The sequence below is a fragment of the Vidua macroura genome, chromosome 3 (assembly GCF_024509145.1).
Source record: "Vidua macroura isolate BioBank_ID:100142 chromosome 3, ASM2450914v1, whole genome shotgun sequence".
Taxonomy (NCBI): Eukaryota; Metazoa; Chordata; class Aves; order Passeriformes; family Viduidae; genus Vidua; species Vidua macroura.
In genome coordinates, this window is record NC_071573.1 from 45,533,488 (window position 1) to 45,778,050 (window position 244,563).

The 244,563-nt window shown below is 39.2% G+C and overlaps 7 protein-coding genes, 1 long non-coding RNA gene and 1 other non-coding gene across 19 annotated transcripts; 3 read left to right on the forward strand and 6 right to left on the reverse strand.

The window, feature by feature from the left end:
* Positions 1-25,362: 25,362 nt before the first annotated feature.
* Positions 25,363-38,598, reverse strand: TOMM20 (translocase of outer mitochondrial membrane 20). The gene is made up of 5 exons (XM_053973714.1): positions 38,382-38,598; positions 33,065-33,111; positions 32,276-32,357; positions 31,851-31,993; positions 25,363-30,727 (listed from the first exon to the last, which is right to left on the reverse strand). Exons 1-5 carry the CDS (start codon positions 38,503-38,505, stop codon positions 30,683-30,685), a joined length of 441 nt encoding a protein of 146 aa, XP_053829689.1. The 5' UTR covers positions 38,506-38,598; the 3' UTR covers positions 25,363-30,682.
* Positions 37,398-37,532, reverse strand: LOC128805855 (small nucleolar RNA SNORA14). Its single transcript, XR_008436604.1, has one exon. It is a non-coding gene; the product is annotated as a small nucleolar RNA SNORA14 (small nucleolar RNA).
* An 832-nt stretch (positions 38,599-39,430) lies between the features above and the next one.
* Positions 39,431-45,818, reverse strand: RBM34 (RNA binding motif protein 34). The gene is made up of 10 exons (XM_053972308.1): positions 45,620-45,818; positions 45,276-45,418; positions 44,033-44,252; positions 43,409-43,468; positions 42,807-42,850; positions 42,234-42,317; positions 41,953-42,016; positions 41,782-41,824; positions 40,546-40,664; positions 39,431-39,809 (listed from the first exon to the last, which is right to left on the reverse strand). The coding sequence occupies exons 1-10, from the start codon at positions 45,794-45,796 to the stop codon at positions 39,501-39,503; spliced, it is 1,263 nt and encodes a 420-aa protein (XP_053828283.1). The 5' UTR covers positions 45,797-45,818; the 3' UTR covers positions 39,431-39,500.
* A 2,072-nt stretch (positions 45,819-47,890) lies between these two features.
* On the reverse strand, positions 47,891-135,304 carry ARID4B (AT-rich interaction domain 4B). 3 transcript variants are annotated; one of them, XM_053972305.1, is made up of 25 exons: positions 135,153-135,304; positions 133,923-133,984; positions 105,158-105,268; positions 100,412-100,477; positions 99,737-99,827; positions 95,531-95,610; positions 93,083-93,174; positions 90,482-90,620; positions 86,098-86,177; positions 84,697-84,770; positions 83,726-83,871; positions 80,368-80,440; positions 79,242-79,336; positions 78,017-78,114; positions 77,543-77,804; positions 76,373-76,545; positions 66,782-67,021; positions 60,263-60,347; positions 59,311-59,503; positions 56,662-57,870; positions 54,705-54,815; positions 52,199-52,414; positions 50,360-50,506; positions 49,650-49,776; positions 47,891-47,985 (listed from the first exon to the last, which is right to left on the reverse strand). In XM_053972305.1, the coding sequence occupies exons 2-25, from the start codon at positions 133,926-133,928 to the stop codon at positions 47,967-47,969; spliced, it is 3,933 nt and encodes a 1,310-aa protein (XP_053828280.1). In that variant the 5' UTR covers positions 133,929-133,984; positions 135,153-135,304; the 3' UTR covers positions 47,891-47,966. The 3 variants fall into 3 exon arrangements, with proteins under 3 accessions (XP_053828280.1, XP_053828281.1, XP_053828282.1); XM_053972306.1 differs by lacking the exon at positions 47,891-47,985 and having other exon boundaries at positions 48,001-49,776; XM_053972307.1 differs by lacking the exons at positions 47,891-47,985; positions 66,782-67,021 and having other exon boundaries at positions 48,001-49,776.
* Positions 109,254-113,546, forward strand: LOC128804513 (uncharacterized). Its single transcript, XR_008436099.1, has 3 exons — positions 109,254-109,767; positions 113,218-113,305; positions 113,469-113,546. It is a non-coding gene; the product is annotated as an uncharacterized LOC128804513 (long non-coding RNA).
* Positions 135,305-135,725: 421 nt separating the features above from the next.
* GGPS1 (geranylgeranyl diphosphate synthase 1) lies at positions 135,726-156,437 on the forward strand. 5 transcript variants are annotated; one of them, XM_053974157.1, is made up of 4 exons: positions 135,726-135,909; positions 140,336-140,428; positions 149,671-149,741; positions 153,461-156,437. In XM_053974157.1, the coding sequence occupies exons 2-4, from the start codon at positions 140,362-140,364 to the stop codon at positions 154,220-154,222; spliced, it is 900 nt and encodes a 299-aa protein (XP_053830132.1). In that variant the 5' UTR covers positions 135,726-135,909; positions 140,336-140,361; the 3' UTR covers positions 154,223-156,437. The 5 variants fall into 5 exon arrangements, with proteins under 5 accessions (XP_053830132.1, XP_053830130.1, XP_053830133.1 ...); XM_053974155.1 differs by lacking the exon at positions 135,726-135,909 and adding an exon at positions 136,169-136,583; XM_053974158.1 differs by lacking the exons at positions 135,726-135,909; positions 140,336-140,428 and adding an exon at positions 136,169-136,583.
* Positions 156,438-157,300: 863 nt separating this feature from the next.
* On the forward strand, positions 157,301-186,969 carry TBCE (tubulin folding cofactor E). Of its 4 annotated transcripts, none has more exons than XM_053974150.1 (17): positions 157,301-161,450; positions 161,824-161,957; positions 164,742-164,826; positions 171,293-171,485; positions 172,529-172,613; positions 173,292-173,391; positions 175,183-175,285; positions 179,804-179,880; positions 180,131-180,226; positions 180,850-180,914; positions 180,999-181,063; positions 181,544-181,696; positions 182,452-182,605; positions 183,018-183,086; positions 184,126-184,185; positions 185,528-185,619; positions 186,742-186,969. In XM_053974150.1, exons 1-17 carry the CDS (start codon positions 160,969-160,971, stop codon positions 186,859-186,861), a joined length of 2,133 nt encoding a protein of 710 aa, XP_053830125.1. In that variant the 5' UTR covers positions 157,301-160,968; the 3' UTR covers positions 186,862-186,969. The 4 variants fall into 4 exon arrangements, 3 of the variants coding, with proteins under 3 accessions (XP_053830125.1, XP_053830126.1, XP_053830127.1); XM_053974151.1 differs by lacking the exon at positions 186,742-186,969 and adding an exon at positions 185,866-186,231; XR_008436445.1 differs by lacking the exons at positions 185,528-185,619; positions 186,742-186,969 and adding an exon at positions 183,954-184,023.
* B3GALNT2 (beta-1,3-N-acetylgalactosaminyltransferase 2) lies at positions 184,719-214,953 on the reverse strand. 2 transcript variants are annotated; one of them, XM_053974153.1, is made up of 12 exons: positions 214,828-214,953; positions 202,204-202,348; positions 201,016-201,116; positions 199,760-199,953; positions 198,690-198,785; positions 194,142-194,252; positions 193,300-193,378; positions 191,931-192,114; positions 190,277-190,402; positions 188,126-188,285; positions 187,655-187,711; positions 184,719-187,291 (listed from the first exon to the last, which is right to left on the reverse strand). In XM_053974153.1, the coding sequence occupies exons 1-12, from the start codon at positions 214,919-214,921 to the stop codon at positions 187,157-187,159; spliced, it is 1,482 nt and encodes a 493-aa protein (XP_053830128.1). In that variant the 5' UTR covers positions 214,922-214,953; the 3' UTR covers positions 184,719-187,156. The 2 variants fall into 2 exon arrangements, with proteins under 2 accessions (XP_053830128.1, XP_053830129.1); XM_053974154.1 differs by lacking the exon at positions 198,690-198,785.
* Positions 214,954-226,403: 11,450 nt separating this feature from the next.
* On the reverse strand, positions 226,404-241,465 carry GNG4 (G protein subunit gamma 4). The gene is made up of 3 exons (XM_053973456.1): positions 241,201-241,465; positions 234,814-234,919; positions 226,404-227,189 (listed from the first exon to the last, which is right to left on the reverse strand). The coding sequence occupies exons 2-3, from the start codon at positions 234,907-234,909 to the stop codon at positions 227,061-227,063; spliced, it is 225 nt and encodes a 74-aa protein (XP_053829431.1). The 5' UTR covers positions 234,910-234,919; positions 241,201-241,465; the 3' UTR covers positions 226,404-227,060.
* Between the last annotated feature and the right edge of the window lie 3,098 nt (positions 241,466-244,563).

Here is a 244,563-nt window from a genome sequence, read left to right on the forward strand (position 1 = left end):
GGGACACCCATTGACAGATTCGGTGAGCACTGCACAGACAGTCCCTGCCCACCGTGTGGGACATCTGCCAGTGGCTTCATGGAGAAAGGCCCTGTGTGTTTGCTGGTGTTTGTTATGGGAGTCCAAAGAGGAGAATGAAACTGTAAAGCAAGACAATACTTCTAAGTTGAAGGGGAACATTTCTTCCCGCAAAAATTATTTCCCATGCTATTCCTGGCAGTGGCCTTCACCAGGAAGGAAAAAAAAAATCAGATTTGTTTTTATATCTTTTATCCGACTTCCTATACTAAAGCCTCTGGCTAGAATGACTCACATTTATATCAGCTATCACATTATATTACACTGTATCAGTGCTGCGACCTGTCTTGTCTTCCTCAGCATTATGGTTTGTTAGCACTAAACCCGGCAATTTGCAGCTATTTTTAAAGACTACCTGCCTCAGTGGCAGTGTCCATAATACCTTTGTTTCATCTTTGGAAGTAATGCCATGAGGATTACATTCAAGACTGCTGGCAATATGCCCCAGATTGAAGGGAAATTTTTCTGGTTCTTTGCAAAGAAGTATTTGCCTGTTGCAGAGCAGGCACCCCTTCTCCAACCACTTATGATGAAATCACTTTAGTGTATCACTGGCCTGTTATGTACCACTTGCCCTGTTAGAGATTCCTAGCATTATTTCTGCTCCCTGTGTGCAACAGAGCTGCATGCTGAAACCACAGCCCCGTGGGGGGAATGACCCTCATGGTTCCTAATTAGTCACTAGCCCACCTTCCCCCTCCCACAATTTAAAGGGTTGAGTAGAAACTCCACTAGAGGAGTTTCAGAGACTTGCACCCCTCCCAAAGAAACTCCCAAAGATGGCAGCGGGCTGGTCCTTGTTCTCTCATTCCATTCACACTTGGTTTCTTCCTCTGCTTTACAAACCCTGTGCTCACAAAGCATCACCTTTTTCATGAAAGGTGCATATGCAAGCAGGTTACCTTCCAGGCTCTTCATTTTTTTTTTAAAGGCATTTAGATTGTAGCAATGGCCTGTCTCCTGCCAGAACTGAAGCTATGCCATGCCAGGAGCTGTGTGAGTGCCCAGGGAGCATCCGAGCCCTCAGCTGCTTCCAGCCTAAAAGTGAAGCAGTCTAAAGGTTAAAAGAAAAATGTAATTCTAGAGGTTTTAGCATAATAATATACCTGAAAAAGAGTTTGATCTTCATCCTACAGAATCCCAAGGAAACCTAGTGAAAAATGTAACCATCCCACAGAGTCTGGACACCTTTCCCTGCCAGAGAAACGCTGTTACATGTCCACCATTGCTGGAAGACCCCTGACCTGCAGTGTGAGGACGGAACAAATGCTGGCTGCTGGCTGTGCTGGGGTCCTGTTCCATCTCTGAGCTGTGCCTCGTGGCATGTTGGCAGGGCCAGTGCAGAATGTACCAAAATCTTTTATAAACAAAACAGCATCATGAACCTTGGTGTGAAATCAACTAATTTAAGGCAAATTGCAGCAAGTGTGACAAACAGCAGGAGGTAAGGAAGGCTCAAGGGTACTTCTAAAAGTGTTTATTTCACTGACAGCCCCAGAGGAGGTCACAGACTGGAACTGGCAGAATGTTTTCAGAAACCATTGTTCTTTCTAGTGCAGGTCTATCTGATTTTCCATGACACAAGATCTAACCACTGGGCTTGAGGCTGTACCACACAATTTTAGTTCAAAAAACCCAAGGGAGAGACTTTAAATATATATATATTCAGGTCACTAAATAAATAAATAAATAAACAAATAAATAAATAAATAAACCTGACACATGAAAATAAGTACTACTTTTCTTTATATTTACTGCTGCTGTCATTCATTTACTGCTGCATGGAATATATTCAATGGCTTATTGTCATCCTGAAATAATAGGTATGCATTAATATCCATTGCAAAACTACCTCTTCATTTTTGTTGATAGAGGAGAGGAAGCACACAGGCCCTCCCAGGCAAGCTCTTATTCACAGGTACAAACCTTTTTTTCAGTGATGAATAAATCCTTTCAGAAATGCTAATATCAGCATTTGTACAAGGTGGCCAATGTAAACAGTAACTGCTGGTTCATTATCTTTTTTGTATCCTTTGCCAATTTACAAATCTTCAGAGTTAGTGTTGAAACAGACACTGTTTTTTGTTGGAAAAGAGCAAAAATGCATTTAGTAACCAAAATCTACTGATGGGAATAGATGACATAACCTCAAGGAAGGGCTTTCCTGTGAACCCCAGCAGTGTGAGAGAGTAAGAAGATGGGGATTTTGATACTTGGATCATATCTCACTGCTTGCATTCCCCCAGGAAATTTAGTACTACTTCTGAAAGCAGCAGCCAAAAATATGCTTTGATGTATCTTTCATCTAAAGCGATCTGTATTGATAAACTATGTTTGTGCAGAATAAGCACTGAATCAGATAGGACTTTGTTCCCACTTCTACCACAAGTTCTTGGTGTGTCCTTGGAAAAGCAATGAGAGTTTGTGTGTCTGACCCCAGCCTCTCTCAACCAAGCAGAGGAAAGACCATTTTCCCACATGGCAGCATGGATAAAAGTTTTGTGCATCATGACATGGACATGTCCCACCATACTGAGTCCCCCTGAAAAAAGAGAAAACAAATTGACACTGGTCAGATTCAGGCTGTTCTAAAATTAATCATATGATTCATTATGAAACAAATTCTTCAGTTCAGAAATTACCAGAAACTATTTTTTCTCATGGGATTATTACTTGCACAGATGAGCCAAATAAAGGACCATTTCAAAGGTTGTGATTAATTTCAGTGCAAAGACACTGGCTTTGCTTTGATTGCAGGGGAATGTGATTTAAATTAGGCCAGCTGACTTTGTCCTGAAGAGGACTACAGTTTCTCACACAATCTGTAGCATAGCCCAACTGTGGATGGTGACCTCTCTGGCCAAAGCCACAGGACATTCAACTCTACCCTAGGACATTTGACCTGATAAAGAGAAAATAGACTGGATGGAAATGGAGTTGTCAGAAACTGTTGAGGGTAGCTATAGATTTCAGAAAAAAGCATTTCCTCAGATCACAGGGAATGACAATTTCTCCTACTTGCACTCTGCTCCCCCAAGTAACTGAGCACTGCTGGATTAAGCTTGGGAGACAGGGGGATGGAGGAGCAAGAAGCAATTTTTTTTTTGTAAGGGAATATGTGTAGTAAATAACAGCTGCAAAAGCTCTCTCATGTATTGAAGTCATTATGATTCAGTGTTTTCCTTCCCAAAATCAGGCTTTAAAGGGAAGCAAGTTTCAACCTTTCTAAAGGAGTACTCTACAATAAGCTTGTTAAGCTTGGAAAGTACTTTGGGAGCCCCTGGGATGAAAGGTGCTCTAGGAATGAAAGCTGATATTTACGACTATTGCTTGAAAGGAACAGAGAGGAACAGTAATCTAAAATATGAATGGCTGCTGGTGCTAAAAAACATATAATTGACTTGGTGCCAAAGAAGATAGTCCTAGCACTCAAACCTGGATGACAAGGATTTAAGAGGTGCAAAAAGTGGAAGAGACTCCTGCAAATAAGAGCAAAAGCCAACCGGATTGCAGGGCAAATAGGTGTCTTGTGGGCTTTTCTTTTCTTCCTCCTAAATTGCAGACCGTATGATCTGATCTCTCTCATCCCAGCTCTGCCAGCCAAAACAGATGCCTGTTAACCACAGTAAGTACTGCTGGTTTGTACTCAACAGAGGAACCTACAGATCCCTTTGGACATCAGCAGAGAAAAATATCCTTGGTAAGTGATCATATGTTATGGAGTGGCCTAAGTAGATTCATATCTTATCTCACTCAAAGGACTAAGAGCAGAAGCACTTCAGGGTAATGCAAATTAAATTTCTCTATTTTAGAAAGCTATAAGAGAAGAGAATCAGGCTAACAGGCTCTGCTCCTGCAAACACCTACCTGAATACTTTCAGCTTGTAAAATGCCTGCTATTGATTTTACGCTGGGCATCTGGCCTCCTAATGTGGCACTCCACAGCTCCTAGAGAAGATGTTTCTCTATCCAGACCTGCTATTGAGACATCTTTATGTTGGTCTTCTGCTCTTCCACTTCTCCCTGAGAAGAGCTAAAAGAAGATCCTTTGAGAGAAAGAATTATGAATCTTGACTTCTTCAAAAGCAAGCTTGAAAGTAACTCTAGTGCATAAGAAATCTTCCCTACAAAAACCCACTGGATCTCAGGAAGTGATTTTTTTTTTTAATATAGCAGAGAATAACACAGCATGTAGCACAGGCTGAATGCTAATATCATACACATTTAAATTAGATATAAGGATTTTTTTTTTTTAATGAGCTATTGCAATGAATTAACAAAAAAGGCTGTGCACTCCAATTCACAGGCTCAAAATAAAGACAGGACATACCTTTCATAGGCATGCATCAAACAGATGTGGGTTAGTGGGCTAGAAGAACTGGAGTGGCTCTAGGGACAAGGATTTTGCTAATGAACACCCCACCCAGGTTAGTAGTCCTCTGTGTCTCTCGGAGCAAGCCTTGCAACCTCTCTGCAGGCCAGTCTCCCACATTTCAAATGTGGCTGTGCCCCAATCAGCCAGGAGAGGAGAGCAGTATGATTGGGCTCTCTGGGTCGCTGAGGGCCGAGCAGAGCCCTGGCCTAACCTCAGACTCTGGAGAAGCATCATTTCATTGAATCAACACTGACAGGGCTGCTTGGCACTGCAGCTGCAGCACTGGCACACTGTAAAGGGAAGAAGGTCCCCTGGCAGCTTGTGCTGCTGGGGCTGGGGTGTGGAGTGTGCTCCTGCAAGTTCCTTTCCATCAGCCCTGCTTCCTCTTCCTGGCACAGTCTAATGCTGATCGATGTGTATTGGAAATAACAGAAAGTCCTTGGCCTTTTTTTCCCCCTTTACTTCTTTTTTCATTCCCTTTATCTATTTAGGCCAGCTCTGGCTAATCACGCTAACTTCTACTCAGTCACTGCCATGGCAACCATTTCAACATGCAGTTCATAGACTGCCTCTGAAACACACACACCTTGATGCTTCAGGAGAGGCATTAGGAGAGAGCTATCATCTGCAACACTGACACATTTTTCTACAGTATTACCTCTGGCAGCATGAATCTCTTCTTTTTGCTCTGAATAGCTCATCACTTGTTCTGTCCCACTTTCCTCCCACCAAAATAGGTTCTTTAAAAACGGACACAGATTTATGGAGATGAAAAAGAAATGGTGTAGGAAGAGAAATGCATTTGGAAATTCCATTCTCTGGCATCTGAATTCACTCTTGTAAGAATCCTGAAAGCCTGTCCTGTTACTGCTTCACAGGAAATCCTGAGACCTGGTTATAACATGGTGCTAATAATGCCAAGGTTGTGGGTTCAATCCTCTATATGGGCCATTCACTTAGGAGTTAAACTCAATGATTCCTGTGGGTCCCTTCCAACTCAGAAATTCTGTTTTGTTCTGTTGTGCCTCAGTGAAAAAGGAGAAAGCTTTGGGGACTTGCTTTCTGGTTTTCTCAGATCCCAGGAGAGAGGCAGCAGCTCAGGAATAGGGTAGGTACTTCTCCTTTCTCATTTGCAAAATGGCTGCTCTTCAGAAGTGCAGCTGCCCCGCAATGTGCAAAAACAGGTCTGCCTTTGTCAAAGTATAGAGAGCAAGATTTGAACAGCAGTGAAAAAAGATCTACCTGGAACATACAGGTGCATTTTTCCAACAGTCACCTCTGAGGATCTTGCTCAAGGTCTGCTGTAATTAGGTTTGCTTTTGTTTAGTCATGATGCCTGGCACCCAGGCAGCAGTGAGGTGCTGCACAGGTGTCTGCCATGCTGCCTACAAAAGGACCATTTATTCTGCTCACACTTAAGACAGTCTGCTCCCAGACAGTCAGAGGGGAGGCTCTGACTGCCAGCATCGTGGTATAAAAAAAATTCTTTTTAGTTTCTTTATGTAATTATAGCTGCTGTGTGGAAGAACCTGATTCCATGTCTAGAATATTTTATGTGTTTATGCATGTAGATTTCTAATGTGTATATATCACATGTAGTGTCATGTTGATCCTTATCAGGTGTAATTACACTATCCATTCCTTTCTTCCCATCTTCTTCTGTGTTTTTATCATTGTCAGCTGGCCACTAGCCACAAACAAGGCCTGCCCCCACCACTACCATCTACTTGACATCAATAAGAAAAATGTCTCTGCTGCCGACGAAGGGAGAAGAGAAATTCAGATGCACCCACAAGCAAACAAATATTGGCACACCTAAAGTAACCTGTGTGGAACATTTGATTTCAGTTTAAATTATTTCAGTTTAAACTTGGACCCCCTAGCCATAGTAGAGCACCCTCAAACACAGTTACTCAAACCGAAATGTTTCCCAGGAACAAAATCTGAAAGACAAGAGGCAGGAGTCTCTAAGGCAGGCAGATATATCTCAGCCAGCAGGTAAATAATATACAGCAGTCACCTTTGCCCTGTTATTTTAGTACAGGCACATGCAGACACGCACAATGTTTTATAAGAACTGTATATGTGCTTTCCAGCAAGCATCATTTATGCAAACTATCTTCCACTGAAATCAAGACTCTGAGACTGCTGAAGTCAGGAAACGTTGTGTGTTCAGAAAGAAACATCATGTACAGTCTATCAAATCTCTAGGACTCCTTGACTATGTATAGCATGCTTGGGGGGACCCAGATCCTCAGCTGTCCTTTCTAATCTGCAACCTAAAGTCAAGACAAAGGCTGGCAGGAGGAGAATATAGGACACAGCTGACTGCTTTTAGGCCAGATACTTTACTGCTAATGCATTTCTGTAACTGTATAATAGTCATTAACAAAATTACAACACATCTGTGAATGGGGAATACCATCTTCATGGCATGCCTACCACACACCCAACTCTTCAGTGAATCAAATTTCTATAAACCACTGTCATGAACTTAGACTTTCACCACACCTCCCTTTCCCAATGTATCTTGTTATGTCCCCTTTCCAAGTGTATCCACGTGTCAGTCTCCCTTGGTCTGTAGGCAAGGATGCACTCTTACCCCCATGTGAGAGAGGGCATGAAGTGACAAAGGCTAGAAATTAAGCTGGAAGTCTTTTCCTTCTTATGTCATGCATTAGGTAACTTGCCTGACACCAGCCAGACTGGCAGTATCTAGAGCAGAAAATCAAGCCAGTGAATCAGGGCACGAGTAGGGGAGCTCAACCATCCACCCCCAAGCTCTTGGTGTGGTCCTGGGTACAGTTTTGGCCCAGGACAAACAGTGCTCTTCCAAACTGTTCCCAATCATAATCCAGGAGTTAGCATGGCCCAGGATTGTTCCCAATAGGTAGTCTGTATGTGACCAGTTGGTTTTGGAGCGCAAGAGGGTTTAAACATCTGTCACACCAGGGCCAGACAGTGTTACCCAGCCACAAAGCAAAACACAGCTGCTTCCTGGTTTATTAGCACAGACAGGGCCCATGCCACACAAGTCTGTGCCTCGGGCATTTGCCAGAGACAGTGTCCCTGCCTTTGCTGATCAGGACACACCTCTGAGCCAGCTGTGCTGGTCCTCTTCCCCATGTCTTTCCAGTGCAGTATCAAACTAACTTTGGCTACAGCTGCTTTAAACCATCACATCTGACACTGAAGAGCCTGAGCAGAGTAGAGTTGATGCAGCCAGTGCCATGTCCCAGCTGGGAGCTGAACCTGCCCCAGGAGCATCTCACCCTGCTACATTCCACCCTACCAAATCCCACCAGGTGAGCACCTGGGTATACCAGACTTGTAGTCAGGGCCAAAGATGATGCCATGGTTGCCTGTTTCTCCACTGGAAGGGCTTCATTTTGACTTCACACCACAGGCAAGCAGAAAAGGTGCCTCACTAGCTGCCATCATAATGGCAGCAGCAGCAGCCCAACCCCTGGCATGTGGCCTCTGTAAGGCCCTCCTGCCCCAGCCCCAGCCTGATGTGTCTCCCCTCACTGCTCCAGCCAAGGAAGACCTTGGACTTAACCAAGGGGGTGCTGCCGACAGCCAAGGGCTTTAATTGCCCAAGCAGGCAGTGCATGAACATAGACTGGGCTCAAATTTGGGCTAAGCATTTGCTACAGACATACCCTCAGCAAGTCTGGCACAAGCATGAAATGAAGCTGGATGTCCTAAGGCCACCCAGTCCTCCCTGCCTTAGCATTGTATTCCTGGGAATATAAACCAAACCTTGCAGGGGTAGGAAAGCAGCAGCAGTCAGTGATTCTATTTTCATTTGATAAAAATTAAAAGACAAGGGTGCCTGCATAGCTGGTCTTCTGCATTTTCCATCAGAGAAAAATGACCTCTTGGGAGGTTGCATTAGCAAGCACCTCTCATTCCTCCAGCCCTGCCTGGGTGCCACAACATCACAGAACTGAGCTGAGGAAAGCTAACAGTTTACAGGCAGTGCAGAAACCTATACTGTGCACTCTCATCTCCTTTGGAATCCAGCGTTAGGCGCTGTCTTGCTTTCCAAAGAGATGTGAAAAAGATTAGGAAGAAAGATGTTCTTTATATTTTCTTAAGAAACATTCAGGTCTTGTTGTGTTCCAAGGGAGGGTGCTGGCATAGGACAGAGATCAGGACTGCCCTAATTTGTATGTTCCCAAGCAGGCCAGGAGAGATTGCAGAGAAAAGCAAACATTGCAAAAACCTTTTGCAATGCAAAACTCTACAAACAATTGCAAATTGTTCGAGTTAAAGCAGAGAAATTGCTTGAATGGGTTTTGAATCCTTTTCCTTCTTCCTAATAATGAGTGTTTTCTTTTTTGCAAGCATGATCCTGGAATGAGAAGTCTCATAGTTTGGGAATATGTTCACACTGGGAACATTCACGTGACCCTTCAGATCACATTCCTCCTATTTATAAGAGTATTTGTCATCCACTTAGAGAGCAGAACTAATACCATGTTTGTTAAATGACTAAATGCATGCTATGAATAACCAGCGGAGGGTACTTAAAACCACAGTTACATCCAAGAGCACACAGAGAAGCCCTGGCCAGCTAACGCTCAGATGGGACACTAATAATACTATTGCATGTAAAATACATTTGAAAAACAACTTGAAGACAGTTCATTCACAGGAAGGAAGGACTAAATTAATCACATAGATTCTTTTCCAGAGAGAGTTCACCTAGTTATTTAGACATATAGGAGAGCTGGCAAGAATGCATGACAGCTGAAGACTAAAATTTGACAAAAGTCCAGGCAGAACTAACTGTAAGACTAAGAGGGTGGATCGCAACTCTGCTGGACCTTGGCCTTTACACTACAGAGAAAATGTCAGGGTTATTGTACTGTTTGCAACTGTGTCACTGGCAAAACATGAGGTTTAGGAGCTCTGAGTAATGCCTAATATGTTGCTTAACTTAGCTTCAGGGAAAGCACAATACAAACCATGCACGTTATTAGCCCCAACACGTTTGTGAGTCTCAGCCAACATGAGTAAACTTTCTATGCCTCAGATCTTACCACTGGCCAGCAAACTGTCACAAGCAGTATCAGTTACTGGGTCAGGAAAAAATGGTGCTTCCCAGGCTCTGAGGACTTCCCTGCTGTGCACACAGTAATATCAGCACTTTTGGAAGCATTTAGCAGAACAAAATAGATGTAGTCAGTACACTCAGACCATTTTTGTAAAACCATATGAGTGCACGCATCTGTCAGGAGAGGATCTGGAGGAGAGGAGAGGAAGAGTGAAAGACAAAAGGTGGGTGGAACAGGAAGAAGGGAAGTATAGACAGCAGACTATGTGCCCCTCTATAAAAGAGACACAGAAGCAGTCTGGGCTGTGTGAGGTGCACATTTCTGACAGGGAAAATGGAAATGGGAACAGCTCTGCAAAGAATTTACGAGAGTTTTGAATAATGATGTGCAAATTATGGGCTGGAATGTAGAGTATTACAGGGCTTTGAGTTCCCACCTGCCTCTCAGTTTAGCATTAAAGTCCAGTGATGTGTTTTCACACTGCAGAGGATGGTGTTGGGGAGACACTGGGATGCCTGGCTGCACTACACTTTGGCCAAACCTTCTGAGGGTGAGGTTGGACATTACTGGCAGGAAGTGCCCAGCTGTAGTCACCTGGCACATCAGGGAGCTGCCCCTGCCAGCACACCTTCCCAGTGCCAGCCTGCCCAGAGGGAGACCAGCGCCACACCACAGGCAGCTGCTGAAAGGTTCAGTGAGAAGGTGTCAGCTAAAAGGTGCAAACATCACTTCCTCATTGCAGCCTCTGTGAATGGCTTTGCCTGTGCAACACAGAGGATGTTTTGAATGACAGAGCACAGGCAGTGAATCATTATATAATCACTGGTGGTGTGTCCCAGCCTCAGTGTATCATCAAGCCTTCCTTTGGGTCAAGTAACCATCTGAGTCTGACTCACCGCCACCGCACAGGTTTCTCCTAGCGCAGGCTGGCGTGGTCAGTGAACAGAGCTAATTGAATGTGCTCTCACTGTTTCACCTGTGGCCCAGGAGGCCTGGCAAGGCTGGGTGCAGCTTTCTGTGCAGACCCTGGTAGCACAGAGAGTTCCCACAGATCACGTAGTCTGTTGGGCACAAAAGTCAGGAGGCTAATTGTTAACCATGTGAGTTATCAGTTTCCTTAAAAACTCCTCATGGGTCAAAGGTTTAGCACTTTCACGGGCTAGAGCTATGTCAATAGCAAGACAAGTCCTCCAAAACACAGAATAATTGAAGCTGACAAGGACCTCAGGAGGTCATCTGGTCTGACACCCCTACAAAGCCAGGCTTGAACACCCTCCTCCTATTCCTCAGAGCTGCCAACACAGAGGAAGGAGAAATCCCATACACGCCAAGGAGTACTTGTGCTGCTGAAGCCCCACCCAGATCACACAGTTAAGACACAAAAATTAAGGGAAAATCCAGTAACATCAGGTAGTAGCAGAGGGCCACTGGAAAGACAGAGTGAGGGAAAGACCAAACTGAGGGAAAGACCAGCAAAATTAGTGTAGGAGAGAGAGAAGGCATGTTTGCTTCCTTTGCTGACAAGATGGAGGCAAGAAGGGTGGTGTGGAGACATTTCTCCTTTCTCTCAGTTTGCTGCACATGGAAAGAAGCCACCTCCTGACACTATGAAGGCAAAGTAAGAGTGAAGGCTGCTGCAGCTGGAAAACGGAGCAGAGTCCTGGCTCCACCCTGCCTGCACAGTTCCTTCTTTGCAGGCTTTGAGAGGGGTGGAGGGAAGGGGCAACCCTCATTCCTCTCTAGGCCAGATGGGAGCAGGGTTCACCAGGTCTCACCTCCACCCTGTCACTAATATCAAATAATAATAGTATTTAGCACTTCCATAATTACCTTTGCACTCTGATATCACAGACACAGCTGAATTGGAAGTCATTAAGATCATTATAATGAGCTTCAGTGGATCCTTTCAGTCAGAGGCATTATTTAGCCAGCCCTCATTTTCGTGGTTACATCTGAATAAGCACTCTGCATTGAGGTGAGGTTTGCCGATGAGACACTTTGGCATAAAGGCAGTCTCCTACTTGCAAAGGCAGAATAAGTGTCATTATGCATCATGTTTCACCAGACTTCAAAATGCCAAGGAAGGTAAGTCAGGTTACAGCTGACTCCACCTTCAATTTGTAAGAGATGTGAAACTCTTCCCATGGATTGACACGTGGGGAAGGTCTGTCATGACGCCCAGTTATGGAAGCTGCTGTTCTGGAGGCCTTCAGTGCTCAATACAAGCAGCCACTACAACTTCTCGTTGCAGGTGTCAATTCAGCAAGAATTGTTACTAAAGCAGAGAAGGCAGAAGGCCAGAAGCTCTGGGAGCACCTTGCACTGGGAACAGGAGCACTGTGCTGACCTAGTGAAGGGCTGGGCTGCTGGCCAGAGCTCAGGTGGGCGGGCATGTGGACATATGGCTGTTGCTTGACCAAACATTGTTGGGGACTGTGAGCAGAACTGAGTCCAGAGCCATCTGCAGAACAGAGATCTGCTGGTCCTGGCTCTACTTACAGCCTCTCTGAAGATTTCTTCCTTTGGCCTTTCACTAAGAAAGAATTAAGTGCCCCTTTATTTGTGGTTACTTCAGTTCCCTATTCAAAAATGCAAATAAAGGCACTTATTTCTCCCATTTTTGTTCGCCCTTTGTGTTTGAGCTGTGAATCCCTTGGAAATTCTCAGCTCAAATATCAAGGCCTTCTAGGTGTACCTGTCTTATTAACAACAAAAGTAACGTGGCTGCTTTTGTTACTGAAGTAGGAGGAAATGTAGGCACACGGAACAAACCCTTGTAATGCTACTTTTTATGCTTAAAGAAAAGAACAAAAAGGCAATAGAGTATATACTTTGACCAAGAGCAAAGGTAAAATCACAGCAGCTGACTCAGTGTAACAGAAAGAACTTAATAGAGTTGGCAATGTTTCAGCCTGCCTTCTTGGGAACATGAACATGGGAATGTGTTAAGAGTAGCATAACATAGCCAGAACACTGTCTGAATGAAAGAAGGGAGTTAGTGTTGGGCAAAAGTATTATTTTCAGCAGCAAGAAAGTTATGCCGGCAAAGCGTGAGCACAAACTTGTTTATTTCTTGGTGTTCAGTTACTGTCAACATTACAAATAAACCAAATCAAGGCAGAGAATCTAAGCCTGCACTACTGGCCCCAAATACAGCTGAAATACTCTCCTAAAGTGTTTGCAACCTAACCATTCAATCCATCCTCCAGAAGCAGGTTAAAACAGAAGATTTGGGCAAGAACCAAACAAGCTTCAGTGCAGCTTAGAAATACAGTTAAGACACAAAGCTGTTTCTCTACTTCAAGACAAACTGGCTGTTACAAAAAATATTGAGGAGCACTTCCTGAGCTCTGGCTGTATCTGCAGTGGAAAGGAGTTTCCCATGCCGTTTCCTTTATTAGCACAAATAGGCTGACAACCTACTCCATGCTGAAATCAAGCCATAGGTCACTAAAAATTTGATCTATCTACGCATCCAAATTCACCACATGCTGAGCCAACATGTTGCAAAGCCATAATCAGTACCCAGATTATAACATGGCTTTGTCATGCATCCAGCTGCTGAAATAAACTTGGATGTCCCAGTATGAAACCTATTTGTCCTACAGTCAGCAAATAAGAAAAGTGCCAATATATACATTCAATGTTTTGCAAATGCTAGGATTGTGTGCTGGCATTTATTGGATAATTTTGACCATTACATTAATTTATAAATATGACCAGTTGAATTAGAGAAATAACATGATGATCTGAAGATCAGATTCTAAGCTTGCTTAAACTGAAATAAACAGGGAACGACTCAATCAGCATCCAGTAATTTACTCTGGTTTCATCACATGGAGAGATCAAGGCCACAGTTACCTCTTTACACAGCTTGATCTGAGCTTTAGTCCTTGTCAACAGCACATGCTATAGTACAATCATGCAGCAGTGGAACAGAAAAGACAGCATACCAATACAGTAAATAGTGTAGTACCAGCCCTAGGGAAAAGTTTAGCAACCTTATGACAGGTATGGTTTAAGTGTGTGAATCTGAGCCTTGTTCCTCAGACAGTTTTTGCCTTGCTGGTAATGCAGCTGGCAGAACAAACCCCAAACACAATTTATGCCTGGCCAGCTCCTGGCCAGCTCACAGCTAATTCTGAATGAAAGCTGTGATGTCTAAGCTTGTTTCCTCCTGGCCAAGAAGCCCATTTTCCGTGGCCGGTTCAGTAAGGTTGCTGCCTGCTGTGCAGATAGGACACTGCAACGTGCCAGTGTGACTGTCTGACCCCTTCTCCCACATTTCAGTTGTCCCTAAAGTAGTGCATCCCGCAGTATGCTGCACCAGGGGCTTCTGCTCTCGGAAGGCTTCTTCCAGGAATCTACCTCCATCGTTACTGGTCTATGGCGTCACTGCCCACATTTTCCCAGAATCACTTGGCACCAATGTGGCTGGACAGCATGGCAGTTAGCCCTGCCAGCGTAGCTGCTGCTTGGAAAATCTGCCCTGTGGATGTAAGCTGAGCATTTCACTGGTTATACGCAATAACTCTTTTAGCTGGATACAAGGTCACAGTTGTGAGTAACAAGAATGTCTCTTTGATGACATTGACATAAATTACCTGTACTTTCTTGCCAAAAAAAAAAAAAAAAAAAAAAAAACAAAAAAAAAAAACAAAAAAAAAAAACACCAGAAAGTGATGCCCCATGAAGAAAAATTAGATCCCATTTTGTGTCCCTTCACCTGTAGAGACAGGTTTGAATGTCACTGAATTCTGAACTTGGGACTGTCACCCAGCCCAAAATGAATGAAACCAGGCTCATGGCTAAGTCTGTAACTTTCCTCTTGAGTTGTTTTCTTTCCTGAATTTTATTTTGCTATATTTTTTTAATCATTTCAGTAATTGTCCTTCAGTACCACAGAGCATATTTAAGACACAAATGCACTGTCATCTGCCACAACAAATTTTCCTTAGGCAGTAAAAGCACATCCTTCAAATTTATCATGACTCAATGGGACTCCTCTGGAGCTGGTGAGGCCAGAGGGAAAACTATGCCAAGGGCCAGACCTGGGAGGTTGCAAGCCGTCACAGCTGGCCTTGGCTTCCATTTGAGGTGCACACCGTTGAGCCCTCGTAGGGGCAGCTGGACACTTCAGTGGTTACATGGGGAAAGGAGACAGATATCCCTGCCTGCTTGCAGAAGGACAAGAAACTGACAGGAAGCAAAAGTGCTTCCTACTGCTCACACTGCACCCTGAACCCTTGTTGCTGTTAAACAGCCTTAGTCTCCCAGGGAGAAGGGGAGGGATGGATTGAAAGTAAGTCTGACCTTCCTGGAAGAATGGACTTACTGATGCTGTGCTGGACTGAAATATGAAACGACTGAAACTCTGGGCCTAGAGAGTGGGAATTACCAAACCAAGCCCAGCACAATTCAATAAAGCAAACTAAGTCTCACACATCAGTTTCCTCTTCCTAACCCCATTCCTTCTCTCTGAAAGACACTCTGCACATTTTAACCACATGGCATCAGTGATCTAGATGCCAAGAGGGCTGACAATGTCCGGCTGTGTATCAGGACAAGCCAGAGGGACATAAATCAGGCAAGGTGCAGGTAGTCAACTCACTTATAAATGCTTCCCCAAGGATCTCCATTGTACTCAAGCAGTGGCAAAAACCCCCATCCACATAAAGATTGACACATGTTTGCCTCCCACTGACCTCAATATAAAATTCATATTTGGAGAACAGAACCTTATGATCCTGGCCTCATTTATACCAGTTTCACACCGTTACCCCCTTGGAAGACCCCATCTTTGCACAGGTGTTCCCAAGATCAAACCTGTCTCTCCCAGCCATCTCTGAGAACCACTAATATCTAGGTCTTTCTTCCAGGTCTTTCTTCACTAATATCTAGGTCTTTTTTTTTTTTTTTTTTTTTTTTTTTTTTTTTTTTTTTTTGAAGGAAAAAAAAAAAAGCTTGACATGGCTGGAAAGCTGCTTTTAATCTCCCCCAGTTACCACTGAAGACATAGATTAAGGAGCTCACAAACAGGAGGGCATCTTGGAGCCTGCAGAACCTTCACTGAAGAATACATGAGCAAGCACCATACAAACTTTCCCTGCAGTCCCACAGCTGCTGGGCCCTGACCAGGAGGTACCACCAACACAAGGCAAGTTGCCACAGTAATCTTTCTCTGGAGACTTTCTGCTGCACTGCCATGGCTGAGCTGCTGGTTTAGAATGTCAAAGTCCTCCCTGTTGGAAATGAGAGCACCATTAGCAGCATACACTTCACTTGAGCTGGCATTGGTTTCTTCCCATTTTCTAGCCTTTGCCATGACAGCTTAAAAGTTTGGGTCTATGCCTTCTTTACAAACTCGTCTCAGAACAATAACCCCAGGTTTTAGTTTGCTAACCAAAGGCTAACAGGCCTGACCTCAGTCATTATCTGATATGGGGACTTACTGAAAAATTAGGAAGTGCTAAACCAGAAAATGCCCAATATCGATGGCCCAAGCGGAGTCTTGCCCCATTTCTCACCTCATAGACAGCACTGTCCCCAAAGAACATATCACAGCACAGTACACAGAATAAATTATCTCTATCCCAGACATTGTAAAATACTGTACTGAGTTACAAGCTGGAGCAAGGATGTGGTGCAGAAGTCCCAGACAGCCTTGGAGGCAGGATTACACATGTATCACAAAACTCAGATGAAGCTGTGCTACTCACATTGCTATAGGGCAAGGAGGGAGGAGAGACAGACTTTAGCATTTCCAGAAGACTTATTTTAGCGACTGACGACATACGGGGACAGGATTCACCAAACTTCCCTTGGCTCAAGAATACAAAATCCTATTTCCCCATATACCATTGTTTGCTAGCCACCTAGTCAAGTGATGTTTTAAAGCCCTAGGCTTTCAATTCTTCCTGGCTAATTCATTGTGTTGACCTCTGCCTTGCTATAGGGGCAAAGACCCTTGCTTTGGGAAACCATTTTCCCTCAAAGCTGTCTGACCTGGCTCTGCCCTTCCCTCAGAGGTTAGGTGAGTCTACATCCAGCATCTTGAATTGATGAGATCCCAAAGAAATAAGTAGCTTACACAGGTGAAATTCGGTAGAGATAATGGAAGTAAAACCCCGCTTGATACCTGAGGAGTTTCTGTGCATAGTTTCATATGTGCCTGCTAGCCTACAGGTGTCCTACAAGCTAAGGATGCTTCAGCTGACTTGTTTTTTCACACCACCCTCGCCTGTTTCTAAAAGCATCTCTCCTTTGATCACATGGCAGCAGGTACTCGCTTACACACACTGCAGTGTTACAAGCGACTGTGCTGAACACATGCTGCACTGGTGAGCTCTGCAACATTATCTGTGGCTATAGGGCCACCACCCCTTCCACACTGTCTCATTTTTCTCAGTGTAACCCCAGGTTTGGCCCTACTCAATCCTTGGCCACTTTTCAGAGGGAAGCTTGCTCTTCCTCTCCTCCACCCCTCTGAGCTCAGCAATCAGGAATACAGAGGAAAACTTCTGCTCATTTGCACTTGGGATGAGCAAACAACCAGCCCACACTCTGTCCAGCAGTGTGAATGCCAGGTTATGTGAGGACATGCCAGCAGAGCCCACATATCACTGCTGGGCTATGAGCACTTCAGATATGACTCTGCTCAGAAGACTGAAATATAAACAGCAATTTCTGGGAGGAGTGGCTCCATACAAATACTCCTCCACCTTAGTCACAGGCTGAAATAAATAAATAAATAAACAAACAATTAAATAAATAAATAATCAAAGCTATATAATCTCGCACTTGGTGTGCTCACTGTCATGTGACTGGTGCCAGCCCTCACCCCAAGGTGAAACATGAATCCAAAGATGGTCCTGGCTTTGCGATGCTCCAATGGCACAAACAGGACAGGCAGCAGCCCCTAACTGGGAAGGCACAGATTTCACTCTCCTGGCAGACAACAGAGCCCAGCTGTATGCCACCTGCTCCCAGCTCCATCATGCTTACATAAGGGAAATACTGAGGGGGCCAGAAATCCCCACATGACCAAGTGGATCCAAAGTGAATCCATCCCACCCAAAACCACATCTGGGAAGCAAAACAAACAAGGGCCACTGCACAGCAGGGACCCGAAGAGGCTGGGGAACAGGCCTAAGGAAGTAGTTTTCTCTTTCCCTGTGCTTTGGTGAATGGGAATAGCTATGCAGGGAGCCAAGATGGCACACTGAGGCAGAATCAGTCTAGATTTGCTCTGCTTCTTGTCCTCCTTCCCGCAGCATCTGCTGCTGGCCCCTGTCAGAGGCAGGATAAAGAGCTAAGAAGACCTCGCATCCGGCATAGCACAGCCATTTGTACTCCCCTGCCTTGTGAGTCTGGCCAAAGCTCCTGCGTGTGCATGAAAGATGATCCCAGCATTAAATATATTCCTCCTCTTTGTCCAAACTAGAAATGGTTCCTCAGCCTACAACATCACCAGGCTATGTTAAAACATCTAAGTATAATCAGGAATGCTGGAAGACCAAGCATGGGTAAGCAACGATGAGACTATATTTTAACAGGAACTATCCAATGGGCTCTGAAAGCTACCTAAAGTGTATCTGCATGTTGTTAATTATATTTACTGATGGTGGTTGGCATTTTTTTTTCAAGCTGAAGATGAGTCAGAAAAAGAAAAAAAAGTCCTTTATTGTTGTGGTAGCAGAAGGATGTCTCCTGAGGGTGTATGTAATGCACTACTGTCACGGCATGACAATGGAAAAACTGACTGCTGAGCCAACCAAACCCCCATAAATACCTAATGATATCTCTCTTGGCCCAGATTTTCTACAAGTAGGTGCCTGCATACAAAATGACAATCGATATGAACGGATCTCTTTTCTCAACAGAGACAGAATTTAAGAGCCCAGCTGAGCATTATATTCCAGTTCATATAAAGACATCTTTTTAAAGGTCTATCACAATAACTTAAAGATGGTGACCCAGAAAAAAAAAAAAAAAAAAAAAAAAAAAAAATCTGCTAGGCCTCTCCTCATGATCTCCCCCACAGCCCAGCCATAAGCACAAAGAACAACTGGCCTCAGCAAACAGACAATGTTATTAATTACAACATGGTGACGCAAACAATGAGTGCCTAGGTATGTGATTGGGTCTGCATTCATGTGGGAAAAGAACAACATTTTCTTCCTTTTCTCCCTTTTCTCCTTCTTCTCCTCCTCCTGGCTTGAGTAACTCTGCCACCTCGTGTACTCGGCTGGGGAGGCAGCCGTGCCAAGCACCTGGCCCAGTTACAGGTATGTGCACAGACACAGGGAGCCCGTTGTGAGAAAACCCAGCCTTAGCAAATTTCTCTGGCCATCGTCCAGCCTCTGCACATTGGGCAAGAGACTCTCCCTGGCCGCGGTTACATCAGTCACCACCAGCTCCCTCAATGTCATGGCACGGGAAGCGGCTGTCAGGGGAGGGGGGGCGGGAGGGAGAGAGACAGAGGGAGAGGCAGTCACTGTTTTTTGAAACAGGCTGTCCAAAAAACATTACAACACCCCTGCCGGTTTCCAGTGGGTTTGCTCAGTCCCTCCCTTCCCGGGAAGACCACACAGGCTTCACGAGAGCGTTCCACCCTGCCGCAGAAAGGCGGTCTCTGGGGCCCCCCGCTCCCGGCAGCCGCTGCGCAGCGCCGTGATTCCCTCGACTTCCTCCAGCCGCTCTCCCAGTTTCCATCCAGGGCCAGAACCAAACTCAAAACCTGATGTTTAAGCGGGAAAACATAAGCCTTTTCTTTTCTTTTTCCCAGAGGGAGATTTTTCATGCTGCTCCGTCCCCAGTAGAAGGGGGAGGCAAGGGATGGAACTCTGAGCATTTGAAGCCCCTCACAGTTCCACTCGCTCCTCTCACCTGCCTCTCCTCTGCCTGCTCCAGTCCCTCGCACCCTGCCGGACATGCACGCTCTTGGGCACAGAGGCTGCCCAAGGCAGCCCTCGGGTTACCAGGGCTCCCTGTGCTCCCAAGCCGGCAGCAGGTCACAGGGGCCCAGGCTGGGACTGCCAGCGCAGGCAGGCTGGAGCACCACTGCCATCAGCCAGATCTTACTCTTGGCTACTGCCAAGGGTAAATTTAGAATGATCCTCCCAGCAGTGACTGGGAATCTGGTCTTTGCAAGGGCTCAGAGCAGACCCTGGACAAGGGATGGCACTTCAAAACAGTCATCTGGGGTATGGTGTAAGCAAAATCACCCTATAAAATAGGGTAAAACTGGCAAACAAAAGTATTGCTCCCGGCATGAATGTACTTCCATATTGATTCAACACTTAAAAAGGCAGTGAATGAGAATGAGGATGTCCTTTCTTCAAACACTCCAGCAAATTCACTTTCGCTTTTGGCAACCTGCTGTTTTCTCACCCCTCAGCTCCTTCACCCCGACCGCAGCAGCACCTTCCTCCACCGCCAAACCCTCAGTGCTGCCTCCCCTCGCTGTCTGCTCTGCTCAGCCTCTTGCCTGAAGTCCTCCTAGAGGAGGAGCTGAAATTTTTGTCTGACCGCCCTGGCAAAAGCAGGGAGACATTGCTGAAGTCCACTGGGAAGCAATCACCTATGCAGACAGCACAGCTGAGCCCTGGGCTGTGAACCTGCCCCTCAGCCGTGCCTCTCCTGGGACAGGAGCCCGCGTGGGTTTGTGAGCTGGCCAGATCGGGGTAGCTTTTCTCCAGTCAGAGGCTCTGGAAGGATTATTTGGCTGCAGCATGTCATATTACTTTGTTCTTAGAGTTACATTTTAACTGAGAAAGTTTAACAAGTATGACTTATGGGCTTCTAAAATTGGCAGCAGAAAAATGAGCTGAGGAAGTCATGGAAAAAAAACACAAGCTAGGCCATTCCATGTTATGCACAATTTCTGGGCTCTTTTTCCAATCTTCTGGTTTTTTTGGATGGTGGAAAATATTTTCCAGCTACATAGGCCTGGCTTCACTGAGTATGTATTTATGCCAAGTTTATAAAAAGCAGCTGCAGACATGGTTGAATGAAAGGATTACACTGCTGTCTGTCTTCCAGAAGGTGCTTCAGTTCACACCCTGTCCCACAGAGCAAGGCTTGCTTTTCAAATCTCCATGAATTTATGTAAGGAAGGACAAAATTTGAACCACACAATACAGCTAATGGCTGTGCCTGCCAGTGGGCACACACGTGTGTACAGACAGCTCTCTGGATAGCTACTAGCAGTTCCTAGCCACTGCTAACGCTGGCTTTTAGCACTTCAAGTTTACCATCATTCCTCCGACCTCTCTCCACCCTACAACCTGGTCCATCTTCCATGAATACAAAAATGGGGAGAGGGCTTTCAGGGTCAAGACCCCGGTCTCAGTGTATTTCTGCTCCCTTCTTCATGCATACCTGCTCTCCAGCTGCTCCCACTGAAATTCAGGCCTCACCAACCTCACGTATTTTCAGGCTGCCAGGCTTTAAGGCTAGGAGGGATCACTGTAAGCATGCAGCCTGATCCCCTCTGCAGCACACAACACTGAATTTCAATCAGGAACCCAAGCAGCAGAGGCATAACCTTAATTTTCAGCCATGCCTTGTCACAGACTTGGCCTGAATACACTAGTCACAAGAGGAGAGTCACAAATAATTCTTCACTCTACAAAACAGAATAGCTTCAGGGGGTGGGGGGAGTATACAAGCTGAAAGCAAATGTATATAAAAAGTTAAGGTAGGTGGTAAGCTGCAGATCATGCATTACAGATCTGTATCCTGCTGTTTTTCCAGTCCAGTATGTTAAAATAACAGTACTGAGAACGACAGTGTTACATCAGGAATATCGGTCAAGACAATATTTCCTGGCAATTGTTTGAGAAATGTTTTTCTCACAGCTAATTTCTCCCAAGAGACTGTGTTTTCTCTGTTTTTAGAAGGGAGAGTGATTAAGAAAGAAGGTTTTTAAACCTCTGCACCCTGCTGTGGGACAAAGAACTGTGGGGGAAAGAAAGGAAAAAAGAAAAGAAAAAAGCAAAACAGCTGTAATGTTCTATGAAATGATTTTGTTCTGTTCTCTTGCCGAGGTGGTGGGTGCAATCATCAGTTTGGCAGAGATAAATAAAGGAAAAGCAAGCCATTTTTCAGGAGTCGCAGCTGCAGGAGTGCCACATTGCCATCTAGCGACACGGGCTCTGGAAGCCGAAGCAGCAGGGCTCTGCCGGCTCCCCAAACCTCCTGCACTGGTGCCCACCGCTGGCCAGCACACCTGGACATGGGATCCCCTTTCCTTCTCCTGATTTACAGCCAAGCTTGAAAACTGCTAAACTGCTTGGTCTATAAAAGACAGGTGTAGGAAGGCGAGGGAAAAAGGGGAAAATTCCACCATAAAGAAGTTTAAGATGAACTTGGCTTTGCTAGGAAAATCTGGTTTTTACACTGAGGCCCAGATTCTCATCTTCCATTGCTGTTGCTACTGCTGCTGCACACAAAGCTAGCACAGTTTCATCATCTTGTGCAGTTATCATATGGATGTCTGTGGCAAAATGATGGGCTGACAGGAACAGTGAGCACTACCTTGTCCCATGGAGACAGGTCTTAATCTAGACCTGATGTCCTGTTCCCAGTCATGTTGGACCAAACACCTGTGTTCCCTGATGCTATCTGCAGTGCCAACCCTGAAAATTTGACTCCACTATGTACATCTGCAATGTACCTCTGCATTTGTATTCTGAAAAGAATACAAATGTTAACCTTTCAACACTTTTTAAAAAAGAAAAGCCCAAACCCTTTATACAGCAAAAGGCAGGCACTTGGTCTTCAGAAGATGCCCAGCAAAGGGCAGCATACAAATTCTTTTGTATGATCTTCACACAGCAATTTAAAAAGTAAAAAGAGCTTTGGTGTATGAGAATTCTGACATTCACTGAAAGCTGTTAAATTGAAAGATCCTGGCTACAGCAGAACTACATTTACCCAGAAAACAAAAACATTCCCAGTGCCTAAACTCTGCCAGAAGACACCATCATTTTGGGAATCAATGAAAGAAGCCTTGCATCAGACATCCAAGACTGCCCACAAAACTCTGCTTCATGGCGCATACCCTTCCCACTGAAACAAATGAGCAGTCTCACACTTTATAGGCATTGAAAGGTGATTAGTAGCAGACTGTATTGGCTCTGGGACAAAGGATGATGTGTCTAGCTAATCATTAACTCTGTGTCTTTGGTCCCTGATTCCAGTGAAGCTTCACAAGAGCACAGCTATATTGCATCTGCAGGCATGTCACAAAGAGTGATATTCTTTGATATTAGCAAAAAATAATGTGGTCTTCCAGAAAAAAAGGAAAATACAGTTAAGTTCCCCTAAATGAAGAAAATCAATGCTGCTCCAGAGGACTACTCTTTCAGCAATATGTCTTCAAAAACCCAGTGATAGTCTCTACAAATTCTTTGGTGACTACATATATATATACATATATACATATATACATATATACATATATACATATATAAAGACCTACAAATACTTTGAATTTACAAAACTACTCCTGCATCAATTAATAACAAGGTTTGTGATGTCACACCCTGAGACCCACATCACCTGCAACATTACCAGGAGCTGGGCAGGCAGAATTTGAACACTCAAGATTTTAAAAAAGGAAAGGCCATGAAGATTCCTGACTGAGCCATTGCTGGTTCTGTCAGACTGCAATCTGTTTCTCTTTTTCTTTAAAATCGGGGTGAGATCACTGTTTTTCTTGAAAATGTGCTGCCTAAGGTAGGAGATACCTATCTTTGAAAAGATCTAAAGTCTAATGACAAATATTGTCAGGCCTGCTGAAGATCTTCAAGGGTAATGCAGCAGAGAAAACACTGCTCCTAACTGACAAGGTCCTATCACCATTCTGGAAAACAAACAAACAAACAAACAAACAAACAACAACAACAACAACAACAAAAAAACAACAAAAACAAAAAAAAAACACAAAAAAAAAAAAAAAAAAAAAAAAAAGAGAGGGATTCTACACAGGAGTCAATTTTTTTCCTGGCTTCACATTCTATGACCAAAAACATGGGGAGAGCACTGCCTCAGTATCAATATATTCCATCCCAGGGGATATGTTCCCTTTAGAAAATCAACATAACTTATGAGCACTTACTTTCATAGTTGGCCAGAGAAGCCAAGGTGCTCAAGTGGTGCTCAAGCTTAGTGCTCAAGCTCCCACTAAGAACCAGGCAGTCCATTGGTGCTTGAGGGTGGCAGGGCACACCAGTCTCATCATCTGACTTCCTGAACACAGTCACCATATAACCTGCCAGGCATGTCCTCCTCTGCTCTCTGGAAACTAGCTCCAAATTAGAAAAAGGAGGATAGAGCCAACAGATCTGCTCTAACCACCAAGACTTGCAGGGTCAAAAGTATGCTTTAGAAGGCTGCATTGTTTTTAAGGATGGGGCAGCTGTCCAAAACTGGGCTACAACTTTCTCTCTGTAAAGTACCTCTCCAATTTGCAACTGTTTTATCAGGTTGTCAAGCATTCACAGTTTGCAATCCGACATCAAAGATGGACACTGACTCACTGCATTGCCTTCTAGGCTGTTTCCCTTATTTATGCCTGCTTTAATACCTATGACCCAGCTTTCCTATTTGCATCATGGTATCACTGAATTTCAGACACTACAGTTTGGGCTGATTACAAAGTTTTGACAGAACAGAGTTCCTTTTAAAGTTGCTATCCAACAGCAAGCTAGACTTCTGAAAGATCTCTTCTTACATTTTCAATGCAGAAGGTATTTACAAACTGCAGGACTGCCAGCAGAGCAATTAAACCATTGCTTGACAGCTCATGTTATTGCTTTCAGTTGGGGAGGGGGGAAGTTTTGCCTCAAATCTATTCAGTTACAGAGCCTTTAATGCTTCTTTCTTTTGGTAGGTTTAATTATTTATAAGCAGATCTATGGTTGGTTGAAGTCTGATTTTTCCTGATAATACTAGTAATTAGCACTGATTAGCTGACTAGACTAAAATTAATGTGACATAGGAAAGAAGCAAGCTTCAGAGCTTCAAACAAAATTCAGATAAAACAACTGCCCAGTTACTACCAAAACAATCATACTATCCTAAACCTTACTTCTCCCTTCCTGTGTCACCGTCCCAATGTCCTGCTCTTGACTGCTTAGGTTTCCATGTGGAAAGGACCATGCAGAGCAAATTACGGGATCAGGACTGCAGGCTGTGAGTTTGCAGAACCAGAGACTTCATCTTGACAGATTCTTCAGAGTGCCACACACATCTCTGCTGATACAGAAGTAATAATAATTTCATGCTAAGAATTCTGCCAGTGCCAGTGGCCAGTAAATAACATCCCTACAAAGAGGTAAAAAAGGGCACTTAGTTGTGTCAGACAACTTCTAACAAGCCAAGGAACCTGATGTTAAAGCTCAAACCTTTAGATGGAGAGATAAAAACAAATGAAACATAAACCAAATAGCAACCCCTCATGGTTATGCAAATTCAGGTCTCATTATAGCAAACACTCTGACTAGAACTCAATAAATATGAGGCTGTAACCTGGGGTCAGATGGGGCTTCCCTTCTTTATATAGGCAAAAACTTCCACCTCCTCAGTGCTAGGAGCTGGCAGTCTTCCTCCCAGCAACTTACAAGACCAGGCTGTATTATACCAGGTCAATGTGTGGTGAAAGTAAATCTTCATCAAAACCAGACTGTTCCCACCAGTAATGAAATACTGCTATGAATTGATTATGTGTGTACTATCAATTAAGAACAACAAGGGAGAGTTTCTCAAAGAACATGCTTGCTCAAGAATCCCTTTTCTTCATTTCTCCATTTAATTAGTCATTGAATTATAATTCACAAATTCATGCAATAATCATTATTATTTTAATCATCAAAGCTGAATGTACATTCTTTTTCATTAAATAATATTAAATACAAGAAGAGGTGCTAACCAGTTAATGTTTCAGAGCTCCAGGGAAATGCTCTTTTACATACATGCCAAAACAGGCAAATACTGTTTTTTTACAGCAAATTTCTGTATCTTCCAGGCTATGTTACAGGGTGTAATATGGCCAGAGTGACCTAAGGAAAGAGAAGAAGTATGGTTTTCACACAGTACCTCTTATTAAACAGCTTTCTCAAGATGTTGTCATGTGTTGAGCAGACTGAAGAATTTCTTACTAACAAGTTGAATGTTTGGAAAAATGCTGATTGACGGCTGTAAGGGTGGAAAATTTCCATTTACTTGTATAGCATACATATACTTTACTCCCCCCCCACCCCCCAAACAAAGACCAGGAAGAAGAGAAAAAACACTTTTGAGATGTAGGAGTAAAGATTCCGTTTTGAGCCAGGGTGCTGCTACAATGCAAACAGCTGCCTCCAAGGCATGAGAGAGACAAAGTATGAGACCAGCTCACTTCATGTCAGCTGCAAGATCACAACAGGGTGAGTAGATTTTGTCAACATCAGCTGAAATTCAACCAGCATTGAAAATGCATCCTGTCACCAACCTATAATATCTTGCTTCTTTATTTTTTTGGTTGGCTCTCCTCCCATCACAGGCAGAGTCCAGCTCCAGGCAAAATCTTAAGATGCAGATTTCACTTCCACCCCTCCTGCAGTTAACTGTGAAAGGTGCATTCCTTTCACTCCAGCTAGCAAAGCTCACCCAGAATAATCACAGCTGGGCAGGGAAAACTTCTCTTGCATGCCTGGCAATCAGATGCAGTTGCATTTTATTGCAGAGTTGAAGTTGTACAATGCAGCTGGCTTATCTATTTACCTAGTTTGTATTGAAGGATGGAGAGAAAGAGGGAAATCCTCCTAATCATGACATCACAACAATTTAAACACACCAGATTTTAAAAAGCCAAAGGTAGGTATTATCAGTAGAAACATATTCCACTGCTGCTCCACTGAGCCTGTCTTATACACCATACCAAATCTGTCTGGACAAAATGCTGCATTGCGTTACCTCACCAGACAGGAAGATTCTAAAAATTAGGATTTTGCAGGGTGAGCTTGCACAAAATGTGTGTGCAAAACTGCCCTCTGCTGTTTAGATTAAGACCTGTTCAAATAAATGAACTGTATGCTTGGAGTCAAAAGCTTATAGCTCAGAGGCCTTTAAGGGTTAAGGACTGTTAAGTTACAGGAACGATTAGAAAGCAGGGTAGTGAGCTCATCAGAAGATGTCCAGTAAATATTCTTTAAAGCTAATCCCTACTGCAGGGAAGGAAGAGAGAACCTGGGTTTTCTTTTCAAGAACATATGGAAACCACTGTACTTCAAAAAAGCTGCCCATTATCTAGTGCCAGCATGTTGGACAGTTTGGTACAAAAAATAACACAGAAGGGCCAGCTGTTTTGTACAGCTTCACTCACACATTCATACACTGGATGTGGCAAACTCTGCCCTGTGAGAACAGCATTAGACATTCACATTTTCTTTGGGAAGTTTGAGTTTGGTATAAATGCAGAAAACAAGTACTGTTACCCAGACTAGTTCAGTTTCTGGCGCACGTCTGATGAAAGCTAGCCCAGTTCTCATGAATTAAGCACAAGTTTCTGCTTTTTGCAACAGGCTTTTGGTCAGTGCACAGAGAATACTGTAAGCTACGCTGGTCAGTGTAAACACACTAATTAAAAACCAAACCAAAACTTGGGTACAACAGAAACCTTGCAGAATTTTTTTTTTGTTCTTTTCACATCAGCCCTTTTTATGTCCATACATTTAAAAACACAGAAGCATGGGTGTGCAGCACAACATGCCTTTGAAACAATCACTAAAAGCACTTAGTGACCACTTCAAAGATTCCCTTGATGTTTAACTCATGTTAACTGTAACACAACAGTCATGTAGGGCCACTGTTCAGCCTAAGGGACTTTAAACACACCACCAACAGATGTACAAATGAAACTTTAGAAAGATTCTTTGAGTGCATAAATAGCTGGAGCTTTACTTTGATGATGGCTGGCTGGCCTCCTACACAGCAGGGCTGGGACTTCTCAATTTTTCATGTTAAGGGCAACAATAATCTTGTGTCAGCCCCCAGGGAAAGGAAATTAGTGCCACATGATTCAGTGTGTGCCTGACCACTCTGGTTTTGGATTTGATTCCATTATCTAGAAGACTTAAATGTGAGACATCAAAGGTAGTCCTGCATGATAATGAAACTAGCTGGGTGGGTTTTTTTTCTATAAAAGCTGCCCAAGAAACTCGTAACCAAGGACAAAAGACTTCCCAACATAAAACTAACAGACCTCTCAGTTTCTTTATAAGAAATCCTTTTAGTGCTGAAAACAAGTGCCTTTTTCTTGGAGAAGCACAGAAGGGAAAATGGTTCTTTCTGGGAGGACATGTAGTTTAACCTGCAGTAAAGTAAGATTACAGATTTTTTTCTCCAGCAGCTGTGAGCTCCATAGCAGCAAGTCCAGAACTGGAATTGTGGATTACTTCCACTCTTTTTTTCATTTGCACAAGTGAAACTAAATGTACAGCACTGTGCACAGCTAATGCAATGGCATTACTACTGCTGATGCAGAAACATCCATCATTACCACCACGCTTCTGATGACCTGTACTTTGCTAGTGTCTGAAAGCAGTATCTTTGCTTGAGTCTGAAACATCTGTGGACTGTGGGTGCTTGGCTGTACCTCTGTCAGACTGCTGCTCTTGGAGCAACAGCAAGTTTGCATTCTAGATAATATCTTCCAAGTCTTCACAATTGTACAGTATAGCTTCACTGGGACATTTAGGGAGAAGAAAAAATTCAAGTCTTGTTAAAAAGATTCAGCATTCCACTCTGTTAGTCCAAGGCACTCAAAACAGGTACCAGAGCTTGCTCTAGCATACTAACCAAGTACTTGTGGGTTATCAGATATGAGAATAAATTTGCATGTAAGACTACATTTTAAATGTATACTGTCTTAAATTTTGTTTGCATCTAACTTTGCAGGCTCAAGAAAATGGAAAATGTTAAAGCAATATTAGTGTCTATGATGCTTATTACAGCAAATACCATTTATCGATATAATGAGACTGTCACCAAGCCTTCCATCAAAATCAGAATTGACACCCAGGTTTGATGAAACACAGATCAGGAGAGCTTTGCTGTAAGCTAAAATGTGAATTCAAATTGTCATCATATACCAAAGAGCGTAGAAAATGCTCAGGTTTGACAGAAGGGTGCTACTTTCGTCATGTGCTGTTTGGGTTTGCTTTTCAAGGCAGGATGGAGGTTTTATTTCCCTTAAAACAATGTTAAAAGCTGAACTAAAAAGATAGGCTGAAGTGACCAGCAAAACAGAAGGTAAATATGCTAACAGTTCTGTCAGCATAACTGACAAATTCCTACTTTTAACTCTTAAGGGTTAGAAGGGAAAAGAAAAACTCCCTCAAAAAGCCTCATTAAAATATTTTTTATTAAGTGCAAAATAACTTTGTCCCTGTAAAATAAATTAAAAGGAAAAGAGCACGCTGGCCGCTGTCCCCTGAAGAGTATGGCTGCTACGTTTTACCTTATGCTACCTGAACAATTCAAGCACAAAGATTAAACTACATTCAGTTGTTTTAAAACATTTGTTGATACCAGCCACTAACTTCAGTATTTATCACATTACAGGAAATTTCAATAGCATCTCAAATCTTTGGAAATAATATTTTCAAGGGCTTAAGGGGAAACTACCTATTCCATAGCAAACAATCTCAGCAGAATGACTCAGTAAGAGCCATTTCTATTCCCAAACCCAGGTATTGACTGCTAGGTCACCATCAACTATCCACTTAACCTCTCAAAAATCCTGTGTGAGGCAATTCCTGAACCACTGAGGAGAATCTGCCTTTGAAGAAACTTGCACCAGGTTGAAATAAGACAGAGTTGGCTAGAGTGTTCTCAACATAGCTCACTTCTACAAGATTATGCCACCTAACACCTTACTATTAATTTAGCAGTATCATTTGTACTGTCAGCTGGTCTGAAAGACATCTCAAAGCATTCTGCTCAAGTTAAAAATCAGTCACTGTGCCAAAAAGCTAAAGCTACTTTTTAAATTGTTTCTTCTGCCACCTAAGTGCTGATAGCACAAACCCAGAGAACAGCAGAAGCCAGTCTGTTTTGACATTTAGAAGATCTTACCCATTAAAAACTTGCTTTCCTAAGTACATTTCTCCTACTCACTTGAGCCTGCTGTATATTATTTGTCTTCTTTTTGTTGGCAAAGGAGAATTTACTACACCATATTGAAATTGCACAACATCTAATTCCATTAGCTTTTGCTATTTACCCTAGGGATATAATTGTCTTACCTTATCAGTGCAATTTTTTTTCTTAAGGCAAATGCCTTTAAAAGACTGTTAACAACCATTTGCTATGGTCTTGAAGACTACAGATTGAAATGTCAACTATCTTGCAACGTTTCAAGCCTTCCAAAAAACACCAACTTTTGTGCTCTTAAAATATGCTCAGGTTCTATTCCAAACAGCTTTGTTTCAGACGCCTGTATTAACAGAGATTTCAAGTTTGCCAGTAATTTTGAACTGATCACTATACATGTTTTTGTTCCTGACAGAAATGGATTTGTCATTCTTTCTGCAGCCAGTCATCTCTTACCATTGTGATTTGCATCTCCTTCTAAGGTGATCTGTTACTGTTTAAATGATCATATATTTATTTTCTCAGGAAATTACACAAAGTTTTAAACTTAATTAAAAGTATTGGAAGACCAGCCATAACATTAAAAATAAATTTTAATGTTGTCATTTTTAGATCATTTGCTCTGACACCGAAATATTCTGGATTTTAAAGTAGTACTATAGGGACACACAAGCACAGATAAATCTTTATTGCCATAACTTCGTTTTTTCAAAAATGAGCATTGGGTTTTTAATAGGTTGTAATATGTACAACATTACAATGGCATATTTTAATAATAATGAAGTTAGTGATACTTTGATAACTCAACACAGTGTATTTATAAAATGAATTCTTATCAAAATACACTTTTCACTGGGATAATAAATAAAATCCTGCGAAACCGACCTACACAAAGTTAATTTTAACTCTGGTAGAACCCGATGTGGTACACAGTCCATTAACTACTATGTTTGCCCCTTCATCCCCCTACTGATGCTCATCTTCTGGGGTAAGAAAACTTTTTTCCCCCCGTTGTGGTGTGACCTCATTCAACATCATCTTCAGCCAAGCACTGTGCATTTACAATTCTCTGTAAGGAGGAGAAAAACTCATTCACAATTATATAAAATTGACAGCAGGCAACTGATTATCAAGCAATGTAATTTTACACTGAACATTAAGCAGTGTAATTACTGAACAAACTAATTGAAGTTAAAAATGATAATCTATTTGACTTCAGTTTTTGAAGTCAGTTCCACAGATATTACAAACAGTGCAATACCTAAAAAAGCCAGTCAGATAAACAACATACTATCAACCTAAAGTGATGACCTCTCTATGATTTCTGGCACTGTTCTCTTAGGAAACATTTTTGTTCAATCATTTCCTCAAGTCTTATATCTTGCATATCTGACACTTTCCAGTGTTACCACTGAGTATATGGACCTTAACCTGAAGTGTAACCAGGCCTGAGCTGTAAGAAGAGCCAACTGATACCCAGCACTGAGTCTCTGCTTTATGTCAGGTAACACTGTTAGGGAGTCCCCTTGTACTTCCAAGAACATAAAACATATAATTTATTTTACAACAGACTTACCTGTGAGCACATTAACAACATTACCCACTCTGTACTCAGACTCAAACAGGAGGGCATTTTATACACAGAGCTACTAACACTTGTATCATCAGGGAAACTCCCAAGCTTCCAAAATTGTCATGGGTTCTGGTGCTAGTTAACATCTTGTGTCTAAAGCTGTCCCCAGAAGCAACAGGGTAGCAAAAGCAACAGATTCATTTGATGAACTTCCCCAGCATTTACACATACTTGTAGAAATGTAAATTAAAAAAAACAAAACACTTAAGACCCAGAGCAATAAAGTTACTGTTTTTCCAATCCCCCCACAACTTGTATTTGGGAAACACTGGATCCACATATAGTACCAGAGCTGTGGTCAGATGCCTCTACTTCAAGAGTTTAGCATACCCTATACACAGGAGAAGTTTTGTATTTCTATTTTATCCTGGTTGCTATAAATGTTACAAGATGATTTTCATATTCACTTTAAAACATCTCAGGTGAAAAAAAAAGCTTCTTTAAATCTAACTGAACATATTAAAAAACCACAAAGCCTGATACTCAAAACTGGTGCAGTGGATAAAGTAAGAATTTCAATTTTTTTCCAAACCAGACCAACAGGGAATGCTTCACATACCTGGCTTATTGTAGGGAGCTTAGTTAGAAGCATTTGAAACACTGGTGGTGGAAGAGTCTGCTGTAGAACTTGTAGTAGCTGCTGCGGCTGCCCACATACAGCAATGGCATTGGTCAAGTGATCAACACCTTTTTCATATTCACCTGTACGACAAATGATAAAGTTTTGAACTCAACCATCTTCCACACTGTAACACATCTACATAAAACATCCACCAAGAGTGGATTAAATTACGGTGAATCAATCGACATTAAACTCTTCTCCTTCCTTGATGGACTTTCTGAAGACACAAGGTTAGAACCAAATAAGCAGATTTTCTTAGATGAATTTGACTCTCCAGAATTTCTTGGTGTATAAAAATAATCTTCTAACAGGTAGAGAAAAATTATTTTACAACTTACCCTTTGGAAAAAAAATATTATTACCTTGAGCTAGTAATTCCTCTCCAAGCTGAATCTCCTCAAGGAAAAACTTCTGAACCGCTTCAGCATCTTTCAGATCAGGCAACTATAAACACACAGAGTAAATGTTAAATCAGCCCTTAAACACCAGCTACTAAAAAGTTAGCAGAAAATATTCTCAACTGAAATTAAACATGCACACAACCCTATTGTTACACTGACACTGGCAAAAAAAACAAGTGTCACCACTAAGTTAAACTTAGTGCTCAGAATGTTTGAAAATCAGACTCAGGTCTTATAACACTGCATCACAAATGTGTAGAGAGACAGAGACTGAAATACTTCTACTCAGTTTATTAAGTACATAATTTAGGAGCAAATATAAATTCTAAGGTGTATTATGTTTATATCAACTGTATTTCTTGCAATTGTTTAAGAGAAGTCTTATGTTTTCTTTCTGGATCCATTGGTAATAATGAAAAGGAAATCAAATACTTATTGCAGAACAACCTATCAAGTTCAGTTATAAGTGTATCCCATCAATAATTTTAAGTCTGAAAAGTCTTTGTTCATATTACAAAGAGAAAACACCATCAAATCACACAGTGAATGTTGTACTTTCTAATATATCTCCTCTGACACAAAAGAGGAACAACCATACAATTATTTCTGAGCATTAAAAAAACCTAAAGTATGCATATTTGCAGGAGTGTTTGTAATCCTGGAATCAAAACAAATCCTTAAGTAAATGTTACAACTAATACAAGTGAAACGTCTTTCAAAATAGCACTGCATTATTGATCACAGTATTACCTTGGAAAGTCCTGCTCTCTCTTTGGCAAGCTTCTGTTTCTTCCTTCCTGTAAGAATAAAAACATCTTTTAGTTTCAATTTGCAATTAAAAAGCCCTTCAGATTATAGTCTGAAACCATGAACAAAATCAAAGTCCTTTTCCAAAGAAGAAACTGGTAATGTATTCCAAATACTGAAGATTAAGAACAAGACTGCAACCCACTCAGTGCAACAGAGCATCATTTAAAGGGCTAATGAGGGCTGGCAGTAGCACCAATTCAAAATGACAATTCTTCTCCTGAGGGCTCAGCAAACAGCAGCTGTGCAGGGCAGCACAGCAGCAGCACAGCACATCTCATGCACTGCAGGCACACAGAAGCAATGAGAATTAGAGTAATACAGGAATTATCCACATGACGTCTAACAATAAGCCACATAAGAATTGTCCGTAAGTCAAGCTCTCTAGTTTTGAACTGCATGGTGCACCACCGAGGAAGGGGAACTTCAGCAGGCCACAGCAGCTACACACAGTGCACTTTCTCAGCTACTTTATAGCACAGACTTGGGAACTAGTTAATAAGTGGCAGTGTCTCACCATCCTTCAGCAAGAGGGATACTAAAGCATACCTTTCTGAAGCCTGAGGAAAGCAAACATTTACAGATAGAACAAACATTTACAGACTCAACTGCCTACCTAAAGGCAAAAAGTTGGTCTGCTACATGAAGTTGCACCACTTGAGCAAAACTAATGTAATTAAAATTAAAGTTGCTTTTAATGCAACTAGGCAGGTATAAAGATATCTTTATAGTAGCAGTTCTTTGTACAAGAAAATATAATTATACTAATTATACTGGCAATTTCCTTGGAATAATCATTTATGTAAATCTTCATCAACTGAAATAGTTACACCACTAAAACCTCTGAATACAGCCTATGGTTAAACTGTCCTTCCACTCTTTGTCCTTAGTGTCTGCTCAGAAAACTCCTGTACTGACAAAGAACAACTGTCACACAGCACTTATTTTTCTTTTGAAATAATTTTACAAGTTGGAAATACTTCCAAATATGACTAGCGGTTTTACCCAGTAATTAAAAATTTTCAGTTGTCCACATGGTGAAGACAGTCAGGAATACTATTCCCTAGTATAGCGATAACCTAACACATGGCGTTTACTGACAAGATTGTGTTCTTTATAGAAAGAGAGTTCACATTCTGACTAGATGGAACACCCTTTTACCTTAATACACCATCTTAATAACACTTAGCACTTAGATTTCTACAACTAACTGACCTGTGCATGTTAATTTACACTATAGATGGAAACATGTGTTGCATAGAACTGTAGTATGCTACAATTTTATGTTTCTGGAGGGTTTCAAGAGTAAAGAATTTGTCTTGAAAGTTAGTGCTTCAATTAGCTTACTCTAACTTTTCAGAAGCATTAACTAGCACAAAACTTTAATTTGCACTATTATGCAAACAAGTTTTGATAATAGATAAAATTGTAAAGATTAAATTTTTTAAAAAGTTAATATTTGAAATGTTTTACTATCAAAAAAGCCACATTGCAGCCATGGTGCATTCAGCAAAAATGCAACCTCCTACCATAAAGAAATACAGAGAGTAACAGATTAACATTTGTACATCATTTTGAGGAGAAAATTGTGTTTTCTTAGCATGACTATGATACCTTCTTATTAAAATATAACAAAAGGTATCATTCACCAGGTGAATTTCATTCTGAAATGAAGAACAAAATAAAAGACATGCTGGTAATTGGAACTAATGAAAGCTTTTGACCACTGATCACACAGATTTGAAATCATATACTTTAACATGAAAATAGTGAAGGAATATGTAGGCTCTTTAAAAGTTCACTTGCTAAAACAATTAAAAAACCCAAGTAACTCTAAAGGATACTTATGAATTCTTCCCATACTGGTTGGGAAGAAATACTAGTTCAAAGTATCTTTGCATTAACAACCAGAAGTTACCTTTGTAATATGACAAGCAAAAAGCAATGGCTTTGAGGGGTAAAAACCTCAAAAAAACCCAAATAAAAAAATCCCACCCCACACCTAAAAAATCCCCCAGGTTTGTTTTTCCCTCAGGGACCTCCATGAAAATGAAACACTTCCCTCTGGTTCTAAAGAGATAATCCCATTTTGAAAAGGGAAAGGCAATCTTTTGTAGAACGCATCTCTATTACCACAGAAATGCAGTGCATGCATCCAGAGCACAAAGCTAAACTGCAGCTGTCACAGTGTCAATCCTCCAGGCACAGCTCTTGCACAAGGGTACAAGTTCCAAGAGAGAACCAATGGATGACCTGTCCTGCTGGCACAGGTTGCAAAAGGCCCCTGAGTAGCCCCAGCAGCTTCCCAACCAGTTCCAGAAAGGAGCAGAAAACCCAAAAAGCCATCTGCATTTTCAGCTCCCATCAGTGAAGTCTGCCTACTGCCCTTCTCTCTGCTGTCCACGCAGAAGGCACTCTTGGGCAAAATTCAGGGTGGTCAGAAATTCTGGCTGTCTCTGAACAAAGACATGTGTGTCTATATTTTAAAGCAGAGCACTTCTGTTTTATTCATTCAAGAAGGCAAATAGTAAACATACCTGAACTATTTTATTAATAAAATACAGCCTGGGAAGCTCAACAGCTACAGATGTTTACATCTTTGCTATCTTTTGGTCTATGGACTAAATATGGACATGCCCCCCCAAACTAGCAATAACAAGACCAAAAAAAAAAAAAACAACAAAAAACAAAAAAAAAAAAAAAAAAAAAAAAAAAAAAAAAAAAAAAAACACCAAAAAACCCCCCAAAAAAACAAAAAAAAAAAACAAACAAAAAAAAAGAAACAACAACAAAGAAGTCCACCCACAAAACCTGCTAAGTAAAACATGTGGAAAATCAAAGTCCAGCAGTTCTATAAGCCTTCCAGAAACTTCCAAGAAATCTTTTTCCCAGAGACCTAAATCTGGCCACCTCATTTTTATGAGAGGCCTTTGCAATGTAAACTTTGGCCCAAACACAGCACACAGAGATGGCACAAAACCCAACTGGTTCTTCATTTGTCAGCATGTGCTTGACAAAATACGACAGGCAATCCACTGACATGTTAGGTCTCTTGTCCTTCCCAAATTCTGGTGACACTGCATCACAAGAGGCTGAAAAGGTTCTTACCCTAAGAAGGTTACTGGAAAAGATATGCTTTAAAGGTGGTTTCTCCAAGCTTTCCATCCCATACCCCCACTATTGCACAACACATGGAGCATCTTTACATAAAGAACTGCAGCTGGCTGCTGCACTGAACCTTTCCTGGTCAAGTATTTTATAGCCCAAGCCTTCCTGTCTACCCAACAGCAAAAATGCTGTAATACCCTGATCCCTGGCACCACTGCTGAAGCATCCACACTAAATAATCTGTTACACTACCAAAAACCACCAAAACAAATTAACCAAAGCCTTACAACTAAATGCAGACCAGTGCATTACATGCAGAGACTGTAAGTCCTACAATGAAGTCCCCCAAATCACAACTGCAACCTCCTACCAAACCAAAATGCATTTGTTTTCCACTTCAAAGTTAATGTCAATTCCTAATCAGAGCAGTTCTAAGGTTTATTCAGAACATGACTGGATAGAGGCTCAAATTATGGAAACCTGGAATCCAAAAATTATTTTTGGTGCTTCTGCAAAAGCCTTACATAATTCAGTGCTTCTCCTACTGCACATTTGGCATCATAAAAAAACCCCATGGCTGATTATGTTGCCAAAAATCGAGTTTGCTTGTGCAAACCAAGCACACACTTGGTTTAGTTAACTGCACTAAAATTTCCCAATTAATGACTTGCACTGCAGGGAAAAGAGGACGTGGAACACACACACAGGAGTTATGTGCCCAAAATCCAACACACAGGAGTGAGGGCCTGAAGCTAAAATATTTGACAGACATATTTTGCTGTAGAGAAAATTTTGGAAAGAGGAATTAATGCACCACTAATCAACAACAGTTGATTACAGGCAAAGTCAATCCATGAAGGCAGGACCAAAGCTGTTAAACTACATTTTAATGCTATCAGGTAAATACTCATTTTCAACCAGTCTAGTTATTGACTTTTCCATCCATGAAACTGCTGATCACATCACATTTACTTGCTAGGAAAATTTACCTTAATGATAACTTCTTATCCTCAGATTAGATACCAAAGGAATAATATACATATTACCCTGACAGAAATAACTCAGTATAAAAAGTATCACCTTATTGCTCATGATTCATTTATGTTCCTTCACTACTCATGCCTACATTTGCACTTAAAACCCTCACTGATTATTAAAACATTTAAATAAATGTTGAAGATGTGAAATAATGAAGAGCCACGGGAGAAGAGCTCTACATCTTGGATTAATCAACATTTTTCTCTGGCATTCATTCTTATCCTGGAAGCCAACGGCAGGACTGCCAGGAGGGTTTAGAATGCAGCTGATGAAACACCTGAGAGCCTCACCACAGCAACAACTTCACTGTAAGAGATCACACTGCTTGTGTTCCAAAGCAAAAAAGACAAAAAAAAAAGTGTCACCACATAAATGTGGGGGCTACAATAACACTGCTGAGCCTGTAGGAGAGACAGATTGGACAAGAAAAAAAGGTGGGGGGGAGGTGAATTTGAACCAAGCATGGACAGAAACCACAGGCTACCCAACACCTACAGCAAACGCTCTCTGATGGGATGACCCTGTCTAGAACCACCTGAACGGAGGCTGTAGTGAGGTGGGAATCACTCTCTTCTACCATGCCTGCAGTGAGAGGACCAGAGAAAACGGCCTTAAGCTGAGACATGGGAGATTCAGGTGAGACATCAGAAAAAATCTTTTCCACCGTTAGGGCGGCCGGGCATTGGAACAGGCTGCCCAGGGAGGTGCTGGAGTCACGATCCCTGCGGGCGCTCAGAGGGGACTGTGTCTGGCGCCGGGCGCTGCCGGTTAGCGCTGCAGGGGATGCAGTGGCCGTGCTGGCGGATGGCTGGTCGGGACTCGAAGGCTTCTTCCAGTTTTGACGGTTCTGTGACTCTGTGCCTGGCCCCTGGTTTCGGTGAAGGGACGGCGAGAGGCCGCAAAGCCGCAGGGGCCGCCGGGGCCCGGGGCAGAGCGGGCGGGGGTCCCGGCCGGGCCCGGGGCCGGCGCTGCGGCGACAGCACGTGCTGCCTTCCCGCGCTCCGGCCGGGCGGGTGAGCGGGGGAGAGAAACGGGGGATCACTGTGGGAAGCGCGCGGCGGCGGGAAAGGACGGGACAGGAGGAAAGGGGAGGGGGCGCCCCCGGGACACTCACGCTCCCGCAGCCGGTTCTTGAAATTGGGGTCGCTCCGCCTCTTGCGGTCGAAGTAGATGCAGTATCCGATGAAGAGCGCCCCGCAGAGCCCCGCGGCGATGGCGCTGGTCCTGCCCACCATCATGGCGCTCCCCCCGCCCCCGCGCCGCTCCCGCCGCGCGGCCCGCGCCGAGCTCCGCAGGCACCTTGGGGCGAGCGGGCACAGGGAAAGGACCCCTCCTCGCTTCCGCTGACGTCATCAGGCGGCGGCGGCACAGGGCGCCTCCCGTAGTGCCTGCGCCGAGGCCGGAGCGCATGCGCGGGCGGAGGGGCGTGGCCGGAGCGCTGGCGTTTGCCCGCCGAGCGCCGTGAGGGGCCGGGGAGCGGGAAAAGGGATCCCGGAAGAGAGCTCTGGGATCATCGCGTCCAGCCTCTGACCCAACACCAGGTCAACCAGATCATGGCACTCAGTGCCACGTCCAGGTGTCTCTTAAACACCTCCAGGGATGGTGACTCCACCACCGCCCTGCCCTGGGCAGCCCATCCCGATGATCCCTTTTCTGTGAAGAAATTTCTCCTAATGTCCAACCTAAACCTCCCCTTGAACAGCTTGAGGCTCCGTCCTGTCATCTTGTCCCTTGCTGCCTGGGAGAAGAGACCCGCCCCCACCTGGCTACAGCCTCCTTTCATATGGCTGCACAGAGTGATAAGGCCATCCCTGAGCTTCCTTTTCTCCAGGCTAAAAGTCCCCCAGCTTCCCCAGCCACTTCTGTGCTCCCAGACCCTTCACCAGCTCCACTGCCCTTCTCTCACAACAAAAAAGCCACCCAAATCAAGGTAACAATTTCTATTTAATCACAGACCCAGTCTGAGTGTGAGTCACTTTTTTCTATAGCCACTGTGGGTAATCCTACACAACTCCAGAAAAGAGAATTCACAGTTAGCCTCTGCAACAAGACCTCAGCTGGAGAAGATTCCTGGAACACAGGAATAAAATCATGCAGCACCTCCTGCTGCCTTCTAGGAGAAGCCAAATGCCCCAGAACAAACACCAAGAAGGACAACAGCCATATTAGCAAACAAAATTTATGACACTCTTACATATAAAAAACACTCTCATATATATCCATCTTTGTAACACTAATGAGCATTTTTACTGGATTGTTTTTTATCAAAGGACTGTTTGTTTTTCCCAGCTTTACTCTTAGGAGTAGTCTTTAGTCTTTTTTGTTTTATGCTCTTCTTTAATGGGTTTGCTTTTTCACCAACAAAAGAATCGTTAGAGCAGCTCTTTTCTTTTTTCTTCTTATCAACTCTGTCCTTGGGAGCACAAGACTGGTCTGGTCTTTTCTGTTCTTTCCTCTTGTCCGCTATGCGCTGCACTCGTATCTTTCTTCCCATCAGAACAGAGTTGTTGAGTTTCAGAGCAAGATGTACAGCATCTTTGTTCTACAAAACCAGACAACCACTTTAAAAGCAGTGTTACTTCCAGCTGAGTGCTTTCAAACAACGACAGTTACCTGTCTTTAAAACTGGTAGGCAGGATTTTACAATGCAGAGCACTCAAACCGCTCTATTTAGGGAATGACACAACATCTCTGCTCAGGAACACCAGCACCCCCACACAGCCCACACACTGGGGCACAGACACTTGAAAACAGGCTATGAAACAGCTTACAATGAGACACTAAAGTCTGAGGCAGAGAGACAAGGAAAAATTGGGAAAAAAGGCATTGGGCTGCAGGAATGAACTAAGGGAAAATAAGGTTGAGAGACTGGCATGAGAAAGGAAGTTGTACTGAATCAAAAGTGGAGAACCAGTATGCAAACCAGCTGCACAAAAGAATTCCACTCACATTCTGACATGTAAGAAATGGGAGAACATTGAAGTTATACCAAACTAACTCATCTGATCCTCTGTTAAGTCTTTAAGGTAAAGTCACTTCTTTCACCCCAGTGTGTACAACACCTAAAATATTTTGTTTTGTATCTGCTTCCACAGAACCGGTCTTCCAAGCTGCTTTCACCATACACAACAATGCCACATTTTACTTCCTACCTACACAGACACAAACCTCAAAAAATTACTGAAAAGAAAATAAAAATGCTCTAAGGGCAGACCCCAATGCAGGTTTTGAAGAGCTCCCTGTGCACCAGAGCACATACCTCAAAGGCTCACACGTACCTCAAAGAGGACGTAGCCGAAGCCCTTCCCCAAGCCCGTCCTCCTGTCTCTCACCACTCGCACTCCCACGATGTCTCCGCAGACGTGGAAGTGGTCCCGCACGGCGTCATCACGGATGTCTGCGGGCAACACAATGTAACAGATGCCTCTTCAGGGGGACACACAGCTTTGAAAGCCTGGCCCACATCCAGTTATTTCACATTTACCCATTCAGGGACACAAACAATATGGACAAATATCAGTGGTTAAGAAAAATCCCAGCAAGCTGACAATGCAGACTTTATGAAAGGCTATTTGCTATGACAGTTACTGCTTCTCCAGCTCTGAAGAGTATGACATAAATCACAAAGAACTAAGGCAAAGATTGAAATACATTTTTGTAGCTCCTCCTTATGCCAGAATTTCTTTCTAAGAATTAATGCTGATGATAATGCGCTTCAGCTGGCAGTTCTTCAACTGCTCATTGACTGAGCCATGAATTTTAGCTGAATGGGGGAGAAGGGATTTACAGTTTCCAATCATGGCTGCTAAGCAATTATTCTGATAATGGCTGGGTATATGAGCCTTTCTCCGTCTCATGCCTAGGTGGACAAATGTGATATGCCATTGCAATAATACAGGTTATTTTCTTTTCTTGTACAGGTACACTTCATGGAATCCCCTGATGTAGACATAAACATTTCTCTGCTGAGGGGAGGTGCTGAACTCAACAGTATGGGTTTAACTGCAGTAATGGGACCTAGACATACTGAGAAAGGTCCGAGCTGCTGAAGTAATTTCAGAGCACAGCAAATCACAGAATCACAGAATATTCTGAGTTGAAACTGGCCCACAAGGATCATCAAATCCCACTTTTAGCCCTGCCTGGAGAGAGTCACTCAGCCTGTAGTTCACAGAAAACACCAAAAGGAGAAGTCATCACTGTCCATCACTTGGAATTGGTTCACCAACAGGTACTAGTAACCCTTGAACAGTTTAGAGAGCCATGGCCTATGCAACTTAGTCATATTTATTTAAAAACCACGAAGCAATAACAAGAACTAAAAGCACTTGCAGTGCTGTCTACAATAAAGGAAACAATCAAGGTGCAGAAGTGGACAGAAACTTACAATCTCTTTAGGTGTTTCAATTAACAAATAAAAATTACCTCCACCTAATACCAAGAAATAAAAAGCCTAATGTCAACCATTCCATCAATGCAAATTAATGATGCAGAACAATCCATTTCAGACTTACCATATGAAAGATTTCCCAAGAATACAGATCGTTTATTGTCATGCTAAAGGAAACAAGAGAGACAGGACAGTAAGTTATTTATTACAGAAAAACCGAACCAACCAACCAAAAACAATAAAAACGCCACAACCAAAACAGAAAAGGGGATTTCTAGCCACACACTTTCCTTACCGAACTGGTTTTAGATGCAGTGTCAACTCTGATGTGAAATCCACTAGCAATTTCTGTTCCATTCCTTTTGTGGTCAAAAACAAAAGGTTTTAAAAGTGAAATAAGCATTAAATAATTGACAATGTCACTGCATAGCCGTATTCCAAAAGCAAAGTTACTTTTAAGTTAGAACAACATTTTAATTCTGATTCAAGCAAAAGAGGGGAGGTTGTTTACATTTAGCTATAAATCTACCTGAACTACCTCTTCAACAGGGTATGAGGAACAAAACTGAGACTTACTCCTTCAGAGCGTTCTGGGCATCACATTCTTCCTTAAAGACCACATAAGCATTGACGGACTTTGCATTTGGGTGCACCTTATGCCTGGAACGGGAAAAGGACCCGTTACTGCTTAAATGCTGCTGATGCTGTGCAGCGCACAGGCACTTCTTGCTGAACACATTCATGCCTCTGCTTGCTCTGTGCACACTAACAACTTCATTTCCCTTGCAGGTCAAGCTACCCCTGTACATGCAAGGGAGTCCCACTGTACATCTTGTTCAGCCCATATATACTCTGAGCAAGCTTCCTCAGCTCATAAACATATCCCAAGAAATTAAAGACTTTTAGGGTTAGCATCTTCTTCCTTCCCAAAATATAAGAAATGCAACCTCAGGTAACAAATTACAAGTATACATGGCACATAATTCTTTATTACTTGTTGAGAAAACTTAATACACACAAAGGTAATGACAAAAGACAAAGAAACAGGAAATACATAAAAAAGACCTAATACAGACAAACTTTTAATGACCAACACTTAAACATTGTTTAAGCCTTGAAAAATACACAAAATGCAGAAGGGCAACCTACTTGATTGCTGCTACCTTTTTGGATACAATATCTTCTGCTGGAATCTTAAAGATAAAAAGAGCTTGAGTTAGGTGGGCCTAGTGTTAACTTATCACAAAGAGTTTTCCCGTAAGACAAAGATGAATCGAAGCAGGGGCCACCCAAAGCAACACAGCCAGTACAGTGAGCAAATGACAGAAGTAGCTGGACCTAGAGATGGTCTAAAAAACCCATGGAGTTAAAGAGCTTGTCTTGAATTTGTCTGACATGTTTCTTGAGTTCCAAGAGGGTTATCGTCAACTATTTTAGCGAGTACCCTGATTTACAATAATGTGTCTTTGCTACTATGATTTAAAAACAGGTGAGCAATGCCTCAGCCAAACCAGCAATAGTAAAAGCATTCCACTTTCAGAGAACATAAAGCTCTGATCCTGGATCAGCTGCTGCTACAGGAAAAATGCATCTGTGGTGCTCCTGGTAACATCTCCAAGGCTTCTTTTAATAACAAACCCTGCATACCCCAAACCACTTCTGAACTAATGAAGGTACAAGCCTTACAAATATTACTGCCCTTTAATACCAACAAATATTTTTGTTATATAACATTAAAGGAAATAACATACCAGAGACCGAAAGCGAATGGATTGGATTTGTCCATACTTCTTAAAAAGAGATGTCAGTACCTAAACAGATGATATTGCAAACACTCAGTACACTTTTCAACTTGGTAATGAGAATTATTTTTTAGTATGTATAAGTAATACTGTTCTTACACTGTTTTCCTTTTACTTACAGGAAGTCCCTTAATGGGCTACTAAAAAAAATGCAAGTAATTTGTAACTATTTCTGTAAGCGTCTTCTACAGATTGCCAAAACTGAGGCCATGCCTCTTACTAGAGAAGAAAGTATAAATTTGTTTTATGTAACAATCTGAAGCACTGTTTGCATACAAAATTAGAAGCAGAGTAACTTTGTAAATGCAGTTCTCATTTATTCAGTCATTTTTTCATTGACAAGGAACTGACCAATTCTACTCAAGAGTCACTACATCCACTGCTGCAGGAAGCCCAACTCCAGGAAACCAGAGATTGTCTCTAATGGTTTCTGAGAACAAGCACCATTTCCTACTTTCCCAAAAGCAGTTCCAATCACAAGTGTGTGTGACTTCCCAGCTGGAAACATCCCCTCAAACTGAGGACTGCTGCAACTCCTTTCATTCCTTTAGCAGGCAGAACCCATGCACTTACCTGAACAGTGCAGCTGACAGGCAAGTTTCCAACAAACACCGTTCTTCTGTCTGCTGCTTTATCAGCTACTCTTCTTCTCTTTTGCCGTTTTGCAGTAGCACCCGTAGCTGAATTAACAACACTTTTGGTGATGGCTTGAGAAGCCTTTTGCTTTTGTTTCACTTTATTTTGAAGCAATTTTTGATCCTCCTCTTCATCTGCCTGCTCCAAAGCATTCTCTCTGACCAGAAACGAACAGGCAGGTTACAATTGATGGGAAAAAAACCAGGGGATTTGGGGGCAAAGAATTGAAGCCTCCAAGACATTTTAACTTACATTTGAAATTATTACATTCAACTCTAAAATTTCAAACATTATTTTGTTTATTCTGCATTAAAAAAATGTATCTTACCATTCAGTAACATGAAAAACTATTTGCTGTTCCCAGGACACTGCATTCATTATTTACCAGTAATAATATAGAAATACTTCACAATTAAACAATTTGATAGCTTCTAAAATTGAAGGGAAAAAAAAATCTTTGTGTTATGTTGGAACTTAGGACAGATTTAATCCTTCTCAGTATCCAGGAGACTCAGAACAAACCTCTGGAATACTGTCATGCACTAACAAGTCTCTCTTTATCCAAACCTGCCATAAGAGCATGAACAACAAGCAGATCTGAAGGAGCCTCTGGAAGACTACAGATAAACACAGCAAACAGGTTCCATGGGCCCAGGGACAGGATGAGGGGTTAGCCTCGTGCTACAATCAAGTTCGCTTTATTATCCAAGTGCACTGTTGAGTGAGCAGCTTCCAGCCGGCTCTGAAGCACCTCGCTTCAAGTATTTAAGAGAACAGTCACAGAGAGGTTCTGTGTCACTGCAGAGGCCCAGTGGGACACAGACAGTTCTATGTCTGGCACCTCGCTCCTGCTGAAAACACCTCGGCTGGATAAAGCCAAGGACAGCTAGAAAGTATCTCCCCGAGCCAGAGAGAACTAGATCCATGTGTCTTCATCTCCAACCGCTGGAGCTGATAGCTCTCTAGCAGGGCATTTGCACTTCACAGACCTAGTGTTTCAAGAAGCTGCACTACCTCCTCCTTCATAGGAAAACTACAGAAAATTTGCACAGTCTTAAAAATAATTTTAAACACCAAGGTGAAGATGAGTGGTAGATGAGAACTGCCTTGTTTCATCGAACCCATATTACAATTAATGTAGATGCTTTAATTTTACTATAAAATGGTGTCACTTACTCACCTCTCTGACAGTTTTTTCTCTGCCCCCGAACGTTCCTTTTTTCTGGCCTTCTTTGCTTTTACCGGAGGTTCTTGTATGTTGGATAAGCTCTGGTCTTCTGACACTTTCTCTCCTTCTTCTGCACGCTTCCTTTTCTTATTTCCCTTTAAAAAAGTGGTAAGAGAAACAGACTTGAAGGACAAAATTCCAGGAACGCCCGGCAGTTACCTCGAACACTACAACTTATTTGGAGCGCCACTGCCCGAAGACGACTGCAGCGGGCAGCGGTGCTGCCGACAGTCGCCCTGCCGCGCTCACACACCCCCGGCCAGCCGGGAGCGCTGCCCCGGCACTCGCTCACTCACCCCCGGCACAGCCACCAGCACCGGCGGGGCGGCGGCGCGGAAGAGGCGAGCGAGGGGCGCGGCGGGCGCCGCGGCCGCCCCGAGGCTGCCCGACACCTGCCCCACCACATACTGCTCCTCCTGCCCCTCGGCCGCCGCTCGCTGCCGCGGCCCCGCGCCGCCCTGGTGGACCCGCATGGCGGGCACCGAGCGCGGCAGGAACGGGCTCAGCTCGCGTCACTTCCGATGCGCGGGACCCGGAGGTGTTCCCGGGACCGCCCCCGCTCCCGCCTCCACCGCCCCCCGCAGTAGCGGGCTGGGAGCGGCTCCCGGCCACGACAGGCCCGTGCTGCGCGTGGGCGCGGTGACACCCTGGAAACATCCAACATCAGGACCAGATGGACACAGTCTGAAGCTGTGCCATGGGAGGTTGAGGTTGAATATGAGGAGGAATTTCTTCACAGAAAGGATGATTAGATACTGGAATGGGTTACCAGGGAGGCAGTGGAGTCACCATGCCAGTGTTTAAGGAAAAACTGGACATGGTCCTTAGTACCACGTCTAGGTGCTTGGTCATAGATTAGACTTGATGATCTCAGAGGTCTTTTCCAAGCTAACTGATTCAGTGAGGGGAGACCGTCTCACTGATTTCCCACCACGCTCAGTTCCAAGGGGAGCTGAATCAAAACTGACAGCACTTTGGCTGTCTCATTACACATTTAATGTACATATTTTAAGCTGCCACTGTAAGCAGCTCTGTTGCCACCAGCTTCCAACCGAAGGTTAAGCAAGCAACCCAGCTGCTGAACAGAAGAAAAGTCTTGGTGTTGACACATGCACCAGGTATCGCCCCTGCCTTCCCTGCTGGATGCCAGGAGAACTAGTGACCCTCATGGATGGGGTCAGCCCAAGAGAATACATAAATCCTTGAAAAGGGGCAGGTGGCTGCTACATGACTTATAGTGGCTTTTCCAATTTGCCTTCACACAGAAGAGCAGCACTGTAGTGACACAGGAGGGGCAGAACAGGCTCAACCATCATCCAATGCATTTCAGAGATCCTTGGCCACTGAAACTCGGCAAGAGGCATACAGCCTCCAGGAACTCTGCCTAAGAGAGAGTTCAATCCCTGTGCCAACAGGAAAATTCCACAGTGTGATCGAACTACCCAGTCATAAATATGGGCAGGTATCAGTGGAGACTGCAAATAAGGGGAGGTGGGAGCACTGCAGAGCCTTCAAATAAGGCATGTTTTCCCTCAGCATATGCTGATCTTGGCTATTCCCAACACTATCAATTGTGGGACACACAAACCTGAGTCTGTCCCTCAGCCAAGGTGTAGAGAGCTGGGGGTGTCTGCCTTGCTTTGCCTTTGGGATCATGGTCCAAGCAGGTGCTCAGGAGCATGGGCACAGCCCACAGGCACTGCTAGTGGCAAATTGCCTCAGCTGCAAGCAGAGTGCACGTGCCAGGCAGGGAACGTGCCCACGTGTAAAGCTGTGTACAGTGCACACCCTGAAAAGCAATTCAGATTTGACCCACTGGAGCATGGGATAAAACTGCCGAGCTAACAATTTGACAAAGGTATCTTCCTTTGTTACTTATTGGGAGACAAGTGGTTCCATGAATCTGGAGATTCATCAGAATATAATGAAAATTAAATAATCTCTGTATCACGGAAAATCAAAACTCCTATTTATGCAAGAACTTGACTTGGGAGCAGGGAGATTACTAATGATCCCTGTTTTACAAAGGTAAACAAATCCCCCCACCAGATCAGAGTCAGTAATTGTCACATCAAAGTAAATATGCTGGCACTAAAACTGAGAGCTGATCAAGAACTAGTAGTGAATGAAGAGTTGAATTTGAAGCTTGCTTGCCCAGATGTAGTTCCCATTATGTAGTTATATCCATTCCCCTTATGCCTACTGAAACTGAAAAGCAGAACTGAACTACCATGACTCTGATTCCACTAAAATTAAACAGATGAAAATATCCTCTAAGTAGCTACACTGAAAATATTAAAATTACCCCTGTCAGTCTTGGATCATCGTAATTTTTAACACAGTCAATGCTTCCAAAGCCTATTTATCATGGGTTGTTACTGTTATCAATAATCTGTCACCTTGCAGGTATAACAGTATTTTGGTCACCTGAACTACAGCCAGTAGTTTGTTTCAACTGGCTCTGCCTCAATGATGGGCCATGCTTTCACCTTCTGCTGAAAAAGAGGATGGATTTGAATTAATCACTAAGAAGAAAATTAGGCAAGTGCACATGCTCTATCTTACCTTTCTATGTCCATTACAGCACACCAAAGATAATTTCCTAAACTGATTCTGCAGCTTGATGTAATTTTCATGAACACACTAGAGTTCCTTAATTAAACTGTCAGAAACAAAATCAGGGATTCACAAACTATGGCATTTTATTTCAGAGGCCTTTGCTTACATTTGTACAATATATTACATAACTCTCAATTTTCTGCAGAACCTAATATATATTTTATAGCTTTTTTCTATAAGCTTTTCCTTCAATGTCTGTCAACAAAATTTTTACAGTCCTGTACAATTTTGAATACTTTGAAATAATTTTCAATAAAATCACTTATAACCTTAAGCGCACACTACGAAGACTGAAAATGCTTTTCTTAGAAAAGTCAAATGAAAAGGATTCTGACACTCTAGCATCTACAAACAAAATGCTTCAAATTCTTACATGTTGTATTGCCAGAAAACAAAGAAAAACATGCCAGCCCCTATTTCCCCAGGCAAAAGAAGTACACAGAACTACAATTAAAACAGTAAAACAATCTGTACAATAAAGTACTGTGTATTAACAGTGCCAGGTATTAAATAGCTTGAATGAACACTTCTGCAATATACAAATGTCTTACAAAGGTATAGAATTAACAGGAGAGAGCTTGGGATCCATCCAACACAAAATCGATACATTTTGAAGTTGGTTTTGGAATTTGCACAAGGCATTTAAAAAATCAAACATCTACCACTCGGCTAGCTAGTTATTTTAAAAACAACTACCCTTTTGTGTCAGTGTTGGTATCAGCAACTACAAATTATAACCTCACACCTTACTCCCTTCTTGAAGTCCTCTCCTAGAAGCTTGTAATAAGATAAGCATTACAAATGAAATATTTGTTGCTTTAAGGGGAAAAGAAACATTTACAAGAAAACACAAAAATATACCTGTTATAATCCATTATGAATAAATATACACTTTAAACTGGCTGAATACAATCTTTATACATTAAGATTTAATACAGTTTGTTAGCCATTTTCTTTCTTTTTCATAATGTATTTTATCAAAATTAAAAAAAAATACTGTTCTATAGAAAAATGGCAAAGTACAGTAGTTTCATTCCAATTAACGGGTTCTTAAAACCCAGAGTAACCTACTTAAGCCTAATTCAAACCTGTAAACATTAGTCAGTCTTTTTTTTTTTTTTTCTTTTAAAAGGAATCCTCATATTTGGTTATCAGGACTGATGTCAGACATCCTACTAACTGCAGGTTTTGAATAGATGTGCTTGACATATACAATTAAAGCCACTATAAGGTGACTTAGCAGTTAAAAAACAATTAGCTTGTACAAATGAAAATATTTTCAATATTTGTCATAAATAAATGGAAAAATATCAAATGTTCCAGCTTTAACAAAATACCAGGGAATACAGTAAGCCATACCACATTGATTTAGATCACCCCAACAACTATATACTTATTGTCCTGTCTCTACAGGCAGTGAACAGCCTCCATTCCACAGTGGAAGGCCTTTGAGTCACTAGACTTACAATTCCCAGACAAGTTGGAAACAATTATTGCTTGAGGAAAAGCAGTTTGTTGTACTTTTTCTTCATAAAAGTGCACTTAAGTGCAAAGTTAGCTTGTCAGGAAACAACTTTAAATACAAAATAGTGCTTGTCTGAATTTTGTGCCACTGTGCAGTATAAAAAAAAAAAAAAAAGGAAAAAAAAAAAGCGTGGCCCTCAGCAGCCATTAAGTGCAAAGTGCTTTGGCAAGTCCTGCTGTCACCTGCACTCAACTGACATTCCATTCTGTGATGAACTTGACATAGATGGTTCTGCTAATGTTAACATAACTGCAGCCGTAATGGAACTAGAGGAAGGTGATGAGGAGGAAGATGATGTAGTAGTAGCACCTGCACAGGAAAAGGAAAACACTGGTTATAGAGATTCATAAATCAAGCAATAAACATGTCTTCCTGTTCAGCAGCAAGCACTGGTACATACTGACTCCAGCAACCAGTGCCTTGCAATGGAAAAGAAATCAGTCTCCACTGCCTGGTTTGTGCAGGAAACACTCAATTTAACTAGTCTCCCTTAAATTCATGAAGAAACCCCTTATCCCAAGGGGAAAGTACTAACTAGGTCCACAAGCAACACTACAGAAAATTTATCTGTAACTTGAAGAAAAAGTAGAATTTATTAACACCCTTTGTTCACTGCTTAGAAAAGTTTATTTTCTGTATATTTTTTCCTGTATGAGGTAGTTATGCCTCAAGAGCATTAAATAGATTGCACACCTTGGTAACTCTTGCCTCTTTACAGTCACTGGGTATCTGATCCTTCTGATGGTCATAAATTACCTGCACACAGCATTTCCCAAAACCCAAACAAAAACACACTCCTAATGACACACACATCTACCAGCAAATTATCCAGTACCTTAATATAATACGCAATTAAGCCCCAAAAAAGCAGAATTTAGTTTCCAGCACTTACTTTCCCGCTCTTTTTTCTTTAAGCGCTTTCTTCTTCGGTCAATGGAAGCCACCTCAGATTTCAAGGACAGGTAATGTTTTCTGATTTCTTGCAATTTTTCTTGGAGAACTGTTATGCGCTCGGCACTAGTCAGATTTTCCAAGTCAGCTGCAAGTTAAACAATACCTGTTAATCATTGTATTGAAGCATTTCCAAACACTTCTGGATGTCAGCAAAATGAAAGGTACTCCAATCTTAGTGATGTGCTTTGAGCTAGCAGACAGCAAAGTTAAGAAACAACAGCAGCAGCAGCTTTACAAGATATTCCCATACACATTTTGGGGACTTTTTAAGGAACTGGGAGAGGAAAAAAGATGCATTCCCTTCCCCATCAGGAGGAACAGGATAAAAAAAAAAAAGACAACAGATGAAAACATCAGGGCCAAAACTAGCTTTGAGCCTGTTGCTTTCAGTCCTTGCTGGAGCTCAGTTTGGTCCCAGACATCAGGAAGGTCAGCCTTGCCTGACTTGTCTTAGCAGGTTACAACAGGAATGTGCACAGCTGTGGGGTGGTTCTGGTGGGGTCCCTGGCATATGTGCCATAAGGAAAAACCATACAGGATGTGGCCAGCACAGGAGCTGCCCCTCTGGCTGTTTCCAGCTGGGAGCTCTCCACAGCACAGCACACAGCAGTGGGTGGCACAGGCAGGAGAAACTCTTGGTTCAGTCCAAGGATGCCACACTGGAGACAGTCCATTCAAAAGCATTTAAGAATCATTTAAACTACTGTAAGGTGCAAAATGCACTACACATCAACCGGTAATGAGGACAGCACCAAAGGACCAAAAGTCACAACTATATTAGGCTGTGGGAAAATGAGGAAAGCTCAAGTGTCTGACTTGGCTACAGCAGGAAATGTGTCAAACAGCACTCCATAGACCAACTTCTGCTGAGCAACTTTAGCATGTGGAGTGTAGCCAAGGAAAAAAGAAAGGAAGGAGCAAAAGCCCGTCAAATGTGTTGCACCAGTAAAGTGTTCAATGAGTCTCAACAGAGCAGTAAAGGCCTTTTACATTACATACTCCTGAAGAGCACCAGAATGTAACTTGATTGTGAAGAACTACTGGGAGAAAAATACATTTAAAAGTAGACTAATGTTGAAATTCAGGGCTGGGGAGGAAATAAAAAAAAAAAAACAGAAAAAGAAAAACACCCCAGCAAAGTCAGATTCAATTGGTACGTTGCACTAGTATGAGGGAATTAATAAACCATTGATCTGTTTTTCTGATAGGCAGTCAGATAGGGTCAGGGTTTTTCAGAGAGGGTTAGGCAGGATCCTTTCCACACTGCTCACCCCTAGCTGGACAAGTAGCTTGATTGAAGTTCTTAATCTTAGAAACAGCAAACATGTGCTGGTTCATTAATGCAAAATGGATGGAGGGAAAATTATGAATCAATCACCTAAGTGTCTGAACAGGAACTAGAGAATGAGGACTAAAACAGCAAGGAAATATAAACAGAAGAAGCACACAGAGCAGATAATGTTCATGCCAGAGTGACAGGTATGCACAGCACAACAGGAACAGTAAAGCAGCTCAGGAGCCAGATCTAAGAACAGTCCTGGAAGAGTGTGACATAGGCAGTTCCCTGTGCTGCAACTGTAAGAAAAGAAAAAAAAAAAAACACCCTTTTTTTTTTTTTTTTTTTTTAAATGAGGATTCAGCAAATTCAGGATGGAAACAAGAAAGCCTTCAGCAAATTCAGGATGGAAACAAGAAAGCCAAAATACAGAACATTCAAAAGGCCTTTTTACACTATGCCACAAGATGACATTAGGTGTGTTTTCAAGAAAATACTTACACATTTGAAAACTCCACTTGTAAACTTTGGGCAAACGATTATTCTGTTCTTTGAGATCAGACTCCTTCTCTCCATTTTTACCACATTTTCCTGGAGACTGTGTTCTTGTAAGTGATTTGGTTTGGTGAGATTTCATACCAGTAGAAACTGATTTTGCTGACTGGGACTTGGACACACTTTCACCAGCAGATAGTTCATCACTGTCACTGCTGTTTGCTGAAGAAACAAGACATTGTTACAAAACAAAGCCCAAACTAAAGCTTGTCAGAAGACACCTCTGTGCTGATTTTCATACAATGGGAATTTATTTAACCCAAATCCTTTACTTTAAAACATCAGATTCCATCCTGGTGTAGCAGCTTGCCTTGATGCCCTTTGCATTACTGAAGCACAAACCAGGCATATAATGGGGACAAAATGAACCACATCTGCCTGCTCATGGGGCTGTACTTTTTCTAAGAATTCACAAGACTGATCGTTATGGTCCATCTCCTGTTCACCTCTTTCTGACATCAATTTCTAATGCAGTATTCAATATATAAACCTCTATCTCATTTTAGAGCTAAAAGTTACATACAGACCTTTGACTGTATTTTTAGGACATGTATATCAGAAATCAGAGCAAACACAGCCTTTTCTTAGCCTTATATCACCTTTATTTTAATTTTCCTCTACTAAAATCGCTGTCAATAATCTGAACATCTGTGACATACTCTACAAATTTCTCAGACACGATGATACAATTTTTTAATTTTGGAAAAAGATCTTCTGCTGACCCAAAACAGAAGAATTTTACCTCATGCTGAAAAAACTTTAATTATAAAGGTACAGGCTGAACTGAACACAGATTTTTAATCAAACCACTCAAAGGAGAGTAACAAAACAACCTAAAAATCAAGATTTATGAGTAATGATTGAAAGTTTTTTAGCATTACTAAAATAAAACTGACATGAAAGCAGGCACAAGCGACTGTAATTTAACACAAGTCCAGCAAAGCAGTGGAATAAAATGCCTAGGAAATCTGCAGAACCTCAATGGTTAGAATTGTTTTTAAAAACACATTGAATTTATATTTATTAAGAAAAATGTATGCCTCAGTTATACCTGCCCCAGATGATGACAAAATAAGCCCTGAACCTTTTGGCCTTTATGATCTGGTGATATACGAAGGAGAAACTGAATGCCCAAGACATGTGAAAGAGCCTGGCGAGCTGCTTGTTGGTGTTGGTTTAATGCAAAGACAAGAGCTGAAGCTGCCACAAAAGCAGTTTAACAGATGCACTGGAATGTTGCCAAAAGCTTTTTTTTTTTTCTTTCAGCTGAATCACATTTTATCTATTAATTTTCCTTATTACATCCAGTAGTGCCTGAAGTCTAAAAAAAGAGCACACACCAAGGACTACATGGTAGTAGCTTTGAAGTTTCACATACTGATGATGACATAGGTTGAGAAAAATGGGTAAATTCACCAAATCCAAGAGAATAAAGGCAAGGCAAAAAATGGTGTATTTGTTCTGCAAATTCAATTTGTTTTGTTACTTAAATTTCTGAGGTGAGGGTAGGAATGAGGATTACGAAAGGAGGAGACCAGTGAAATGGAATTAAAAAGGATGAGAAAATATAAAGAGGAGATCAATGAACATGAAAGACAGGTGAGGTGAAAGCAAATACCAGACCATCAAGTACAGACTTTTAGTAAAAGCTGTTAATAGAAAGAGGGGAGGGAAGCTGGGGGAAAGAGATGAAAAAAGGCCTGGCATATGCTTTTTATCCTTGCTTTAACTCCATATTCTACAGTTATCCTCCAGGCTTCAGTCTCTAGCTGTTTCCTGGTATTTTTTTATTAACAGTGAAATGAAGCAGTAATTGATCTTGTTGTCTCCCAAACACCTGTGCATATGACCCCTAACACATCTGTGCTTTTATTAAGCTTTCCTTACCCAGTATGGTAGTTTCTTTTCCAATTAGCATCTAGAACGACAAAAAACTGCAAAAGCTGCATTATTTACTGTAGATTTCCCTAAATTCCTCCCATATCAAACTATGACATTGTAACAGACAGCACAAGAAGAAAATAAGAATCTATAGTCTTCTGGAATTATTCTCATATTTGCTACAGGGTAGAGATATTAACATCCAAAAACTCATCTTTCAGAAAGTACAATTTCCTTCAGGTCCTAGTCTCCCCTCTAAAGCAGGCAGCTATCATGATACAGAGATACCTGTCCCAATTCTGCCATGTGTGAAATACTCACTCTTCTCGGTTTTCCTGAATTACGAAATATTAAGGAGCTCTTAAAAATAGGCCCAGAAATAATACAAGACATTTAAAAACATGCTGACATTTAGGTAGAGCAGTTTCTTAATTTCAACAATGTTAAGAATTCCCTGATGAGAACATTTTGTCCTAATGCATTTTTTATTAACAGACTTCATCTCCTACAATCACTTGAACAAATGACATGCTACTTTCACACCTTTTATTTCACACTAAGCTGTACTTACTAGTTTTACTCTTCTTTTTGCTGCTCACAGATGTTTTGTGGCTTCTTTTCTGCTTTTTTGAGGAGCTGCCTCCTCCCTGAGCATCTTTAAGTCTTTTTTGGCCTGTACAGACTATAATTGGGAAAAGGAAAAAAAAAAAAAAAAAAGAAACTGGAATTAAATAAATGCTTGCATTCCTCCCACAAAACACTTCAAAGCTTAAGTTTGTAGACAACAATGCAACTGTTCCTGCCTATCCTTAATGCAGCTCAGTTTTCTACTTATATTGACAAGAGGAGGTGAAAGACAATGGAAGGCAGACGAAGTTTCTTTGCACAGAGTGCACAGGTATGATGATTCCAAATTACTTTCCTATATGCATCACCAGAATTTCTCTTGAACCACATGGGTTTACTATTTTTTAATACTGTAAATTAAATAAGAATACATTTATTTAAAAAGTTATCAAGACCTACTGGGACTAAAAAATGTTTTTATAAGTTTGCTGTACTTGGAAGCTGTGAGAAAAAAAAAACTAAGCCATAATCTGTGATCAGTAATTACATTGATTGAAGGTGTTAAAGAAGATCTTAGATAATGTTAAAAAAAAAAAAAAAGAAAAAAAAGGCAAACAAAAAACAAGGGAAAATTCTACTAGTATTTGTGACTACAAGGGGAAAAAATAGGAAAGGAACATGGAAGGATTCCAGTACACCTGCTAAAAGAGAGTGTTTTAGAACTTCTTCAAATGTTGTTTCACAACCATGTGACTTTCAGATTAAAAATGACCTCTGGAATAAAACAATTTCAATTAAGGAACCTAAATTTCTGAAACAGGTAACATGCTGACAAAATCAGAAAGGAAGTTAAAGTCTAATGCATGTAAAAATACTCTTTCACAATCACGTAAAACTTCTTTCAAGTGGCAATATAAAAACCCCCAAGCAACTTAAGTTCTAAACCTACACAGCTTTAATTAGCAAAGCAATACAAGTGTATTTATCAAGGAGTACACATTCACCTCTTCCAAACTCTCTCCTTTAAGGAAACACATTTTGTTGCATACTTTCAGAAGATTATTTCCAACAGAACACTGAAGGTAACACACCTTTAAGGGCATTTTGAAAAAAACAGCTGATTGCTAGCCAAAATCTATTGAGCTAAGAAAACCCACTTCTGTCTCAGGATTGTACACAAAATGTATCTTCTTCCTTTGTGTTCATAATTTTTAGACACTGCAACACAGTGAAAGTAGCTGTACTGTTGATGAACTGCAAAAATATCCAGTCACTTTCAGAAAAAAGCTTTTGGATCTTGCCTTGCCAGCAGTTTAAAAGCAGGCAGCAGTACAGCAACATCATGTGCACAACTGTTTATTATTCCTCACTCTCTAGTGGTTTCAGGAAAGGAACTTCAATCTGAAAAAATCACATATGGAAGTGAAACATAGCTGAAAAGGTCAATGCTTTTATCAGCTTGACTTGAATCTTATTAAGGCAATGTTCTAGAAAAATAGAAATTAGAAATTACTGCCTAAGCACCCTAGCAGCAAGAGGGCTTTTTCCCCCAGAACAAATAACTTACAGAGAATCAAATTTTATGCAAGAAAAGCATCTCCTGCTTCTAAGGAGGGTGCTGAAAATGCTTCCATCTTGCTACAATAAATGTTCCTTACACAAGCTATTACAGTTTGCTTTGGGCTTTTTTGCCATATCCAGAATAAACTTCATTCTTTTATCCTTTGTCCCTCAGTGAAACCACCACAATTTCAAACAGAAAGCCAATAAACTTGCTGGCAGATTACATTTTACTCACGAGATGATGCCATTTCCACACATATGAAATGGACAGCAGGCTACTACTTCCTGCAACAACTAACTTCCCTGCACCATAACCAAAACAGAATGAAAACACATCAGCAATGCTAGAAGTAAGATCTGGTTAGGCTGGAGACAGCTCTGTTTACCCTTTCCTTTACCTTTTTCAGCATGCTCTGGTTCTGGTTGATTACTACTACTGGAGCTGATGCTGGCATCAAAACCTGTTGGAGAAATATTTCCTTCAGACTGGAGGTCTTGCAGCTCCCCTGCCACACTGTCCACCTCTATTGTGCTATCTGTTTCACTTTTGATGCTTCGTATTTCTTCTTGATTTGGTGGCAGTGTCTCCGAGACAGTGACACTGGACTGATGTCTACTGGACTCTGTCACAGTTACAGAGGAAGGTGACTCAGGAGTTGTAGGAGGTGTGTTTAGCACTGAATTGCTGCCGCTGCTTGGAAATTCAACTTTCTTCTCACCCACTTCAGTCGGTTTTTCCTCAACAGGTTTAACATCCACACTTGCTGGCAAAGATTTTTCAAGTTCACAGTTAGGCAAAGAAATGCCGCCTTCTGCAAGAGTCTGAAGCTGCTCCTCTGCTGCAGCATCCTCAGGAGCAGCGTGTGGAGGAGAAGCAGCAGCCTCAGTATCAGAGTCTGAGAACAGCTCCTTCAGTGTTTTCTTCGGCCACTGGCCTTGGATACTTGACCACACATCTTTTCGATCTTTTGCTCTGGTGTTCTGAAGTCTTTCATCAGAGTTATTTAGAAGCTTTATTCTTTTCTCTCCCACTTCAGAAAATCCAGAATAGAAAGTACTTGTCCGTAAAGATTTCCTTTTCTCCTCTAGTCCATTGTACTTTTTTGTTGGAGTGATTTTCAGTTTAGATTTGTCTTCTTCGTCTTCATCCGAGGAGCTATTACTGCTATTTTCTAAACTAAGGGAGTCTTTGTTTTTGGATTTCTCATCCTTTCTATTAGGTGACACAGTCTTTAAGGACTCCTCTGCAACACAGTGTCTTCGTTTACCACGCTTCACTTGTGGCTTTGCTGTTTTATCCACTATCTCCTTTTTTCCATCCTTCCTCTTCTTTGTGGCTTCGTCTTCTCCATCGGAGTCACTATCTTCAGATAACTCTTCCATCTCTTTCCGCAATCTTTCAGGAGACTTGGATACAGATTTGGGCACCACTGCATCTGTAAGAGCTTTAGTTTCCTCTGGGAGGGATGAACTGCTCTGTTCTTTTAGACGGAGTTCATTTTTATCTTGGCTTACAGCTTCGGGCTGAGATTCCTCTTTGCCATCAGCATGAACATTCGGAGCACTTTGGTCATCTTCTTGCTCACTATCATCAGAACTTTCAGAAGCTAATTAAAAATAAATCCAAACAAAACAAAACAAAACAAAACAAAACAAAAAAAAAAAACAAAACAACAAAACAAGAAAAGTTTGTCTTGATTCTGATTACAAAGAATTACTAAAAAACAAAAAAACCCCCAAAAAACAACTAAAGAAAACTGTACAGATATGAAGACATGCTACAGGGATCTCTAGCAGTCTCTCTTAAATGGTACCTCCTGAAGAGTTCAAAAACTCATGGTATAATGGCTAGATTAGAAACTAGGAAGATTCTGTTATACAGTACATCTCCATGAATTTCTGAACAGGTAGAGAAAGCAGAGAGTGCATTAATCCATAAAATATGAACTTATGCACCCAAATTATCCAAACCAGTAACTGAAAGATGCCCATACATATTTCTTATGGGTGACAAATACTACCATTATCTGCCTTTTTTCCAAAGCCCATAACACAGACATCATTTTCCCTGGAAAATCCAGAGTCTAAAGGACAGAACAACACACACATTGGATACTCTCTAACAAACCAACCTTATGATCAACCTGTAAAAAGGAAGTGAAAACAATAAAGAAAGGCACTTAGGGAAACAAACGGACAAGAACAACGTAGGACAACTGCAAGAAAATTCAGGGTCAGCAACAAAGAAACTGAGAGAAGAATGAAGATATATCATGCCAAAGGAATCAACAGCAATCTCAGTGCAAAAAGATATGGATTCAAGGAGAAACACAGGAATTGGCTCAAATATATATACATGTAACTCTTTGATATGTAAAGTTAATTACAGATTTATTATCACACTAATAATAGTGTCATTGCTAATTGTTTTTTTTTGTTTGTTTGTTTGTTTGTCATTTCCTAAGGAAATAAAGTATTATAGATCATGTTGATTGCTATTCTACCTACAGTTTTGGAGCCCAGTGGCCAGTGTCATCCAAGTTCGAATAAGCTGGAATGATTATTAAATTCACACAGCTTCCACAAAAGTTTGTGGTTACCCAAACTACCTATACTATACATTATTTTCTTCTCTGGAAGCATGCTCTAAACTAAGAATGAAGAGAATCAGGTAGGTATTAAATTGCTGCTGTAAATGTGTGGGCAATGGAACACAGTGCTAGCAACAAATGCAGATATGAATAATGGGCCCTATAGCTTAGGTAAATCAAAAATTAAAAAATTAGAAATTAAATAGGAAGCAAAATGCTTTGTTCTATATCAAACAAACAAACAAAAAAGGATGGCAACACAAAATGTAATGACTGTTAACACATTGAATTCACAGAAACTGCCAACACTTTTTTTGTCCAAGGGTTATTTCTGAAGATGATGTTATAATTAGCCCAATAGACTCAAACATTTAGTTGCATCAGTTATTCTACACTGTCATTTACTCCTGTTTAAAGGCTATTTACAGAATTAGAAAAAGTTTTTAAGTACAATACCTTGTAGCCCATTAATGATAGAAGTAATTTCTATTGATTTAACTGGAGCTTGTTCAGTATTTTTGGCTTCAGTGCTGTCAAGTTTGGACCCAGACTCTGGTGATGCGCTGGTGTGAAAGGGGGGTTTTGACAAACGTCGCAATTTACAAGGTTTAGGAGAATACTTCTCTTCCTTCTCTCTGTCAGTTTTATTCTAGGTGAAAAAAAGATACAAAAACTCTTCTCATTGGAGCACAAATCCACATTATAATGGATTACAATTAAACAGTGCTTACAGTTATCTTAAACATTCAATCTGTAGTGGAAAGCTCTCCTCTTTGTTTAATGGACTACAAACACCTTTCTACACTCCATGCCAAGACCCTTCTACTGAAGACAGGGACTTTGTCAACACTAAAACAAATGGGAAAACAACTACAACCAGTGCTCGAGGAGAAGTGACACTGCAGCATGCCAGGCTCAGCAGTGGCAGAAGGAAAAGCTTCCTTGCAGCCCACTGTCCAAGAAATATGTCATCATCTAAGCCTAAATATCAATTGTGGAAGAATCAATTTTGAAAGAAATCTTGGCAATAAAATTATAGAGTCCCATGCACATGGACTAGTCGACAGGTTTGTGCTGCAGAATCAGAGAGCTCTCAGATTTCACCCCCCTCAAGCTGGCTCCCAACACTGACAATGATCTGTATCCTCCTCATTTGATTTCTGTAAATGACTACATACATTTCATTAAAAATTCAGGAAAGAAGGAAAGAGAAGCTTCCCCTCCTTGCCTCAAGGAGAAAAGCCAAAACCATGAAGAATAGAGTATCCATGTTTAAAAAGCTATGAAGCTGCTTTGCCTGATAAGCATTTGTAGGCCAACCAAAAGGTCAGGAAGGGAGGCAGGGATTACTTAACTATGTATCAAACCAACACAGGGAGCAACAAGAGAGAAAAGGGAGAAAAACTACCTTTATTTTCTTTCGATGCTTAATTTTTGGTACATTTTTGTCAGCGGGTCTCACTATCTTGTCTGCCTTTATCCACTCATCATACCTAAAAAGAAAAAAGAATAGTACACATTTATTGTTTTAATTTTAATATTGTTTTAAATTTTAAATTTCTACTGTGATATAATCATATCACAGTAGAAATTTAACTGAAGAAAAAGGAGATTAATAGCCATAAAAACAGAATTGGAATTTGAATCAAGTAATTTGTGGAATTCTCAAGTCTGTGAAGTTCCAGCTAAGATTCAGAGGATTAATGTCTTTTTAAACTGAGGGGTAAATGCAAAACCTATTTTCCAGTCTGCACAGAACAGCAGAAATCCATGTATGCAGGTAAAACAAACTACCTGAATGGGAAATCTGTACAGATCTCTAAAAAGTATACTTCCTATTTATACACTGTAAAACCTTAACAATAAACAATAATATAAAGTAACAATAAAATAAATCCTTTCAACTACGTAAAATGTGACCAGTTAATAAAAATAAACTCTTTCTATCCCAAGTGACTGCAAAGAGTTATCTGGAGTGAGTACCCCTTCAGAGTCACCAGCTTTGACTGGTGACTTCACAGAGACATTTTTCAGTTCCTTTTCTGTTAAAAGTTTCCACTTAGCATCAGTGATACAAGACAAAAACATACTAAAGAGCACCAAGATATTAACAACAGGCATCTTGTTATGCAAGACTGGACCTGTTAAGTACAAATCCAAGACCAAAGAAGTACATTCTTAGTACGAATATACTGTAACTATGGTACTGTGCTTGCCAGATTGTGTATTTCTGAAAAAGTCAAGAATAATTTAAATCAATTTTTTTCCTCCCAATAAGAATAAGCTGCTTTACTACTTAAACTGTAAATTCAAGAACCATATGCATAAGAAACAGTTCAGTTAAAAATTAGTTGGTATTAACTTTGATCTGAGTGTACATACAAACAAATCCTGGTCCTCCTAGGTAAACACAGAAATATAGGGAAAAAATTAGCTTTAAAAACCCAAAACCACACTCTCCAGAAAAACTTGTACAAGATGGAGTTGAGCACAATCACCATGCTGGCTTTCCAGCTGGGCTTACTCAAACATAATTTTGATGTATTCAATGACTACTGACACAGTCCTAATTCAGCTTCTTTGCAATCACTGTCAATTATATCCACAATATTGACATAAATTAAAAATATTTAGGGAAAAACGTGCAAGTTTCCAACTTGCTTCCCTACGTATTATAAGTTACCATCTATACAAGGGATTTCAGAAGTTAAATACTATATTCTACTAACTTAAATGTCACATAATAATATAGTGAAAAATGAAATAGCAACAGTCTGAAAAATATCTCTCCAAAACAAATTTATTTTGCTTTTTCACCTCCATGTGACAATAAAAACCACAAAATCTCACAGCAGACCATGCAGACTACGATATACCAAGACTGCGTACACTGCTGCAGACACCACTCTCATTGTAGTATTACCCTGCCATTACCAGGTGAAATGCCAGTAAACAGGTTCAAAACTGAAATATAATTCTGCATATGGAAAAAATCCCATATTCTGTGAGACTGTGGGAAACCCTATTTGAAGCAATCTTTCTTCAAGACAAAGACATGTTTTGCACAAGGAATACCATGAAGCACCTGCCAAATGGACTTTGTGACCCAGAGAAATGCAGGAGTATTTTATTATATCTAAAGACATGCAGGAAAACAGCACTAGGACCTGACAAACACATGGTGAAAAGTGAGGATTCTGACAGTGTCCTTTCTGCCTCAACCACATTGCTAGAATACCAAATTTGTATTCACTCATTCTTATGCATCTCCAATAAGAAATTAATCTTCCTCCTATGCAAAGTCTGTGCACAGCCCACACTGTCTGAAATTCACAGCAACTGCAGTGCCTGTTGGGGCAAGAGCTGACAGACATGGGGGCACACTGAACCAAAGGAGAGAAGCGCAGAATCTGAAGAGAATACCTCTCCATACCACAGTCCTAAACATCATGGATTAGAAACGGTGGTCATGCAAGCCCTCATCTCAAGGAGCACAAATTGGAACACTAATGTGTGACAGTCACAGTTGCTGGCCAGAGCACATCCTGCTTTACTCCTGACTGCACCCAAAACAGCAGGCAGACCCTGTGAGGAGGCCACAGAAATCTCCCATCTTCTCCAGGGAATCCACTGCCCCACACTTCACACCCTGGCATCACACAGCTCCTTTCACTACTCACATAGCTGATGCACATGGCTTGCCTAAACCTGGGACAACAGGACCCCAGGCTGAAACAGATTCTGGAAAAAAGATACATTCCAAGCCACAGTTGACAACCTGACCCTAAATTACATTCTCCTCCCCTGCAAGACAGAGAAGCACCCTGAAAGCTGCATCTAAAATGGGGTGTGTGACTCAGACTAGTGACTCTTTCTAGAACTGCATCTGCTAACATATGAACACTTACTCCATCACTAATCTTACTTTGGACAGTCTGTTCACAAAAAAAAAAAACAACAAACTAAAAATACTATCAAAAAAGTTATTCAGCTCTCATTACAAGAAGCATGTACTTTCAGAGGAACTGGGTTATTTTTTCTGCAGTGCTGTCTTTCACATGTACTAGCTTTACTACCCTAAAGTGAGCAGATGAGAGTGGAGAGGAAGGAGGTAATATGAGGACCTCCTAAAAGAGGTGCCACAAATTTCTTTGAAAATCAAGACCGGGGATTTAATAAGGAATTATTATTTACTTTATTTTTTTAACCAGGTTTCATATGAAAACCTGGAATGCTTCGATAAAGAAAATCCACTTGCCTTACCAAAATGAAGACAAAGAAGAGCACCTTGCATCAGAGTATGTACTGATACTATTACATTCACATACATTACTCACAAGATAAAATGCACCACAACATACTCTCAGAGACTGCACAATCGATCTTCCACAGAAGTACTAGAGGAGAAACAAGGAAGAAAGCATACTTGTCCAGACTAGATTATGCTAGCAGAGATAGCACTTTTCTCAGGACAGGTGACCTGAAGGAGCTAACAAGCTTTGGCAAATTCACTGAAAAGGTCCAGTATACTATCTGTAGCTGCTAAAAAGGGAGAATTAATTTTTTTTTCCTGTGATCAAAGAAAGGAGAAAAACTAGTCTGATACTTAAATACTGGAATATTAGATGGGGATTCCAGTTTGCCTAATTTCTTTTTTTTTTGTTTGTTTTTGTTTAAATAATCCCTCCCCTGTCCCCCCATGCCATACATTACTCTCCAGGACCTGAAATTTTGCTGCAAATTTAATTTCAGTGGTTGACTGTCAAGTATAAAATTTGTATATGAAGTAATGTTTCAACAAACTTAGACCAAAATTAGCACTTTCACACAGATTTCTGAAGGAAAGAAGTGTTGAAAATAGTAAGTCTTAGCTTTAAACATTTGAAACATTCAAGAATAACATGTCTTATGATTTTGTACCATAATGATACACAGTTTCATCAATCTAAATGTTTTTTAAATATGCACCCTCTAACTACTGGGAATACACTGCAGAAGAAAAGTCATCTCAAACACTTACAAAATGAACTGTTCTTTGCACTCAAGATTAAAATTACAACAGAAGGAACTGGCACCATAGGCCCCAAGGAAGTTTTAGTTACATATAAAGCAAATATGTATGAATTACACGTAATTCTGAACATCACTGGTCTGTCAGAAGAAGTACAGTTTCTCTGTATTTCTCTGCTTTTTCTGGTAATATGCGGTAACGTAAACAGCTCCCTCTGACAGGGTAGAGATTTCTACTATTCCCTTTGACTTCCAGTCAGGCTCCACTGAACACTACCATTCAGAGACTTTTATCAGAGATATACATCACCTGAATCTCAGGAGGTAACAACAAGATCCTTTAGCATAATGCTGTAAAGCTTCTGCGCTTCCTATTTACTCTTTAAAACAAAAAAAAAGTTCCACAGTTCTTAATGTTACTGGTCCAGAGCATTTAAAAAAACGCAACTAATGAGGATGAGTATCAAGTTTACCCAACTTCATTCCAAGTACCCTAAAGAATGTGAGCATGCCCACACAAAAAGTTATTCTGAAATCCAGACTGATACTGGAATTACCTTATGATAAGAGCCATTAAAATAGCCATTAGTAGTTGTTTAGGATTTCTGCTCCAACTCATGAGTTTAAAGAATAGGCCATTAAATGGCATACTTGACCAAAAGGGGAAACGGGAAATCTTTAAGGAACAGAAGAATGACAGAAGTAAAAAAACCCTGGATGATTAGCAAATCCTAGTACAGTGTATCCCCTGTACTGTACATACATTAGTGCCTGCTAAGTCATCCATAATGAATAAGGAGAGGAGGAAATTGCTTCCTACCCAGATAAGGCAGTTGCTTTTCCAGGTTGTCACTGACTGAAAGCCAAATCAAGCTGTTACAGCCTGCAAGACTAGTCTTCACAATACTAAACTGTCCAAGTGTTTAGATGCTGGCTAAAGCTGAGGCTTACACACTCTACCTGTCAAATCCATAAACTAAAGTAATTTTACATGTATGAAAAAAAAAAATAGCCACATTTAGCAGAGTCCATGCACAGTCCCACAGCAAAATCTCAATCACTGATGTATTTTTCAGTGAAGAATCCTACTTCTCCCCAAACCTTTTCTTTGAAAGGTTTTTTTGAAACACCAGGTAAAAATATAAACTCAAGTCCTACTGCCAGAAAGACCAAACAATCAACACTCCTTATTTCTCAAATGAGTTCAACTAAAAATGCTTTTATTGTCAAACATATGCTAGTCACAGAAATAATGCCTCTGACAAATCTGCAGATTTGCTTAAAATGCAGAGTTAAAAATTTAGAATCTTGATTTCTCCTTTAAAAACTGGGGTGCTGGGATCTCCAGGGTGAAGAAGACTCATTTCTGACTTCTCATTTCTTCAGATTTGAAGTAGTACTGCTCATATAAAACTCTGAACATCTCACCTCACAGCATGGATAATAGCATGATATTTGCTCCAAAAGAAAAATAACTTCTATGCTTACACGTGAATTCCAAAACAAGAGTTTAAAAGCAAGAAACCTCTTGGAATGGTACACACGGTAGTCTTCAGTGAGTAGGATGAAAATTTCAGCAAATTACACTCCAAGGGAGTCTTCCTCAATAAGAACTGGACCAGAACGCAAGTCACACCCCAGCTCCCACCTTGAGCAGGCTGCATCTCCCCTCTTATCTTCACAGCCCACTATGCTTACAGATGTTGCCTGAAGACAGTTTATGTCAGATCCTATTCCTGTAGGTCAATGCAGATCAAAATTCTACAGAAGATCGGTAGCAAAACCAGCAAGAGCAAGATTCCTTCTTGGCAGTAGCACCTGGAAACCACCGGGCCTTGATGCAAAGAGGTGAATTCACAGCAGCAAGAGAAGCACAGCAGTTCTCTGTTACTTCTGCTAGCACATCTTGCTAGAACTGAATAAATGGTATTTGTCCTACCCTCTTGGCCAGAGGCAGGATGCCCAGAGGACAGATGAAGGTTACAAGAACATCAGCTTTCCCAGAAAAGGAAAAATAAGAAAAAAGTACCTCAGACTTGTCTCAGACTTGTGTTTTTGTTTTTTTTTTATTTTGTTTGGTTTTTTTGTGGTTTTTTTATTGGTTTTTTGTTTTGTTTTGTTTTGTTTTTTTCCAGACAGTAAAAAAATTTAAAAGGTAATACTTAAGGACAATGAGCAATTATGTGGAAATTGAGGAAAGGAACAGACATGCATATAAGCTGCTCAAAAATTTTACTTTTCTCTACTGTTTTCAAAGTTGCTTCAAGTTTTAAATGACAAAAAAGAGGTCTGAAATAGCAACAGAAATACTTCAACTTATTTCTATTAATGCTAGACTAAAGACAATAAAAACCATATGCTCCTCCTTCTATTAGAGAAAGCATAAGAAGCCACTAGGCTAAGAAGAGTCTGGCTGGGAGGGGAGGTAGGGTAGAGAGGATAGATATCATATCAGATGAAATGCAGTTACTTGCTGTGCACTTATTTGCCACTAAGAATCTTGTTGTTTTCCAGTTAAATACCCTGTTGCTGGTGTACTCTGCGCTTCACTGACAAGAGTGAGCTCACTCAGCTAAACGCACTACTCAAACACTGAATCAGAGAAAATCGGCTTAAGAGAGCCAGAGGAGGAACCTGAAAAGAGTGATGTGTCACCTGCATGGGAAGATCTAAAAGTAAGATGGGGAACAAAAGAAGCCTTCTTTGAACAAGTAATTTTAAGACGATTTTCAAAGTAACTAAAGCCCTGCATTTATATAGTGTTAAAAAATTTAAGTTTCATACAGTACAACGAACTTCACAGAACAGCAATACTGAAAGTTTAGGACTCCAGATGTCCATTAATTTAGTTTTTAAAATTCATAAGTGTATTTGAGAAGTAATTCAAGAAGTAATCACTAACTAAAACTCAAGTTACCTCACGTTCCATCCACAGTAGTGCACCAAGTAAAGGACTTCTCCACCTTCGATGTCAGAATCTTTAATACTAGCTTCATACATTTTTTGATTTTTCCCTCTTCCATACCGCACTTGGACTTTCATGCCTGGTGGATAGCATTCAAATTCTTCTTCCTCATTGTTATTGTTGTCTTCTTCCTCCTCCTCCTCTTCCTCTGCTTCTTCTTCATCTTCATCTTCTTCCTTATTCGTGTCATCTCTTGAAAGGTTTAAAAAATTGTAGAGTTAATACGAGATACTTCATAAGCTTTTCAGTTCCAAACCACACATATTGATAAATATTGTGGATGCATTAGAGAGTGGGAAACGGGAGGCTCCAAATACGTGAAACTGTACTACAGCTGAGTAATATCAGCAAAACAGGATATAGCAACACACACAAAATCCAGTGACTGTAAGGTGCAAAAGTGACTAAAAGAAAAAAAATTCCATCAAAATCTGTGTAAGTAGAAGTTGTTCAAAATCATCTTTAAATGATTCTTGCATGCAGTCTCTTTGTCTAAATATAATTTTCTCACTTAAAATAAATTCTTTTCAATATAGAGAAAATTTCCTAAATTCCATTTTTTAACCTACAAGTTTTACAAATGCTTCTTGAAACTTGCTTCTCAAAAAAATCCTTGCTTTATTACAATACATAAACTCTATCTCAATAGCTTGAAATTACTGCAACCACAACCAGATTTTGGACAAAAAAACCCCCAACACCTTATGTGACTGTATTAGCAAATTAAACAACCTGTGCTAATTTATAACCTTGTCACTCCTTGCCAATCACACCAAAAGTATTCTAAATATGTCAAACTTGCATTTAATTACTACATAAATACACAAGCAGGTGTTCACTGCTTTCAGAAGTAAGCTAATTTTGAACACATTTTCAGACATTTGGGACCAATTTTCAGAAGCAGTAAGAACCTACAAATCTTGCTCATTTCAGTCAGTGGTAGCTATGGGCTGCTCAGTATTATCTGCAATCAGCTTAAAGAGGCAGACTAGATTACAAAAGTGAATAGGGGAAAATATCTTCTAATCTTAGACTTATAAAGCAGCATTATTGTCCCTCATACCATTCTGATCACACACTCTGTGCAACACAGAGCAGATTTAGTTGCTGACTAAATTCACAACAACTGCAGACCGCCAATAATAAAAAAATCTGATAGATGGAACAGGTATGTTTGGATATCTGGATCAGAGAATGTAAGTACTGCTCCCAGACTGATTCACAACAGTATTTTAGTTAACCTCACCAACAGGGAAGTCTGTATTAATAATCTAAACCTTTCCATAACATTTTCAGTAGAAAATACTAAGATAAGCCAAGCTACTTTCTCTCTGCGAAAGGATGCTCCTTTGCAGAAGTAAAATGGCAGTATTGCTACCTAATTAGGTGGCAAAAGGTAATTCAGAACAATATGCTAAATTCAACTGTAGTATAACCACACTAATTTAATAAAATTACTTCAGAAATGAATGTTGTCACATATATATACACACATAGACACACTAAATTTACAAATACATATATGTATATATACACATGTGAATACACACTGAGACAAAGGCTAAAAAAATCCATCTTTTCCTAGTACACCAAGTCACAGAAGACATATCTATTCAGGTATATATGGCATGTACCATACAGTGTAATTCTAGAAGGCCAACATTTTATTTTTTATGTATAAATGTATGTATGTGTATAAATATACACACACAAAGTAAGTCTTGGCCTTTCAAGAGACATAAATACTCATAGATAGATAGATAGATAGATAGATATAGAACTATCTACTTTGAGTGAACTACTTTGCTAGTGAAGTTAAAACCACCAGAGTTAAAAATGCAACATGAATAAACAAGCTTTGAAAGCTCACTTATGGAAAAATTTACTTCCCAGGGAAATCAGGAAAAAAGGTGCCCAAAGATTCAGACAAAAAAATTCCTGAAGAGAATTCCACAGCTAATAACAAAAAGCACCAACTAGTAATTTAAATGATTTTAAGTTATACTCTCTGCTACACTAAACAAAAACTCCTAGCCAATTTCAGTACAACAGGTATTATCATACAAAAGCTAAAAAAATGGGATCAGAAGCAGAGCCACCACTGCTCCAAGAACAAGAGGAGCTTTTGATTTTCCATTACATTAAGTACACTTCAAAACTGCAGTGAACCAAACTCTGCCTTTTTTTTTTCCTCTCCAAGATCTAGGGGCACAATTCTCCAATGCTGCCTGCAAAGTAAAGTATGCCTATGCTGGAGATTCAGGATTTTCCAGACACTGGCTATTATGATGCCAATGGCTTTTCGAAAGCTGAACGAATTTGGAGTCTCTCTCATCTTGGTGTCCCAACATATCCTACAAAGACTCCATAAAAATACCAGAAATTGGTACCTTCTGGAAGAGATGTGTGAAACCATCATTGTGAGTAACTTGGATGGTCAAGGAGATGTGAACAGCAGATTGAACACAGGTGGAGGGCATGTCAGGAAGCAAAAGCAAAATGGCAGCAGAGATGGCTGTAATTAAAAAGTGTTCTAAGGAGTGACCTGGTTAGCAATCATAAGCTCGAGGTTTTAGGAAACCAAACAGAAGCAAAGAATGTTCATCATTTTAGAGCAGAGAAAAACCAACACACTCATATAGCTCCTGGAACAAAAAAACCCCAACACAAAACCCAAGAACACATACCAATGGTTGCAAGGAAGATACTGTCTTTTAATGCCATAAATAGTTCAAATCTGGCAGTGCAGACAAAGGAGAAGCCGTGACTGCCACAAAACTGAGGTTTCTAAGAGGAAATTGTGATTGTAGGCATCCACTATGCACAGTCATAACTTCATTAGTCCACGTATGTATGCATGAGATCACTGGATTTTCTTCAATGCTGTTTAGTCAAAATCCCATTTGGGGGAAGGGCATGGGGGAAAGGTTAAAAAAAAAAAAAAAAAAGAGACAAGAAAAAAGAAACAAACCTCTTGGCAGCAGACAGTAATTGTCAACTTAAAACCAGTACCAAGCAATATCTATCACAAAGCTGCAACAATTTGAACCCAAGCAGCAGCTGATGAAACAAGGCAGCAGCAGATGTGCATACACAGTGTACAGGAGACACAGCAATACAAGTGTAACTCTGTTCCAGAATCCAAAGTATTACCAGAAAGCTTATGAGGACTCAAAAGCATTACAAATTACCACAGACTAAAAAGAATGCCTTTACCACATCTCACAAGGATTGGGAAGATAAACCTTCAGAAGCAAGACATGAATGAATTAAAATGCAAAATTATTTGTTAATAAAGTAAAACCATTAAAATGTTTAGACCATAAAAATATTGCTTATCATTAGTTTCAAAGGATAAGGCAATATCCTCAAAAGGCTAAAACCACACACACAGTAGGTCACTCTGTCAATACAAAGATTTAACACCAACAAGCCGATAATTAAGTGTATTAACAACCAGATGTAGTTAATAAATGAAACACTGTTGCTCTTACATCACTCAAGAAAATGCAGCATCATGCAAATCTCTTTTAACCCACATTCTCTGGCAGTAAACATGAGCTGTAACAAAGCCCAGGTGAAACCTTTGAGACAGAGTGTGATTTGGAACATTTCATCTGCCTCCTGGAATTCCTGTTTTGCAGCAAACCTAACCCTACTCCAAAACACTTCCCCTGATGGACCAAACTGGTACACACAGCAGGTGAGATGGCACATGCAAGATTATTTTTTCAGAGTTATTCTAAAATTTGAGGAAGCAAGATTATTTCAATTATTGGCTTAATTAAGTCATTACAGTTAATTGAATCACTAGCAGAAATAAACTTTAGTATAATTGACACTTCAAGTTTAGAAATTAGCTTCTATTTTTGTTTCCTGCTTATTTTTCCTTTTTCTCATCCTAGAGCCTAAGTTAACCTCTACTTCTCATAATACAGAGCTGAAAGATGTTCAGTCTCTCTTCACATTGCCAATCACAGATGTATTAAGGTGACCTCAAGTTTTAAGGTAGAGAGATCATTAAGACCTTTACTCATGCCATGACAATGGAATCTCATCTTTAATTACACAAAATAACACCTCCCCGGAAATCATCAGTATTTGTCTTCCCTCTTGTTCTGGTTTTGGCTAGGACTGGAGATTGTTTCTCCTTGGCAGCACAGTGCTCTGTTTTGGATGCACCAGGGTGGGAGGAAAGTGAGCCAGTGGTTGCATGGTACATGACTGCCAGCTGGATTAAACCAATGCACCTCCAAACTACAAAGAAAATCTGAAAATAAAAGCCCCAGGGACTTCTGGCTGCACAGAGGAAGTTGGAATAAATGCAGTTGGGGTCCCTTGTCCCAAGGGAAGGGGAAGGCACTGTCTTGATCTGAGTCACAGCTGAGTGTAGTACAGTACACTTCAATCATGCAAGCACGTCGGCTGTAATCGGTGTGCTCCTCTGCCACAGATGGGTGAGAGGACCTCATGTTATTGCTCCTCATCATTCAGACACATGTGTCGAAACATTCCTCAAAAGGATAAAGGGTGGTTCCAAAGTCTGACTGAAGAGTACCGCCCTTCCTGTTTTTACAGCACTGGTTCACATTCACCTTGGAAGCATGATGAGTGTTTAAAGATGATGAGTGTTTAAAGTGAGTGATTATCTGATGAGTGTTTAAAGACTCTCCCACACATCACATATGCCTCAGTGACAGCCACCATGGTTAATAACTTGCACAGTGACCATTTGCTATGTAAAATATGATGGCAGAACCATTTTTCCCAAATCAGGTGTCTCCTTTCCATTCAATACAAAGAGCCAGAACATTTACACCGCCCTCTACACTTCATTATTGTGCCATTTGCAGCTTATTGCTGTATCAAAAGCAATCACTACATGTATGCATGTATCAGTCTGTATTCTATATTAAGAAAAAACAATCAATTAGACTGTTTCTGAAAACATGACTACACAATGAACTTCGCTCCTCATACAAAGACAGCTGAAATACATAAATAGAATACACATCACAAATAACAGCTGAAATATATTCCTATAAATAAGACTACTAAGAATGGTTCGTATAAGTATTTTTCTTTTGCATACACACCAACAATCTAAGATTCTGAGCATACATTTACACTATACAAGCACCGAAAACGACACACTGTCCTCCATTTTTCCCAAGCAAATCAATTCCATGTAAACTTAAATCAAACTGGAAAAAGCTATCTCAATACATAGTTCTCAACTCTTCAGAAGCAAAGAGATATGCCTTTTATATCAAATATTCTACACTCCAAAAGATTCTAACCTTCTTGCTACCATTTCAGATCCACCACAATGATGCATCATTTCAAGAGATAAGGAACTGAAGAAAACATTGCCTCTTATAATGTCTTTCACTCATATGTGAAATGAAGCTTCTGACTACTACATAAGCCCACTGTAAACTGCTTTCAGAAAATACCTAACAGGTGTTATCAGAAAATTTAACTCTTGTACAAAAAAGTTTCAGCAGCAGCATAGGCACAGCAGGTAGTCTCTTACCCCACAGGCGCAATACCCCTTAGTGAAATCCTTCACATGAAACAATGCCCATCTTTACTTAGTTTTCAATTACTGCTTTTATTATTTCTAGTTCCCTCCTACTGCTTACAGGAGGGGAAATGTTACTACTGCACGAAAGATGCATGTAATAGCTTTAAGATTAAGATTTTTCTCTTGCACGTGAATGAATGGCTGATAAGTCTTGGAAAGAACTAAACCAAAGACTCAATGTTTAGCATTTTCACCTTGTGATATTGTCAAAATATGACAGTACCAGCTACCAGAAAACCACACCATAAAGACCTAAACCATCAGTATCAGACAACTGGAAGTGTTTAGGTTTCTGAAGCATTCCTTAAGAACATTTGTTCATGCATTCCTTGGAAAAAATAAAAAAATTAGACTATTTTCAAGAACAAGAAACAAATAAATTCAAGAGGTTTCCTAAGGCCAAAAAAGGACTTGTGAAAATGACAGTCTGATGAGCAAGAGCAAGATAAGATCCAGACTTGGCAGCCCTTCCTGGTGTTAAGGCAGCACCTCAGCCACAAGAAAGAAAATACAAGAACAAAACCTCTCACAATGTCTATGTACTGGAACTGGGATTCTTGAAAGAATTTTGCCTGGGTACCTCAAAAATCCAAATACTACCCATATATAAGTGTGCTGCCAATTTTTGTTGAGAAGCAAAAATTACCCAGATTCTCAGCATTTAAACTTTCATGTCAATATGAAGTACTTGTGGTATTGAAGTGGTCTGTCCCAGGTGCCTTAGAGCAAAGTGTTAAAGCCAAAATAAAATACAAAACCAACAAAAAGAAAATTCTCAATAAAAACTCCAAAACCAACACAGAAACTTGGAGTTGAATTAACTATCTGGGGAAAAAAAAATCTTACTAATATTGGTTATATAGCAATTAACCTACACTTCAGTTTCTAAACTGCACCTATTATGAAATTTTTAAAGATTTACTTTTCATTTTATTAGCCTGTACTAAAAAACTCACACCTTCTAAAAACTCCACTAGGCTCTCAGCCTCAATCTCTTTGGAACATACTCAATTGTCTACACTGTTCATTGTGTAGAAAAACGCCTCCGTTCCCAATTTGTTGACTTTGACTCAAGTGTTCAAGAAGTTAAAACAGTTGATATTACTGGATGCTACAAAGGAAACAGCACACCACCTTATGCAATGCTACATTTGAAGATCATGACTTCCACAACATCAAGTTTGTAGGAAATTCTGAATAAGGATTTTGAACTTTCTTGTTTATTCATTGGCCAAGTATAACTACTTTTTTTTGATGTTATGGAAAAGGATGATTTACAAAGTCAGTTTTGTAAAGGAACCCTCTGGGACAGACACATTACTGGCTTTTTTAAAAATTTGTTTTAATGACCACAAATTGTACAACCTGTATATAGCACAGGTATCTTCCACTAGACACAGGAAAAAAAAAAAAAGAAAATAGCGAACAAGAAGAGCATGTACAGAATAACGGGCAAAGTGCCCTTTGAATCTCTAGTCTCAATGTTCACAGGTACACAAGCAGGCAAGAAACTGGCACTCTGGGGAAGAAAGTAAGAGAAAGTTGAGCCTTTCTTCCTCTTCATCATATTGTTAAAGTCTGTGTAGATGGAACCATACAATTCAAGTGGCAGCAATCTCAAAGGTTTAAGACACATGGGACTGCACAGAGAAACAAAACCTCTAGAAAAGAAACAACTCTGGCTTCCAGTAGTATTTCCTGAGATTTGGAAGCTGGGAGTTACATCCAGTCCTCCCATAAGAAAGTCAGCAAGAAGAAACACAGAAGTTTTTCTATCCTCATGGTTCCTTGCATCTATAGACAAATTTTGTACTCCCGATCAATCTGAGAGGGTAGAAGGGAAAAGTAACCATGCTAACAGTGCTACTAGAGTAACACTGCTTATAAATACTTACAATTAACTGCTGTAAGTCTTCAATTTTTGTAATTCAAATTATTCCTTCAAATACAGCATACTTACACAGCATACCTCCCAGCAATGACCACATCTCCACCTACATCTCTTTTTAGAGTTATGCTTTCTATTCTAAGCAATTCGTTAAAATCTTCCATGAGTCATAACAGCAAAAATATTAGTTGGAAGAGTTTTCTGCTGGGATGAGTAGGGAGGAGCAGAGGGAAAAAAAATCACTCAATTGCTATCAGGTGAATTGGGAAAACTTAAAAGGAAATAAGTATTATTTACAGATTTTTGTTGTTTTCATAATTAAAAAACATTTTTTGATGTAATAAATAATGCAAATTGACATGAACTGGGACTAAAACCACCCCAAGTTAAAAAAATAAAAATAAAGGATTACTGAAAAGTAAATGCAGCTTCTAACTTTTCATGTACCATTTACTGCTGCAGCATGATGAACATGAAGCCACCATGCTTTTCAGGTATATAAATATATATAAAGTAACATCACAAACATACACACATATAAGCACACAATTTAGGGAACTTTAAAAACTGCTGTTCTCTAAGCATTGAGAAGCTTTCCATCTGTTTAGTCCCATATTTTCAAAGCAGCATTGTAAAATCAGTCTTTAATAATTCTGAAAATTTTGCAAACCTGTTAAAGTACAATTCATCTAGTTCACATTAAAAACAGCAAATGCAACAAAGTCCAGCAATTAGTATTTTAAAAAAGAAAAGTTTACATAGGATACAAACAAAATCACATCCATAAAGAGAAGTCTCATTAACTGAGCTCAGGTGAACTTGGTTTTTCTGTATTCTGCATTTCTGAGTTACAGAAATTGCCAACAAAATCTCACTGAAAATACTCAGAAGGCCAAAAACATTTTACAAAAGGATCATTCCAGAATCCACTAAAAAATCAAAAACTAAAATAAAATAAAATAATTACTACCAATTAATCAGAAATCAATATACTAAACCATGACATTCTGGCCACAACTTTTAATGGACCAGAAAAAGCATTAAGAGCTAATGATATTTAGACAGAAGATCAAGAGAAGACAGCTGATCTACCAAACAACAAAATTGCTGGAATGAACAAGGGAATTACTGGTCAGGCAACAGATGGTATTAACTACAAAAAAACCCCAACAAAACCCAACACATCCCTGATATACAGATTGCTGCGAAAGTATAAGGAGGTGACATTGTCTGCCTTCCCTCTTGTAACAGCTTCTCCCTTAAGCATCTGTTACTGGGTTTTATTGAAGAGAAATAAATAGTGTATTAAAAGAGATTTATATGACCTCTAAGAGGAATTTTTGTTTTCTTAACACTAGAAATCATACTGTGTGAGAGTTTTAATTGTAAGAATACAAATTGTTAACACATGGGATTAATGAGGACTATATTTAGGTTGTATTTTTTTTTTGTGTGTGGCTGCTGAAAAACACTTGTGAGATTTTCCCGCACTGAAACAGGAAAACCTGCCTACTCCATGAACCAAATGATTCACACACACTCATTGATTAGACAGTCCTGAGCATCCCTATTATTTCCATTTCCTACTTTCAAAACACCCATCTGAAGGTCGGCACAAGAGACACCTGCCAATACCAGGCGTATTCAACAGAAAGGCTGTTAATTGAGCAATGCAAGGTACTTCCATCTTTTTCCATGTTACACACCCAGTCCAAAAGCAAAAGCTGGAAACCACGAGTTTGCCATATACTTGTACCAAAATCAAGTATAAAACTACTCCTGGCAATGACTGCGATATTTTTGTGTTAAATCCAATAGTGACCTATGCTTTGCATATTCTGCTCTCACTCAGCTTACATTTAGGCCTGAAACCTGTAAAACTTAAGGTGCCTTTTCCTTTAAAAATAGATTGATGAACTTCAATGGCCTAACCACAAGTTATGAACACATCAGTCTCTGGAAGATACGAGTCTATTTAACAACAGCATGTCTGATTTGAAGTTCAAATTACAAGAGTAAAATTTAAAAAACACCTATGTCTCATCTGATTAGAAACAGCATAACTTACCCTAATTTTTCTTTTTCATCAGCATCTGCATTTACTGTAGGATTTTCCATTTCTTTGATCTTCTCTTCCTCTTTATCCTCCAATTTGGTTTCATCTTCAGTTTTGATTACATTTAAGTCCTTTTCTTGATCAGGCTGAGTAAACACAGAATCTGGCAAGTTTTTTTTGTTTCCCTAGGATAACAAAACCTTTAGTTACCTCATAAGGTGAAAACAAAGGAATTAACAAAAGGCAGACAAAACGCACTGAAGGCATAAGAGCAAAACAATGCTACAGTGTGGGGCTTGTCCTAAAATTACAACACCTCTGCTGCTTTTCCTTTTGAAAGTCTTTAGCTAAACCTAACAGTTTGAAGTTGCAGCCAGCGTCCTAGCTTGTTTTATCACAATGATATAGGCATGCAGCTCTTACTCCAAAGCCCAAGACAAACACTTCACAAAGTGGAAACAAAGCATGTTTCCACTTGGGATGCAGAAATACCAGTACTAGCCCATCTTGCATTCCTCCCAGAGAATGCCTCCCTAGCACACAGACCAGGTCTGGCTGTCACTTATTACAGCTGTGTTGCACACTGACTTGAGGACCCACACTGCAAACTCCGAGGCCTGTACAGTGCAGCACATCAGTTTATGGCCCTGAACTTTCTTTGCTAAAGCCACTGAGTCAACAGTGGATTTCGAAAAGCTATAAAAATTTGTTTCTCTGGACCACTAAACTACATTAGACCATGTGCACATAATATGTCCCAGGTCTTTGTAGAGCTTCACTGGTTTCACTGGAACACACAAGTAACAGCAGTATTTATGAGGGCTTACAAGCATAGCTAAATGCATAATAAAAAGATCAGCAATATAGTTAGCTGTGAGCATGCATTACCCAGGTAAGGATAAAGCTGGACACTGATTAGTCTCCATTTCACCCAGGAGGCCCTCAAACAAGTGGAATGTTGGAGCTGTTTTCTAACAAGTCAGACATTTTGACACCATGACCCCCTAAAACAGGCACCTAGGGTAAATACAGCTCAAATGTCTTGTTCTGAATTAGGTTTACAGTGAGATTTTGTCTTATTTTAAATTCATCATAGATATTTCAATCTTTATATTAATTCATGGTTACTAACACACCAACAGACTTTATAAGCAAGATATGATGAACTTTAAAATATATTACCAGAACAGAGGGCTTATCATCTTCTTTACTCTCATTATCATTCTCAGCTGATTTTTTTTCTTCTTGTTGTACTACTGCTACTTCTTCCTGCTTGTGCTCGTCCATTTTTATCTCCTTTGCATCCTGCTCTGGTTCTTCACGTATTTTCAATTCTTTTTCTTTTTCACAGTCTTTACAAGGCTTGTTCGTCACTTTCTCTGGCAATGCCATTTGAAATTCAATGTTAGCTGATGTACAATACTCTTCAAAACCATAGAGATATCTAAAAAAAAAAAAAATTTTGTGATAAGCAAGTTTGACTAAAGAAGCAAAATCCAACCTAGAGAAGCTAAACATGGGCAGTAGGTTTTTAAAGCCTTAAAAACTGCATTATAACCAACAAGCTATGGATTTTATATGTATTACCCCTAGCACAGGATCACTTCAGTTCACTGTAGCTTTAGCATAAACTTCATGGCTTTATTACTTACTTACTTTCTATATGCACATTTAACATTATATCCTGCAGCTGAATTTAATACAGGGATTCCAAGATCTTGATAAACTTGCTTCCACACTGCTCCACTTTCAATCTGTTAAAGACAACAAAGTCATTGTTTTTGAATTAATTCACTGACAAAAAAACTAAATTGACAAAGTTTAAAGCTTCAGAAAATAAATGTAACTAATTTCCTCTGATCTATAAAATTACTATTTATCACACACACAGTATTTCACTGTAATGCAAACTGTAGTCTAATGTAATCACTTTAAGCAATTTAGCATTTCTGCAGTGCAACAAGCCACAGCAGGCTTTTCTCTCCAGGTGGCAATAAAACAGAGGAAAGAAAATATAGCTATCAGAAAAATCAGTACAAATTTTTTTTTCTTTTTATTTTATATTTAAAGTAATTCTTAACTATCAGAGTTAGAATTTTCATTAAATTGGAAAGAAAGAAGTAAGTCAAAGTTAATACTCAGCACTGGTAGTACTGCACCAGACATAGTGCCTACCAGTCTTTCATTATGTCCTAAATGTGCCCTTTGGTGACAAATTCCGTGATGTGCCTATTTCTAACCATGTGTGAAGGTAAAGCATATGTACTGCAATACCCGAGTACCACATCCTGTCCTGTCTGTCAGAAAGGTGTCACTGCACAAACAGACCTCCTCAGCTGTCAGGCTACATTCATGGGAAGTTCATGCACAAACAGTTCAAAGCACAAACAGAATCTGCTTGGCCATGAATTCAATGTATTTAAATTACTCCTCCTAAGACCAGTCTCACTAATCCCCGTCAGTAAATTGTTCTTTACACTGCCCAGAATAAATAGAAATTAAGGGCCTCACATCAGGCCACTAAATTGGTTGCCTTTGAGATTTTACTGAACAGTGACTCTTTTCACGTGGAGGTAACAGCTTTATCAGACAAACATTTCTAAAAGTATTACAAAAACAGGTGCTGGCTGATTTTATGCAGCAATAATTAAACATGCTGAGTAGATGTGTAATTTGTTTAGCTTTTAACTAGTTCTGGTTCATGTTAAAGCATGGTTTTTAGAGCAACAAGGAGTCTTATGCAGCCATAGGAGAAAACTTTAATACATCTAATGGTCCTGTGTTATTTATCAGTACTTCACAGAGAAATAAATTATTTCACAATAACAAACAGCATCCTCAGGTTTTATGGCTCTGGAGTACTCATCATACTAATACTCACGTTATCAAATCCTCCAAGCTTGTGTACAAGTCTGAATAATTTGAAGAGATTCAAATTTCTATATCCTAATACAGGTCGTTTGTTAATAGGAGTCCCTGGTAACAAAGACAGCTGTTAGGGTGTTTTGAAGTTTTTTTTTTCCAGAATAACATGAAATTCATGTCATATGCACTATTATTAAATACAGTATTTTAAAGCCCACCTCCTGCATCTGGTGCTTTCTTTTCATGGAACTAAAACCCTAGAGTCTTACTGAACTAGAGGGAAAATGGGTTATGTTATTTAATGCATAAATATACATTCTTCCATACAATACTGAACATGCAGAAATGATGCAAGTTTTCTTGCTAACTCTATTGTACATATTTTTATTTCACCCACTGAAACAATAACATCTAAAAATACAATAGTCCTTTCACTGACATAAAAAAAACACAAACCAAGTCTCACCAGGAGCAATCCCACAATGCTTCAAGAGCTGAAACTTCCTATGCTATTGTACTAGCAGTAGCTATCACATTGTCATCTCTTGTGAACAGTTTAACTCATTTCATATGGCATTAAAGAATATACTAATTTAACCAGTTATAATAGTAATTTAAATACAGATACACTTATTCCTGCCTTTTCTTGCAATAAATAAAAACCTGGTAAAGATTAAGATAATGAATGGTACTGGCTTTCAAAAACATCTCAATCTACGGATAGTGTTCATGCACTTAAGTTATCAGGATTCACAAAAGAAAAAGTTAGCACAAAGTAAATGCATTTTCCATGACCTAAAAGGTGTGCGTGTCAGTATTTTAAAGTTATTAAACTGAGAATATAAATTAATATGATTGAGAGTATTAAATGTTTGATTATACACACTATAAGTACACTATAGCAAACATAGTACAATATATGCAAAATGTAATAGGACAGATATTTATATATATCCATTTATTTCTGAAAGCAGAAATATGGGACTGCATTTTAGGAGATGAATCAAGTGACAGACTCATCTTCCAAACAGTAGGGAAGGCAGAAGGCATGAGTACAGTTTCCTTGTTTCCAAAACTGTACTGCAAAGCACTACTAGTTTACAGGCTCAATTTTTCAAAGTTCTGCTAACTAAAATGCCTACCTCTGTCTTCCATGAACTTGTACAACTGCTGAAGAAAGTTCTCTCGTTCTTCAGGAAACGGCTCTATTTCCTCCTGTTTAAAGCAATGCATACAAGAAAACTGTCACCATTTTGAGTTACAGCCCTTCATTAAGAATCATAAGGCAGTGATAATTTAGGTTTAAATGTTTGTTTTACTGTAGTGAGCAACAGGATATGGCACAGAGAGATACATGCTCTCAGTGCTATGCCACATGAAACCAAGTTTTATAAACTACAGCGTTTCAAAATATATAAAACATTGACTGTAAACATACATCGAAATTGGATTTTTGACTGATCACTGAAGTATTGTAAGTGATACCACAGATCAAGATGTGTTCTCAATTTCATCCATTTATGCAGAAAGTCTGGAAGACAGTACTATTAAGATAAAGAGTTTATATCAGAAGTCTCAGCTCTATTTCTACTGCAGTTAAGTGACTCCTTGGTTCCTGGACAGACTACGTCACTTTCAGAGAAGAAGTCAAAGAGCAAATGGTGCTTGCACTTTCTTAGGAGTTCTAATCCACTGCACTGGCAAACCGCAGCCAATGGCACTGCATGCGAACTGCCATGGGGTACCAGTTGAGCGCGTGCTGAGCAGGATCAATCCCAGAACTGAAATAACAATGGATATTTTGGAAGTTCAGTTCATTGCACTAATAAACCTTTGTATTAGATTTACTTAGATTAATAAACAGTGGTGTTTCATAACAAAGCACTATGGCTTCCTTTCTAACACCTCATAATTTCTTCTGAAAATGGGTCTTGTCACAACTAGTAGAAATAAATTATTAATAGATCAAATTCTGAAGAAATTCTGATGACTGATGACTGACTGCAAAACAATACACCAAATATGAGTTGATTATTTTTTAATACTACCTGTAGAGTTTCCAAAAATAACCAGTTATTCAGTAATCTAAACTAAATTATTTTTATTTGCTGTATTTGCATTCCATGTTTATCATTTCCATTCTTCAACAGTCTCCTTGTACTATATATTAAAGCTCCATCTACCCTGAAGCAAGGGGAAAATACATACTGTCTTTAAAGTCATACTAAGACAGTTGAGAAAAAAACAGAAACAGAATATCATTACTAAACACAACTGGGAAAAACAAACACACACACACAAAAACAAACCCCAAACACTCCAACATCTACTGAATCTATTTAATATAGAGATGCACAGCTGAAAATAAGGTCAGGAAAGGCTGTAACTATTATCAAGGAGTAGGTTTTTTTCTTATTCTGTACTTCCTCTTACCCATTAAAGGCGCTTGGATAACATCAGAGCAAACAGGCAAAAAAATTAAAAACCAGTATTCACAATATGCTGAAACAGTTGCTCTTCAGGTACCACGTCAGCAGCAAAGCAATGAAAATACTCCAGTCTTGCAAAGGCAATGCAAGAGGAAAGTCTCTGCGAGGGGCATTACATGATGGGCACTTGACACCCAGTGTAGCAGCAGAGCTCAAAGCAGGCAGCTTTGATGGGCAAAGACAGGCTGGTAGAGAACTGCAATATACTAGAGATCCTTTTCACAGGGCAGGGCACCACAGATTGGCACATCTAGCCCAATTCTCCTCTGACAAGTACAAGGTGATGCTGCAGCTCTGCATGTAGTACAGATAAAAGCCTAGTTAAGAATATTCATATTCCACAGGCCATGGAGAACAAATTACTCGGGTGGAATAAAACTCCAAAACTGCATAATTTTTTTTTTTTTCCATCTCCCACAGCAGGTACTTGGAAACTACTTTTACCAGCATCTACTGGATCATGGAAAACAGATCATGAGCAGCTACCTGGGTTTCATGTTCCTCATCAACAAGAAAAAACTTGCCATAAGACATTAGTCTCACAGAACATTTAGGGGAGGGGTGACAGATGTCACTGAACAAAACCTTCAGGAAACTCAACAATGTTTTGAGGAAGGAATGTATTCTTTTTAAATACAGGGGGAAATAAGGTAATGGTGATGAAGAGGCTAAATAAAACACTCCTTTCCTACTATACAGTCCAGTGCCTGAAGGGTGCTCCTACATCTCTAATGTGGTAATTCACAGAGGTGCGAGAATAGCAGGTGAATGAATACTCCTTATTCATTTTTCCAGTAGAGAACAAAGTAACTTTCTAAGAAAGTGTGTTAACATAGAAAACTTAGGACCTTGCATGCCTCTGAAAAGCATTTGCACTTTCTCAGAATCTCTACTGAGTTAGTATGTATTATTATCTGTTAATAATCTCTGAATCTAGTCAGACAACAAGGTTTCCTAGATAATGCTTTGAAGCAGGTATGTCACACTGTCATATTTGCTTATTTTCAAGTTACACAAACAGAGTGCTAGCTGGTCACTCTGCAGTTCCTAATGTATCTGTCTATGCTACAAGTTAAAATAAAGTGGCTTCTACATAGGATAATAAAATCCAGGAAAACAACATATTTTTTGCAACACAAATTCACACAGTACTATAGCACAGCACTGGAAGAGTGGGTCTTTGATAACCCTTTTACCTACCGTCAGATTTCAAAAAGTAAAGGAAGGCCATTTTCCAGTCTCTTCCGTTAGGGAAAAAAAAAAAAAAGGCAACTACTCTTCTCAGAAGATAAGTACAGAGGCTTTGCATGTCAACTCCTATTTATATAGTATGGAAGCATGTCTATAGATATGAGATATAGAAGAGCATCTATGTATATATCTACAGAATGGGGTGTCCATATATATACGATAGATGTTTGTATTTCTGAAGCCCATGGTGACATCTTTAAGAGCTTGGGTTTTCTGTTTGTTTTGTTCTGGTTTACAGGTAGTAGGACTGCATGGATGGCCTGAGGGAAGCCACCATGTCCTGGGAAGCAGTAAAACAACCTGCAGGTGGATAAAGTCCCAAGAGCAGGCCCGCTGGTCCTGTTTGGGAAGAGATGCTGCTTGATAACCAGGAGGTTAGAGACACGGAATAACAAGAGAAGAAGCTGGAGAAACTGCTCAAATATGGGTGGAGAGAAAACACACATGCCACTGACCACCAAGGAGAGTGAAGTAGAAAAAAGAGAAATGGAAAAAAAAAATTCCTTTGTTTTAGAAACTTCCTAGTTCAACAAATGACTGAAATCATTGTTTACAGGAAAAGATATTATCCCAAGAGGTGATACAGTAAATTCCAAAATATTTGTCTGAGATGAAATCTTTATGTCTAGCACATGGGAAGATTAGCTCAAACAATGTCACATGCAACTAAGAGGTGCTCAAAAGAAGGTGTTGAAAGAGTACAAGGTAAAATATTTACAAATGCTGTAGCTAAAAGCTACACTTTACTAACTTCACTTGCCTCTTCCTCACTGTTGTTATCCTCCTTTTCTTTTTCATCCTCTTCCTCTTCTTCAGCTTCACTGCTGGAGCTGTCTTCTTTCAATTCTGTTTTCCAGTTACTAGGAACAGTTCTGTTTTTATGGAATTCAAGTGCTTGGTCAAAAGCTGTAAAAGAACCAGCCTTTGTTAGCACTGCAGGAAGTATCAGTTTGCACAAATACTTCAATTAAAAAAACTGTAATCAGGGGTGATGGGGAAGAGGAGAAGAAGGAAAGACTGCTAACTAACAATTCCTCTCCAAATTCAACGATCCTCAACAACCACTCCATGTTGTCCATCCTTATTTGTCTTATCCAGTCAAACTGGCCTAGCGTTCTCTGCACATCAAGGCCCCCAGAGATATTACTAGTATTTTTACCATGTTAGTGTCTACAGACACAAACAAGGATCTTCTGCATAGGGCATATATGAAAATTTAACTGAGGAAACCCCTATCCAACAGATTTACACTGCAGTTTATATATATCAAAAAGCAGGAAGAAACAATCACAAGCTAACGCTAAGAGTTCCATCACACAAGCTTAAACTTTCAAAGGCACCCACAATTCCAGATATTCAAAGCTCATAAAGGCAACTTACTTACAACTATTAGGGGCACTACTGTGAGAATAACTCTATAAAGTTCTAAAGCAAAAGGAAAAATATGATGTATAGAACCAATGTGTGCATGTTTGGCATGTCTACACTTAAAGACAGTGCAGAGCAGGTGGGGTGTTGTTTTTGGGGGTTTTGTTTAGTTAGGTTTTATTTGTTTAAAAAAAAAGCAGTTCCTCTAACTTTCCATAAGCATTCTTCTTCAATATATTATTCGCTAACAAAAGATCCTATATTTTTGGATCTTTAAGACATGACTCAATCTGCCATAGATTTAGTGCAATTCATTAACTAAGCAAATACATACAAGTGTTTCTCACAGAAAGTTATTTTTACCTTGTTTTAATAAAGCGTCAGGCTTTGGTGAAGTTTCACTGATTTCCCGGACATCTTTTCTTGGCACAGAAATACTGGAGAATTTAGAAAGTGTTAAAAAAAAATAAAATATTTTAAAGGTAAACTAACTATACAATACAAAGCTCCCATTAAAATTATAATACACTTACTAAACACACAAAAGAAGTATACAAAGTATATCTTGACAATTCTATAGTGTTAGTCTGGTACAGTATTAGTAATGGATTAAAACCAAAACTTCTACATTAAATTGACTAAACTATATGCATTCACTGCATAATAAAGAAAGCATGCCACTTCCACAAACAGGTAGTTTCTGGAATCTCCCATATATGTAATAATATATGTATATCTCCCATATATGTAAATAAACCATCACATTAATTTAACATTCATTTAGAACCCTACCTTGCTTAAAACATATAATTACTGTAAATTGTCAATATGAAATTAAAGACTTTCAAATTGAAAGAACAAAGCATTTTCTGATTTCTACTTTGTCTACAACCAAGGAAGCAAATCTGAATTGCAGCTCTGGAGGACTGGGGGTTGGGTAAGTGCTTCTGTGCACATATCTTATGTGTGTTCCTTGGGTGATGTGCACTGATGCTTTAAAAACTATCAAATGGTAAAGCAATACCCTAGACTTAGCAAATAATTAAACCACCACAAAACTGTTAAATATTTAAATATCCTTCTTGCAAAAAATTGTCTTAAACTGAACCAAGCACAATAATTAGCTGCAACTTTTGAAATAAAAATTAAAACCTAGAAAAATAATTCTATTGTTGTGAGTTTAAGAACACAAAGTTCCTTATTTTGTTGCAAATACCAGACAGTCTGGTTTTCTATGTTTCTCTATCCTTTTTCCTACTTTGAGTAGCATTACAGCTCTTTGCAAGGAGCACATTAAGATGCAGTTGCAGTCTAGACTGAGATAAACATATGCCTTACTACCTTCAAACAAGTAAGAGGATTTCTGTGTGTGCATGTGGTGTACGTGCATGCATGCACACATCCCCCCTGACGCTTCTGTAGCTGGATAAGCTTACAACCACATCCCTGAAAAGCACTGCTCTCTTCCAACCACAGCAGGAAAGAGTTTCAGGCCATTCTTAAAGTCACGTAATACTGCTGTGTTTGCCACAGTTTTAACACTAAGACAGATAGATTTATGCATCCTATTACTAATAATGACAAAGTTCAAGACTAATTTCATCCCCATGTAGGCTGATAATAGTTTTTTAAACATTAGAAAAACCTTGGCAGGAACTTACTGAGCTTACTGATGTGATTAATACTTTACCCAACACACCTCATACTACATTTCACTAGAGGTATAAATTTTGTTCAATTATCAAACTCAACATTCCTACTCACAATTTGCCATCCTTGAATGAGCGAACAAGAATATTGTCTTTTTTCACCGCAATATCATCACTACAATCTGGACAAACCACCTGCAAAGATATTACAACTGCAAAGTTTAGAGAGAAAAAGCTGAAACAAGAGAGTAATAGTAAATAGCAGTGTTTCTCTAAAAGCTTTGGTGCTCATTTCTTGTTGTCAAACCTGAGATGAGAGCAAGTGAGATCCCCCAAACCACAGGAGTGATGACCTCCTGAAATTACTGAATCCATGAGGTCATGCTCGTTCCTAGAGGGAAACCGATGGCTGCTGCCAGAAATATAAGAACAGCATTCTGACAAAATGTCAATCAGTCATGCCTCTACAGATTATTCTACTCCTCATCCTAAAAGGACAGAAATTTCACCAAGTGCTGCCACCTGACTTAGAGACCTCTTCTGAAAACTTCTGGAAATGGCAAAGATGTGATCACACACAGTGTCAAAACCAAAAGCTAACAGGATTTATGAAATACAATTTTATGAGGGAAGACTTACAAGTAATCTGCCTAGGAGAGAAGAGCACCTCAAGTATTATAATAGGTTCTTTAACTCAAGAGGCAGACTAATCAAGTGTAGCACTGAGACAACCTATTATTTGTTGTAAATTTTAAAGCTATTTAAGTTTTGTTAAACTAGGATACAAGTCACTAATCAAAAATCATCAAGAATTTAATTTATAAATAAATAAATAAATAAATAAATAAATAAATATTGAATTGCCAAAGATATAAAACAGAAAAGCAACCCTTCTCCATCACTCATCTGATGTCTCACAATGCGCATAGTTCCCTGAAAGTTAGGAAAATTCTGGCTGCTACGAAACCTCAATGAGCAGCAAATGACTGTAGCACTAAGTTAGCCTAGGTAAATAACTGTACTCTCTTATACCAACTTTTGCCTTTCAGTCCTAATTTTCCACCAAACACAAAGATACTAAATGGCAAAAGTTGGGGCTTTTTTCCCCCTCTGTTGGGGAAGATGAAATAGCAAGGCCCTATAAATATGATGGCCTAGCAAAAGAATCAGAGAATACAGATATCGAGATGAAAACAAGGTTTGAAATACCAAACCTCCATTACTGAGCATCCCGAAAACAATAATATAGCCAAGCTGAAAGCAATCCCCCCTTTTCTGATAGATCCTAAGGTCAAATGGAATGTCCTGTCTCACCCCCCAATGTATGGTTCATCCCACACCTGTAACCCTCCCCTGAAGTATCAGATGTCTGTAACCCCATTGGCCCAAGTCCTGTCCCAGCCCACCTTGAAGCCCCATGATAAGGTGTGGCCGAGGGACTGGATGCTCTCTCTCTCTCTGGGATCTTCCTGCTGGGACACCCACCTGGCACCATCTCTCTCTCTCCCTCTCTCTCCCCCCTGCTCTCCCTGGGCCTGCCACGAGTTGCGGCTAGCAACTCTAAGCAGGGCCCTTCATCCTTTACAATAAACCATATGCTCTAAAGACCGGGCTTCAGAGATCCTTCGCCACCACCCATCCAAACCGTCCTGGAGTCCAGCAATCCCCGCACCCCTCCTTACATAGGTCATCACCTATGCAGCATTTTAGGAGCTAAAGTCCAAAGTTCCAAGTGATTTGGAAATAGAATTACATATCACAAAGCATAGGATAAATATGGTTCTCAAGACAAATAAAATTTAACAGACCAAGTTTCAAATTTCAATGCATTCCACGGTCTACAAAAAAGTTACTTTAGGAAACTACAACCTTCTAACTGGAATTACACTCAAGATACAGCTTGCAATGTCAGGGTAAAAATCAATGATTATCATCCTCTATTTTACACTGACAAGTGCAAACTCCTAGCTCTTTAAAGATGGAGAAAGCCATTCAGGCTTTAGGTACTGGTTTTCTAGAAGCATCAAGATCTTAGTAGTCAGAAACCCATTCAGAGGCTGGAAAACAGCTTACCATAACCTCATCTAGTGCCTTTACATCAAGCAACATCACCACAATTTTGCCTGAACCAAGTTTTCTCAATTTTATTGCAAAATAAACTCCACTGGTGTTATAGGAGGATGAAAGAGATGATCCTATGTAAACTCAATTTTCTGAAAATGCTACAGGCAGATTTCCTCACTGCACCTTTCAAAAGCCTTTAAGTACATATTAAAACTAAGCAATGCTGTAAGGCTTACTGAATCACACTCTTTGACATAAGGAGCAACTGTCAACCCTTTTACAATTATAGTTAGTCACTGTACTCCGCCCTTCCCCAAATAACTAACAAAAACAAGTGAACAAACAAAAACCCCACCAACCCAGACATGTATACAGGATTAAAACAATGCATTCAATCACTGAGACCTCAGAGTAATTTTTACCAAATTTAGAATTCTACAGTTCTATATTTGTAAGTGATAATCTATTTGGTTATAGGTGTGATCTCCAAAGTACTTGGTTTCCACTACTAATCTTAACTGTTACTTGCTGTAAAGGTTTAGACTAATCCCTGAACTTGTTTTCACATCATAAACTTGGACAATATTCTCTGTGCTTATACACAAAGTATCTGTACATTATATCAGTAATAAGAAATAACGCTGACATACACATTCTTCTGCACATTAAACCTGAATTTTCATTAAATTATTCATGAAATTACTGCAATATGAAGTTAATGCAAAATTTATCAGTAACAGGATAAGATTACATTGATGATACAGTAGAGGTAACCTGCTTACAAGGTGAAAAAAAAAAAAATCAAGAGGCATAGCTACTGGAAAGGGGATTATAGCAAAGAAAAACAAGCCAAACCAAAAAAGGCAGCTATTTGAGGTATAAATCTATCCTTTGGCACAGCTTTTCTGGTTAAATGCAGTATGATGTTTTTTTGCAGAGCTATAAACCTGATTACTAAAGCAAGAATTAATCTAGAATAAGCTATTTCAGAGTTAACAAGCTTCATCCTCAAACTTTATCCCCTTACTGCTTTTCATTTGTTGCAGGAAGCTTTCCATGAAGAAGAAGCTATTCCAATCTTCAAAACAAAGCCAAGGAAATAATTGTGTATCTTTAGTATATCTTTGGAGCAGAAGCAAAAATTCAGCTCCTCTTCAGGGTCTGACCCACGGCTGTCCTGAGTGGCACTACATGAGCCACAGGCAAGCCCAACTCCTCTCAGAGAGCATGCCATGGAAACTGGTAGCTGTCATGGGTATGACCAGAAAGGCAAATGTAAAACTGCTCAAGCCAGTTTCACTAACCACTTCTCTGAGTGAATTGTGAGGCAGGTAATACTGCATCCTCTTGATGACAGCTTTCAGCAAAGAAACATCTCAATTTTTCTTGTTTATCACTGAAAACCTCTCTTAAAGCTATCTGCTGTAAACATGGTATCTCTTGCTGTACATTCTGCCCTCTCCCTTGTAAAAAAGACTTCAGTCAGTGACTCTTTCTCTTCCACAAATTTCCCCAAAAGAATTCCTACTGGAAAGCTGCTGGACTGCATTACAAGACACAGCAAGTGACAAGCAGAAAGCTGCAATTGAGAGCTACTGCACATACTAAGAGGAGTTAAATGTTACTGTATGGCATCGATTCAAAACCAGAGCACAAGTCTCCCTGAAATTAGATAAACATGTTAAGCTTTCCCTGCCAGGGAGAAATTAATCAAATATTAAATATAAAATAAATAAAGTATTAAAAATAAAATAAAAATTAAAAAGCATGGTAGTAGAAGGTACCACATATAGAAATATATTCATTTCCAAATATATCAATCAGTGAGTCTGCATGCCAACACTAGACTAGCTGTGATTTTTTTTAGAAGTTGATTTTTTAAGAAGTGTCTTTAAGCCAGAATAAAGGAAGAGAAAAAATACTGGTACCAAAAGGCTATTTACAGTGTAATTTTAAATTTATTGTCAATTTTCCACTACCAACTGTAGTGACCAAGAAAAAAACTTTTGATTTTATTATGCAATGTGTTTATATTGAATGTTGAAAAATCATGCCTATGTAATCACTGAACTTCCCCTCCCTTTGTACTTTATATTTCCTTCCTTGCTAAAACACAGTAATTTGGAAAATTGATATACAACAGCCTAGGAAAAAAGCCCTGAAATTCTAGTCCAATAGTGAACACTGAACACACTGCCAAGCTAGAATTAGGTCAACAAGCTCTGGCTGTTTGGAAAAACTAAGGCCAGGTTAGCAATCCCTTTTTTTAAACATATCTAGATAGATTTCCTTAGACTGTTATTGTAAAGTCCAATTATTTGAAAAAAGTCTAAAATTCGAACAAAAAACAGCAAAATGAAAAAACCCCACACCTCTCTCAGCACCTAGAAAACAATAAAAGCTGTACAAAATTATAATAAAGATGAAACTCTCACCAAGGCTGGAAACCACAGAGCTTTCTTCTTATCCACACTGAAGTAGTCCACGCACACAACTTTTCCTAGTAACTCATCACTTTGTTTCCTATCATCTTCATCTTCATCGCTGGAAGAGGATGAAGATTCTTCTTCAGGACTAAACAACAGAAAGAGACTTAAAACTCAACTATTCAAAACTTACTTATTGCAATTACAGGAGATTCAAAGCAAATTATCAAAGACACATAAATAACAGTGACTTGAATTGTCTGTTAGGTGTTTTGGCATAAAAATAAATAAAGTATTTATAATTATATTATAGTAACAAATCAAACATTACAAACTCAGAAATGCACATTTACTAGTAATACATGTAAAACCCAAACAAAACACCACCATGCACCCATAGGGAGGAAGAGAAATGCACTGTCAGGGTATTCAAAGTGAAACCATTCTGCCCTACATAAACACTGTTGAAAAATACTGTTGCAGTTGTAGTTTTGGACCAATGTTAAGCTAAACTGTTTTGGTTTTCCCTCTTAATCACTCTACGCTTTTACTTTAACAACCACACAGAATGGGAAGCTATTTTGAGAGAGGACAAATCTCTGAAGAAGAAACATCAGATACAAAGATGAACAGCAAAGAGGAAGTCTGTTTATCCTTAAACAGTTCTTTAAAGTTGTGTAGTGAAGCATTTCCCTGACTTCCAACTTCACATTTGATGAAGTGTTGGAATGTAAGTAGATGGGCCAAGGTGCAAATGTATTTTCATTTAAAAGGGTTCTGTCTCATTGTTTTGACTGTTCAAGTACAAAGTTGCACCTGGTTTTAACCATATGAGGAGTCTAAATATACAAACTAGTCCAACTAAAATTACTTGCAACCAAAAAAAAAAAAAAAAAGAAAGAAAACCCTCTCTTGATGCTCTCTGTGTATCTTTTTTAAATAGTCTCTTCAATGGTTAATCCTCAGAAAATATACAGCATCTTCCATGAGCACAACCACCATTACTTCAAAAGCTATCTTCCATTTGTCACATAACTGCTTTTGAGTACAAAATTCAGCACTAACAAAAAACTCAGTTACCATTTGTGTAACAGAAGGCAACTGACATACAAGTTAAGGAGAATTTCCTTTTCTCCACCTTAAATTTATGTTATTTCCAGGGATGATAATTGTTTTGGTTTAGCATTGTTTTGATTTATTGTTTTCCCTTAACATTCCTTTTTTTTTTTTTTTAAGTAATGGTTTCTTTTAAAATATATTAAAGTCTTTCACGCTGCAATCTGGGGCTCAAGAATCTCTTGTAGGAAGAGAAAAAACTCAAAGACTAAAGAGAAAGCCAGAACTATATTGGAGAGACTACTTCCTAACTCAAATTGCACAGATACTGGCGTAAGTGTCTTTAAACTCAGTTAACTCAGTATTAACAAGATAAGGATAAGTGTGTTGCTTCTGATATAATAATGTCCTGTACAACCCAGTCAGAGTCACCAAGGATGCTACAATCACATTCTCTATGGTAATGCCAGCTTTTTTCAGCTTTTTCCTTCACTACATCACAAATTAGTAACTCAACAATTTTCTGAGTATATTTATAGCTCCTCTACATACACAGGGCAACATTTATTTCAAGCTACTAGAAAGTGCAAAAACCCAAGCATGAAAAGCACTACACCTAAAAATTTTAAGCAAAGAACCAAAAAAAAAACCCCACATAACCCCCCCCCAAAAAAAAAAACCTCACAACTCGCCCACAAACAATGAAGAATAGACATTGGACTACGTAACACTGGTTTATCAAGACCACAGCTACCAAGAATTTTGGCACCTAAAAATTCTTGAACTTTGTTTTTATATCAGCAAGCTTCGTTGCAAACTATACTAGAAGCAGCGGGAAGAAACTGATGCACAGGAAGTTCCACCTGGATATGAGGAAGAACTTCTTTACTGTGCAGGTGATGGAACACTGGAACAGATTGTCCAGAGAGGTTGTGGACTCTCCCTCACTAGAAAGGAACCATCTGGACACAATCCTGTGCCACGTGCTCTAGGATGGCCCTGCTTGAGCAGAGAGGTTGGATCAGATGCCCCACTGTGGTCCCTTCCAACCTGACCCATTCTGTAATTCAGTAATACTGCTCATCTATTTCTAAAAGCCCTTCAGACGCCCTGTATTACAGAGAAACCAAAGGTCTATAGGAGGATTCTGGGACCTTCCACAAAGACTTCCTATCACCTGGACAAAGGCTACATTGTAATTATTTTAGCTTGAGTCCAACATATTTACAACACTTCAGAGATGTTTGTCAATATAATTTAATATCACATTTCCATTTGGGATGCCAACTTTTTTTTTTTTTTTTTTAACCAAGAAAAAGCTCTTGCCTATACCTGGTATTATTTTAAATATTGATTACATGAAGACTTGAAATGCTTGTATGCAACAACAGACATGAACCTGACTTTTAAACTGAGTGCTAAACAACATTTTTAATCCAGCCTCTGTTTTTTTTTAATAAGAGAAGGCTGAACATACAAATAATAAAACTTGACACACACTGAAACCTTCAGAATTGATTACACACAGCACAGATATCAAAATATTTAACTTACATATGATTGGATCTCCTTCCCCTGTTTGTTTTCTTTCCTATAACAGGAGTTCCAAAGTGTTCAGGATTGGTGAGTGGAAGCTGATCTAATGTCTGTTGAAATGAAAAAATACATATTCATATACATAAGAAAAAGCTGGCTTAAGTTATTCTCCAAACCACCTGCTTCACTGCAGCAATTTTTGTCAACAGAGACTTTCTCATTAGGAAAGAAATACAGAAATACATCATATGTGTTACACTTAGATTTTAAAAAAGGAATGTGTTTTGTTTTGTTTTCAAACTTTCTCTGCGCCTCTGAATAATTAACTTTTGTCGAACACACACAAACAATTCTTCCTAGAAGTCCTACCTTTGAACCATCAAAACACAGAGAAATAAGTATCAGGTATTCTACTCACCTGGCATATTCAACCTCTACCTCAACTCGTGTATCCATCTCTACCAGATTAATTTTCTGCCTAACCTATAAATTAGACCAAATACTGAATCATCTACTTAAAAATGAACAAAGGTCCCCTTTGAAATGAAACAGCAAGATCACTCAACAGCAGCAAACATGACAACTTGTTTTAATTTTTTGTAAGTAATTCATACTTTGATATGTGAGAGAGATTCTAAAACAATTTTAATGAGGCTGCTATATTGATAATTGGGGAGGTGCTAATTGAGGCTTTATCAGCATCAAAACAAGAAGAGAGGGAGAGAAAGAACCTTCCCTCTTCAGGAAGAATCCTTCAACAGAAGGAATTCATGGAGATGCAGTATCTTCTCTCCTTAAGCCTGCTGTTACCTGTTTAAATGATAACCATTCCAGATTTGAAGGCTCCTGGTACACAATAATTTTTTGTACAGCCACTTATTATTGCTCTTTGAAAGAAGGCAGAAAGCCTTCCAAATTAAATATAGTCCTCTGACTTCAACTTCTTTGTCATGTATGAATTTTTCAATGTGTAACACTGACAAGCATCTTAGAAGTATTCTGTCTCAGAGAGAATTGACTTAGGGACAATAAAACGGGCTTTTTAGAATCTAAAAATAAATGTATGACTACTTCTGAGTGTGGTGGACATCCTTAAAGATTCTACACCACACACTTGGGAAGCTGTATCAGAACAAGACAACTGTGGGACACTGGCCTAATTACAATAGAAATTTGAGATGCAATTTTCCCTGCTATGTAGCTGTGTAATCACAACGTAATTATTAGAAATGTACAACATGTTTCATTCAGAGCTGGTGACAGTGAATTGCAAATCAGTGACTTCTGGCAAAACATCAAAAGCTTAGACAATAAAAAAGACGATAAAAATAAGAAGTACCAGTCATCTGAATGTAAGGTTTCTTTGAATCTGACAAAACAATCCTAATTATTCTCATTCAGCCAAACAGGTCACAAAGCAATAGAGGATGCAGACCAAAATTTTGAACCCATGCACTCTAAGGTAATACTCCTGAAACCATATTAAAAGACTATTTATGGAACAGAAGAAATCTAATCTTCAGTTGTGCTGATCATTAATAACAAAGAATTAATTGAAGGAATACTGCAATCTTTAAAATTATAGCATTTCTATTGGAATCTAGATTTAGGCATCTAATTAGGCTCCAACCTTAAGATATGTTTAATCGTGATTTACTAAATCATTCTAGAAGATACCTGAATCTTTACAAGATTCAACAACAAACTCAGCTGACTGCAGTAACAGCACACTTATGTTGAACAAAAAAACCATCTTCAGTAGCTGTCCAATAAACTAACATGTTTACATAAATCTGCTCATCTGTCCAGACTGTCTTGCATAATATGAAGGAATAACCCTCATTCTGAAATTCCAGTTATTTGGAATGTGCTACAAATGTTTACATACTTCAATGTGTAAATCGCCTCTAAGACATGAGCCAGCTTCAAAATACTGGTAGCTGTTGTCAAATAAACAAGTAACAGCAACTTATTATTGGCCATTTAAAAGAAAAGCATTTATGATTCATTAACTATTACAAATTGGGTTTGACCATCAAAAATACAGCAGAACTTTACTATGCAGAAACATGTACATTAGTTTTTTATGTTATAAATTATATTACTTTTCATGTTTTAAGTATACTGTGATTTTTTTTCATCACTAATACAGGTAATTTTTTACACAATGCAAAGTAGTTGTGTGATTGCAGATTTTTTCTGTGCTCTACAATCTACAAATTATCAATAATATAAAAATGAAAAAGATAAAATGCTGATTTTGTTTCTTAACTTACACAGTTTGGTGAAATCTAACTGTATTTCTTGTTTTTAAAAAAGAATAAACCAGACCCTGTAGACCACACTTTGCATAACCCCCATTTTTAGTAGCATGGATACATATAACATACTAAAACTGAGGTAACATGAGTATCACTTTTAGATTTTTCTAAAGAAAAAGTTGCAATATAAAAACTCTTCAATTACCTCACTCTCAGCAAAATGTCTTTCTCCTTTTAAACACAGGGAAGAGCGTCTCAGAGTCTTCTCATCACCATCATCAAATACTGCCACCAGGTAAGAAGTGAGGAAAGAAAACATTTCTTTTTAACTCAGGATATTAATAAGCAATTCATTTACATGTCAGAAAGAATGGGATATATATCCCTGTAGTCAACCCTTGGAACAAACCCAGATAATGCTGCAGATCCAGTAAAGCATTTCACAGGTCCAGTAAAGCATTTCACAGATTGACCAAATACAAATACATAAGCTGCTCTCTCACCATAGCTACTTTACACTTGCGTACCTTGAGTAACCAGTAGCTGGGCAGACAATTCATGGTGTCATGAAATTAAATTCAACACAATAGAATTCAAAATCTATTTTTTCTAACATTCAGAAATTATTTTTTCTAATATTTACAATTTTTAAAGGATTTAATTATACAACTCCTGTGACATCCAAGTGGAAACTCTCCTTACCATGGAGAAGCATAATTGGATATTTATAGAAAAAAGCTGCAATTTAACATTGTATGGAAGTTCAATGTCTTTCTCTACCGACTTCATGCAACTACGCTACAAAACAACAGCGATACCATCCTAAGAAGATGACAATAGTCAAAGTGCTGACAATCATCAAATCAGCTCTACTGATAGAACTGTGCAACTCCCAGTTTCTAGACGTTTTGCTATCTCTGCTATCACTAGGTCAACTGGAAACAAGTTCAAAATATATTTCATTCAGCTACATCCTTTAGAATCCTGAAATGCAACACACATTTAAGGTGTGGTCTTCAGAACCTGATAAACTGGTCACATAAAAAGTAAGCTTTTGTCAAGTCTTCTGCAGGTACCTAACAGATGAAAACCTGGTGACAGATTTTAACTCTTAGGCTTTGCTTGCACTGTTCAGTGAGAAAAGAATTTATCTCTTCTCCCCTCTTGAGCCGTGATAATTATATTATTGCTCCCACACAGCAGTGACCACAAAGAATTTGTGGGCACAGAAACAACCCCAAGATAACATTAAAATATTTAATTTAAAAAAAAAGTTTCAGCAACTTCTTGACATGTCTCTTTCACCCCCATTTAAACATCCTCTTCTGTCCATCGACAGATCAAAGTAACAGTCTTAGGAGAATGGCTGACCAGCAATATTAGAGAGATTAATTTAATTTCTTGCTTTCTGATGGAGGGTGGTCTACTCTTCAACATTTCCTAACTCAAATAAAAATATAGAAAAAGCAACAAGGTACATAAAAACTCTTGACTAATATTTACTTGACATTAAAAAACCTTTTATTTAGCTCCATGAATTTTTCATCCCTATATAAAATTGAGTACTGTTGATGAAGAAACTTCCCCTTGTAACTACAATTTCCCAGCTTGTCTTATAGACTGCAGCAATTGTTGAACACTATTCAATTGTGATGCAGTATGAGTTAGAGATGTACATCCATCACTTCAACATTTGTTGAAAAGTATCAATGGTAAGAACTGCACACAAACCATGCAGATTTGGAGCTACATCTCAAATGGTCAATGCATAATTAAACCCCCTTTGGTTAAGTGAAGTAGAAGTCAGCAGGTTTCTAATCCAGTTTGTGTTAATTAACAAAACAGTCTCCTTACATAATGAGAGATAAAAAAAAAAAAAAAAAATCTACCCACTTCAAGAGATAAGCTGACTACAGCAGAGGTAAACCTATTCCGAGCTAGGCAGGTAGCCACATAATGTGTGCTATGTGGTAAACTGTTTGTTGGCTCTTCCCATCCAGAGGGAATCTTAATCTTGTTCCATAACACGAATACTTTCTTTCAGAGGAAAAGCTTGACCTCCCTGAAAGACTTATGTGGCCAGCATGGCACATATGGCTTAATGAGTATGAGTATTCTGATCTATTGGAACATCCTGAAAACAAACTACTGAGCAGGCATCAGGAGTGTAGTCTATTTAAAATCACATATTCTGAAACTGCATGAGAAAAGCTGGGGAGGGTGGGGAAGAAAAGATACATTTTAATGCAACCAAAACCACTTTGAATTCTGTGAAAAAGCACTGTAAAGACAAAAAAGTGCAGAAGGGGTAAGACTACTTTTGAATATGTATAGTTCTGCATTTTCGGTAAAGCAAATAATCCTGCCATTTTCTTCCCCCACTCAAAGTAAACAGAGACTTTAAGAGACATTTATATGAATGACAGAACAGTATCTAGTTACCAGGACTTAAAATACCGTGAGTCCTTTCAGGATTTTTCATAGGGCAGGCAAAACTAAGGACACTTATGCATGTATGTGCATGTGTGTGTATATATATTTATATATGTATGCCTATTATATTTGTAAGTTTTATGCATATATATGCATACATATATATACACACACAGAGTGCTATACTAATTTTAAAAGATTATACTAGTTGGATTTTTATAAAAATTTAATTTCGTTTTTGTTGTTCTTTGGTAGGAAAGCAGTAGCACCAAAAAAATTAAGTAAGCAAACTGATGTACAGTTTCTATTCAGACAACATCTTATGAATACAAGACACACAGGGACACCCAAAGCAACTTTGCCAATTCTTCAGTGTTAAAAGAGGTCTCAAGCAGAACTCAAAGAGTTATTCCTCTCCAGATACTGCTGCAATGGCATACCTGGTCTTAAGTAACTTTTGGAAAGGTACTACTTCAAATGGATCTATGCCTTCACAAAGTTTTTCATCAAATCACAGCAATTTTATTTACAAAATCATTAACAGTGCAAATAATTAGATGCTTCTCAGCAAGTACAAGGACAACATTAGAAAACTGCTAGTTAAGATGAATGCCAATTCTGGAACCTGGTAAATGGCAACTATATCCATATATTAGGACTTTCACTCAGATCTGCAACGTCATCACTGTCAGTAAAGGTACTTCTCATCTCATTCTACTCACTCTCCTGACAAAAATTATTCTAATCGCCCACAGCTAGAGTCAATTCTCTATCAAACTGCACTACACTGCCAGCAGCTGTGCTGCTTTCACCAATTCTGCAAGGTCAACATGCTTTTGTCTGCTTTTATCTCCAAAACTCAAGAGTTGAGACTGAAACTCATACTTCTTCCTATTTCCCAAGTTCAGGATTTTTGATAGATATCTCCTTTGACTCTGTGTCTCACAGAGTTGACTCTGCAAATCTGTGACATCTACCTTCAAACTTTAATATGCATTGATTCCTATCTTATTCTTCTTGCTGAACTGCTAACCTCACACTTTTTCAGAAACATAAACAGAGACATACAACACAGTTCTAACACCAGCTATACCACTGCTTCTTAAAAGTTCTCATATCTGATCCACTTCTGTATTAATTACAAAAACACTATCTATAATGTTAATTCTTGTCTTTGTATGTTATGTTTCACCCCATCCTAACCCAGTCTCACCTTTACGAATAGATTCCTGTCTCCAACAGGAAAAAAGACATATTTTCTTCAACACTTACCTGTAAAGTCTTATCTAAATTTAGAGCTCTATTCCCTTCTGAAAGGACTATGACTAGGGAAAATAAAGTCTTTCTCCAGTTGTTCAACATCACCTCATTAACAACACCCTCAAAAGAACTAAGTCTTGCTCAAGTCCTTTCAAGATCTAGTCTTCATCTTCCCATATCTACCCAGGAGAGGGCTATGTAGTTTTTCAAAAATCGATACATTTTCTGTATATAAATTTAAGAAAACCTCCACCCTCTATTGGCTATGGAGCATGTGGGTATATCAACGAACATCTGAAATATCACATTATAACAAGCTATGTGTATTTTAAAAGCAGCTGTTGTAAGGGCTACATCTGTGAATGGGGAAAATTAGGTACTGCAGCTAGTGTTTTAAAAGCACTTTTTGCCTTCTTTTTTAAAGAACCATGTTTCTTCTCAGAATATTTTACAACACTGTATTTAATATCTAAGGAACAGTCACCAGTTATAGAGCAATTCATTACATCTTTATTTGGTGACCCAATTTCATATTGTAAAGGGTACAGTTTCTTATAAAAACCCCAAATAAGAAGTTTATCTTAAAAGATTTTTCATAAAAACTCTGAACACCTAAGCATCTCCAAAAAAATCTCTCTCACCGTGCTTAGGACACATCCAGGTCACAGGCTTATTTTTAAGTCATAAGTTTTATTCAAATATATAAATGTTCTCTTACCTACAGTATACCAACTTGCATCTGTTAATTTGTTGATAACTGCTTCCTGGTATGTTCCATCTGGATTCTTCACTTCCACAACAGTTCCTACCTAAAATAGAGAACTCATTTAGCATTGGAGAGCTTCTAAAACAGGCAATGAAATCAACACTTTTGTGTTAGCAAACAGAGATAATTTCTAGCCTATTCCATTTCAAATATAAAATGTTTTTCCACTTTAATATACTTGTATCCTTCAAACTTCTTTTTTCATTCCTTTAAAATAAGCCAACTAACTGAGTTGATTATTTCCTGCCAGCAGGTGGGGAACAAGAACCAATTTGAGTGATGTCATTCTCTTGTATAAGAGCTTTCCCATCAATTCCTCCTGCCGAGTTCTCCAAAGGAATGGTGACTAAAAATCAGTGCCAGCCATACTTCTTAGCTTTAAGGCAAAAAGAAGAAAGAGGCTTGCACCAGCCTGTGCTGTATCCTCTTTAACTACAAAGAAAAAATCTAACATGAACAGTATACTACCTCTTAACTCTGTAGCATTACCTTTTATGCTTTGTGATCCTATCTAGCCTGTGTAGTAAGTTGAACCTTCTACTTTTAGCCCATATGCACATTTATGTCAAATACTGAAAATAAAAATATTTTTCAAAGCATTAGCAAGATATAAACCAAATTTATTACCTTTAAGGGACCCTTAATGTGGTCATCTTGCACTTCCACTGTTGAAGAATCATGCCTAAACGTTACCTAAAAAATATAATTCAACTGACAATCACTTGATACAATTGAGCAGCATAAGCACATGCAAACATCAATAGCCCTTCTCTTACTCTCATTTTACAGTTAAACACCATAATCATCCCACTTGCTGAAAGCTGTCTTATTCATATATTTTAGAAATATGAGGGGCTAATTCCTTAGTTATCAAAACTCCTAAAGTATTTTTATCTTTCACAATGGAATCATTATCTCTAAAGGAAATAACAGACAAGAGTGAGTATAACAGAATTGCCTAATGGCTCAAAATTATCTCTGCAGTTTTCTTAAGTTATTTGCATGTCTCCAGTACCACAGCAAGAAAGGAGAAACTTTCAAGACTTCTGAGTACAACTTTAAAGAAACACTTATATTTCAGTGCTTTGAAATCAAACAGTTTTAGCACCTTTATCTTTTGCTGATAGAAATGCATTTTTCACCTCATGGTTGAAAGACTCACAAAAGTACAGGACACTGCTGCCAACTAAACAAAATGAAAAACTCAAACAGGCTTTCAATTAATGTCAGTCTAGCCTACACACAAAGTTAATGGGAAGAAAATGTAAAACCTGCTAACTTTTCAGTCCTTCAAAACTTAGTTAGTAAATCCTGTAAATATATTAAATTATTTCCCCCTGACATTCCCATAAAAATACAAAGGCTGTTGTCTTAATCCTACACACTCTGTCTTCAGAAAAAGAAATTGGTCTGGAAATTCAAATGTATGATTAAGTTATCTGTACCAGGTGCTACAGACATTCACCTTTCGTTTCATTCACAATTAACTTAGTTACACAAAGTCATAGGATTAATTATACCTGAAGTTTTATTTCCAATCCAGTTTTAAGATTATAGGAAACTGAGAAAATTCTGGAATTACATTTTACGTACCTTTATAAACACACAAATGATGTTCTGATGTTCACCACAATATACTCTCTTGGTGTATTGATGTTGAATATATGATTTTTTACTGAATATTTGAAATAAGTAAGAATGTAACATGAGATCCAGCTGTGTAACACTAGCTCTCAACTACAGAAATCCTACATCAAAAGTCTGAACTTGTTTCACAAGTGTACCCACCAGCATGTTCTCACTCTTGTTCAAAATTTCACTGTAGCACACAGGAACAGCAAAATTTCCTTCAGAACCACAGTGTTCTCTAACACCAACTCTCCTACACAGCCTTCTCAGAGAGGAGATTTTAAGGAGTTTTGCCAAGAACAGCATCTACAACCAGGACTAAGGACAATCTATCTTGACTGACTAGAAAACAAATGCACTAAAGTGCTACACTGCCCCTTCCAGGTGTTACTTCTATGAAATAGTCTTCTATCCTTCTTGTAGTCAGAACTACAGCAACACATACAGTTGTGAGAGTATGTTCTTTTTAGACCTGCGCATCTCACTTGCTGATGGCAAATATTTTGTCCACCACACAGACAAAATCATACCTTGTAACCAAAAGGCAGATAAAGGATTCAGGCTAGGAATTAACTGAGCAAGGACTACTCTTCTGAACTTCATCCTGACAGATACAGGTATTGAATTTTCTCTTTGCAGGAATTTATCTAGAAAGCCAAAACTCAGTTAAGATGCAAAATAATCTGAAACCAAGGGTCACTAGTGGCTCGTACGAAATACCCGGTTCTGATTTAGAGACATCTGGTTTTATTTACTTTCTGTAATTATCTTAAATGTATTTTGCAGCAAAAAGGAACTCTATCCAGGACTGTGAGTCAGCCACAATATACTCTATAAAAGGTAAACAAAGCAAATTGCTATTGTGTATTCCGGAATGGTTTATCTTTTTAAAGATGTCTTTGGGCTTTGACTCTTTGGGGGCAGAGTTTTGATAGCAACAGTTTCTGCTTCTTGCGATATTCACATGTGCTCAAAAAATATATATTCAAATTCCAAACTCAGTGTGACACTGCTGGCCTTTCTTGAAGCAAAAAAAAGTTATGTCAGTATTTACTAGTTGTATGTTTTAATTCTCACAGTATTCAGCAGTATGGAACCGTTCTGTCTCAGGCAAAAGATTAAGACATTCAGCACATCATCAACTTGGTTAGAATCAGCTAGAATTTCTTTTTTCTTCACTGTCCTGAAGACAAACCTAATAAGTCCTATTACAGCAGAAGTTTTACTTATTTCTGTTTAATAAAGGCCTACACAGAAAACAGTTTCTTCTGAAACTTCTGTGCAGGGTACCCAAATGCAAGTGGTGGTGAATGATGTTGCTAATTGTTTCAGGAGATGCTGCCAAAATAAACTGGCTTAAATAACTCTCTAAAAAAAACTATAATAGATCTGATAAAGTAGACTAACACTCTTGTAACACTCCAAGTCTGGAGTCAAATTGGTACTGCCTTCAACACTTTTAAAAAGTCCAGGCAAATCTGCAGTTCTACTGCTTTCCATGAGTAAGTGTGTAATGCTGTTATATGTTACTGTAGAATTCTGTACTGTGTATAGAATTTGCCAAATATTTCTAAACTGCCAAATGCAGTACCTATTGATACTGAAATTATAAGTACATAGCACCTGCATTAAATTGAATGAAGTTTTTAAATGATGCTGTAATGGGAAACTTAAGGTGAAGGTATCTCCTCAAAATGTTCTAGGAAGCAGAATTCAACAGAAGAAGAAAGCACATAAGAGGAGACACAATTAAACATACTTCACTTGTTTGAAGATTACAACACTCCATATTGAAAGAATCTTGTTGCCATTCTACTTTCGCAGAACATCTAGTTATAAAACTTAAATGAGTGCTTTACACTAGAACTGACAGTATGAAGTTAACTGACTTTCCTTCTCCTCTAGTAGTTCTAGAAAATTAAGGCATAAAATATATACTAGAGCCAAAATAAACCTATTCAGCAAGTGAAAAAAATAAGGCAGCAGATAAACCACCAAAATTCCAGACAAAGCACACCTGATAATGAGAATCTTTGTTAGAGCTAATACTGGGGAAAGTATGCACATGCCAGGAAGAGCTACAGATTTTCAGAGAGCAATTTCAGAACATCAGAAGGCCACTGCTAAGTTTAAGAAATACACATTCTTGGTGGAGAAAAAACAATGTAAACAGATACTGTTACAGTACTTACACACAAAAATCTCAACCACATTACTCTAGAAAGCAACAACAGTACTGGGGCCGAACTGCTCTAAACAATACAGTAACAGTCAGCACACACACACAAAAAACTGAATCCAGAGGGCTTTGTACAAAATCTCCACAAACAATTCACCGAAAATTCCATTTCATGTCAAGATCTTTCTGCAAACATTGCAGTGACCAAACTTCAAGTGATAAATCCATAAGAAAATATTTAGCACTGAATAATAAATAGCAAATGGCCCATCTAAGGAGGTGTACTGAAAGTCCCCCCAGAGAACTTAAATGAGTTAAGATTTCACTGATCTAGGCACAACAAAATTCCTGTACTTAGATACTGATGCTTAACAGCTTAAATAGCAATACTTAATCACTGTAAAGCATAGACCAGTTGATGCTATTAAGAGTTTTGAATAATGAAATGAAAAGACCACTGATTTGCTCTTCTGGCAGATTTAAGACTAAAATATTCTTGTTGTATTTAACATTACCATCAAATAAGTGACAATAGACCTTCCCACCAGCGTTTGTGGAGAGTGCCTGCTCACTCCCTCAGACACACTATAGGCAAAAATCAGCCACAGCATGAGGGCAGAGTCAAATAATGCACACTAGTTTATAGTGTGCAAGTCTTCAATAACAGGTTATCGCCATTCACATTTCACACATTTTACACTTAAATTTACAGTAGATATAAGAAAAATATACTGCCACTGTAACTCTTGCAGAGCAACAATCTAATTGGTATTTTCTAGGTGGTTGTGATCCTTGTTCTGTAATGTTTCTATATGAGGTTAAGAGGCAAAGCAGAAAAATAGTACCTCGTCCCAAATCAGTTTTTAGGACAACATTATCCCAACAGAAATATACAGCCATTTTGAAGGGTATTGCTCTCTTTATTTCTAGAAATGATACTATAAATTTTCAAGGAATGTTAAAATGTATTCCTTGCAATCCCTTTGCAGAATTTTTAATTGTCCAGCATGTGGCTTATATTGAGTCAGTTATTAACTAGTTATCATAAAATTTAGGTGAGATCCCTAGCTTGCTATTCTGTAAGACTCAATATGCCAAGTGGTTTTTGGAAGGCACAAGAGTTTCAGCTTACTCCTGAAGCATTACCTAGTTGCCACAGCTAAATGGCAGTGACCTGTGCTCCTCAAGTAAAAGATATCCTATTAAAGCCCACTTTGAGTAGTCTTAGCTATTTTCTGGTAATATTCTCCCATATATAAGCCTACATTTGTCACATTTTAATAAATTACTTTAAGGTCAGTCTATGGCATTGAAGGTCAAAAACACACAGATGACAAAGTAGTGACAGAAACAGAACATATTTATTTCTGTGGGAGTGGGGGAATCTCTCCCATCCCAACAGTAATAAGCTTACTGTTATTTCAAAGACTGTAATACCAGCCTCCAAGGACAGGATAGCCTCTCAGGTGTCCCAAGACTAAAAAGGAGTTTCACATTGCACCATTATGAACATTAATCACTTTTTTACCCCTCCTCAAAAAAGTGTTTGCAGGAGAACCGCATACCTTGACTTTGACAAGCCTTTTTGCTGTCTTGATCTTGGCTTCACAGAAGGCTCCTCTATACTTCGCACTCACATCAGTGCCCACTGTGAGATAGGGAGGCTCATCAATTGCCTGGAACAGAAAGGAAAATGACTGCTTTTTAATTACTGACCACTGGAAACACAGCTACCATAGTCTCACCAATTTCTGTGGACAAAGTATTACAAAACAGCCCAATTAAACTTAAATTGACAGCAGTAGAAACCCAGAACACAACATTAAGCTAATACAATTAATATAATTGCAATCTCGTAATATACAAATATGATCTCCTGATATAAGATCATAATAAACTGATAAGCATCACATAGTCTTCCAGCCTCTGCACCATCTGAAGACACAGCAGGTGATCAATTCTGCTGCAATGGTGAAGACCAACCAAGTGTTCTACTGTCTCCTTAAATTGCCTCAAGACCTGACTAAGTCACATGAAGACACCGATGTATTTCCCTCAAATAATTAAGGTTCTTTTTTTATTAGTAAATAGAAAAACTCTGAGGAGATTCTGCTTTTTCACTTTTGAATAAAGTACATGATAAAGGTGATGCTCATCAGGAGAGCAGCCCATGGGCAAGGTACAATAGGAGACTGACAGAGACTAAACATATAATGAAGGTGAAGGATCCAGACAAAAGACAAGGTTTTGCGACATGAAAGAGAGAACAGGTGACACCCAAACAGGGAAGTAAGAAACAGAAGAGGTGGAAAATAAGAGAACATAGGTCAAATCAATATACTGAATAAGATCATGAAGGCACAGTTCCTTCAAAGGAAGTCCATCTTCTCTCACACAACCTCTCCTAACATAATATGGGTGAGGAGATTCCAGATAACTGAACCACTTATGAAGTATCACTTCATAGACTCTAGGTCAGAAGAGGGAAGGCAAAGGGTGACATGCAAGAGGGGTGAGGTTTGTTTTCAAGAGCTGCAAGCCTCCATGGAGACCCAGGCAAGAGCAATGCAAAGAGATTTAAGCCCTTACTGAAGCCACATTTTTTTCTGTGCCCCTACAGATTCAAACACAACTTACAAGGAGTATCTCTGGCACATCCAGGTTCTCTGTGGGAAAAATATAGAGATAAATCTTCACAGGCATCAGAGACTGATACTATTTGAGACTGAGGTGTTTGCACTCAGCATCAGGTAATTCCTACTAGCTGCTCCCGGGTTCCAATACATCAGAAGGCATGGAAGTGTGTACTTGAATGCTTCAATGCACCATTTTCAGACATTTAAGTTCTACAAAACTTGAAATTAGATGCTACAGGGTCAACTCCTTATTAATTATGCTTTTTACATAACTGTTCCAGCCTCTCTCTCCCTTTCATTGGCAGGCAATAGAATATATTTCTGAGTAGTATTAAAATCATTATCAATCTGCAGTTTCTAAGATCATCAGAAGCATGAATGCACTAATGAACTTGCTCTCTCTCTGCATGTGTGGTACATGACTGCATGCAGAGTAGTAGGATATACTGCGCTGGTAGTAGTATATCCATGAACACCTATCCTTTCCTAATCCAGGCTTAATACCAATAAAACACCACTGAGATTAACAAGGAATCTGTCAAGTGTGTTGGATTCTGAAATTCATTCCCTCCTTGCTTGCCCAACAGTACTTGCTTTTGAGGCAGGCTGCCATGCTTTTCTCTTGCTGCACTTCGATGGATGCTGAAAGAGGGACTCAGGTGGTGATAAATTTGATTTTGGTCAGCACTCACACTGAACTGAACCAAGAAGTGGCTGCTTCCCACAATATGAATCTGAGCAGAGGAAAGCAGCAATGTATTCTCTTCTAAAACAGTAAAGCTCTAAAAGGGGAACATCCCTCCTGCTTCACTGCACTCTTTAGTGAAGAAATTAATTCACCACTACAGGGGTGATACCATTTCATGACAGTTCATCTTCCAAAGTTAAAAGGAACTGTAGAGTACTGAGATTACTTTAACAAGAGTGACAGAACCCAGATGGGTCCACACAGATGCATACAGCTGTGTTTCTACTATAAACAAAACTTAAAGAGCTGTTTTGTTAGTGTCAGTCTATACTTCCCTATACAGACAAAAGAATTATCACAAAGACTAATCTACAATGTCAAGGTGAACTTACAGAAAAATATGGAACACTTTTTCTTCAATACTATTGACGCTAACTAAAACAAAAAAAAAAAATTTTGAGCACCAAGATAATCTGAAGCTCTGGTCTTTGTTTGAAAATTTATGGCAGAGGAACAGACAAGTCAACAACCAAACATTAAGAAGGACTTTAAATTCTTAGAAAGATCCTAACTACCAGTATTGTGATTACTTTATCACTACTCTAACTTATTCTTAACAACTTCTTCCAGAAAGAATATTCATTCAAAACCAGTATATGTAAGAACTTCTGTTACTAACACACAAGTTAATTTCAATCTCTAGAACTAAATCCTTTGAAATTACTCTTATTCCTTTCAGTGAAATTAGTTATTATTTACTACTCTAAAGAACTTCAAAGAATAGCAACATATGGACATATTTCATTACCAATGTAGGTATGTTTACTAAAAATACAGTACTGGACTGGCTTTTGAGAGAAAAATTATGTAATTAATTTCTTTAACTACCACTATAGATAATTATATACTCTAAAACAATATCTAAAATCTTCAATGGATACATACTGGATTTTTTCCTGCAATTTCATTATTCCATTGAAAGACAAATTATATGGGCTTTCCCTCCACACAAATCACTTAACTGAAATTTCCAAGATACTTCCCTTATTGTGACAGAGTAACAGCTGAAAGTGGCAAGTAAAAATAATTAGCAGAATGTGATGCATCCTAGTGAATACAAACTAGAAAAATAAAAGTAATGATCAGAGTCTGGCATTAATTTAAGATAATTGACTTTGTCATTCTCACCAACTCTGAGTCACCCATTCTCAAGTAGGTTTTATTCAATTCCACTAACATCAGAGGGATTAAAAATTAGTATACAGCTAGTTTTACCTTTCTGTTATCCCTTCTCTGCTTTGTGCTTATGTCATTTATTAAATGTCCTTATGCTTAGACTGAATGTATATTTGCCTATTTAATTTTGACATGTTTTATCAGGATTTGGTTTTATTCTTTTTTCAGGCTTTTCAGAACAGGTTTCCAGAAAATAAATAAATAAATAAAACCAGTATGCTAAAATGCAGCTAGAATTTGATAGTTAAGTAATCGTGGAAGAAGTATAGCAAGCATACTGAAAATATCTTAACAAGAATAATTGCAGTCATATTTAAAGGGAAGGGGGTCAACCCTGTAATACAGAATGTTCCAGGCTTCCTAAAATTCTTGAAGGCCTCTTAAAACAAAACTGTACTAGGCTCATACATTGCTGTCTCAGCCTTTATTTTTAAAAGATAATGTGAATTGGCATTTACATTTTATATCTGAACATAATCACCCACACTTTATAATTTAAAGATAAGAATCATCGTTTCAGAAGCATATCAGTAAACTTCTGTCAACAATCAGTAAACTTCTTAAAATCAGTTTACAATCAGTAAACTTCTGTCAACAGCTAAACTGAAAAGTATGCCCAGCACATGCCATCATTCATGTATGAGATCATGAACTTTCACTCCGAGCAGCTTCAATACACACCCCAGGATATCCTGTCAATGTTTCTATGTGTCTATATGTACTCTTTCGAAAATCTCAGTTCACACTGGAAGGAGAAAAGTGAAGCTGATGATAGTATCTCGGCTTGTTCGTTTCCTTGTTTAACTACTGCCAGGAGACCGGTATTGAAGGTCTTCATGGAGACCACTCACCCAGCAGGCGGTTCCAAGAGGAATCAGTATTTTGTCTGCAAGAATGACCGAGGCCAGGCTACCGAAGGGGAGCCAGCCATCCGTCCACACACGGACACCAGGGGAGGACTGTACCAGGCGGAAGCCCGCGGCCGCAGCCAGGCGGGGGCTACGAAGAGGCTGTTTTGGGAAGAGATCGGGATGAGCCCTTCGCCAGCATTCGTTGCAGGGGGGGGTGAGCGCTACCAGGGCCGTTCGAGCAGTGCCCCGAGGAGCTGGGGACAGCCGGGCCCGATGCTCCAGCTTCGGCAAGGCCGCCGGAGGAAGACGGCGCCTGGGTGACTTGCTCTGCTCATTCGAGGGGGCAGGCGGGCACCAGCAATTCTCCAGGGAGCTGCCGCTTTAAGGGGAGGGGCCGGAGCCGGGAAGCTGCCAGAAGTTTCTGGCTGCACGAACCAACCCCGAGCGCAGCCGTCCACCCTCGCTCTCTCTCCGAAGGCGCCCAGGGCTTCGGCAGATTAAGCGCGGATTGCCGTAAACTAAATTTGTCCCCTTAAGGCGATTGCCGGGTAAATCTGCACGCAGGGCTTCCTGGGAGCCTGCCGCTGCTGCAGGCGGGCACGGACCACCAGCACTGCCAGCTCCCGGGATCCGGGAAAACGTGCGAGCGGTGCCCGCGGCCCTGCAGTACAGCTCCTCCGGGACGCCGCTGGAATGCGCCTGGCGTTGAGTATCCTAAATCATCGGCCAAATTACTATGAAAAAAAGTTCCGGCGCTGTCTTGGGTGAGCAAGAAGGAATAAAAAGAAAAGCATTTCCTGCAGTTTTGTACTTTCCATTAGGAAATCCAAACTAATTGACAACCGCCATGCTACTACTAGCACTTAATTTTGGTTTGTTAATGGGAGTAGGATGACAAATTTCTCTCCTGTATCAATTCACAACTGCTGTGCGCGCAGAAGAGTTGCAGCACAGGCTGCCGCAGCTGAAAAGCTGGTTTACCACTTAAATAAGAAGCAGTCTCTAGGTGACCAGTCAGCAATTTCCCCCAATTCAGCGGTGGAATTTTCTTTGGCAGGAAAAGCAGGCTGCTGGAAGGGTTCTGCTCCAGCCTTCGAGCTGATTATACCTGGAAGGATTGGTGAATGGCTAGATGCCCACATCATAAAACAACCTGGACATCTTCTGAATTTAGATATATACATTGGTATTAATAGTTCTGGTCTTCCATGTATGAGGGAGAAAACACCGAGAGGGAGACCTCTCCCAGATACTGTGAAATAACCGTTTTAACACTGCAATCTAAAATTGTAGCATCATGCTTTTACATACATTTTAAAGCTGTAAAGAAGTTGGTTTTCCAGCATTTTTATTTTACCCACATATATTTTTCCATCTACATGGGATGAAATCATCCTCACGTCTCTTCTTTCATCTGTGCTGCATTACTATATTCAAATTCCTTTGTAAGGTCTGTCATGCCATACAGCAGCTGATAAAATTGCTTTACGTTGTGCTTTGCCCATAAGCGCATCTACTACAGTGCGTGTGAATGTATTATTTCTATCTCCTAATCTGTATTCTTCTGCACTGTGCACAGGATGTTCCAAGTAAACCACATGAAAACAAGATTAAGTATTCAATCTAGAAACATAGCAGACCTAGTTCCTAGGAAAGCCTGCAGGACTGCTTTTGGAGTAATATACAAAGAGAAAAACCTTCCCTCAGTATTTAATGTATATGAAATCTGAAGAGCCAAGATTTCAGTTTGCATTAAATATTCAAAATTCAGCATTTATCTACTCTGCAAGACTCTTGAGTCAAGAAACTATATTTTCGCCAAGCAAAAACCACCCCAGCTATCCCACAATGAGTGAAAAGAAAGGACTGATTTTGAAAATTTAAGTTTTGTTTAATTTCACTAACCGAGGTTCAGGGAAAGCTTGTTAAAGATTCAAGACCCTCTCCTCCTGACCCTGCCTGGCCTCCAAATTATTATTGAGTTTCAAAAGAATCATCATAAGGCTCAAAATCTGATTTCTTTGCTCACCCACAGTAAGCATGAGAAGCAGTGGCAAAACTTTTTTCCTACTGCCTATGGTGTTTTGAAATTATTTTTCCAAGGGAAGTATTTTCTCATTGTTTTCTATAGTCCATAATTTAAGATGGAAACACAGTTTGCAAGTGGAATCATTACACACATCCTTGACTATTCCATCAAGAGTCATCCCAGTCCCATAATTTAGTAGGAAAACTCACCAATAATACCCCACTACTTCAATCCAAAACCAAGCCAAATCTTAAAGTCCTCTAATAAAGAGGAAAAATTTCACATAGCTGGAACCTTAAATTCCCTTTCCATCCTGCAAAATTAGCAGCCACCTCAACGTCATTCATTAGGCTTTCAGAAGCTTTTGGGGCAAGGAAGTAGTGCTAGAAAAGACTCAGTTTTAAAAAACATATTTCTTTTTTTTTTTTTAAACAAGAGTAAATTCAACATCTCCTAGACAAGTTCTAAAAAAACATTTCCATGAACACAGGTGAAAAAAACACAAACACGTAAGAAATTTCCTCCCCCAATACTAATGCATTTAACATACAGATTATTACATTAAATACTTTCAAACTGCACTAAGTTCCACCCAACAGCAGAGATCCACCTACACACTGCAGAATCAATCTTTTAATAAGCAAAATCACAGTGTAATTAAGAGTGCAAGATTTTGCTTACAGTTCAACCTGCTGTAGTTTGGAGGATGTTCAACTTTATAGTAATAGCAAATATCTTCAGGAAAAGGTATTATAACACTTCTAATATACTCAATTTTGCAGATAATAACTTTATAGTTGATTTCAAATACATTTCTCATGTATTTTCAGAGCAACAAGGCAAAGAAACTTCTAAAACCTTTCTACAAACTGTATCACCAAGGCACACAATTCCTCAAAGGCAAATGAAGTATCTGAAACAAAGACTAAAGCCCAGAAAATAAAAAATTCCTTTTAAAAAAGTAAAACAATTGGCCTATCATCCACCTTCCAGAAATGAGAACACCACAACATGAAGCAGGAGGAATTTTTCTGAAACTTGCAAACTACAAAATAGAATAAAAGGCAGTGATGTTTTCCACATGAAAGTGCTACTACATGAAAGCCCAAGAGTATGAGTGTGCTTTGAGCAAATTTTCTTCTCACTGAATAATCAGGTTTTTACTTGCTTTTTGGTTTTGTTACCGTTGTACATTTCACAGAAAGGCAGAACTATTTTTTTTATATATATATAAATTTATGAAAGAAAATGGTTCCATTTTATCAATATTTGCTCACAAATCAAAATTATGGTAGGAAACATCCTGACCAAAGATTTACAAGTTAAAGGAGGGGGAAGGGGAGTTCTTGTAATGAAACGTATTTCCAGTTTCAATTTAAAATCTACAGGAAGTTTCAAGTAACACCTCACCAATTTGTAAGCAAACATTATACAGCACATAACTGTGGCAAAATATCATTGTTGTCTATCCTCTCGACCAAGCTGGAAGTAACCAGAGCTTAGTGCACTGATGTCTGGAAGCATTAAATCAACTTCTGACAGCTTTAGTCTTCCCTACAGGTGCAAAGCGGGTATTTTCTTTTATTTCAAATTATTCAGTTTGATCAGTCCAGTGCCAAGCTTATTTAAAGTTCTTAAAGACTTGAAAGGGTTCAAAAGCTGATTTTCCCCTCCAAATAAAAGTGAGCTATGGAAAGGATTTACAGTTTCTAAGATCATGAAGGACCAAGAGACCCAAAACAAGAAATTCAATTCAGTAATCACAAGTAACACTTCTTTTATTTATTATATCTGTATAAATGTAGAATGGATTTTCATTATTTTTACTTACCCATGTAAAGTTGAATTTTTATGGAACTAATTCCTTTTTTTTTGAACTATAAGTTGATGAATAAAATTATAAAAATATTTTAATTCTACCAAGAGAATGAGAAGTAACAATTTTAAGATTTTAAAAGTTAGTCTATCCTAATCATTGCCAAAGAGCAATTCAATTCTCCATCCAGAAATTTACTAAGTAGTGTAATTTCCAAACATCTAAACTGTAATTACCTCATTTCCTATTCAAAATAGAAAATCCAGAAAGGTGACTATGATTTAAAAAATTACAGCATTTAGGTATTTTTCACCTACCATACTGAATAAAACCCAGTGAATTCTGATTCTGTTCCTAATTTGGTCACAGACTTGGTGCACCATGATGTGGCCCAGCAGGCTTGTACCGACTTTCAAGTCTGCCAAATGGGGGTAATGCACACCTTACTCAAAGGCAAGTAAGTATTTTATGTTTCTCTATAGTACTTTCAGACCTAAGAATAGAAATCTGTATTCTATCAGTATATCACTTTATTAAATTTTTTATTTAATAAAAACACTCCAGAACTGCTGACCAAGCTCTCTAAAAATAATGCCAATTCTTTACAATTCCTTCTGTAGGTCTCTTGTTCTGTACTGCTGAATGACTACATGAAGAAAATATATTTTGAATGCCTGCTCCCTCTGTTTATCCCCCTAAATATAAAATATTTCTTTAAGTCAATTATTACCATAGCTACCAGACTGCAATTTTTTCCTGTAAGGTTTAGCTAAATATTCAAACTATTTAACATTATAGCTTAGTAGTGTAAAATGGTACAACTTCATTCATTTTGGCCAGACTTTTTTGGACATTTCAAGCTTGAACACTGTTTCTGCATACATACAGATAAAAAAGTAACAATTAATTTTAAATAAGGAGCTTCTCGATGAAGACACTTAATCACAAATATTTTAAAGACTACTTTCACATTTCCTGTGCTTTGCACAAGAACCAAAATTCATTCTAGTATGGAGAACTGCAAGTCAAAAAAAGGAAGCAATCAGTAAAGTGTTTGTTGTTAGCGGGTAAAATAATTCAGCAAAAATATGTTCTCGATACCTGTTCAGCACTTTAACTAAGTTAAATTCAATTTTTACGTTGATAAACACCCTTTTGCCAACTAGAAGTTTCAGGTGTTGCTTAGGAGCGTTATTTAAAGTATTGGGTCTGGAAAACTTGCCTCATTTTTTTTTAAATGTGCCACAGTTCTGTCTAGAGATGCTGCTCTGAAAAACCTGGGATGTTTCAAAGCACTGAAAAGAATGATACACTAATTATATGCTTGCATTCCAAATGGATTGGAACAAAGATCATTTGATAGTTTAATCAAACAGACCATTCCAGGCTGTTCCTGAGCAAAATGATGAAGTGACTATGTAAAGTCTGAAAAAACAACAGTCAAATGAATTCTCAAGAGAATAAAACCCCAAACAAACCTATTTTTAAAACAATTTGATAATTCTTGCGCATTATTTCTATTTCCAGTCATAGACAATTTAATTATTGTTCTCTTTTTAAGAAGTTAGTTGCACAGTAAATTCAGTATAACAGTATACCGAACAGGAAACTCTGTGTATGTGAAATGACTTGTCTGTATTCTAGGTAACTGATAATAGTGGTATTTTAGTTGACAGAAATATTTTTAGGTAGTAAAACTAGCAAGAGCAAGATCAGTGAACAGATACTAAAATCAGATAATTACCGAAGGATGCTGGGATTTTTTTCACTGAAATTGTGGCATATTAAGATTCTGTTTATTATCATTGATTTAAAAAACTATTTTCTGTTCTGTAAAACTTTAGAAGCAAATTAATGCTAAATTGAAAAACTGAACCTTAAAAAAAACCACCAGCAAAACTCAAAACCAACACCCAAAAAAACCCCAACCATAAACAATGACTCCTTTTTCTGCAGATACAAAATAAAGTTTCTTGCCTTGGTTTACTTCCATTGTTTGTACAACACTTTCTAAACTGTCTGAGGAAGAAAAAGGGGGGAGGAGTTATTTTTGTTCCTAAGTCAGAATAGAAAGGGAAAGCTGAAGGAATGACATACAATTCAAAAACCCTGAGCAGAATGAGATTTCTGAAACACCAACCCAAGTCAATTCACTAAACACAGCTATGATCTTATTCGTCTGACAATGTTTAAATATGTACTGATAAAATTATATTCCAAAATTCTAAGCATTGAAGATGTTTTTTTTGTAAATTTGTATGAAATCCTGACTGCAGCTGATTTGTAATTTAATATAAAGTACTTTTTAGAATCCCACATTAAAACTTTAACACATTAAACACATTAACACATGTTAATAACTAACTACATTTAATAACACATTAAATCACAACATTAGTCTGGTAAAAAATTAATGTGTTGCCTCTGGATTTGGTTTTCACCCAGGAGAATGATGGGGGAGTACACAAAAGTAATGCCAAACCTACACACTGTCAAACAAGACAAAACAAAAAACATAAATACAAAACAAAGCGAAAAAAAGAGAAGTTTTCTTATTGAAAACCAATCCTTCCTCAAGACACATTATTTAGTAAGTTAAGCCAAACCAATTTGCACATGAAGGCTGTGCACAAATCCAAGCATTCAGGAACTAGGAACTTGTGCATTGTGCTTCTGGAGACAAAATTAATTTGTAGCAGAGGGCCAACTGTACACAAGAGTGTACCAGAAGTATGGTAGTATAAAATGTCTAATGTCACAGCAACACAAGAAATTTTAGACAAGAGAGTGGATTTTACATCTGCCATGCTCCCTCCACTGCTGCATAGTAATTTGGTGTAAAACTGCTGGCCAGGGACAAGACATTTAGAAAAGAACTATAAAAATTAGTTTTGGAAATATCTGCAAAGAGACTGAAATAACTTCATCTAACCACTTTATTAAATGTTATGTTACAATGGATGAGATTCCTGGGAAAAACAAACAAAAACTTAATTACACATAAAAGGTTGTCAAGGTCGTTCCTCTTAGCAGGATCATTTTAGCTGTATTATTCGTAACAGGTGTCCATAATACCTATTCTTACATTTAGGAATGAATAGCCCGCACTCTGCAGTGCTTACAGGCTTTCCTCATCTAAACACTCCTCGCTACTGTTATTTCTTGTCTTAGCAATATTGCAGATGGAGACAAGTGTACTTCTGCTTTGTAACTTCCAAGAGATGCAACTTAAGAGTAATCCAATTTTTAAAAGAAAACAATAACTTATGGTGTAAATTTTATCTATGGGTTAAAAAAACCTGAAGTATTTATACTTACCTATAGGCCCTGTATTTTGAACTGTGCCTCTGGAGTTTGATCTTATTGGACACAGGTATGGCCTACTTAATTGCAAAAGAAGCAAATACAATTTCACACAATTTTCAAGCAATACTTTAACATTTCAGTACAGCATTTGCCTTTCTGGCAGAAATATGACATTGCCTCATGTTCCATTTATTTTTTGGCTATTTTTCTGAGGACTGCCCCCTCAGGAGGTGGAGATAGCATGCAGGAAGTTCCATTTTCAAAGGCAGTGAACTACAAATGCAGCATGTACCACACCAAATTGGCAAGTATTGATGGCTCCCCAGCTCAGCCTGCTGGCTGCCTTCAGCCCCAGACACTAAAACCTTAGATGAGAAGGCAGCAAAGTTCTCCATTTAATGTGCTGGGAGTCTTGACTCATTGACTAAAGCACCAGCCTCACTCCTCCAGAGGACCTGAACTATTGCAAATTCATGACATGAAGCACATTAGAGGAGGAAATGAGATGCCTGAACGAGTCAGGAGTGCTTGCAGATAGGTTCTGAGCCAACCATCCAACAGAATCTACCCTACTTTACAAAGTACTATTACCAAATTGTTGCTGCCCAGCGGACAGAGCACCCATTGCCACATGCCGACATTTATAATACAAAGGAGACTTCCACAGTGCCATCACTCGCACTGAGAAGTATCACAAACACCCAAAGGTTAGCTGGAGTCCTTCACTGGATTTGGCCTATAGTGTCAGACTCAAGTGCTCTTTCATTGCAAAGGAAAAAACCAATATTGCAGGGACCTTTAATCTTATAGTCTAGGGCATTCAAAATCCCATTTTGAATCTTCATCTTCAGGATGAACAGAGTTTTTAGGTTTAAAAAAAGGATGTTAATATGATGTGTAACTAGTTGCTTGAAGAGATCATAAGATCAATTAAAATACTCCATTCACTTCAAACCTTTAAATCAACAGTCTTACTAAATACACACTAAAAGGATGATCAAGCAGCTTTTGAGGTAACAGGTCAAACTAAGCTTAATATCGCTATAGGTATTCACACTCAAATTCTGAATCAACAAGGAACTCCCACAGCTAAAACAAAATATTTTCATAAAGGGCAACTACAGAACATGAAGTCTTATAAACAATTACCTGTGCTTGTCAAGATTCTGTGAAGTGCCGCATACACAAAACAACCTATCAAAGTAATCAGAAAAATCACTCAAAGAAATACCAGCTTTACCACTTCTGATTTGTGCTGATGCATGTCAAAACTCATTTTGCTACCCCCAGACACTTGTGTGATGTCTCAGACAGACAGGAAGTATGCACATGGTTTCATCTCTGGTTGGAGCTCAACCTACCATAATACTAATTTTAAAAATACTCTGTACACAACTCCACTCAGCAACAATCTGTTCACTTCTTTAGTTTTAAAAGCTCAACTGTTGCAGTCAGTCTCCACTTCCTCTCAACAAATTATGCAGGCCAATGCTGGCTGCCTTGCCTTGTACTTACATTCATTGCTCTGAAATCCTGCAATCTTGTGGCTATAATAGCTGTGCGGTTTTTAGCCTCAAAGACATCCCATTATAATGGATCAGAATTTCATAATGCATTTTTCTTAGTGCTTACAAAAACTTGGTAACATAGCTTGTTTTTAATACAGTTTATTAGATTTCTGCTGTATTTGCAACCAAAATACACAACTACCTGTATAAGAATCAAAATATGAATGTTTTGTGTAGAATTATGAACTGACAAATGGCAAGAAGCAAAACAGCCTGACTGCTACAGAACTGACAGGAAACTTCTAAAAATGTAAGTGCTTTAAAACCTAACTGGTGGAAAAGTATATAGCTTCTTTATGACAGAAATCTAATCAAACAGAACTGTTCTAAATGCAAGTCACACTCATTTATTTGTTTTTTCCTGGTTCCTCTGAATAATCATCAGGATGGAGTTTTGATCATTATGTAAAGTTAGAAAATCAGTTTAGTAAAAAGGCTTGAACCTATTCACTCCTCTGAGAAAGCCAGGAATGCTAAGATAAATATTCTAAAATCTCTGTCTACCTGCAGGAAACAACAACAACAAAAAAAAGTAGTGATCAAAAATAAATCAAATAAAATCAGTTTAAATAATCAAAGTTGGTGACACACACTACCTACTGCCAACAGTAGTTTTTAATTTCTGAAACTAGGAAAGGTGTGTGGGGGGGAGATGTGTACTGCTAGATGCTCAGCACCAGCAGTTAAAACAGATGGTGTGTTCTTTCATACTTCTTTTGTGAGTGAAATTAACAACTTACAAGTGTAAAAGGAGAAAGCCTAGGCCCTATAAATTCCAATCCAATGAATGACGATGCCTCTCCCTGTGCATCCTTCCTTTTGCACTTGTTCTGATACACATTTGATTTGGCACTAAAGTGCTTCAACTCATGAATTCACTTGTTTCTGTTACTTTTGCTAAATTGCAATTCTTTCACTTCAGTACATTGTATCATTTCACTGCAATATCACACAGCAGCATTAACAAAGTAGGAGCAGATAACTCAATGGACAAATTGGCAGCCTGCCCCAAATGACAAGATGAAGTAGTACTCCACAATCATTTAGAACTCGTAAGATTCTTGTAAAAAAACCACAGAAATTTCAAAACTTAGAAAATAATCCTCTTCTTTTCCCATGGGTGTTTGATAGCATTTTCTATATTTACCTTTTCATTCCACACTCTAGCACTTAAATTTCTTTTTTTTTCCAAATTGCAAAAATTGAATGTATGAGGCTCTTAGCTGGATGGGAAAAGATTACAGTTACCATCCTACCTTTTTTTTTTTTTCTGTAATATCTTGATAGTCAAGCTGTCTCTTCTTCAAATGATCTGAGTGTCAAAGAAACAGCTCTTGGTCAAACATCTCCACTAAAATCCTGAAATGGCTTTAAACTGGCTGAAAGCACTTCAGCACTGGAGTATATGCAAGGTCAAATACAAGTTTGTATTCAAAGTCTAATCTACTTGGATAGCACTCAAAAAAACAGTTAATGTTAAGTTTTGTCCAGTACACATTATTTGCAAACAAAGCAGATTAACTGAGCATTCTCTAGGAATGCTCTAACTTTTGATTTTTATAGAGAACTAGTAAAATGCCACTACCATTAGATCACAGAACTAAACAATTTTTCATTAATCTGTGTTTGTAAAATAAGAAGTCCAGTTGTAAACTGAGAACTAATTTCAAGATTAATTTCAAAAATTTCAGAATTTACCACAAAAGAGGCACTTTACTTAATTCAATTTATAAATGGGATCAGTCCTGTCAAAAATCACTGCTTGGTTTGACTTTCCTGAAAAATGCGATATTTAATGTGACTGTACTACAGATAACTTGTATCAAGATGATGATCCAGTGCTGAGGCAGTCTTTAGAAGTCCTTTAAGGAGCAGAGATCTACAGTAGAACAAGAAAATTAACCAGAGCCGTACAGCTGGACAAGCGAGATTGCTCACAAGTCACTGCCTTGCACAGAGTAACCCCATTAGGTTTAACAGCAATAGCAGACACTAAGGCATACTTGAATCCAGAAAACCTGTTTCAGGTTACACCACACTGGCAAAGAGATCAAAATATGAGAAAACATTCTTTCAGCCCTCTCATGGTCTTGCATGCATTTAACCCAGGGATTCCATTAGCACTGTTTGACACAGCACATGCACCCCGAAGCACTGCAGTTACAGGAATATGAATATGCAGACTTTCTCCCTCTTCACAGAGCCTGACATTGCAATTAAAAACATCAACTGAAGGAAGGGTCAATATCTCTGCAAAGATAATTTCCTTCAATTACACCTCTGGCATCTAGTTTCTTCTGATAAATTCAGACTTGGTGAAGATACAGTCATCTGAGTCTCCAGTTCAGATATATTAAATTAATAGCATGTAGCACAAAGATACCTTACCTACAGAAAAAACTCCACTTCTCTCTACCAACTTGCCTTTTGCTTTTCTCCTGGCTTCTCCAAACCGGTTGTTTTCATCCCAGACAAAGTGCAAGGCTCAGATTCACTAAGATATAAATACAAGTAACAGAACCTGAAGATGCACTTTAGAGCAGGCAAACCAGGCTCTCCTCTGCTTTCCAGTGACTTGCTCTGAAAAAATATCCTCAATTTCTCCACCAGCTTCAGGAGATTTAGCATGCACACATCAACAGTTTTGTCTTCCTTTCTAGGTCAGTGCCAGCAGTAACTTTTAAGACTCCCATTTTGCAAACTAGTCAAACTAAAAATACTTTTTACTTGTTTTGTGTTTTGACAATGTTTGACTTCAACTAGATACACACTAATCCCTACACTTCTCCTTAGTTTTTAGCATTAAGGGAATCCTTCTCTTGAACATTTTGACAGATCTTCACTCCTGGTCTAAATTTGCCATTTATTCTTCACCAGTAACCTACTATACTATTCTTGAGTCTCCAAGGGAAACATTACACAAGAGCTTACAAAACACATGTCAATTGGATAAAACAACTACTACACCAAGAGTGCAATATTTTTGGCTTTAAAACAGTAAGCCCTTATATTTGGCTTTCCTTGACTTCCCAGTGCCACAATTACACTTTTGAAACATCTCATAGAATACAATTGTAATGAAATTCAAAGGCAAGCTAGCCAACAAATTGAAACTTTTAAAGAACTTCAGGTAATTTCTAGATATTAAAATATATATATGTGTTTGTGTGTGTATAAAAGTTAAGTGTAAACTTGACCATTATTACCTTCACCGCATAAATTTTTGGAAGTAAAAATTACAAGTATTATCATTTACAGGTATATCTATACTAGTCTCTTTGATTATACAGTCTAGATATATATTTTTAGTGTCCTGATGATAATACTTTCCTTTGTGGTTTTCCCCTTTTACATTTAACAAATATTCAATTTCTCTCCAAGCGTCCTGTGAATAAGATTCTACCTTCTAATAAAAAATTATTTTACATTGCATTAGCTAAGATACAAATAGCATACAATAACTACATGCATGCAAAGTATCAATAGTGCTTCTGTCTTAGTCCATGCAGAGGCTATATTTTCTAACACCTGGAGTACAGTCTTACAGCCTTTGAACTGACAGTAAATTATACTGCAATACAAATATCTATCTCCATACTATCTTTTATGGAAATATGAAAATCTATCTTTCTATAAAGGTATTACGCCTTTCAAAATAGTAAAAAATTCTTCAGCTTCCTCTCCCAGTAAAAAAAAAAAAAAGGAGAAAAAACCCCCCAGTAAAAATTTAAAGCAACCACAATTATTGCAAAGAAAAAGGTGACTATATATATGTAAATAAATAAAATTACATAAGAAGAGTTGCATTAGCCGAAGTTTTTCAATGTTCTGATTTCCCCTTAATATTCTAGTGAAGCTATAGGTCCCTTAATAATGAACAGGACTATTAACAACAAGATTTCTTAACTCTATCTTCAAATCTCCTTAAAAACAGGCTACAGAACCCATGGCACTGCATTAAAGACAATGAGAGACAAGACACAAACAGGGTTAAAGAGAAGTGAAATATTAGCATTACTATACGCACACGTGCACTATGTAGAAGCAGCCAAGCAGCACAAAAAACAACTAAAATTAGGTTTGGTCTGCCACTACAGTAAAATAGTTGGTTAAGAGTATAGATAGCTTCCAGTCAAGAAGAGCAGATTGGTTAATATTTTAGCTATATACACATAACCAATCATCTTGGTCTGAAAGAAAAAAAACCCACATTATTTTCTGTTAAATTTCACATTTCTTACCAGCACCTATTGGGCCACTGCTGTCAGGTAAAATATACACATCATTGCAGAACACAGATGTCTTAACTAAGCTGGACACTGGTTAGCTGGGGTAGCAAAGAAATTAGTATTACAAATAATTTACCAAGGAAAACTTATATATAAAATTATAATCATGCTCACAAGCAGACTACTTCTACTATTGAAAAAACTTGATTTTTACTTATGTAATCCTCTTCCAGAAAAATATAAACATCATTTTCCACAATACACTTTTCTTTCAAATGGACAGTTCCTCAAACTATTAAGTAAATTGTAAATCCTTCCCTCGCTCTCCATCTTGAAAAAAACAACAACTCATTTGTATATCCCACTTTCCCCAGATTAATAGAAATAAATGCCTCTTCTGGAGTAAGGCATATGTAACTCAGTACAATTGCATATGGGTTAAAAAGAAAGTGAGGATTAAAATTTCAAGTCCACAGTTTTTATTTCTCTTTTTTTTCATCATAAAAACTATAGTTTTTCTTTAATAATATTCTTCTGTGAGCTAGTTTTACAATTATCCTAACTTGTAGGAACACAATTCCTAACTTACATAAATTTAACAAACATAAACACACATGCAAACTTCTCTCCCATCTCAATTCATTTTTGGAGAATACTATGGCCAAATACTCTTGCATGGTCAGTAGCAAGCGTATTAAAAGGAAATTAGTAATTTCTCTTTCTCATTCCTCTTCCCAATATTCATCTTGAAGAGTAAGTGTTCAGTATTTAAGTTTGTGAAAGGAGGTTTGGGGGAAAAATGCAAAATGTAGTCAATGTGGCAACTATTCAGAACAGGGATGCAAGATTTTCCATCAGAAAATACCCATAGCCAACCAAGCCTGCAAGCATTAAAAATAAAACAGATATTAAGAAAACAGAAATACCCAGTTGAAGACAAGTCTGGAGGAGATTTGTCAAGTGCTGCATAATTATGAAGACATATTTTAGATGCATGCTACACAGAAAGTGTAAGTGCCGCTGTAGAAATATAGGGAGTAAGAACAATATACGTGCAGTTAGTATTCAGGTAGGCTACCTTTTAGACTTCAAGAAATTAAAGAACCTAAACTACTTGTTTCATACCTTTTATCCAATTTATCCACTCAGAATACTTCTGTTTCTTTGGCTACTCATTGCTGCATCCGTTTCAAAAACATCTTCAGCTGGCTTAGCCTGTGACTAATGGCAGCCATTTCCAGGGAGTGACTATTTAAAGAAAGATCCTTGCTCAGATTCCACAAAACTCTTCAACATATTAAAAAACAGAGAATAAAATTTTTCAAGTTGCATAGGTAGTGTAAGAGTCTGTTTGCTGCTTTCAAGTGTGCTGAAGCTATTATGTAAAGCCCAGTTTTTTTCTTAAAAGTCTTTAAGCCTCTTATACTAAAACCTTCATTTTTTTAGCCTCTTTTCAAAAAGTAACATTTAGGATTACTCAAGTGACAGAAAAAAAGTCTACCCTAAGTTCTACTTGATAGTCTTTTGTGTGTCAACAACTCTACTGTTGCTTTCTATGTGAAACCTTGTTCCGTTCTCTAAAGTTGAACAAGAGGCATCTCAAGAAACAAGTTGAACAAGAGGTCTTCAGTCCCAAGACACAATGCAGGAGTCTCAATGTGTGTCAGTAAAATACCAGTGTCTCCATCAAATCACCAGTTTACAGTATCAACTTCATATGCCAATGAAATTCTAATTAATTATATGTTTATGATCAATGTTTTTTCCCTAAACCTAAGAAGATAATTGAAGAGAAATTCTGAAATACTTGGCTTAAAGGATAAACCTAATCTTCCAGTACTACCGTATGACAAATCAGCCCAATGTAATATTTCTTTTCACAGAAATACTATGCATCACTCTGTGAGAAGAGGAATACCCAATTAAAGCATTCACACTGGCCTTACTAAGCAACTGATGTGCCCACGTACTACTTGGCTGGAATGTTGTTTCAGTGGACACAAAAGCTGTTTGAAGAGAAACTGCCAGAAAAAAAAGGAAAGATGGTGCAGTTCCTTTAAGACTAAGGAGGGTTTTTTTGTAAACACAAGTGCCATCTGCATATCACATTCAAGTATTGCAGTGGTTTGGGTTTTTTTCCCAAGTTCAATTCTGAGCAAACACAGTAAGGATATCCAGCTACAGCAGTAAGATAGCAAAGTTCTGAAACTGTATCTGGATTTGTCTGGAATCAAGTATCTTGGGAGGAAATTTACCATTTCCTTTTGGGGTTTTGTTTGTTTGTTTTAATATATATGTATATTTATATAAAGGTCTTAAAAGCTGATTTGTTTCCTCAAAACTCCAACTAAGTAAATACAATACACGTAACTAGAGAAACTTGATGAGGCCAGCTTAAGTATCATGGATCATTTTTATTCCACATAATAAATGCTATGTTTAATATTTATTGTCAGACCATAATTAGGATTTCATTACACCATTTCAAATGTTCAAAGAAGTGCTGTTGCATAGGAAGTTACTCCAGTGACAAAAAGGAAGATTGTTCGCTATTTTAGTGTAAAAAAAGAGTACGTATAATTTTACTGAACTGAAATCAGTGCTACTTGAGCCACAAATAAAAACATTTCACTAATTTAAAGCTGACGTACTACCACTTGAGCTGCCCTCTAGATGCTACCAATGCCTCATACAACACCAGTGAAAAAGTCTGTCATAGCAGGACACACACCTATCTCTCTCATATGTATTATTATTACTATGCTGTCACCAAAAGAGTATTTGTCTTACAATACAGAATGTAACAAAAGCAGCTTATTCACTTTACTTGCATCTAAAAACCTAAATTACCCTACACTGGCAAGTGTACATATAAATATTTACTTTTTTATGTACAAGTTATGAAATAGATTTTTTTTTTAATAAAATGTTTATTAAATGTTTATAAATTAAAGACGATTACCTTATCAATCCAACATTTTGGCTTGCATCAGGTAAAGTAAAATGAAATCAGAATATTAGCTCAATAGCCAAAGAGCTACTAGCAAAGAAAAACTGAATTAGTGCAGACAGGCATCTAATATACATACTAATACTTACTGGAACTTCATGTTAAATTATTCCAGGGAATACAATTGGCAGAAGCCTTGGCAGTCCAATTCTAAAATGGATCAAGAATATCAGAATATATTTGTAGAGTGACTTTTCAGGTATCCAATACAGTATGTCACCAAGTGACACAATCTTTTGTACTACTTGAATTTTAGGAATGTAAATACTGCACTAGTAATCTGTGAGTAAAGGAAAGAATCCAAGATTTAATGTCTTTTAAATTGTCCAACATTACAGGCAGGAAATAGGCAGGATAGGCAGGAAAAATAGGCAGGCAAAATAGGCAGGAAATTCTGCAAAGAAGAAAAAGACACCACACGGTTACCTAAATCATGTTCTACATGTAAAGGTATGTGGATTGTCATTGTAAAGTTCTGGAAGAGCACCTCAGAATGAATCTGCATTTAGAAAATGGAAATTACTCAAAGTTGAATTATCATCTCCATTTTTCTCTCTGTTCCAGGCAGCAAGGTATTGGTACATATCAAACGCTAATTTTCAAACAGTACTGCAGTCTTACCTATGCTTAAGTATTTCACTACCTCCCTTGATGCCTATCTAGCAGGGCAACCTTCTAAAGAAACTGAAGTGGAAATTTATAAAATTATTGCTATGTTTTCAAAAATGCATTTATATTTATGGAAGTACAAAGATTAAGACGGATATATATTTTATTTCTAAGTTCAGTGGTGTAATTTGAAGTTACATTCATTTAATATTGCAGCAGCATCTATCTCTTAATAAGCAGAGCAGTAAAATAAGCTTAAAAGTGAAAATACATTTTCCATTACAAATTCCTGAATTCTGAAATGCTGGTATAACATGTACTCATTTAAAGATGTCTCAATCCCTTATTACTTCTCCCAGGAAAAGAAGTTATGCCAACCTAAGTGTCACAGCATTAACAAAAAGATTAACTTAACACTCTTTCACTTAAATACTCGTAAAGGATACTGGAAAGTCTCTTCCACAATTTTAAATTAATTTAAAGTATTATTTGAAATCTTACAATATTGTATTCCACATTTATTTTAAAGAAAACACTGAGTGGACTATTTTAAATGTACAAATGAGATTTAGTGCTTGCAATCTGCTGTTGAGAGGACAGCTGAAAATAATAAGGAAAAAAAATTATCACAGTGGATCAGGTTGCCCTGCCACAAACAGAAACATTTTTTTTCCAATCAGAAGAGAATGTGAAAAAACAAATTACTCCCTACTACATTATTTATTACAGCTGAAATCTTGCATCAGATACACTTGGATCTGAATTTTGCTGAAGTGAAATCCCATTTCCTAAATCCCGTTTAGGATTGCCCTAAATGATGAGGTATACTAAGTTAGAAGGACACATAAGAGGGAAAAGGGAAAGGATCACAGAAAAAAGCTCAGCTAGAACACCAGTTCTTAGAAAGGAAGATAACATATCATCCAAATATCCGCATTAAGTTTGTGGTAATAAGCAGAAAATGTCACATACCTCACTCTACCATCTCCAACTGGCATTAACACCCAACTGTCACCAAGTCTCCACTTGTCTACCCATAAATATACAGGCCTTCTTAATACATATAAACAAAAAATCGGAAGTTTTACTTCGATTCCCTTCAACTTCCTTAGCAAAGTGATGTAATTTCTCCCCAAATTATCATTCCCTATTGTTTTAGTTTGGAATAAAGGTAGCACAATTGCTTACATCTTCTGTCCACTGGTAAAAGTACATATTGTCAAAATGTATTATAGGCATATAGAGATTGTCCTTTATAGGATAGAAATCTAGTATTTATAAATATCTTTCTAGAGAAAATTATAATACCAACTGTTTCTCTAATTTAAGTAGGAAGACACATAATTGTTATTAATGGTATTCTTTCCAAATGCTGAAGAAGAACTTGAAGGACGAAGGAAAGCAAAGCTTATACTGGCCTCCTTAAAAATGAGGTTTTTCACCTGATACCATCTCTTCTTTAAGACCTCTCCATTTTTTGAAATCAATGTTTATCATATTGAAAATTGAATTTTATTCATTTATTTCAAGACACAGCATCAATTCAAATAAATATTTTCACTTAGTATCTTCTAGAAAATATGGACTTCAAACCTGTAAAGAAGTCTGGTGTTCTAGGTAGCAAGAAAGCACAAAAAACCTTCTATGGCAATTTCACCAGTAGAGAGTTTACAAAATGTTTAGCCTAATGACTGTAAACTGCTAATTTGGCAGAGGGATGGGGAAGGATGTGTGTTCACATGCAGTTTAAACCAATCCTAATCCGTCTTGGTGCACTTATGCTCTTGTGCCCTTTCTTCCTCTGCCAGGCATCAGTCAGGACAGGAACAGTCTGTGAATGAAGACTATATGTATCTGATTATTTCTAATTTCAGCTTAGTTCCGTGTACTCTGGCACCACACAAATGGACTACTAGCACTGAAGACAATGAGAATAAACAGCCAAGACTGGGAGAATGAGACAAGACTGCATTCTTCCATGACCATACAATACCTTAATTTGACAAACTACTTATGAAACAAAATCCTTTGCTTCAAGTTCTTGGGGGACAAACCAACAGACTAAACAGTAAGAACAGCAAAATCCTCTGCCCAAGAATCTGGGTGATCTGCTCTGCAACAAAGCTCTAGAGATGTCTGCATTCACATTTAGCTTAAATGACAACTGATGAATGCTGTCTCTAGTTACTTCTTAAGGGAATCTGCATAAGTCACAATCTAAGATTACTTAAACTGGGAGTTCTAGATGCTAAAATGTCTTTTCTTTGGTGTACTGACTACCATCTTCACTCTAGAGCAAATATAGGCTCAAAGACAACAGCAATGGGAGCAAGTAACTCTGTGTTAACTGGAATTATGCCTTTTCATACTGCTTTCACTCAGTAAGGAAAATGCCAATCATAGTTCAGCACAATTTTCTTCATAGTGAAGACAGGTTCAGGTACCCCCAAAATAGTACTCCACATTCAATTAATTAATAGATATTCAGTCAGGAAATCACTGTCACACAAGTGGTCGCACATAAAGCAGCTGGCTCATCTCAGTCCTAATTTTCTACAGGTAACTCAGCAACAACCTCCACCACCCTGCTCTGACATTCTCACATCTGGCTTTCAGATCTTGCTTACAAATACTTCTTGCTAAACAAGTCATGACCGCTTTATAGTCTGCCAAGCCAAAAACAAAAAACAAAAAAACAAAACAAACAAAAACCAAAACAAAACAAAAAAAAAAAAAAAAAACAAAATCACAAACAAAACCCAAACAAAAACAAACAAACAAAAACCCCAAAAACCAAACTAAAACAAAACAAATAAGAATAGTGCTCTCTTTATTGAATTTCTCCCCTGGTTCAAACTAATCTTCAGAAGGAAAATAGATGATCTGGTCACCCCATATTAACAGAAAAAAGAACAAAAAACCCAACTACCCAGATTTATGACTTGCCATCAAAACCTTTTAAAATAATTATGTTAACACATATTTAAACACTAACATTTAGTTTATGCATAGGGCTAAACAATTTTTCTCAGTTCCCTGGAGGCCTTTTGAAGTCTCCTAGAAGTCTTTAAAAATCCATTCCATGCACATATCCAAGCAAAACAGCAAGCACAGTAACTGGACAACACTAAGAGCTAAGTGGAAGAGGCAAAAAGTAGTCTTTTTTACCAAAGCACATCAATTAAAAAGTAAGCAGCCACAATACCTGACTTCCCAACATTTCTCAGATGTGACCTGAATCACATTTAAGGCAGAAATAGTTCAAGATCTATAGTTTTCAGCTTTGTACATTTCAGAAAAAACAGCTGAAGGGCCTATTAGAGTAGGAATGTAGAAATGCAGAGAATCCAATTGTTGCATTTCGTAACAGGTAGTGAACAGAAAGTGGGTTAACTACTTTCAAGTAAGTATGAACTGATAAATAATAAAGCTTTTGGATGGCTGTGTATAACGTTAGGGTGCCAAGTAAAGTTAAGCCCTAGGTTTTTATGTAAAATTTGTTACCTTTTTCAATGAGGTCATCTCAAACTCCCTTTTATTCTTTAGCCTATTTTAAAAGCATATGTTTCTAAGGAAAATGTGTGTATCTGTAGGATTTAAACAAAATTTGAAACCAATTTGTGACAACAGTATCATTTCCACCTTCTCAAAGTTAGCACTATTTTTTTTTCAGTTTGCTCAATCAGCAAAGCATTCAGATTAAGTATTTGACAGTGACAGTAAAGCTTAATATATCTAAATCTTCACATTTTGTTTCAAAGAGCTTTTCAACTACAATGCAGAATTTCTTTGAAAATAGACATGCAATGTGTATCACAGCATGCTTCTGCTCTGCGTGTATATGATACTTGTTTTGGATTACAAAGTGAACTGAATAACCATCCCAAAATGTTCCAGTGAAGATATGCACATTCATTATTCTGACTACTAACATTTTTCTTAGACAGTATGCTCATACAATAGTTATGCTGCCATGAGAGCATTGATCCAAAAATCCTTCACCAGCTTTGAAGATAATAATACAGGCAACTTAATTGTACTAATGCTCATAGTTTATTACAACTTCAGTCTTTTCAGTGTAAGACAGCCTTTCTTCCACTATGTGGTCTAATTAACTTCGAGCCCTTATAAACCAATACAACCATTCAACAGCCACATACTACCCATGCAGATTTGAGTTCAAGATTTCTGTGCTGTTTAGCCACTGTAAAATATACAAAGACTAGTATTTTAAAAAGTGCAAATAAACAATTTCAAAATAACATAGATTATTCCAACATGACTGGTAATTGCTTGGTGCAAGTGGTGTTTACTTTCCTTTCTACATAATTATGCAAGCATGAGGAAGTCAATAACTGCCTCTGATCACTTGTTCAAACTGGAACATCAGGAAAGAATTTAAGAAAATAATTTTCCACAATGTAAAAACAAGTTATAGAATAAAATCACCTCTTAATACTTACCTGTTCTCCTGCCTCCATCACAAAAACTATTCTAACGGTACTCTTCCTTTAGAAATCTCCATTTCTGCTGTAATTCAAATAGTTAACCAGAAAGTGAAAGGTCACTACATTCCACAACTGGTTTCCAGCCTGCATAAAACCAATGGGAATTTCAAATGACTTGTGCTCAAAGTTGGAAATTAGTGGCTGAAAAGTTTACTAGATATTTTACTTTTGTCTTCAGCCATACTGGCAGAGAATATGAGCAATGGTGTGGCACACATTAAGGGAAAGCAGCTACGGCATCGGTGTGCACCAACGATCTCTCTGGGTAGCTGGAGAGGTCACTAGGACAGACTACTGAAACAAAATGTAAATTCAGGATGAATTAAAACCAAACCAAAACAAAAAATCTACCATAAATCATAGGCATGGCTCTCTTAATTTGTCAGCGTGGCAACTTTGAATGAAAAACATTAACGTGCAAATAGTATCAAAACATTTAAACAATAATTTCAGATCTCTTAATTCACAGGACATTGCTTTAGCTTCTGGGACGTCTACTCTTTTGATCCCCACTCATCAGTGAACTTTTTAACTACAGTGGGTATATTACCTTCATTCACATATTTATATATTAAAAAAATGCCATGATACATATTAAAAATCTCATGAGCATTTGCAGCAGTTCTTAGTACAAATCATTGGTGGAACCAAGCTTGTGTTTATTTCTCTCTTTAAAAGCAGACACTTTGCTTTCATGGAGTTTATTTCCTGATTTTGGAGCTAAAAAAAAGCACTCCATAAGAATGCTTTTACATATATTGCTATTCTACTTAGTCAGTAGTCATTTGATGTCATGCAATTACTTTTTAAATCATCAAACAGATTCTACATTCTTCTGACACATACTTAATGCAAAAAGGCCTTATACAATGCAAAAAGGTGCTAAATTAAATGACAAAAAAACTTCACAACATGCAAGCAATCCTAGCCATTATCTACACAACTGTATTAACTATCAGAGGTCAATCAACACAGGAAAAAGCCTGATTTAGTAGAACATCACAATAACAAGCATAATTCTATTAAGACTTGAACACTTCTTGTAAGACATATTTCAAAAGTCTGTTTTTAAGTGGTCTTAGCAGTCCATGGGAACACTACTTAATAGGCTAAAGTTACTGGTTTATACGAGGGACTTTATTTCCTTGGATTAAGTTGGGTTATTACAAGGAGAGCAATTATACCAACAGCTTTGGTAGTCTCTTAGCAGGCAGCATACCTCTCTTATGTCAAAGCACTGCAAAATGCAAGAATACGAGTGACTTGCAGTTTTGTGTCAATACAATTGTTGGTACTAAATATACCTCACTGTGTTTTACAAAGAAAGATCAACATTTTATCCATGCCACACAGGTGGGGGAAAGGAGTCAGTAAAGCTACTTGAGTTGTTCAAGTTTACATAAAGAGACAAAGATACTGACAAGGAATCCAGTTCTAAGGCTCTGTGCACCAGAATCCACAACGCTCTGCACTTGAAAGAATGACCAAGGCATAAATCAACACATAGGCATCAATCCTGCAGTCAGAAGCAAGTCTGCATCAACAGACTCTAAGCAAGACTAGGTCTTAAAGCATGAGATCCTCTATATGCTGAAGTGTCCTTGAGTATCCAATAGATAACTTAAACAATAAATGCACAGAAATATACAGTCACATTTAAACAGTATCTTGATCTAATATAGTCAATGTTACCTTGAAGTGATACAAACAGAAAGCTAATAATTCTCTTAAGCATTCTCCCTTATTGCTTCTTATTGGACAAACTTGCATCCTTGTAAGCTTAACTAATAAATTACAAATTTAAGGCAGCCAGAAGGACTGATCCACTGTATAACTCCTATAATCTCGGTTAGGTTGTTGAATCTTAGAAATTTCTTTGAAACCACAATTCTGTTAGAAGTTTCCCTGTAATAACTAAAGCTTCAAAGTAATGACTTACAGATTAATCTCCCTTAAGACTACAGGGCACAGTAAATAAAAGTATTGGAGTTATCTCAAGCATATATAAGTTTTAACACTATACACACACACACAAATTGCAAAAATTAGACTTAAACTTAACACCTGAACACTCTGACAGAATTTATCCTAACTTTAAAAATAAACATGCAATAGTAGCACAAACCTTACTGAAGAATAAGTAAGCGGTGAGGGTTTTTTTTTTAAATACAGTTCTATTAACAGGTTTTTGTATTTGTTACTCTAAATTGAATCATCTGTTATACATTCAATTCAGCCTGAAGTGGATCTGTATCACTGTTTCACAGAACACTTTGTGTTCTACTTGTGATCTGACCTCCTCATGCTCCCAGCTGTCTATCTACATATTAATATCGCTCTAAAACCACAGTATCTGAACCTAATCTCTATGGTAACTGTAAGATTTGTTTACATTTAAAAAGAATATTAGAAACTTATGTAAAATTAGCTGTCATTTAAATAAGTGTTTTTTCCTTCTGGGGAAAAAAGCTCCCTATACTGCCTCCTATTTATCTTGCTTCCATCTCCAGTATTCCCACCAGGCAATGAGCCACATTTGGAAAGTTCCCTATCATACAACTTCAACAGCCTGTTGTTGTAAATTCATAAATAGTTTACTTTTAATAAGACAGACATGTGCAGTATTTTAGATCTTAGCACTTGCTAAAGAAAAATCATAGGGCAATTAAAACATGATTTTTAAAAAAATACTGTCATAAAGTCACCAAAGTAAAACAAAAAAACCATGCTAAACGTTTAAGAGCTATACAGAAGGACTTTGCTGCTCAGCAACTCAGATCAATCTAGAAATTAAAAGAGTCTATTTCATCTACCATTTCCAGCAGTGAATATAGTACTGGGTACACATTTTACATAATACTTATTCACAGACAGTAGGCAAAAACTCTTATAGTAGAAGAACCCACATACAGACTACTCTTTTTTATTAACAAATACCAAAGAACTGATGCATCACAGGTTTGTAACAATTGTTTTTTATAAGATTTATAGTATTTTGAAATGAGATTTACTGCTGCCCAGCAGGACTGGGAGCTGAATTACACGGGGGTGATGGTAACAGTTTGAGCAAGACATATCAGCAAAATGGTAAAAAAAAACCCTAACAAACACAGTTGTTAAAAACTACTTTTAAGTACACAGTTCTTGGACACACACAGAAGAAATCATTCTATTCCACTGAAATGATCTTTTCTGCTACTTAGCTTGCATAATATACCAAACATAAATAGTCTAGAAAGGTCTAAGAGAAGAAAAATGCATGACAGTGAGGTACATGAATACTACACAGCACCGAGAGGAAAATTAGAACCTGTTTGAAAATCTTTCCACACCTTACAGCAATCATTTCACTGCAGAGAATCACTTACATGCACCCTCCCCTATCACATCAAGATTACTCATTCAACAAAACTCTTGTTGACGAATAGAAAGTAAGTAAATCTACCCCCTATTCAAGTAAACAATGTTGTAGAGCCAGCATTTCCCCCACAATGTTACTTTCTCGAGCGGGTGACTGTGCCCTGCTCCTCCATGAAGCAAGCTCAGCCCAGGCAGCCATGTCCTTATTCTCCTACAAACAATGTTTCTGAAGGAGAACAGCCCCTGCTCGGGGAGCTTACAGCTTCCCCCAGCATAACGCGGTGGAGCAAGGCCCGCCCCGCGATCAGCAAACGAGCCAAGACACCGAAACACGGCAGTGGGGTCGAAGCTGCCCGCAGTCTGGATCTGCACCAGCACCGAGCCTCGCACCGGGGTCGGGACAGATGGACTGACAGATAGGACAGCATTTTTCCATGCAACCCTCCCTCCTTTCCCCTCCCAGGCACACAAGCGAGTGTTTTACCTTCATGATGAGCTCAGGCTGCGGTAAAAGCCTCGACTGTGGCTGAGCGGCCGAGGCTGGACCTGGAATTTAAAACAAAGCGCTAAGGCACCGCACCAGCCGCTCGCAGCGGGCGGGGGGAGGGGAGCCAAACATCGGGTGGGGGCGCTGGGCTCCTCCCGAAACTCCCCCTTTCCTATCCCGGATCCCCCCTTCTCCCGCGACTCACCCCCTTCCCTCTTTCCTCGGCCACTGTTTCCCCCCCCCCGGCTCCCACACGCCGCGGTTTCCCCTACACTCGCTGCCACTGACGCCATTTCTGTCAGAGGAGGAGAAACTTGCCACAACAACAACCCACCCCCGGCTGCCGCGGGAGGGGGGAGGCGCCCCGGCCGCCTCCCCGGGGCGCTGCGCCCCCTCCTCGGGCACCGAGCGGCGGGAGGGCACCCCCGGGGGTCGCAGTGCAGAGAACACCCTCGTCCTCGCTTTACCGCGGGGAGAGGGAGAGAGGAGAGAAGGAGGGAGAGAAGGAGGGAGAGAAGGAGGGAGGCTCTTCCTCCATTGTACGAGGAAGAGTGCCCGTGTGCACGGCGGTGGAGCGGGGTCTCTATGGGAGAGAGCAGTCCCCCCATCCCCGACACACACACACGCTTTTGTACAGGCTGCGGCTCCGGATCGCGGCGGCTCCTCCTCCCTCCGTCTCCCCCCCTAAATAAAGGAAAGCGCTGACTCCGCCGCAGGAGTTTCGGCAGCAACAGCCGCAACTCCCCAGCTCGGCGCAGCGGGTCCGGGCGGGGGGAGGGAGGGAGAGCAGGCAGGAGGCGGCAGAGGAGGGGAAGAAAAGGAAGAAGAAGAAGAAAAGAAGGGAGCGGGGACAGGGAGGGAGGGAGGGAGGAAGGGAGGGGGGCGGGGAGAAAGGGGCCCGACCTGCTCGGCGGGGACACGGAGCGTGTGTCTGTGTGAGTGTGGAGGAGGGGGCTCCGTCCCTCCCGGCAAAGAGGCTGGAGGAGAAGCCGCGGTCCCTCCCTCCGGCCCGCCACTGGGTGTTTGCGGCGGGGGGGGGGGGGGGGGGTGGTGAAGACGAAGCATCGGCGAGTCCCGCCGCAGTCTAGATACCAGGAGAAAAACAAGCGCCCCTCTCCCTCCCTCGCCGCCGCACGCCCGGCCCCGCGCCCCCACGGGGCCCCTCGCCGCCTCCCTGCCCGCCGCCGGCGGGGCACGGGGGCTCCTTCTCCGGCTCGGCGCCCTCACCTTTGTTCCGCGGCGACCGCCCGCCCGCTACTCCCCCGGCCCGAGGCGGAAGGCACGGAAGGGAACTGGGCGAAGGCTCCTCTCAGCTCCGGGCACCCCCGGCCCCGCTCGACGCTGCTGCAGCGGCTCCGCTGGCGGCGGCCCCGCACGGCGCGCGGAGGGGCCGATCCGTCCTGCACGGCCCCGACGGCGGAGACTGCACGGCTCGGTCCCCCTCCCCCTCCCGCACCGATGACTGACTGACGGGCGAACGGGAGCGGCCACGCCCCCTTCCCCACCTCCCCCATTGGGCCGTGTCCTGCAGGGCCTGCCTACCCCGCGGTCCCATTGGCCTTCGTGTCGGAAATACTGACATCATTCTTCTCCACTTCTATGGAAACTGAGACTCGGCGCCGAGGGTGCTCATGGGGAACGCTGTTCTTGCTCGCTGTTAGCAGTATTTCTGGCAGACAGCGCTACGCTGCTCAGTGGACTAGAACTCCCAGAGTGCTCCGCGCGCGGGGGGCGGGGCACGCCAGCGAATGCTACGGAGCCGAGTGGGCGGGGCCTGCGCGTGCGCGGGGGGCGCTCGGTGGCGCATTTTCCCCCCAGGAGGGGAAGGTGGCGCCCGGCGGGACGGAAGGAAGGAGGGGGGCGGCGGCGCTCCGCTCTGGGCTCTGCCGCTGCCAGCGCCGCCACTCCCGGAGCGGTGGCTGCTCAGGGGCAGGGTTCTGGCTGCCGGCGGAGGAGGAGGAGGAGGCGGCGGCGGCGAGGCGAGGTCGGCTGCCCTGTTAGGTGGCTGTGGCTGGTGGGGGGCGCTGGGGTCTGTGCGGCGGAGAGAGAGGGGACGCCCCTCTCGGAGGGGCCGGTCCGAGCCCGGCCGCGGGGGAGCAGGTCCTGCGGCAGCCCCGCCCCGCCCAGGAGGGGCTTGTAGGCTGCCCGGGTAGGGGCCGAGGGAAAGGGGGCCACCGGTATTGCTGGGAGGTGCCGGCGGTCGCCGGGGCGGGCGGAGTGACTGACAGAGCGCTCCGGGGCCGGGGCTGCGCTGGGCGGCGGGCGGCGCTTCCCGGCCCTCCCTGGCGGCTGAGCCCGACAGCGCCGATCAGAAAATGGGGGTGGACGGCGGGCGGGGGGAGCGATGCATCCTCGGCTCTCGATCTCCTAAAATGGCGCTGAAGAGCTGGGCCCGCTCGTCCTGGAGTTCTGGAGGCAGCTGAGGCGGCTGCGCCTTTCGTGTTGAACTCCGAAAAAAATGAACCTTACTTCCGTCGGTCTAGCTGTGGCGGGAGTTTGGCGGCAGCAGCTTCATGTTCTCTGTGAAATGTGAATTTTAACCGCGTAACGCAGCGCTCCAGCTGCGGTCGCGGGTTTTGCCGACTCGTCTTCTGTCTTCGGGTCAGCCCGCAGCTCAGAGACCCTCCCCGTCTGCGTGCCGGGACTTTGGCGGCCAAGGTATTGTTCTCTGGCTTCTGTAGCATTCGTGTTCAATTTTTCTTGGAAATCTCCATTAAAATGGAACCACGATCATAGGAGCAGTATGCTCGTGTCGTTCTGGCGTTAGTGTTGGAGTGGCGCCTCTGGAAAGCTATTGTTTACTTAGCTGCATCTTCGGGGAAAATGCACCGGTCTGCGACTGCCCTTCCACCTGTGGGAAGCTTGCCCGCCCGCAACTTGAATGCGAGGTGTTATTCGGTGTCAGCCTGGGAGGGGTTATAAACACGACTCTGCTAATTAGAATGGGAATATGGACTAGTGTCCCAGTTGCGATTGGATTAAGACTTCTGGTAGTCTCTGTTTGGAGCAGTACATATTCACTATGTTTTCTGTGTATTCCTTTTGAAACTCTCCTTCTCACTCCTACCTGCTCCCCCTATCTGGGTCTTCTTTCCCCCTCACTGCATACAACGAAGCCAATGTCTCAGTGTACCAAGTTCTGTGATGGAGCTGATTTGAGAACTTTCTGAATAGTTCATTTTATACTGGAGCTCTTTGCTTCTTTGGTATTTGTCTCTGTAATTGCACTATGACTGCAGCCCCTGAGATAATAATACTTTTTAAAATACCATCTGTATATTTAACTTGGACTATTTCAGACTATTACATTCCCCATGTTTGAGAGGGGGGGAAGAAGGGCCTGCAGAGTGGAATGGAACAGGGTAGTGTGGGAAGCTGTTTTGCAAAGTTCCAAAGGGAAACTTTTTCTTGACATTTGGCCTAGAATTAATCGTCATTACTCATCAACTTTCATCCTCTCTAGAAAGATTCTAGACACAGATCATAGCTTCAAGTATTGCTTTAGAGTAGTTCCACATTATGGAGGCCCAGGTCACTATCTTACCCTAGTGTCATGTGTGCTTTCAAAGGTCATCAGAGATAAGGTTTGATGCAGTCCAAAAGACTGTTGTCTGTGGCTGTTCTTTGTGCCTATGTGAAGATACTGAGAAATAAGTGGAAAATTAACTTTGTCATGCATATGAATTGAAATGCAGCAACTTTGTGTGCTGGTTTAAAAGGTAAAATGACCTTAACTGCTTTAATCCTATGAATAAGCACAGATGTAATAAATTCTTTCATTTTCACTAGCGAAAGGCTTTGCTGTTTCCTTTCATTTATTGTTTATCTGCTGGCTTTTACTTTTTGGTGGGAGATGGTGACTTGAGATCTTGTGTGTAAATCAGTGAGAAGTCTTTCTCAGTGCAACAGTGTAACTTCCATAACAAATCGGTCAGTCACCTCAGCAGGAAACCCTTAATAGCAGGCATTTCCCAAGTGTGCTGTATGTGATAATTTTGTGCAAAGAGCAGTAATATTACACATCTGGTATCATGGTATTTTTGCTTAGAGGCTTTTGTAATGAATTTCATTTACATGTTTCTTTGTCAAGTGTCCCTTTCTATGTATAAGTTTGGGGGAGGTTCTGTTCACTGTTTATGTGCCAGTGGATGTGTTAAATGTGTAGCTGTCTGATGAATAATCAGACTTTTTTTTTCCTTGGTGGAGATTTACCTAGAATTTCATTTAATGATAGAATAGTAGTACAGAAAATTTTGATTATATTGATTTGAGATTGGTTACTTTTGTTCATTAGATCTTTTTTTGCCTTTTATTAAAAGAAAAAAGAAAGTAAGAACCTCTGTACTTGTGGCAGAAGTACCTGACTAATTTTCTGCTGATATTTAGTATTTCAGGTGAACTCCTATTAGTTTGGTGCAGAAAGATGCAAATATTTAGGTTGATGCTGTACATTACTAATGAATTTCAAGTTAGTTGGGGATTCTGAATATTGGCTTATTGCCTTACAGATGAGCAAGAGACCTAATTCCCTGAGGGAAGAGGAGGAGCTTTAACATTTACTTCTAAGCAAGAGCTTTTATAGGAGAGCACTTCCAATCCTAACATCTCTTCTCAGCCTAGCTGGATAGCTATGCACTTTCAATTCTATCACTGTCTGTGTGGCTTTTTAAGAAATAATAGTCACAGGGCAGTTGTTAGGTTGATAGTATATTCTTATATCTATCTCTACCAGATTCTTTCTGCTTAAAACATCTGGGGGTAGACTTTGAAAATCTTTGATTTTACCTCCTCGCTGAAGTCCTTTGAGACTTACCCCTTATATGTAAGGGTACAGTTTGACAGCTGCCTCTCAGTGGCAGTGCTGGTTGAAAGCACTTCAGTTATAAAAACAAGCTGGCAACAAAATAAGGAGTCAAGAGTGTCAAATCTGATTTTGATTAGTGTGTGGCCTGACCACTAGTTGTGCTGGCACATCATGGATAGGATGGAAACGCTATACTTCTTATCATCACTGCCAAGAAAATATGCGAAGCTTTCCCAAAAGGTGCAGCCTTACAAGCATTTTATTGACAACTATATTTGGTTAAATAGCCTTTCTTGCCCCTGAAGTGCCAATACATTTGATGAATACACAGAGTGAAGCAAATAAAGGAATTGATCTATACCTAAACTTGGAAAATAGTTATTAACACAGATCTGTTCCCCAAGTACAGACTGCTTCAAATGCTTGTGGGTGTGGAAGTGGGAATGGGAATAGACAGGAACTGATTGAGCTATACTCCCCCAGCTATATTCTTCTTGTGCACCTGCTCCCTAGCAGAGCTTGGGAAACTGAAAAGTCCTTCACTTACAGTGAGCATTATTTAGCAACAGCTGAAACATTATCAACAGTGTTGTCACACAGAGTCCAAAACACAGCACTGCAGCAGCTACTAGGAGGAAAATTAGCTCTATTCTAGCCAAAATCGGGACATTAATTTACATAACTATTCACTTGCTCCAGGAGGAAAGAAATAATTCCTGCGCAGGATATTAGCGAAGTATCTGAGAAGTGATGCTGAAGTAGCATAGACTCTATGCTACTGCTGCAGTTCCTGTCTTAAAACTACATGAGAAGAATTCTTTTGAGTTGCTGCATCTGCAGTGTGCAGTAAGGAAGGGTAGAGGTGAAAGGATAGTAAATCTATCACAGAAAACAGTCTGGAAAAAAATGCAGATGGAGGTGACCAAAAGTATGTGAATTGAAACTAATCAATAGAGAATTGTTGCGCTCTGTAGGCCCTGGATCCTAAAAGATTATTCATAGGAGTTTGTTACATTTATGGTGTATAGGAAAGTGTATAGAGCTGTCTGTATGCTTAAACAGTGATAGAAAAATGGTATATTTCTATTTTGACTTATAGCAAAAGATTGAGGAATTATATCAAAAGACTGAAGCTAGTATTCTACTTCAGGTTGCCTTGGTCTGAGGTGTATTTTCTGCTCTTAGACATTACCACTTTTGGAATGTCTAATGTATGGAGAAAGCATTTAGGGAGATCTAATAATATTAGTCATGTGAGGTTTTATATGAGTGTCTTTAAAGGTTTTCAGTGGAGCTTTATTGTTATGAATGATAATGTTTTAAATAATTCATCACCTAAGCAATCTACTACATACAGAAAAGTAAACAAAGTCTAGGAGTTGGCTTAAACTTCATAATTAATTAAAGAAAACTCCATTTAGCATGTATTATATGTGTTTCCTTAGTAAATGACATCTGGAAACCTTTTATATACTGAAGGTGTCATGCACAAAATTGGAATATTTGCACCTAACCTGTAAGTCAGCTGACATTTTAGTTGTATGCATCTACTGTTTACTTCCAATTTTTTAAATCTAAATAGTGTTAATAACACTTTCTTTAACAGTGAACTACATCTTAGGAAATAAAGAAATGGATGGGATGGATGAAACATCTAAAAGAATCCTAGAGCCATACCAGTATTTGCTTCAACTACCAGGCAAGTTTCATTGTACTGTGTTGTTTTAAATATCAAAATTGTTTTTATAGCAACTTTTGTCTTGCAAAGTAGAAGCCAAGAAGTTTTTCTCTTCTTGATTTGTGGATTTAAGAATAATAAAAAGTAATACTTTTCATTGTTTCTCTTTTACTTGTTCTTTTCTTCCTCTTATGGAACCACCTTTTTTTTTTTTGTGAGATTGGTACAATAGCTCTTGTGTCTGTAGTAATATTGCCACATTAATATTGCAGTTCTAGTAAGTAATATTGCAGTTATTCTGTTCTCCAGAGTAGCTGACATGCTGCTTTTAAAAACTGATAGAGGCAAGTACTGAAGACTTGATACTGGTTTTAAACTCAGGGCTGACAATATTTTATTCTTTAGTTACTTTCTGTACTGAACTCAGCGGGTTGTGGGTTTGTTTTTGGTTGAGGGGGGGAGGGGTGTTGTTTGAGGGTTTTTTGTTTGGTTAGGGTTCTTTGGGAGATTTTTTGGGGGTATTTTTGGGTTTTTTTGGGGTTGTTTGTTTGGGGTTTTTTTTTGGTTTTTTGTTTGTTTGGGTTTTTTGTTTGGTTTTGTTTTGGGTTGTTTTTTGGAGGTTTTCATTAACCTGTTCCTCTCGTGTAATTTATTCTCCTTGGTGTGTGTAGAGACAGGTGCTCTTATTGCCAATTTCAGCTGTCCATATTCATGGCTTGCTTCACGTGTCAGAGGTTCAGCCAGTCCTTGTGTAGTATCAGGTCACCAGCAATACATTCACATGAAGTTTTCAGTCTTGAACAGTATAGCAGAATTCAGGAGGCAGTTTGAAAGCAACTGCTGTATGGATGTGCCCCTTGGAAGCTTCTTTGACTAAACAGTCAGATTGCTGTGACTTCTATTTGTACACCTAAAGTGTAAGAAAGACCATACAGGCTATCAAAGTGACTAATTTTGTAAAAATAGTGGTGGAACAACTTTGTCATTGGAACTACTGCATAAATGCCTGATTGCCATCTGTCCAGCTTATATTGCATGCTGGAAGAGTTAAGGAAGATAAAAAATTTGGGTAAATAGTAGGGAAATATTTCTGATCAAAATTATATCTGACCAGGGTAGAAGACCTTCTATCTAGACAAATAGCATTATAAATAACAGGCAGAGTACTAAGTGGCTTTTGCATATCTGCAACAAGAGCTGTATATCAGTACAGTGGGTCCTCTGAGTACTAATTCACTATACCTGTGTATAATGAATTTCATTATTAACCTCTACAAATATCCAGGATTTTCTTGCCAACATTCGGGATTTTATTTGACTTGGCAGTTAGTACCGAGTTGAAAACTAAGAAAATGAATTTGGCAGTTGCATTCCTTTTTAATGCCAGAAGGCTTGTTTCCCATTTCCTCATGTGTACTCCTTTTGGCTATGTTGAACTGGGTGGTGGTCTTTCTAGAGAACTACTTTGAGAATGAGTCTGTGATATTACAGAGAGCTTTCTAAGCCCTGGTCCTGAAAAATTTGCTTTCCTCAAACATAATCTTTAAGTCTACTTTTAATTTTATTAGATTCTCATTAGCCAAGAAATGTTGCAACACCTCTGTATCTTTAGCTGCTAATTATTGTTAAAGCTATTGTAGATACCAGGAAGAAAAGCTCAGCTTCCTGATAGGAAATATACAGGGCCCAAAAAATCTTCTATAGGCAAAAGTGCTTGGCTAATAGCTCTTCAGTTACCTTTCACTTTAAATGATGTATCTAGAATATATGTTTAACCTTCCCACCTTGATTCCTGTGGCTAAATTCCTTTACTTTGAGTTCAACTGTAATAACTCTCTACTGGTAGCTTATGTAACACTACACTCACTGGCAGTACAAGTGTTTTATATCCTGTCCTGCATAAGTATCATAAATCTGATAGTCCACTTTACCATGTTGACTTCTTGTTAATTTAGTGTACATTTTGGGGAAGGTGAGAAACAAGATACACTGCTCTCTATGCACTAGTGGTGGTGTGATTCAAAAGAGAAAACTTCTCATAAACTAGGCAGGTGAAAGTGGTGTACCTGTGGGAAGCTTGTACTGAGTAACAGGTGAAGCAATGAGGGTTCCCAGTCATAAATTAACCGTGTTTACTGTGTTTGAAACACTGGCTTTGCCTAAGGTCAGCTATGCCAAGTACAGGTCATGTTACATATGTGAATCTTGGAGTCAGTGTGAGTACCAGTGCTCAGTAAGGGTGGAAAAAACAGGCTTACAGATGCTGTTTCTACCTGGAGTGGAGATCAAATGAGATGCCCGAGCTAATATAACAGGCTCTTGTTGAAAGAGGCAGTTTCATTCCATCCTCTTAGCCTCTGGCAGTATTCTCCTGCTGCTTTACTTGTGCCAGTTCTCAACTTGCTAATCAAATTATTAGGTAGTGTCATTCACCTAACCTATTAAAAACTTGCCTGGTTAATCTCTTGTCTTGTTAGTGAGCAGGCACAATGATAGGAACAAGAAGCTGTTTCTCTGTTGGATCAGTTTGAGCTCTGAGGGGCTTTGCAGAGAGCATGGCTGAGTATAAAATATGTAAACTATTGCTCTACAGTAGTCCAGTTCCTTATCTTGAAAGACTAGTTAAACTCTCCAAGCAGTTTAGTAACCTATGGTTGAATGAATGTAGATACATATCAAAGTTTGTTTGCATAAAAAGGGATTGTATAACTGTATTAAGGTTGGCAGCAGGTAAGGGAAAAGCCTGCTAATGTTGTCAATAGTGTAAGAACACAAATTTTGTAACTGCTAAGTATTAACTGTTTAGTAGAGGTAATTGATTACTCCATTTCCCTTTGCTGAAATAAGACTTTTAAGGGTAACAGTCTCAGGGTGATACTTAGAGTAACCTTGTATATTTCTTTGACTTCAAACAGCACTAGGATAGGGAAGCTACTATGCTTAAGATATTTTTAGTATGGTGCTATTTTAACTGCTAGTATGGTAATTAATGTTTATTCCTTCTTGAGCAGAAATTATTGTTTGGGAGAAGAACATAGATTCTGGAACGGTAACTTTTCTCGTAAAATCTCATTGTAGTGGAACATTGCCATTCTAGTTTTTAGCAATGTTCTGCTTAATCTAGTATTTTGTCACTTAGTACAGGACTGACTTTCATAGATTCTGTTGTGGTTTGTCTCAAAAATTACTTAATTCACACACATGGTGATTTTTTTTATTTTTGAGAGTCTGAGCTAACAGCAGTAGCTGATATTGCAGCACTAAGGAGTATATGGAATTTCAGTTGTCATAAAACTGATATGGCTAATAGCTTGCTGTTGAAAGGAGCAGATTCCAATCCCATTCATGACTGTGTGTCTTCCCATTCTTGTCCTGCTCGTCTTGGCTGCAGTCTTTCCTGGTCTTGTTTAGCAAGCTAAACAGTCAAGACTGGCTTTGTTGTTCAGCTTCTTCTGCTGGGTTGTTGAACTTGGTCAGCCTGGTAAAGGGGTTAAGCATCACAGGCCATGATCCCTACCACTGGCACAACTACACTTGGCACATCAGAGGCCTCCGCTTGGGCCAAGTTCCTGAGGGAGGTGGCACCTCTCTAGATTGTGAGCTGCATGGATGCCTGGGGGCACCCACTAGCCGGAATCAAGTGATGTCCCTGCTTCTAAAGGTGTGTAGTTGTGGAAAACCTGTGTCACCAAGCAAAGGAATGGTGGAAGGAGGTCAGCAGGCTTGCACAGCATCATAATAACTAAAAGTACAAGACTCTACAGATTCAAGAATCTGAAACCTCCAGGTATATTGACAGGGGGGCAGAAATAGTTCTGCATATCAGGTTGGCAGATGGATGCTCCTCCAATGGTAAAGGCTGATGACCTCTGGCACCAGGAGAGAGATTCCTGTTCCTTGAACAGATGTGCAGTTGCCAAATAGGTTCAGTGCATTGAAAGAAGACACATGACTAGAAGCTCTTTATAGGCTTTTTATATCTATGGTTTTATACAACTAAGCATCAGAACAGCACCTGGGGCAGCAGCAAGTGGTGAGACTGAGCAGATAGTGGAGAAACTGACTCCTGTAGGGAATAGGGGCTTCCACATGTAGTTTTGTGTTAGGGAGGTTTGCTGCTTCTGGATACCCCTGATAGGGATGTGAGGGAAGGACTGCCAAGGTGTGTTTCACCTTTAAAATACTTAACCTTACAGCTCTTCTACTTGAACACTAATGGATATAGCAAGCGGGTGTCTGAAGCTTATGAGGCAAGACTGTGTGGCCTTTGGAATGAGGGCCAAGGCCACAGGAAGCCAGGTGGATCTTCTCTGTGATCCTCAACCCCCTTCTCACCATCAGGAGGAATAAACAGATACTGCCTGTCTAACAGCTAGTTAGTTTCACAGCTCCTGCTGATATCAGAGCTTTGGCTCTTAGGGCCTTGAGACCTCCTTTGCAGAGCAAGGACTACCAGGAAGAGCTAGCATCCACCTGTCTGAGTCAAGGCAAAAGCAGAGATTATAGTAAAAGAAAATGACTACACACAATCAAGTAAGGAATTAGTGAACTTGCAAACAAAGTGTATAGGCTGATTTGAACAAGACACTTAGTAATCTACAGATCACATCTGAAGCCAAATTGACTGGGAACCCTCATTGCTTCACCTGTTACTCAGTACAAGCTTCCCACAGGTACACCACTTTCACCTGCCTAGTTTATGAGAAGTTTTCTCTTTTGAATCACACCACCACTAGTGCATAGAGAGCAGTGTATCTTGTTTCTCACCTTCCCCAAAATGTACACTAAATTAACAAGAAGTCAACATGGTAAAGTGGACTATCAGATTTATGATACTTATGCAGGACAGGATATAAAACACTTGTACTGCCAGTGAGTGTAGTGTTACATAAGCTACCAGTAGAGAGTTATTACAGTTGAACTCAAAGTAAAGGAATTTAGCCACAGGAATCAAGGTGGGAAGGTTAAACATATATTCTAGATACATCATTTAAAGTGAAAGGTAACTGAAGAGCTATTAGCCAAGCACTTTTGCCTATAGAAGATTTTTTGGGCCCTGTATATTTCCTACTAGGAAGCACTCCAACAAGAAAGTACGAACAGAACTTGATAGATCCCCAGAAAAAGATCTCCCTTTTTCTGGGGATCTGCAGGACTGGATGCTTCTCTGAAGTGCCTTTATATAGATGCATACATTATTGGGAGTAAAAGGGAGGAGGTAGAGATTGACATGCAACTGTAGGGCAACAATTTTATTGTGGTATAATCACACAGAGTGCTGCAGTGGATTGATGTGGATGGCCTAGGAAGACAATCTGGGGTAGCAAGGAATGGGAGTTACATTTTACGTGAAAACAGTTGAATTGCATGGAGTTTTACCTTCAGTCAGATGAGCCTGTTGAGAGGTTATGAGTTAAGTTTCGAGGGCAGATCAATAGGGGTGACAATATAGTGAGTGTTTGCTACAGACTGCCTAAGCAGGAAGAAGTGGATGAAACCTTCAGAAAACTGCAAAATGCTTCATATTTACAGATGCTGATTCTTATGAGATACTTCAGTTACTTCACAGTGTGGTAGAAGAAGCATCACAACAGGACACAGGCAGTCCAGAAGGTTTCTGGAATTAATTTATGACCTCTTGCTAACACAGGTGACCACAGTGCTGATATAGGAAGGCATTATGCTGGACTCCACTTAAAAAAAAGGGAGAATTGGTTAGGACATTAAGACTGGAGGCAACCTTAGTTGCAGTGACCATGGGATAGTGACATTCAGGACTGTGAGAAGGAGTAAGGCACAAATTAGGATCACAACCCTGACTAGTTAACCCGATTTTGAGAAGAGGTGTTATGCTAAAGAATTCTGTCAATGACCTTAATCAGGTGCAAGTAGCTGCACAGGTTAAAAATGTATGTGCCTGCTCTCTGCTTGTCTTCCTGCAGTTCACTTATGCTGTTTGTAGTGTTCTTGTAGATGCTTGGAGGGGTCTGTCTGGGGACTTTATCCATTTAGTTTTAATCCATCAGAGGATGCAGCTGTACAATACAGCTGAGGTAATACAAGAGTTTACTTCCTTCAGAAGGGCAATGCCCCTTCCCCTGATCCTCAGCATCTTCTGCTCACCCTGTACTGATTGTGGCAGATCCACTGCATAAGCTGACTCAGTACATAAAGCTGTCAGGAAGCTAACCTAGCAAAAAGCTGTCTTCTCTGCTGGGCTAATGAGTTGAATTAGCTGTAATAGGGGCTAGGTTAATAGTCCCTCTGCTCTTTCCCATGCTGTTCTAGCCCTTTCATATACCCTCTCTGTAAGTGGGGTGCTGCCTTAAGGGCATAATTTGTGGTTACTTGAATACAGCAAGAGTGAAGCAATACTAACCAGGAGCCTGTCCAGAATGGAGGTCTGTAGGTTTTGGGTCTGTGCCCTATCATAAGAACAAGTGTGTATATAAAGAGTAAGTTGGCTGATTTTTCTCCCTTTTTTTTCCTTTAGATGAGGAGCATCTCATCTGAAGAGGAGGAGGGATTGTCCTCAATACAACATCTTTAATCTAACTTGATATTTGTTTGGAGGATAAAGCTTTAACATTCTTAGCTGTAGAAGGAATTTCTTATTATTTTTCTCACCTTTTCCACCCAGCATTGCTAAGGAGAAAAGCTTTCCATAGTTGCTGTTTGATTTGGGTAACAATTTGGGATCTTAGGCAGATTAAACCAAATGCATTTAGCAGAGCTTTGATAAAAACTTGGTGCAGTAATGTCTATTGTTATAGCTCTATACAGTAGGTAGAGCTTCTAATTTTGGGTGTTAGACCTCTATTCTTCAATTTTACAATAGCCTGCTTAGAATAATTAACAGAGCAGTGAAGAAACTGGATAATTCTGGCAGTGCTCCTTTTAATTTTGTCCTAGTGTCCCTGTATTGTTGTCTTGTCTAGTTTTGGGAGAGGAGGGCTGTGGCAAGGAATGGAGTCTTCTGCATCCAGGTTTAGAGACCAGTATTGGAAGGGTTTTGTCTTTTGCCACCACAGTATGGCTGCAGGCATAAATTGTACGTACAGAAAATTGCTGTGCTATCGCATAGACCAGGTAAGATTGACTTCAGAATTAGGTAAAACAGCAAAGGAATAATGTTCCTTTAGAAGACAAGCAAATCTGCATCTATAAAAGGAAAAATAAATGTCTCCCTATACAGGTAGTGTTTTTTTTCCTTGAATAGTTAGTGTCTAGGAAACCTTGCTAGTCAGAGTAGACAATTCTAACAATTCAAATGCTGTTTGTACCAAGGAACTAAAGTGGCTTAATCTTTTGTACATGTTATAATCCGTTTAGAGTGTGTTCTAGTAGTCAAGTTCCTCATGATGAACTAATGCTTGCTGCTGAACATCCAACATTCTTTAAGTGTATTTTCTGGGAAACACATTCAGAAAAACAGGATTAGCTGCCTAGTATAAAAAGAAAAAGCAGGTGTTGTCTGTATCTAAGTAATTTAGAAGAGAATAAACAGCTATAGATAAGATACAGTTCCTTAATGTGATATTATTTCTGACTGGTTTTCGTTCTGAATGTGGTGAAATACTTGTTAATCCTTAACTGGTAAGCCATACAGTTTGGCAAATATTTGTAACAGTTATTCTCAACGAGAGACAAAACAATCCTTCCTTTTTGCAGAAAACTGTTAGTGTTTAAACTGTTGTCTGAGCACAGACAACAAAAATGGAGAAAACAAGCCAATGGCAGTGTATGTCCAGGTAAGAATGCCTGTTCACATGTGGCAGAAGCAGAGGACAGAGCTGCTGGGGGAAAAAGAGGACTATTTTGTTAATCTTGTCTAGTAAGGACCAGGAGATGGTGGTGACCGGAAGTAGTGGAAATCATTGACAGCTGAGACAAAAAGTGCAGACCCCTGATCCAGGGAGGAAGGTTATCACCTTTGCTACAGAGCCCAACCGACAAAGCTATTGCTTACCTGGTGGTGGTAAGCAGGGTGGAAGGGGAACAATTCACAGTCCATTTTCTCCAGGGTCTATCACTGCAAGTGAATTTACCCGTACTTATTATTCTGTTCTGTATAGGCTGGTTACACAGTCATAGAGAAGCCTTAGGGAGAGATTCAAATGTTGACATTTCTTTGGTGCTATGGGCAAGATGGAATTATCAACATGAGGACTAATATTGCAGAATATCTCAGTTATGTCTCAGTACATCTTGAGTCAAGTAATACAGGTTCCATGGGTGTCTATGTTGCACTTGCTTTGAAGTTTATTTAAAGCTTTTTTTCAACTGCTTGTTTATATGAGCTGTATATATAGACCTGGTTTTGTAAACTTGTCTTGCAGTTATTCCAAGATACTATACATAGCTGAGCATCTCAAAGTTCAGAGCAGAATTGTCTCAGTGTGGATAGGGGATGACTTTATTTCATATTGAACATGACTAGATGCCAAATGGATATTTGTACATGAAAACTAGCAAATTACCAAAGAAAGTAGACATCAATAATGTATAGGCATAAGGTTAACTTCTATTGAAATTCACTCTGTCATGTAGAAAGTATCTGGATTGAACAGAACAGCTTGTTTTAACACCAAACTTGGTCATTTGATGTTGTTGTGCCAGGATGACTACCTGGTTCCAACAAAGTGGATTTTACCAAAGCAGACCAAACCCTATTTGTAGGTAGATTTCTTGGGTGTAAGATAAATATCTGAATTCTTGGAAAGTTCTATTCTGTTCAGGATGTTCTGTTCAGATTTTTGTTTAGAGTTATTTAGTAAGTATATGAAATATCACTTTCCTGTTTTAGAAATTTACAGTAGCAAGTAAAGAATAATACTACAGGAGATAGACCTAAAAATTGAGAGAAATAGCTATTCAACAAATACCCATACTTTCAACTAATAATGAATCATAATTGAAATTTTTTAATCTTAAAATTAACATGCCTTGAAAACTAGCTGATCTGTACAGGCTACCAACATGGTCAGGACCCCTTACTAATTAAATTGTAAAAACAAAATATAGTAACCTGTAAATACGTGCTTTAAATATTCCTGCAAAGTGTTTAAAATTGAAACTGTTGCTAATTTATGTTTATTCAATGAAGAAACAAGCCATGCACTGATATATTTTCCACTTTTGTGTTGTCACACTGATCGTTTTTTTAATTGGGTCTCAAATCAGCTGTAGTTGTTAAGACAAACTGTTGTGCCTAATAACAAACTCTATTATTTTTATAAATGCCTGTAATGTTTTTATTGTAGGTAAGCAAGTGAGAACCAAACTGTCACAGGCCTTTAATCACTGGCTGAATGTTCCGGAAGATAAAATACAGGTACTGGCTAATTATTTTTAAAAGGTTGTTATCTTTCTTCCAAGACCACTGGTAACAGATGATTCTCTTACACAGCATAATTTATCAGAAATCTTAAATGCACTTATTTCTGAATATAAAGTGAACTTTCAGGAAAACAACTTCAGCACAAAGATTCTACTGTGATGCAACGCTAAAGAAATTACCTCCATGACTTACTAGAATAGTTACTTCTGTTCAACCTTGTAGATAAGCAGCTATCATTGTTACCCACTTAACATAACTCAGTTACTGAGTTTTTAATGACTTACAAAAGAATCTAGACAGTTAGACCTTGTAGACTTCACAAATATAGTGTTTGAAAATAAAACCTTGAGATTTCGATTCAAGAATATCAAAGACAGCAATTAAATCAACTTTACAAACCTAAAACTGAGAGGGATGTATCATATAGTCTGCAGTCCTTACTTTCTAATGAGAAGGATTATCTAGGAATTCTCATTGCCTTTCCTCTAGGACAAAGTGTGCAAGATGCGTGGCTGTGTATTTAAACACTGTGGCTTTTCAAATGAAAAATTATCCTCCTTTTTAGGTTAGGCTGTAGTTTTGCTAAACTGTATACAGAGTGTGCAAAATATTTTCTGTCCAAGGCAATGTAACGAATCAATATAATTGGTTGTAGTTTTTGACACCCAGCTGGTCCTTTGTTAATTTCATTAATTGTTGGCAGAAGTATCTTTAAAGTTGGTGAAGGAGTCATTTTTAGGGTGGCTTAAAAGTGACACTTCATAGCTCTCAAGTAGCAAAGTGATTTAAGAGGCTGCATTTCATAATCTAGGAACTCTTCCATTTTTCAGCCTGTCTGTGTAACGGTCTAGCAAAATTTATTGTCAGCTAGACACATCTTACCCTTTGTGCTCAGACAAACATCCAAATAAAACAAGTAATATAGCAATCTGTGTATTGTTTGTATGGGTTTAATCTAATATCACAGATCAGAATTCAGATTGGAAGAAGCCTCTGGAAGTTATCTGGGACAACCCTGTACTTAAAGCAGAGCTTGCTCTGTAGCTGCTTTAGGCTTCTGGGAGCCCTGTTGAGTTTTGACAATCTGGTGATGGGGTTTCTGCAGCTTCCCAAGGCCTGTCTTCTCCTGCTAAACCCCTTTCATTTTAACAAAACCTTCCATTCTATTCAACTAGGGTTTTTTTTATGTTGCAGTCTGACTGTTGCTGCCTGCACTTTTGCTGGGCACCCATGACATTGTGGTCCATTTTTGTTTAGTGCTAATAGTAAACTAAAGCTGCAGTGCCTCTGTGTGAACAGAAATTACCAGTTCTGTCACTTTAAACTGATGATCATGTAACTGCCATTGAAAACTTGGACCACTTGTTTTGATTATCTTTATAAAGAAAACCAATGCTTTAATGTCTCCTTTACCACTTAAGTTGTTTGTAATGGCAGGAAAAAACAAGACCCTGTCATCTTTTAGTCTTTATCATGATGCAATTATTACAGCTTTTGTATGTTTTAGTACTAATTTTAATAAGTAAAGATGGTTGAAGTCTGGAGGACCACCTCTGGTCATCTTTTTGACATCTCCCGTAATCATAAGATGTCCCCTGTGTCTAACAGCCTGATTAATTTCCAGCTATTTATATTTCTTTTATTAAAAATCTGAATTCTGGTACTTTTTTTTTCCTGGTCCCCTTTTCTGGGACTTTTTTCTTACCTTAGATTATTTGTCTTTGTGTAGTTTATTTAGATTATACAATTAAGGCTACCTTTCCTTGGTAGTTTATTTTACTGTTAACTGCCACTGTTTCTGTTTTTTTATTTTATTTTACTGTTTTATTTTTTTATTTTATTTTATGTTACTGTTAACTGCCATGTTTTCATCCTAACCAAGTGATCTCTTCCCGCAACACTTACTGAATTTCTAGTTCCTTTTTGGTGCTGCACTGAGACACTTCAACTTGTTGAATTAGAGAGCAGGTGAACTTCTTTCTGAGAAGGTACTGAAACGGTCTAGCAAGAGTCAAGCAAAATTTAAAGCTATTGCAGATAAAGAGATGGAAGAAACTTGTGTGTTGGACTGATAGCGCAGCAGATACAGATTAGATAGATGTAGGTTGTAAGATAACAGCACTCTGTACTGGTCTTCAGCTTCCATTATGGAGACCAGTCTTTTCATTTTCTCAGGCTACTTCCTGATGTCTTCCAGAATAAACTTATTCAGATATCTGAACTGTTTCACTCCTTTCCTTCACTTTTGAAGCACTTTTGACACTATCTTAACTTCACAAGGTAATTTGATAGAAACACAGAGTCAGAAAACACTGTTTCCTTTAAACCTTATATATGGAAGCTGAAAGAGGTCATGAAACTGCCAGCGATATGAAATAGGTTAGCACAAGAAGTACTATAATAGGCTTATCCAATGAATTCACAGAATACAGGGAAACGTTCTTGATAGTACTGAGAATGAGATAATGGACCAAAAGTATATTCAAACAAATAGGAGTGTGAAGTTGACTTCAGTAAGTACTCTATCCTTTGATTTCATGAGTGTTTAAGTAGGTTGTTCTTGCAATCTCATCTTGGGAAAGAGATTAAATTCCTGGGGTTTGAGTTTTAATCTTTGGGACATTGTTCACTGAACACCATGCGGTTTGGTGCTCAAGAAAATGCTTACAGCAAAGTCCTTATTTTGTCCTACAGCACCTACCAAATAGGACCATACTAGATATTTGCTGCCATTTTATGGTGGTCTTAGTATTTTTTAACAGTTGTTTTGATGAATTTTGACTGAATGCAATGTTTGTAGCTAAGGAATGTAACTGGTTCATTAGCTTTAAAATCATATCTTAATCAGATGTGTTTTGCAGTGAGTTTATACAGTATGCAGCTTTACATGCTTAAATTTATTTCCATTTAAGCAGATGCTGAATATACCTCGCAGCTGTGGAATAAAAGCAGCATGTAGTGTTAAGACTTTTCATTTTTGATTGAGTTGTTAAGGTTACATTCTACTCAAATGTAGTCAGCTACAAGCCTAATGTAGCTGTGAGTGGTTTATTGCACACCTCAGGTGGTATGTGATACTGGTCTACCTAGTAACAAGCAGTGTGTAGGAAGCTTCTCAAAAGAAATTGTGGCTGTTGTCTTTCTGCCAAGAATTTTCCAAATGATGTTTCAGAGAGAATAGCCTGTCCTTTAAGAGCTCAGTACTGAATATAACCACACAAAGTGTGGGAAAAGAAAGATGATCTCTCCACTTACCAAAACATGGTTCACAAGAGAAATGTGATAATGGATGATATGTGACACTCTCAAGAACTGACTTCGGGAGATTTCAGGTTTGTAAATCTAAACATTTCAAAATACCATGTTTATTTTATTTTCCCCTAGTCACGTTTCTAATAACAGTTATTCCATGACTTCTAAACAATGGCTTTAGAACTGTAGCAACAGTGAAGAGGAGCATGTAAGTGGAAGCACTTTGGGGAGTAAGTTAACTTTGAAGCTGAAAACATTACACATAAGACTATATGATCCAGGACTTAGAACAAACTGGATGGTGAAGAGAAGCATAAATCCGTACTTAACAGTAAAGGCAAGTTGCCTGAAGAGGAACCTCAGTGATAGAGAATGTAGTTCTTTAAAACATTATCCATTTTAAGTAAAACTCATGGTTAAATTACAGTGACAGACTTAACAATTTTCTCTTTTTGTAATAGGTTATCATTGAAGTGACAGAGATGTTGCACAATGCAAGCCTACTTGTGGATGATATTGAAGATAACTCAAAGCTACGACGGGGCTTTCCAGTGGCGCACAGTATCTATGGAATTCCATCTGTAATCAACTGTGCTAATTATGTTTATTTTCTTGGCTTAGAGAAGGTTTTAACCCTTGATCATCCAGATGCTGTTAAAGTTTTTACCCGTCAACTTCTGGAGCTTCATAAAGGTCAAGGCTTGGATATTTACTGGAGGGATACTTACACCTGTCCTACAGAGGCTGAGTATAAAGCGATGGTACTGCAAAAGACAGGCGGTCTCTTTGGATTAGCTGTAGGCCTCATGCAGCTGTTCTCGAATTATAAAAAAGACTTAAAGCCACTTCTTAACACACTTGGTCTCTTCTTCCAAATAAGAGATGACTATGCCAACTTGCACTCCAAAGAATATAGTGAGAACAAGAGTTTTTGTGAAGATTTAACTGAGGGCAAGTTCTCATTCCCAACCATTCATGCAATTTGGTCAAGACCTGAAAGTACTCAGGTGCAAAACATTTTACGTCAAAGGACAGAGAACATAGATATAAAAAAATACTGTGTACATTACCTTGAAAATGTTGGTTCCTTTGAGTACACTCGGAATACATTGAAAGAGCTTGAATCTGAAGCCTATAAACAAATTGAATCACTTGGGGGAAACCCTGAGCTTGTAGCACTAGTTCAACAGCTGAGCAAAATGTTCAAAGAACCTGAAAATTAAAACATCAACTTCTGGGTGTGGATTAAAACTCTTTTGAAAATGGGAAAATAACCAGATGGAGAGCTGTGATTATAAGTCTTATGTAAAACTTTCTCTTGTAGCCATGTTACAGAAATTACTGTTAAAAATAACTAGTCATTGAGTTTTGAAACATATACCTTATTATCTCTAAAGTCTTAACTATAACTGCTTACGGTTGGTTTTGTTAAAGCAGATGTAGTAGAACTAAAACAAGTTTTGAATCTAAATATAATAGTCATGACACAATCAAAGGCATTGTTTCATACCTAAAACTCTCATGCCCCTAACCAGGCAATGATAGGATGTTGGTTGAAATTCTGTGTTAAATTAAATCAGGTTGACGTATGTATTATGCATTTTAAACAATGCTCTTGTAAACCAAAATTCATATTTTTTAAAAAAGGCACTTGCAAGAACAATGCACATAAAATTGTGTGATATTTCTAAGCTTGACTCGTGAAGATCAGGTGGATCAGTTTACTATGTTCTAGAGTGAATATCCTATCCAGCTTCTGTGCTTATTTTCAGGGGAATGTGAATAATGAAAGATACTATTTCATATGCAAATAAGATATGCTCAGTCTGAAACTGTGACTTGATAAAGATTTTGCAGTACCTTAGAGAAAAGATTTCATCACATCAACAAAGTGGAAATTTGCTGCTGATTTCAGCTCTGCAGTAATTTTGCTTACCAGGTTTTAGATTTTGAAATTGTCAAACATTCTGTAGCCAGGAACTTAAATCTGTGCATTAGAGCTCATATATGTAACTGCAAATAGCAGCATAATGAGCTGCTATTAGAAATGGAAAGGAATTCACACCACGTAACTTTAGGACACCATAATTGGTGCAGGTCTCTTTAATCTCTGCTTATAATTGAGGGGCTTCTCCAAGACTTTATTCATAATTCATATTTCATTCCTGTTCTGAATTGCTGTCTGGAGGCATGTTCTATATCTCTCCAAAGAGACAAGAGCTGTAATTTTTTTTCTTAAAACCAAGTACAGTATCTTGGTTTACAAGCTACAATACCACTTCAGTTTTGTTAATTGCTTAAATAGAGCTTTAAAATTATAGACATACCAAAACAGAACTGAGACTGAGAGCAAGATTTAGGGGTGGGGCTGATAACTAATAAAGCTCTCTGCTCAGATATGTATATATCTATATATATGTATATATATAAGTGTGTGCGTATCTATATATATGTATATATAAGTGTGTATATATATAGATAGATAGATAGATAGATATAAATGTTAACAAAATGTAAGTAGAGATGTTTGTTTTTTTCTTGCCTGGGCTGGTTTTAATCAGGTTCAGTTCCCTAAGTATTCACAGGTATATTAAGCTTTGCCTTGGAGTAGTAAGGTAATGCTTTGGATCAAAGGTAGGATTGGTACTATAAGCTGTGGTGTTAGCTCAAGCATACTCTGAAATGGACAGAGGTGCTTGGCTTCTGATGGCTAAAGGATAGTTTTATGTAGGTGTTCATTTACTGTACCTGGAAAACAGGGAAAGCTATGATTTCAGCCCACCTCACCCGCGAAAACTAACGGAAGAAGGTTGCTGTAATGTCTTCCCTGGGCAGCCTTAATATCTTTTTGAAAGTGATCAAACATGATAAAATTGAGGATGACTGCTTTCAGTCTGAAATATTATGTAGTTATGGATGATAGCCTGTCCTTTTTATCTGCATGCTGAGGAGAAATCTTTGTCTGATTAGACACTGAATAATAGGCTTTTCACTGAATGGTTGTCCTGGTTGCCAGGACTGAATAGCTTAAAGATGGTGAAAGTTGTCTTTAATGGTAATGAAAAAGAATTGTAATTCCTTTTTCATAACTTGCAGTGCTTAGTAAACCTGTAAATTTTTAATGTGTTAGTGAAAACACTATCTACAGCAAATTACATTTATTTTGTGCCATGTCTTGGAAGTTTCTAAGCACTGTTGCAGTTAATGTTGAATAGGGGAAAGCACTGAAAAGATCATTGTTGTCAGGAGAATCTCCTAGTCTTACTGTGAAATGTATCCTTGTGCCTGTTAGGATATTGCAGCTGCAACAGAATGCAAAGTGCACTTAGTGCCATTTCATTTCTGTTCTGTTGCTGGATGTAAACAGTTCTGTATAATCAAACTTCCATAATGAAGTAGCTTTTCTTACTGTTTGTATAAAGCTTTTCTACCGTCTGAGATTTCTGCTATGTCATTGCTCCTTTTTTTCTCTTGCAACTCACCCCAGTATTTATTCTAATTCTATATCTTGTAGCATGTGCCTTCATTAGGAGTAGGTACATGGATGTTTTCCAGTTGCAGACCATTTAAACCACAAATGGGTAAGAAGGGAACAGTTGGTCCAGTTTTCTTTTCCCAGGTTACAAGAGGCCATGCAGCTCTCTCTTACTCTTCTGCCTTCAAGGTGTTTGATGTCAGTATTCAAAGCATATACTGAAGGCATATCTGGAAAGGCCCACAACTAGAGCATTGTTGCTCTTCACTTAGGTTAAGATAAACAGGATTGTGAGAGCTTTTTTTGATGTATTCTGGAGTCAGAAGAGGGTGAGATATTTCCCTTTCATCTGTTAAGCTGGTAGAGCGTCTCTAAGTACAAATGCCAGTAGTAATGATGTCCCTTAGTCAAGGTAGATCTTATATTTGGTGCCATAAGATCAGTCAGTGCATGTTCATCAATATCCTCCAATGTTACCACTGGAATTGGCTCCTGAGGCTAAACAGTGTTAAGAAAAACCCTTCTCTAAAGCAGCATGGGAGTTCTTGTGACTGCACAATTAGTTGTGTGAGTGCCCCTCTGTTGCTATGCCTCCCACAACACAGGGAGTAGGGATTTTTCCCGATCTTCATAAAATATGGCAATCTGAGTTGCAAGTGGGGATGTCCACAGGGAAACAAAGGGGATGCTTGTTTCAATGTCAGTCCCTTTGAGCCAGAATGGTTCCCCTTATCTTCCTACTATTGCCAGGAAGTTCTACTTTGATCAGGCTATCAGTGCATTTCCTGGGGGTTTAGTTCTTGCAGCTCATATTAAGAGAAATCAGTCTGGAGCATTCCCCACTACCTCAGTCTGTTTTCTGATTTTGTGCTTCCTTGGATGTAAATGAGTGCTGTCACTTGTCTTAGAGTAGCCAGCCACTGGATGGGACATCTGTCTTTGCTTTTTCATAGGCTTATGTTTACCCCATCAATTATGATGAAAATTGCATCATTTCATGACCTTCCTGAGGAGAAAGCTTTCTCCTCTCCTTTTGAACTCAGGCTGTTCAGGTACCTACTCAGAGCAACTTTGTATGTAGCCAGTTGTTGATACAAACAATATAGAAATGTTAATGGGAAAGAAACTGTTGGTTGTTCTTTGTTTCTGCTTTTTTGTTAATCTGGCTGCATGTGCTATAGAAATTTCCTATATTAATGACTGTTTTCCTCGGTTATTGTTAAAATGCTAGCAAGGTATAAAAATGTGGGGTTTGCATTTCTCATGTAAAAGTGGTTTGAGCTTTAATATGCCTTTATCACTGAATTGGGCCAGACTTTTATTCATATGGAAGAGCCATATGGGCATCTGTTGCTCTTCTTTGTCCCATCTTCATCATTTTACATTTCAGGTTTGGTATTTACTATGCTCTTTGTATTATTTGCTCAGTACTTTCACTGTGATTCTTCTTTCAGCTATATTTCTATTCTGCTGTTAATACCAAGCACACATAATACCATCAAACTCTGTTTTGATCCTGGACAAACATACTAGTCTGGATATACTTTTGAAATGTTGAATCTTGGCTCATCATTTGCCTTCACAAAAGTAATCCAAAATTAATCCAAGATTTTCTGCAACCTCGAAATGCCTGAAACTTTTTTTTCCAGGAAGCTAAAGCCTGTAATATCTTATATGACCATAAATTATTTTTGTCTCATGTAGGTTGAGCTACTTTCCTTGCCCTACCTGTTTGCTTTCAAGATCCATTTTGCTTTGGTGGTAATGCCTGTTAGGTCTTCTTATGAATAAACTTAACTCACTAGCCCTGAGGGAGAGAAGTTAATTTTTGTCCAGGTTAATGAATTATCCCACTCAGCAAGAGCCTGATGAATGCCAGAGCTGGCAGGTGGACAAAGGCCAAGGAAAATATTTCAGAGAATAAGAGAACTCATTTTTGCCTCCTGAGGCTGCCTCATGTAATTTCACCTTCTTTTACAGAATTTACTTGACTTTGTTAGGAAAAGCTACAGTGTGTGACTAGTTTCTCTGAGCTTCCCAAATAGACTGTGAGAGATACTTAAGTTAAAAATTATTTATTCTGATAATTATTTATGTAACTTGCATATATCATCTAAAGATTTTATTAAAGGTACCGATAAAACAGAGTACATTCTTTCATTACTTTATTTTTCTTTATCTTAGTTTTTCTGTTCTTGAAGTCAGGGAAACATAATCTGCAATATGCCTATTTGAGTTGATTGCTACCTCACATTAACATCCTTCCTGAAAAAGTTTTATCATAGCTGAGCATCAGCATTCAACCTTTTCTGCAGCACTTACTTTAAAATTATTTCAGAGGCACCTTGTTGAGGTGTGGTTAGGAATAATCCATGATTCATTAACTCACTTCAAGCATATAATTTGCAAAACTTCTAATAAAGATGCAGGTTAAACCACATTAACCCTGATAGTGTTCCTCACCTGTATACCCTATGGAACAAGTACATTCTCAATTAACCTACTGAAAAGGTATTTACTGATTATCTCTGATTAGTACACCACAGAGAGCCATGGGAGACACACCAAGAAGGCCTAATGTGACACTTCCAGGGAAAGCACTACACAACCTGGTGTGAATTTGTGTAGAAGACTAACTCTGAGGTGAAGGGAAATTGTAGATAATTATCTGCTTTTGAGCTCCAGGAAAATGCTCTACTCATTGGTATATGAATTACATGCTGACAGTTAAGCAGCTGCATCATCTCTTGTGCACAGTAGGTCATTTTCACTCTTTTTCATAAATGCTTCAGTTGCTATTTCTTGAGCATATAGTGTGAGCTACTTAATCACTCAGTGATTGCTGAAGTCTGTAAAATGTCAAATTCATTCATTTTGTTTATGTATTTTGAAATACATAAAAACTGTCCTATTCTCTTGTAATCTGTTTCTCCACAGAGAACTTCTGTTGGCTGAGGGAGGCATAACCTTTCACTGACTGAATTTATTAAAACCAGGCTGACACCAAGCCTGTGTGAACAGATGGGAGGGAGAAAAAGGTCAAAGTAAAAGCCATACAGAGGAATTATCATTGCTACTCACAGAAGTGTAAAAACTGTGCTATAAACCTAATCTCTTACTTTTTACACCAACCAGCATAAATGTTCAATAAATTCAGATGCTAAATCCATTTTTACTTAAGTGCTTTTAAAATGCTGAAGTTGTAATTTGAGGTAATGAGGTGAAAACGTTAAATTGGTCTAGTTGTTTGATTGGCATTGGGATTGTCCTGTTCCTTGTCAAGTACAGATCATGAACTATGGCTATTTGTTGATTACAACACTGAAACAAGAAGCGCAAAGAAATAGAAAGGATAAGCAGTGAGTAAATGCTATTCTCATTATCACTTTAGAAATACTAAATGCATAAATTTGACAACATGTATGTAGGTTGTGAGAATGGCTGGATCACGTGTCAAACTAGGGATAAAACAGGGGCAGCTGGGGTCCAAAAGATCACAAAAAGTATTTTCTTGTTTTCAGCACCTTTCCTGTCAAGCAGTACACAAAGTGGAGGATGCTCTCAGCTTTGACCTTGGGAACAGTGGAGGAGTAAAAAAAGGAGAGCAAGAGGCCTTACTGCTCTCACTGCTACCACTGTCCATCTAGCTTCAGCTGCATGGCTTGAAACTGGACTAGATCGTTCCAAGAGTGCCCTCTGTGGGAGATGAGTTGGGCTTAGGAACTCAGATGAGACAGCAGCGCCACCAAAGATGTGGAAGAAGGACTAGGGTATCTATTTTTTCCCCCCCCCCAATTCTATTAGTTGGCCTGAAATAACACATTACCTATGGCAAGGGAGGACTATGAAATGAAGGCACAGAGTTCTTTGCTGGATTGTCTCCTTGGGGAGCAGCTGCTTTATGTGAGACAGTAAAGCACACCCTCAACGCCTGTTACTTGAAGCTGCATATTATCAGCATGCTAAAGAATATATACATTATCCAGATTGTTTTGGTTGGAATGTACTAGTGTTACCAAATACCCATACCCGATTTCTGTAGTCAATATCACAGCCTCAGAGTAAAGAGTACTGATATGCTGCCTGCCCAAAGAACAGACATTTAATGTAATGGAGCCGTAGGACTGAAAGAGCTGCTTGATTATTTACTGTCATGATTGTTCAGTCATGGTGATGCCAACATTCAAAAGATATTGTTTGCATTAAGCTGTTTTGAGATGTTGAACTATGAAACACAAGAGATTAAAAGAGGTGAAAAACATCAATTAAGATACTTTGATTTTTATAAACACAGCTCTTCGATCTTGCTATACCTATCTCTATCAAACTGAAGAGTTCTTACAAAATTTCTATTCCTCACCAACTGGTACTAGAACACAGTCAGGTCTTTCATTTTTTCCTGTATAAACTTCGATTTTCCTGGATCCCCCGGGAATATTTTCCCCAAATACTGAATGTTGAAATAAATGCAGCAACAAATGTAGCAGCGTACAGATGAATACAACTGTTTGGAAGTCACCCTGGCCCGGGGGTGCTCCGGGCGAGCTCTACTGCTCAGCGAGTCGCCCACGTTCTCCTCAGCCGCTGCTCCCGGGAGAGGGCCCCAGCCTTGAGTTACGGACTCGGAACCATCTCCTGCTCAGTGTCGGTTCACCGGTGCCTCAGGGTTTTGCTCACCGCACGCTGCTTTACAGCACGGCAGCGCTTCCCTGGGATATCTTTCCTCTCTCCTCGCAGCCCGCCGCAAGCCTGCGGCTACTCCCAGAGAGCTGCAATTCCCGGGAACAGGCGGGACAACCCAGCACCGCCCCGCAGGCCCGGCTCGCCCAATCAGAACGCCCGTCTCTCACCCCGCGGCATTCTGGGAGTTGTGGTCCGGGATCGGCAAGCCCGCGCGGTGGGGCCACCTCGATGAACGGCATTGCCCAGAAAGCTCCACGGCGGCGACGCCCCGGGCCGATTTGTCCCTGCAGGTGGTGACTTGAGCAGAGTAGTAGGGGGGCGGGCCAATAGCGGGTCAGGGCAGGGCCGCCCCGGGGCTCGCGGCCAACCGGAGCGCTCCGAGAGCCGGGCGGGGCGGGGCGGGGCGGCGGGTGCCGCGCGGCGCAGGGCGGAAGTGCGGCTGCGGAGCGGCCCCGCCGGTGCGTGAGCTGCGCCCGCGGCCCCGCGCGTGTGGGGGCCGGGCTGGGAGCGGCCCACGGGAGCCTGCTCCGGGAGCGGGGAGCGGGACGGAGTAGCGCCGGGAGGAGTCCGGCGTGCAGCTGGGCGGCAAAAGAGCGGCTCAAGGTAGGGGCGTTGCGAGAGCAGCGGCTTGCGCGTGTGTTAAGGGCGTTTCTCCTATCCCCGCAGGTCTGCGAGCAGTCCGGACTCCGGCGGTCCCGGGATGGCTGCTGCGGTACCTCCCGATGCGCTGGGTCGGCGGGTCGCCTGTGGCACCGACTATGGGACTGTGCGCTATGTGGGCAGCGTGTCTCGTACTGTAGGTAAGCGCCACAAAAGTAATAATCTTCACATTTTATGGTTGTTCTCGAGGTTCTGCTCACGTTCTTCTTAATTAAAATAATCCAACACTGTCGAGTAAAACGAGGCAATTTACAATTTGTTCTTGTGTAAATATGGCGACTTCTAATCTGCGTGAGTTGTTGGATTTTGGGTTTCTTTTAAAGAAGTCAGAGTTGTCAAAAGGGGTGTAAGAAGAATTTTAGAGTCTTATTCCTGATGTCTGTACTGGCCTAGTCAGGGAAGGTAAGAGGCAGCAGCAGCAGATCACCAGACCAGGTGCTCCTTTGATAACATATTGTGTTGGGTTTGTGTGACAAGGCTCTGAGAGTGGCAGGGGCTACAGCGCTGGCATCTGTGAGAAGCTGCCAGAAGCTTTCTCCCTGTCCAACAGAGCCGCTGCCAGCCGGCTCCAGGGTGGACCTGCCACTGGTTAAGGCTGTGCCCATCAGCAATGGTAATTGCACCTCGGTGAAACCATCTTTAAGGGGAAGGAAAAGACACTCTTTGCACCAAGGTAGCTGTGGCCAGAGAAGAGCTGCGAGAGGAACAGCCCTGCAGACACAAAGGTCAGTGAAGAAGGAGGGGGAAAGAAGTGCTCCACACTCCAGAAAGGCGATTCACCTGCAGATCTACTGAGACAGGCTGTTTCTGGCAGCCCAGGGGGGTCAGCAGGGGTTCAGAGATCCACCTGCTGCCCATGGAGGAGACACACACAGGTGGATGCCTGAAAGGAAGCAGTGACCACACCCAGAGCAAGCTCCTGGTAGACCTGAGAGATAAGCCCTGCTGGAGTAGGTTCCTGTTAGGTCTTATGTCCTGGAGCAGCCCTTTCCTGAAGGAGTACACTCCATGAAAAAAGGGTTCCACACTGGAGCAGTTCCAAAGGAAGTATACTGTAGCCCGTAGGGAGGAGTTATGTTGGACCAGTCCATGGAGGACTGTCTTCTATGGGAGGAACCTGCACTGGAGCAGGGGAATGACTCCCCTCTTTGAGGAGCAAGCAGCAGAAATAAGGTGTGATGAACTGACTGTAATCCCCATTCTCCATCTCTCTGTACCTCTCATGGGGAGGAGGTAGAGCCCAGGAAGGAGGGAGAGCTGAGGTGGGGGTATTTTTAAGATTTGTTTTACTTCTCATTAGGCTACTCTGATTCTGGTTGGTAATAAATTCAATTACTTTCCCCAAGTCTGTTTTGCCCATGACAGTAATCAGTGGGTGATCTCCTCCCTGTCCTAATCTCAGCTCATGAGCCTTTTGTTGTATTTTTTCTCCCCTGTTCAGCTGAGGAGGGGAGTGACAGAGTGGCTTTGGGTGGGCACCTGGTATCTAGCCTGGGTCAACCCACTATAGATGTTCAAATTTATGGGAAGATTCCTGATGCTTGGAAGAAGACTAGCCTTGCATACAGTTCTAGAAGAGGTAAGAAGGATGACCAGGAACTGCAGACTCCTTAGCCTCACTTCAGTTTCTGGAAAGATCACGTAGCATGTTTCCTTGAAATCCATTTCCAAGCCTGTGAAGGACAAGATGGTAGTTGGGAGAATTTGGTACTTGTAAATAAGAAGTTGTGCTTGGCAGATGTAATTACTTTCTATGATGATATGACTGTGAATGTGGATAAAGGGAGAACAAGTCAATATTCCTTGACTTAAATAAATCTTTGAATAATGTCTTCATAAAGAATTTTATTTGGAAGCTGAAGAAATACAAGGTAGGTGAATGGACCATTAAATGAGTTGAAAGTTACGAAGTGAAAAAGTAATTAATGATTTGATATAAGGTAATGAGTGAGTACTACAAAAGTAAATGTTGAGGTGTGTATTGTTTCATGTATTCCTCAGTGACTTGGGTGATGAGCAGTGTTCACCCTCAAATGGTTGCTGTGATACAAGGTAGAATTGCAATCCAGATCAAGCTTTATGAACTTTAGGTTTGAACCCAAGAGATTCAAGGAGGATAAATTTCCACATGTAGTATGTATCAGGAAGGACTAGTGACTCAGAGAGTCTGTTGTAAAGGGCTTGGGAGTTAAGTTGGATACTGTTATGAATATGAGCCATCAGTGATCCCCTGTAACAAGCAAAGATACATGTTGTGCTGGATTACCTTAGAGGGAGGTGATAAACATGGCCTGCAAGTTAAAGGAAGCTGTTAACCCTCTCTGGGGGCAGGGGTTCTTGATAAGGTTACACTTGGAGTAATGTATCTGCTGTGGAACTATTCCAGTTCAAGAGGGATGCAGATAAACTTGAGAGGATCTCAAAGATCTCCTCTCTTGAGGAGTCTTGGAGGACTGCCAGGGTGGTTAAGGGCACAGACCATACACATGCATTGTGAAGAGGTTGAGTGACCTGGGCTTGGTTAATGTGGTGAAGAGAAGAAAAAGTGCCATCCAATGGCTTCCTGCAGCTGTTTGACAGATGGTTACAAAGATGGCAGAGCCTAACTCTTCTTACAAGTACTAGATTATACAATAAAGGATAATGGCCACAGCAAGAAAACCTTTTCCATTACATTGCTACATTACAATGCAGCACTGGAATGCTTACCAGATGTGTTGCAATCTTTCTCTCCTTGGACATTTTTAAGGTCTGGCTAGGTAACAAATTACCTGACTGACTTCTTTCACTGCAAGTGATAAAGCTAAATTCTTTTAGCTTTGAGAGAGAAGGTTAGGCTAAGTGAACTGCAGAGGTTCTTTCCAGCTGTGATTTCTATGGATATGATGCTGTAAATTTGAAAGAGTATCAACCATTTTTTTCAGGAATTTGGCTGGGTGTGGAATGGGATGATCCTCAGAGGGGAAAGCATGATGGCAGCTATGAAGGAACACAGTATTTTAAGTGCAGGTGAGTTCATTCATAGCATTGGCATGTCATATGTGGTGATGAGATGCTCCTGGGAAAAGGCCCTTCAGCAATTTTTAGGGCAAACTCTTCTGTTATCAGTTGGCCAATATTAAAAAGATCATAATTCTGAGTGCTCTGACTAGCTAACCATAGAGCCTCTTGCAATGATATTTATCCAGTTACAGGTGTTACGATACAGTAAATATTTAGAAAATACAAGTCATGTTTTCAGAGGTATGTTATAAAATTAGACTTTTGGATGTTGTTATTATTGTTAGTAGGTTTTAGACCTTTTACTTTAGTTAGGAAATCAATATTTCCTAGTGACTTTGATGAGGTAATTCTGAACTGAAATATTGGTCCATATTAAGTGTCTCAAATACAGTGTATATTTGAATTTAAGCTGACTTGCATGTATCTTGTTAAGGGAAAATTCCAAGTTCCTGTTAATGATTTGGTTTATATTTGTATCACTAAGGAATTGTTAAATATATTCATTGGATTTAGTACATGCAAAACATAGTGCAGCTGTATGGGGTTTTAGAATATATGCATGCATTACTTTTAAGTGAAAGGATTTGAGCACTTAACAAGTTTGAGATTGCGGAATACAGGACTCTAGGATGGATATTAACTGCAGCAAGTTGTTGATTTCTATGTCAGGACACATGCAACAGCTAAAAGTTTGTAAGTTAAATAGTAACTGGATGAGTTCATAGAAGAAAGTCATCAATAGCTTTTAAATACTACAGACTGCTAGCTCAGTAAGTTCCTGAGCATAGAAGTGGTGAAGGATGAGAGAACAAATCTGTTCTTCAGAAAAATAAGTAAAGAAGAAAATACTGACCTGTGAGGACTGGATATTTTTCCCTTGTAGCAAATAATAATAAAACAAGGCTTGAGGAGGCTAAACACACTTAATACAAGAAAAAAATCAACATAGCTGGATGTTTGTTTCAGCTAAAGAATTGGAAATTATGGTTTTAGCACAACCATGTCTTTAATACATTAGTGGAAGTTGCTTCCTAAATGCTTTGAATTTAATTGAAACAGTTTCCAAATTGAAGCTAGCTATGTTCTGCTGTAGGAGAAAAAAATAGAAATAATTGGCTGACCATTCCAAATCTTTCTGGACAGAAAAAGCAATTGACCATTTCATTAATGTTTTTCAGAAACTCAACTGCTTTACATTTGTGTATATAGACTCTTGGGTTTTTAGCAGCCATTAGTATGCTTCCAGGAGATGAGATCTCAGATAGTAACCTTAATTCTTGATGTGAAAGTCAATGTTTTGAGTGAAGCTCAATACCCATAACAAATGTAAATGTTGTGGTCTTTAAACATGTTGTTCTTTCAATATCTGTTCTTTGTACTCTGCTATTTTTCAATCAGAAGAGGTCCTCCTGGAGTCTAAGAGAATACATAGTTCCAGCAGTCCACCAAGACACACAGACATAACTATAAATGTGTGCAGACACATTTATAGTTCTTGTATTGACTGTGAAAATGTAGGGAAACATAAGAAAAAAATAGTTACCTTATTTTAGCAAAAGGTTACTGAAAAACAAAACCCTCCCACAACTTAAAACATCATGTCCTTAGTACTACTGATTAGGAGGGAATAATGCTTCTTTGTAGATGAATATGCACATCTAAAAAAAAAGCTGTATTTTTCCCCTTACACCTTATCATGAGTATCCTTTGCCTACAAGTCTACTTTGCTCACTCCTTGAATTCTGATAAGCAGAAGCAGCTGATCAAGTAGCTTGTGCTGTAAACAAAGGCAGTGAAAGGACATTTTGAAATTGTTTTTAAGGCAATTTTGAAAATAACTGCTTTAAAAAATACATCTTTCAGAGTGACATTTGAAAACAAGACTATAAGAGGAAAATAAAACTGATTTTGAGATTCTCATTACCAGAGAATCTTTCTTTTCAAGTCCTTACTTGAAACAGTAGGTCTGCTTACAGCTCTATGTGATCTCTATAGTAGTTTTTTTTTAAATATGACCTAAACTTTTATGTTGCATGGCAGTACATTTATCTGGATTATGATGTGGTGATAATTGAATTTCTTAAGTATATGAATACCACGGAACAAAACAGCCATACTTCAAGTTATGTTGACATCATAAGCATGTTCAACAACCCTGTATCAGCTAGAAATGGCAATGCACAATCTAGTGGTGTTTTTGTGTTCTGTTTTTTCCTGCTAATAGGATCTTGTTTCTTAATAACTGAGGAAGCTACTATTTTAGCTGTCAGTTGCAGTAGTGTATAATGTAATTAAATTATGTTCTGCAGTCCTTCAAGAGAAATGAGGAGTTATCAAGCCTTAAAACAGTGTTAAAATTTGTATACAGCTTTTGAAACATGAGTGTGTTTTCCTATAGGATCTTGTCCCACAGACCCACTCACACATTTGTATGTGTATGTTCCCCTGGGAAATGTGGGTGACAAGTACATCTTCCTCCCCTAGTTGTCCTATACGTGTTGCATGATGATCTGCTCCATGATGATTCAAGATTATCTACTCCAAGAAAGATCTGTTTATATTAAATTAGGCTATTTTTTCTTCAAGGATGACACATTCACTTCCAGGAATATGTACCTAGAGCACAAACTCTTCAAATACCGGAAAAAAAAATCATTTTAGTGTCCAGGAAGAAAAAAATATTTCCATTTTGCAAAGGCAGAAAGCATTCCTAAGATTCCTGAGAAGGTTTTAGTTAAGAAGTTTTGTTCATCAGAAACTCATGCTCTTTGCTGCCAATAGAACTGTGTTGAAAAAAGTGGTCCCTAACCACTGCTCCAACATGTACTGTGCACCAGCAGAACCCTAAGATAGCATCTAAAACTGCAGATGTCTGTCTTTCCTTGTTTCCTTGTTTTTTGAAAGCTCAGAGTCAAGTTTCATGTCTGTTTAAGAGCGTAAACGTTCAAGAACTTGAAGTACTTGCTCATGCTTGCAAAGCTTCTGCTGTTCTGTCAGGAATTTGATACATCATGGTAGGTTAGTGTTAGGTGTCATTTATAAGCATTGTTTGGTGCCATGGCCTCTTTTTAAAACTTAAAGGATTTTCTTCACTGCAGTGTGCAGATTCTTCTAATAGAAGTTTTGTCTTCTAATAGAAGTTTTGTCTGTTGAACACCTTCCCCTGTAAGGAAGAGATCTGTTCAGATCTGTGTAGAAAAGACGTGCATGGATTCAAACACCTTATGAGCCTTGTAGTGCATTTCCTACAGTTATGATGGTAATTGCCTGGAGTTGATCATTGCAAACACACAGTACTGGGCAAAGAAGCCCTTTGATCCATGTTTACTGCCTAGGCTGATAAAGCTGACATTTCTCTCTGTGGCTCAGAGCTTCTGCAGTCAGACAGCTCAAGTGTGTAGCTGTTATGATTTATGTACTCCTGTGTTTTTCTTCAGTACTGAGAAGTGTGTGTATGATATTTCCCTAGCATATGAAGAGCCATCGTGTACCTGTAATGATGAGCAGTGCTATGACTGTTTTACATTAGCAAAGAATGATGCCAAATTTCCTCCTTATTCAGTGGAAGTTGACAGCTAATCTAAATTTTAATGAATATCCTTGAAATGCCCTGGGCATGCCAGCAGATGGGTTGTATGTTTCAGGCTACTGAATCATAAATAGGAAGTGTCCTAGAAGATGACTTCAGAGATTGGGGTCAACCTCTCTATTTTAAAAGCCATTAGGAAGTGTCAGTATTAACTAGAGCCAGCCACTTGCCAGAGCCCCACTTGAGCATATTCCACATTTTCTGCTTAAGAAGATTGGGCCATATCTTCTACCACTCTATTTCCACACAGTGTTTTGTTCTCTCTGAAAGACAATTTGCATACCTGAGAACAAAATCCCTGTTCTCAGACTTCTGAGTCTTCATCTTAAGTCAGGTTGATCAGTAATCCATAGGTTCTTCCATTTCATAATATGCATGCTGGATGACTCTTTGGATTAGGATTTATCTGTTTAGTTCCCAGTTATGGAGACTGATGGCTAATAGGTGCATTTTTGCATTAGTCCAGGTGCTGTACATTATTTGTTTGATATGTACATGCAGCTTGTACAGTTCTTATGTCCTAATGTGAAATTTAATACAGGCTGTGTGTTTTAGGGAAAATGAATTACAGTGACCTCTCTCCTTGAATGCACAATAATTTTGCCTGAAAATAGGTTCCTATTGCAGTTTCTTTTCCTGCCTTTTGTGACAGTTCCTAAAAAAGTAGATCAAATAAATAGACTAAAACTGAAAAAGAAGCTTAGGCTGTGGAATGGATTTAAATATACATTAGGTAACTTATAATAGTGTGCAGAGTAATGGGAAGTGAGAACAACAAGAGAGAGAAAACCTATGATCTTGTGATCAGGACAGAAAGAGAAGGGTTTTGAGAGATAAATACACTAAAATTTTCCTATAGGTTTATATGACAGGGGACAGGGTAGTGAAGTTACTCTGCTTTTTTTTTTCTCTCCTTTTTTTCCTTTTTTTTCTTTTTTTTTTTTTTTTTTTTTTTTTTCCCTAAGGATAGAACTGGTTCCTGCATGGAAAATGAAGAAGGAGATGCCAATAGAAGTGGTGACCCTGAGAGGACAAAAGTGGGCTTAGGAATGGATATGGTGATGGAGAGACCAAAGGTCTTGTCTATGATAGGGATAAATGGCATGACAGGAGGAGGAATGCAGAAGTGAGGTTCTAGATTAGTTCTGGTGAGCGGGTTGAGGAGAGCAGAACTGTTGAGTGTACAGGGATGGTGATGATAAAATCATGGTGATAGGAAATCGGACAGTTGTTGTCAGAATAAACTTAAAGCATGACCTAGTGTGAATTACAGATAGGAGTACAAGGATTTTTTCCAGAGCCCCAAGCAGAATCCTGTACTACCTGCCATCTATGAAGCTGTTTGACTTAATTAAATGCAGAAGTGATATATTTGCAGGCAAGAGATGTTCTAGTTCAGATCATAAAAAGGTAATTTACTGTTTTAAGAAGAGGTATTAAGAAAGCATCACATAATTTTTACATTTGAGGAAGTTTAATATTTAAATCACTCAAGTGTTTGCAAGCTATGAAGAATTTCAAAGGAATGAAAGAAATTACTTAAGAGAAGGTTACTGGATTAAAAATGTATTGAAAATGCTTATCAAACATGACAAGTTCATACCAGATTTACATTCTTTAGGAGTTTGCTTTTCTGCTTCTTTTGTAATCATTGCACTCTAAAGATAGTCATTACAAAACTAGACTGAAAATATTTTAAAAGTAAATAATACTGAGTTTCTGCCTAAGTCCTTCTTTAGGATATGAAAGTGGAAAGACTAATGAATGAAACTGGCACAGGAAATTTCTAGCACTGATTCTTTAATAAAAATGTGAATATATGGTCCCCAAGCTATTCCATCTACTTGTAATCAGTCCATAAGATTCAAGACCTTTAGTTACTGGCTTTTTAATGAGAATTTTGAACTTTGTAGCATTGTTGGTTTATATTATGGTTTGCTAATTAGACACTTGATACATGCTGTTTTGGAAAGTTTTATTTACATAACTGATGTCTTCCTTCTGGGCACTTTCCTACCAAAGCCTGTTATCTTCTCAGTTTGATGGCAGACAGATATTCATAGCTATCAATTTTCTTCCTGATGTTTTCTGGCTGATGCTCCTATCAGATCCTCATCTGCTCTGTGATACCATTCCCATAACTTGTCTCTGCTAGTTCTTCCCTGATACTGTGTTTTCTCACTAACTTTGCTAGAAAATGTTAAAGCAATTGCATGGCAAGACACGGGAATGCAACAAAGTTTTTTCAGTGCTCAAGAAAAACCAAGAAACTCCATTGGACTGTCTTGAACATACATTATTGGTTAGATATTTCTGTTGAATATTCGAAATTGTTACCAAGTTCGTATAAGGATTTTTTGAAGATTGTGTTTGTATGAGTTCTGAGTGCTACAATTTGTATGTTGTGTAATTTGTGTGATAGAGTTACTAGTGAATTATGCAAGTCAAATACAGTGTAGCAATCACTATTCTGAGTGTTCCTCAGGCTTTGGTAAAACTCCCGCCACATTTATTGTATGATTTAGGTAACTTTGTGTCTATCCATAGGTAGACACAAAGAGAACCTGGAGAACCTGACTTCATAATGAGTTCGGAAATAACAGCAGTTATTTTTAATAATGGCACTGACACTGTAATTTTGATGTGTAAGTACATTTTGGGGAGTTGGTGCTCCACTTCTTATGGTATCTCACTATGTGAACTTCTTTCAAGTACTATCAAAGATACTCTGAAAGTCTTACCTGGCTGGCTGGGAACAGTGATGTTTACAATTAGCCTGTAGAATTGCCTTTTGACTGCTTTGGTTCTCTGTACTTTTGTTTAAAGTAGTAATTAATTAGTTAGTCATTGTTAAGATAACTTTTCCTGGCTGCTCTATTCTAGGCATCCTAAAGGAGGATCGTTCATCCGGCCAAACAAGGCAAATTTTGGAGTAGATTTTCTTACTGCGGTAAAGGATCGGTACGGATTGAATGATAAGCAAGATGTTCAGTGTGGGACAGGGAATACAGTAATATTTGGAACGAAGACTGTGGAATTTGTTGGCATGGATTCTGTTGCAGAACAGCAAAGGCAAGTGTAATATATGAAAATCTAAGATACATTATTAGTGATTGATCAGTCAAGTAGTATTTCAACTGTAAGGAAATGACTGCCATGCATGTAAAATTGTTGTGTCTAAAAGCCAGCCAGACTGCACTGTGGTGGAAGAGACAAGAAATCTTCCAATTGTGGATTCATAATTTACATGTTTTACAAATAGGAACTCATGTTTGAGCGCTAATAATCCTCATTCTGGTTTCATAAAGTAGCAGATGATGATGTCTGGTGAGAAATGAGAGATAAATTATCATGATATTGGCAGTCACCATACATATGCATAGTCTTTTAAAAATATATGTATTTTAATGTTTTCTTAATATTGTATAGTGTTTTTTAGTCTTTGTTTACTCCTATCACAAATGACTTTGTAATCAAGAGAGGGAAGACAGAAAGTCACTGTACTGCTAGTGAAAAAGTTTTTCAATCAGTTGATTTCATGTTCATGTGCCTGGAAGGGTAAAAAGGAAGTAACTGATTGATGTGTAATAAATTGCAGTTCTAATGGCCTCCAGCAGAAGAGATGAATTAGTTCAGTAGGTGGCAGTCTCCTTCTAAGCTGATATTCCACAACTATTTTCCTTGTCTCCCAGAGCATACTAAGCAGTCAAAAATACTTTTGATAAGTGATATGAAGACTGCCCAAATAACTCTGAACCTCTTGCAAAACATGTTGCATAAAACCCTTTTAACTTGGAATCTCTAATTAAATTCCAATTTGCACAGCTATATTTAATCTTTTTTTGCCACTCTTTATTTCAGTTGGATGAGGGTTTTTGGGGGATGTGGGAACTGTGGTTCAACCAGACTTATTTTGTAGTAGTGATGTAAAGGCAAAAAATAGAGATGTCTGTTTTCAAGTGCGAACGACACTGAAGTGTAATAATCTGCACATTGCTAATTCCAAAGGAGATACACAGGAAAAGGATGTTGTGTAGTTGTAAAAAAACAGGCATTTATGTAACATACCTATTTCTGTTTGAAGATTACCTGAAAGAATGTTCTTTCTCATGTAGACAGCTGAACAATCTGGTGGATATCTCGGTGCGTGAGTGTGCTGTGAGCCATGCTGGTCAGGAAGAGGAAATCAGCAGAACATGTGCCAGTATCCTTTTTTTGCTATACTGCATGATGCCACAAATAAAGTACATACTTTAGCATTCCAAGTGTTCATGTCAATGAATGATACTTGTATCCTTTTATTTAAAAAAAAAATTAAACTTGAAGTTCATATTTAAAAGTTTAATGCAATTTTAAAAAGTTAAAAAGACAGATGCCTACAATTTTTGAAAGAAAATGCAAATTGTGTATAAAAACAGAAGTATAGTCATAGGTTGTTACTATGACTGCAGTTTCAGAAGGCTCCAGCAATGTTTTTTTTTTTTAATTCCCTAGAATAGACAACCCTATTGAAGTAGAACTGATATGTTCTGTAGACACTAGAGGTTTCTGATATATAACAAATAACATGTTTAGTACATTGCATCCAGTGGCAGTGTTACAAGACTACAAAGCAGTTATTATTTGTTAATTTTTAAGGTCTTAAAAGAGTTCCTGTCAGTATAGAAACTAATCCATTTGAGGGTTTGTATGGTAAAGCTCTTTTATAAAACTATAAGCTATTTCCATATCACAAATCAAAATAAAATTTGCTGTAACTGAGCAGTACCATCCCTTAGTGTAATCTATTTCTCTTTGATTCAAAATGAAACCCTAATTCTAATTCTGAAAAAAGGAAGTTCAGTTTTGAGATAAGTTTATTTTTCTTAACAAGAAATTTCAGATATGAGGCATATAAACATATCAAAAAATCTGATATCATCTTGGGAGACAGTAATAGCTATTGCTTCTCAAGTTCAAAATCTAGAAACACTTAATGTCAGGTATAAATATTCATATTTGGGTTTATCTTCCTTTGGGGTAGGAACAAAAACCAAGAGGCTCGGGATTCAGCTTTCTAAATGTAACTGGATACAACAAGACTCATTCTAATGGGAGCTAAGGTGGTTTTTTTTTTGTTGTTTTTTTAAATCTTATTCTTAAGCAACTGCTTAAGTTGTGGGCTGTATTTTTCTGACATCTGTGTTCAAGAAAAGACTAGAACCCTAGGAGTTCAGCTTCTGTGTAAAACTAAGTTCTGCAGAACATTTTCTTCAAAGTTTTAAGACTTGATCTTTGTTTTTTATTATTCTTGATACATTCTGGCTGCTCAGTCAGGTCTGCATTTAGGAGCCCACTTTTGTTTAGCCAACTGTGTCTTGACACTAAACTTAATTATCCCTAATGCTTTGAATAAACCTTCATTATCCCAAACCTTAGTCTATTTATGTCCTAAAATGATGCTGATAAGAAACTGTTAAGACCATGGTGACAGATCTAGGGGAAAATCTCTTGTACAATGATGACATTGGAAAAGGAAGGAGGATGTTGTTAAATAAAGCTCCAATTCTATTGAAACAAGAAAATTCATAAAATAATTTCAAAATAAAGAACATTTCTAGTATACGCCTATACACTGTAATTGGCACATGCCACAATAATTTGCTGGTGTGAAGTAACACAGTGAATTAGGTAGAAGCCTAAATCACCAGGTTTTTCATTTATTCTTATCATTAATGTGACAAAATTGTATTTTTTAAATAGTTGTAGGTGTTCCATTTTCTTCAATATTTAGCAATGAACAGCTGTTTGCAACCTGGGTGCTATTTGTAAATCTAACTTTGCCTAGAGTATATAATGATCTATTGTTATCAGCGTGCATGAGAATACAGAGAAATTTCTTTTAATTCATCCGGAATAATTTTTTCAGTTTTTCATTGTTGAAAAGTGTACTCTAGACTGAAGGGTTTTCAGAAGTTATTTGTGAAAAAGTGGAAAACAAAATGAGATTGATGCTGGAATTTGATGCTTACAACTACATACTGATATAGTCTGAATCAGTTTTTTATTGTTTTGACCTTCTGTTTGCTTTAAAAAAGAAAGAAGGTAAATCTGTTACTGATTTTTTTTTTTTTTTGTGCGTGGAATGTTGGAAGAAGAAGAAAAGTGATTAACCATCCACCAGCTCTCTATGTGGAAATTTTACCCATAAGTATGTAACTATAAATTACACTGAGAGATTTTTATGAGAATATGCAGGAAGATCAGGCCTTAGGAAAGAAATAAAAACTTCTCTTTCAGGGTGAATAATGAAAACTGATTTGAAGACTGCAGATTTGAGAATCTTTCTCTTTTCTTCTTTGTAGTGATACTTACCTATTGAGAGGGGATTTTACATACTTTTGTTTTGCTGGGGTCTGGATAGTCATTTAGGCTCCTCATTTTCAGTCAAAACTAAGGAGTTTTAGCCCAAGCTCTGGCTTTGTTTCATTTAATATTAATGAAAATAATTTTTTCGTGTTCAAAACTTAGTGAAAGAGAAAGAGGCCACAGAGGAATAAATATGCATTCTTGAATAAATATGCATTTCTGAAGCAGGAAAGTAAACTAGGAAAGAGTATGTTTGAATATAACTAGAAATATATTTTATTATATTTTAAAATATATGACATCTTGGCAGGGATTTTAATTTTTGGAGGGTGTAAATTTCTTTTTCTTTAATGTGTAGCTCCAAACTAATGACTTAAATAAAAGTGATTATTCATTATGCAAATATATATATTTTTTTAATGCAGTGAAAACAAAATGAGATTTCCATCTACATCAACTTTTACATCCAGTGCATTTTCAAACTTGAAGATTCTGGCACTTAATCAAACTGAAATAACATGGACAGAGGTAATAGCCTTTCCTGGTTTTTTTTTAAAAATTAATATCATTAGGTTTCTGAGGCAAGGTAAGCACAATAAACATTTGTGCACTGTATTGTTCTACTGAAATCAAATCATCCTTAGAAAAGGTGCTGTGGGGTAACTGTGTTAGTTACATATTGACTAATGTACTTCCTACATAATGAAGGAAGTAATAGTGGCAGAGGAGTCTAATAAGAAACATTTTACTTCATCTACATCTGTAAATTGCCAAATCAAAAGAAAGCAGTTGGAGTACAATATATCTTTGTGTCCCAAAGTTTTTTTTAAGTGAAAACTTCTTGGTTCCTGGTAGCTGTTGAAGATTTATGTGTACTTCTCTGCATGCAATAGAAGAAATGCAAATGGAAAGAAAATATTTCCTTATGATGAATTGCGGTGAAAAATCAAGACCCCACAATTCTTATAAAGATTTGTAGGGACAGTATGTTTAGTACAGCGCTGGATGCATGTGAGGGATCTTTTCCCCTTTAAAGGACATGCGTGCCCCTGAAAACTCCCTATCCTTTTTTATTACTCTAGCTAATTTACATATTCATAGAATTTCACAATAGGTTAGTGCATATTAATTCTTCTGATTTCACGTTACACTTACAGCTAGTTACACTTGTACTCAGTTTTTGTCAGAAAGTACAGAGAGAACTCCTGGGTCACAATGCGCTATTTTAGAAAGACTCTGAGGAGTCTTTCTTATCTCTTTAGCTTGGAAATTTGCATTCTTTCTCCTTAGCTGGGGCAGTTTTGCTACTGCTGCAGTTACCAGACTAAACAGCATATTTTACTTATGTTAGCAAGCTCAAAGCGGCACATTTCAACTAAATCCAAATGGATTTCTACCCTGTTAAATTTTTACTCTGTCTCAGTGATGAGAAATTCTTGTTTTGGTATCACTTTGCATCAACAGGAGACTGGATTGGTATCTTTGCCCATACTGATAGCTCTTGAACCATATGATGCCTGGTTATTGGCAGCACAGAGCACAGGAAAAACAAAGCTCTGACTTGTTTCAGGCACTGAAACATGTGCACACTTAAATGACTCTCTCCTGGTATGATGTCGTACTAGGAATGAAGTCCTGCTGTCAACTATAGTTATCAGTAAGCCTTTTTGCAGAGATGGGGCTTAGGATGTGCATCTCAGTGTCATGTTACTTATAATAGCTTCTAAATTCCAAACTGTTATTTGGATTTCTCAGGATCAGATTTTATAGTACTGCATTGTATAATTACATGACTTTTCAGATTTCAGCTGCCAGCTGCTATCCAGTAAAAGAGCACTTAACAAAACTGGGACTTGAGTAGAAAGAAGCTTCTTCATTCTCTTGTCTTGCAGCAGGACTAGAGGGAGGTCACTGCTGTGTTTTTGTTTAGTGTCCATTCACTGTGCTCTGAAAACTGCCTGTGGGATTTATGGCAGGACAGTTGATAATCCTTCCGTAGTAGCAGCAATATGAATGGTGAAGGGAATGGAAGAATTAAGTGGCTACAAACACTTTAAATGTCACCTAGTGTTCATCAGAGGAAATCTCTGCATTGTGATGTTTAAAATGTTGGCACCTGCCAGCGGCTGTCCTTCATCCCTCCATGGGGTGACTGAAAGGCTGGTTGGAGCCATGGCTGCAGATCAGAGTTCTCCAGGGCTAACTAAATTGCAGTGAGAAAGTCCCAGCCTAGTCAGAGCAATTTTAAATTATGCAGCTTTTGAATTTATTGTTTTGAAACTCTGCTTTAGCTGATGATTCCTCATTGGCCATAAAAACATCCTTAGTTCCAAAATCTGTTTTATAAATTTGTTCCAATTCATTCCCTGTAAGATGGGAGACATAAGCCTTGGCTTGAAAGTGGTGTTCCAGGGCAGCCAAACAAAAGGGGAAAAATAAAGGCATGTGCCTGACATCAGTACTCTGTGAACAAACCACTTGAAAATGTCACTGCTTAAGCTCTAAGGGGAGTTACTTGAAAAGTCAACTTTCAAATAGAAAATAGTAATGAAGATAATCCAAGCAAATGAGAAATACATTTAAATTATCAACGGGGATATAAGCAAAAGCCTTAGGAGTGTTTTAATTAAAATTAAAACCATTTAATGGTGAACAGCATTTCAAAATTACTTGCTGTTATATGTAAGAATATATGGCATTAGGATAGTTATACTTGGATTTTTTTTTTTTAGTTTGTTCCTCTGTTTTGAAGTATTTTTCACAGGAGAGGGACATGCTTAATTTATGTAGTAATACATAGCTCCCCATTCACATGCCTTGAGCATCAGTTTTCAGAAAGAATTATTTCATTTGTATATGATTTGCATATATCTAAGTACTTCTAAGATTATTAGTATATCAGTAAAAGAGCTTATTACTCTAGAATTGTTGATTGATTGTTCAAAACAAAACATATAACTTTCAAGGGGGAAAAATGTCTTGTAAAATAACTTAAAGTTAGCAGCCATTTACTTAGAAATGGAATTAATGCATTTGAGTGTAATGATTTCATATTTATGGCTCTAAACCCTTTCTTTCTTATTCAGCATTTAAATAATAATGTTATATTTGTGATTCTGTTTTCAAAGTAAGATTTTGTAGTTATAATATAATCTACTATTATACAGGGTAAAAGAAAAATCTGGGTTATAACAGAAGTGCAGGATCACGCTTCTGACACTAGCAAGTAGCAGCAGGTAGTTGGGAAAAATTCTAGGTAAACACATGGTAAGACCTTCTTAGAAAGTAATCTGGAATTGTGTGGCTTTGTGAGCTCAAGACTATACACCTCTAATTAATATTTGTGGATTTTTTGTTTCATGATTTATCTAACTGTATTAAGAACCCATTCGCAAATTTTGCCATGCATATCATTTAACATAAATTCAACCTTCTTTGGGTTCTGATATTGCTGCCTGGTAATTTCATTTAGTAAGTCCCAATGTTTTATATGAAAGTAACTGAGAACAGTTATCCATTATACTGTATGTTATACTATATCCGCTATACTGAGAACAGTATTATCAGTTTCATGGTTTTATTTCTTGTTTAGCTTCTTTGTGCCTTTCCCAATTATATTATTTGCTTCCTGGGATAAACAGACTAAAGATACAGGAACATCATGAACTTACACGGTGACAATTGTTTCTTGTTCTCATCTTTATTTCTTTTGCAATAGCTCTTGCATTTCCATTCTTCTGGTTTTGAGCATCAGTGGCTCTATTCTGGGTATACCTCCCCATAAACTATTCACAATGAGGCCCCAGTCTTTCCTGAGGGCTAATTCAGTGTCAGATGTGTGAACTTTTGTTTCTGAGGAAGCTGTTTTAAGCAGTAGCTGGAAATTTAGCAATTTGAGTTTTTTGGAATTGTGCTGTAACCTATCATTTGGCAATTTTCTAGTCATATTGAAAAATCTTCAGATATTTCAGGTTTGTGCAGTTTTTTTCTTCCATCCATCCCTCCATCCATCCCTCCCTCCCTCCCTGTGCTGGGCAGCTGTGGGACCTGTACCTCATTTCTCTTGACGCTGCAGGTTTCTTGTCATGCTTCATCACCAGTGGATAACTATTTTGATCCATCTTGTTGACATGGGGAAACACTATCAGATTAAATATCGGTGTTTCCTGCTTTGCTTTGGAACAGGAAAAATTGTTATATCTGAGTTTGTGTTTGTGTGTTACAGATAAGGCAGCAGGTTGATTTTTCATCTTTTTGGGTGTAAAGCAGTTGAGCTCCAAATCATAGGCTGCCTCTTGAGGAGATCTCAGTATTTACCCTTGGCATGGTGTCTATTATGAGTCGGTTACATAGACCTGCAGCTGGATGGATTCATGTTGTGTAAAGTAAAATAAAACTGTGTAAAGTAAAATAGCATCTTTTATACAATTTCAGGACATAAGATCTAAAACAAAAGTATCTTTGTTCATTTTGTAGCCCTTTCTGAATTAATTTATTTTCTTTAGAGAACTTGCAAACTTCAAGATGTGCTGAATTCATGCAATTCTTGGCTTTTATTGGGTTATAAGCTGGCACAGTCCCAAGACAAAAAAGGCTTCAAGCTCTGAAGAATTTACATATTAAAAATATTCTGTCAGATGTGTTATGTGTATTAGCTATACACGTAGGTTCTGGAACTTCTGCACATGTAGAGTTTGTACAGTCTATTCGTCACCTCATCATAGGGAATACCTGGTCATTCCAACTCAGTGAATAAATTAATTCAGTTTCCAGGTCACTCAGTTTCCAGTCTCAGCTGTGAGTGTGGCCACAAGCCTGAGACTTACAGTCCTGTGATTGCAGAACCCCTTTGATGTCATCTGTGCTTGTAGTTCTGGGCACAGGAGAGCCATCTGGAAGAAAGTGAAGACTAGGAAATCTTTTATAATTGTTCCTCTGTTTGGAAAGCCATAGCTTTTTCTGAACACATTCAGAGCAAATTTGCATGAAGTATATTTTCTGAAATATTCCCATCTTTTTTTATATTAAATAAAGTTTTGCTCTTAGGTTCTTCTTTGTGCTCAAGGATGGCCAGTACTTGAAGAGTTGTACCTTTCTTCTAATAATGTTACAATTTTGGAAAGGTGAGTAACATGAGTCAGTCAGTTGTTAGCCACTGGTGTACCACAAAGTTACATAGCACATAAAGTTACATTCCTGTAACATTTACATCACCATGACAATAATTGATGCAAATTTCATGTGATGTATTTCAGAACATTTATAAATGTGCACAATTGTGTGCATGCAATTATATACTTGGTAAAATAGTGTTTTCATTGGCCAATAACTTTAAATATTCTGGTTTTGTGTTTGTTTATTCCAATGCATCAGGCCTGATAATGTCCTGCAGACCCTGAAGTTGTTAGACCTTTCAGACAACCAGTTGCTGGATGGAAATCAGCTGCATCTCATAGCACAGCTCCCCAGGTAGCTGTAAACAAATTTGCTGGAAATTCTTTGTCCTAGATATTCATCTCTAGTAGTAGTAGTCCTCGTTGGCTGAAATATGATAGTATTGATGTTGCATGAAAGATTCATGAGATCTTGAAATAGAGGCATTTTGCCCTCTTGAGGAGAGTAACTGCATTATTTAGTTGAGCTATTTTAATATAATCTTGCTTTTGTTGTATAATAACACATTCTTCAGCTTTATGTTATTAGGTTTTCATTATACACTTATGAAATGAAAGTGATTTACCACATTTTGCTAATTTGCAGAATTATCATCTTTCCCTGTACACCAAAACAGCAGCCATGATTTTCAATAGCCACAAGCTATTTATAAAAAATTCATTTAGAAAATCATACATTTAAATCCAGGAGCCATTCTGAAAGCTTGAAATTGTTGCACTTACTCTCTGAAAATTTTATTCCCTGAACACAGCTGAAGTCTGGGTACTGCCTGTGAGGCTGCCTTTCATTTGTCAGTGATGCTGCACTATACCAAAAGCTGCAGATTTTATTAAGAAAAGAAAAAAAATTAGGTTGTATCTCTTTGCAAAAAACTTCCTGTGCCAAATACAGTGATCATTGTATCTATTAAATTTCAGATTAGAACAGCTAGTACTTAGAAACACTGGGATATCATCTATACACTTTCCTGATGCTGGATTTGGTATGTAAAAGAAGTAACTTATTTATAGTTTTAAAATTCTGTTTATTTAAAGTTTTCACTGTTTTCTTGTTACTCTTTTCCTAGGATGCAAAACTAAAATGTTTCCTTCACTAAAACGCCTTGCAATAAATGACAATAAAATATCACAGGTAGGTTAGATTGTGATGGTTTCACATTTTGTAAATAAATGCATCTTTGTTTAAGAGTAACTTTTAAGTTTGCTTTTTTAAATTTTCTTTCATTTTATGTGTAAGATTCTAAGGTAACTATTGAACACTTTATTCAATACAGAGGCATAATTTAAAAATTTAAAAAGATTTCTTAACAGTTAAAACATATTTATGTTATGGCAGCTACTTTATAATTCCTATCACAGAATTCTAATGATCTAAAGTTCTGACTAATTCCTTGTTTTATCTGACTATTTTCTGTTTTGGTTTGGCTTTTAATTAAATGGAGTGCAGTTCTTTCCTTAGCTAAATGCACAGGATCCAAGAACTTGGTTCAGATGATCAAAAGAATTTTTCCAGTCATGTTTGTTGTACAGGAAAAGTCAGTGTTACCAGGTATTGTTCTGAAATGAAGTTATGTTTTATATTTCCGCAAAAGATTCTTCCCTTCCATTTCAGTGGTCATCTATCAATGAGCTTGATAAACTACCAAGTTTGCGGGCACTCCAGTGTAACAATAACCCCTTCATGGACACAGAGAAGAACCCAGAGACCCTGATACAGCTCATTATTGCCAAGATAAGTCAGTTGGAGGTTTTGAACAACTGTGAGGTATGTGATATTTCAACAAATTGCTTAAGTCTGGCAAAAACTCTAAATCACTGCCTGAGGAATTGTTTTCGGTTTCTTTTAAGGTTATTGATTGCTTGGGTGTAGAAAAAATAAAGTGCCAACTAGTCCATCCCCTTGTCAGTGGGGCAGTCACAAGCTCAGTTCAAGACTGAGCCCTCTTTGTGAGCATTACTAACTTTGTGGGGACTTGGACAAGATGAGTCAATGGTGGTTTTTTTTCTCAGTGCCTGAATTGTGTTGAAGTTTCAGGACTGTTAACAAAAACTGTACTCTTAAAAAAAAAGAAAAAATAGAAAAAGCAGCATAGTCGGATCTGTTTCAGTGACAGCAATATCAACATTTGCCTTCTGCAATAGAAAAATATCATAATCCACACCAAATCAAACTTTCAGCAAATGTTTATCATAAAGGAGAGCAGAAGCAGCATCTGATCCATTGCTACAGAAAACATCCTTGCATCATCATATACAGCAAAATCTTTGCTTAGCTATTCAATTATGGCTCAGTGAGTACACAGAGGGGCTTTAAGACTCTTAATGGCTCTAAAATATACTGAATATATGGATCACTCAGTATTTGGAGACATGGTTTATAAGATTCTTGGTAGCATTGAAACATACTGAACACCAAGTAAGACCAAGGAGTCTGTGGCATTGATTAGATTTTATTCTCTGGAAAGTTACATAATTATAAGTTACATAATTATATTATGTGCCATTCCTGTGTCAGTACAGATCCTTCCTGCTGAAAGAAGAGGAGCAGAGCTTGATTACCGCAAAATATTTGGAAAGGACTGGCTAGAAGCTGGTGGGCATTGGAACCCAGAGAAAAACAAACCAAGTGAAGAATTTCTTGCTGCCCATCCCAGATACCCAATACTTTGTCTTAGTAAGTACAAGCAGAGTACAATAGCATTTCCTCACTTCTGGCATTGTGGAAGCACTGGTTTGGTCTGTTTTCAATTTCTCTTCCCCTTGGTGTTTTTTCCATGTGCTGCTATAGCCTTAGGAAAGCCCATGCATTGGCAAGCCCGTGTGCCAGTGGGCTTCTGCATCCTTCAGGGCACCGCTGCCTCAGGAACTTGGGTTCCCTGCTTCGGAGACACCAGTGGGAATGTTAAGCAGCACATCCCTGTCCTGAATGCTGCAGCAACTGGACAAGGCTCGTGTCTGCAGCACTGCATGGTGCAGGAGCCACCACGTCTGTGCCAAGGGAACTCCTCCCTGATCCTGCACCACAGTGGTCTTAGGTCTCGAGGTTTAGTCTTTGAAGGGTTCTACATGTGCTTTTCTTCCAACAGAATATGGAGCACCTGAAGAAGGAGAACTGAAGGGACAACAGCCTTTGACTCTGAAAAATCAGCTCCTGAGTAAGAGGCCAGAAATGGTCAAAATTGTTCCTTCTGCATTTAGAATATTTTATGAGCTTAGTGTGTCCTAGGTGTATATGGAGAACAAAAAGTTCCAGCTTGTAATTTTGATTTTCTGAACTATCTCAGTGAGTGTGACTGGAAACCTGATTCTGTGTACTCTCTCTCATTTCCCCCCTCAACCCAAGCCAAATTATTTTCTCAACTGAGATTTAATGGAGAACAAAGGTTATTGATACTCCATTCTGACTGTGTGAGTGGCTTCTTTACAGAAGACATCTCAGGTTTTAATCTCGACATCTGCACTGTTTTCTGAAATTACCTTTGTTTATTACTTCTTAACTTTAGGACAGACAAGAAAAATACTGGTAGCTTTGGTATTTGGGGCTGTCTACATACTTAATCTAGGTTACATCCTCGACTTGCAAATTCATTTAGCTATGTTTCCCACTTCATAGAAGAACTGAAACTTTTTACTCCATGGGCAAAATAGTATTTTAAACCATTACATTCTAATGCATTTAGGGGGAAGACTAAATAGAACAAGGAATCTCGTTGGCTAGACATAACATAAACCTTTTTTTAAGGATAAGTCTTTTAATATCTGTAAAATAATTAGGCTAATGATGTCCTTTAAAAGTCTTTGTATGGTGCTTTTGAGAGGACCAAAAGCCTGTTTTAAATTGAATAAGCAATTTCCATTCTACTGCAGGTTGTTTTAAAAAAATTAAATAGAAATTAAGCATTTTTAGGTAAATACTAATTTTGGCCAAAAAAATCCTACCTTTAAGCATTAGGGAGTCACTTCTACAGTAATTTACCAAAGATGAATAAAAACTTGGTTATTTTAATTAACTGATTTTTCAGATAATGACTAATTGCTATCTTAACTGCTGAGATGCAGGCTACCTCCTAGTTTTTGAGAGATCAGGCTGAGGTAAGGGAAACAATTTGTAATAAAAACAGACTAGAAGGACTATGCTTCTGCCAGAACAGGGCTTATTGTTCTTTCACTAATGCCTTACCCTTCTTCCTTAAGCTTTGACAATTAAGTGTCCTGAGAAACCTGAACAGAAGCCAGTGGAGAAAAAACTACCAGGTAAGAAGTCTTGGCTTATGTTCAAGCAGTTGTTTCATCACTCCTTTTCAAACAACTGTATTTAAGAATGGCAGCTGCCTCTGGCTTTGTCAGCTCCTGAAACCTTTTCCTCTGTCACATAAAGAAATGACAAAGGAAGAAATTGTTTGAAAAAGTCATTATTCTTCTGGCCTTCATACTTACTTTCAGTCCAGGTCAAAGATGGAAAGTTGATGCTTTGTCTGTCTTAGTACTTCTGCTGCTGGTTTCATGATTAATGTGTCTGAGGCAATTAAAGGCCAATTAATGGGGCTGAAATCTGGTGGATGTCTTAACCAAGTAACCAGAACATGAAGTCTTAAGAGGCAACCATATAGTGTGTAAATCTAGATATTGAGGTCTAGTATCTAATACATGAAGTTAGAAATCTAGTTCTGACCTCCATCAAATTTGTCTTTTGAAGTTTTAGTGTCTGTAGTGATACTAGAATGAGTAAGACCATTCTAAATTAAGCTGACATTTTGGAAAGATATGTCAGAATGAAGTCTGAGAGAAACTATTTATTCAAGCTTTATTCTAAAATAAAAATCACATTTATTATCACAAGTTGCATTAAAATCAGATAGATACAGCTTTTACAAAAATGTTTGATAGAAAAATATTTGTCTAAGTACAATGTGTGGTATTACAGGAACAACTCGTTATTGCTGTGCCTTTAGATAAAGCTTCAAAAGAAGTGAAAGTTAAACCAAAATACTGAGTTTATCTATTGCAAACACAGGTATCACCTCTGGAACAAACTACATCTACTCATTCAAGATCCATTACAAAAAATACCCCTTCCTATAACTGACTTCATAATATAAACAACTCTGCTGACAATGTTTGGGACAAATAACTCAATACCATTCCTAAGAATGTCACTAGTTGCACCATGCCATTTGCTTACTTGTGCTGGGAGAGCCAATTCCTGGTAGTGAAAACTGCAAGGAACAGTTGCCAGATGCAAGCAGTCAGAACCTGGCTGGTGTGTGTCCCAAAGGTCACTTAGTTTAGCATGCAGAAATACAAACTCAAAAAAGGTAAATTATGAAGCTGTAACACTTTAATTTGGTATATGGGATCAAAGCGCTTAAACTGTAGTAGCACATCCTGCCCCATCCACCGCGGGTTAAACTATTTTCCACTTGACAGTAGCAGATATGGTTTAAGATACCAAAGACGTTATTGCAGTGTTAGAACTGAAGCAGCAATACAGCCTTTCACTCTTGCTATATTCAAGTAAAGTGAAACACTGGTACTTTGCTACAGCTCAGTGGCAGCAGCATTTTTCTAATAACTTTTCTTTCTCTCCCCTCAACAGAGTCTATGACTATTCAGAAGGTCAAAGGACTGCTGTATCGCCTATTTAAAATTCCTGGTTCAGACCTGAAACTGTCCTACGAAAGTTCTAAAGTGAGTTAAAAACAGATATTGAACAACAAAATATTTCATGCTGCTAAAGGTCCATAGCATGTTCTAAAATACTATATAAAGAAATTTATTTCACTTGAGGAGACCTGTCTTCATGCTGTAATTTAGAACCTAATTTCATTCCTGTAATATGACAGATTCTCCCTGACTGCAACTGCCTGCTATTTGTTTTACATGAAGGGATTTCAGTGTAAGTCTGATCAGGTTTTTTTTGCTTTCTTATTCTAGTTGGAAGGAAAAGAAGTTGAACTAGACAATGACTTAAAGCCTTTGCAGTTTTACTCAATAGAAAGTGGAGACTGTGTGTTAGTACGATGGTAAAAGGGGACTCTCTTGCTGGACTGAAGGAAAAGCTGACGCAAGACTTGCAGAAGAGACACAGACACACGGACAACCTGTGCCTAGCAGACATATAGGTGAATGAATTTCACACACGTGGCACCAAAGGGCTGTACAATTGTACTTTCAGTTCCTCAACTTGATCATCAGCCTCCAGGAAAACATCTGTTCCTTTGTCCTACCGGAGAAATATCACATAGTGCTTAAATGCTTCAATTAAATAAAACTCAAGGTCACCCTTTTGCCAAGATTTTATACTGCCTGCCCCCAGCAGTGGTGAGAATTTGTTTTACTGAACCTAGTACAGGGCTGAGTTGTGATCTCTTTGCTGACAAAACAAGATCAGTGCTGCACTGAGAGGCCACTTGCTCTTTGTTTTAGCCTACATCCAACAACCTTAAAGTGAACAAAACCCAATAGTAATTTTAGAAGTATCTACCTTAGATGATTAGGGTCAAAATCTGCCAGACCTTCCTTGTACCCACATTATAAATTAGTTCTCAGCACACTGCCAGGCATTGCTATTTATTTTACAATCTTTAGCATGCTGTTCCTCAATCTTATTTTACTTTCACTTGTGTAACCTCAGATTCGTATCTAGTCAGAGTGAGCTCTCAGAAATCCCTCCTAAATGAGGCCAAACTTGCAGCACTTGAAGATTTGGTATAAGCAAACCTTGATTTTTTTTAAATCTAAAATGACAATGATATAAATAAAAAACAATCACAAATCCTAACTCCCATTACTGTCCCTGTTCCTGCACAGATGAGGGCAATTCCTCAGACAGCACAGAACCTGCTGCAGCAAGACTTACCAGCTGCCCTGTTGCTGAGCACAACTCTCCATGGGATCCTGGAACAGCCCTATACTGAATCAAATCAGTAGTGCTTTAATTTACAAAAGACAGGCTAGTTGGCATTCTTATGTGCATTTATTAATTACAAGTAGGTCTTTGACTTTATATAAAAAGGATTTTGTTTTTTTGATCTTGAACATTTTGGGTTTTGTCTGATCAACATCTCTACTATAGAAAATGAATAGTATCAGTCCACTTGTAATTATCAAAAGGGATGTGCAAATATTGTTATACTTTAGTTGAAACCCAGCATTAAAAGGTATGAATCCAAATGTACACTTTTCCATGATCATTATACACTACCCTGTTTCCAAGGCAAGTCCATCATCTTTCCTCACATCTACATGGATCTCCACACAGTTCCTTTAATCTCCAGAGCTCTCCCAGCTCCTGGGGTGAGTACTGAGGGGAAGACAGCATGCCACTCTCACATGTCTTCTCACACAACCAGAGACCATCCTGTTAAGAGAGAGAAACATTTCAATAGTTTTTCTTAGAAAGTATGTGGCCCCCACAATCTTCACTTCCAAGAATCGGGTGTTTATTGCTTCTAGCAACAAACATTGCACGCAAAGGTCCCAGACTGATCTGCTGGACCTATTCAGAGAACTTGGGGGTAGGGATGGAGTCTGCAGGTGGTTTGTGGCAGTTTTGTGGTTTTTCTTTTAAATATGTCTTTAAAAGATTTTTTCCCCTCTGGATTTTAAGTCAATGGTTATTTCAATTCCTTTTTAAAGGAAAAAAAAATTCTCCCGTTTTATGCTACTTGGAACAATAGGCATCTCCTCTTTCTGTAAGATCAGACAATTCCTTGAGACTTACTTGATATCGCTTGGGTCCTACAGCTGCCATCCAGATGCCCATGCTCACATCTTCACCCTGAGATGAAAATAAAAAGTACAGATATGAGCACCAAGAAAGCATAAAGCATGACTGTGACCTGGAATAAGTTGCATCATCTACCAGCAGTAAAGAATGGTAACTACAAAAACCTACACCAGACTACTGCAGAGGTGTTAAAATAATCCTCCCACCTTTCCCATGACAGTATACTGTTCTTACAAAAACAGAGTACAAAAAAACAAGATTACAGCTCCAGAGGTTCTCAGTCAAAAAAAATCTGTGCTTTGACCTAGAACAGGTACTAAGCATAGCAACCAAAAATATGGCAAAAGCCCATATTAGCCAAGAGAACCCAGTGCTAACACTTGAGCAATGTTTTTTCTGACTCACCCACTACATGCTGTTCCCCAGACCACTTCAACACAGAAAAACTGAACTAATCTTTATTACCTGGTAGGTTTTTAATCTTTCAGAGTTGCTTGCCAGCCACTGCACAATGTCTTTGGAGATGACATAGCCAGACCCACAAGCAAACGCTGGATATGCAGGACTTGGATACTCCAGTTCTTGCCATTTCCCAGTTCGATCAACTGCCCAATTTAGTCTGAAACTAAAGACCGTGTTAGACATGAGATGTTTATAGAAAGTCCTCTGTGGAACCTATGAACACTGATAACAACTGAAGTAATACTGATAACAAATGATTGAGAGAAAGAAGTCAGTAATTCTAATTATAGCTCCTAGTCGTACTTCTCTAGGGCACGAAGCTAAAATTTTAACTGTTGTTTGGTCTCAATCTTGGATAATAAGAGAAGGTTTTCACAACAGAGACAAAAGCAATATTGACAGTTAGATCTTCAGCATCTGCACCTTGCTGTTGGGTTTTGAACTAGGTAAGCACATACATCCTTACCTATTTTGTAACAAGCACATCTCTCTCCTGCTAATTAACCCCTTTGGTTAATCAACATGACACAAAGGCAGCGCCTCCAGCAGGCATGCAGACAGCAATGGTATGCAACCCATTTTCCTGTTAAAAGTAGTGGCTGCTTAAAAATCAGGAAGCAGTACATACCTTCTCTAATGAAGCTCAACAAAGGAGATGTTCAAAGGCTGCCATCACTGAATCACAAAAGAACTCTTCCTGGCAGTGCTGTTCTCTAAGGAAGGCTTTATTCACTCCCAGAGGCCTGCAGGAAGCAGTCTCTGTCTGCACAGTCTCCCCACACGCTCCCAGCATGGCAAAGCTCGCTGCCGCACTGTGCAGCGCTATGGGCCCTGTCAAACTGCCGAGTGAGGCAGTGAAAAGCATCCTGCTTTCCCTCTTTGGGAACAAGCTGCTACTGCACTCCCCTGGCCTCACAAATACTTCATGCATTCACAGCTAAGAGACATAACTGTGTCAATGCAGCAGGGTCTCCCCCTGTTTTACAAAGAGGTTCAGCATTGCTGATTTCCAGTCATGAGCACAAGCAGCTGAAAGTTTCAGTGAGCTACTAAGAACTGTCACCTCAGACAACAGCCCCAAAAGGGAGGAATTACAGCTGAGTGGCAGATATGTTATCAGATTCTGCCCATTCTCAACTGAAGCTGACATGTTAAAGCACAAAGTAAATTAAAGTCTCATCTGATATCTGAATTCACTTTAGGCTCAGTATCTTCCACTCCACTGAATCACAGCACAAAGGGTTGAACCCCCTCCAGACTGAGAAGCATCTGCTTTGATAATAACTTTATATTTCCATAGTTATTTCAGTGTTGTTCCCTACATGTCACACTTGCCTGACCTGAAGACTGTGACTATTAAAGAATTTACACTCAAAGATGTCACTCCTACAGATCTTTTAGATAATCACGAGATAACCAACTATTTCACACACTTGACCACACACTTTATTAAATCACTTTATGTGTAAGCAACAGGCAGGACTAGATTTGTGAAGCAAAACAGCAAAGGTCTGTTTTTCTTCCATGAGCAGAGGGCAACAGGAAGGCACATTCAACCATTATGTTATATTGAATGCTATAGTAGCATAGAGTTTCTGCTATATTGGATGTCATACCAGAGCTGCAGTGCATTCCATGGATGGAAGGGAAGATATGGGCTATTTTGGTCCTCCTGGTTATTCACAAGGCTGGGAAAATTCACTCAAAAATTTATTAATCAGATCTACTATTTCAAACAGCAGAAGTGGGTAGCAATGCCTAAAATTCACAGATGTTACAATAAAGTGCAGACCATAACAGAAATTTAGTTTCTCCTTTTTACTCCACTTCCTCAAGCCCACCAGAAAAATCACAGTGACATCACAGAAGTAGTATTTATAGTTCTGTACTATGTACTTTCCTTTTAACTTCACTGTATTGCTGGAAAATTCTTATTTACTTAAGCACCATGAAAAAAATGTCTATAACACATTTTAAAACCAGGTAAGATATTCAGCAAATTTAAATCACTGTAAAGGCATACTCTGGAAATTTACTGTATTTCGGATTCTGAGATTCAAAGATCTAACATGTACAAAAGTCCTGCTTTTTACAACTGGCTTCCTTAGGCATAGGAGGGAACTCACTTAAAGGTAATTTTGAAAAACAACTTACTTTCCCCACCAAATGTTTGGCCTGTCCATTTTTTTCTGCATTATCCTGTTAAAAACAGCTTCCAAATCAATGTAACAGTCATCATCAGTCTTCAGCAACAAGTCAAAACTCGTTGATTCCACTGTCCTGTAGCCAAAATGAAAAGTGATGAGATGCTGAGCTGCACACCACAAATTACAGACGGCATGCTCTGCAAGGGGTTTTTTGGGATGTTGGGGGGAAGCAAGAGGGAAGGAATGTCTTTCCTACCCTTGACTTTTAAATGTTATCTCTATTGACCAAGGCTGACTGCTTCTCCTTCAAAGGAGATACAGCTGTATCCTATGATGATCTTACAACATGGACTTGTGTATGAGTGGAAGAAATCAAATTTGAAGTTTTGTTCTCCAGGACAGATGGTGGACTTACTAGTGAAACCATCTTAAGCAGTATTGACCTCAGAAGGATATGAATCCCTGATGCTGATGGCAGCACAGCTGTTAAAAGCCACTGGCTACACATCAGTAGCCTACTTTCAGGACAAGACAGTCAGTTCAAGGGCAATGAGAAGGTCATAGGTGGTAAAAAACATCTGTGGAAACAACTCTCTGCTTACTCTGTGTCTGTAAATACACCCTTCAAACATGAAAAATGTTATCTTTACCTGTCTGAAACAGTTGAATGTGACACACATAAAATAACCAAAAAAGCTTATGATTCTAGGGATCATGGCTGGCTGGTTACAAATGTTTGTAAGGGTAACTTCTTATAACAAGCAGGGTATTTTTAAAAGCCTTTTGTTACTAAATCTTGAAAAATTGCTAATCTGTAAGATATTACCACAAAGATCTAAATCTTGACATGCAAACCTCCTTTTAGAACTGAAAGCATGGTTCAGTTAATTTACATTCATAGCCATGGAATTTGTGAAGTGCATAATCTTGCAATTCAAACTAAATTGAATTTTGGTTAAATTACAACTGTCAACTGCATTTTTTTACTCCACAGCAGCATCAATTAACTGAAACAGTTGTCTCAGAGTAATGGAAATCACTGCAAATTAGAGGTAGAAACTAACTAGATTCACCACAGACAATGCAATTACACTATGAAAATTCTTCCTATCAGCCTTCTGTACCCCCTGTACACAAGCTTCCAATCCTTGCCCTCCACTCAGCACTGGTGTGGCCACATCTGGACTACAGTGTGCAGTCTTAGACTCCTCAGTACAAGAAGGACAGGGCCATATTGGGCAGAGTCCAGCAAAGGCCCATCAAGATGATTATGGGACTGGAACAACAACCACAAACTGAAACACTGAGTGAGTATACAAACTGGCCAAAAGCCATCCTTTAAATAGTTAAACTGCTAGTTTTCAGTTAGATACAAATGAAAAGAAATTACAAGTGGAAATGAAATTTTTTACACCTGGACTCTTAGAGCAGAAGCCTGTCTTGCCAGCTTGTGCTGATTTGAGGCACAAGGGTCAGCATTCAAAACACTATAGGTACTGCCATTTTACTCACTACATGCACCCAAAATTGTGAGAGAGAAATACAACTTAATGAAGTAAATTACATAAGGCATGTATTTTCATGGAACTTATCAAATAACATAATGCACTACAAACAGCATTCCTAAGAGAAAATAAGAAAATACTTTCTTTTCAACTTACCATCGGTAGAAGTTCAGCAGTTTGGAGGGAACATTTCTGTAAGTGTCAATCACATCTACAAAAACAATGTCATCATACACACTGCTTTCTTCTTTCAATAAAGCATCTTCTTTCTCAAGGTTTTTTATGTGACTTGTAAACCTTTCTGGGCGAGTATGGAGGCTTTTTAAAAGAGCATCCCCTTCTGAAAGAAACAGTGCCGATTATTAAACAAAGATGCATATCTACATATTATTTCACATTTCTCTTGGATCATACATTGACAAAATTAATCTGAAGAAGCACTCAAATAATTTGGGTTATGAAAATCCTGCAATTAATTTAAAATTTTCTACAAAATGGTTGAAGTTGCAGAACAACAAAGAAATATATTTTTGTACAAGGCCTGGCACTAAAAGTTTAAAGTAAAAAAGTGTTCTCTTCCTCTTCAGTAACAAAAGAACTCAACTTTTTAAGGTTCCTTAATATAAAGAACAGTCTGGGACTTCACTATTACTCCTACTGTAGAGTAAAAAGGCCACTGTCAATTACTCCTAAGTATATGTATCTAGCATTAAAAAAATAAACACAGAAAAAAACAAACAATGCTATGCTAAATACAATCAAATAGGCATTGCTTTGATGTAGCACAGATGGTCCCTGCTAAACCATATCACATAACTGCAGGTAAAAGCTAAAAATATATTGCAGATAAGGGGGTAGTTTGTGGTACTGAAGAAAAGTTTGACAAACAAGATGGAAGGGCTTTAGCACACACCTCACTTCAGTCTCCTACACAGATGACAAGACAACAGGACTGCCCAATTGTATCTGCCAGGCCTAGCTCCAAAATACAGCCATAACACTCTCAAAATCAATGGTTATGTTGGACCAATGAGAACACATCGACTCCAGTGCTATGTGGCCAAAATCTTAGAAACTGGAAAGGGCTCCTGTAAAATCTCTGAACATTCTGCTGAGATAGGTGTAAAAGAGGAACAACAGGAATGGAAACTGTTTATCCATATTAAACATTGTGATACAGTACCTCTAACTGCAGCAGAACTGGAAAAAAGTGTGAAAAATACCAGGGAAAGATTTCATTGCATGACATTTTTTTACTTGATTTTGGGTAACAAAGAATAAAAAGAGTCTAGATAAAAAGACAAAGGGATGCAAGTCAACTGGAGTGTCTGACAAAAGGCACGCTCAGGAAACACATCAGGACATTGACTTTAAGCATAAAGGAGCCAGGAAGAAAATGTTTCTCCTAAAAGAAAACCGAGGGTGACTAAATTCATGGAGACAGCACAAATTATGCTCAGAAGTGCAATTTAAATTACCTATTTTACCATAATATCAAATGTCATGCTATGTTTTGTGGACTTACCTTGAATAGTGTAGATAAAACCACCTGCTATTCCCTCCACACCTTCTGTGAGTTCATGTGGCAGTGACCCTTCCCCTGCCTGTTAGGAACAGATTAATTGAAATTAATAGATTAATTCATCTCTCATTATTGATGTGCTTTCCCTCTGATTTTAATGTGTGAAGTTTTCTGGCAACTAAGAATGAAGTTAATTTAAAGCTCTGCTGGTTCAGGCACTTGCATAATCACAGAATCACAGAACATCCTGAGTTGGAAGGGACCTACAACAATTATTGATGTCCAGCTCTCGGTCCTGCAAAGGACCACCCCAAGAATCACACAATGTGCCATGAAAGACTAAGACTAAGATTTTTAACTGAAGTTTTGTGGCATTTTTTTTAAGTTTCACCCAAAACTAGCAGTACCACTGAAACTTTCAGGAAACTAGTTTCAAAGTTGACAGCAAAATTATTCTGGCTAAATTACAAGAACACAGGATGTTTAGGCAAGCGACAATTTGACACAAAAAGAGACAGTGCCAAAAAGCAAATGCCCAGACTTTATCCCATCAGTTGGGATTCTAGCAGAGGACTTTTCACCCACATTTTGCCATCTCTGATACACTGGTACTGCTTCCCATTCTGACAAAAACAATGAGAGCTTTACTCCCCTCAAAATAAAATGCCACTTACAAGCGTAATTTTTTTGCAAGAAGGCAAAGCAAAACTTCTCTTCTGAGGTACAAGGACAAGCCCAACTGAATTCATGATTTACACAGAGAAATACAGGAAAGTAAAATGCTAAAATCTCAACACTTATAGGAAAAACAGAAACATGGTGGAAAGGAAGGTGAGGGGACTCACTGTAATGACTCTGAAAACACCTCCTCCATCATTCACCATCACTTTATGAAGGTTTCTTGAAACCAAGCCCTGAAGATCCTGGCTCTCCCACACAATGGTACCTTCAAAACTCTGGTAAGAGAGCAAAATACAGTTACGCAGGTATACAAAGACTTAAAAAAATGGAAGTCAAACAGTTTGGGCTCATTAAAATTATTTTAAAATAGTCAACTTCATACAAGATTTAGCTTGAGTGCATAACATAAATGTTTCACTTACACTTCAATAAAAATAAACTACACATAAATGAAACACATCCGTGAAACTCAGTAACACATAATCATTCTTTTAAGACTAATCATTAATCTCTATATTAAACTTTTAACAGAAGCCTAGTGTAAAAGACTTTGGCTTTCTAAAATCATCAAAATAGCATTTAAAGGTGACCTGAAGTGAATTTTTAAAAATCAAATATAAAATCCTGCACTACAAAGAGAATATGTTAAAACAGATTTGGAAACAAGCTCAGCTTTTATCATTATCTGCCAAACAGAGATCAGAGACTGGATCCTGACACCAGCAAAACTCAAAGAAAAATACAGCCACTTTTATCGCAGTAAAGGTGTCACAAGCTACTGTAGGACTGACAGAAGTCTTACCTCACATCTTGGCTGGTAAGGAAGAAAAATACAAGTGAATAACTTCAAAATTTTCTGGTTTTAACAGTCAAATTAGGCTATGCCACTCCATGTTTTACATATATGTGTGTGTGTGTGTGTGTGTGTGTGTGTGTGTAAATTCTTGCATTTGAAAGGACTTCATCTCAACTTTAAACTGAAGACCCCTGAGAACATGGAAAGGAACAGGTAGTAAGTTGTACAAGTAAGAGTATTGGTAGAATTTGATTTTTTAAAATTTTTAAAGCAATTTCTCCCTTATGAAAAGGTAGGGTTGTTATACTCCTGACACCTAGATGAGCACATTCCATTTTGTCTCTCCCACTTTCATAAGGAAACACACTGGTTGTTAGTGTGGGTGTTGGAACAGAAAAACAACTTGTTTGTACATGCATCTCTGCTGCTGTAGGAAGTCTGTTTACTTATACCAACCTCTCATCTCTTCCCCATTTTATCTTCCTTATACACTAGAAACCTTCTCCAAAATTTCTCTAGTTACTGAAACACCTTTAAGTCTAGATTAGAGTTCAGCTTACTTTTTTGCTTTCCTCTAGAAGTAGGTCTTAACATCTGCAGCAGCCTCAGTGTTTAATGACAGCTGTGTGTGTACTTCCAAAGTCTCTTATCTATTATTTAAAATGCCAGCTTTATAAGCTAATAATGGAGCTAGCCAGTGTTTATTCAAACCTGACTTCCACGCTCAATACCTTCACCTTGTTTCACAGAATCACAGAATAAGCTGAATTGGAAGGGACCCATAAAGATCATCCTATTCAACTCCTGACCCTGCAGGACCATTCCCAAATCACACCCTCTGCCTGCAAGCATCGGCCAAACTCTTCTTGAACTCTTGGTTTGCTGCTGTGACCACTTTCCTGGGGAGCCTGTTCCAGTGTCCAACCACCTTCTGGGTGATGAACCTTTTTCTAATATCCAGCCTAAACCTCCCCTGACGCAGCCTCATGTCCTGTCCCTGGTCACCACAGAGAGGAGATCGATAGCTGCCCATCCCCTTCCCAGTAAGAGGAAGCTGTAACTGCATTGAGGTCTCCCCTCAGTCTCCTCCAGGCTGAACAGACCAAGTGACCTCAGCTGCTCCTCAAATGCCTTCCCCTCAAGGCCCTTCACCATCTTCATTGCCCTCCTTTGGACACTCTCTAACAGTTCAATGTCATCCTTATCTTGTGGCACCCAGAACTGCCCCCAGCACTCGACGTGAGGCTGCCCCAGTGCAGAGCAGACCAGGACAATCCCCTCCCTCCCTTGCCCAACTAAGGATGATGTGCCTGAATGCAGCATCAGGACATGGCTGGGCCTCATGGCTGCCAGGGCACTGCTGACTCATACTCAGCTTTCTGTTGTTTAATTATTTCTCAGTTATCGAAATAAATGGACCAATATTAAGACTTTTTCTAGTGGCTCAATTTCTCTTTTTGCAGTGACTGTCATCTCCCATTCCAATGTTTTTTTGCTGTAGGGATTGGGTTCTAATCACACTTCAGTGTCCTTGTCCTCTTCATAGACACAACCTTTGGAAAGTTGTTTAGTGAGTAGGAGAGTCCTTTAGGAGCAATAGAGTACTTTCATGCCTCAGCAAGCAGAAACATTACTATTCTCACCACTGACTATTACTGATACTGACTTCAAATGTACCAGGAGTCTTAATCAGTTACTACCAGTGAACCTCAGTGTAAGGTGTCCTAAGGCATCATTATTTTCCAGGTTGAGAGACTCGTAAGCAAATTTTCTAATTACTTTAGCCCCCAGCTATTCTTACTCTAAGCCAGCTAACGAAAGCTGAGGCCTGAAAACGCTTAAAGCAAAAACATTAGTGGTACACCTGAGACTATATCATCTGTTTTTCCCCATTTAAATTCCAGCCTTGTTGCTGCCAGAGCGCAATGGCATTTACAGTGAATACTGAACAAGTGAACTGGCATAATGCAGCCCTGCCAAACTCCTTTCCTAATGTTAAACAGTGCTTTTTGTTCCTCCAACTACTCCCCATTAGTAATACAGAGTATGTGCAGTACAGAGTCCCATCCTCGTGCAAGTGGCCCACAGCTTTTTGACAAAATAAGTGCATTGCTAAGACTTGTCTGTAAGAGCCTTGTTTGTTTTAGTTATCTGCTGGTGCTTCTGCTGTTCTGCGCTTTCAGTCGTTCCAAAGCTGAATGATCGATTCTGTCTCTCACAATCTGGCCTGCCAGATGTTTATTCTAATGCTGCATTTCCTTTCCTTTCCCCAAGATGAGCAGAAAGAGCAGCACTTCAGCTGCAAGATGAATGAAGCTCTTCAGCAGTCTGTACAATCCATTACTTCTTCAAGGTGGAAGGACAGAGAATAGACACTGTCTCAGACAGCATCCCATGACAATTAAACAGTTCACTAAATTTAGTGCTCTCAAACCAGTAGACAGGAACACGTGGGCATTGCCACCTCTTCTGAATCATCGTGTATGCTTCAGCATCCTGAGCATCACAGGAGAATGCATGCTGTGCCTAAGCCCTATTAATCTACGTTAGAAACATTGTGTTACCCTGTAAGCATTCAGCGCATGACACACATCAGATCAAGGAAGCCCACACAAAGAAATATATGAATACTAATATTCTCTCTCTCTCAAGGAAGTACTTCCCATCTGCCTCTCAGGAAAACTGCAACCATTTATAGCAAAATTGCCTGGAATTTTAGAATCTCAAAACAAAATCTTACAGGGAAAAGGCTCACATGATAGACTACCAAATTACTGGGCAATCAACATTCTTTTTAAAAATGTAAAATCAACTGTTAATCATTTTAGTATGAAATTAGATTGCCAAAGCATATGCACAAAATACTGCAAGTGGTCTGCTCACCTGAAAGGTCTCCTGCCAGCATAACAACTTGCACAGTATTCAGTAAACACTGTCTAAGATGATAAATCAATCAGCCAGCTGCAGATTCCCCTTAAAATTAATAGATTTCCAAATGCATTCATTAGTATAGACCCAGGGGAATAAATCAGGGAATAAACTGGCCCAAATTGTCTTCTCTTCCATCTTCAGTTTTCTCTTAATTCATTCTTTCATAACACAATTTCTTTAGTAATAAAACAACCCAGACCTAAAGACTACTTACAGAAACAGCAGCAAGAGTCCAGGAAAATATTTAAATTACTCTAAAATGGTAGCTGAGATATCTAGTGAGAGATCACTGGTCCCCTGAGAACAATTCCTTGTACCTGAGAGGGTCGGCTAACTAGAAATCTCCTTCTGAGCCAACCTTTATTCATTAGACCTTCACTGTAAAATCACTGGGGTATTTTCCTATGATATTCTGTTCCTTTAGTGTTTAATCACCCTCCTTCCTATGCAGCCACAAGTAGGTTCCATATCCCTATAACACAAACAAATAACACTGTCACTGCAAACGTAACACAGAATATCTTGATGTTATGTACAAGACAGATGCAGAAACCGCTTTTCCAGCTGTTCCCAGAAACCTGTGCCATCCTCCCCTCCCTATCTTGTGTGCTAATGTCTGATAAAGCAGAAGAGAAAAAGAAGCACCACATGTTCTGGTAAACCCTCCCACAGAATCAAGGCAGGTACAGTTTTCAATCAGAAATAGGTAAGTTTTCTGAAGTTGCTACTATTTGACAAAGTAATTTTTTATCAATTTGTATTTTCCAGGCTTATGCTTTATAACTACTTGTGATAATAAGATGTTGTAAAACAAATACTGGATTTCAGCATAACCCTGTAACTACTTATCCATTCTGTGATTCTGTGAACTAACGTTCTAGAGGTTTTCACTTGCCCTTTTCTGCCTCAAGCAAAGGCTAGTTTTATCAGTCAGTCTGTCCAGATGACTTAAAAGAACTGCTGGCAGTTCTGATACTGCACATACCTCTGGCAAAATAAACTGCTCTACTGGCTTGTACCACAACCTGTTCACCTGCACTCCACAGCTTGGTGGACTAAAGCGAGCACTGAAGATCGCTTCCTGTGAACAACAGGAAAAAACCAAAATTTTTAAAAAAACACAACACACATTAAAAGTGCTACTGTATTACACAGGCCATAAAATGTCCCTTAGATAATAACAAATTACATAAAGATTCTGCACTGCCAAATTCCAACCTTCAGAAAACGGCTTCCAAGCTCTCTTATGATACCAACTTTTCTCCTTCACTGGCAGTAAAATGCTAATGCAAATAAAATTATCAGACATTGAACATTTAGGAATTCTACAGTTTAGGAAACATGAACTTGATTACACTATAACTTTATTTTTATTATGGCTATTATAAACCAAACTCCTTGGAAGTTCATCATGGAAGTCATACATACAATTCTTTCTACTGTAGCACAGGCAGAAGTTTTGAAATTGGCCTATCAAGTTATTGGTTGAGAGAAATGTAATCTATCAAATGCAACAATCTTTCTCAAAATTTTTTTACCTCCAAATCACAAAGATATTCTATCAAACCCATAACAGCTTGGGACTGAGAAAAATTATCAATGAAGTCTGATTATTACCAGTAAATTATAACAGTTTCCAGAAATCTTAAAATGTCTTGCCAGAAGACAGACAAGAAAAAACTACAGCTGTCCTGCATCTCTGCTTGAAGACACCTAATATATGTTTCTGCAAGCATTTTAAATATATTAGATAGCTTAATTTTTATTCCTTAATAACTATCAATATTTAGAACCCCAAATTGTGCATTGGAATTAGATTTTAGTGCATTTAGATTAACACATATCACTTTGGGAATTTCATCTTTTCTTCATCCAGGATGTGCCTCTGTATATATATATGAGAATTTTAAAAGCAAGAGAAGAAAAATATAATTCATAAACGTGTCAGTTAAGTATTTATCTTCTAACTCAACAACACAGCATGTCACTTCCTTTAAGAACTTAATGCACAAAAAAGAGACATCATGCTTTCAAAAGATAACTACAATACTCTACCTCATGTTCTGCCTGGTACAGCTTTACAGTGATGTTCCTCTGGAATCCCACCCCATCAGCCTCATAAAATACCCCAAGGCTGGTAATGACAATGGGGTAAAGCACACGGAAGTTCACACTGACGATTCTGTCTTCAGACAGCACAGAAGGTATGTCCTCAGGGAGACTGAATGCTTCAATTTCCTGATTCAAAACTGAATGAAAAGGAAAGGCCAGAAGTAAGGGGAGAAAAGTTCATAGTTCCTGGATACACACAAAGCACATTGCCTACATCCAAAGCATTCTGGTTAATTAGCATGGCTCACAAGTGCACAAGAGTAAAAGAAAATACAGTGGGCTGTAGACTGCAGCAAGAAAAATTTCAGTGACACAGCAATCTGCAAGCTAATAGCAATTGTAACTCAGTGCCTACATATCCACAGGGAAAACATTAGAAACACAATAAATGCACAGCAGGAAGACAAAAATGCTATTTGACTGCACGAATACCTGTATATTAGCATAATACAATAATTATTCATGTATCAAAATGGCACACACCTCCACTTAATTCAACTGTCTGCTTTTTGCCATTATTGCCTACCTAAGCCCTGAGGTACCATTTATACTTGGGAACAATGGATGTTGTCATTCAAAGAGAAAGTAACAGAAGTTACATTCTGTGTTGAATCATGGCTCAGGTACCTAGCAGTCCTTAATTAACTTGTATTAAAGAGCAAAAATGAAATAACATCCAAAAGGAGACATTAAAAATTTACAATTTTAGTTAGGAATTTTTGTATGGCATTTAATTTTTTCCCCCATTTTACATTTCTTAATTGTTTTCTCTCTAAAGCAGAATCTGAAAAAATGATCAGCCAGACTTGCTTACAGAATTCATTTTGTCACCAGAGAAGTCCATCTGATACTCAAGACTGTCACCTTGCTACTTTCTTCACATTTGACACTATGTGCCAGGTTATTTTGTCTCTTTCCAACTTCACTTAACACATAGATCAAGTAAAAACATATGTTATATGGGAGAAACTGTCTGGTGACACAAGGAAAATGCAAATCCATTAGAAGTCAGTGGCCTCCCTTTCACATGCCCAAATATCTCTCTATCTGTCTTGCACACGGTACTTACAAGAAGGTTATGCAACAAGTTCTAGAAGGTATTTGTTTTCAAGACCAGTTGTCTCAATTAAACTCCCCAAACTACTCTCAGAAAACACAACTATTTCAGACCACAGAATTTTTAAAAGTTAACTTTATACCTGGGTTACTGATGTTCAGAAGTTTGCAGGAGTAAGGGTCTTCTCTGTCCTTCACTGGCACAGCACAACCATATGCACCTATTATAAACTTCACAAGGACACTAAAATAATTTGCTTTTATTAACACCAGTTCTTTTCCCTCCTCCCTCCATCTTCAACAAACTTAATTTTATCACCATGGCCTGTCTTTCACAGGGTTAAGATTTTGAACCTCTTAAAAATCAGCAATGACATTTGGTATGCAGAGCAGCCACATGAATCCCCTCATAGGAGCTCAATTCCAAATCCACATTAACATTTTATATTATGAGGTCGCAAGAAGACTGGTAGCTAGAAATGAGATACAAGACAGCCAGCACACTAAACACAAAAAAGATCTAAGGCAACACTGAAGGATCCCAGAGACCTGCCCCTCCTAGCCTGGGTTTGTTACTTAATTCAAGATTGTTTAAATGCTACACATTCAGAAGTCAATGAAAAAATCCTTTCACCTAGCAGCTAAATGTTCTCCCAGAACTCCATATAAGCTATCAAAGGTCCCAATTTTAGATGACTGAGGTGGCTATGCTGCACTCCAGGCTGCATGCTGACACCAAATCTGGGAACAGCAAAATGCTCTCAGTGCAAGGCAGGTATCAAGGTGTGAGAATGGTAGCATTTCCAGGGATGAACTGCAGCAGAGCTTCTCAGCAAAAGCAGACCTGCCTGTACACTGTCAGATCTATGCAAGCAATCAGGCAGGGCCACTCACACTGCAGCAGTTTGGTGCAGTTTTCAGTGGGAAATAAACCTGAACTTCACAGTTGAGGCTGTTTGCTAGAGCTTTCATGGTTCTCTCACCAAATGCAATCCTGCCTGCTTTCAAAAATCCTGGATTACCGAGGATTCAAGTTGCACACTGTACATTGCAACACAAAAAAGAGAAAGGCTTATTCATCACTAATAAACAGCGGCAAGTAATTGCAAAAGCAAACAGCAGTGTATAAAAAGTAGTTACAGCCCAAGGCAAATAGTATTCGTATACACTATTAAGCAGACTTGAAAAAATCTATCAGAGTACAAGATGCTAAAAGCAAACAAATAAACTAGGAAACACTTTAAAAGAAAAATTATTGAATCAAGATATTTCATCATTACAGTCCTGACCCCCTGCCCCCCAGGCCCAAACTACAAAACAGTAGAGGTTACCGTTGGTTCAGGGCAGGATGTTGTTTCAGGTGCTTGAACCAAGTGCTCCTTATAACACTGCGAAGTTCATGATTGTGTCGAGCTGACAAAACACCTACAATAACATCATAATGTTTCAGCTTCCATTGAGGAAAGGACAGTGGACCTAGAAGTAGAAAGTGACAAATATTTATGCACATATTACCACAAGCCTGAGTTGCAAGCAATAATTAATTCCAACCTTCCAGTACTTAAAGGGGGCTAAAAAAAGGAGGGGGAGCAATGCAGATAGTGATAGGACAAGAGAATAGGGTTTTAAACTAAAATAGGGGAGACTGAGATTAGATGTTGTGAAGAAATTCTTTACTCAGAGGGTGGTAAAACACTGGCAAAGGTTGCCCAGAGTAGTTGTGGCTGACTCAATCCTGGGAAGCATTCAAGGTCAGGTAGGATGGGGCTTTGAGCAACCTGGTCTGGTAGGAGTCATCCCTGCCCATGGCAGGGGACTTGAAAGTAGATGATCTCTAAGGTCCCTTCAACCTAAACCATTCTGAAATTCTGTGATTAAAGGACATCTCAAAAGCAAGAGAACTGAAACACTAAAAACAAGCAGCAGAAGTACTTTTGCATTCTTGTTTCGGAATCAGAGAAACATTTTCAATACGCCAAAACCTTCACTCACATGCCCATTTTCCTTGTGCTTTCTGAAGTTGCTGTGACCACCTTTCTGCCTCACAATTTCAGTGTGGGATGTCAAGGCCTATTGTTTCTAACCTTTTGAAGTGGAACACCAGTCTGCCTTCACACAGGGCATTACATCCCTACAGAGGGGAATGCTCTGGCTTTAATCAGAGCTGGATGCCACTGCCAATACTTGTAATCCAGGATTTAGCTTGTGCTGTTTTAATTTCGAGATCATGAAACCTGAACTTGATTTCAAGCAGGATTACGACCAGATAGAGACCTGAGAAGCTCTGATTTAGAGCCTGTAAACAATCAGGCAAGTAGCTAAAGTGAATTTGCTTTGTTTAATCTATCAGATATCCTAGAGTTAAGACAGATTTGTATTTAATTTTAGCAAAGGATTGCTTCCCTCATCTCATTATGTTTTTCATTCAGCTGCAGATAAAGAAAACAAATGTAAGTGTGAGTGCACTTTAAACTACTGCCTATAGCATAGAAAAGGTTTTTTAGAATCTAATTAAGAGACTAAAAATACTGCTAAGTCTGTATTGTGAACTCCTACTAGAAGGAGTTGAATTATTACCCAGACTCTACCTTCTGTACCAGCATTCTCTTTCTCCACTTTGAAGCTGAATAGATAGGTTCTTTTACCCTGCTCGCTAACCTAGGACCTCACAGCATCTGCCACAAAAACTGCTGTGCCAAATCCCACCAGACATCCATCTAGCTTTATATCCCACTGTCAGTGTTCAGCAAACAGTGGAGAGGCCTTGGCCTTACTCTGTTCCAGGCTGAATCAACATCAAGATTTCAGAACTTTTGTTATTGCTCTTCAGGGCTATTGAAAATAGTCCTGACTCTAAAAGCCAAATAAAACTGTTCTGGAATTGATTCTCAGAACAATGCAAAAGCAGAAAAACTACAGAGTGAGTTTCCACCAGTAAACCTTTCCCATTCTATTTCCCACTAAATATTTTAGTTCTAAGTATGCAAACATTGATTTTCTATAAGAAGGTTAAGTTCCACCATTATTTAAATGAAAACAGCTACAAGATTATCAATTACTTAAGCTGAACATTAACCTATTAAGAGAAGCTTCCATCAACCTAGGCTCAGAATTACTTAAAATCCCATGCAATAAGCCATTAGTTGCATTCTTCATTTTTTCACTGAAGTTAACTGTTGCACCTCTTACAGCAACCATAACTGAATTGGTGGCAAGGTTTAGGAATATGATTTGTTTACTACAGAGCAGCAAATCTAGTGCCCTATATAACATCTGAAGAAACTTGTAAGTCAAACACACTGTTCAATCGAAATACCAATTTAGTTTTCCTTTATGCTGGCAAATATCATTTATCCAGAGACTCTGTATGTCCTCATAGGTCATTACATAGCCAAGAATGACCAACTCTCCAAGACAGCAGAGATACATGAGACAGACATATGTTTATAAAGTATAACACTATTGCAAATTCCTGCTTACACATCCCTTTTTTCCCTTGTTCTTCATCCATCCTTTGATTATTCTTCAGCCTTAACTCCAAGCCTTCCAGTACAAAGTTCATAGGTCTAATATGACTATTAGACTTGTAGATGAGGTACTGTTTACACAGATTTCTTTTTTAAGACATAATTTTTAATAAGAAGCAGAACCATTCCATTAAATCAAAATCAAAGAAAAATAAAACTAAGGGCACAAGTCTATGGGGTGACTTGACTCAGAATAGCATGAGTTAGCTTGAATGCATTAAAAAAAAAGCTACTCAAATAAATTAAAATTAAAATACTTTTAATTAGTTTGTATTTTAAAATGAGTGAAGCTTTTCCTTATGAACCATCCACATAGGAACAATGTTAATGTAACAGATGCTTCAGAATTAATATCCTATTGCTTTTAGAACAGCATTGCAGTGGTCTATATTCAGAAGATTGTCTTCTCTGTCCCAAGAGTTATGTCATTTTACTTTTAAAACCACTGAAAATGAAAAAAAAAAGAAGAAAGCTTACTTTGACAAAACATTTTTTTGCTTGTTAGTAAAGATTTCTATTTGCTATGGAAAAGTAGGAATAATGCTAAAATTTCAGGAAAATAGATTCATATGTGTTTCTCTGAACTCACACTATTTTTAAAAAGGGAGATAAAGTGAGAAGTACAGGGAAAAATACTAAGGATATTATTAATTTATAAGGATAATTCCAATATGAGCATAAATAGTCTCTGATGCAGAATAATTTAAGAGAAAACACTGCTGACTTCGAAGTCAATAGTGACAATTTAGACAAGCAATCAATACTTGCCACTGAGGACCAAAGCTATTTATCTTCCATTCTATTTTTGTGCACTTTTAGGCCAAAACTTTCAGTGTCAGATAGTATCATATCATATACCTCACTCTTACCTGGAACTGCTTTTGCAAGGTAACTACACCTCTACATTTTCTGATTTCAAAGACAAGAAAAAACTGTAAATTTTGTAGTTGTGAAGGGGGTGAAAAAAGAAGAAGAAAAAAGCTACATATCACATTCCATTTTAAACCCTAAAAGTGTTGCAGACACTTTTAGGAGAAGGAGAGGAAGAGGAGAGGAGGAGAGGAGAAGAGATGGAGAAGGAGAGGAAGCTTTCCAATCCAAAGGTCATACTGCCACTGCCTTCCTTGTTTTTAAATTCTTACTTATTCAAAGCTGCACCTCAGTTGCAGCCCAAGATTTCTAAGTAGAACCTGAGACAAATACACAAAGCCTACCTGTTAATCCACAGCAGAACCTACAAAAACATGAAAGCAAGCAGCCCTCCCTCAGCTGCTGAGGTTCATTTAATTCTCTATAGCAGCTGTCAGCAGTACTTCTGTCAGCTCTAAATCTACTAAGTCCAGGCTGCCAGTACCTTGTGTCACATTGTTCATGGTAAGCTCCTACTAAAGCTTTTATTTGTAAGGACTGACTTCCACACAATTCTCTGACATCTGACCATACTTGTACTTTTATCGGTACAGATTTTCACCTCAGTATCAGCTTCAGGAAGCTTTCACAGGACTCTCAGTCACCAATTTTCATGAAATGGGTGAAAGTGCTGGTCAACCTCTAGCTGCCTGCCAGGCTGGACTGAGAAGTAGCAACAGATCAAAGTTTGGGAGAGATACAGGAAAAAGTAAACAAGTGCATATATAGAGTACAAAGCTGTGCCATTAGAAGACACCGCTAAAGATGCAGAGGTGTGTGTCCTGCTGAGCTGGCCATGGAAAGAGATCACCACTGACAGGTAGTCTGCTGACCCTGCTCAGATTTTAACCACCTCAGCAGCACTCAACAGCTTTTGAAGTTTTTCAAAATCCCAAACTACAAAGATGAACATGTACCTCATCTTCCCATGAGACTGATTCTCAATAAAATGTCACATTGGGCTGTTAATTATATTTGCTTCATTATAAGGCAATGAAAAGAGTGAGAGATCACTTAGCTTGATTTTGTCAACAAACACAGTCTTGCTAAACATATTTCTATTGATGAGTCCCCAATCAACTACTAAATTTGCCAGTCATTTTCAGTGAAATTTGAGATAAAAGGCAGTCCACAAAGTGATTAAGTCTCTGCATTTCATGCAACAGGAGTGGACAAAGAAAAGACTCATTAGTGCCTGCACTGAGAAACACAGCAGTGTAGGCTTACTTGCAATATCAGGCACCAGAGCACCTCTACTGGACACAGCTGAAATAAGTGAGCTCTACAGAAGGCTGGGCTTTGTATCTTCGGCTACCAATGCAGCTTTTTTCTTTTTTTTTAATTCCTGAATAAATCAATGAATGGAACTAAGTAGGCCAAGCAGAAGTTATTTAGAGTATTCTCAACTAATCCACTTCATAAGATAAGCAACACTCCTCCAAAATAAAAAAAAAACACATATTTTTATCTCTGCCTATTCCTGTCATTTTGCAATCATATTCCTGAGGTTTAATACTTTTTTCTTTTCTGCCGCTTTGCAAAAGATCCAAACAAACACGACGGAAAGAATTAACTCAATATAAAGATTTGCATTCACAGAATGCTGACACACACAGAAAAACAAACCAAAGAGCAAAAGCAGCTCTTTCCCCCTTTTAGTCTACTTCACTTAAAGTAATCTGCTACAGCTTATCTGCATTACATGTTTTGCTGCAAGCAGAGCTACCTGACCTCCCTGCAGTACCTACTTCACCCCAGAGCTAGAAATTGCCAAGATGTGTGCCCCATGTCTCTGCAGAACTCCATGAGGCAGGCAAGCTTTTATACAAGATTTACAGATTCAAAGAACAAACCTCTGCAGGCAGAGGTTTCTGTTTGTTTTACATCAACAGCATTCCTTAGAAGAAATAGGACACAAACTGATGCCTCCTTTTCTTTTTTTATTTTGTGGAGGTAAGGGGTGGGGTTGTGGCAGGGCAGGGGAAGCAGAGTATAGCACCTTTATTTGATGAAAATTGGCCACCAATCCCTGCTGCCCTGGAACAAAAGTCTGCTCCCAGGGAAGGCTACTCGCTCTCTTCTGGCTGTTCCACTCAGTGGGCAATTTAGAGGATAACTGTTGAAAACCTTAATTCAGCTAACTCTCGTGGAACTAGTCCTCTTTGCCCCCTGCTCCAGTGCCAAAATACAAAAATACAATTCCAGTGCCACTCATCAGTAGTTCACAATGTCCCAGATATCTGTCTACAGAATAACTAAAAGCCCTTAAAAAATCACAATTCATTTGGAAAATACCATCAGCTTATTTTGTGTATTCTTTGTCAATTATTTTGTGTCCATCAAAAGTTAGGGGATTCTTTAATGTCGGGGGTGGCCTATCCATGAGAAAACATGTCATATGAAGATCTTGCAGATGAAGGGTGGGCAACAACTGGCATTTTAGGCAGGACTGCACATCTACTGCCAATGCCAAACCTGACCTGCTGAGTTTCATTTTCCAAGGCCCCCAGTCTGTAACTCTTTACATACCTATAAAAGATGAAATAACTTTGTGACCAAGCATGCTACTCCCTGACAGACAGGACTACCAGATTTCAGACAACATCCTTTCTTAAGAAAAAGTCCCATATTTTAGCAAAACTTCACCTCATAGCTTGTTTCCATATTTTGGTTCCATTAGGCCAGTGCCTGAAGAAGTACATGCTGTGGCACAGGACAACAGATGGCATACAAGCAGACTCTAGAATTGTGGGTTTTAATCTGTTACATAATTGTTCACTAGTAGAAGATTGACAAATCCAAAAAGGCCAATTTTTAGCTGCCACCCCCCCCCCCAAAAATGTAACAGGAATAACAACTTAAAGGGCATTAGCATCAGCAAAGTAGCAGAAGATTGCACAGAATGTGTAGGGTTTTCTGATTAGGCCCTGTGGCTGAAGCCCAACAGTGAGTAACTTCCTACTCAATAAGATCTGTGCTATCAATTAAAACACACAATTAGCAATGAATCCACCTGGAGTGCTAAAAGCAGGTCTGTCTGTTCCTTCTCAAGTTTCTGAGATCATTTTATAAGTAGCATTTATCTAAGAATTTTACAAAAAATTAACTAAGCTTCCTACTCACTAACTTTTTTTGGATAGCACTTGTTTGTAACCAGTTAGACAAGGATTTCAATTAAACCTAAAAGCATGCTCCTGCACAATTCTTGTTCAGAAGTGTGAATTACAGTTTCATTAACTGATGAACAAAAAAAGCAGGAAGCCACCAAAGTCAGGACATAAAACAAAGGCCTTTGATCTCAGGTTTGATCCTATTTATTGTTTTCCAATTACTGCCTACAAGAAATGTACTCTCTCTTCTGTGACACCAAGGTAAATGTGATCACGAACACAGAGAAAGCCTGAATACTGCACAGGGAGAGACACAGTTGAGGGCCAAGAATGCAGGCAAACTACAGGCCTTTCACAAGGGGTAGTTAAAAGGAGGACTTAATTACAGAAGCTACTTCCAATTGAGGAAGAAAAGTAGATGGAATGAGTGGAGACTGGAAAACTGTTTGCATTTAAAGCCATCTGATCTATAGATAAAAAGCCAAACTGTTTTCCAGAAATGGAAAGCCCATTTTCCACTAGAAGTTAGAAGTACCTGAAGAGCTCAACTTAAGAAAGCAAAGGTTTAAAACAGACACCTTTGACCTCTATGGTTACATGCTGAAGACGTACTTGAAGGAGAATAAAGACCCTTTTGACTGAAAGGTTTAAGAATTAAAAGGCATAAACTAGGTGCACGTAAGCTTAGGCTAGAAATGAGAATATAATTTTAATCAGGACAACAAGCCTCTGGAACAGCCTCTACCTACAACTGCTAGGAATCCAAGTGAACAGACAAAAAGCCATCCTGAGCCCTCACTAAATAAATGTAGGCTGCCCACCTGCCATTTTATGACAGAAACCAAGAGCTGCTTAATAGAAATAGTAAGCAGAAATGATGGCTGGGAATGTCTATTCCAATCTTATGTTAGTGAGTCAATGAAGCCAAAGTAAATAATCACTAAAACAGATTATCAACTTTTTGACAGATTTCCATTTGAATGTGTGGTGATGATTATTTGGGAGGGTAATTAAACTCCTCAAAAAACAGAATTGCTGTTCACTCTTTAACCTCTACTGGTAGCTATTTCTGCAGCTGTTGAGATAGCGCACAACTACACAGAAATACCAGAGAATACACAAATTATGCATTTTTAAGTCACAGTTATTGCAAAACATTGCCCCATGATAAGATTTACTTTTTATTCACACCAGGGATTCCAGGTGATAGGTAGTAAAGAGCTGCTGGAGTAGTAAACAAGGAAAAAAAATCACTCAAGTGACACAAGACTGGCATTATCCAGCACTACCAGATCCTCTTAAGTAGTTTCAGATTCAAGAAGCCTTTTAATAAATTAATACATTTCTTTCTCTTGTATACAAATTCACTAATGTTCCTAAAACACTCCAAATAATAAACAAACCCCACAACACAGAAGACATCTGAGGTCCCTTGGCTCATCCCTCTTTCTTCTGCCAAGGCAGCCATACCTACATCTTGTACATTTTGTGGTACTTTGAAGACTAAGAGACAGATTCTTCCTTAAATATCATGCAAGGATTGGGCCTACAAAAAGACAACACAAGTACAGTATTGAGCATTTTCCTACAGATGACATATGTTCTCATTTTAGAGGAGGCATCATTATTCTTCTCCTCAGCATAAGTACATTACTCAATAGTAACTTTACAATAGTATTTATTTACAACTAAATAAACCCTGCACAGAAACCATTCACTTGCTCTTTCAGTATTAAAAAAAACACTTATTAAAAATCCTAGTTATCCTAACATTATCCAATGCAGCAGGGTTTTACAGTAATTAACATCGACTCCAATAATACCTGATCGAAACAGGGAAACTCTGAAGAGCAAAGCTATTTCTCTCCTTCCCCAACTTCCAAGTGGCGCATTCCTTCCCCTCCTCAGGGCTGCTCTACCTCAGAAATTCCCATTAGGCCTTTCTGTAATGAGTTGGGCAGTGAAGTGTCCCTTGACTGGACCAGGAACCAGCCCCACCACGGTTAAGGTGAGGGGGACACTGACCATGGGAAGGAACTCCTCTTGCCTGATTAAGGAAGGAATGACAGCAGGAGTAATCAGTCATTCCCTGACAGGCCTGGAACATTCCTTATCTGAACTATACCCTGAATGGAATGGACCCTATAGTTACTGGATTTTTGAAAATTCCAGCAATTACCAACCAAGACTGTGTTCAAGGTCGAAATTTATGGATGACTAAAGCCAAACATCTAAAGAACCTTAAAAACCAGTCCTGAGTGAAGCCCTTTGGCTCTCCAGGACCATAGCAGGCTGCCACCAGCAACTCCCTGAGTAGGATGCCTCTCAGAGCTCACAGACTCTCCAGTTCATAAAGTTCTCAGGATCAGCATCCAAAACTGATGATAGGCTGAAACCTTCCACTCCTTGAGGCTCAACCCTTTCCCACTGAGAAATGCCAAAATATTTAAAGTGAGCATTTCACTGAACTCCAAGGGAAATTTTAACAGGTATACCTCTATACACTGATACGTATATATCCATGTATATAAATATATCTCTTTGTGTCAGTGTGCATGCATGTGTGGACTGACTTAGATACTCTTCTGCCAGTATAGCATGAATGTTGCTGTCTTGGAAGTATAATGAAGTCACTGTAGCAATTATAGTAAATCCTATCACTTTTTATATCACTTTGTAAATGTTAAATTAGTCAATGATTAAGTGCTGCTAAATCCTTTAGATATTGATCGTTGACCAAGTCTTAGACTAAGACTGGACCTAGCTGCACCTCAGCTCCATGAGGAGTTTAGAAAGTAAGGGGGTACACTCTGAATCTCATGACTCAACAGGAGGGTCTCCCTTACCCTTTTGCATCTTCAGTCTCTGTGTAAATCATTCTAAATGAATTCTAAGTCTCTTCTTCCTTTCTCAATCCACGAGGGTTTTTTTCCTTTTTTTTTTTTTTCCCTGATCCTCCTCCCCATCCCCACTGCAGGGGTGGGAGGCAGCAGGAAATGAGTGAGTTGGCTGCATGGTGCCTAGTTGTGAACTCAGGTTAAATCCAGGTGATACCTGGTTTTGCAACTATCTTGGACAGTGATTCTTTAAGCAACCTAAACCACTCATTTGTGACAAATTGGCATATTTGACTGGATGTCAAACAGAAACACAGATTACTTAAGAAAGCACAGAATAAGTCCAAGTTCCAGCAGCTCAAATTCTCAGAAGAACGGAGTTGTGTTAACTGGCATGGTTGTATAGCTGTGAAATGACAGCTAAAGGTGGCCAGGGCCAGAAAAAGGATGGAAAAGGAATTATCTGCAAAATGCTAGGAACCTGGTTAGAAGCTGTTTATCAAGATAGCAAGAATAACAATAAAAGTGTACTATACTTAAAGGAATAAACTCCTAAAGGCAATTGAATTAATACTGTCTTTGAAAATGGGGCTGCTGCAAAATCAGTTAAAGGAAGAAAATGAGAAAAAAAAATTGGAAAACATCAGATTTTTGTTTATGTGGGATTTCCATTCCCCTGACATTGTATTGATTAGGAAATTAATTGTATCCCCTGAAGAACAGGATGGGAACATATTGGATGATCCTGATGATGGCAAACTGAGGAAAGTTGACTCTTTGTTTCCCTCAGATTCCTATGAACTTGAGCTCAGACCCAATCACTAAAGCAAAATACATTCTCATTCCTGTTGGCCCTCAACAACTGACAAAATTCCACATAGGAATTGTGCTCCAAGGAGCACAATTAATTTCAATATTAATGCAACAGGATGCTGAGAAGCTGGGTGTACAGCTTGGACAGCACAGAGTTAAAACCACTGCAGTGAACGGAGCAAGTGTTATTCACCAAACCACAAAAGTTAATTTATGGCTCTGGGCGAGAAGCGAATGTTGTCTACTTGCTTTGCAGTGGAAGATCACAGTGGAACTACTTTGGGTTTCAATATTTTGAATAGCCAAGCTTGGCGCCCAGTGGTCGGCTGTATGTGGTCCTTTGGTTCAAATCTTGCCCCTAAACCTGAGAGAAACCAGGGGGTACAGTGCCTGCACTCCCAATCCAAAGACTACCAAGGTACTGCAATGCCCCACTCCTGCTGCGGCACAAAATGGAAATAATTCTGGGATAGCAGCAGACTTAGAAAAATGGTACATTATTTCCAGAACCCACTTTACAATTCACCCACTTGGTCAGTCTGAAAACTGGGTGGGAGGTGGCATCTAGCAATTGATTGTCAGCTCTTAAATGCCAACATGGCCCCACTGAGAGCTCCAATACCCAATATTGCAACTTTAACAGCTACAAGGAGCCATATACAGCAGAGCCAGGTGTGACAGATGTGTTCTTTATGGTCAGTCCCCTTGCAGGAAGATAAAAAGGAACTTTCTTTTACTTGGAAAAGTTCACAATATACCTTCAACAGACTTCCACAGGGGTATAAACATTCACCCACAATTGCTCATCCCATGTTTGCTGAACTTTCACAGACAGTCGCACTCCCTCAGAATGTAAAACAGTACAGGTCTATAGGTGATATTCTAAATAGGGGAAATTCCCTTGAAAAGGTGGGGCAAATGACAGCAGCAGCAGCGAAGCAAGCACTATGGAAAGCAGAAGTTGAGATGGCACCCAAAAAATGTAAGGGACCAAGCAGAGAATTAAGGTTTTTGAGCACCTGGTGGATAGGAGATAATGTGATGATTCTTCCATGTATCTTAAGAAAAATAGAACATTTGCAAATGCCCCATTCTAAAAAAGAGTAACAGCAGCTTATGGAAACTTTAAGGTACTGGAGGAAACATATACCTAGATTTCCTATCATTTCTCACCCACTGTACTTACTTTTAGGAAAGGAAAATCACTTTGTTAAGTTAGTCATTGATTAAGGGCTGCTAAATCATTTAGATATAAACCTCTGATGAAGTTGGAGACCAAGATTGGACTTAGCTGCACCTAAAATCCTTCAGGAGTTTGAAAAGCAAGGGGATTCAACCTGAATGTTGTGACTCAACCAGAGACAACCCTTATCCTTTTGAGTCTTTCGTCTCTGTGTAAATCATTCTAAATTAATTCTAGCTGGAGTTTCCTTGGGACATTTCATCCATGCAGTAAGCAACAGAGACAACCTTCATATCCAAGTTTCTTAAGCTGCTCTTTTAAAAACTGGTGTTACTCCTACTTTTGCTAATACCTTTAACAATGATTAGTTAAGTGACCTAAACCACTCATTCAAACCAACACCAACTGAGAAACTTCTGGATTTTCTTTAGTAATGCTTGTTAGTGGAAAACACATTTATGTGGGAAAGGTCATCACGAGATTCCACACTGCCACTTCAAATTAATGCTCTGAAGCTCTGAAACAGCACTGTGAAAGATAAACAAAACCAACCAGGCAATTCAAATACACATCAGGCTAGAAGTTCAACAATTATATCTCCCTTTCTTTTATAATTCAAGTGTGACCACTGCTGATGTGATATGCGAAAGCCAGAATACAGAGAGACACCTATTCAACTATGCAGCCTTCAGACTATGCAATAGTGCAATACTTCTTGCCTATTTGCACTATTAATTGCCACTGGCAATCAGCAGACTCTTGTTTCCTCACAGCTGTGCACACCCTGCACGGGAAACAGGCACCACTTGCAGAATGTGGGTCCATTAGTGAAGAGGCTACTGGGTCACTAAACAATTCTAAGCACACCCCAAGTGAAAAAAAACACCATTACGTGTTCATGCACAGTATTTTCTAATATCGTCAAACAGCACCTGTGGGTAGCTGACAAAAGTTTCTGTTCCAACAGATGCCCGCTTCCTCAGGCAAGAAGATTTGCGTTGTGAAAACGACACCTTGTTTTGTAAGGAGCACAAGGTAAGCCCTCTAGGATCGGATTTCACTTATGTTGGATGATACCCAGTCCTATGAATAGCTTTTTGCAGCACAGGGGTTTTAAAGCCCGCTGAGGCAAACAGCGCAGCGCGAAGAGCTATTCCTAGGACCGGGAATGACGCGACATGAGCGGGATCAGTAAGAATTTCTTCCCCACGTGCCTCGGTGGGAGCGGGAGGGCACCAGTGGTGCAGGAGGCGCTCGGAAGCGGGAGCTGCTGCCCCGCACAGCCGCTCCGCAGCCGCGGCACCCCGCACCGCCATCGCGTTCGGTACCTCTGCTTCAGGCGGCGGAGCTGCGCTGCTCTCCGCCGCTCCACGGTACGAGACGCTCCCTCCCCTCCCGAGGAACCCCGCGGGCACTCTGGCGCCGCTGCCGCTGCCCCGGCCAGAGCATCTCCCCGGGCCTCCCCTCGCCTCCCGCCCCCGTTACCTGCCCCGCCAGCCCCGACCTCTCCTCGCCTGGAGAGAGAAGGTGGAGGAGCCCAGCCCCCCCGGATGCCCCAGGCATCCCCCTCTCCTACCTGCCGGGTGGCTCCCGGGGCAGCTCAGCAGCAGCCAGAGGTGCAGCGCGACCCCGACCACACAGGGGCACAGCAGCACCAGCCAGTTTCGCATTGGCCGCCGCAGCCGCCGGCGCCTTTCCCTTCTCGCCGGCCTCTCCCAGCGACGCAGGCGCGACAGCCCGGCTCGGCCGCCCGCGGCTCCTCCCCGCTCGGCCGGGCCGGGCTCGGCTGCCCCGCGGCCGCCGGGAGCTGCAGTCCCGCCCCGGCCCGGGCGGGCAGCGGCGGCTGCCTACAGCCCCCACAATGCCGTTCCGCGCGTCTCACGTGGCGGGGGGCGCGGCGGCCGCGGCGGGTTCCCCTCACAGACTGCGCCTCTCCGAGAGCGCACGGCTGCCCCCGGCCGCCGGGGAAACCCTCCCCGGGTAATCGCTATTCGATAATCCGCTGAATGCCCTTTCTCAAAAGTCGTTGCGTTAGGAACAAAATAGCTTTCCAGAACAATCTTTTACTAATTCAATAATGAGGAGAGAGCGCTTCGCCTTGGCAAAGACCTGCTGCGGCGCTCGCAAACTGTTTGTGGAGTATTTTATTCCAGCAAGTAACACGTTCTTTGAGTGAAATTCCGATGAGGGGGGGTGTTAGACAATCAAAGTGTCCTTAACTTCGGCTGGATCACAGCCAAGAATCCTTAAATTCTTTATGAAATGTCAATAATCCGAGCTCGGCTTCACCTGTTACCTTCAGCCACCATTCTGAGAAATTGGGTGCCAAAGGACTGACTGCAGAGCTCTGTCCTGGCTGGAAGGGTTTAAATACGATCGGATGGAGGGCATACACAATATTATCAGCACCTTGAGAATTTACTTGTCTCTGGTCTCCTGCACACAAGTAACAAGGAGAAATTTGTTTCCTCAGACTGCCCCAGGACAAATCTACCTGGAAAAGTGATATGGATAAATAAGCAAAGGCTTCTCAGAATCAGAGATTAACAGAACGGGTCAGGTTGGAAGGGACCACAGGGTCTGGTCCAACCTCCCTGCTCAGGCAAGGTCATCCTAGAGCACGTGGCATGGGATCGTGTCCAGATGGTTCTTGAACATCTCCAGACAGGGAGACTCCACAACCTCTCCAGAAAATCTATTCCAGTGTACAATCACGTGCACAGTAAATAATTTCTTCCTCAAGTTCAGGTGAAACTTTTTGTACATAATGTTCTGACTTTTGCCTCTTGTTAAGGTATAAACTGGAAGATTATGTGTAATTGCTGTAAGGCCTAAATGAATGACTGCTGGTGCTAGTCTATTAGAAACACATTTAATTAGTAACAGGATCTGATCTGTATGAAGTAGAATGAGAATAAATGGTTTTTTTACAAAAGGAAGACTAATTTTTTTTAATACCCAAACCATGAAAAAATGTTTGGAAAATGTCTATAGTCCTTTCAAACTGCTTAGTTAAGATTAATTTTTCATCAAGTGGAGTGAGATAATAGAAGGCAAACCAATGATTTTAACCTTTATGTATTTACAAGCAGAAGGAAAATGTGTTTACAAGCAGAAAGAAAATGTGTTGGAAATACATCAGTTTTAGTTTGCTGCATACTTAAAACATATTTAATATGCAACCGAGTACTTGTCAGCAAATAGTAGTACTAGGGGAAGAATTTACACAAAAAAAATGCTTTGATAAATCACTATTTACATTTGACTTGCCTTTCAGCATGTTCAGCTGCAGAAATAAAAACTGGTCCATCTATTAATATTTATCTATATTTGGCTACATTCCTTGTACCCCCATGCCAGGTGATCTGATGGGGATTGATCTTACAAACATTCCTGGGAGTGATTGTTTCTTTGCAGGCAAAACAGAGCACCCAATCCTTTAATATCTTACTTTCCCTGTGGCATTACCTACCATCTTCAAGGATAAGTAACTGTATTACATACAAACCAGGAGAAACCTAAACAGGATGTCCAGGTCAAAAGGATGCTATATATGCATTTTTGCTAGTCAGGTAGGAAATGGTTACTAACACAGTTTAGTTGTAGAGGATTGGCCTTTCCTATTCCATTTTTCTCTTGCATCTCTACTAGATTTTTAAAGCCAAAGATTTTACCTAAGCCTCCCAATTTCATCACTATCTGTATGATACTGTGTGCACCTGTATGTAAATCATGAGGTGACCAGACCCAACTATTAACCCAATTTCCAGAAGTTCCCATAAGTAAAAAAGTTTCAATTTGCATTATTGAGGGCTTTTATGAGAACTAGCATTTTGGTGAAGCAAGCTGATATTGGAGTGTCTAAACATGGCTTCAAGGCACTGAGTTTTAAGCATGCTTTTTAAAAAGCACCCATATTGAAATGAACAGGGCTAATGCCTTTATTAATGTTCAGCTCTTTATTAAAAAGATCAGCTGGGCAGGGGGCTCGACATGGAGCACACCCCCGCGGTTGTAGGCCGAAAGGAAGGAGGTGTGCAGAGTCTATCACTGAAGTCCAGAGCAGCAGCTGTCCCTTCTTCTTTCCTTGTGGCACACCGATTGCCAGAGGGTGAGGAGGCGTGGTGTGCAGAGTCTGTTGCTGAAGTCCAGAAAAACAACTGTCCCCACTCCTTCCGTGGTGGCAGCACCAGGGCTCTGTCTCTGTCACCCTGCTTCTCACAGCCTAACCTAGTCTATTCTTTCTGAGGTGATGGCGACCGGTAAAAGTCAATCAGGGGATGTGTTTCCCTCTTCCTTAGCTAGGGCATTTGTCTAGACTCCTCTACTGTGTTCAGTTTTTGATTTATGGTCCTTTTTATCTCCTACAAATACTCCCATGATCCTAAGGGTTTTTTATTTGCTTGTTAGTCCCAGAATGGCAGTGTGGAAGGGTGGGAGGCCAGTTATCTCCAGGTAGTTTAGAGAAAACAAACAGAGCAATTAGCTAATTAGCATTTCAATATCGGTACTTAGCTAGAGTTAGTAGTTTTTTTAGTGTTGCCATGGGAACTAGGAAGGCCCTGCCCACATCTCTGGAGAACACGTGGAAACTGTTCATTACACATATAAAAATCAGATTTTTTCCAAGATTTAATAATCATGAATATGTATACTATGAAAAGAAAAAATTGATCTGGAATATAACTTCTAGATAATGTTAAATTACTTATCTGAAAAACTAAAAAATTTGAGTTGAGTTATGTTCTGATTTGGGTTATAAGAACTCTATAAAAAATACACTATTTTCAATTTTCTCTTTCTGAGCAGATTTACTCTTCTGACCATACAGGTTCAGAGGGTACCTCTGGCACACAAACTGTAGTGCAGGCGCAACATGTTGGGCACAAGAGCTGGAGACAGAAGAGACAGAAATTTTATTCCCCAGGCTGCTTGCAAACTTAAGATGCTTCTGTTAAATTTGCAGAGTCCCTCTTGATAAGCATCTCCTGTCTGACACAGAGAAGACATGATGGATATCAGAGCTGCACTCATGTACCAAAGCTAGCCAGTCCATAGCATTCAGGGTTTTTTTAATGTTTGTTTGCCTAATTGTTGCCCCGAGTGGGCAGCTGGGATATTTTTAGGACAGCAGCAGCAGAATAGAAGAGCAAGAATCAGTGTGGAGCTGTGTATATTTTAGCAGAGTTCGTCCCCAGGGAGTTGTGTTTTATTGATTTCTGCGTGCTCCATCTGAAAGCAGAGGAAGGTCTTATGAGAGACTCCCTTTTTAGGGGTTTGGGGCTTAACTTTCTCCCCAGGTAGCAATAACACTGAAATATTACTTTTCACAAAATCTGTATGCCTTTAGTTTTTTAAAGAAAAAATATTTAAAGAGATTACAGATCAAGGCATGAAGGACTTTATTAATTTAAAGGGTTATAAATTTGCATCCCAAGAATGTGTTTTATTCTTTTTCCAGTGTTCATAATTGAAACAGATTCACTGTCCAGATTGAGGATTTATCAGTCCTTTCCTTACCTTGCTTAGGGTCTTTACAAGGAATAGATTTTGCTTATCTTCCCAAACAGAAGAAATGTCTTACTGCTTCCCTTTTCAGCTTTCTGATCCAATGAAGTGCAGATGCAGAGGAGTTCCCAGACTCCTTTGGGATTGCCTAATGTTACTCTATCCCAGGTGCAGGATCTGACATTTCACTTGTTAAATTTCGTGCCATTAATCACTACCCAGTGTTCCAATCTATCCAGATTCTTCTGTAAAGCCTCCTGCAGAGTCAACAGCACCTCCCATTTTAGTGTCACCAGCAGAGCTGTTAATGGTGTGCTCAGCTCCTGCATCCAGGTAATTGATAAATATATTGAATAGAACTGGCTCTAGATGTGAGCCCTGAGGAACTTCCTTGCTCAGCAGCCAGGTGTGGCCCCTTTCACTGCAGCCCTTTGAGCTCTGCCTGCCCTTCAGCCAGTCCTTCACCCAATACATCATGAACCTGCTCATCCCACTGTCAGACAACTTGTCCAGAAGGGTGCTGTGAGAGACAGTATCAAAAGCCTCACTAAAATGCAGAAAAACTACATCCACCTCCTTCCCTTCATCCAACAGGCAGCAACCTTATCACAGGAGCAGATCAAATTAGTTAAACAGAACTTTCCTTTTGAGAACCCATATTGACTGTGTCTGATGACTGCATTATTCTTTAAATGCTTTTCAGTAGTACACAGTAGAATCATTTTCCACTTAACATTTTATGAATTACTTCCAGTTAAGGAAGTTTTGTTTAAAATTATTTGTCTATTATTTTGCTGACCCTTTTATTCTTTTAAGTTTTTGCATCTTCTTGTCTGTTTGGAAGAGTAGCTTTAAGTTTTGCTGAATTAGGTCACAGTTATCCAAATTTACCAATATAGCAATAATAAATTTTACAGTCTAAGTTGACTCTTTGACATCTTCATGACAATCCAAAATAGAAATGGACTCAAAAACTACCCATATGGCAGCAACTAAATCTTGACAAGCACATCTCAGAGTGCAAACGGGAATGTCTCACAGAGATGTGGAACATCAAATATCCAATAATCAAGCAGCAGCCAGCTGGTGGGGTTAGCTACTTCATGTGCAGCTAGAATAGTTATTTTTAACAAGTGGTACAAAGACTTCAGGATGCATGTACAGAAGAGAATAAGGTTTGTAGAAAGTCCTACAGAGACCTACAACAGCAAATACACTTTTTAATCACATGCCTAGTAAAGAGATAAGATGTTGGGGGGTTGCAAAGCAAATTTGCCACAATATTTTTAATAATTTCATTATCTATCACTGGATAGATGATATTCAGGCTGTATTTAATTTCAAATAATTTACATGACCTCTTGCTATTTTCCCATCATGGTGCTTACCTTGCCCTAGGATGGATGTGCTCTGCTGGAGAAAGCATCAGGTGGTTGCTTCATTTGTTGCAGCAAGTGCAAGATCAATGAGGTGGGATCACATAATAGGGGTTACAAGGCTAAGGGTCAGGGCTGCCTGGGAGAACTGACAAGACCAGGAAAATCAAAAAGCTGAATCTTTCACGGTACCTTTTTCCCCCTGTAGTTTCTTTGTCTTTGACGTGCAAAAGTCATTCCAGTTTGTAGAGTTGAAGACTCAGAGCTGATGTCTGAGCAAGTGGGAACATTGTGTACGATGTTGAAAGAGCTAACTCTGGAGAAGCAGGTACTCACAATCTGTCCACGCTCTGCCTCAGCTTCCCACTGTAAGATGCAAATAGTTCCACCCTCATTTTCCTCCAGGATGCTGTGGAGATGCTTTGTGAAGCAGCCTGTGATGAGCACAGAGGAGCTCATCAGGGAACAGTTCTACATGGAAAGCAGGATTTGTGAGTAAATCAGGCCTGGGGCTACACAATGAATAACAACGCCAAAATAGTACTGACTAACTGCTCATTGACTGAGCACTGCCTATACTGTGCCTTGTGGGAATTCCTGCAGTGGCAATCTGGGATAGTAGTACATACAAATGAGAGAAGCAAATGGAATATGCATAAAGACTTTTCTTAAACAAGTGCTTAACTTGGCCTCTTTAATGACCTTCTAATGTACTTTTTTCATTTATCCAGATTCTGTTTAAATATCTTCACAACCCTGACTATATAAATATATTCACACCCCTGTTGCAAGTATTTGTTTAGCTGGTATGGACAGAACTGTAAAGAAATGTAATCACTTTTATGGCCTTCTAATTTCTATTTCATAGTTGCTTTTTGTAGTAATTTTCCAGAGTGTAAAGCAAACTCTCAGTACAAAAAGAGCATGTGAAGGCTGAGAAAGAAGACATCCAAAAGGCTGCTATCTATAACATTCTTTATATTCTCAAAGTTTCTGTAGAGGATTTTTTCTCGAGAATCTTAGCACCTGAAGTTTTGTCACTTGATCTTTTAAGGGTATGACTGACATGTTCATATCAGGTATATATATTGGGAATCTATGTGTATTCTGTTCTGATGAGTAGGCTAAAAACTGGTATGCTCTCCAGAGAGGAGACTCTCAGACAAGAATCCATGGTAGTGAACAGTTTTTGCAACAAGATAGATAGGGATAAAAAGTCTTGTGAGCCACACTTGCCAGAGACAGATTGTTACACTGTCAATATCTTTAGAGTTACTGCCACTTGAAAGTTGTTTTTTTTTAAGTCACAATGGTTCTTTTCTATAAAGTATGGCTTATTCCTTCCTTTTGCTGAAAATTTGTCTTTATCATGAAGAGAGTGAAGGGCTCAAGGATGCCACCTAAAGCTCAAAGACACAAGAGGGTACGGCGCAGTGAGAAGCTACACGACGAATATGTTTTGTGGAATGGGTTATCTTTTGAAACACATCCTTATGCCATGCCTAGTGTATTTTCCCTAAAATGCCATTCTTAGCATAAGCAGTGGCCTAAGTGCTGTTCTGGCTCTATTATTATGCTGTGGCATATGAGGAAGTATTTGGCCCAGACTACAGTAATTGAAGAACAGCCCCGACCCCCGAAATAAAAAAAACCCAACAGGCAGGAGTGAAGTTTCAGTGTGAAGGAGCAGAGCAGCAGTCAGTGAGAGCTGTTGGGTGCTCTCTGGGCTGGGGACTCACTCTGGCCTAGAGCTGAGCCTTTCTGCTGTTAGCAGCCACCTCACCTACTCCAGGGAGCAAAGGGCACAAGTGGTGTCTCAGCAGCTCTGAGGAACAGGCATTTGACTTAAACTGGAAAATGAGCTTCAGCTGATATACGCAACGACTTCCCCAGCTTTTGAAGGCATTTTTAGCCAGACACCTGACCTATTTAGCCAAATAACGTATTTGTCTTTTGTGTCTTCTAAACTGAGCAGTCTGGAACTGAAGCATGAGGTCTAACTGCACCCAGCAGTGCAATAGTGCCCCAGTGCCAGATGAAATCTTACACTGTGCAGCCCACAAAACCAAGACTGCTGGCTCTCTGTTTCAGACCGTTTGTGTAGTAATTCAGAATCCCCCTTTTGGTCATTACTAGTTGGTATTGGTAGTTTTTCATCTCAGTCGGCTGCTTATCACTTTATCAGTAGGTGGCAGTAATAGACAAGCCTGTGCAGTTCCTACTTGTAATAGGAATTTGGGAAAGAAAACACCAAATTTTAGGGTAAAACTGCTCATTTTGTTTGTTCACAAGCGTGAGTGGTGTAAATGTACTTGACAAACTCAGAAGTACATCTTTCCCTACCAGACAGAAAAGATGTTCCCATACCAGTTCTGGTATTTATGGCTGTATTTAATTTAATAGTGCTGTAAAGCTGGATTCAATTAGATGCAAATGTACATTATTTACCTAAAGATTAAATGTGCAGGTGCCTGTAAAATTTTATGTAACACTTATTCTGGTAAGTTTGCACACTATTTTTCACACATTACTGTTTAAGTCAATCTAATGACTTTAAGTATTAGTTTTCAGTAAAAGAAAACTGTATTTCCTAGGAACCACTCCTCCCCCAAGTTTTCTTTAGTCTCCTTGAAGAAACAAATTCATATTCTGATGCAAAGGACAGCCATAATTATAACATTTTCTTGGAAAATTATGTATACAGATTTTTATCCCTATATAATGAAGAGATAGGAAAAACTGTATAATCAGGTCCTCTCAAAGCACATATTTTGTTACTCCTTTGATATCAGAAATCCAACTGGGTAAATGACTGCCTTATTGAAGTTTAGGCTTTAATATGCACATTTATAGACTGTTGTTCCCAAAGTGTTCTTTCCTTCTGTTGGAGCTGATCCTGCTGTAAGTCACCGCAAAAATGCCTGGTTACAACATCCTTATGAATAGTCATTTACTTTAGTGCCACTGACAGCAAAGATTATATTTATTTTAACCTATGGTGTGATGTAGGATAGCTTACTTTAAACTTTCCTCTGTATTTTTCTCCTCCTTTGGCCATAATTTCATAGAGGTTAGCTTAAAAAATTTGCCTATCAGCACTAGCCAAGCACCCTGCTACTAATTTAATACATGATATAGGAAGCAAAAAAGGGGAATTTAGTATATAATAGAGAGGAGGAAAATAATTTTTAGCATTGAAATGGTAGCATCTTAAATTCAAAGTAAACCAAGGAGATTAATCTCATAGACGCAAAACAGCCAGCCCCACATGTGCTACTGAGACATTACAATTTACTACCAAGCTATTGGGAACTCTCATTCCATCAGAGGAGCAAAAGTTGGGATATGAAGAAAGGATTACTCATAACATGTCAAAACCCCTTTGAATCCAATTCTGTTCTGAAATTCTCACTCCGTGAGATGACAACCCCAACTCACACAGTTAAGAGACAGCACCCATTACTTTCTGGGCTTGAACTACAAATAAACAAGCCTAATGGCATATGAGAAGAAACAGAGAGAAAGAGTGGTACAGCACTAGAATGGCAGCAGGTCTGGTTTTGTTTTCATTAAAATTAGTAAGAATCAAATCAGACTGTTTGATGAAAATATAAACTCATTGCTTCAGCCTACAGGAAATAATTCTGTTAGATAAATCCACATTTTGGAGAGTTTTTGGGGTTTTTAAAAATATATTATTCTATACTTCTTGATATAATATGTATTCATTATTTAGAAAAGTGTACAAAATAATTCAGATATTTTTGTGTAGAGCTGAGGCAAGATGCTTAAACATGAAACTCAAGTATCAGTAGCAGATTATCCAAACTGCCTCAAAGGTCAAAGCAACACAATATATAACAATGACAAAGATATTTTAATGCTTTGCTGGGATTGGAGGAAAATATATTCTTTTAAATGTTGATTTGTGGATCAAGCTGGCATTAAAAGAAAAGTGAACCAGATGATGCCATTCTCTTTCAGAGAATCAATTTTTTTGATGGTGTTCTTAAGGAAAGTATTATATTTGTATGCAATCCAAAGCTGTTACAATTTTATTTGAAGTGCAGATCTTCCAAGTTCACCTCACCCCCTTCCCCTTCAAATTACTAATTTGCCAATAGTATATCTTCATTCAAGGAACTGGTAAATAAGGTCCAAGGATATAGAGAAAGATGTTCTGTTTTCCAGTAAGGAATTATGCTTCTACAGTTTAACCTCTTCAAACACATTATAGATATCTGCTAACATAAATATGCACTTTATGGTATTCCATGTATTTATTTTTTTTATAAATTAAAAGCATGAAATCATCTTAGTAGATGCATTTTATTTTTTTAACCTAATGAAATTTATGAATTGATAAAAGAAACCACAAACATAGGAACCAGCTATTTAAAATGTAACTCCAACACATTCACGACTCCTTGAAGAAAGATTTTGGAGAAAAAACCTGAAGATCAAAAGAATTACATTCTCCCCTTGTGAATAGGAATTCTGGATTTTTGTAAATGCATCTCTTATAACCAGAGACTCTCAAAAGCACTGAAATGTTTCAATTGCAGGATATCAGACACTTACCCCAATTAGAAACAGAAAGCAAACTGTTTGCAATACTGTAATAACCTGTGGTAATTTTGTTATTTTAGATGGGAATGCTAATGATGAGCCACAAATGCAAGTTGTTACAAAGCCTTTGAGAATAAAGCTGTATGCCCTATATTCTCCTCCCATGCTGTTCCAGTTAAAACCATACATGCAGAAGGACAAATGAAAATGTTGCCATGGTGATCAGAGCAGTTACTAAATCATGTACGCTGTAGGAAGGATTCCCTAAAGAACCTTATTAAGCATTTTGTTGCTTTTTTAAAATAAATATTTTCAGAAAGCCTTTTTTAATTTCACTGTCAATAAAATAGCTACTCAGGTAAACCCTATTTCTCTACCTTCAAAATAAAAACACACCATACATTAAGAAATATTTTGTTAAAAGTTAGGAATGGGATTCTTAAGCTGAAAACTTTGAAATAGGAACCAAGGATGAGCCTACCTGTTCAAAATACTTTAATGTTTTTCAGCATAGGTATATCAAGCCTGCTAAGATACTGATGTCTCCAGCTGCCCAGGTCAAAAACCAAATCTTTGAATGAAAGACATCTCAAAAGCCTATCGGTTAAAAGGAATACTGTTATCTAGTGGGTTTTACAATAATAGTGCATGTGAGACATGAGGCGAGTTCTGCCAGCAGCAGAAGCACCGTCCAAAGCCCCCTGTCCCTCTGCCCAGACTAGTAGCTGAACCCAGTTGGGTGAGGCCCATTATCCAAGCTGAACGGCAAAGAAAACAAAACCTGTACAATGCAGACATCTTGTATTTCCACTGCACAAAACAGTACAACAGACATCAATGGAAATTGCTAAAAATAAGCTGGAGAAGGTACATGCACTTTGGGGAAAATGCACATGGCTTTGTTCACTAAGGAGTCCTTGTCAGCATCTTAATTCAGCATTTAAGAATACCCCAAGGCCCTCAATTCCTCAGCTAGTTTTTTTGCCTTGCAGGTATTTAAGATGTTTATGGAATACAAGTTTGTGCAGAGGAAGGGAGGAAGCTTGATCTCTTATGGGTGGTTGTGCAGTGTCTCAGCTCAGACTGGTGCAGTTCTCCAACAAAATTGTCTCCTGCCTTATGGGGCTGGCTGATACACTGTACAAATCAACTACTGCAGTGAGACAACTGTCCTAATGCATCTGATTGAAAAAGGGCTTTCCGTTTTTTTAATAAGGAAAAGAACAACAACAAAAAAAAAGTCTCTAAAGTAACAGCTGCTTCCATCAGGTGACTTGTACGAGTTTAATTTTACTTCATGAAGAAGGCAGTCTTATTTCACACCTCATTCTTTTCCTCTCACTGCACTTTTAAATTGAAACAAAAAAACATACCAGAACCTCCAGAAATTACTTGCTGACAACTTAACTAATCTGTGGCCACAAAATGTACAAACATAGTGGCTGTCAACAGCACAGTGGTCTCGCTGCATATCCTAGAACAACATTTATTTACCATTACTCTCCATCCCCATAAAGTCCTACTCTTGTGGGCAAAGGCATGTAGAGGGCTGCTCAGAAAATGTAATTCCCCCTCCCTGTGCTGTTCATGGCAGTTTTACGCTCCCCACTAAAACCCTTAGGAACACTTATTTCACAGTTCAGTTTACTTTCTAAATAATTTAAATCATTATCATTCAAAATAAGATACAAGCAACCACATTTTTCTACATTTTTATTGATGTAATCCTGATGTGTGACTATACATCTTCATTCTGCTCATAGCTACAATGGCACTTTACTAGGATTGTTTTTGTAGTCAAGTTTCTTACAGTCTTCAGAAAACATATTTATAGACATCACTTACTGTACAAGACAAATCATTCTAAACACTGTAAATCATTGGGATTTTTTCCTCAGTAGTGCTACTTGAGGAAAAGGTCACACTACTCTCTTTAGATAGAAATTTGTAAAGGCAATTGAATTGAATTCACCTTCCAGAGAAAATAAGAATGTTAAAAATAGCTTCAAGAATTGATATGACTCATTTAGATCCCAGAAAAATCTATTACTAGCAAAAATATCTATAATTTGATACTGTACTTGGTATGTACTTTGGTACTAAGACCAAAAGAATGTTTATGAAGAACTGAAATTAAACTTGTACATTGCTCTGAAAGATAAGCATTACCTTGAATTTTTTTTTTTTTTTTTTTTAGGATTTTTTTTTTTTTTTAGGATTTTTTTAGCCAAAATTGCACAACCTTCCAAAAATATTGTAGTTATGGGGTAAGTATTGACATCTTAAGAAAAATTGCTAAAAGCATGCAACACTGATACCAAGTTTTAGCAGATGACATTTTTAATTGAAAATTGACTCAAAGTATAGTACAAAAGAGTTTCTTTTCCCTAAAGGGATTTTCAGATGCAGGTACAGGAATAATAAGGGGATCTTCTCCAATGTGTGCATCACAATATGCCAATAAATCTGCTGCAGCCTTGGATACCTATTAGAAGAGAAGAGAGAACTACTGTAACACTTAATTCTGAAGCAATCTGAATTGCATAAATATTGTTCATAGAACAGATTATAATGGAAGCTATTGCAAAACAGGAAGTAGATTGCTTTATCCTTTAAATATTACACACATCTCTTAATCTGCTCTTCCTAGGCCTAGTAATCCTTCCATACATTTTATCTAACATAGTGACATAGTGACATCAACCTATTGATTGATATCATCCACGTCGAGCTGTTCCTCTCCATCAGAAGGAGATCAGGAGCACATAGTCATTGAAACATTTATATGTTAACCATCCTGAAGCAATAAGGATTCTCCTTGAAGTGTCTGTTTCTGTAGAGAAACCTGCTTCAGCTCTTACTCCCATTCATTGGTTTTAAGGTTTTCCACATACACTCTCTCTCTACCCTTTGCTCCTCTGGTTGCAAAATAAAAAGTTCTTTAGGCACATGACCATGGGATTAAAAAGAAATAATAAATCAGGAACAAAACTTGAACAACATGTGTCATAGTATTTAAGCTAAATACTGCTCTTTTCAATTAAGCAAGACTAATGTATTTTGCTTAGTAAATTACTATAAGTAGTCCTTTATTCACAGCATTTATTTAAACTTGAGCACTACCTTAATATTTTTTAACTTAATATTTTTATCCTTCTAAAATAAATAATTCTCAAGTCTCCAAATTCAGAACATGGGTTTATGCTTACTGAAAAGTCTATAAAAATACAAATACATACAAAAATGTAGCAGTGTGTTGAATATTTGCAATGCAAGTTATTTTGCATTAAATGAAAAATGAAATATTAAACCTTGTATTTTTTGCAGCTTTGTGCCATAAGAATATTGGTGGCAGTAGGCCACAGTGATTCATTTATTTTTTCAAGAATTTAGAAAGCATATACAAATTTTTTTTGTTCTGATCAGTCAGTAAGATATTCACAGCTATCTCTATCTCTTTGCTTTGATGAATTATTGGGTTTTCAATATTCTGATAGTTGAGAAAATGAATTCTGGAGTCTTTACAAAGAAGTCTTTTCTCTGAGCACCATGACAGCTTGTCCCCCATCAAACACCAAGGTCAGTATTTTGCATAACTAGAGTGAAGAGAAGAAACAAATCGCATTTCTGGTATTTTTCTAGCAGGTGTGTCACCAGTGTTAGCTTTAAGCTTCCCCACGGCCTGCTTGTTTTGACATGAACCCAGCCCATAGTAGGCTTCAGATTAGATCCATGAAGTCAATGGGTATCAAATCAGAATTTGCATGAAATGCGAATGAACTTACAGATTTTATTTCTTCATTTTCTGTATTTTTAATTTCTGTATGTCTTTGTAGAATGTTTAAACCATGGAGAACCTGTGGTTGGCACCCCAATATAGACTATCCCCCTAATGGAGGAAATAAGAGTCTTAAGGTTATTTAAAATTAGTTTGTCTTTGAATTGGCCTGCAAGAAAAAAGGGTGACAGAGACACTATATATGAACAGAAGGCTGCTGGGCACAGGTGAAACAGAAAACTGAAAAAATCAGAAGAGATTCACAAGGACCAGTGCTTCTCAAAAAGAAGCAGGTAAAACAAAAATGTGTTGAAAGTTGCAGACTTCAAAATACAAAGGATTGTAATGATTTTCCTGTAATGATCTTGTTAGTTTCATGCATGGATAAGCAACATCAGCTGAAGTATATTGCTTTTCATTCAATGGAAGAGAAGTACAATTTCAGACCACATTCTTAGATGGGAGAAACCCAATAATATAATATCCTGTTTCTCTACATATTAGTAGAAGCTCAACATACATTTTTGTATCTAACTTGTCCTGCAATGCTGGTAGGAATGTTGTGAAGCAGAGTAACACATTCACAGAATCACCTGGGTTGGAAAAGACCTTTGAAATTATCAAGTCCAGCCTTTGACCTAACGCCAATTTGTCAACTGGACCATGGCACTTGGTGCCACATCCAGTCTTTTCTTAACTCCAAGGATGGCAACTCCACCACGTCCCTGGGCACTCCACTCCAATGCCTCATCACCCCTTTCTGTGAAGAGAAACCCTTCCTTCCATGTCATGCTGTTTAAGTCACATTTTAATTTTCTTTTAAACCAACCATAGTACAATTTATTTAAAAACCAACCTGCAACAAGAAACTGAGGAACATGATAATTGTCACAAACTAAACCTGCACTAGGCCATATATTTTCATCCTTTAAACAAATAAAAGGTTTTGAGAGGAAAAATCCTCCCACTGGGATTACAACAGTCATTAAAAAAAAGTGAATTATAACCATTTCTTCACTAAAAGTAGAGTAACTTAGGCCTGCACAGTGGAATAATGACCATTCACAACAGGGAGTTAAATGAGCTGATCACAATCCAGGAGAAATGAAAACACGAGTTCCTGCAGCTGTGAGCAGCATTGCCAAAGTCAGACCTGTGGCCCAAAAACCAGCAAAATACAATATTGCCTCCAGCACATTTCCTGCTCAGTGTCATTATTGGGAAGAGCAGTAGTGGAAGGCCTGTGCACTGAGTACATGGCACCAAGACTCCAGCAGGGATGGCTGCTTTCGCACAGGCAGCACCTAGAGGAGCCCCACAACCAGGGCTGCAGGCACATTGATGTGCTGATCGTCCCATTGTGCCATGGAAGGAGTTAAGTGGAGCCAAATCTATCGTAGCTTTTACTCGCCTTCAGGGTTATTTGTAGCTGAAGGTTGCTCTACAGCTTCAAAATAGCTTTTCCTAAGAATTAAAATAAATGCATGTGATTTGAATATTCAAATGAAATGAACACATTTATCATGTCAGCTTTCCTACACAATATGGCTTGGTCTGCAAATTCCAAGTAATTTACACATATTGCAGAAGTGGCTAAAGAAAAAAATCAGTCTCCAGTTTGACTGATGAATTCTATCAGAAAGTTAACATCTCATTTTTTAAAAAATCTTTTAAGGTGTATGGATTAAAAGATGGAGTATATAGGTATCACACTGATCTCACATTTTGTAGAATTACTTTTACTCTTGCAGAAAATACATCTGGTTATCAAATTAACAAAAGGGAAAAAAAATCCTACAAATCACTCAATCCTGATGCTTTATAGAATTAGTCTCAGGAGGACTGTGAAATTTTATCATTATATTTCAGAATAGCTGTCATGGTTTGACACTGGCGCAATGCCAGCGCCCCCATGAAAATACACCTTCCCAAATAAATGCTGTGAGATGGTATCAGGAACAGAGCAGAGCAGGCCCAAGCTTAATAACAAAGGAAAAAAACTTTATTAAACTACTACTACACAAGACACACGGACTAAATCCAGGATGAAGACCCTCTAAAACACCCCTCCTCCTCCCAATTTCCAAAACAACCACCATGAAACGTCACTCGGGATTCCTGATCAAATTACCATCCTTCAGATAATCAATACTCAGTCTAGCAAGGGAGAGAGAAGTCTCTCTTGCACCACAGACCCCCCAGGAAACACAGTTGCCACCTCCTGTGTTTCCATGTCACACATGGCAACCACCCAGAGAAAATCTGCCAGTGTGACACTCTCCTTTCCATGTCACAGTGCTCTCACCACCGTGCATGGACAGACTACTCATAGGGCTCCTTTAAGGATGCTTTGCCACGAACCCAAAGATACAACAGTTCAGCTTTTCATCTTGGGACTACAGTCCCCCCCATTTTCCCCTGGGGCCAAGGGTCCAGGAACAGAGATCATCTTCTTCCTGAAGACAGAGGGCATCACCATTCCCTCCTCAACTTTCCTCTGTTCTTGCCATTCCTTCACTGGTGGTTGCTGAAGCAGGTCTCCTTGGGTCACCACTACATCCCCCTAAAATGCAGTCTCTATTGCAGGAGATTTTGGTTCAGTCCATGGCTAACAAGAGAAGTCCAGCCAAAAGCTACTTCATCATCTCCTCCCACCTAAAAATTTCTTCTTCTAACATCTCAGGTCCTGGACTGTTTCTCTTCTACTACAAATCGAGGAGGAGTAATATTTTACAAAGCCCTCATTTCCCGGAAAGGTTAGAAGTTCAGACTCCCTGGACGGCTGATATCTCAGTCCAGCATCCCGTCTCCCATGCTGGGCATCATCCCCCCCCTTTCTCCTTCTCCTCTGCCCGCAAATCTCCAGGTGCCATCAGGCTCTCTGTCACTTTCCCTCTGGTGGCGGGGGGGACAAAGGCATCTCCGCTTCTCTCCACCCTTCCGTCCGCAGGAGCTGGCTCGGTTCCAGACCCTCAGCCCCTCGGCCTACATGGACAAGGCCGTGTGGCTTCCCCTCCCCCACCCAGCCCATGGCTGGGCAGGGGAGATCTGCACTCTCTGATGACCGGAACCAAAGAGACAGTTCTCCTGGGAGTTCTTGCTTTTAACCCCCTGTGTTCTCAGAGGCGTGTCCATACTTTCAGTGGTCACTCCAGGTACCAATATCCAAACCTGACCACTGATTGGTTTGACCCAACTTCCTGGAAAAAAATTCACTTCCATGTCAAACCACGACAATAGCAGAGGTGATAAAAACTGCCAGAGTTAGAACATCCTGTTAGCTGCGCTAATAATTATAAGGTTCAGTGACAGGGCAAAATGCTGCAATTAGAATGTCTTCTGCCTTGTCATGGATTGTGACTCATTACCATCCTTGCTACAACACCCACTCTGCTTATCCTTTACATCTAAAATAAAGAGATTCACACACATTTATTGGCATTCTCACTGTTCATCTCCCAACACTATTGAGAACCAGTTAGGAATACTTCCTATCTTCCTTAGGAAAAAGAAAATGGAATGATAACTGATATGCCAAGGGTCTTAAATGTCAGAGCACTCTTGCTTTTCTGCTTGCAAAGAGAAAATTGGGCAGTGCTTTATTCTGAGGACAGCTCTGATAAATACCAGTACTAATTTTGCTTTCTCAATTTTACTGCTAACATCTTTAGAAGACACATTATTCTACAAGTCAGGAGGCCACTGTTCACCTGATTTACTTGGGTATTTCCTAGTTTGGAATCTGCGTTTCCAGTTTCCTACTTACTTCTCCATTATAACTCTAGCTGTTCCTTTGCCAGGTAAGTCAGGTTCAGTTATGATCCTTCTGGCATTCCTATGGTTTACAAAAAAACCCACAGTAATCCTCCTTCCAACTACTGATCAACACACCAGTAACTCCATCCTCCTCTTTCGAATTGTCCTGCTTCTTTCACACCTCAGCAGCAAGTTGTCTTTGTGGTACTTCAGAACATAGCACTGGTTTGGTGCTCTGACTGGCTAGAGGACTTAATAGGACTTCTTAAATGAGTTGAAAAATCCAGAACACAGTGGGGAGTCAGCAACTATCAACATACTTTTAAGTACATTTGAATTGAGTGGACCCAACTCTTGCTGGTTACAGCAGCTACTGTGCATTGGAAACAAAGTGTCTCTGTAGTAGAAAAATAAACTGGAACTTCTGATTTTCCCAGTCAATAACACAGACACCTCTTCCATGTTAGCAATGTGTTCTTGCCTATTCTGGCAATAACAACTTGGCTATAGCTATTTGCAAAAGAGGATTTAATTAAATTATTTGGAAAACCCTGATCTTTTGTTAAATGTCTAACTTGTTTAATCAGATGCAAAACACCAGAAAAAAAGGAAGTAAGTTAATTTATCTACCTTTACAGTAATGATCTGAGAACTTAAAATCTCCTATTGAAACCACTGGAAAGTCTCTTGGTAAAATTTTACTGTGCTGAAACACACATTTAACTGATTCAGAATTTTGAAGGAATAAAAAGCGCATCAACCACTTCTCACAATCCCTCATATGCTTGTTCAAAGAAATTCTAGAAATTAAGGCATTTTGAAAAGTTATATTTATTTTATGTTAGTATAGGAACCCTCATAATTCTGAAACATGCCAGATTTTCTTTGGTGTGTGTTTGGTCCCAGGCAGATTCAAAAAGTGAAATAATTTCACTTTCAAACTATCTGTTTTTTAGATGTGCCACATTTGCTAATAACTGCGTTCATTTTAATTAAACTGACTTAAAAAAAAAAACCTATGTCTTTCTTGCAGCTATGTCTTTCTTGCATATGTAATTAAAAATGTTATATACCTAACTAATGAGGCTATTTGCAAAACTGACGTAATGGTGTGGGACATGACAGTTACCACTGCATATATAGAAGCAAGATTAAGGCAGTCTACTAAGTATCAACAACTTCAAATGCCAATTAACTGGGCCGTATTTTTCCAACCCTTTCCTCTGCCACCCACACCCTCCCTTGTCAGTTCTGTTCATGCAGCTGCAATATGACCTGAGCTGGGACTAACCAAGACAGACCTTCTTTTACTGCAGGAAGCAAACACCCTGTCCCTGTGAACAGCTTATGTGATGAATTTGTGACATGCTATGAAATAGAGGAACTACTTTTGCAAATTTGATGGTCTTACAAGATATTGTTAAAAACTGCCACAAAACAGAGTGACTGAAATTTCTTTTTCATATGAGCAAGACTGACCACTCATGTGAATTGCACTAATATTTCTGAATTATAAATATTACTTTTTCAGCTGGTGAGTTTGTGATCTGAAACTATTTTAAAAATCATAAATATATACTACTGTCCCCACGCTGACTACATGCAGACTTTCAGCACACAGGATGGATGGACAAACAGCCTGAGTTAAGACTACATGAAGATTTTAATGTACAACATTTCTAAATTGTCCTACTGACTTAATAATCTCAGTTACAGTTTGTAACAACTCAGTTACAGTTGTTTGTAGAGAACTGTGTAATTTTAATGCATTACTTTTTTAAGATGTAAAGACTAAAAGACTAAAAACTTCCTTGTAGAGGCTGGATTTTTTATTGAAATAATGATTACCTATTTTCAGGGGAAGAGAACAAAATAAATGAGCATTGCTTTCTTTAAAAGTTCTATGGCATTTTTAGCTTCTAGGTACTTGATATTTCACAAAATTTTAGCCTAGTGGAAAGCAGAATGACATGCAAGAATAATCTACAAGATTTTTTGGTTAAAAAAACTGAAAACCTCTGTTTAATAGTGCCTTTAATGATAGTATTTAATCCACAAGAGGCATGATGAAACCAAATCTTCACATACAACATGTTATCTAGTGTGAAGAATCATAACTGCACACTGCAATCATACATGTTTTTTGTGCAATGACGTCTGCACTAAAACAAAACAAAGCACGGCAATTCAGCTTGTCTCATCATTATTAAAATTTTTTGCAAGATCTTAAAGACTTATTCAAATTCTTAAAGGAGAAAAACCAAGAAACCAGAGCTGCACTTAAATTCAGCTACAGGTGACAAAGAAGAGCACCTGTGCACTTGCCATCTGACTTCAAGCATTTCACAAAATACCACTTTTGACAAATGTAACGGACACACACACAAGCAGACTTGAAGTCAGACTTTGGAAATTGCTTCACTAGAACCCACCAGTCGGTATGTAACTCACTTACAGTACTGAATATTGTTTTATTGCTCAACACAGATTCTTGATTTCTGCATTATTAATGCATTATGACTGTTCCACAAACTAGTCAGTGAATTCAAAATGTCAACAATAAGTCTAAGTTTACCTTTATTCTATCCATGTATGCTTCCATTTTTAATTGCTCCACAGCTTTCCTGGCTTGAGAAATACTGGTTGTACTGTTTGAGACTAGTTCCTTCATTTTGTTTTTCCTGGAAGAGATGAAGTTGAGACCATTTAAAGAACAGGTAGCAAATGCAGCAATCACTGAGAGGACAGCTATCTGAACTCTAACCAGCCCTTGCCCACCACATCCACACTGCCAGGCTGTTGGTCACGAATACAAAGCAGACACCATTTATTTCTGTTCTCTTGCTCCATGGCAATTTATTGCATTACATATTTGCATCCTCAATCATCAGCATTACGCCTGAATCCTGCAAATGACATACAAATGCAGAGCACATGACCATGACTTCAGTGTGAAAATGGTTGCCCTGGTTCACATTGCCAACGCAGAACAGCTGTTCACAATGACTTTGCAGGCATTGCACAGTTTGGCTCCACGCCCCACTTACACCTAGAAACATCAAAATAAGCTCAGAAATGTGTGCAGTGGAAATTAATGCCACACCACTCTCACCAAGCATCAGAGAGAAATTTAAGATAGAGAATTAGTCAGAATTCTGACTATCGATAAAAGAAGTTTAGAAATGAGGTAACAGATTGAGATGAAATAATGCAACTTTTTGCTTAGACACCCAGCAAAGTCTAAAGATGACTAAACCCAGTACAGTATGCTATACAGGATAGGAATGCTTTATTTTTTAAGAGACCTGCAGCTCTTGGAAAGGGACATCTAGGTGAGGTATGACAGTGTTTGGTTCTGTTGCATTGCTCCTCCCTGAGGGATTAAATCACCTAAATAGCCAGCAGTCCTCAGCACTGTTACCAAATTAGTCGAGACCTCCACACTCAGACCTCCACACTCAGACCTTGACTAACTTAAAATATTTATGCCAGAGGTGGTCTGCATATTAGACTCCCTTGTGCTGACAACTCTATGCAGCGCTGGCCCAGCACAAGGAACAGTCACTGTTTTGAAGTCACTGGAGGTTGTACTAAGGCCTCATGGAAAGATGATGGATTACAGATGACCTAAACAGGTCCCAGACTAGCTGTACTACCTAGTAACACTGATGCTGAGGTTTCAATCAGGCAACATTCCCCTGTGGTCCTTACCACAAGGGCTACCTGCAGCCAGATTGATCTGGCAGCAAGCCTCAGAAATCAAGACAAAGTTCAGCAAAATGCAAAGAACACAGGGGCAGATGGGACACAGGAAAAAAAAAAACACACACAAGGAGGCATTTTGCTCTGCTGCCAAAGCAGTTTTAGGCTCAGGCCCTTCAAAATGAATACTTCCAGCTTATTTCTGGATAAGAAGCAAACACCTAGAACCACACAAATTTCCCTTCTTGAACCTTGATAGCTTACCTGATCCAGTCACTGGGGTGTAAGATACAAACAGGAAATAAAGTAGGACACTGGAAATGCTCTTGTAAACAAACCTGTATGTACAATGCCCCTGTTAGACTCAAGAGAAGTACACAATCCATAGTACAGAAAGAATGGAGGTATAATTTTTAAACTACTTTGATTTTGCAAAACACAAATGCTCAGAGACAAGGCAAAGACAGTTGTTTCTTCTCTCAGCCTGGTATGAAACAAACTGTTCCTAAAAATCAGTAACCTGTGCTGTAAAACAGGGTGGTGTAATACAAATACCATGGTGAGCTATGCTCAACACTAATTTGAAGAAACAATAGAATCTTTTCCTTTCAGGTCTAGTATAAGTCAAGGCAGGGAAATGCTACTTTAGAATACGTTAATTTTGCCAAACAAAACAAGAGCTTTAACATACACCAAGACAAAGAACAGATTTTCTGCACATACATGTGTCATTTGAATGGAACACAAGCTTCCCCCCGTGCTCTGATGAAATAAAATCATGTCAGAACACAGCAGGTTTTTTGTCTTCATCTTTGTTTACAATTTTTTAACTCGTATTCCTTACAAGGCACAGGACTGAATACATGTAGAGGAAATGGCTTTGCATAAAATGCCATGTACTGTACAAAAATCCACAACCAAGCCACAGCCTCCAATCCATTTTGAGATGCGTTTTGACTTGCAGTGGAAAGTCAAACAGCAGAAAGGATACAAGACATTCACAAAAGGAGAAGGCTCTCAATTACAGCTCATCTCTGGACTTTTTGTTCAACTCAACTTCCTCACTGTTAAGTATCAACCTCTCTATAAAAATTAGAATAAAGTGAATAATTTAAATTTCATCATTTCCCCTTCTACCTTACTAATGATCACAAAGCCAAAAATGTCAAAGCTAAATCAAGTCAGAGGTCTTTCTACATTTGACACATACATTTAAATTAAACTGAATTAAGCAACTGCAACTCTTTGAACAGCCCAGAGAATTCCACATCTCCCACACTTTTCTGGCAATTCACTCACTCATAGTGTAAAAGCTATAAACATTAGAGTTAGACAATTTGAACTGTCACTAGCTACAACAAAGTTGGCAAGAACAGTGTTCATAGTACTTCCAGCCACTGTTTAAGCATTTACAGAATAAGGATTGAGTTAAGTCCATAGTAGAATTTTGAAAAGGCTATTAAGCATAAAAATGCTTCTAAAAATTCAAACCATGTTCCTAAAGCAATGCCACAAAGATAATATATCCTCACCTATATTCTGAAACACCAAATATGAAAATTTAAAAAAAGAAAATATATATATTGACTAGTAAAGCATTTCACAGTATCAAAAAAACAACCAGAATATGAGGCTTCATAAAAAAAAAAAGGACTTAAGAAAAAAAAAAAAAAAAAGTCTGGCAGTAGGCATTTCAGACACGGGAGAAAATTTCCACTTATCCCAAAGAGGTTTGTTTATACTCTGAAGCACAAACATTTTTTCTGTTCCAAATCCTGCTCCAACCTTGGCCTTTACATACTTTTAAATATTTAACTACTATATTTCTGGAAGTATTTAGCATCCATTTAAGTATTTAATTTTTTACAGACAGGTATGGTTCCATAACTTTGTGAGACTGACTTCTCCTCACATACCAAGCTACGTATACCTCTACCTTCTCTCTCTGCAAGCACTGTGCATCATTTAAGGCCCTATTACATATGGTGTGATGTTGACAATGAGAATTGTAACCACTTTCAAACCAGGCTGTGATAAAGATCCCTTTTGCAGACAAAATTTTGTATGACACTTGATTCTGTTCTCCTTAGAACCTATGATAATAACCTTAAGCTTAATATTCTTTAATGAAATAAAATTGTTGCTTAGGAATAAAGCTCTGAAGAGAACAGTAATTTTAATTACAAGAGAATCTATTACACACCCATCCCCTGGAATGGGGAAGCCCCTCCTTCAAACACCCTCTCGCAGGGTGTGTTTCATCTGAGGCTGCGCCTGACAAATGGATCTGATCCTTTCTCTTAAGATGACTCCTCTTAAACTGCCCAAATATTCTCTAGGCCTGTAATCCCACAGGAAGACACATTTATCTTTATATTGTACCTGGGTGACCAGTCTACAGGATCATAGAATGGTTTATGTTGGAAGGCGCCTTTAGAGATCACCTGGTTCAAGGCAATGCAATGTTCCTGCAATGAGCAGGAACATCATCTACTATAAAAGTTGCTCAGGGCCCTATCCAAGCTGACCTGGAATGTTTCCAGGAATGGGGAATACACCATTTCTCTGGATAACCCATTATAGTGTTTCGCCACACTCATGGTAAAGTTTTTCCCTTATATCTGGTCTGAATCAACCCTCTTTTAGTTTACAACTATTAGCCTGCATCCTTTCACAACTGGCCCTGCTAAAAATTCTGTCCCAGTTTTTCTTTTAAGCCTCTTTTTATTACTGAAAGGATGCAGTAAGGTCTCTCCAGAGCCTTTGCTTCCCTAGGATGAACAATTCCAATTCTTTCAGATATTCCTCACTGGAGAGGTGCTCCAGCCCCCTGATATCCTGGTGTCCCTCTCCTGGACCCACTCCAACAGGTCCATGTCCTTGCTGTGCGGGGGACCCCAGAGCTGGATGCAGTGCTGAGTAGAGGGGCAGAATCACCTCCCTTGACCTTGTGACCACATTGCTTTTGATGTTTAAAAGGAGTAACTTCTCCCCATCATTTGAATTACCTAAGACTCCTGGAACCAGAAATTCTCCGCTGGGTTTGCTACTGCTCATTCCTGGCTGTTTTTACCTTGGATCAATACAGGCACACACAGGCCCCGATAATCACTGTAGTTACAGTAACTGTGCTAACGAGCAGCCTACATGCAGCCTACATGTTACTGCTGCAGCCAGCAGACCTGGATTATATGGAGCTCATTTATCCAGCATATTTTTGTGCAGCACACTGAGTTCAGTAACCTGGTCTCTATTGATTCTTTTCTTTCAGGGGAACACCGGCTGGGCTAACGAAGAACAGTGACAGCAGCTACACAGCCTTTTTTAGCCAAACAGTTTCTGCTGACTGGCACCCCACACCAGACAGCCGTTTACTAAAGCATCACTCCTGAAAGCTGCGCAGCAACAGCCTCCCAGCCAGCTGCATTTTCTGGCATTTTGTTTTGTTTACTTTACCTCGTCCTTTTTCTGGGTGCACGTAACTCACATGTGCCAAAGTTCTTAATTTCCCAGGCTCCTAAAAATGCTTGCAAAGAGCAGCTTTTCCTTTCTTGTTTTCACAATGAATGATTGTACCCAACAGCATTTCAAAGGCAAATTTATCTTATTATAATGCAGAAAGCTGCATAAATATTTGCAGGTATAGCTTGATGCTGCATTGGGGTAAGGAGTGCAACCTTTGTTTACTAAACATTATAAATACTTGTTAGTAAAATACAGAAAAATTCTAAAAACTTGAGTAACATAGAAGCAAAATTGAATTTTCAAGCTCTTCAGGATGGATTTCTACAAGAAACAGGGATGAAAAGCTGTGATTTCCCCCCCTCTAGCTCCAAGTACAAGCTTACAATGCCATACCATAAAAGTGACCTCTGGAATTCAATCTAAAAAAGGCCTAAACCAAATTGCTGCCTTAATCTAAAGTGATGGACCTGAAATTACTAGCTTAGAAAACCTGGGGTTGACAGCTCCGAAGAACACCTTCCACACAAGCGCTGTACTTTTTGGACCACACAGCCCAATAGGAAAGTTAACCCAATCAATCATTCAACTAAGTCCCAGTGACATTAGCAGGAATCATCCCTGGATAATGACCTGCAAATCACATCCTAAATTGCACCACATTTCATTATCCACTTGCAGGAACAGAAACAGCAAAATTTACAGCCTCACAGCTGTTCGATGCCAAACTGGTATACCAATGAAATTAAAAGAAAAAAAAAAAAAAAAAAGAAATAGGAAAAAACCCAACTTCCCCTGCTATCTCAGTTCTTACTCTAAGATTTACAGCAACTGATGTAGCTCTGTAAGGAGAGAAGGAGGGTAAGGAATCCTTTTCTTTCTCTATCTCAGGGCTGCACAAAGAAATACAAGAAAATTACTACTGGAGCTTTTCACTCCATCTCCTAAGGAGAAGCTTAGTAGTACAAGCAGAAATGATTAGATTAAAGTCAAGAACTATTGTTCACGACAAGGAAAGAATGCAATTTTCATACCATAAACGTGGTGACTGAAAATAACTTCTCCTCATGTAACTGCAAATCAGCGAAACTCCAACAGCTCAGTTCTCATGTAACATACCATATCCAGCCCAATTGTCAAGTTCCAAAGATTCTTGCCATCATACCCAAATTTTTACTCAAAAATATCATCTTGCTTCTCAACATTAAAAAAAATCAAAGGAAACAATGGCTGAACTAATGTGATATTTCCCAAGGACAATCTTTTTGTGCAATATTATTTATCATCAGCATACGGGTTATGTGAACGTATAGCCCAGCACACCATCAGAGATTTGGAAGTCTGAGGCAGAAAGATTTGTCCTGGCTACTGTTTTACCTCTTTAGCTAATTTTGAAAGACAGCTGTGAGCCTTCAAAGAAATACACAGGAATTTTTGATTATTCCTCTTAAACGCCGCTTAAAACGTACTTGAACAAAATTGTAACCTACAATGTAGGAAGAGCTTCTCCGGGAAGCTCGGCACTGCATCACCTGCAGGGCAGAAGCGTTTTTTAAGTTGTTATTCCGAGTTTTCTGTCTCACTGCACTGCCCTAATGGCTCTACTGTGCAGCAGCTCCCAGCACCACACATCAATGACTACAGCCAGCAGCAGCCGGGCAGCGGGAGCTCTTCCTCCGCCAGCGCGAGCCAGCCAGCAGGAAAAGCGGCCACTTCCTTGAGCCTTCACCCCAGGCAGCTGACGGAGGAGGAAGGAGCACGCCGGGAAGAGACCCCCTCCCCGCCGCCCGCGGGATACCTGGGCTCGGGGCGGGTTCTCCGGAGAAGGATGCTCCCCGCCGGTGCCGACCAAAGCCCGACGCAGACTCCTGCGGATAACCGGGAAACTCCGGCTCGCGCGGCTGCCGCCGGCCGATGCCTATCCGCAGCAGCCCACGGGACCACCGGGATGCCGGGCGGAGCGGCCAAGGGTTTCCCAGGACACCAGCGCCGACCGCCGCGCCGGCGAAAGCCCCGCGCGGAAACCCCGACCCGCCCTGCGCTGGTCGCCCCTCCCGGCACCTTCTCCCGCCCGGGCTCCCGGGCACTCCCTCCCTCCGTCCCTCCCTCAGCGTGCGGGCGCGGAGGCTGCGGGCAACCCGTCGGTGGCTCATGGCGTGGCGTGGCGGGGCGGGGCGGCCGCGGCCCCTGGTGCCGCCGCCCTCACGCTCCGCCTGCCTCTGTCCGTCCTGATTCCTGCTGCAGCTGCCTCCTGCCCCGGCTCCAGCAGGGGCTAGGGATCAAGCGATCATCCACGTATTCTCGAACAGAATCACAGAGCACAGAAACAAAATCAATTAGATTGGAAAAGACCTCTGAGATCATCGAGTCCAACCTTTGATCGAACACCACTCTCTCAACTAGACCATGGTGGTAAGTGCCATATCCACTCTTCCTTTAAACACATCCGGGAACAGTGACTCCAGCACATCCCTGAGCAATCTATTACAAAGTTTAATCACCATTTAAGTGAAGAAATTCCTCCTGCTGTCGAAACTGAACCTCCCCTGGCACGGCTTGAGGCCATTCCCTCTCATCCTGTCACTTGTGACCTGGAAGAAGAGACCGGCCCCCACCTGGCTACGGCCTCCTTTCCTTTCCAGCTAAGGTCTCCCGAGTTTCTTTTTCTCCAGGCTAAACAGCCCCAGCTCCTGCAGCCACTCCTCACAGGACCTGAGTTCCCTTCCCAAGTTAATTTCCCTTCTCTGGACATGCTCCAGCACCTCAGCATCCTTCCTGAACTGAGGGGCCCAAAACTGAACACAGAATACTCAAGGCGCTGTGCACAGTACAGTCACTGCCCTGGCCTTTCTGGCCACGCTGTTGCTGATCCAGGCCAGGATGTCATTGGCCACCTGGGCACAGCTGGCTCATGTTCAGCTGGGTGCCGACCAGCACCTCCAGGTACTTTTCCACTGGGCCACTTCCCAGCCACTCTGCCCCCAGCCTGTAGTGCTGTACCTCAAACAGCAAAGCCCAAATGGCACTGGGGTTTGGGGTGAGAGCCCACAGTGCCTGTCCTGCCCTCACACCAGACAACAGAAGGATGATGTAAAAAGCCTGCCATGAGGAATAGAACTGCTGTGGGAAAGGGGCTGCTTAGGTTCACCTTGTCAGGGCTAGCAGGTCAGGACAAAACAATTCAACTTCATAGATCAATTTTTATATGGTTCTCCCTATAAAAGCTGTATGGCTCAGCAGCATTCAAAAGTGCCAATTAGCATCTTTAACTGGAAATTAAAGCTGTGATAACCCACTGACAGGATCACTCAAGTCTCATTAAATTTTTTCCCCAGTAAGATAGCTGCTCCCTCTGGAGGGGTGTATGTTTTTTCCTACCTGCCTTCAGCACATTTTCTCATTCCATTATAATGGAGCAGAATTTCCAAGTAACATTTGTTTTCTATAGGGAGGAGAACAAGGAAGAGTCCTATTTCTAAAGGTTCTTTGGAGCAAGGGCAACCTCTTCTGAGATGGAGTCAATGGCTTTTGGGGTAGTGGCTTGGCAGAAGGAGATGCAACAGGAAGAAGGTAAACATCACTAAATATAATTAGCTAAGTTCATAAGCTTCCCATAACTAAGAGTTCCAGAAACTGGTGGAGACTTCACTGGCTTATGCTGCTGCTCTTTCATTCATGTTCAACCACATCATCAGTCTACAAAAGGCCCCATTTCGTACACAAAGGATTTACATGCTATTAGACAAAGAGCACATAGATAGCTCTAATCATGAGGCCATTGTCATCAGAATATTTTTACCACTCGATTCTAACAATTTTGACTTAAGCTAAAATATAAACGTGGAAAATGGCTGTTTTAAAAACATGTTTTCATCATATATTACACAGATATTTCTTTTAAATTGCCTTCTTTTAAATCTGTAAACTCAACCTTCCACCACAACCAGGAGTCTCCCTTACAGGTTCTGAAAGCAATACCCACGCAGCTAGCACAAATTTCTATTCCTTGAATTTACATGAACTTGGCCCTAATGAGTATTATATGGGCTTCATTCAATTGCATTAGAGAATAAGGATTTAATTTTTTTTTCCTGGCATTGCTAGCTCAAAGCTGGAAACAGTAAGCAAGCTCCTGTTTTCCTCAACTACTGTCTCCTGTGTAGTCCAGAATAGTTTAAGAGTCTATCAGAGCTATCAGAGCAGCCACATTTAATTTTTAATATTTTTTTTTAAATTATGAAATACACAGAACAGAACCTATTACAGAAACTCTGATGCAAAATCAGTGTCCTTCTGACCCCACTCCAGAGCAGTAATGACAAATAAATCTCCAAACAGCAATCATTTGTCAGTAGTTTGTAACTTAATACAGCAGTAAAAAAAAAGGTGTCTGTACGTACAGGGGCTTAAATATTCCAGTGGATATTTTTCAAGGCAAGCAGAGCTTTTAAATAGTAATTGTTTGATTTTTTTTTTTTTCTGATAGAGTAGCAGCATATGGAAGTGTAACTTCCATTTTCATATCTAAGGAAAAAAACCCAATACAGCTTTAAACAAAAGAAGGCATGAAGAAATTAAAAGGTAAACTAAAAGTTTGTTAGTAGCAAGCCAGGTCATATTTCTCCCACTGCTCCATTGTTATGTTTTACTATTATTACTATATTTTTGCTTAATTCAGTTCAGTTTTTTTTTTTCTTCCTTCTGTTCATTGTCATGGGTTTGTCTAAGCAGTGGATCTTTAAGATCAGGATTCCCTTTCAGTAATGGGTTGGAGACTCCCTCTCCTCACCACAAGTGAATATCCAGCTATTGCCTCCCCTTCCTTTTTTCACTATGTCTCTCCACTATCAGAGCATAAAGGTCTGGATTTACCACAGAATCCTGCAATCAGGTAGACAGTCCTTGCCCCATGAACCTCTCCCAACCCTGGCTTCCAGGAGAAAGAGCCTCATATTCTGTCAGATGGCTCCCCAAGATCCCAGGATTCCAATTTTGACCCATCTTTCTAAGAATCCTGGGAGAAGTTGCTTTTCTGCCTTTGCTGCTCAGACAGGTTTTCAGTGAGAAGGCAGATGGAAGGAAGGGGAATGTCTCTGCTTTGAGAGCCATCATTTCATCCAAATTCTAGTCATGCATCCTATGGGAAGGAAGGACACATGCA

Excerpts from the sequence above, each read along its gene's own strand:
- TOMM20 (XM_053973714.1), bottom strand. The coding sequence starts at position 38,505 with ATGATGGTGGGCAGGACCAGCGCCATCGCCGCGGGGCTCTGCGGGGCG. Across the intron at positions 33,112-38,381 it reads CAAGAACCGGCTGCGGGAGC|GAAGGAAGAAACAGAAGCTT; the intron begins GTGAGTGTCCCG and ends TTATTCTTACAG. Across the intron at positions 30,728-31,850 it reads AGCTCCCTACAATAAGCCAG|AGAATTGTAAATGCACAGTG; the intron begins GTATGTGAAGCA and ends TCCTCCTTACAG.
- RBM34 (XM_053972308.1), bottom strand. The coding sequence starts at position 45,796 with ATGCGGGTCCACCAGGGCGGCGCGGGGCCGCGGCAGCGAGCGGCGGCC. Across the intron at positions 45,419-45,619 it reads TGCTGGTGGCTGTGCCGGGG|GGAAATAAGAAAAGGAAGCG; the intron begins GTGAGTGAGCGA and ends ACTTTTTTAAAG. Across the intron at positions 42,017-42,233 it reads GCCCAGAACGCTCTGAAGGA|GAATGGAACAGAAATTGCTA; the intron begins GTAAGTCTCAGT and ends TGACCACAAAAG.
- ARID4B (XM_053972305.1), bottom strand. Across the intron at positions 95,611-99,736 it reads TGCAAGTTGGTATACTGTAG|TATTTGATGATGGTGATGAG; the intron begins GTAAGAGAACAT and ends ACCTGGTGGCAG. Across the intron at positions 93,175-95,530 it reads GACATTTTGCTGAGAGTGAG|ACATTAGATCAGCTTCCACT; the intron begins GTAATTGAAGAG and ends TCATTTCAACAG.
- GGPS1 (XM_053974157.1), top strand. The coding sequence starts at position 140,362 with ATGGATGGGATGGATGAAACATCTAAAAGAATCCTAGAGCCATACCAG. Across the intron at positions 140,429-149,670 it reads GTATTTGCTTCAACTACCAG|GTAAGCAAGTGAGAACCAAA; the intron begins GCAAGTTTCATT and ends TTTTTATTGTAG. Across the intron at positions 149,742-153,460 it reads TTCCGGAAGATAAAATACAG|GTTATCATTGAAGTGACAGA; the intron begins GTACTGGCTAAT and ends TTTTTGTAATAG.
- TBCE (XM_053974150.1), top strand. The coding sequence starts at position 160,969 with ATGAATACAACTGTTTGGAAGTCACCCTGGCCCGGGGGTGCTCCGGGC. Across the intron at positions 164,827-171,292 it reads ACACAGTATTTTAAGTGCAG|GCATCCTAAAGGAGGATCGT; the intron begins GTGAGTTCATTC and ends GCTCTATTCTAG. Across the intron at positions 184,186-185,527 it reads AGTGGAGAAAAAACTACCAG|AGTCTATGACTATTCAGAAG; the intron begins GTAAGAAGTCTT and ends TCCCCTCAACAG.
- B3GALNT2 (XM_053974153.1), bottom strand. The coding sequence starts at position 214,921 with ATGCGAAACTGGCTGGTGCTGCTGTGCCCCTGTGTGGTCGGGGTCGCG. Across the intron at positions 201,117-202,203 it reads CATCCTGCCCTGAACCAACG|TGTCCTTGTGAAGTTTATAA; the intron begins GTAACCTCTACT and ends AAATTATTTTAG. Across the intron at positions 187,712-188,125 it reads AAAGATTAAAAACCTACCAG|GGTGAAGATGTGAGCATGGG; the intron begins GTAATAAAGATT and ends TTTTCATCTCAG.
- GNG4 (XM_053973456.1), bottom strand. The coding sequence starts at position 234,909 with ATGAAGGAACTAGTCTCAAACAGTACAACCAGTATTTCTCAAGCCAGG. Across the intron at positions 227,190-234,813 it reads CATACATGGATAGAATAAAG|GTATCCAAGGCTGCAGCAGA; the intron begins GTAAACTTAGAC and ends CTCTTCTAATAG.